The sequence below is a fragment of the Nerophis lumbriciformis genome, linkage group LG14 (genome assembly GCF_033978685.3).
Source record: "Nerophis lumbriciformis linkage group LG14, RoL_Nlum_v2.1, whole genome shotgun sequence".
Classification (NCBI taxonomy): domain Eukaryota; kingdom Metazoa; phylum Chordata; class Actinopteri; order Syngnathiformes; family Syngnathidae; genus Nerophis; species Nerophis lumbriciformis.
Window position 1 is genome coordinate 37,373,051 of NC_084561.2, and position 288,358 is coordinate 37,661,408.

General features: G+C 42.0%; 1 protein-coding gene across 3 annotated transcripts; it reads right to left on the bottom strand.

The window, feature by feature from the left end:
- Positions 1–15,843: 15,843 nt before the first annotated feature.
- LOC133616379 (BMP/retinoic acid-inducible neural-specific protein 3-like) lies at positions 15,844–240,136 on the bottom strand. Of its 3 annotated transcripts, none has more exons than XM_072914704.1 (9): positions 239,501–240,136; positions 161,943–162,298; positions 132,579–132,769; positions 112,068–112,258; positions 61,635–61,740; positions 52,352–52,588; positions 47,307–47,529; positions 33,043–33,385; positions 15,844–17,178 (listed from the first exon to the last, which is right to left on the bottom strand). In XM_072914704.1, the coding sequence occupies exons 2-9, from the start codon at positions 162,155–162,157 to the stop codon at positions 16,408–16,410; spliced, it is 2,277 nt and encodes a 758-aa protein (XP_072770805.1). In that variant the 5' UTR covers positions 162,158–162,298; positions 239,501–240,136; the 3' UTR covers positions 15,844–16,407. The 3 variants fall into 3 exon arrangements, with proteins under 3 accessions (XP_072770805.1, XP_072770807.1, XP_072770806.1); XM_072914706.1 differs by lacking the exon at positions 239,501–240,136 and adding an exon at positions 172,570–172,630; XM_072914705.1 differs by lacking the exon at positions 239,501–240,136 and adding an exon at positions 172,557–172,620.
- Positions 240,137–288,358: the final 48,222 nt, after the last annotated feature.

Here is a 288,358-nt window from a genome sequence, read left to right on the forward strand (position 1 = left end):
AGAATGATCTTATCAGACAGAAAATAAGCAAATATCACCCTTATTTGAGTTATTTAATCTTACTTAGATTTCAGTTTGGTGGTTGGGGGCGTGGTTAAGAGGAGAGGAGTATATTTACAGCTAGAATTCACCAAGTCAAGTATTTCATATATATATATATATATATATAAGAAATACTTGACTTTCAGTGAATTCTAGCTATGTATATATATATATATATATATATATATGTGTATATTTATTTTATATATATATATATATATATATATATAAATAACAGAAATACTTGAATTTCAGTGTTCATGTATTTACACATATACACACACATAACACTCATCTACTCATTGTTGAGTTAAGGGTGGAATTGTCCATCCTTGTTCTATTCTCTGTCACTATTTTTCTAACCATGCTGAACACCCTCTCTGATGATGCATTGCTGTGTGGCACGCACAAAAGTGATTTAATCAAATGCACTAGAGTCTGGAATCTTCCATCTCTCCCTAGCATGGCCCAAAACCGGTCAATCTTTGCTTCCTGAGGAAGATCTTCACTGCCAAGTACTTGGTAGTCCACTACTTCTTCCCGGAGGCTATCCAGGTCCAATCGCAGCTGCGGCTTGGAACTTACAAGCGTATTTCTTCATCTTACTCATCGTCGGCGTCGCCACGGTTGTATCTTCCTCATTCTTCTGCTTCGTCTCCTTGTTGTGTGCGCAGTTATGCACTGCACTCTCTAAAAGCCGTAGATGTTATTGTCACATATGCATGTACAGTAGATGGCAGTATTGTCCTGATTAAGAGTGTCACAACATTGCTATTTACGGCAGACAAACTGCTTTACGGTAGACGAAAACGTGACTGCTGTTGATGTGTGTTGTTGCCGCGCTGGGAGGACGTTAATGAAACTGCCCAACAATAAACCCACATAAGAAACCAAGAACTCGCCCTTGATCATTCTACAGTTATAACGTGATTGGGCAGGCACGCTGTTTATATTGTGGGAAAGCGGACGTGAAAACAGGGTGTCGACACGTCACTCAGGTTGCATGGCGCTGGAGCCTCCAGCTCCGCCTGAATTTCGGGAGAAAACTTGTCCCGGGAGGTTTTCGGGAGAGGCGCTGAATTTCGGGAGTCTCCCGGAAAATCCGGGAGGGTTGGCAAGTATGATTTTATCAAATACATTTCCCCAAAAGATACGACTTATACTCCAGTGCGACTTACATGTGTTTTTTTCCTCCTTTATTATGCATTTTCGGCCGGTGCTATTTATACTCCGGAGCGATTTATAATCCGAAAAATACGGTAGTTTTCTGTGGCTTTCTATGGCTCGTATGGCTCCGGGGCCACTTCCTGTTTTTCGCAACTTGCGATTGGATACTCACTTTGGACTCCCAAGTGAGTATCCAATCACAGTCTCGTCATACTTACCAACCTTGAGACCTCTGAATTCGGGAGATAGAGGGTTGGGGGGGGCGGTGTTTGGTGGTAGCGGGGGTGTATAGTGTAGTTAGTGCTGCAAGGGGTTCTGGGTATTTGTTCTGTTGTGTTTATGTTATGTTACGGTGCGGATGTTCTTCCGAAATGTGTTTGTCATTCTTGTTTGGTGTGGTTTCACAGTGTGGCGCATATTTGTAACTGTGTTAAAGTTGTTTATACGGCCACCCTCAGTGTGACCTGTATGGCTGTTGATCAAGTATGTCTTGCAGTCACTTACGTGTGTCTGTAGAAGCCGCATACAACATGTGACTAGGCTGGCACGACAAGTTGTAGAGGACGCTAAAGGCAGTGCCATCAGGGCACGCCCTCAATATTGTTGTCCGGGTGAAAATCGGGAGAAATGCGGGAGAATGGTTGCCCCGGGAGATTTTCGGGAGGGGAACTGAAATTTGGGAGTCTCCCGGAAAAATCGAGAGGGTTGGCAAGTATGAGTCTCGTTAACATCAGGCTACCTAGATAGCCTACTGTCAACGACTCGTGATCTGGTTGGCTATCGCAACTGTCTATCAACTGTATGTGTTCTCAAATTCATCCGCGAACGGTCCCGGGTGATCTGATCAAACCAGTGAGCATCCAATCACAGGACACGTAAATGTCACGTTCAACGTAAGGCCAGCTAGAAAGCCTTACTGACACCAACTTGTGATCTGATTGGCTATCACAATTGTCTATCAACTGTGTATGTCTGTTCACGCACGTCCGCATTGTTGATTCTGAAGGCCCCGGGCAGATTAGGTACAGCATGGCAACATAAACTAGCTGAATTCTGATTGGATACAAACTGTAACCTAAAAACAACAGCACTGAAAGGCGCATGCATAATATGACATGAAGAGAATATAAATACTTTTACAAACGTTTGTAGATATTTAGGGAAAGTAAATAAAAAAAAGACTTTTATCTTTAATTATGATCATGATTTCTGGTTAGCACTTCCAAGTCCGAGTCCATGGTTCTCGCCCAGAAAAGGGTGGAGTGCCATCTCCGGGTTGGGGAGGAGATCTTGTCTCAAGTGGAGGAGTTCAAGTACCTAGGAGTCTTGCTCACGTCTTGGCGTCTTCAGTAATGCGGACGCTGTATTGATCCGTTGTGGTGAAGAAGGAGCTGAGCCGGAAGGCAAAGCTCTCAATTTACTGGTCGATCTATGTTCCCATCCTCACCTATGGTCATGAGCTTTGGGTTATGACCGAAAGGACAAGATCACGGGTACAAGCGGCCGAAATGAGTTTACTCCGCCGGGTGGCGGGGCTCTCCCTTAGAGATAGGGTGAGAAGCTCTGTCATCCGGGGGGAGCTCAAAAGTAAAGCCGCTGCTCCTCCACATCGAGAGGAGCCAGATGAGGTCGTTCGGGCATCTGGTCAGGATGTCACCTGAACGCCTCCCTAGGGAGGTGTTTCGGGCACGTCCGACCGGTAGGAGGCCACGGGGAAGACCCAGGACACGTTGGGAAGACTATGTCTCCCGGCTGGCCTGGGAACGCCTCAGGATCCCCCGGGAAGAGCTGGACGAAGTGGCTGGGGGGAGGAAAGTGTGGGCTTCCCTGCTTAGGCTGCTGCTCCCGCGACCTGACCTCGGATAAGCGGAAGAAGATGGATGGATTTCTGGTTATGTTAGGCCAGCAGAGAAAGCCTTGCTGGCCCTGACGGCCCACCACTGCAAAAAAACACAATGTGGATACACATAGGTCTACAAATGCTGGTTACCAGTAGCAACCATGACTACGTTACTATAGCAACTTCAGAACATATCTGATCAATGTATTAATTTATATATGGGGGAACCTGTCTAAGTCAGTCCCACTTAAAGGGGAACTGCACTTTTTGGGGAATTTTGTTTAACGCTCACAATCATTATGTAGACCAGGGGTCGGCAACCCGCGGCTCTCGAGCCGCATGCGGCTCTTTAGCGCCGCCCTAGTGGCTCTCTGGAGCTTTTTCAAAAAATGCATGAAAAATGGAAAAATATATTTTTGTTTTAATATGGTTTCTGTAGGAGGACAAACATGACACAAACCTCCCTAATTGTTACAAAGCACACTGTTTATACTAAACATGCTTCACTGATTCGAGTATTTGGCGAGCGCCGTTTTGTCCTACTAATTTTGGCGGTCCTTGAACTCACCGTAGTTTGTTTACAAGTACAACTTTCTCCGACTTTCTAGGACGTGTTTTATGCCACTTCTTTTTCTGTCTCATTTTGTCCCCCAAACTTTTAAGCAGAGGTGGGTAGAGTAGCCAGAAATTGTACTCAAGTAAGAGTACTGTTACTTTAGAGATGTATTACTCAAGTAAAAGTAAGGAGTAGTCACCCAAATATTTACTTGAGTAAAAGTAAAAAGTATGTTGTGAAAAAACTACTCAAGTACTGAGTAACTGATGAGTAACATACACACTCATATCATGTATATATATATATATATATATATATATGTCTTAATAAGGTTATCCAAAAAATAGTGCTCGATACCGTAGTAGAGCGCAATATATGTATGTGTGGGAAAAAAATCACAAGACTATTTCATCTCTACAGGCCTGTTTCATGAGGGGGGGTACCCTCAATCATCAGGAGATTTTAATGGGAGCATTCGCATACCATGGTTTATATAGGGCACAGAGTGGGTGGGTACAGGCTGGCCTAGGGGCGTGGTGATTGGCTCATGTGTTACCTAGGAGGTGTTTCCGTCTATGGCGGCATGTTGTTACAATTTCGCTGCGCTTGTTGAGGGATGACAGGTCTGGACGGTAAATAATAAACAGTTTCTCTTTCAAGCATAGGTTGCATCTTTTATTACCACTATTGTAAGGTGTGCTGGATGCAAAAATTTTCCATGTTATTGAATATTCAACATTATTGTCTTTGAGGTCCCAAATGTGTTTGCTGAGTTCTGTGGTATTTCGCAGGTTTTTGTTCCTGAAAGAAGCCTTGTGATTGTTCCATCTGGTTTTGAATTCTCCCTCGGTTAATCCTACATATGTGTCGGATGTGTTAATGTCCTTGCGTATTACCTTAGATTGGTAGACAACTGATGTTTGTAAGCACCCCCCGTTGAGAGGGCAATCAGGTTTCTTTCGACAGTTACATCCTTTGTTGGTTTTGGAGTCGCTCTGTCTGGGGGTCGACGGCTCATTTGCAATTGTTTTGTTGTGGTTTGAGATGATTTGTCGTATATTGTTCATGCAGCTGTAGCTCAATTTAATGTTGTTCTTGTTGAATACTTTTCTTAGGGTGTTGTCTTTGGGAAAGTGTTTGTCAATCAGATTGAGGAATTTGTGTCCAATGTTCGTTGAGACGTTTTTGCTGTATGGGGGGTTGTACCAGATGATGTCGTTTCGTTTTCTGTTCTTTTTTGGCTGGTTTCCTGGCGTGGGTTCATAGGTGAGGGTGAAATTGTATCCGCTTTCATCAAGGGCTTTTTGGTACGGAGGGGTTGCTTGGTCAAATTCAGCTTTGCTAGATGACAGCATCGATAGCCTTTTATTGATTCCGGTAGGTATTCTTTTCGTGGTGGTGGGTGGGTGGTTGCTGTCATGGTGCACGTATTGGAGTGTTGTGTTGGGTTTCGTGAATGGTTGGTAGCTGTTATTTCTCAGGTTGAAAGTGACGTCAAGGAAGTTGACGGTTTGCTTGTTGGCTTCAATCGTGATCCGTAGGCCGTTCTCTTTGAAAATTTGGCATATGCGCTTCTTGGTATTCTCGCTGCTCCTTGGCGAGGCGCGACACACTGCCAGTCCGTCATCACGGTAAATACCAAGGTTCAGATTGAGGCTAGCGAGCTGGGAGAGGAGGAAACTCCCAACGAGTTCACACGTTTCTGCTCCGTCAAAACTTCCCATAGTGACGTCAAATGTTGCATTGTTCTTTTTTTGCCATGGTGTACTGTTGTGGATGAGAATGGAGTGTTTTGCGTGGATGATGATGTTTCTTTCGTTGCCTGTGATTGAGTCGTAGTCTGAGGCGAAGTCTAGTGCTTGAGTCAGTAGGTCTTGCGTGATGGAAGGGTAAAATTCCTCGATATCAAAGGAGATAAAGTTGTGCTGTTGTTTGTCTTGGATGTTGTTGAACCATTTGATTACTGCTGCTGTATTTCTCCATTGGTTGAGTGGTGTTTTGTCCTTGATTTTTGTGTTGACTCTGTCCAGGATTATTTTGCTGATTTTTCCTATTTCAGATTTAGTTGGGTTTATTAGTCGGCATGTTGGGTTATTTGCGAAGTTGGGTTTGTGGTCCTTCAATGTGATGAAGGCTTCCTTGTTGGCTGTGGCGTCCACCCTGTCCTCAATGTCCAGTTCAGCCGCGATCCTTTTATTTTCCAGGTGGATGTTCTGTAAGGTGTTGGGTTGCGCTTTTTTGTATGATTTGGTGATGCTTCTGTCCAGTAAGGTGTGGTGTTCTGGTATGTCCATTCTGTAGAAGTTTGTGGTTTTATCGGCAGCTATGATGAGGTTGTTTACTTTCTTGATGCGCTCCTTGTCATTTTTCAGCTTGGTGAGGAGTGGGTTGCGGATTGGCTTGAATTTGACTGATTGTATCATTTTGAGCATGTCGTTCTCAAAATCCTTTAGTTCCTCAACTGTGGGTGGGTTCTTGGTAGATTTGAATCCGTAAGTTTCCTTTTGCATTCCTTTTGTTTCAGGGTGGAGGAAAAAATGTGCTTTCCACCGCATCCTTCTTAGGAAGTGTTCCGTCTTTTCTATGAGCCTTAGCTTGTAGTCATTCTGCGCGGGTATGGGAATGTTCTTCGTGGAGTAGTCGATGTTGAATTTTTCCATTTCTGATCGTCGTACAGTGCTCAACAAATGTCAATTTGGAGCGGAGTATATGTCTTAATAAGGTTATCCAAAAAATAGTGCTCGATACCGTAGTAGAGCGCAATATATGTATGTGTGGGAAAAAAATCACAAGACTATTTCATCTCTACAGGCCTGTTTCATGAGGGGGGGTACCCTCAATCATCAGGAGATTTTAATGGGAGCATTCGCATACCATGGTTTATATAGGGCACAGAGTGGGTGGGTACAGGCTGGCCTAGGGGCGTGGTGATTGGCTCATGTGTTACCTAGGAGGTTTTTCCGTCCAATAATGTTGAATATTCAATAACATGGCAAATTTTTGCATCCAGCACACCTTACAATAGTGGTAATAAAAGATGCAACCTATGCTTGAAAGAGAAACTGTTTATTATTTACCGTCCAGACCTGTCATCCCTCAACAAGCGCAGCGAAATTGTAACAACATGCCGCCATAGACGGAAACACCTCCTAGGTAACACATGAGCCAATCACCACGCCCCTAGGCCAGCCTGTACCCACCCACTCTGTGCCCTATATAAACCATGGTATGCGAATGCTCCCATTAAAATCTCCTGATGATTGAGGGTACCCCCCCTCATGAAACAGGCCTGTAGAGATGAAATAGTCTTGTGATTTTTTTCCCACACATACATATATATATATGTATATATATATATATATATATTATATATATATATATATATATACATATATATATATACATATATATATATATATATACATACATACATACATATACATTGATATATACAGTATATAATTTATAAGTATTTATTTTGCTGTTTTTGTTTATATGTTAAAGGTGTTTTAATGAAGACTAGAATATAAGTTGGTGTATTACCTGATTCTGATGACTTGCATTGATTGTAATCAGACAGTAGTGATGACAACGTCCACATTTTCAAATGGAGGAGAAGAAAAGTTCCTCCTTTCTGTCTAATACCACATGAAAGTGGTGGGTTTTTGGCATCCTATTTGTCCAGCTTCCATATTCGTTTTTATACACTTTACAAGAAATATATTGGCGTCAAACTCCGTAGCTTGCTAGCTTCTTTACGCTGGCTTTCGGAGACTCTTGTTTTGAAAGCGCAGGCGCGATGGAGCAGCACTTTTATTGTGAAGACAGGAATGTCCTCATGTGCGGTCAGTCTTGAGGCTTTTGACGGTACGGTTGAAATAAAACAAGTATCTTTTTTCCTTCACACTTTTGATTGATTGATTGGAACTTTTATTAGTAGATTGCACAGTACAGTACATATTCCGTACAATTGACCACTAAATGGTAATACACCCCAATAAGTTTTTCAACTTGCCTAAGTCAGGTCATGTGACCACCTGGCTCTGTTTGATTGGTCCAACGTCACCAGTGACTGCATCTGATTGGTGGAACAAAGTGAAACGTCACCAGTAAGGCAGGCACTTTGAAAGTCTGTCTGACAGACCAAAACAAACAAAGCGTGCATTAACAGATCGATAAAAATTAGTAGCGAGTAGCGAGCTGAATGTAGATAAAAGTAGCGGAGTAAAAGTAGCGTTCCTTCTCTATAAATATACTTAAGGAAAAGTAAAAGTATGTTGCATTAAAACTACTCTTAGAAGTACAATTTATCCCAAAAGTTACTCAAGTAGATGTAACGGAGTAAATGTAGCGCGTTACTACCCACCTCTGCTTTTAAGGTTGTGCATGAAAGGTGAGTTTTGTTGATGTTATTGACTTGTGTGGAGTGCTAATCAGACATATTTGGTCAGTGCATGACTGCGAGCTAATCGATGCTAACATGCTATTTAGGCTAGCTATATGTACATATTGCATCATTATGCCTCATTTGTAGCTATATTTGAGGTCATCTCGTTTCCTTTAAGTCCTCTTAATTCCATGACACACTATCTGTACAGTATGTCTTTACATTTTTTGCGGCTCCAGACAGATTTGTTTTTGTATTTTTGGTCCAGTATGGCTCTTTCAACATTTTGGGTTGCCGACCCCTGATGTAGACGGATGCCTTTAAAAAAAATTAATGCATAGCGTAAAGATTTTATTGATACAATACCCTTATGGATATTCAATATTGATACCAGAATTTATTGGTTCTCTTAAGAGTACTATATGTAATTGTGAAAAAATTCATTTTTTTTATTACCGTTTTTAATTAGCACAAGAGGTTGTACGCCTCCCACAACATGATGTGACATCTCACAGCAGGGAAGCCTTTTATCAACACCTGATGATTAAGTCTTAAACAAGTCAACCATGTTTGCTAATGCGGTTATGTCATCATCTTGTAACGAGCACACACATCCATCACTGTTTCTATTCATTACAATTACACTCAGCTGGAGATATCACGTATACAGTCGTGGTCAAAAGTTGACATACACTTGTAAAGAACATACCATACCAGCTTTATTTATAAAGCCCTTTTAAAAACAACCAGAGTTGAAGAACAAAGGGCTGCTGTCTTAAGCTTCAAATAATTTCTACAACTCGTGATAGAGTGATTGGAGCACATACTTGTTGGCAGAGGTGGGTAGAGTAGCCAGAAATTGTACTCAAGTAAGAGTACTGTTACTTTAGAGATTTATTACACAAGTAAAAGTAAGGAGTAATCACCCAAATATTTACTTGAGTAAAAGTAAAAAGTATGTTGTGAAATAACTACTCAAGTACTGAGTAACTGATGAGTAACCTGTTCGTTTAATGATGACGGCAACATATAATGCACAAAAACATAAAAATAGCAATGATCAAATTCAGAGCCAGGAATATCTCTTAAGCAACTAAAACATCCATCTTCTTCCGCTTATCCGAGGTCGGGTCGCGGGGGCAGCAGCCTAAGCAGGGAAGCCCAGACTTCCCTCTCCGCAGCCACTTCGTCCAGCTCTTCTTGTGGGACCCCGAGGCGTTCCCAGGCCAGCCGGGAGACATAGTCTTCCCAACGTGTCCTGGGTCTTCCCCGCGGCCTCCTACCGGTCGGACGTGCCCTAAACACCTCCCTAGGGAGGCGTTCGGGTGGCATCCTGACCAGATGCCCGAACCACCTCATCTGGCTCCTCTCGATGTGGAGGAGCAGCGGCTTTACTTTGAGCTCCTCCCGGATGGCAGAGCTTCTCACCCTATCTCCAAGGGAGAGCCCCGCCACCCGGCGGAGGAAACTCATTTCGGCCGCTTGTACCCGTGATCTTGTCCTTTTGGTCATGACCCAAAGCTCATGACCATAGGTGAGGATGGGAACGTAGATCGACCGGTAAATCGAGAGCTTTGCCTTCCGGCTCAGCTCCTTCTTCACCACAACGGATCGATACAGCGTCCGCATTACTGAAGACGCCGCACCGATCCGCCTGTCGATCTCACGATCCACTCTTCCCTCACTCGTGAACAAGACTCCGAGGTACTTGAACTCCTCCACTTGGGGCAAGATCTCCTCCCCAACCCGGAGATGGCACTCCACCCTTTTCCGGGCGAGAACCATGGACTCGGACTTGGATGTGCTGATTCTCACCCCAGTTGCTTCACACTCAGCTGCGAACCGATCCAGTGAGAGCTGAAGATCCTGGCCAGATGAAGCCATCAGGACCACATCATCTGCAAAAAGCAGAGACCTAATCCTGCAGCCACCAAACCAGATCCCCTCAACGCCTTGACTGCGCCTAGAAATTCTGTCCATAAAAGTTATGAACAGAATCGGTGACATAGGGCAGCCTTGGCGGAGTCCAACCCTCACTGGAAACGTGTCCGACTTACTACCGGCAAAGCGGACCAAGCTCCCGGCACTGATCATACAGGGAGCGGACTGCCACAATCAGACAGTCCGATACCCCGTACTCTCTGAGCACTCCCCACAAGACACCAGTCGAATGCCTTCTCCAAGTCCACAAAACACATGTAGACTGGTTGGGCAAACTCCCATGCACCCTCAAGGACCCTGCTGAGAGTATAGAGCTGGTCCACAGTTCCACGACCAGGACGAAAACCACACTGTTCCTCCTGAATCCGAGGTTCGACTATCCGGCGTAGCCTCCTCTCCAGTACACCTGAATAGACCTTACCGGGAAGGCTGAGGAGTGTGATCCCACGATAGTTAGAACACACCCTCCGGTTCCCCTTCTTCAACTAAAACAATAATATATATTAAATAATAATACATTAACATAAAAAAAAATAAGGCAAATTGAGCCACAATAACTTAACAGCGCCATAGGCTCAGTAAGCAGAGATTACAAAGGAAAATAACAAGTTAGCCTTTACGCAAACCATAAACTGATAGGTGTGGGCTGCATCTGGGAACATACTGTGCACTTCTGATTGATGTTTCTATGCATTGTGTGTGTGTGTGTGTTTGTGTCTATGAGGCTGCAGTGCGTTAATAAATGTCCCCACACGATGTACATTTGACGGTGATTTATAGCAGGGAAGCTAACATCAGCCTACCGTGACAGCCAAAATATCTACTACAATACTTACCGCCATGTGCTTCCTCAAATTTGACGTGGAGTTCATGTAAGCTTAAAGGGGAACATTATCACCAGACCTATATAAGCGTCAATATATACCTTGATGATGCAGAAAAAAGACCATATATTTTTTTAACCGATTTCCGAACTCTAAATGGGTGAATTTTGGCGAATTAAACGCCTTTCTATTATTCGCTCTCGGAGCGATGACGTCAAATGTGACGTCACATCGGGAAGCAATCCGCCATTTTCTCAAACACGTTACAAACCCTGAATCAAATCAGCTCTGTTATTTTCCGTTTTTTCGACTGTTTTCCGTACCTTGGAGACATCATGCCTCGTCGGTGTGTTGTCGGAGGGTGTAACAACACGAACAGGGACGGATTCAAGTTGCACCAGTGGCCCAAAGATGCGAAAGTGGCAAGAAATTGGACAACATTTGTTCAAAATACGAGGGTGTGGGGAAAGCCGACGAAAATGGTCAGTGGTTTGTTCCGCACACTTTACCGACGAAAGCTATGCTACGACAGAGATGGCAAGAATGTGTGGATATCCTGCGACACTCAAAGCAGATGCATTTCCAACGATAAAGTCAAAGAAATCTGCCGCCAGACCCCCATTGAATCTGCCGGAGTGTGTGAGCTATTCAGGGACAAAGGACCTCGGTAGCACGGCAAGCAATGGCGGCAGTTTGTTCCTGCAGACGAGCGAGCTAAACCCCCTGGATGTCTTGGCTCACACTGCTTCTACCGTCCCTTATGCCACCGAAGATGATCAAGAGAAGAATATTGACCCTAGCTTCCCTGGCCTGCTGACATCAACTCCAAAACTGAACATATCAGCTTTCAGGAAAAGAGAGCGGATGAGGGTATGTCTACAGAATATATTAATTGATAAAAACTTTATTCATTACTCGCGGTTTTACGTAAATGATTATACATAAACTGTGTTTACCAATAATTTAGCTTAAAAACATTACAACACTTAAAAACAAACACATACCAATCGTTGGTTAAAAGGCGATCACCGAATTTGTCCTCGCTTTCTCCCGTGTTGCTGGCTGTCGTGTCGTTTTCGTCAGTTTCGCTTGCATACGGTTCAAACCGATATGGCTCAATAGCTTCAGTTTCTTCTTTAATTTCGCTTAAGCCGCTGAAATCCGAGTCTGAATCCGAGCTAATGTCGCTATACCTTGCTGTTCTTTCCGCCATGTTTGTTTGAGTTGGCATCACTATGTGAGGTCACAGGAAAATGGACGGGTGTATATAACGATGGTTAAAATCAGGCACTTTGAAGCTTTTTTTAGGGATATTGCATCATGGGTAAAATTTTGAAAAAAACTTCGAAAAATAAAATAAGCCACTGGGAACTGATTTTTAATGGTTTTAACCCTTCTGAAATTGTGATAATGTTCCCCTTTAAGCTTGTTGTTTGCCGCTGAAACTTTGTGTAGTTAATCATGTGACCGCCTGGCTCTGTTGGATCGGTGAAACGGAGTCAAACGTCACCAGTGACTGCATTTGATTGGTGAAATGCACGCATGCAATAGATCCTACTTTGAAGGTCTGTCTGACAAACCAAAACAAACAAAGCGTGCATTAACAGATCGATAAAAATCAGTAGCGAGTAGAATGTAGATAAATGGAGTGGAGTAAAAGTAGCGTTTCTTCTCTATAAATATACTCAAGTAAAAGCAAAAGTATGTTGCATTAAAACTACTCTCAGAAGTACAATTAATCCCAAAAGTTACTCAAGTAGAAGTAACGGAGTAAATGTAGCGCGTTACTACCCACCTCTGCTACGTTCATGAATGCTGAAGAAACAAGTCCATGTCAGAAAACCAACAAATTTAGCTAAACTGCACCAATTTTGTCAAGAGGAGTGGTCAAAAATTCAACCAGAAGCTTGCCAGAAGCTTGTGGATGGCTAAAATCCTAAAATCATCAGCCCGGAGGTTGGGTCTTGAGCGCAGTTGGGTGTTCCAACAGGACAATAACCCCAAACACACGTCAAAAGGGGTAAAGGAATGGCTAAATCAGGCTAGAATTAAGGTTTTAGAATGGCCTTCCTAAAGTCTTGACTTAAATGTGTGGACAATGCTGAAGAAACAAGTCCGTGTCAGAAAACCAACAAATTTAGCTGAACTGCACCAATTTTGTCAAGAGGAGTGGTCAAAAATTCAACCAGAAGCTTGTGGATGGCTACCAAAAGCGCCTTATCGCAGTGAAACTTGCCAAGGGACATGTAAGCAAATATTAACATTGCTGTATGTATTGTCGGAGGCAGATATTTACATATATCCGTATTTAAGTGTTACTTCTTTATTTTCATAATCATATTACAAAACAGCTAGTGTTCTTCTTCCAATTGTGGTCTTTTGGTTGTCTGCAAGTACTGTGTGCTAAACTTGACTTTGGAATGTAAGGACGACAGATACTCCTTTTCCTTATCTGTTCCTGTGCCCAGCTGAGGAGGACAATGGGCATGTGTTTGGGCTGGAAAGAGAGACAAGACAACGAGGGTGGGAGGGAGAGACACTTTATAGAAGAGAAGGTTTCCATATTTTAGATCAGACCATCTTAGCTGCGCGATTGAATGTTCTATGCTGGACTGGTCTCATTCTATTTCCAAAGCTTTGGAGATAAAATTACAAAATACCTATTCTGTCTCTGGTGGTTCTTCTACTCAGCTGTACGTGTCACAAAGAGCTTGGGAGCGGCCAGCAACTTGAATTCCCTGGAAGGAACAACTGGTCCAAACGCAACAGCATACTTCTAACCCAGCAGATTTGGTCACCCATAATACATTTATAAAAGAATCAAACTCCATGAATGTTTTTTGTGAGCAACAAGTATGTGCTCCAATCACTCTATCACAAAAACATAAAGAGTTGTAGAAATTATTGGAAACTCAAGACAGCCATGACATTATGTTCTTTACAAGTGCATGTAAACTTTTGACCACGACTGTACATTTGAGTCCTGCATTCATTCATTTTCCACGAAAATAGTTTTGTATATGTTTACACGTGACGTGTTATTGACAATATAGCTAAGCAGATTGTTACCTCTAGCAGCACTTGTATATAATCCAGTTAATTGTTCCATCCATCCATCTTCTTCCGCTTATCCGAGGTCGGGTCGCGGGGGCAGCAGCCTAAGCAGGGAAGCCCAGACTTTCCTCTCCCCAGACACTTCGTCCAGCTCTTCCTGTGGGACCCCGAGGCGTTCCCAGGCCAGCCGGGAGACATAGTCTTCCCAACGTGTCCTGGGTCTTCCCCGCGGCCTCCTACCGGTCGTACGTGCCCTACACACCTCCCTAGGGAGGCGTTCGGGTGGTATCCTGACCAGATGCCCGAACCACCTCATCTGGCTCCTCTCGATGTGGAGGAGCAGCGGCTTTACTTTGAGCTCCCCCCGGATGGCAGAGCTTCTCACCCTATCTCTAAGGGAGAGCCCCGCCACCCGGCGGAGGAAACTCATTTCGGCCGCTTGTACCCGTGATCTTGTCCTTTCGGTCATAACCCAAAGCTCATGACCATAGGTGAGGATGGGAACGTAAATCGACCGGTAAATTGAGAGCTTTGCCTTCCGGCTCAGCTCCTTCACCACAACGGATCTATACAGCGTCTGCATTACTGAAGACGCCGCAACGATCCACTCTTCCCTCACTCGCGAACAAGACTCCGAGGTACTTGAACTCCTCCACTTGGGGCAAGGTCTCCACCCTTTTCCGGGCGAGAACCATGGACTCGGACTTGGAGGTGCTGATTCTCATCCCAGTCGCTTCACACTCGGCTGCGAACCGATCCAGCGAGAGCTGAAGATCCTGGCCAGATGAAGTCATCAGGACCACATCATCTGCATAAAGCAGAGACCTAATCCTGCAGCCACCAAACCAGATCCCCTCAACGCCTTGACTGCGCCTAGAAATTCTGTCCATAAAAGTTATGAACTTGTTAATATTATCAAATTATTAGCATGGCAGTATTAACTTGGATTAAAAACTAATGCAAAGTATACCCTCTATTGTAAAAGGGTAAATAGAGTGCTTTTGATTAAAATATGTGACTTGTAAGTCAAGTCTTGTAGATTTAAACCATACTTGCCAACCCTCCCGGATTTTGCGGGAGACTCCCGAAATTCAGCGCCTCTCCCGAAAACCTCCCGGGACAGATTTTCTCCCGAAACTCTCCCGAAATTCAGACGGACTCAGGTCCATAATAACAAATATTTTATTTGAGTATTAACCCACAATTTAAACAGCATACCTGCCCAATCAGGTTATAACTGTAGAATGATATAGGGTGAGTTCTTGGTTTCTTATGTGGGTTTATTGTTAGGCAGTTTCATTAATGTCCTCCAAGCGCGGCAACAACACACAACAACAGCAGTCACGTTTTTCGTCTACCATAAAGCAGTTCGTCTGCCGTAAACAGCAATGTTGTGACACTCTTAAACAGGACAATACTGCCATCTAGTGCATTTGATGAAAGCACTTTTGTGCGTGCCACACATCAATGCATGATCAGAGAGGGTGTTCAGCATGGTTAGAAAAATAGTGACAGAGAATAGAACAAGGATGGACAATTCAACCCTTAACTCAACAATGAGTAGATGAGTGTTATGTGTGTGTATATGTGTAAATAAATGAACACTGAAATTCAAGTATTTCTTATATATATATATATATATATATATATATATATATATACATATATATATAAGAAATACTTGACGTTCAGTGAATTCTAGCTATATATATATATATATATATACATATTATCTATATATATATGAAATACTTGACTTGGTGAATTCTAGCTGTAAATATACTCCTCCCCTTTTAGCCACACCCCCAACCACGCCCTTCGTCCCACCCCGACCACACCCACCCCTCCCCCCTCCCCCCACCTCCCGAAATCGGAGGTCTCAAGGTTGGCAAGTATGCTTTAAACAATCTATCATGTCCCAATCAATATTCACATAATATAACGTATTACTCACCTGCAGCTTCTCCTTAGATGACACAGTGACATGAGGCTAAATGGTTGAAAAATAGTCCAACAGTTGGGATATGTTATTTTAATTTGCACATTTTAATATCAATTTATCTACAAAATGTTGACTTGACACCACTGTATTCTGGGCTTCATGGAAAGTGCACTGCTACCTAAAGCAAAGAGACATATAAAAAATATTACAAACAAAAGACTGCGACATTTTAGCAATAATCTGTCCACTGATGTCTTTACAGTAAAAACGAGCAGTCTTCCGATGGTTAGTCACAAGGTATCTTGAGTTTGTACTGCGGTTTACTTTATTTCTGAATATTTGTGCATTTTCTTTAACCACTCCCATCCTTTGACATACCACCGTACAGCAGGCGGTCTTCACAAAACCCCCCAAATCTGGAGTACATTCCTTAGCAGTCCTCAGCTTGTCAACTCAAAATCAGCCACGTCTTCACAAAACCCCGAAACTGGAGTACATTCCTTAGCAGTCCTCAGCTTGTCGACTCAAAATCAGCCCCGTTTGGTAACCTATTGACACTGTAAACAAATGCGCCACAAACGGTGCAGTTTACTTCCAAGTCCAATCAGTACTCTTGTGACCCGTTTAAAAGTCCGATTTCTCTCGCAGCAGCTGTTAACTGCAAAGCTTTGTGGTTTCATAATCTGTTGAACTAGGCAGGCGAGAGCTGAAGGCCTCCAAGGAGGCATGAATGCGAGCCACGTCGCTGGCAGTCAGTTTGAGTCGGTGTCGGAGAAGACAAGCAAACAGGTCCAATCTGGGTTGACCTTGAGGCGATATCCGGTTAACCTGGTCACGTATTTCCAAGAGCTGAAGCATAGCCGTGTCCTGGGAACCTTGCGTGTAAGGGTAGTCCAGTTGCAGAATCAAGTCACGGATAGCCTCCGGATCAAAGTGCATACTGTAGCCAAAGACCTGGATGCTGTTGATTTTCATGTAGCCAAGGTTACGACCAGGATCGGTCATATCTAACGGTTCATAATAAACACTGTCATTCGCTCCGTTCGGGGTCTTTATCCTACTCCGGAGGTATATGTGGATCGTTTCGAAGAATGTCTTCCACTTGTTTCCGAGTGTCAGCGTCCAGTTGTAACACTCGAAGGGTAAGTCCAGTTTGGTGGCATGCCAGTCGGGAAAGTTATTCTCGTTGACTGGAATGTACCAGCTTTCCGAATGGCTCCCTCCGAAGGGGTTGATGTAAAGTGTAAGGGCGGGCTCAAGTGTGCTGTTCTTTGTAAGGCAAATCTGAAGAGATATCCCCAGCAGCATGTGGACCATGTTGGACTTGTACTTGTTACTTTTCAGGGTCAGGAGCATCCTCTTCCTCCATGAGGGGTCAAACCAGCTGTTGAGGCGCATGTCGTTGCTGATGAAAATGGCATGGACCTGACAGGAGATTGGACAAACAACACAGACATCCATTCAGTAAGGACTGCGGTATTTACATAATCCGAATGAACCGATAGCTGAACATTTTTTGCTAAAAACAGAAAAAGTTGATGTTATGTGGGCACCATTAAAGGGACTGTTTGTAACCTCTACACAGCTGTCTACCGGGCGCTAACTTTCCAAAGTGTTGTAAGCATTATATCCCGCCCTCTTCCGGGATTGAACACGCATTGGCTTTGTGTGTTGTTAGCAGAGGTGGGTAGAGTAGCCAGAAATTGTACTCAAGTAAGAGTACTGTTACTTTAGAGATTTATTACTCAAGTAAAAGTAAGGAGTAGTCACCCAAATATGTACTTGAGTAAAAGTAAAAAGTATGTTGTGAAAAAACTACTCAAGTACTGAGTAACTGATGAGTAACATACACACACATATCATATATGTATATATAAATATATATACATACATACACACATATACATATATATATATATATATACACACACACATATATATATATATGTATATATATATATATATATATATATATATGTATATATATATATATATATACATATATATATGTATGTGTGGGGGAAAAAAAATCACAAGACTATTTCATCTCTACAGGCCTGTTTCATGAGGGGGGTACCCTCAATCGTCAGGAGATTTTAATGGGAGCATTCGCATACCATGGTTTATATAGGGCACAGAACTCAGCAAACACATTTGGGACCTCAAAGACAATAATGTTGAATATTCAATAACATGGCAAATTCTTGCATCCATCACACCTTACAATAGTGGTAATAAAAGATGCAACCTATGCTTGAAAGAGAAACTGTTTATTATCTACCGTCCAGACCTGTCATCCCTCAACAAGCGCAGCGAAATTGTAACAACATGCCGCCATAGACGGAAACACCTCCTAGGTAACACATGAACCAATCACCACGCCCCTAGGCCAGCCTGTACCCACCCACTCTGTGCCCTATATAAACCATGGTATGCGAATGCCCCCATTAAAATCTCCTGACGATTGAGGGTACCCCCCTCATGAAACAGGCCTGTAGAGATGAAATAGTCTTGTGATTTTTTTTCCCCACACATACATATATTGCGCTCTACTACGGTATCGAGCACTATTTTTTGGATAACCTTATTAAGACATATATACATATATATATATATACACACACACACATATATATATATATATACACATATATATATATATATATACATACATTGATATAATCAGTATATAATTTATATTTATTTATTTTGCCGTTTTTGTTTACATGTTAAATGTGCTTTAATGAATATACATGCATGTTTAACACATATAGATTATTTTCTTTCATGAAGACAAGAATATAAGTTGGTGTATTACCTGATTCTGAAAACTTGCATTAATTGTAATCAGACAGTCGTGCTGATAACGTCCACGTTTTCAAATGGAGGAGAAAAAAAGTTCCTCCTTTCTGTCTAATACCACATGAAAGTGGTTGGTTTTTGGCATCTTATTTGTCCAGCTTCCATATTCGTTTTTATACACTTTACAAGAAATACATTGGCGGCAAACTCCGTGGCTTGCTGGCTTTCGGAGACTCTTTTTTTGAAAGCGCAGGCGCGATGGAGCGGCACTTTTATTGTGAAGACAGGAACTGTGCAGTCAGTCTTTAGGCTTTTGACGGGATGTACGGTTGAAATAAAAAAGGGTCTTTTTTCCTTCACACTTTTGATTGATTGATTGGAACTTTTATTAGTAGATTGCACAGTACAGTACATATTCCGTACAATTGACCACTAAATGGTAACACCCCAATACGTTTTTCAACTTGTTTAAGTCAGGTCATGTGACCCCTGGCTCTGTTTGATTGGTCCAACGTCACCAGTGACTGCATCTGATTGGTGGAACGGAGTGAACGTCCCCAGTGACTGTATTTGTTGAAACGCAGGCACTATGAAGGTCTGTCTGACAGACCAAAACAAACAAAGCGTGCATTAACAGATCGATAAAAATTAGTAGCGAGCTGAATGTAGATAAAAGTAGCGGAGTAAAAGTTGCGTTTCTTCTCTATAAATATACTCAAGTAAAAGTAAAAGTATGTTGCATTAAAACTACTCTTAGAAGTACAATTTATCCCAAAAGTTACTCAAGTAGATGTAACGGAGTAAATGTAGCGCGTTACTACTCACCTCTGGTTGTTAGCTGCTGATAGTTTAGCTATGCACTAGAACATCATCAGCTTACAATCTTAAAAATAAATATCCTGCATAGGGTTGCAAAGGGGTGGAAAATTTCCGGAAACTTCCCGAAAATTTACCACGGGAAGTTATGCTCGGGAAGTTTGGAAATATTGACCATTTTTTGATTATTCAAAGTTGGACACATGAGATTTTTTGCGTGTTCTATGTAGCTTTCATAATGGAGACACTCATTGTTTTGAAACATGCAGCAGACATCCGTTTCACTTTTTATGGGCATTTTAGAAGCAGTTCTGCCGTGCATCTACAACGGAACCCACTTTTAAAGCGCGCTGAAATGAATTGGAAGACGCCGGCACTAACTTGAGCGTGCCTTGAAATGTTCAAGGCGCAAATATTTTTATTGCAATATTTTTTCGTCATATATACTGAGCAAAAAGATAAACACAACACTTTTGTTTTTGCTTCCATTTTTGATGAGTTGAACTCAACGATCTAAAACTTTTACTATATACACAAAAGACCTATTCCTCTCAAATATTGTTCAAATATTTGTCTAAATCTGTGTTAGTGAGTACTTTCTCTTTGCCAAGATAATCCATCCAAATGGTGTGACCACCATTTGCCTCACGCTGTGGCATAGAGTTGATCAGGTTGTTGATTGTGGCCTGTGGAATGTTGGTCTACTCCACTTCAATGACTGTGCAATGTTTCTGGATATCGGCAGGAACTGGAACACACTGTCGTATACGCCGATCCACAGCATCCCAAATGCTGGAGTCCGTTGAGTATGCTGGCCATGCAAGAACCGGGATGTTTCCAGCTTCCAGGAATTGTGTACAGATCCTTGCAACATGGGGCCATGCGTTGTCATGCTGCAACATGAAGCGATGTTCTCGGGTGAATGGCACAACAAAGGACCTCAGGGTCTAGTCACGGTATCTCTGTGCATTCAAAATGCCATCAATAAGATGCACTTGTGTTCGTTGTCCGTAACATACGCCTGCCCATACCATAACCCCGCCCCCACCAAGGGTCACTCGATTCACAACGGTGAAGAGGACGCCTCTCCAACATGCCAGACGCATTTGCCCACTCAAGTCGGTTACGACCGCAAACTGCAGTCAAGTCGAGACCCCGATGAGGACGACGAGCATGCAAATGAGCTTCCTTGAGACAGTTTCTCACAGTTTGTGCAGAAATTATTTTGGTTATGCAAACCAATTGTTGCAGCAGCTGTCTGGGTGGCTGGTATCAGACGATTTGTGTCCTGGGCATGACGTGCAGTGGAGGCTCCTCTATGGGGTCTTGGGGCACTAGGAGGTTAACCCCTTTACTACTGTTACCCCAGGTGGCCCTTGGCAAAGACCTAGTACCTGACTGCCCCCTAGCCAGGGGTACGGTGAAGACCTCAACGGCGGAGCAGGCGGAAGACGGTAGATTTAAGAACTACCACAACAGCTGCGATGGTGGATGAAGGCTGCAGCAGAAAAGGGTCTCCAGTCGTCTTGGACTCCATACCACTGGACCCTGTCAAGGATCGTGTGGTGACTGTCTGTGGACTAGTCTCCCCACGGTAAACAAAGTCACGCACAGGCATCCTCCATAAAGAGATACACCCCTACCAGGAGGATCGTCATACTCGTTCCAGTGTCAGAAAAATTGTATTTAAATTATCAAAAAACTTTCCGTTCTGAGTTCTCAATGAACAGACAAGAAGCGGTCTTTGTTGCACCAAGCCAAACGCTTGGAAGATTCCGCTGTGGACGATGGAATGAGACGGGAGGGGTCATCCATTGTCCTCGAAAACCTGCCCAAGCTGAATCCAGGACGAACCCAAGCCTGAGGGATCTTCTTCTTTTGTCTTCAATGTGACCGACAACAATGACTGTTTACATACTCCCCATTCCTGCTGAGACAGGTGTTGTTGCGTAAACATTGAAATCTCTAAATAAAAGAGGAGACGAAAACCTTCTTCGTCAGAGCGTGGTGCAGGACTGTGCAGAGAGTGCAGCGGCCATGTCTTTCCTCAATATTGAGTCCAAATTGAATTCTGTCTCTGTTTGATTCTTTGCCTTTTGTCTTGTTTAATAGATGTCCTGTGTTTGAACGTGACAATCAGACGATCATGTAGGTTCACCTGCTGGATGTGGAGGTCCTGGGCACATGGTTTGCGGTTGTGGGGCCGGTTGGATGTACTGCCAAATTCTCTGAACTGCCTTTGGAGACGGCTTGTGTTTTAGAATTGAGCATTACGAGCAACAGCTTTGGTGGACATACCAACTGCACGCTCCCTCAAAACTTGCGACATCTGCGGCATTGTGTTGTGTGATAAAACCGCACATTTCAGAGTGGCCTTTTATTGTGGGCAGCCTAAGGCACACCTGTGCAATAATCATGCTGTTTAATCAGCATCTTTGATATGCCACACCTGTGAGATTCAATGGATTTTCTTGGCAAAGAAGAAATGACTCACCAACACAGACTTAGACAGATTTGCGAACAATATTTGGGAGGACTAAGTCTTTTGTGCATATAATAATAGTTTTAGATCTTTGAGAAAAAACAAAAGTGCTTATGTTTTAGTAAAAAAAACAACAACACATTGTTAGAAAAACGCCAGCATTCATTTAATTTGTTTTACCCTGCCCCTTAACTCATACAGCCAGGGCCGGCCCGTGGCATAGGCCGTATAGGCAAATGCTAAGGGCGCCGTCCATCAGGGGGCGCCACGCCAGTGCCACAAATGTTGGAGAAAAAAAAAAAAAAAGTCGGTACTATTATTTCTAAATACAAAAAATAATCCCACGTTAATTAAAATGCAAAGTAAAGCCTATATAATAGAAATATTATTTGTTACAATATTACGCCCCCTCCGCACGGTGCGCCCTCTCCCTTCCCGTACCATGACTCTTTTTGGACGTCACCACATCAAAAAATCAACACAAGATGTCAAAACGGCCAAAACTGTCAGGTGCTCAGGGAAGAAAAAAGAGAAAAGAAGAGGAGGAGAAACGAGAAAAGACAAAGGTAGCAGGTAGGTAACGTTAGCCTACATGAAATTATTTGTCTGTTACAGAATGTGATAGTAACCTGGCTTTTTAGCATTAAGCTAATGTTACATGATTCGGCAATTGCTAATCAATAAGTAGCTAGTTCTGTTTTAACGTCGGGTTAATATTGTGGAGGGGGCTAAATTGTTATGGAAAATAATAATGTAACGTTAGGTAATTACAGTACTCCCACCTTACATTCCTCAGGGACATTTGTATTAGATCTTTTAAGCAGGTGTTATTGCCTTCTGGTTAGCTAATGTTTGCCCTGCAGGTAATAGTCACTTTTCCACCCCTTTATATATTAGGTATGGTTGTAAGCCTAGTTGTTAAAGTGCACATCATTAATGTTAATTAAGCAATATGTATGTAAAAAATATTGTATTTCATATATTCATTTTTTATTTTTTGCATTAATTTATTTATTCATATTTTTTTTATCTTGTTAACTATTCTGATTGTTAATTTGCTTTCTTTAAGTAAAAAAAAGGTCAAAGACAAAGCTATTCGGTTTCTTGTGAGTATATACACTTCACTGCCAATGTGGGGGGGCGCCACCTAAAATCTTGCCTAGGGCGCCAGATTGGTTAGGGCCGGGCCTGCATACAGCAGCTATAAAGTAATATTGCTGAATAGACTTTATGCCTAATATTTTTATTTGGACAGTCCATACAGCAAATGGTGACAAGCATACTTAGGATGGAACTGCAGCACAATATCCTTTTTCACAGCTCTTTCTACGTAACTGCCAGTTTACGCGTCCATCCAAGACGTACTAAATAAAGATGCAAAACAGCGGTCGCAGAACAGTCTTAGTCTTGATAAATCACACTGCTTGTGTTAAACAATTATATTTGCAATTTCTCCTTCTACAAACAAAGTATTGAGGGTGTTCTGATGCATATATTCTGTAAATTTCTCCTTATTTTGTTCATTTAAGAAATGCACAAGCTTAGTAGATCAGCTTTGCGTGTACTATCAGGTTTTGCACGTATTTTATTACACATTTATTGGTCAGGCCCAGTGTGTTTTACCTGCTGCCATTTTTACAAATGTTACCAATTTACACTTGTCTCTGCACAGTTTGGAAAATAACAACTTTCTTCTTGTCGGCTGTCTGCTCTGCCAAGTTAGACATTCTCCTTGTATGTTTTACGGTGCATGTCAATGGTAAACTTTTGTTTATGTTGTTTTTGTCAAAAAATACTATTTTTTTTAAAATCAGATTAATAACAAAGTTGCTGTGGATACATTTAGATTTTTTTTTTCATTCTTAATCTATATTAATTGTGTTTAATTTTGCATGAGCAAAGAGACGGAAGAAAGACGGGAATATATATGCACTCAATTAGAGATGTCCGATAATGGCTTTTTTGCCGATATTAGATATTCCGATATTGTCCAACTGTTAAATACCGATACCGATATATACAGTCGTGGAATTAACACATCATTATGCCTAGTTTTGTTGTGATGCCTCGCTGGATGCATGTAACAAGGTTTTTCAAAATAAATCAACTCAAGTTATGGAAAAAAATGCCATATTTATTATTGAAGTCACAAAGTGCATTATGTTTTTTAACATGCCTCAAAACAGCAGTTTGGAATTTAGGACATGCTCTCCCTGAGAGAGCATGAGGAAGTTGAGGTGGGCGGGGTTGAGGTTGGGGTAGGGGGTAGTGGGGGGTGTATATTGTAGCATCCCGGACGAGTTATTGCTGCAAGGGGTTCTGGGTATTTGTTCTGTTGTGTTTATGTTGTGTCACGGTGCGGATGTTCTCCCGAAATGTGTTTGTCATTCTTGTTTGGTGTGGGTTCACAGTGTGGCGCATATTTGTAACAGTGTTAAAGTTGTTTATACGGCCACCCTCAGTGTGACCTGTATGGCTGTTGACCAAGTAAGGTTTATTGGCGCTCTGTACTTCTCCCTACGTCCGTGCACACAGAGGCGTTTTAAAAAGTCATAAATGTTACCTTTTGAAACCGATACCGATAATTTTGATACCGATAATTTCGGTATTACATTTTAAAGCATTTATCGGACGATATTATCGGACATATCTACACTCAATTGGTTTTCAAAACACATTTAAAAACATACTTGCCAACCCTCCCGGATTTTCCGGGAGACTCCCGAAATTCAGCGCCACTCCCGAAAACCTCCCGGGACAAATTTTCTCCCGAAAATCTCCCGAAATTCAGGCGGACTCAGGTCCTCCACAATATAAAAAAGCGTACCTGCCCAATCACGTTATAACTATAGAATGATGGAGGGCGAGTTCTTGGTTTCTTATGTGGGTTTATTGTTAGGCAGTTTCATTAACGTCCTCCCAGCGCGGTAACAACACACAACAACAGCAGTCACTTTTTTGTATACCGTAAAGCAGTTCGTCTGCCGTAAACAGCAATGTTGTGACACTCTTAAACAGGACAATACTGCCATCTAGTGCATTTGATCAAAGCACTTTTGTGCGTGCCACACATCAATGCATCATCAGAGAGGGTGTTCAGCATGGTTAGAAAAATAGTGACAGAGAATAGAACAAGGATGGACAATTCAACCCTTAACTCAACAATGAGTAGATGAGTGTTATGTGTGTGTATATGTGTAAATAAATGAACACTGAAATTCAAGTATTTATTTTATATATATATATATAATAAAATATATACATACATATATAATAAAATAAATATATATATATATGTATGTATATACACATATATAATAAAATAAATATATATATATATATAGCTAGATATCACTGAACGTCAAGTATTATATATATATATATATATATATATATATATATATATATATATATATATATATATATATATATATATATATGAAATACTTGACTTGGTGAATTCTAGCTGTAAATATACTCCTCCCCTTTTAGCCACGCCCCCGTCCCACCCCGACCACGCCCACCCCACCCCCTCCTCCCGAAATTGGAGGTCTCAAGGTTGGCAAGTATGTTTAAAAATGTTGTCAACAAAAAATGTGAGTCTTTTTCTAAACAAACTGTATCCACCTTAATATGGACCTGTTACTCTTTTCGTTATTAAAGTGCTATTTTAAGATGGAAGTGCATCAGTGAAAATAACCCTCCCTGGAGAGTGTGCCTAATACTTTATGTCGGTTCAGTCATGTTCTTTTTTGTACTAAAAATTCCTGTGGAGAGAGCAGACATGTTTTAAAGCATTTTCCAAATTGACCTGTTTGGTTCTGTAGCCTGTCACTACCGGATCAACTCCCCATTTGCGCATGCGTAAAGATAACGCTACATCGACAATCTGCCCGAAATGCGCTGCCAGAGACGCTTTCAAGAAATTTGAGTCTTTTTGCACTGCAGACTGGTAACTGTGTGAACATTTTTAATCAGATTAATAATGATGACGGATTAATCCTACAAACCCCGTTTCCATATGAGTTGGGAAATTGTGTTAGATGTAAATATAAACGGAATACAATGATTTGCAAATCATTTTCAACCCATATTCAGTTGAATTTGCTACAAAGACAACATATTTGATGTTCAAACTGATTTTGCAAATAATCATTTACTTTAGAATTTGATGCCAGCAACACGTGACAAAGAAGCTGGGAAAGGTGGCAATAAATACTGATAAAGTTGAGGAATGCTCATCAAACACTTATTTGGAACATCCCACAGGTGAACAGGCAAATTGGGAAAAGGTGGGTGCCATGATTGGGTATAAAAGTAGATTCCATGAAATGCTCAGTCATTCACAAACAAGGATGGGGCGAGGGTCACCACTTTGTCAACAAATGCGTGAGCAAATTGTTGAACAGTTTAAGAAAAACCTTTCTCAGCCAGCTATTGCAAGGAATTTAGGGATTTCACCATCTACGGTCCGTAATATCATCAAAGGGTTCAGAGAATCTGGAGAAATCACTGCACGTAAGCAGCTAAGCCTGTGACCTCCGATCCCTCAGGCTGTACTGCATCAACAAGCGACATCAGTGTGTAAAGGATATCACCACATGGGCTCAGGAACACTTCAGAAACCCACTGTCAGTAACTACAGTTGGTCACTACATCTGTAAGTGCAAGTTAAAACTCTCCTATACAAGGCGGAAACCGTTTATCAACAACACCCAGAAACACCGTCGGCTTCGCTGGGCCTGAGCTCATCTAAGATGGACTGATACAAAGTGGAAAAGTGTTCTATGGTCTGACGAGTCCACATTTCAAATTGTTTTTGGGAAATGTGGACGTCGTGCCCTCCGGACCAAAGAGGAAAAGAACCATCCGGAATGTTATAGGCGCAAAGTTGAAAAGCCAGCATCTGTGATGGTATGGGGGTGTATTAGTGCCCAAGACATGGGTAACTTACAGGTTTTGGAGCAACATATGCTGCCATCCAAGCAACGTTACCATGGACGCCCCTGCTTATTTCAGCAAGACAATGCCAAGCCACGTGTTACATCAACGTGGCTTCATAGTAAAAGAGTGCGGGTACTAGACTGGCCTGCCTGTAGTCCAGACCTGTCTCCCATTGAAAATGTGTGGCGCATTATGAAGCCTAAAATACCACAACGGAGACCCCCGGACTGTTGAACAACTTAAGCTGTACATCAAGCAAGAATGGGAAAGAATTCCACCTGAGAAGCTTAAAAAATGTGTCTCCTCAGTTCCCAAACGTTTACTGAGTGTTGTTAAAAGGAAAGGCCATGTAACACAGTGGTGAACATGCCCTTTCCCAACTACTTTGGCACGTGTTGCAGCCATGAAATTCTAAGTTTATTATTATTTGCAAAAAAAAAAAAGTTTATGAGTTTGAACACCAAATATGTTGTCTTTGTAGTGCATTCAACTGAATATGGGTTGAAAAAGATTTGCAAATCATTGTATTCTGTTTATATTTACATCTAACACAATTTCCCAACTCATAGGGAAACGGGGTTTGTAGTTTCACCACATCTTTTTCTAAGAACGTTGAGAAACTAATGGGCACGATCCACAGTGGTTATTTTTGTTTGTCAATGAGATTGTGTCAACATCTGTCAATGTAAACAAGCAACTAAAGATGTGCTGCCGATGCATTTAACCCCTGCAGGTAGTAACTTGCGGGGGGATTTAACAAGGCCGCGCATCATTCAGGGGGACTCGTTAAATTTGCGCTAATTGGTGCAATGTTACTGTATGTCCGGAGGGTCTGGTATATATTCACCTGCAGTGGAGATATAAAAGTCAGTCTTTGGCCAACATCTTTTAATAGACCACTGGGATTTCCCTTGTCTCCTGATTAGTTTAGGTAAAGTACATGTACTTAGACTTTTGGTTTTGATACATGTTGGACTGTGTGACAAAATAAAAGGTCTTACTTTGTTTTCAGTGCCTGTTTTCTTCATAAATTTGGAAAATAGACTACCGTATTTTCCGGATTATACGGCGCGCTGGTCTATTTTTGATCTTTTTCATATATTAGGCGCATTGGATTATAGGGCGCATTAAAGGAGTGATATTATTATAATTTTTTTTCTAAATGTAAATCACTTCCTTGTGGTCTACATCAGTGTTTTTCAACCTTTTTGGAGCCAAGGCACATTTTTTGCGTTGAAAAAATGCAGAGGCACACCACCAGCAGACATCATTAAAAAACTCAACTCAGTTGACAGTAAAAAAGTCGTTCTCGCAATTGTTGGATATGACTTTAAACCATAACCAACCATGCATCAATATAGTTCTTGTCTCAAAGTAGGTGTACTGTCACCACCTGTCACATCACTCCCTGACTTATTTTGAGTTTTTGGCTGTTTTCCTGTGTGTAGTGTTTTAGTTCTTGTCTTGCGCTCCTATTTTGGTGGCTTTTTCTCTGTTTTTGGTATTTTCCTGTAGCAGTTTCATGTCATTCCTTTGAGCGATATTTCCCGCATCTACTTTGTTTTAGCAATCAAGAATATTTCAGTTGTTTTTATCCTTCTTTGTCATGTAATTGTCATCACATTGTGGACGCCGTCTTTGCTCCACAGTAAGTCTTTGCTGTCGTCCAGCATTCTGTTTTTGTTTACTTTGTAGCCAGTTCAGTTTTAGTTTTGTTAGTTTCCCTAAGCTTCAATGCCTTTTCTTAGGGGCACTCACCTTTTGTTTATTTTTGGTTTAAGCATTAGACACCTTTTTACCTGCACACTGCCTCCCGCTGTTTCCGACATCTACAGAGCAATTATTAATGTTTAAAAAATAAAAAATAAAAAAATATAACATTTTCTGGCCTCAAGGGTTGTTTTTTCTGTTACTTCATATGTTGTAGGGGCTACCTGTATGATAATTGTCGGCCAGGGACAATTAGCTTGTTTACTAAAGACGATTGTAATTTGTTTATTGCAACAAGTCGCGCTGAATAAAGTTCAAGTGATTGTCAGCAAGCTGTTCGGTTCTTGTGATCAAGAACTGTGACCTAAAAATATCTTTAATGATAAAAAAAAACCTTTTTACTTGAAACTAAAAGTGACATGTCTTAGGCTTTGTGTATTTACCTACATCTCTAATCAACTGTTACACACATTAGGCATAATCTACTAAAATCAAAATAACACATGCTAAACAGCATGTGCAAACTATAAAATTGTGTGTACTGTTAGTAGCGTTTTTTCATTGGGAAATCCCGAGGCCCACCACTGGCAGAAAACATAAAAAAATTAAACTCAGCAGCCGATATTGACAGTAAAAAGACGTTCTCGCAATTGTTGGATATGAATTCAAACCATAACTGACCATGCATCACTATAGCTCTTGTCTCAAAGTAGTACTGTCACGACCTGTCACACCTGTTTTTTGGTGTTTCGTGTGTGTAGTGTTTCCTATTTTGTTGTTGATTGTCATGTCATGTACGGATGTACTTTGTGGACGCCGTCTGCTGCTCCACACGCTGTAAGTCTTTGCTGTCGTCCAGCATTCTGTTTTTGTTTACTTTGCAGCCAGTTTAGTTTTAGTTTTGTTTTGCATAGCCATCCCTAAGCTTCAAAGCCTTTTCATAGGGGCACTCACCTTTTGTGTATCTTTGGTTTAAGCATTAGACACCTTTTTACCTGCACTCTGCCTCCCGCTGTCGTCTGCATATTGTGATCATGACAAACCATGTTCCCGACATCCACAAAGCAATTAGCTACTTGCTGCCACCTACTGATATGGAAGAGTATTACACGGTTACTCTGCCGAGCCCCCGACAGCACGGACACTCAACAACAACACATAATTTGCAGACTATAATTACTTGTTTGCAAAAAATATTTTTAACCCAAATAGGTGAAATTAGATAATCTCCCACGGCACACCAGACTTTATCTCACGGCACAGTGGTTGAAAAACACTGGTCTACATAACATGTAATGGTGGTTCTTTGGTCAAAATGTTGCATAGATGATGTTTTACAGATCATCAGGCCCCTTTCTGACAGTCGCTTCCGGATGCGCCGTTTTGTGGGCGGTCTTATTTACGTGGCTCACGTTCGGCAGCGTCTTCTTCCCGTCATCTTTGTTGTAGCGGTGTAGCATGCAAGGACGGGTGTGGAAGAAGTGCCGAAAGATGGAGCTAACTGTTTTAATGACATTCAGACTTTACTTCAATCAATAACGGAGCAGCATCTCCTCATCCGGAAACAACCACACCGGAAATGTGTCCCATGAAAAAACGTCTGACCGGAACTCTTTAATAAGTAAAGGTTCTTGGGTGAATAATGTAAACTCACTACACCGGTATGTTTTAGCGCTTTCATGGCGAGTTTACTGACAGATATAAGTAAGAACTTTACACTACTTTATATTAGAAATGGCAACAGCGGATTATAAGGCGCACTGTTGAGTTTTGAGAAAAAAATGAGGATATTAAGTGCACCTTATAGTCCGGAAAATACGGTATTTTGATTTGTTTGCTTGACTCAAACAGAACTTCAAGTGGCTTTTTGCAACCTTTATGTGAATGCTTAGATTATGCTTACTCGCCAGAGTGTTGTAAGGATTTTTGTACATACTCACTTAACTACATTTATACGTAAGACACTCGTACAAACATGAGCTGATGATGCCGATTCAGCAAAGGTTAGCTACGAATGTTCGCTCCCTTTGAATGTATATTGTATTGTAACAACATGACTGCTAATTGTTAGTTGCTTCTCTCGAAATGCTTTTGTGTGCGTGACAAGCCTGACCAACAGACAAATTGCTCTGACCGACGATTCATTTTTCCATCCATCCATGTTCTACAGCATGGGTGTCAAACTCTGGCCCGCGGGCCAAATTTGGCCCGCCGTGTAATTTCACTTGGCCCTTGAGGCGATATCAAATTAACACTAAAGCTGGCCCGCCGATCCTCCCGGGAGTCTTTCAAACGTCCGTCCGCCAGCCAGCCAGCCAGCCAGCCAGGTTACACTGAGGGTAGCCGGATAAAAAACTTTAGCCACACTGTGAAACCACACCAAACCAGAACCCTTTGCAGCACTAACTCTTCCGGGTCGCTAAAAGGTGTGTGTGTGTGTGTGGGGAGGGGAGGTTTGGTGGTAGCGGGGGTGTATTTTGTAGCGTCCCGGAAGAGTTAGTGCTGTAAAGGATTCTGGGTATTTGTTCTGTTGTGTTTATGTTGTGTTACGGTGCGGATGTTCTCCCGAAATGTGTTTGTCATTCTTGTTTGGTGTGGATTCACAGTGTGGCGTATATTTCTAACAGTGTTAAAGTTTTTTATACTGGCACCCTCAGTGTAACCTGTATTCGCTCGTGTGTGCGTACAGTAGCCGCAAATATCGTGTGACTGGGTCTGAACGATGTTAGAATGGATGAAAAGTGGACGTGACGATAGCTCGTAGAATACGTTAAAGGTTAATTTGTTCAACCTTGACCCGCGGCTTTGTTCAGTTTTTAATTTTGATCCACTCTGTATTTGAGTTTGACACCCCTGTTCTACAGAATGTCCCTCTCGGGGTCACGGGGGGGGGGGGGGGGGCTGGGGCCTACCTCAGCTGCACTCTGGCGGGAGGCACACTAAACAAGTCGCCACCTCATCGCATGGCCAACACCTATTTAACATTCACTTTTAATAAAATTAGTCATTTTGGAAAATAAATTCACTTGAAAACATTTCCATGTTCTGTTGAACCTGTGATGGTAACATAAGCTCGTGGGTGGTCTTCCTGTTATATTTTGTTATTTTCTGCAAGTCCTTTAACCTATAGTCTCTGCTTTCATCGGAGGAATTCCTATGGTTTTCCACAAATACTATGTAATCATATTTGTATAAATAATATTATAAATACTAATATACTATATAACAGTATTTGTCAAAGAGATTAGGCTTGAATTCAATTCAAAGTGCTTGATCCACACTAAAAGGATTGTATAAATATATATACAAAACCCAAAACCAGTGAAGTTGGCACATTCTGTAAATCGTAAATAAAAACAGAACACAATGATTTGCAAATCCTTTTCAACTTATTAACAATTGAATAGACTGCAAAGACAAGATATTTAAAGTTTGAACTGACAAACTTATTTTTGTTTTGCAAATAATCATTAACGTAGAATTTAATGGCAGAAACACATTGCAAAAAAGTTGGCACAGGGGCATTTTTACCATTGTGTTAAATGGCCTGTCCTTTTAACAACACTCAGTAAAGGTTTGGGAACTGAGGAGACCAATTTTTGAAGCTTTTCAGGTGGAATTCTTTCCCATTCTTGCTTGATGTACAGCTTAAGTTGTTCAACAGTCCCGGGGTTTCTCCGTTGTGGTATTTTAGGCTTCATATTGCACCACACATTTTCAATGGGAGACAGGGCTGGACTACAGTCTGGTACCCACACTCTTTTACTATGAAGCCACGCTGTTGTAACACGTGGCTTGGCATTGTCTTGCTGAAATAAGCAGGGGCGTCCATGATAACATTGCTCGGATGGCAACATATGTTGCTCCAAAACCTGTATGTACCTTTCAGCATTAATGGTGCCTTCACAGATGTGTAAGTTACCCATGTCTTGGGCACTAATACACCCCCATACCATCACAGATGCTGGCTTTTGAACGTTGCACCTATAACAATCCGACGTCCGGAGTTTCCAAAAACAATTTGGAATGTGGATTCGTCAGACCACAGAACACTTTTACACTTTGTATCAGTCCATCTTAGATGAGCTCGGGCCCATCCTTGTTTGTGAATGACCGAGCATTTCACGGAAACTGCTTTTATACCCAATCATGGCACCCACCTGTTCCCAATTAGCCTGTTCACCTGTGGGATGTTCCAAATAAGTGTTTGATGAGCATTCCTCGACTTTCTCAGTCTTTCTTTCCCCACTTGTGCCAGCTTTTTTGAAACATGTTGCAGGCATCAAATTCCAAATGAGCTAATATTTGGAAAAAATAACGTTTTGCAGTTCGAACGTTAAGTCTATTCAATTGAATATAGGTTGAAAAAGATTTGCAAATCATTGTATTCTGTTTTTAATTACGATTTACACAACATGCCAACTTCACTGGTTTTGGGGTTTGTACAACTACCAATAAATAGCTAATTTTATGTTGTTTTTATTCATCTTACTTACAATGAGTGAACATGAAATCAGACGTTTCACTTGAAATACCTCAAGCCTGCGATCGGCCCTTTGAAGAAGGTAGCCTAGTTCCAAATCTTGGAGGTCCGTTTCAAATCCTAAGTAGTTTTCCGTGGAGTCGGCCACCATTGGTTTGCAGGCTCCTTGTGTCAGAGCAAAGCCTTGGTTGCAGCTACCACATCGGGTGTGGTTGTCTGGCGCACACTCCGCACAGGCAGAGCCTTCGCCGACCGAGCAGGGTGGAGGGAGCTGACAGGGGATGTGTTCATATCGACAGCTGCAGCTGTGGAGTTCCTCAGAGAATGCACCAAGCTGATTGTTCTCTGAACAATACAAGAGAGACTGGAAATGACTCAGCCAGTAGGACTGAGACCTGCAAGAGGGAAAGAGACAAAGAACATGCGGAAGACAGAGGGAGAATGGTTACTTTATCTTTATGGTTTTTCCGAGCAGTCATGTGATGGAATCATTAACAAATTCACAAGCTTTGCATGCTCGGGATAAAATTCACTCAATTTTGAGCCTGATATTTTGAGTTAGCAAAGGCAAACTGACTACCATTAGATTTGTATGAAATATTCCTGCCCATTGTCACATTTAATCAGTTAAAACATGCTTTAATATGTTTTTTATCGTCAACCTTTATTATATACCACTTTAAAGGGGAACATTATCACCAGACCTATGTAAGCGTCAATATATACCTTGATGTTGCAGAAAAAAAGACCATATATATTTTTTAACCGATTTCCGAACTCTAAATGGGTGAATTTTGGCGAACTAAACGCCTTTCTATTATTCACGTGACGTCACATTGGGAAGCAATCCGCCATTTTCTCAAACACCGAGTCAAATCAGCTCTGTTATTTTCCGTTTTTTCGACTGTTTTCCGTACCCTGGAGACATCATGCCTCGTCGGTGTGTTGTCGGAGGGTGTAACAACACGAACAGGGACGGATTCAAGTTGCACCAGTGGCCCAAAGATGCGAAAGTGGCAAGAAATTGTACGTTTGGTCCGCACACTTTACCGCAGAAAGCTATGCTACGACAGAGATGGCAAGAATGTGTGGATATCCTGGGACACTCAAAGCAGATGCATTTCCAACGATAAAGTCAAAGAAATCTGCCGCCAGACCCCCATTGAATCTGCTGGAGTGTGTGAGCAATTCAGGGACAAAGGTCCTCGGTAGCACGGCAAGCAATGGCGGCAGTTTGTTCCCGCAGACGAGCGAGCTAAACCGCCTGGATGTCTTTGATCAAGAGAAGAATATCGACCCTAGCTTCCCTGCTGACATCAACTCCAAAACTGGACAGATCAGCTTTCAGGAAAAGAGCGCGGATGAGGGTATATCTACAGAATATATTAATTGATGAAAATTGGGCTGTCTGCACTCTCAAAGTGCATGTTGTTGCCAAATGTATTTCATATGCTGTAAACCTAGTTCATAGTTGTTAGTTTCCTTTAATGCCAAACAAACACATACCAATCGTTGGTTAGAAGGCGATCGCCGAATTCGTCCTCGCTTTCTGTCGTGTCGCTGGCTGTCGTGTCGTTTTCGTCGGTTTCGCTTGCATATGGTTCAAACCGATATGGCTAAACAGCTTCAGTTTCTTCTTCAATTTCGTTTTCGCTACCTGCCTCCACACTACAACCATCCGTTTCAATACATGCGTAATCTGTTGAATCGCTTAAGCCGCTGAAATCCGAGTCTGAATCCGAGCTAATGTCGCTATAGCTTGCTGTTCTATGCGCCATGTTTGTTTGTATTGGCATCACTATGTGACGTCACAGGAAAATGGACGGGTGGTTATAACGATGGTTAAAATCAGGCACTTTGAAGCTTTTTTTAGGGATATTGCGTGATGGGTAAAATTTAAAAAAAACTTCGAAAAATAAAATAAGCCACTGGGAACTGATTTTTAATGGTTTTAACCCTTCTGAAATTGTGATAATGTTCCCCTTAAAGTGCATTTCTAATATTTTGCCTGGATGAACATATTGAAAAAATAAAACTAATAATTAGAGATGTCCGATAAAATCGGACTGCCGATATTATCGGTCAATAAATGCTTTAAAATGTAATATCGGAAATTATCGGTATCGGTTTCAAAAAGTATAATGTATGACTTTTTAAAACACCGCTGTACGGAGCGGTACACGGACTTAGGGAGAAGTACAGAGCAGTTGCCCCTCCCCCACCCTATCTCCCACACACAACACAGGAGTTGACGACTGCAGCATGAGAGGTTTACTGGTGACGCTTGATGACCTCATCAAACCGCCGCAAGCGGAGCATAACAACAAGAGTGTGTTGTTGCCGGTGCTGTAGCCGTGGCTAACAAGCGAGCTCGCTCGGTGACTGACTAACGACACCATGTCTATGGTTTGGGATTATTTTAAAGGCCGACTGAAACCCACTACTACCGACCACGCAGTCTGATAGTTTATATATAAATGATGAAATCTTAACATTGCAACACATGCCAATACGGCCGGGTTAGCTAACTAAAGTGCAATGTTAAATTTTGCGCGAAATATCCTGCTGAAAACGTCTTGGTATGATGACGTCAGCGCGTGACGTCACGGATTGTAGCGGACATTTTTGGACAGCATGGTGGCCAGCTATTAAGTTGTCTCTTTTCATCGCAAAATTCCACAGTATTCTGGACATCTGTGTTGGTGAATCTTTTGCAATGTGTTCAATGAACAATGGAGACAGCAAAGAAGAAAGCTGTAGGTGGGAAGCGGTGTATTGCGGCAGGTGTTGTGCTGGATAACGCACCCCCGCCGTAGAATGCACCCCTTGACTGTTGTGCCGGATAACACAGCCGGTGTTTCATTGTTCACATTCCCGGAAGATGACAGTCAAGCTTTACCATTGGCCTGTGGAGAACTGGGACAACAGAGACTCTTACCAGGAGGATTTTGAGTTGGATGCGCAGACACTGTACCGTGAGTACGCATGCAGCTGCGGCTTCCAAACATTTGATCGCTTTCCCGTACGTGCGTGCCGCTATGTGCATGTCACGTACGTAACTTTGGGGACTTTGGGGAAATATATGTGCTGTATGAACTTTAGGGAGGTGAACGGTACTTTGGGCTGTGGGATTGAGTGTGTTGTGCAGGTGTTTGAGTTGTACTGGCGGGTTATATGGACGGGAGGGGGGAGGTGTTTGTTATGCGGGATTAATTTGTGGCATATTAAATATAAGCCTGGTTGTGTTGTGGCTAATAGAGTATATATATATATGTCTTGTGTTTATTTACTGTTTTAGTCATTCCCAGCTGAATATCAGGTCCCACCCGCCTCTCACAGCATCTTCCCTATCTGAATCGCTCCCACTGCCCTCTAGTGTTTCACTCTCACTTTCCTCATCCACAAATCTTTCATCCTCGCTCAAATTAATGGGGAAATCGTCGCTTTCTCGGTCCGAATCGCTCTCGCTGCTGGTGGCCATGATTGTAAACAATGTGCAGATGTGAGGAGCTCCACAACCTGTGACGTCACGCTACTCATCTGCAACTTCCGGTACAGGCAAGGATTTTTTATCAGCGACCAAAAGTTGCGAACTTTCTCGTCGATATTCTCTACTAAATCCTTTCAGCAAAAATATGGCAATATTGCGAAATGATCAAGTATGACACATAGAATGGACCTGCAATCCCTGTTTAAATAGGAAAATCGCATTTTAGTAGGCCTTTAAAGTGCCTCTAACGGATAAAAAACTGGCAATTTGCAATGACTGCAAAAAGTTGGTTATGCGAGGAGGAACCAAGACGTCTTCCTTTAATACGAGCAATTTGATCTCCCACCTCTTCAAGAATTATAAGGAGATACACGATGAATACAAGCGGAAGATGGATGAAAATCAAACAGCTTAAAGACTCCGCCGAGAAAAAACTAAAGAACAACAAAAAACACCCATGTCTCAACGCAGCATTTCAGAAGCTCTGGCTGACTGCTAGGCCACTTCAAGCACTCACCACTAGCTTGCAGCACATTTGTGTTACTCATACAAATACGTTAGAGCAGGGCAGATTGTTTATAATTTCCTGTTATACAGTATGCCAGGCAGTCTTGCACTAAAGGAGGACTATGTTATTGTTTACTTTATGACTCTATACTCTGGACTGAAGCAACAAAATTAGGCATAATAATGTGTTAATTCCACGACTGTATATATCGGTATCGGTTGATATCGGAATCGATAATTAAGAGTTGGACAATATCGGAATATCGAATATCGGCAAAAAAGCCATTATCGGACATCTCTACTAATAATACTAATTCTAAGGATGATCTTCATTAAATGTACTAATAAATGATACAATGATATTTTTTTGATTACTGTAATTTGTGACTGGAATATCGGCCGTTATTTTCAGACACAACATTCTGGTTGCCGTTTGAGTCCAGTTTGTAGCACCTTCTTGACTCTGATTTCTTTCTTATCCTCTTTGCTGACGACAGTAAAGAGAGGATGCTGAGCAACTCAATACAAGTTTTTCTTTCTTAAAGGATGAGGTTAAGAGTATTTAGAGTAGTTTATGCTAATCCGAAAATGGGAATCGGGGCATCATTTATTTAATGAGACAAGGGTTGAAAGTAGACTAAATACATTTGGGAAAACACTTTTTGATTTAAATTAGAGATGTTCGATAATGGCTTTTTTGCTGATATCCGATATTCCGATATTGTCCAACTCTTAATTTTCGATTCCGATATCAACCGATACCGATATATACAGTCGTGGAATTAACACATTATTATGCCTAAATTTGTTGTGATGCCCCGATGGATGCATTAAACAATGTAACAAGGTTTTCCTAAATAAATCAACTCAAGTTATGGAAAAAAAATGCCAACATGGCACTGCCATATTTATTATTGAAGTCACAAAGTGCATTATTTTTTTTAACATGCCTCAAAACAGCAGCTTGGAATTTGGGACATGCTCTCGCCGAGAGAGCATGAGGAGGTTGAGGTGGGCGGGGTTGGTGGGGGAGAGGTAGGAGGTAGCGGGTGTTGTATACAGTAGCATCCCGGAAGAGTTAGTGCTGCAAGGGTTTCTGGGTATTTGTTCTGTTGTGTTTATGTTGTGTTACGGTGCGGGTGTTCTCCATTCTTGTTTGGTTTGGGTTCACAGTGTGGCGCATATTTGTAACAGTGTTAAAGTTGTTGTTTAGACGGCCACCCTCAGTGTGACCTGTATGGCTGTTAAGGGTTAAAAGTAGACTAAATACATTTGGGAAAACAATTTTCGATTTAAATCATTTGTTTTTTGCCCTGAAAGCAAATCTACATTTTTGATATTACGGGAATTTTCAGGTTTTATATTATAGTTTACTTAGTTTTTTCAACAACGAAAAATTAATGATTTGGATATATAACCAATATAACCAGTATTACTGCGCCTATGTTTTTATGTACAACAATTTTCCACGTCAGTTGACAATAAAGATTTATTTTATTCTATTAGTCTCTTACATAGATTTGGAATAACATCTCCTTTTACATAGGCTGAGCTTATTTGTAATAATTATTCAAATGTCTGACTTAAAAAAAAACTTTTTCATTTAACTGCTCATTAGTGAGCTATAATAACAGCAAATCTGCTAATTTGCTTTTACGTGTTAAAAAGATGAACAAAGTAATTGCAAGAAAATGGTATTGTAATGTAAGAGACTGGATGCTTATAGCACTTACAATTATGGCTCAGTCATGTTATTGGGTATCTTCTACAAACAGGAAGTTGGTGGTTAAAGGGGAACTGCACCTTTTTTTTGTAATGTTGCTTATCATTCACAATCATTACGAGACAAGAAAACATAATTTCTCTTTTTTTTTTTAGAATTCTGTTTACAAAAAAATTCTTACAATATGTGGCCAATGGGAGTCACCATTGTAGCCTTCAAAGCCCTATAACAACTTCAAAAACCTCTAAAGCAATATAGTAAAATAAGTTCATAACAATATGTAATATGTACAATATTTAACGGAATTTATTTGCTCGGCACATGTATTTCAGAGCCCATAGCAACACACTTCCGACTTTCGTTAACAAACATTTGTTCCTACTTCCGCCAAAACCGTGTGTGTTTTTTAATTATTGCAGACTTTGGAATAGATGACAAAAATTGCTATTTTTTGGACAAATGAGGATTCGCCACCTTATCTTTTTGTATCTCAATGTACTAGGAATGAACTGCTGGTTCTAGAAACTTAAGTGAGCATGAAGAAAGGGTGAAACGTTACAAACCAAGCTATGCAGATAGAAATGGAGTGCTTACCCAAAATCAACTGGAAAAAAAAGTCCCTGGCCAAGTGAATCATTATAATTAGAGATGTCCGATAATATCGGACTGCCGATATTATCGGCCGATAAATGCTTTAAAATGTAATATCGGAAAGTATTGGTTTCAAAAAGTAAAATGTATGACTTTTTAAAATGCCGCTGTACGGAGTGGTACACGGACGTAGGGAGAAGTACAGAGCGCCAATAAACCTTAAAGGCACTCCCTTTGCGTGCCGGCCCAATCACATAATATCTACGGCTTTTCACACACACAAGTGAATGCAAGGCTTACTTGGTCAACAGCCATACAGGTCACACTTAGGGTGGCCGTATAAACAACTTTAACACTGTTACAAATATGCGTCACAATGTGAACCCACACCAAACACGAATGACAAACACATTTTGGGAGAACATAACACAACATTAACACAGCAGAACAAATACCCAGAACCCCTTGCAGCACTAACTCTTCCGGAACGTTACAATATACACCCCCGCTACCTCAACCCAGCCCCCCCCAACATACTTGCCAACTCTCCCGGATTTTCCGGGAGACTCCCGAAATTCAGCGCCTCTCCCGAAAACCTCCCGGGACAAATTTTCTCCCGAAAATCTCCCGAAATTCAGGCCGAGCTGGAGGCCACGCCCCCACCAGCTCCATGCGGACCTGAGTGACGTGTTGACAGCCTGTTCACACGTTCGCTTTCCCACAATTTAAACAGCTAATGATCGAGGGCGAGTTCTTGGTTTCTTATGTGGGTTTATTGTTAGGCAGTTTCATTAACGTCCTCCCAGCGCGGTAACAACACACAACAACAGCAGTCAAGTTTTCGTCTACCGTAAAGCAGTTCGTCTGCCGTAAACAGCAATGTTGTGACACTTTTAAACAGGACAATACTGCCATCTACTGTACATGCATATGTGACCCACCCATAATGTGTCACATTTTTGTGTTGATTTATTTATTTTATTTTGTGGTTTGAATTCGTTTTTGGAGCTGTCATTACACATTTATCAGTATTCACATTGGTCAGTAGGGGGCAGTAGGGCGTTTCTTCCCAATTGAATGCTATCACCTGCAGACCGGAAGTGTCAAGTCATTCTGATGAGCGCGACCAGTCTGTGAACAATTGAAACGTCCTGTGTGCTTTTTCCTCCTGTATAACAGGTTAGTTTTGGTGAATCAACTCACTGAATAATATCCATGTGATCTTTATAAGTTTAAGTACACATTCTGATGGTGGAGCCTAACTCTAAAGTGTTTGTGAGTTGTAGTTTGTATTTGTCAATGAATACAGTGCACAGCTGCAGTAATCAATACAAAAAGGCGACGTGAGTGCGCAATGTTTATATAGGAACTTCTGATCCTAATTCAGACTCCCAAATTAGAGCTCCCGTTTTTTCATTGATTTTATAATGTATATTTGTATAATGTGTGTGTTCTGAAATAGTCACAGAGAATAGAACAAGGATGGACAATTCAACCCTTAACTCAACAATGAGTAGATGAGTGTTGTGTGTGTAAATGTGTAAATAAATGAACACTGAAATTCAAGTATTTATTTTATTTATATATATATATATATATATATATATATATATATATATATATATATATATATATATATATATATATATATATATATATATATATGTGATAAAAAATATATATATAGCTAGAATTCACTGAAAGTCAAGTATTTCTTATACTGTATATATATCTTAACCACGCCCCCCGCCCCACCCCCGACCACGCCCCCCACCTCCCGAAATCGGAGGTCTCAAGGTTGGGAAGTATGCCCCCCAACCTCAACCTCCTCATGCTCTCTCAGGGAGAGCATGTCCCAAACTACAAGCTTCTGTTTTGAGGCATGTTAAAAAAAAAAAAATGCACTTTGTGACTTCAATAATAAATATAGCAGTGCCATGTTGGCATTTTTTTTTTCCATAACTTGAGTTGATTTATTTTGGAAAACCTTGTTACATTGTTTAATGCATCCAGCGGGGCATCACAACAAAATTAGGCATAATAATGTGTTAATTCCACGACTGTATATATCGGTATCGGTTGATGTCGGAATCGGTAATTACCGTATTTTTTGGAGTATAAGTCGCACCCGCCGAAAATGCATAATAAAGAAGAGAAAAAACATATATAAGTCGCATTGGAGTATAAGTCGCATTTTTGTGGGGGAAATTTGTTTGATAAAAGCCAACACCAAGAATAGACATTTGAAAGGCAATTTAAAATAATTAAAGAATAGTGAACAACAGGCTGAATAAGTGTACGTTATATGAGGCATAAATAACCAACTGAGAACGTGCCTGGTATGTTAACGTAACATATTATGGATGGAAAGAGTCATTCAAATAACTACAACATATAGAACATGCTATACGTTTACCAAACAATCTGTCACTCCTAATCGCTAAATCCCATGAAATCTTATACGTCTAGTCTCTTACGTGAATGAGATAAATAATATTATTTGATATTTTACGGTAATGTGTTAATAATTTCACACATAAGTCGCTCCTGAGTATAAGTCGCACCCCCTGGCCAAACTATGAAAAAAACTGCGACTTACACTCCGAAAAATACGGTAAGAGTTGGACAATATCGGAATATCGGCAAAAAAGCCATTATTGGACATCTCTAGTTTTTAGGATGCATTTTGTTTGGAGCCAGAATAGATTGCTCTCATTAACTGCATTGTTAGCCACCTCGAACAAGTCGATTATTACAAATTAGAATGCAAACCTCCCTGCCTCAAATCAATCAATGTTTACTTATATAGCCCTAAATCACGAGTGTCTCAAAGGGCTGCACAAGCCACAACGACATCCTCGGTTCAGATCCCACAAAAAAACATATGACTTTCTTGAATATTATAAGGACTGTGAATAATAGGCAACATTCCCCCCAAAAGTGCAGGTCCTCTTTAAAACCTCACTCCCTCTATCACTGATGTGGTGTCATTAGGCAAGACACTTCACCCACGTTGCCTCCGGTGCAAACCCACACTGAATACATATAAATGAATGTTTGGTGGTGGTGGTTGGAGAGGCCATCGGCGCAAATTGGCAGCCATGTTTCTGTCTACTCTACGGCACCTGTGACTGCAAATGTACAAAATGTGCAAAAGCTTACCGCCACCTGGTGTGAATGTGGAGTGAAAGAATGACGGGTTCTCAGTGTGAAGCAATTTGGGTCACTGGGAAACATCCATCCATCCCTTTTCTACCGGGGTGCTGAAACCTATCTCAGCTGCATTCGGACGGAAGGCGGGGTACACCCTGGACAAGTCGCCACCTCATCGCAGGGCCAACACAGATAGACAGACAACATTCACACACTAGGGCCAATTTAGTGTCGCCAATCAGCCTATCCCCAGGTGCATGTTTTTGGCGTTGGGAGGAAGCCGGAGTACCCGGAGGGAACCCACGCGGTCACGTGGAGAACATGCAAACTCCACACAGAAAAATCCCGAGTCCGGGATTGAACTCAGGACTACTACTCGTATTGTGAGGCACATGCACTAACCCCTGTTCCACCGTGCTGCATCTCACTAGAAAACAGCACTAAATAAATCAAATTCCTTATTATTATTGTGATTTATTTTGACATTTCTGTGCACCAAATGTCAGTGAAGGCACCGTAGGTGTGACTTGGTATTACGACGATATGGAAATGGTAAAAAACAACAACAAAAAAACAGGAACTGTAAGCTGTGTTTGGTGCACAAGTAAAATATGCTGCTTTGCGATGATGCTGTTGACCTTGTGTGTTAACGGTTAACACTAAGTGCGGACGGTTTCTCAATAAACCTAAAATATTTTTTTAAACTACAGTATGAACAAATAGCATACCCTCCACTTTTTTTCAGAATATGGTCACTACTGGCTAGTTCCTCTTGTTATAGTCTTATTTTACTGTTATATTTGTATTCTCATTGTTGCTTTTTATGTTTATTCTTATTGTAATATTTTTCAATTTGTTTCCATTTATACCCCCATTATTTACTTTTTAAATTCGATCTCAATTCTGTACACTGCTGCTGGAATTTAAATTTTCCTGAGGGAACTCTCCTGAAGGAATCAATAAAGTACTATCTATCTATCTATCTATCTATCTATTGTCGGAGGCAGATATTTACATATATCCGTATTTAAGTGTTACTTCTTTAATTTCATAATCATATTACAAAACGGGCTTCACGGTGGCAGAGGGGTTAGTGCATCTGCCTCACAATACGAAGGTCTTGAGTAGTCTTGGGTTCAATCCCGGGCTCGGGATCTTTCTGTGTGGAGTTTGCATGTTCTCCCCGTGACTGCGTGGGTTCCCTCCGGGTTCTCCGGCTTCCTCCCACCTCCAAAGACATGCACCTGGGGATAAGTTGATTGGCAACACTAAAATTGGCCTTAGTGTGTGGATGTGAGTGTGAATGTTGTCTGTCTATCTGTGTTGGCCCTGCGATGAGGTGGCGACTTGTCCAGGGTGTACCCCGCCTTCCGCCCGATTATAGCTGAGATAGGCTCCAGCGCCCCCCGCGACCCCAAAGGGAATAAGCGGTAGGAAATGGATGGATATTACAAAACAGCTAGTGTTTTTCTTCCAATTGTGGTCTTTTGGTTGTCTGCAAATACTGTGTGCTAACCTTGAGTGTGGAATGTAAGAAAGAGAGATACTCCTTCCTCTTATCTATTCTTGTGTCCAGGTGCGGAGGACAATGGGCATGTGTTTGGGCTGGAGGGACAAGACTGCGAGGGTGGGAGGGAGAGAGACTTGATAGAGGAGAGGGTTTTTCATGGGAGGGGGGCAGACCATCTTAGCTGTGTGATTGAATGTTCTATGCTGGACTGGTCTCATTTATATTTACAAAGCTTTGCAAATATATACAAAATACCTATTCTGTCTCTGGTGGTTCTTTTACTCATCTTTAAGTGTCGTAAAGAGCTTGGGAGCGACGACCAGAAACTTGAATTCCCTGGGAGGAACAACTGGTCCAAACGCAACACTATCTATCCATCTATCTATCTATCTATCTATCTATCTATCTATCTATCTATCTATCTATCTATCTATCTATCTATCTATCTATCTAAGGTTTAGACGTGGCGACTTTCTCTTTGCACTTTTGTATAGCTCAGATGTAGCGTTCTGACACAATACTGGAAGCTTCTTTTGACGGCTTACATCTTTATTCAGATTGGTAAATTGTATTATTTTAACCATATTTTTTTTAAATTACTTTTCTTAGTTTACTGTTTCACTTTGCTTTTGTCAAATCTATCTTTACTTTTTCTTCCGCTGTATCTCTTCCACTCAGTAATATATTGTTAGGTTCTTGTAGTAAATCAGACAGTGAGAATAGATAATTAAACTCACAAGATACTAGGGATGTATACCAAGTACTAGAGATGTCCGATGATATCGGATAAATGCTTTAAAATGTAATATCGGAAATTATCGGTATCGGTTTCAAAAAGTAACAGCATGAAAGGTTTACTGGCGACACTTGATGACCTCATCAAACCGCCGCGAGCACAGCATAACAACAAAAAGAGTGTGTTGTTGCCGGTGCTGTAGCCGTGGCTAACAAGCCAGCTCGCTCGGTGACTGACTAACGACACCATGTCTATGGTTTGGGATTATTTTAAAGTGTCTCTGACGGATAAAAAAACTGGCAATTTGCAATGACTGCTAAAAGTTGGTTATGCGAGGAGCAATCAAGACATCTTCCTTTAATACGAGCAATTTGATCTCCCAACTCTTCATGAATCATAAGGAGATACACGATGAATACAAGCGGAAGATGGATGAAAAGCACTTTTTTTCCATAACTTGAGTTGATTTATTTTGGAAAACCTTGTTACATTGTTTAATGCATCCAGCGGGGCATCACAACAGGCATAATAATGTGTTAATGCCACGACTGTATATATCGGTATCGGTTGATATGGGAATCGGTAATTAAGAGTTGGACAATATCGGATATCGGCAAAAAAGCCATTATCGGACATCTCTACCGAGTACCGTTATTTTTTTGTACAGGTTCCTAATTTGGTTGCTCCAGGAGGACCGTTATGATTCTGGACAAATGATAGGGCTATCGGTATTTTTTAATTGTAATTATGACACAATGAGGTGTCGCTGGTACGCATAAAAAGGGTAGGATCTGATAATCAGCTTGGAATGATTACAAATAAGGAAGCAATACCACACAAAAGTTGGTGACGCAATAATATTTCGTCCTCTAAAGTCACGCACGCTATAAAAAAATAGTTTGGAGTGAACACGTGTGGAGGGGGGCGTGGTCTACGGGCCTGCCGCGGAGCGGGGTGTGTAAGGACCACGAAGACAGCGGCAGGTGAGTAGATTGCCCAGCTGGGGTTTGTTATCTAATCACCTGTCGCCCTTATTAGCAGCAGCCGGGACGAGACACGCGGTTGGAGTGGGAGGAGAAAACACATGCCCGAGAGACTGAGAGAGGGATCAGACACGAGCAGACTGAAAAGTCACGAGAGCGAAGACTGCTGGAAAGCAGGATATCCTTGGGCGTGTGTGCTTCCAATAAAATACTTTGTTCAAACCTGACCACTGGGCTCCCAGAAGATCTGACGGCACCAGGAGAACCCATCATAGAGAGAAACGTTTACACCGCACTTTACTCTCAACTGCCGCCAAGGCACTACATCAACCATCCTAGCAATCCGGTAATCCACAGGCCAAGATTAATCCACTCAAAAAAGTGAAAACATGAACTAATGTAATAATATATCCATCCATCCATTTTCTACCGCTTATTCCCTTTGGGGTCGCTGGAGCCTATCTCAGCTACAATCGGGCGGAAGGCGGGGTACACCCTGGACAAGTCGCCACCTCATCGCAGGGCCAACATATATATTTTTTAAATTTATAAAACTTTAGAAAAGTTCCAAAACAGACAAACACTTTGTCATGTTCTAGTAATGACAATATTCCATTTATCAATAATATTCCTACTTTGCGGAAATGTGTTCATCACAGTGGTTTCAGCACTCAAAAACCTAAAAAATTTAATAAAAGGTTGTAAACACTTTTTTTATGCTTTAACTATGACAATATTCCATTTATTAGTAAGAGAGATGTCCGATAATGGCTTTTTTGCCGATATCCGATATTCCGATATTGTCCAACTCTTAATTACCGATTCCGATATCAACCGATATATACAGTCGTGGAATTAACGCATTATTATGTCTAATTTTATTGTGATGCCCCGCTGGATGCATTAAACAATGTAACAAGGTTTTCCAAAATAAATCAATTCAAGTTATGGAAAAAAAATGCCAACATGGCATTGCCATATTTTTATTATTGAAGTCACAAAGTGCATTATTTTTTTTTAACATGCCTCAAAACAGCAGCTTGGAATTTGGGACATGATCTCCCTGAGATAGCCTGAGGAAATTGAGGTGGGGGGAGTAGGGAGTAGCGGGGGGTGTATATTGTAGCGTCCCGGAAGAGTTAGTGCTGCAAGGGCTTCTGGGTATTTGTTCTGTTGTGTTTATGTTGTGTTACGGTGGGGATGTTCTCCCGAAATGTGTTTGTCATTCTTGTTTGGTGTGGGTTCACAGTGTGGCGCATATTTGTAACAGTGTTAAAGTTGTTTATACGGCCACCCTCAGTGTGACCTGTATGGCCGTTGACCAAGTATGCGATTGCATTCACTTGTGTGTGTGAAAAGCCGTAGATATTATGTGATTGGGCCGGCACGCAAAGGCAGTGCCTTTAAGGTTTATTGGCGCTCTGTACTTCTCCCTACGTCCGTGTACCACTTCTTACTTTTTGAAACTGATACCGATCATTTCCGATATCACATCGGACATTTCTAATTAGTAATAATCCTACTTCGCGAAAATGTGTTCATCACGGTCACGTCTGATACCAATTGACCGCGATAAACGAGGGACCACAGTACAACCAGGATGCGTTCGATGATTTTGCTCACTTCTGTCTTGGTTGGCGAACTTGTGGCTGTAGGTGACATCTTTTACTTAAACTGAAGAGCTTGAAGATGACTCTCTCAGCGTGCTTGGCCAGGACCCGCATACCGTTCTCCAGCTGTTCGTATCTCCCGTGGAACTGGTTATCAAGTGACCACAAGTGTTGGATGGTTGACATGTTCAGAAAATGGGTTTGAGGCAGCCGTCCGTAAAAGGCCTTGAATTCATCTGCAACAAGAAAACAGCTGAATGTTACTCTTGCAACGTTTACCAGTTGAATAAATCCACTATCAATGAGTTAAAATGTTAAGACTTTCATAACATAATACAGATTCCAACTCAATGGGAGTCTTTTGGTAAGGACCCTTCACTGTTCTCCTGATTAAGTGGTCTAGTGCAGTGGTCCCCAACCTTTTATTGCACCACGGACCGGTTTAATGTAGGCATTATTTTCAGGGACCGGCTTCCCACTTGTGAAAAATACAACTCACTATAACGCTGTATTAGTGGGAGCCCTGGGCTTGTTTCTTTGCAATGAAATGCAGATGGAAATCAGCCTTGGGCTACAATCTGTCACATTTATATTTTATATATTCATTAATGTGCATTGTATCTAGTGGCTAAGATTCGGCGTGCTCGGGTTCGATTCCCGGTCAGGGAACTACAAACCCCGTTTCCATATGAGTTGGGAAATTGTGTTAGATGTAAATATAAACGGAATACAATGATTTGCAGATCCTTTTCAACCCATATTCAATTGAATGCACTACAAAGACAAGATATTTGATGTTCAAACTCATAAACTTTATTTTTTTTGTTGCAAATAATAATTAACTTAGAATTTCATGGCTGCAACACGTGCCAAAGTAGTTGGGAAAGGGCATGTTCACCACTGTGTTACATGGCCTTTCCTTTTAACAACACTCAATAAATGTTTGGGAACTGAAGAGACACATTTTTTAAGCTTCTCAGGTGGAATTCTTTCCCATTCTTGCTTGATGTACAGCTTAAGTTGTTCAACAGTCCGGGGGTCTCCGTTGTGGTATTTTAGGCTTCATAATGCGCCACACATTTTCAATGGGAGACAGGTCTGGACTGTAGGCCGGCCAGTCTAGTACCCGCACTCTTTTACTATGAAGCTACGTTGATGTAACACGTGGCTTGGCATTGTCTTGCTGAAATAAGCAGGGGCGTCCATGGTAACGTGCTTGGATGGCAACATATGTTGCTCCAAAACCTGTATGTACCTTTCAGCATTAATGGCGCCTTCACAGATGTGTAAGTTACCCATGTCTTGGGCACTAATACACCCCCATACCATCACAGATGCTGGCTTTTCAACTTTGCGCCTATAACAATCCGGATGGTTCTTTACCTCTTTGGTCCGGAGGACACGACGTCCACATTTCCCAAAAACAATTTGAAATGTGGACTCGTCAGACCATAGAACACTTTTCCACTTTGTATCAGTCCATCTTAGATGAGCTCAGGCCCAGCGAAGCCAACGGCATTTCTGGGTGTTGTTGATAAACGGTTTTCGCCTTGCATAGGAGAGTTTTAACTTGCACTTACAGATGTAGCGACCAACTGTAGTTACTGACAGTGGGGTTCTGAAGTGTTCCTGAGCCTATGTGGTGATATCCTTTACACACTGATGTCGCTTGTTGATGCAGTACAGCCTGAGGGATCGAAGGTCACGGGCTTAGCTGCTTACGTGCAGTGATTTCTCCAGATTCTCTGAACCCTTTGATGATATTACGGACCGTAGATGGTGAAATCCCAAACTTCCCTGCAATAGCTGGTTGAGAAAGGTTTTTCTTAAACTGTTCAACAATTTGCTCACGCATTTGTTGACAAAGTGGTGACCCTCGCCCCATCCTTGTTTGTGAATGACTGAGCATTTCATGGAATCTACTTTTATACCCAATCATGGCACCCACCTGTTTTCAATTTGCCTGTTCACATGTGGGATGTTCCAAATAATTGTTTGATGAGCATTCCTCAACTTTATCAGTATTTATTGCCACCTTTCCCAAATTCTTTGTCACGTGTTGCTGGCATCAAATTCTAAAGTTAATGATTATTTGCAAAAAAAATAAAAAATGTTTATCAGTTTGAACATCAAATATGTTGTCTTTGTAGCATATTCAACTGAATATGGGTTGAAAATGATTTGCAAATCATTGTATTCCGTTTATATTTACATCTAACACAATTTCCCAACTCATATGGAAACGGGGTTTGTACGTTTGTGTCCTGGGCATGACATTAAAGTGCATCCGGCAGGTTAACCCCTTAACTACTGTTACCCCAGGTGGCCCTTGGCAAAGGCCTAGTACCTGACTGCCCCCTAGCTAGGGATACGGTGAAGACCTCAACGGCGGAGCAGGCGGAAGACGGTAGATTTAAGAACTACCACAATGGCTGCGATGGTGGAAGAAGGCTGCAGCAGAAAAGGGTCCCCAGTCGTCTTGGACTCCATGCCACTGGACCCTGACCCGGATCTGTCAAGGATCGTGTGGTGACTGTCTGTGCACCAGTCTCCCTACGTAAAACAAAGTCACGCACAGGCATCCTCCATAAAGGGATACACCCCTACCAGGAGGACCGTCATACTCGTTCAAGTGACCGCCGATGATGATGATTGTATCATGTCACAAAGTTAGAACAAATGGCAACTTCCTATGAGGAGTTTTATTAAAGTTAAAGTTAAAGTTAAAGTACCAATGATTGTCACACACACACTAGGTGTGGCGAAATTATTCTCTGCATTTGACCCATCACCCTTGATCACCCCCTGGGAGGTGAGGGGAGCAGTGGGCAGCAGCGGTGGCTGCGCCCGGGAATCATTTTTGGTGATTTAACCCCCAATTCCAACCCTTGATGCTGAGTGCCAAGCAAAAAGCAAATTGTACATCTATAAACAAGCTCAATGGTGTGTCTAGTGCACGGGAGTCAAACTCAAGGCCCGCGGGCCAGATTTGGCCTTCCACGTCATTTTATATTATTTTCTTACTAAAGGTATAGGTTTTTTTTCTAGTTTGACAGGGGAAAAAAATGATATCCAATATTGCAAGAAATATTATATTATCTAACTTTGTTGGTCAAAATCCAAATAAATACTTCAATATCTGCTTAACTTATGATTTTGAAGCAAGTTATCCATCAAATTATACACTATAAAAATGACCAATAGATTTTACTGTAAAAATTTTGTGAGTCTTTTACAGCATATTACTGTAAGTTGAAAAAACCTCCACCAATGTTTTTTTTTTTTTTTTTTACAGTAAAATTATGTCAACTGAGCTGTCAGTTTTACTGTAAAATCCCCGGTTGATGATTTTATGGTACAACATTTTATTATGGTAAAAAATACCTGCTTAACTCATGATTTTGAAGCAAGTTATCCATCAAATTGTACACTATAAAAATGACCAATTTTACTGTAAAATTCTGGGAGTATTTACAGCATATTACGTTGTAGTTGAACAAAAAGTAAGTTGAACAAAAACGACCAATGTTGGTTTTTTTACAGTACAATTTTGTTGACTGAGCTGTCAGTTGTTTTGTTTTTTTACTGTAAAATCCCCGGTTGATGATTTTATGGTACAACATTTTATTATGGTAAAAAACTGGCAGCTCAGTTGCCAAAATAACATTAAACAGCGGTACTTTATTTCCATTTACAATAATATGTTGTAAAAATAATAATAAATTAAAAAAACACCATATATTTTACAGTAAAAGTCCGGCAACACTTTTTCCTATAAAAAACAGTGGTAAAATCCGCAGATTTTTTTTTTACTCATTACGTACGAAATTAAAAAAAAAATAAAAAAAATTCATAGGCAAATTCAATAATTATTTACTGTTACAAGCGGCCCTCTAATGGCAGACATGACTGCGGTGTGGCCCTCAATGAAAACAAATTTGACACCCCTAATCTAGTGGGACAGGCCAAAGTTAAGTTGGAGAAAATGCAGTCCTTTATAAATAATTTAATGTTTCTCTCCGGCCTGGTAGCAAATGCTTCACGGACTGGTACTGGTCCCCGAACCGGTCCCCGAACCGGTGGTTTGGGGACCACTGGTCTAGTGTATAAAGCAATGTTCATTGAAGTTGAAGTTCATTCAAGTTGTGCATGAAAATGACACATTGGAAGCCATGGTCAAACAATTTGTATTTCTTTATCTGTTCAAAGAATGTGATGATCGTGAACAAAGCCAAAACCCAACCATAGTTTAGTGCGTAATCCTGACTTGTAATACATTTCATTGCCAGCCTTGCATCGAGTTTTGGTGTGAGGTAGCAGTCATTGCTTTTATTCTTCATCGTTGTCAACGGCCATAACTTATCAAGTGCTGATTATAAGGCACTACGGAAAACACTGATATCCTTTGCTGAAGGACATAATGACACCTTGGGTGTTTGCGTTCCCGAAATGCACCTGACCTCGCTTTACTCCCAATTATTAAAGCATAAACTTCGGAAGTAATTGCACTTTGCGATATTTCAGATAAGGGTGACGAAAATGTCATCCATTTGATTCTGTAAGAGTAATAATCACCAAGGTGGGATGACCGAGCACAGCAGTTATAGCCAAACATTATTCTAAGAGCCTCCATTCAAACATTTTTTTCCACAGAAAAAAGTAACATTCAGACAAGCAATAAATTGGTTTTATGGATGATTAATGTCCTTCTAACATACTGTAACTACTTCCGGTGAAGGTTGTGTATTTTGTTTGATCTTCTTTTTAAACTGTTTCTGTTGTGTTTTTAAACTTGCTTATGCAAACATTTCACCAGGACAAAGTATTCACAACCACTTCCTCCAGTTCACCTTTGGAGCAAAACAGGGACGGAACATAAAATGAAAAATATGACACTGGAGGTAAAACACTTACCGATTCACATTCCGTGCCTTTCACATGAATTATTTATATGGTGAAAGTTTGATTTCCCTGCAAGTGTTCATGGCAAGGCATGAATATGAAGGCTATATTGCACGAGGAGGCAAGAATTGATTATCCTCAAGAGGACATTCTCACCTGATTCCTCAAAATCTTTGTAAAGTTGCCCCCACGTCCCTGTGATCCTCTCCAGACTCTCTTCCATGGCTTGGATGTCCACGTAAGGACAGTTGCATTCTGGGAACTTGGCGTCGCAGCTGCACCAGCAGTCGTTATCCTTGCAGACAAATTCCCCTTCGCTATTACAAGCTATGTAGCTGAGAGCAGCTTGCACAAAACCTTCTCTCAAGTAGTCTGGGAGGATGACTTGCAAGCCTGTAAAAACCGACAATGGTTTAGTACAATGTTCAATGATGTTCAAGGTCACTCAATACTTCTGCGAGTTCTCTCCGGGTGCCCCAGCTTCCTTTCACAGTCCACAGTGTTATTGAAAGTGGATAGATGGAAATTGGAGTCCGAAGGCAGCGTTGTGTTGACTAGACATAGGAATCTTTAACACTGCAGTTCCCATATCATATGATTACATTGGTGCTGGTCTTAGAATTTAACCAATTAATTCTACCAACATTTCTACCAAAAAAAACCCCCAAAAACAACAGACCGCTTAAGTGACACTAAACATTAGGGTTCAAAACAAGAACTCATGAGCCCTCAAAAGAAAATTAGAAAACAACTACACATGAGCAGTCCCAGATGATCCAACTCCATCCATCCATCCATCTTCTTCCGCTTATCCGAGGTCGTGTCGCGGGGGCAGCAGCCTAAGCAGGGAAGCCCAGACTTCCCTCTCCCCAGCCACTTCGTCTAGCTCTTCCCGGAAGATCCTGAGGCATTCCCAGGCCAGCCGGGAGACATAGTCTTCCCAACGTGTCCTGGGTCTTCCCCGTGGCCTCCTACCGGTCGGACGTGCCCTAAACACCTCCCTAGGGAGGCGATCGGGTGGCATCCTGATCAGATACCCGAACCACCTCATCTGGCTCCTCTCGATGTGGAGGAGCAGCGGCTTTACTTTGAGCGCCTCCCGGATGACAGAGCTTCTCACCCTATCTCTAAGGGAGAGCTCTGCCACCCGGCGGAGGAAACTCATTTCAGCTGCTTGTACCCGTGATCTTGTCCTTTCGGTCATAACCCAAAGCTCATGACCATAGGTGAGGATGGGAACGTAGATCGACCGGTAAATTGAGAGCTTTGCCTTCCGGCTCAGCTCCTTCTTCACCACAACGGACCGATACAGCGTCCGCATTACTGAAGACCTCTCTGAGCTGCCACCTTACCGTGGTAGAGGAGTTTGCGTGTCCCAATGATCCTAGGAGCTATGTTGTCCGGGGGCTTTATGCCCCCTGGTAGGGTCTCCCAAGACAAACTGGTCCTAGGTGAGGGATCGGACAAAGAGCAGCTCGAAGACCTCCATGAAGAATAAAAATAAAGGACCCAGATTTCCCTCGCCCGGACGCGGGTCACCGGGGCCCCCCTCTGGAGCCAGGCCCGGAGGCGGGGCACGATGGCGAGCGCCTGTCCCCATGGGGCCCGGCCGGGCACAGCCCGAAGAGGCAACGTGGGTCCCCCTCCAATGGGCTCACCACCCATATCAGGGGCCATAGAAGTCGGGTGCAGTGTGAGCTGGGCGGTAGCCGAAGGCAGTGCACTTGGCGGTCCGATCCTCGGCTACATAAGCTAGCTCTTGGGACGTGGAACGTCACCTCGCTGGGGGGGAAGGAGCCTGAGCTAATGCGCGAGGTCGAGAAGTTCCGGCTAGATATAGTCGGACTCACTTCGACGCACAGCAAGGGCTCTGGAATCAGTTCTCTCGAGAGGGGCTGGACTCTCTTCCACACTGGCATTGCCGGCAATGAGAGGCGACGGGCTGGGGTGGCAATTCTTGTTGCCCTCCGGCTCAGAGCCTGCACGTTGGAGTTCAACCCGGTGGATGAGAGGGTAGCTTCCCTCCGCCTTCGGGTGGGGGGACGGGTCCAGACTGTGGTTTGCGCTTACGCGCCAAACGGCAGCTCAGAGTACCCACCCTTTTTGGATTCGCTCGAGGGAGTACTTGAGAGTGCTCCCCCAGGTGATTCCCTCGTTCTACTGGGGGACTTCAATGCTCATGTTGGCAGCGACAGTGAAACCTGGAGAGGCGTGATTGGGAAGAATGGCCGCCCGGATCTGAACCCGAGTGGTGTTTTGTTATTGGACTTTTGTACCCGTCACAGATTGTCCATAACGAACACCATGTTCAAACATAAGGGTGTCCATATGTGCACTTGGCACCAGGACACCCTAGGCCGCAGTTCCGATGATCCAACTATTGTTTTTAAATGGTGGGGTTTTATTGCCTTTTGACAAATTTTGTATGATCAGTGTCAGAGCTTGGTCCGCATTGCCGGCAGTAAGTCCAACACGTTTCCAGTGAGGGTTGGACTCCGCCAAGGCTGCCCTTTGTCACCGATTCTGTTCAAAACTTTTATGGACAGAATTTCTAGGTGCAGTCAAGGCGTTGAGGGGATCCGGTTTGGTGGCTGCAGGATTAGGTCTCTGCTTTTTGCAGATGATGTGGTCCTGATGGCTTCATCTGGCCAGGATATTCAGCTCTCACTGGATTGGTTCGCAGCCGAGTGTGAAGCGACTTTTTGTCAAGAGGAATGGTCAAAAGGTTGTGGGTGGCTACCAAAAGCGCCTTATTGCAGTGAAACTTGCCAAGGGACACGTAAGCAAATATTAACATTGCTGTATGTATACTTTTGACCCAGCAGATTTGCTCACATTTTCAGTAGACCCATAATAAATTCATACAAGAACCAAACTTCATGAATGTTTTTTGTGACCAACAAGTATGTGCTCCAATCACTCAATCACAAAAAAATAAGAGTTGTAGAAATGATTGGAAACTCAAGACAGCCATGACAAGTGTTTGTAAACTTTTGACCACGACTATAGTCAACTGCTTACAATTATGTGTAGGTCTATACCAGGGGTCGGCAACCCGCGGCTCTTTGATCACTCGGATGCGGCTCAGCTGCATACTTACCGACCCTCCCAATATTCTCGGGACATTTCCAAATTTCAGTGCCTCTCGCAGAAAACTCCCGGGATTAATATTCTACGATTTTCACCCTAACAATAATAACAAGGGCATACCATGATGGTACAGCATTCAGCGCCTTCTACAATCTGTACAAACAGCGTGCAAGCCCAGCCTTTTGTTGTATGCATCTTCTACTTGCACACGTAAGTGACAGCAACGCATACTTGGTCAACAACCACACAGGTTACACTGACGGTGGCCATACAAAACAACTTTAACACTCTTACTAATAATGCGCCACACTTTGAACCAAAACCAAACAAGAATGACAAACACATTTCAGGAGAACATCTGCACCTTAACAAAACATAAACACAACAGAACAAATACCCAGAATCCCATGCAGCCCTGACTCTTCCGGGCTACATTATACACCCCTGCTACCACGAAACCCCCCCCGTGCGTCGGTTGAGGTGGGCGGGGTTTGGTAGTAGGGGTGTATATTGTAGCCCGGAAGAGTCAGGGCTGCATGGGATTCTGGGTATTTGTTCTGTTGTGTTACGGTGCAGATGTTCTCCCGAAATGTGTTTGTCATTCTTGTTTGATGTGGGTTCACAGTGTGGCGCATATTAGTAAGAGTGTTAAAGTTGATACCGCCACCGTCATTGTAACCTGTGTGGTTGTTGACCAAGTATGCCTTGCTGTCATTTACGTGAGCAAGCAGAAGTCCCATACCACGTGTGGCTGGGCCGGCACGCTGGATGTAGAGGGCGCTAAATGCTGTACTATCACGGCACGTTCGAGAGAATAGTTGCCCTGAAATTCGTAGTATGCTGGAAAAATCGGGAGGGTTGACAAGTATGACACTGTCAAGCGCCATTCATACAAAACTCGAGACCCTTGGTTTTATACATAGCACAAAGCAAAAAAAAAAACTTTGTATGCAGTGTCATTTCATTTTAAATGTCAAAATATTTTTGTGGCTCCCATTGATTTCTTTGATTTGTGAAACTGGTCAAAATGGCTCTTTGACTGGTAAAGGTTGCCGACCCCTGGTCTATACACACAATTGTAAGAATTTGACAATGATCATTTTGAATAGTTGACAAGTTGGCATTAATTGTTACTATCCAGTTAATTAGAATTGGCTCGCAACACTGTGTCATCTTAAAATGTAATTTTATTTAATGTATATTTTTGTAGTGGTAGCAGCATCTGACAGTTGTGGTGGCGACGGGAGAATTGGCTTAAGAGTTTGGCACCTTTGACTGCCGCCTTGCCTTTAATAGCCGACTTGTGATGAGCTTATAGCATGTGTGGTTTCACTACATTGATTCCCGTTGAGCAGAGTTTTGAGGACTTTTTGCACATGCTACTGAACGCCTCTCTGATTTTACAATCCACGCGCTTTAACTTTTGCAGTTTTCCCATGTATTCATTTTCTCACTTTCATCACAGCTTGAGCACGTTCACAGGCTGCAGCGTTCTGACTTCGTGCACCGGCCGTAGAAAGGTTCTGTCACACTGCACCTTCATTCAAAATGATTAAAGGGGAACTGCACTTACGCCCTCTAAATAAACATCCGATTCTGAATGAGTTGCTCAATATACCTAGAAGTCATTTTTTTAATTCTATATTTTTTAAAAACATGCCGTAAAGATCCGTATCCTCTGAAATATGTCTTATAATAGCCACAAACTGGAGGATACATTTTTAATCAGGATACAATTATGAAATAAATAGTCATAAGTAGGGATGTCCGATAATATCAGTAAATGCGGTAAAATGTAATATCGGAAATTGTCGGTGTCAGTTTTTTTTATTATCGGTATCGTTTTTTTTATTTTTTATTTTTTTTATTAAATCAACATAAAAAATACACTTACAATTATTGCACCAACCCAAAAAACCTTCATCCCCCATTTACACTCATTCACACAAAAGGGTTGTTTCTTTCTGTTATTAATATTCTGGTTCCTACATTATATATCAATATATATCAATACATTCTGCAGGTATACAGTCCGTAAGCACACATGATTGTGCGTGCTGCTGGTCCACTAATAGTACTAACCTTTAACAGTTAATTTTACTCATTTTCATTAATTACTAGTTTCTATGTAACTGTTTTTATATTGTTTTACTTTCTTTTTTATTCAAGAAAATGTTTTTAATTTATTTATCTTATTTGATTAATTTAAAAAAAAAAAGTACCTTATCTTCACCATATCTGGTTGTCCAAATTAGGCATAATAATGTGTTAATTCCACAACTGCATATATCGGTTGATATCGGTATCGGTAATTAAAGAGTTGGACAATATCGGAATTATCGGATATCGGCAAAAAGCCATTATCGGACATCCCTAGTCATAAGGTTTATGGAATAATAAATGAACATCATACTAGGAATGCAAATGATGCATGTGTTTGGAAATGAATGCTTGATATAAACATTTTAGAAAAAGACATGTCATCGAATGATGTACGGAAAATTGCCAATAAGCACTTTAGATGCATTAGAAATAGGCTGAGTCAATTACACATCTTGAATATATTGTATTTTATTATTTAATTGTTTAATACACTGTTGCACTTTGAGGTTGTTTGCTCAATGGAAAGTGCTTTTTACAAATAAAATCTATTATTATTATTATTATAATCACTGAGCATCAGCAAGTATCTTCACATTGTAACGGCAGCATTTTTCAGTTCCATTTAATGCTTCTGGTTTGTTCATATTCTTTAAAACACAGGTCATCATCGTCCTTAAACTCAGCATCTGATGATACTAATATTCTAAATAAACTTCACAATGTGTAACACTCTGGAGGAAAGCTTAGGCTAAATAATTATTCATTTAAGGGGTTATGCGGCTTAATGTAGAGATAGCCTTAATGTGTACAAGTGTTGTATGCACAGGGGATAGTTTTTCTCTTTCTATATGTGGAAGACCCATATTCCCGACCTGGATATGCAAGTAAAAGAGGCCCTGCAACATTGAACACATTATTTCCCTCAAAAATAATGATTAGATATTCAGTCTGCATGTATTAATACTGATACTCGAAACCGATTTTCCCGATTGTTCGATAAGAAAAGAACCGAGTCCTCGGACTCGAATCCCTTTTTGAGAACCGGTACCCGTTATCGAGACCACTATAGTAGAGAAAAAGAGTTGGTTCTTTATTCGAATCCCTGGGAACGAATCCCGTCCCGACCAGAAATGCCCCGTGGGACATCACAAGAAATGACGTCACGTAGCTCAATCATTAGGCGCAGATAGCGAAAGCAGGAAAAACAATGGACCGGAAAAAGCGCCTCAAGGTGTAATAAAGTTCAAAACAAAAGGTATAATCCAATGAATAACTTTACGGAGAGATTTGAGCAGGGTACAAACACATGACGAACACTTTTACGACCAACCGGAAACATAGCAACCAGGCTAGCAACGCACCTCCTTTACGGCAGCTGTCGCAACGTTCTTAAAGCAACCGCAGCACATACATATATATATACAACATATATCTCCCTTTTTTAACTTTTGTTTTTCTTTCCTTGTATACAAAACAAAATTACACTGTATATGTGTTGATTGTCTAATTATAAATAATGCAGACGAGGCGTGTTGGCTGAGTTCTTGAAGTTTACTTTCACAGCGTGCTCATAACCTCATTCTTAGCTGCCGGGTGGCGACATGCAACGACACTTTTCGGGGCTACCGCGCATGCTCGTCACTCCCGTTGCATGCTGGGTAGTGTAGTTGATTTATTCCGTAGCTCATAACATCACATCTTTCCCCCTATAAAGAAATAATGTTAAATAGTGTATTTCTTTCTTTAGCTTTAACTTTTCATTTTTTAGAATTCTAACCACATTTGCAAACAACTTTTCTCTTCATAGAATTTTCTTTCAATAAAGAAATAAAGTGCAAAAATGTCAAAGCATCATAACAAACAGTTATGTTCCAATAGCAGTAGAAGTGCACTTTTTGGAGAGCTGCATTATTTTCAGTTTTGTGCCCAAGGGACTGATTTTATTTAACACTATATTATTATTTATACACGTATAGTGATCACAGAGACAGGTTGTTTTTGTGTTACTGTATATATTTGTTCTTCTGAAAAATCCCACTTAATATACTTTGGGTAACAACAGTCAATATTTATTTATTTTTTTTTTTTTTTTTAGGGGGGTAACAGTCAATATTTATTTATTTATTAGATTTTATTTTTTTCTTATATAATAAACGTGAGCTTTTGTTAAACCAAATATTGTGTGTTTTTTTTTCCATATACAACAACCTGTCTGGACTCGATAAGAGAATCAATAAGGAATCGGTTCGATAAGGGGATTCGATAATAGGCTTGAACTTGATAATTTCTTATCAAACATCATCCCTATCGGTATAAGTTTCAAAAAGTAAAATGTATTACTTTTTAAATCGCCGCTGTGTACACGGACGTAGGGAGAAGTACAGAGCGCCAATAAACCTTAAAGGCACTGCCTTTGCGTGCCGGCCCAATCACATTATATCTACGGCTTTTCACACACACAAGTGAATGCAAGGCATGCTCTGTCAACAGCCATACAGGTCACCCTGAGGGTGGCCGTATAAACAACTTTAACACTGTTACAAATATGCGCCACATTGTGAACCCACACCAAACAAGAATGACAAACACATTTGGGGAGAACATCCGCACCGTAACACAACATAAACACAACAGTACAAATACCCAGAACCCCTTGCAGCACTAACTCTTCCGGGACGCTGCAATATACATCCCCCCCACGTGTTAAAAAAAATAATGCACTTTGTGACTTCAATAATAAATATGGCAGTGCCATGTTGGCACTTTTTTCCGTAACTTGAGTTGATTTATTTTGGAAAACCTTGTTACATTGTTTAATGCATCCAGCGGGGCATCACAACAAAATTAGGCATAATAATGTGTTAATTTCACGACTGTATATAACGGCATCGGTTGATATCGGAATCGGTAATTAATTAGTTGGACAATATCGAAATGTCGGATATCGGCAAAAAAGCCATTATCAGACATCTCTACTAAATACGTGTACACTTTAGAATCCGATTAGTTGACTAATCGTTAAGATAGTCGGTGATTAGTTGACTAGTTGGAGCCCTACTACCTACCTAGTTGGAGAGCTGTATTATTTTCAGTTTTGTGCCCAAGGGACTGATTTTATTTAATACTATATTATTATTTATACACCTATAGTGATCACAGAGACAGGTTGTTTTTGTGTTACTGTATATATTTGTTTTTCTGAAAAATCAACAAATAAACAGTCAATATTTATTTTTTTTAATATTTTTTTTTTAGGGGGGTAACAATCAATATTTATTTATTTATTAGATTTTATTTTTTCTTATATAATAAAAGTGAGCTTTTGTTAAACCAAATATTGTGGGTTTTTTTTCCATATACAACAACCTGTCTGGACTCGATAAGAGAATCGATAAGGAATCGGTTCGATAAGAGGATTCGATAATAGGCTCGAACTTGATAATTTCTTACCAAACATCATCCCTACTTATCAGTTATAATTGATATTGATGGATTTTAGAGGGATTTGTGTTTGTTTTTTTGTCAAAAGGGTCAATCCAGACGCTTCACCACTGACAGTATTATCAGACTAGGATGAGGCACTCTGCTGATAAATAAATACACTATCCGCGAGAAGATGAAAGATACCTTCAATTATCGTCGTTTAATGATCAGAGATGACGAGAAAGCAGCAGATTTATTCTCAGTCTTCCTGCGGTTTCTTGACAAACCAGGACTGGTAAAACATCTCCATTAGTTGAATCATTGAAATATTACTCATAGTCTTACTCATCAGTCCTTTCTAGCTACTCTACTTTTGCATTGCAAAATGAACAAGATTTCAGACTCCTGTTTGGTGAGGTTACTGCCAACAAATTCTTGGAGAAGTTGCTCATTATCCTCAAAGAAAAAGTTGAGAAGGAAAGCCGATGACTGTTACCCACCACAGAGCTCTTGGAGATTATGTGCAATGCTAAGTCAACTGATAACATTGAGTATGGTATGACTGTGACTGTTTCATAACCAGCAATGGCGATTACATTATTTAAATGTATAGGTTAAATGTTAATGTTATGTTTGTTGATCTGTAGGCTGACGCAGTGACGTGCCCGAAATATTGAGTACATTTTACTCTAATTTTGAGTAGGACCAAATGTTATCTGAAACAGAGTTAATATAAACTCTTTAAGAGTTAATCCAACATACAGTTTTTTTTACTGTGTATATATATATATATCATATATAAATGTCATTAAAGATAACTGACCTTGCAGTTGGACCTTGTTTTCAGGGCTCTGAACCAGTACAGAGCTAACAGAATCGAGGTTGTCATAGTTACTGCATCCAAGGGGACCCGTGCGAGTTTCTGTCACCTGGGCAACAAAAAAGAAAAACATCAACACAAAGTTTACCCAGCTTTCTATTAAATTAACAGACAATTCTATTAAATTAACAAACAATTGAATGAATAAATATGTACATGTATGCTGGGTGTTAGAGATTGGAATCATCAGTGCACATAAACAAAATGCAAATAAACGGTAAACAGTGTAAATTTTGCAGTATTTATAGACCTAACGAAAGCATTTGACACAATTAATCATAATATCTGAATCAGAAAACTATATGAAATCAAAGGATTGGTATTGGACTGTCAACAGCATACTTGCCAACCTTGAGACCTCCGATTTCGGGAGGTGGGGGCTGGGGGCGTGGTCGGGGGCGTGGTTGGGGGCGGGGCTAAGAGGGGAGGAGTATATTTACAGCTAGAATTCACTAAGTCAAGTATTTCATATATATATATATATATATATATATATATATATATATAAGAAATACTTGACTTTCACTGAATTCTAGCTATATATATATTTATTTTATTATATATATGTGTATATATATATATATATAAAAGAAATACTTGAATTTCAGTGTTCATTTATTTACACGTATACACACACATAACACTCATCTACTCATTGTTGAGTTAAGGGTGGAATTGTCCATCCTTGTTCTATTCTCTGTCACTATTTTTCCAACCATGCTGAGCACCCTTTCGCAGGTACCCAGAAAGGTTTCGAGTACCACCAAAAAAACTGAATCTCTGAAGACAGTATACAAATCTGTGTTAAAGGTGTACAAATACTGTTTGTATAATAAGCATGTTATTTTTTTTACAAATGAGGGTTTAGAGTTCAGTACTAAAAAAAAAAGAAAATAATGTGGTTTAAGTACAGTTTTTTAATTGAGCTGCTGCATTTTTTGGTTGGGTTGTTTATTTATTTTGAGTAACTTCTACACATTTCTAAAAGGGGAGGAATGTAATAGTGATCTGTGTTTGTCTGTTGCCATCTCCTGGTGAATGTTGGCTATAGCGTACTGGGCTTACTTTTTGGTTGGCCAACGATTTACGTGGTGTTGCGCACCTGACGTCACTCAGGTCTGCATGGAGCTGCAGGGGGCGTGGCTTCCAGCTCCGCCTGAATTTCGGGAGATTTTCGGGAGAGAATTTGTCCCGGGAGGTTTTCGGGAGAGGCGCTGAATTTCGGGAGTCTCCCGGAAAATCCGGGAGGGTTGGCAAGTATGGTCAACAGCGTTAAACAAATATCTTGAGGTGTACCCCAGGGATCAATACTGGGACCAAATCTGTTCAATCTCTATACAAACGACATTTGTAAAGTTACAAAAGACGTGAAGTGAGAATTATTTGCAAATGACTCCAACTGTGTTTTGTTCAGGAGCAGGGGTGTCAAACTCAAATACAGAGTGGGACAAAATTTAAAACTGAACCAAGGTTGAACAAATTAAAACCCTTTAATAGGGACCCAAACAAGTTTTGCATTGAATATTGAACAAGCAAGGTTTATATAACTTTATAGTGACATGCAAAATCGAGTTTCAAATAATAATAATAATAATAAAAAATATTAATGGCATATCAAATACAATTTAAATAAAAATTGAATGCCTCTTTTCTATTTGCAGCCTTCTGAGGTAAATATCAACATTAACTTTTTTCCACAGGCTAATAAATTTGAAAATAAAATAACAATGAATAAACCAACCATTCAGGACTTTAAACTGCTCAGTTTGCAACACACTGATCTAATCTGATGTGCCCAAGCCAGATACCTGCCATATTTTCTTGGATGCTAGTTCATTAATGTCGGGGCTCAGGCCTTTAGCTGAGGCAACCTTCATTATTGAACGAAGGTGTTCATCAGTCATTATATCTCGTAGTCCACCCGGACCACAGTCTTGGGGGCGTGCCTTAAAGGCACTGCCTTTAACGTCCTCTACGAGCTGTCGTCACGTCCGCTTTTCATCCATTCTAACAACGTGCCGGCCCAGTCACAAGATATGTGCGGCTTCTGTACGCACACACACGTGAATGCAAACGCATACTTGATCAACAGCGAAACAGGTTACACTGAGGGTGGCCGTATAAACAACTTTAACACTGTTAGAAATATACGCCACACTGTGAATCCACACCAAACAAGAATGACAAACACATTTCGGGAGAACATCCGCACCGTAACACAACATAAACACAACAGAACAAATACCCAGAACCCTTTGCAGCACTAACTCTTCCGGGACGCTACAAAATACACCCCCCGCTAACACCAAACCCCCCCCCCACACACACACCTTGTAGCGTCCTGGAGGAGTTAGTGCTGCAATAACCTGCTACCCAAGAATGTACAACAATCAAAAGAGGATAGCTATAACCTTAGAGAAGAATCTAACTTAAAACGTGTGTATGCACGTACAGCACTTAAGACATTTAGCATACTTGCCAACCCTCCCGGATTATCCGGGAAACTCCCGAAATTCAGCGCCTCTCCCGAAAACCTCCCGGGACAAATTTTCTCCCGAAATTCAGGCGGAGCTGGAGGCCACGCCCCCTCCAGCTCCATGCGGACCTGAGTCCGCTTTCCCACAATATAAAGAACGTCTACAGTAAAGCAGTCCGTCTGCCGTAAACAGCAATGTTGTGACACTCTTAAACAGGACAATACTGCCATCTAGTGCATTTGATGAAAGCACTTTTGTGCGTGCCACACAGCAATGCATAATCAGAGAGGGTGTTCAGCATGGTTAGAAAGATAGTGACAGAGAATAGAACAAGGATGGACAATTCAACCCTTAACTCAACAATGAGTAGATGAGTGTTATGTGTGTATGTATGTGTAAATAAATGAACACAGAAATTCAAGTATTTATTTTATTTATATATATATATATATATATATATATATATATATATATATATATATATATATATATATATATATATACATCCATCCATCCATTCATCCATTTTCTATCGCTTATTCCCTTCGGGGTCGCAGGGATATATATATATATATATATATATATATATATATGAAATACTTGACTTGGTGAATTCTAGCTGTAAATATATTCCTCCCCTCTTAACCACGCCCCCAACCACGCCCCCGCCCCAACCACGCCCCCCGCACCCACCCCCCGAAATTGGAGGTCTCAAGGTTGGCAAGTATGCATTTAGTATAGCAGTATGTGGAGTTAAATTATGGAATGGATTAAGCAAAGATGTCGAACAATGTAATAATATGATCCAGTTTAAGAGGCTGTTTAAACTACAAGTGTTTACAAAGTACACGGAAGAATGATTATGACAGAACTTGAACATATTAAACTTATTAAAAACTTGTTAAAAAAAGATATTCCTCTGATTAGGTTAATAATAATAAACTAAACTATTGACGAAAATAATTGTTGTACTTAGAATTCATTGATGTAAACTGTGTACACATCTAGAACAGGATGTGAACATAAGTGTAATATCTATGAAGTGGAAACGGGGTATGATTAAATAGGCTTTGCTTCTTCCTACTCCTTTTTGGACATGTAAAGAAAAATGAAAAATGTAACATATTTAATGTATCTTGTTGTAACTGTATACATGTTTAACATAAACTTCAACCAACCAATTTAGATCATTACAATGGTTCCTTGAGAGTGTAAAGCAAGTGTGAACGAGCTGATTTGCTCTGCATTTTTTTTAAAAAGGCAATTCATATAATATCCCTTTTTTTTCTTAATTTCTGATTAAGAACGTTTCAGTTGACCTTTGGCAAAAACCAGCTTCAGCAGAGTATCTTCTTATAGTTCCTTTGCGAGAGGAGAGCTCTGCCTTTTTGTCTCGCATGGGACATGGTGGAGAGCACCTAACTGATCCTCATTTTTCTTTCTTTGTGGTTGCCAGACAGCGTACTTTGTTCAGCCACTTGTCCTGATCACGCTTGTCGGGGGCCCAGTTGGTGTAAAATGACAGATGTATGAAGTAAAACAATGAGGGTCAGTCGATCTGTAACAATCATAAATGAGTCCCAGAGAAGAAAAACCCAGGGCATTGCTTCTTAATCATCAAAGCATGGTTCAAATTTGTAAATAAGAAAGCATAAAAATAATCAGGGGCAGGGCGTGTCTGTAATTCTTCTCCAATAATATTTATATCGCATCATAAATCCCCTGCGTCTATCTTGATAAGTTTTAATGCTGACATAAATGTGCGGAAATGAGAGAAAGACTGGCATTCACACCATGTAAATATTGAAAAGATGTATGGTATTATTTGATAAGCCATACGATATCGCGTATCATTCCGGCAAATCCTGCGACGCTACTGGTGCCAAGCTGTATTAGTGCTTGTTGTTTCCTTGGTTCTGCCAGCTGTCTGGTCAAACAGCTCATACTTTATATCTACCTGCCCAGGCTATGTAGCTGATACTCTAGAGAGGATACTCTAGCGTCACTGAAAGGTGCCGGCAAAACTTGGAAAGTGAGTTACCGGTTATAAGCTCATCCGACTGGCAAAGGAAACGAGGGGCCATTTCTGTTAGTGGGAGGGACTACGTAGTCCCACTGAACAACTACCGCCCGCCTAAGCCATATGGTTGTTGTTCCGCCATGGCTTACCAGCTGAATTGGGTGCATGGAGAGTAAAAACCATCTTGAAGAATGAGCCCAAAAAACCCCTTCCAGGCAAAACCAACACAAGAAAACAAAAGAAGATTCCACCTCTTCGATTAGCAAGCTAGAACGTTAGGACTATGTGTCCTGGACTTTCTGCTGACCTGCGGAAGATGGACGACACAAGTAAGACTGCAATCATTGACAGGAGACTCTCCTGGTTAAACGTCAACATAGCCTACTTCAAGGAGAACCGACTGGCTGACAGCGGCACCATCGGGGAAGCAAGCTACTGGTCATTCTGGCAAAGCAAGCCTTCAGAGGAACCCTGGCAGCAAGGTAGTGGCTTCACAGTGAGAAACACACCTGTTGCCTCCATTGAGCCCTCTTTGGCAGGCACTGAGAGGATCCTCTCCTTTCGGCTGTCCATGTCTACTAGAACGGTCACAATCCTCAGCGTGCGCGCCCCCGACGCTCTGCTCAGTGCCGGAAGAAGACTAGTTTCATGAAGCCCTGGATGAAGCGATATCCAGGATCAGAAAGCACCTCCTCTGCAACTTTAAAGCAAGAGTGGGAGACAACTGCGAGGCCTGGCCAACCTGCTTTGGTGCCTACGGACAGGGAAAATTTACAGCCAAAGTTTGGTAGAGCTCTGCTTCTTCCATGGGTAGTCTGCCACCAACACCTATATTCCATGCAAGAAGACCCAAAAGGTGTCCTGGAGACAAATGCGCTTGTGCCACTGGTACCGGCTTGACCTGGTCATCACCAGATGAAGGGACCTTGCTAGTGTCCTCATCACCCGCACCTACTAAAGTGCTGATTACGACACAGATCTTGTCCTCGTCGCCAGCTATGTGCACGTCACTCCACAGAAGATGCACCACTCGAAGAAGAACAGCAGTACCAGTGACCACGCAAAGACCCAGCAGTTTCTAAGTCACCTCAATGAAACCCCAGCTGAGAGGATGCCAGCTGATGACACCGCTGACTATAAGTGAGCCTGCCTATGTAACACAGTATACGATGCAGCCATCTCTGCCTATGGAAAAAGGAGCGTAAGAATGCTAACTGGTTTGAGGCCCACTGGGAGGAGATGGCACCTGTAACTGGGGCAAAGAGGCACGCACTAATTGCTTACAAGGCTGCATCCATCCCCCATACTCTTGCTGCACTGAAGGCTGCCAGGAAAGCATCCCAGCAAACTGCCCGCCATTGTGCCAACATCTGCAGCAGCCTCCAGACTGCAGCAGACTAGGGCATCAAGAGAGCAACAGGCCCAGCCCCCACAAAGTCTACTTCCCTCAAGTAGGACCAGGGAATCAGCTCCAGCCCTTGGTAGAGTACTACTTTTAGTTCTACTCCACACAGAAAGTATCCACTGACTATGGCTTTGCTGCCATCCCAGACCTGCCAGTGAGGAAGGAGATTAACTCACCACCCACAGAGGAGGAGCTCAGCAAAGCCATCGACTATCTTGCCAGTGGAAAGGTCCCGGGGTGTGACAGCAAACGGGCAGTAGTTCTGAAGATAGGAAAGCCCGCACTGCTCAAGCCCCTGCACAAACTCCTCTACTGATGCTGGGGGGAAAGACACATCCCTCAGGACATGCGAGATGCCAAACACAAATCCCCCAAGTCCTGCAACAAGCTGGGATAAGCAGCATCTTTACCATCTTCATTGAGAGGCGCCTACACTGGCTATGTCAGAAGGATGGAACCCGGCGCAAATCCCAAAGGACCTCCGGTATGGTGAAGCGGTGGAAAGCAAACGACGACTGAGTGACCATGCTTCCATTTCAAAGATACTTGCAAAGACATGAAGCAGTGCAGCTTTGACGTCCCTTCATGGTAGTGCCTTGCTGCTGACCTAAATTCTGGGCTTCAATGTTGAGGAGCGGTGTCTAGACAAAGGAGCACCAGCCACAACAACCAACATCCTACATCTGCACCAAGTGCACCAAAGACTGCCACTCACCAGTTGGGCTCTTCAGCCACTCTTACAGGTGCCGATGAGACCCGACACGGAGCACCTCCATCGTCTCATGTCGACAGACAGATGCCGACGATAGCGTATTGCAAAACATTAATGAGCAAAGCATTCAATTTCTGGTTTTCATTTCAGCTTCTATTATAGTATAGATATATTATTACTAATACATGCTCTAACATCATTGGCCTAATGTTGCGTAGCACAAACTAAATTAAATCATCCAAATGTTTAGGCTTAAAGGGGAACATTATCACAATTTCAGAAGGGTTAAAACCATTAAAAATCAGTTCCCAGTGGCTTATTTTATTTTTCAAAGTTTTTTTCAAAATTTTACCCATCATGCAATATCCCTAAAAAAAGCTTCAAAGTGCCTGATTTTAACCATCGTTATATACACCCGTCCATTTTCCTGTGACGTCACACAGTGATGCCAACACAAACAAACATGGCGCATAGAACAGCAAGCTATAGCGACATTAGCTCGGATTCAGACTCGGATTTCAGCGGCTTAAGCGATTCAACAGATTACGCATGTATTGAAACGGATGGTTGTAGTGTGGAGGCAGGTAGCGAAAATGAATTTGAAGAAGAAACTGAAGCTATTGAGCCATATCGATTTGAACCGTATGCAAGCGAAACCGACGAAAACGACACGACAGCCAGCGACACGGGAGAAAGCAAGGACGAATTCAGCGATTGCCTTCTAACCAACGATTGGTATGTGTTTGTTTGGCATCAAAGGAAACTAACAACTATGAACTAGGTTTACAGCATATGAAATACATTTGGCAACAACATGCACTTTGAGAGTGCAGACAGCCTAATTTTCATCAATTAATATATTCTGTAGACATACCCTCATCCGCTCTCTTTTCCTGAAAGCTGATCTGTCCAGTTTTGGAGTTGATGTCAGCAGGCCAGGGAAGCTAGGGTCGATATTCTTCTCTTGATCATCTTCGGTGGCATAAGGGACGGTGTGAGGCAAGACATCCAAGGGGTTTAGCTCGCTCGTCTGCGGGAACAAACTGCCGCCATTGCTTGCCGTGCTACCGAGGCCCTTTGTCCCTGAATTGCTAACACACTCCGGCAGATTCAATGGGGGTCTGGCGGCAGATTTCTTTGACTTTATCGTTGGAAATGCATCTGCTTTGAGTGTCGCAGGATATCCACACATTTTTGCCATCTCTGTCGTAGCATAGCTTTCGTCGGTAAAGTGTGCGGAACAAACGTCCAATTTCTTGCCACTTTTGCATCTTTGGGCCACTGGTGCAACTTGAATCCGTCCCTGTTCGTGTTGTTACACCCTCCGACAACACACCGACGAGGCATGATGTCTCCAAGGTACGGAAAACAGTTGAAAAAACGGAAAATAACAGAGCTGATTTGACTCGGTGTTTGAGAAAATGGCGGATTGCTTCCCGATGTGACGTCACGTTGTGACGTCATCGCTCAGAGAGCGAATAATAGAAAGGCGTTTAATTCGCCAAAATTTACCCATTTAGAGTTCGGAAATCGGTTAAAAAAATATATGGTCTTTTTTCTGCAACATCAAGGTATATATTGACGCTTACATAGGTCTGGTGATAATGTTCACCTTTAAAGTGGTTTGAACATCAGTTCCTTCTGGATTTTCTATGTGAGTGTTGCAGCCTAAAATGCCTGATTTTGCAGCAGCTTACGTCTGCTAAAGTTACGGCCAAGGTTGCAATGTTCTCAAGCACTTTTTTTTCTAATAACTTTGTATCAGCTTGTGATTTAACACATTTGTTATCAATGTTTCGAGTGTTTTATTTAACTTCAACCCCAAACAGCAGAGGATTTCAGCAAAATCTAACAAAACCTACTCAGTGGCCTAGTGGTTAGAGTGTTCAAACCCCCGAGTCATACCAAAGACTATAAAAATGGGACCCATTACCTCCCTGCTTGGCACTCAGCATCAAGGGTTGGAATTGGGGGTTAAATCACCAAAAATATTTCCTGGGTGCGGCACCGCTGTTGCTCACTGCTCCCCTCACCTCCCTTGGGGTGAACAAGGGGATGGGTCAAATGCAGAGGACAAATTTCACCAAACCAAGTTTGTGTGTGACAATCATTGGTACTTTAACTTTAACTTTTGAAACATGCTCAGATTAAATTGAAATGCAGATCACATTTTTGAACATTGACAGCAATTTACCAGTACCCTAAAGATTGTGTGGGCCTTTCATGTGATGTGGAAGTTTCTCCCAAAAAATGTCCTCTGTGTAATTATGATAGGGAAATTTCTTTCAAAATAAGTAATTAATGAAGGATATTATGGTATGATTTGGTCCATAATATTTTTTCTTAATATTACATTTTTTACATTCGATCGGAGCTATTTTGGGATTGTTTGACTCGAATTTGCTTCTAAACACATCGAGTGTGTTATAGAGGTATGAATCTAGCTCAACAACTCAGGTATGAATACTGGAGAAAAGGTCAGTACCACAGACTTGGACTGCTTCCCCAATCCATAAGACCTTTGTGTAGTTTTTGCGGTAGACTTCTCGTGGGAAACTGAAAAATCCAATGGATTATAGCATCCAATCGTGCAGCCAGAGTCTGACCCGGAGTGAGATGAAGGTGAAAAATAACAGAGGCTTGAAATAAACACATCTCAAAAGTTTGTTTGTGAACTTTGTCTTTCAGTGCCATACGTATTAAGATTAAGTGTTATTATAATGTCCGTCTCCCTAGTTGAATTGACTATGTACAAACCCTGTTTCCATATGAGTTGGGAAATTGTGTTAGATGTAAATATAAACGGTATACAATGATTTGCAAATCCTTTTCAACCCATATTTAATTGAATGCACTACAAAGACAAGATATTTGATGTTCAAACTCATCAACTTTATTTTTTTTTTTGCAAATAATAATTAACTTAGAATTTTCATGGCTGCAACACGTGCCAAAGTAGTTGGGAAAGGGCATGTTCACCACTGTGTTACATCACCTTTTCTTTTAACAACACTCAATAAACGATTGGGAACTGAGGAAACTAATTGTTGAAGCTTTGAAAGTGGAATTCTTTCCCATTCTTGTTTTATGTAGAGCTTCAGTCGTTCAACAGTCCGGGGTCTCCGCTGTCATATTTTACGCTTCATAATGGGCCACACATTTTCGATGGTAGACAGGTCTGGACTGCAGGCGGGTCAGGAAAGTACCCGCACTCTTTTTTTACGAAGCCACGCTGTTGTAACACATGCTGAATGTGGCTTGGCATTGTCTTGCTGAAATAAGCAGGGGCGTCCATGAAAAAGACGGCGCTTAGATGGCAGCATATGTTGTTCCAAAACTTGTATGTACCTTTCAGCATTAATGGTGCCTTCACAGATGTGTAAGTTACGCATGTCTTGGGCACTAATGCACCCCCATACCATCACACATGCTGGCCTTTGAACTTTGCGTCGATAACAGTCTGGATGGTTCGCTTCCCCTTTGGTCCGGATGACACGATGTCGAATATTTCCAAAATCAATTTGAAATGTGGACTCGTCAGACCACAGAACACTTTTCCACTCTGCATGAGTCCATCTTAGATGATCTCGGGCCCAGAGAAGCCGGCGGCGTTTCTGGATGTTGTTAAATGGCTTTCGCTTTGCATAGTAGAGCTTTAACTTGCACTTACAGATGTAGAGACAAACTGTAGTTACTGACAGTGGTTTTCTGAAGTGTTCCTGAGCCCATGTGGTGATATCCTTTAGAGATTGATGGTGGTTTTTGATACAGTGCCGTCTGAGGGATCGAAGGTCACGGTCATTCAATGTTGGTTTCCGGCCATGCCGCTTACGTGGAGTGATTTCTCCAGATTCCCTGAACCTTTTGATGATATTATGGACCGTAGATGTTAAAATCCCTAAATGTCTTGCAATTCCACTTTGAGAAACGTTGTTCTTGAACTGTTTGACTATTTGCTCACGCAGTTGTGGACAAAGGGGTGTACCTCGCCCCATCCTTTCTTGTGAAAGACTGAGCATTTTTTGGGAAGCTGTTTTTATACCCAATCATGGCACCCACCTGTTCCCAATTAGCCTGTTCACCTGTGGGATGTTCCAAATAAGTGTTTGATGAGCATTCCTCAACTTTATCAGTATTTATTGCCACCTTTCCCAACTTCTTTGTCACGTGTTGCTGGCATCAAATTCTAAAGTTAATGATTATTTGCCAAAAAAAATAAATGTTTATCTGTTTGAACATCAAATATGTTGTCTTTGTAGCATATTCAACTGAATATGGGTTGAAAATGATTTGCAAATCATTGTATTCTGTTTATATTTACATCTAACACAATTTCCCAACTCATATGGAAACGGGGTTTGTACAACTAAGTTGCCAATTTATCTCCTGGTAAATTACCCGGTAGTCTGGTTAGCAACAGAGCTATATACCAAAGTATTATTACAAATTGTCAATCTATTGCTATTTCTTCTTAAGCCAATAGGCCCTTTTCCACCAAAAGTTCAGTAATTTTGGGTTCCTCGAACCTCTGGTTCCTGGGTGTATAGGTTCCCGTAGAAGTGTGTGGTTTGTGTTTCCACTGCATTTCACAGTTCAGGGTAGTTTATACAAATCAGGCTGATGACGTATGGAGGAGTGGTTTACTAAATTTCTGTACTGACACCATGTAAAGAAACACAATATTAGCTCACAGTTCTTTGACTAAAAAGTAAGTAATTGAAATGCAAAGCAATCATATACAAAACGATATAATTTTAAAAATAAAGTGAACTGAATTGTTTATCAAGTTAGGCTTTCGACCGCAATGTCCAACAGTCAGAAAGTCGTCTGATGAATTAATGACGGTCAGGGGATTCCTTTTGGTCTATTTCAGCTGTAAATAACAATATATAAATAATAAATGTCAGTGTTTATCTCATGCTGACAACACAAACTTTAGTGATAGATTGTTAGCATTAGCATTCTGTTCACTCTGGTTAAGGCTAATAACCATACTTGCCAACCTTGACACCTCCAATTTCGGGGGGTGGGTGCGGGGGGCGTGGTTGGGGCTGGGGCGTGGTTAGGGGCGTGGTTAAGAGGGGAGGAGTATATTTACAGCTAGAATTCACCAAGTCAAGTATTTCATATATATATATATATATATATATATATATATATATATATATATATATATATATATATATATATATCCCCGCGACCCCGAAGGGAGTAAGCGGTAGAAAATGGATGGATGGATGGATATATATATATATATATATATCTTAATAAGGTTATCCAAAAAATAATGCTCGATACCGTAGTAGAGCGCAATATATGTATGTGTGGGAAAAAAAATCACAAGACTATTTCATCTCTACAGGCCTGTTTCATGAGGGGGGGTACCCTCAATCATCAGGAGATTTTAATGGGAGCATTCGCATACCATGGTTTATATAGGGCACAGAGTGGGTGGGTACAGGCTGGCCTAGGGGCGTGGTGATTGGCTCATGTGTTACCTAGGAGGGGTTTCCGTCTATGGCGGCATGTTGTTACAATTTCGCTGCGCTTGTTGAGGGATGACAGGTCTGGACGGTAAATAATAAACAGTTTCTCTTTCAAGCATAGGTTGCATCTTTTATTACCACTATTGTAAGGTGTGCTGGATGCAAGAATTTGCCATGTTATTGAATATTCAACATTATTGTCTTTGAGGTCCCAAATGTGTTTGCTGAGTTCTGTGGTATTTCGCAGGTTTTTGTTCCTGAAAGAAGCCTTGTGATTGTTCCATCTGGTTTTGAATTCTCCCTCGGTTAATCCTACATATGTGTCGGATGTGTTAATGTCCTTGCGTATTACCTTAGATTGGTAGACAACTGATGTTTGTAAGCACCCCCCGTTGAGAGGGCAATCAGGTTTCTTTCGACAGTTACATCCTTTGTTGGTTTTGGAGTCGCTCTGTCTGGGGGCCGACGGCTCATTTGCAATTGTTTTGTTGTGGTTTGAGATGATTTGTCGTATATTGTTCATGCAGCTGTAGCTCAATTTAATGTTGTTCTTGTTGAATACTTTTCTTAGGGTGTTGTCTTTGGGAAAGTGTTTGTCAATCAGATTGAGGAATTTGTGTCCAATGTTCGTTGAGACGTTTTTGCTGTATGGGGGGTTGTACCAGATGATGTCGTTTCGTTTTCTGTTCTTTTTTGGCTGGTTTCCTGGCGTGGGTTCATAGGTGAGGGTGAAATTGTATCCGCTTTCATCAAGGGCTTTTTGGTACGGGGGGGTTGCTTGGTCAAATTCAGCTTTGCTAGATGACAGCATCGATAGCCTTTTATTGATTCCGGTAGGTATTCTTTTCGTGGTGGTGGGTGGGTGGTTGCTGTCATGGTGCACGTATTGGAGTGTTGTGTTGGGTTTCGTGAATGGTTGGTAGCTGTTATTTCTCAGGTTGAAAGTGACGTCAAGGAAGTTGACGGTTTGTTTGTTGGCTTCAATCGTGATCCGTAGGCCGTTCTCTTTGAAAATATGGCATTTGCGCTTCTTGGTATTCTCGCTGCTCCTTGGCGAGGCGCGACACACTGCCAGTCCGTCATCACGGTAAATACCAAGGTTCAGATTGAGGCTAGCGAGCTGGGAGAGGAGGAAACTCCCAACGAGTTCACACGTTTCTGCGTATATATTGGAAAAATTCAACATCGACTACTCCACGAAGAACATTCCCATACCCGCGCAGAATGACTACAAGCTAAGGCTCATAGAAAAGACGGAACACTTCCTAAGAAGGATGCGGTGGAAAGCACATTTTTTCCTCCACCCTGAAACAAAAGGAATGCAAAAGGAAACTTACGGATTCAAATCTACCAAGAACCCACCCACAGTTGAGGAACTAAAGGATTTTGAGAACGACATGCTCAAAATGATTCAATCAGTCAAATTCAAGCCAATCCGCAACCCACTCCTCACCAAGCTGAAAAATGACAAGGAGCGCATCAAGAAAGTAAACAACCTCATCATAGCTGCCGATAAAACCACAAACTTCTACAGAATGGACATACAAGAACACCACACCTTACTGGACAGAAGCATCACCAAATCATACAAAAAAGCGCAACCCAACACCTTACAGAACATCCACCTGGAAAATAAAAGGATCGCGGCTGAACTGGACATTGAGGACAGGGTGGACGCCACAGCCAACAAGGAAGCCTTCATCACATTGAAGGACCACAAACCCAACTTCGCAAATAACCCAACATGCCGACTAATAAACCCAACTAAATCTGAAATAGGAAAAATCAGCAAAATAATCCTGGACAGAGTCAACACAAAAATCAAGGACAAAACACCACTCAACCAATGGAGAAATACAGCAGCAGTAATCAAATGGTTCAACAACATCCAAGACAAACAACAGCACAACTTTATCTCCTTTGATATCGAGGAATTTTACCCTTCCATCACGCAAGACCTACTGACTCAAGCACTAGACTTCGCCTCAGACTACGACTCAATCACAGGCAACGAAATAAACATCATCATCCACGCAAAAAACTCCATTCTCATTCACAACAGTACACCATGGCAAAAAAAGAACAATGCAACATTTGACGTCACTATGGGAAGTTTTGACGGAGCAGAAACGTGTGAACTCGTTGGGAGTTTCCTCCTCTCCCAGCTCGCTAGCCTCAATCTGAACCTTGGTATTTACCGTGATGACGGACTGGCAGTGTGTCGCGCCTCGCCAAGGAGCAGCGAGAATACCAAGAAGCGCATATGCCAAATTTTCAAAGAGAACGGCCTACGGATCACGATTGAAGCCAACAAACAAACCGTCAACTTCCTTGACGTCACTTTCAACCTGAGAAATAACAGCTACCAACCATTCACGAAACCCAACACAACACTCCAATACGTGCACCATGACAGCAACCACCCACCCACCACCACGAAAAGAATACCTACCGGAATCAATAAAAGGCTATCGATGCTGTCATCTAGCAAAGCTGAATTTGACCAAGCAACCCCCCCGTACCAAAAAGCCCTTGATGAAAGCGGATACAATTTCACCCTCACCTATGAACCCACGCCAGGAAACCAGCCAAAAAAGAACAGCAAAAACGTCTCAACGAACATTGGACACAAATTCCTCAATCTGATTGACAAACACTTTCCCAAAGACAACACCCTAAGAAAAGTATTCAACAAGAACAACATTAAATTGAGCTACAGCTGCATGAACAATATACGACAAATCATCTCAAACCACAACAAAACAATTGCAAATGAGCCGTCGGCCCCCAGACAGAGTGACTCCAAAACCAACAAAGGATGTAACTGTCGAAAGAAACCTGATTGCCCTCTCAACGGGGGGTGCTTACAAACATCAGTTGTCTACCAATCTAAGGTAATACGCAAGGACATTAACACATCCGACACATATGTAGGATTAACCGAGGGAGAATTCAAAACCAGATGGAACAATCACAAGGCTTCTTTCAGGAACAAAAACCTGCGAAATACCACAGAACTCAGCAAACACATTTGGGACCTCAAAGACAATAATGTTGAATATTCAATAACATGGCAAATTCTTGCATCCAGCACACCTTACAATAGTGGTAATAAAAGATGCAACCTATGCTTGAAAGAGAAACTGTTTATTATTTACCGTCCAGACCTGTCATCCCTCAACAAGCGCAGCGAAATTGTAACAACATGCCGCCATAGACGGAAACACCTCCTAGGTAACACATGAGCCAATCACCACGCCCCTAGGCCAGCCTGTACCCACCCACTCTGTGCCCTATATAAAGCATGGTATGCGAATGCTCCCATTAAAATCTCCTGATGATTGAGGGTACCCCCCCTCATGAAACAGGCCTGTAGAGATGAAATAGTCTTGTGATTTTTTTCCCACACATACATACATATATATATATATATATATATATATATATATATATATATATATATATATATATATATATATAAATTGTTCATTTATTTACACATATACACCCACATAACACTCATCTACTCATTGTTGAGTTAAGGGTTGAATTGTCCATCCTTGTTCTATTCTCTGTCACTATCTTTCTAACCATGCTGAACACCCTCTCTGATGATGCATTGATGTGTGGCACGCACAAAAGTGCTTTCATCAAATGCACTAGATGGCAGTATTGTCCTGTTTAAGAGTGTCACAACATTGCTGTTTACGGCAGACGGACTGCTTTACTGTAGACGTTCTTTATATTGTGGGAAAGCGTGAATTTTGGGAGATTTTCGGGAGAAAATTTGTCCCGGGAGGTTTTCGGGAGAGGCGCTGAATTTCGGGAGTCTCCCGGAAAATCCGGGAGGGTTGGCAAGTATGCTAATAACTACACAAATGGAGTGTCACGGACTACTTTTACCGCATGTAACAAAGTAAATGGTTAATATTTGATCTTATTTACCTTCGTTCCACTCGTGTGCTGCCTCCGTTCTTTCCACATTTATCCAACACAGTCAAGAGTCGTAAGCAGCTGAGGTCTCTGCTTTGAGTCCGGCTTCATACTCCTCCGTAAATACGTTTAAAAGAGTCCGTCCACTTCTCGTAGCTTCGCGTAATGAAATAAAGTTTGTAAACAATAATAAACAACAATAAACGGCATATAGTTAAAAGATTATGGCTCAGTAAAAACACTCCTAAACAGGTTCCACCCAGTAGCGTTCTTCAGATGCCCCAAAGAAGTTCATGCATTTCGAAAGCTTCTTTCGTTCTTCTTTCTCTCCGTTGTCATGTTTATTGTAATATAAATACACAACTAATAAGAAATACACAACTCACCGCGTATATTCCAATGACGTTCGTGTGTTTGAAAAATACGTTTTAAGAACGCCTCCGCTGTGTTCAATCAATCAGCTTTCGAAAAGGTTCCTGGTCACTTGGAAAAGTCCCGAGCTCGGAGGAACTCCGAAAGGTTCCTGAAAAACTAAATCTACCCGGGTAGTTTTTGGTGGAAACGCAGGGGGAACTTTATTTACTAAGTCATAAGTTGGAAAGTTTCTGGAAAAGTTTCTGCGGTGGAAAAGGGCCTAATGCATACTTGCCAACCTTGAGACCTCCGATTTCGGGAGGTGGGGGGTGGGGGGGCGTGGTCGGGGTGGGGCGTGGTTGGGGGCGGGGCTAAGAGGGGAGGAGTATATTTACAGCTACACCAAGTCAAGTATTTAATATATATATATATATATATATATATATATATATATATATATATATATATATATATATATATATATATATATAAGAAATACTTGACTTTCAATGAATTCTAGCTATATATATATATATATTTTATTATATATATATATATATATATATATATATATATATACACATATATATATAAATAAAAGAAATACTTGAATTTCTGTGTTCATTTATTTACACATACACACACACATAACACTCATCTACTCATTGTTGAGTTAAGGGTTGAATTGTCCATCCTTGTTCTATTCTCTGTCACTATTTTTCTAACCATGCTGAACACCCTTTCGCAGGTACCCAGAAAGGTTTCGAGTACCACCAAAAAAACTGAATCTCTGAAGACAGTATAAAAATCTGTGTTAAAGGTGTACAAATACTGTTTGTATAATAAGCATGTTATTTTTTTACAAATGAGGGTTAAGAGTTCAGTACTAAAAAGAAAAGAAAAGAATGTGGCTTAAGTACAGTTTTTTAATCGAGCTGCTGCAATTTTTGGTTGGGTTGTTTATTTATTTTGAGTAACTTCTATACATTTATAAAAGGGGAGGAATGTAATAGTGATCTATGTTTGTCTGTTGCCATCTCCTGGTGAATGTTGGCTATAGCGTACTGGGGTTACTTTTTGGTTGGCCAACGATTGACGTGGTTTTGCGCACACGACGTCACTCAGGTCCGCATGGAGCTGGAGGGGGCGTGGCTTCCAGCTCCTCCTGAATTTCGGGAGAAAATTTGTCCCGGGAGGTTTTCGGGAGAGGCGCTGAATTTCGGGAGTCTCCCGGAAAATCCGGGAGAGTTGGCAAGTATGCTAATGAGCCCTGCCACACGGCAAATAGTTCAAACGAGGCTACTCCATCGTCTCATGTAGACGGGAAGATGTTGACGATAGCATAATGTAAAACGTTAATGAGCAGAGTTTCATTGCACCAAATTAGTCTGATTTCCCAAATAATTTGATTAAATTCACACCTACGTGTGAAGTCCCAGTTTTTGGGCTTTACTGACCTATAATGATTGTTGGCTGTACTTAGTATGGCTCTCTGCGGTCATTTCAGCTTGTTTAGCTATGTGGGAAAGTAAACAGAAGAAGACAATGCTACTGAGCTAGCGCTAGTAGCTTTCAAGCTATGGTCCTAAACGATAATAACAACTTTCGACTGCTATTTGGTGTCGTTGGTAATGTTCAATGAATGAATTCGATGCTGTCTTAAAGTCATGTGATCTACCGCTATTAATTATTGCTGTCTATTGACGAAACATACACTTATTGTTTGTACTTATTATTCCTAAAAAGTATTATCGTCAAAATATGGTCGCGTAGAAGCTTCTCTCCACCAGGGGTGTGACGTTCATATGTTGTCAATATTTAGTGTTTTATCGTTCATAGTTAATATTGTAAATCCCACATTCTTTATTTTCATGTGCATTCTGGGTGTCTCATTCAGTAAAAAAAAAAAAAAATCCATTCCAATTTTTAAGGCGGTCTGTCCTAACGTTCTTAGCATTCAATCAGACATTATTGTGAGGTTTTGTATTAGTGTTCCTAAAAATAGGACCCAAGCACTCATACTGTACAGCAGATTTTCACAGCTTATATATAAATATATATATATATATATATATATATATACATATTGCTTTCCTACTGAAATGCCGTATACAAGTAATAATTCAAATGTGTAAAAGCGTTTGCACGCATAAATCCAAGCACATTTCTTTGTTGCATGCAATCTACATGGAATCCGCCGCAGATGTGTGGATGGCCGGGCGCCCACACCACAACCCCTTATACATATGCAAATCATATTCCAAAATAGCCATGTGCTTGAGCTTGGCCTGGTCTGACCAATCACCAGGAACACTTCAGAAAACCACTGTCAGTAACTACGGTTCGTCTCTACATCTGTAAGTGCGAGTTAAAACTCTACTATGCAAAGCGAAAGCCATTTATCAACAACACCCAGAAACGCCCCCGGCTTCACTTGGCCCGAGATCATCTAAGATGGACTGATGCAAAGTGGAAAAGTGTTCTGTGGTCTGACGAGTCCACATTTCAAATTGTTTTTGGAAACTGTGGACGTCGTGTCCTCCAGACCAAAGAGGAAAAGAACCATCCGGATTGTTATAGGCGCAAAGTTCAAAAGCCAGCATCTGTGATGGTATGAGGGTGTATTAGTGCCCAAGGCATGGGTAACTTACACATCTGTGAAGGCACCATTAATTCTGAAAAGTACATGCAGGTTTTGGAGAAACATATGTTGCCATCCAAGCCACGTTATCATGGACGCCCCTGCTTATTTCAGCAAGACAATGCCAAGCCACGTGTTACAACAGCGTGGCTTCATAGTAAAAGAGTGCAGGTACAAGACTGGCCTGCCTGTAGTCCAGACCTGTCCCCCATTGAAAATGTGTGGTGCAATATGAAGCCTAAAATACCACAACAGAGACCCCCGGACTGTTGAACAACTTAACCTGTACATCAAGCAAGAATGGGAAAGAATTCCACCTGAAAAGCTTCAAAAATGTGTCTCCTCAGTTCCCAAACGTTTACTGAGTGTTGTTAAAAGGAAATGCCAAGTAATACAGTGGTAAAAATGCAACTTTTTTGCAAAATAGTGTTGTCCCGGTACCAAAATTATTTTGATACTTTGATAATTTTCTAAATATAGGGGACCACAAAAAATTGCATTATTGGCTTTATTTTACCAAAAAATCTAATGGTACATTAAACATATGTTTCTTATTGTAAGTTAGTCCTTAATTAAAATAGTGAACATACTAGACAACTTGTCTTTTATTAGTAAGTAAACAAACAAAGACTCCTGAATTTAGTCTGCTGACATATGCAGTAACTTATTGTGTCATTTTCCTTTCTATTATTTTGTCAAAATTATTAAGGACAAGTGGTAGAAAATTAATTATTAATCTACTTGTTCATTTACTGTTAATATCTGCTTATTTTTTCTTTGAACATGTTCTATCTACACTTCTGTTAAAACGTAATAATCACTTATTCTTCTGTTGTTTGATACTTTTCATTAGTTTTGGGTGATTAAGTTAAGTTACAGTACCAATGATCGTAGGTGTGGCGAAATACCACACATTTAGGTATCGATCCGATACCAAGTAGTTACAGGATCATACATTGGTCATATTCAAAGTCCTCATGAGTCCAGGGACATATTTTGTGAGTTTGTAAACATAATATAAACTTTAAAAAACCGAAAGAAGATGTTGTGATGCCAAAAAATATCGATGTAATCATAGTAGTATCAACTAGAAACGTTCCTGTACTTGGTATCATTACAGTGGATGTCAGATGTAGATCCACCAATGGCATTTGTTTACATTTTGACACCGGTGAGCTACGGTGTGTAGTGAAGCATGTTTAGCTATTCCTCGTCCTGCAGGGACGATACTTGTAAGACACTTATTTTGTCACCATGGAGGCGAGGATTAGTGATTTAGAAGTAGCTAATGGACGTTCACCGCTAGCTCGCTAGCTAGCCATGTCTTAAAGCACCTCTTCCGGTGGTCGTTCTATGTTATAACTTCACCTTTACCTTTAGTTTTTAAGCCAAAATGCCTCCGTTCTCCCTTTTCTGTCTACACATTGAGTCTGTTTGTCAGTATTCCGTGACTGTGCGCTGCCAAACATGCTCCTCTGCTCGTAAACCAGCAATGTCATGACGTGACGACGACGGGGGCGCGGTGGACCTGAACTTTTCAGAGGCGGTATAGTGCCGAATATGATTCATTAATATCGCGGTACTATATTAATACCGATATACCGTACAACCCTAGTGCAAAATCAGCTAAATACTGCAATGTAAGTGAGAGAAATAGTATTAGTTAGTCTAAAAATGCGGCAATAGTCAACACAACACAAGTGCACATAAGGCAAGGCGAGTTATTTCGTGTAGCGTACCCTGCCGCTTTGACAGCGTCATGATCCGTGGCCCTGATCATGTTTTTGTTATGTTCTGTTAGTTTTGGACTCCCTAAGTTCCTGTTTATGCACCTTTGGGTTTGTTTCCATGAGGATTAATTGGGTTCACCTGCCTCTGGTTAGTGGTTGGCACCCTCAGCTGCTGTTTGATCTAATTAAACAACATTGACTAATCAGAGAGCTATTTATTCACCTTGCTCGCCACGCTCAGGCTGGCTTCATTCTGTCACGACGGGGGGGGGGTCGCATTACTGCGGGTTTCGTTCCCCCGGGATGCTGACGGAACACTCCGGACAAGGCGTGCAGGTAGGAACATACTTGCCAAACTTGAGACCTTCAAATTCGGGAGATTGCGGCGGGGCGGGGTTGAGGTGGGCGGGGTTGGGGAGGGCGGGGTTTGGTGGTAGCGAGGGTGTATATTGTAGCCCGGAAAAGTTAGGGATGCAAGCGGTTCTGGGTATTTCTTCTGTTGTGTTTAGGTTGTGTTACGGTGCGGATGTTCTCCCGAAATGTGTTTGTCATTCTTGTTTGGTGTGGGTTCACAGTGTGGCGCATATTTGTAACAGTGTTAAAGTTGTTTATACGGCCACCCTCAGTGTATGGCTGTTGATCAAGTATGTCTTGCAGTCACTTTCGTGTGTATGCAGAAGCCGCATACAACATGTGACTGGGCCAGCATGCTGTTTGTATGGTGAAAAAGCGGACGCGTCGACAGGTTGTAGAGGACGCTAAACCCCCCTCCTCCCTCCGTGCGAGGGAGGCAAGTTGGGTGCCCGAAACCCCCCGCTGGGAAGCGGATGCCGGTTTACGGTTCCGAAAGGCGAGCGGCCCGCTGGGACGCGCCCGCCGGCCGAAGGGCTGCAGCCCGGCCGTCGGTCGCGGAGCCCGCCGTGCCACGCGCGCCAAGCGGGGTAGTGGGGCAGGGGGAGAGAATGGGCCGAGACCCGCCACCCACCCCCCCCTCTCCGCAAGGCCCTGAGACTTCTGTGTCGACCCCGATGCGCGGCCCAAAGACCCGCCATCGGCCACGGAGCCCGCCGTGCCGCGCGCGCCAAGGGGCGGGTTTCGGCCCGCCCCGAAGCCCTGAGACTTCCATCTTTCCTTCCCGGAAATGTTCCTTCCGCAGGTTCACCTACGGAAACCTTGTTACGACTTTTACTTCCTCTAGATAGTCAAGTTTGACCGTCTTCTCGGCCTCCGCCAGAGCCTGAGTAGACCCCCCGCGGGGCCGATCCAAGGACCTCACTAAACCATCCAATCGGTAGTAGCGACGGGCGGTGTGTACAAAGGGCAGGGACTTAATCAGTGCGGGCTGATGACTCGCACTTACTGGGAATTCCTCGTTGATGGGAAACAATTGCAATCCCCAATCCCAATCACGAGTGGAGTTCATCGGATTACCCACGCCTGTCGGCGCAGGGTAGACACACGTTGGGCTACTCAGTGTGGCGCGCGTGCAGCCTTGGACATCTAAGGGCATCACCTGTTATTGCTCAATCTCGCGTGGCTGAACGCCACTTGTCCCTCTCAGAAGTTCGAACCCCGACCGCACCGGGCCGCGTAACTAGTTATCATGCCATAGTCTCGTTCGTTATCGCCCTTAATATTGTTGTTCGGGTAAAAATCGGGAGAAATTCGGGAGAATGGTTGCCCCGGGAGATGTTCGGGAGGGGCACTGAAATTCGGGAGTCTCCCGGAAAAAGCGGGAGGGTTGGCAAGTATGGGTAGGAACCATACCTGCACCAAGTACCAAAAACAGAGGAAAAATGTGCCGATCGCACTCGAAGCTAAGGCTAACACTTAGCATAGGCAAGAAGACAAGGAATACTCACGTAACTGTAGCAAAAGCAAACAATGAAGCCAGCCTGAGCGTGGCTACCAAGGTGAACAAATGGGGCGGTATAGCTCGGTTGGTAGAGTGGCCGTGCCAGCAACTTGAGGGTTCCAGGTTCGATCCCTGCTTCCGCCATCCTAGTCACTGCTGTTGTGTCCTTGGACAAGACACTTTACCCACCTGCTCCTAGTGCCACCTACACTGGTTTAAATGTAACTTAGATATTGGGTTTCACTATGTAAAAGCGCTTTGAGTCACTAGAGAAAAGCCCTATATAAATATAATTCACTTCACTTCACTAAATAGCTCTCTGTTTAGTGGTTGACAGCAGCTGAGCGTGCCGACCACTAACCAGAGGCAGGTGAACCCAATTAATCCTCATGGAAACTGAAAGAAACCCAGATGTTGTCAAGACTTGGACTTTGGCGTGGTTTGTGTCACGTGGGGTGCGCATGGTGATGCGGGGGTTTGTTCTCCCAAGATGCAAGGGACGAATCCGGACAGGACTTGCAGGTAATAACTTGATTTAATAATAAAATAACACAAAACTGGTACAAAACAGAAAAACAAACCGACAGGAAGAGGTCCCGAACGCACTGGAAGCTAAGGCTAACACTTAGCACAGACTATGGAATTTAGCTGAGTCTAGGAAACAAGAACGAACTTACGTGGCAGTCGCGTGATGCAAAAACAAAGAAAGCAGAACGAGTGATGAACAAAGGTGGGCTTAAATAGCGTCTGTGATTACAACAGGTGCGCGTCAGAAACACAAGCGGCAGGTGGAATTAATATGTAACTATGGTAACCAACTCAAAGGTGCACAGACAGGAACAAAATGAGTCCAAGACTAACAGAAAACACACGTGACCCAAAAAACCCAAACAGAAATATGATCCGGGCAGCAGATCATAACAGTTTGTTTTCCCATGGTGCAAAGGATTTGGACCAGACATGGCGTAAAGTTAAATACATGATTTAATAATAGATTCTAAAAAGTATAAACAAAAGGCGGGGAACAAACTTGGCTAATAAAACAAAACTCGCACAAAGGCAGAACTATGGAAAAAAGGAACAAACAAAAGGCGCTCACAGCAGAGGTACAAAACAGTGGCTTGAATAAACAAAAAACTTAAGTGGCAAGAAAAGAGCAGCCTGAACTATGACCTGGACAGAGTAAGCAGCGTGTCAAGAGGGCGGAGCATGAATGTGATGTCGCCAGGCCGACCAACAGAAAATGGCAGGCTTAAATAGTCATGTGGTGATTGAAAACAGGTGCGTGAGTCGCGAGGACAGGTGAACTGATTGGTAGTCATGGAAACAAAAGAGGGAGTGAAAAAACAGAGACTTGACAGAGTGCAAAAACCAAACAGAACAAAACATGATCACCAAGTCATGACAGAGGTGCACAAACAGGAACTAAGGGAGTCCAAAACTAACAGAACATAACAAAAACATGACAGACAGTGGACCAATCTCCGCGTTTTACAGACTAATCTTGAAACCGAATGCGCATCTTGATAGCAGCATAGCTTACAAGCCTTTTCAAAGGTCAAAATGTGTGGATCTAACGGTCGATCATGATCGACGTGTTGGCGACCTCAATAGGTACGCCCGTGTCAGGTGGGCGGCATCTCAGTCCGTTGTAGCAAATGAAATTGTCAATTCATACCCGATGATGTATACTAGCTGCTGTTATTTCTCTTCTGACAAAAAAAAAATGATCCGACAGGCTCTCGGTTCTCTTCGCCCACACTGTATTAGCGATGGCTATTTGCTGCAAAATGAGCTTCAATTCCACCTTTGCCAGCTGCCACGGTGGAGCTTTTCGCCTCATTTTTTTTCTCCCCTTCATCTTATTCGATTTCAAATGTATGCAGAGAACGCTTAGAGGGATCTGTTCTGCCACTGTGCGGGTCACTGCCCCGTGGAAATGACACACAAGAGTGGGAGAATTATTCTCCTTTCACTCGTTTCTGAAAATGATGGGGGTGAATCGCTCTCTTGTATGCTCTTTGCTCCCCGCGCCCGTCTGCTACGCCAAATGACTGCTTTCAGAGCATGAAGACAGACTCGTTCTCCATTTCGCCAGCTACTCCGGTTTGTACACTGCAAAAACTGATATCCAAGTAAGATGAAATATCTCAAATAAGGGTGATATTTGCTTATTTTCTGTCTGATAAGATAATTCTTCTCACTAAGCAGATTTTATGTTAGAGTCTTTTACTTGTTTTAAAGGGGAACATTATCACAATTTCAGAAGGGTTAAAACCATTAAAAATCAGTTCCCAGTGGCTTATTTTATTTTTCGAAGTTTTTTTCAAAATTTTACCCATCACTATCGCAATATCCTTAAAAAAAGCTTCAAAGTGCCTGATTTTAACCATCGTTATATACACCCGTCCATTTTCCTGTGACGTCACATAGTGATGCCAACACAAATAACATGGCGGATAGAACAGCAAGGTATAGCGACATTAGCTCGGATTCAGACTCGGATTTCAGCGGCTTAAGCGAAATTGAAGAAGAAATTGAAGCTATTGAGCCATATCGGTTTGAACCGTATGCAGGCGAAATCGACGAAAACGACACGACAGCCAGCGACACGGGAGAAAGCGAAGACGAATTCGGCGATCGCCTTCTAACCAATGATTGGTATGTGTTTGTTTTTAAGTGTTGTATTGTTTTTAAGCTAAATTATTGGTAAACACAGTTTATGTATAATAATTTACGTAAAACCGCGAGTAATGAATAAAGTTTTCATCAATTAATATATTCTGTAGACATACCCTCATCCGCTCTCTTTTCCTGAAAGCTGATCTGTCCAGTTTTGGAGTTGATGTCAGCAGGCCAGGGAAGCTAGGGTCAATATTCTTCTCTTGATCATCTTCGGGACGGTGTGAGCCAAGACATCCAGGGGGTTTAGCTCGCTCGTTTGCAGGAACAAACTGCCCCCATTGCTTGCCGTGCTACCGAGGTCCTTTGTCCCTGAATGGCTCACACACTCCGGCAGATTCAATGGGGGTCTGGCGGCAGATTTCTTTGACTTTATCGTTGGAAATGCATCTGCTTTGAGTGTCGCAGGATATCCACACATTCTTGCCGTCTCTGTCGTAGCATAGCTTTCGTCGGTAAAGTGTGCGGAACAAACGACTGACCATTTTCGTCGGCTTTCCCCACAGTCTCGTATTTTGAACAAATTTCGTCCAATTTCTTGCCACTTTCGCATCTTTGGGCCACTGGTGCAACTTGAATCCGTCCCTGTCCGTGTTGTTACACCCTCCGACAACACACCGACGAGGCATGATGTCTCCAAGGTACGGAAAACAGTCGAAAAAATGGAAAATAACAGAGCTGATTTGATTCAGGGTTTGTAATGTGTTTGAGAAAATGGCGGATTGCTTCCCGATGTGACGTCACGTTGTCCGAGAGCGAATAATAGAAAGGCGTTTAATTCGCCAAAATTCACCCATTTAGAGTTCGGAAATCGGTTAAAAAAATATATGGTCTTTTTTCTGCAACATCAAGGTATATATTGACGCTTACATCGGTCTGGTGATAATGTTCCCCTTTAAGGGTTCTGGTCCTAAATGAACTCATTAAGATATTACAGCTTGTTGCTGAGATTTTATGACCTATATTGAGTAAAACATGCTTGAAACTAGGATATCAACTGTTGCAAAGCTGTGTCATCAACACTCACAAGCAGGGATGTCCGATAATGGCTTTTTTTATTCCGATATTGTCCGACTCTTTAATTACCGATATCAACCAATACCGATATATACAGTCGTGGAATTAACACATTATTATGCCTAATTTGGACAACCAGGTATGGTGAAGATAAGGTCCTTTTTTTTTTAAAATAATAAAATAAAATAAGATAAATAAATAAAAAACATTTTCTTGAATAAAAAACAAAGTAAAAAAAATATAGAAACAGTTACATAGAAACTCGTAATTAATGAAAATTACTAAAATTAACTGTTAAAGGTTAGTACTATTAGTGGACCAGCAGCACGCACAATCATGTGTGCTTACGGACTGTATCCCTTGCAGACTGTATTGATATATATTGATATATAATGTAAGAACCAGAATATTAATAACAGAAATAAACAACCCTTTTGTGTGAATGAGTGTAAATGGGGGAGGGATGTTTTTTGGGTTGGTGCACTAATTGTAAGTGTATCTTGTGTTTTTTATGTTGATTTAATAAAAAAAAAAAAAAAAAAAAAAAAAAAAAAAAAAAAACGATACTGATAATAAAAAAAACGATACCAATAATTTCCGATATTACATATATGTATATGTAGGTTGCTTCTTTTTCCTCCCCCTCCATTTTTCTGCATTCTTTCATATCTCAAGTTATCATTACGTATGTCAAGACGAGGACTATGGCGTGTTTGTTTTCCCGAGATGCAAGTAAAGCTGGACTGGTCATGGCGTGAAGGTGAATACATATTTATTTATAACACTCAAAGGAACAAAAAGCGCGCTCAAGGCGGATGTACAAACTTGACTAACGAAACAAAAACACTTGCACGTGGGCAAAAAACTGTGAATAATTAAACAAAAAACACTAACTGTGGCATTAATAGAAAATAACTTACTTGGACATGGCATGAAGTGCGCAGAGGTAAAAGTGTGACAGGAGTATGAATCCGGGATGTCACCAGAACGACAAACTGAAAACAATGAACTTAAATACTATAGACATGATTAACGAAAACAGGTGCGTGACTCAAACGCGAAACAGGTGCGTGACGTGACAGGTGAAAACTAATGGGTTGCTATGGTGACAAACAGGAGTGCACAATGAGTCCAAACGTGGAACAGGTGAAACTAATGGGTAATCATGGAAACAAGACAAGGGATTGAAAAGCCAGAAACTAAAGAGTCCAATAACTAAACAAAACAATACATGACTAAAACAATACATGATTACACAGACATGACAACGTATATGTATTGTTGCATTTGAACAACTGTACTGTTGATAATAAAGGTAAAGTATTGGTATTGTTCATTATCAATAGCACTATTTCTATTGGTATTTGAATTGCTCCATTTGTAGTGTAATAATGCTCATTGTCATTTCTGTATTATTTTTAATTTTCGCTAACTGCTTATTTGCTATCACTTTTACCATCATATTTGTACATGTCGTATTTGCTGATGTTGCTCTATTGTTGTTGTTGTTGTTGTGTTTGCTGTTGTTGTTTTTGTCTCTCTGTCTAATCCCCCTCTTGTCCCCACAATTTCCCCCTCTGTCTTCTTTGTTTTCTCTTTCTATCCCCTCCTGCTCCGGCCCGGCTGCACTAAATGATAATATAAATCCATTTAATAAAGTCAAATACAAATAAGGCAACAAGAGAAGTATCCTACACTTCTCTTTTGTTAAGTAAATCTGAACAGCCGATATGGTCATCTACATCAACTATATGATTTGCCTGAGAAGCTGGACAGGACAAAAAAATAAATTAATTAAAAAAATTCCGATATTACATTTTAAAGCATTTATCGGCCGATAATATCGGCATGACATAATCATATGGTCTAAAAATGCATTTTTCCATCGACACCATGACATCATCACGCCAAGTGCGTGCGCTTTCAGTCAATTAGTGCGCATATATACAGCCCGGCCCCCGACCAAAATTGTTATAATTGTAATTTTGAAGAATTTATCTGATTTATCTAATATCGGACATCTCTACTCACAAGTATAAAACTACTTTTTTAAAGAAATAATTTCTTATTTCAAACATGAAAAAAAGAAAATCATGACTTTGACACAATTGTGTCTCATAATTAAAACAGATGACAGCCAAATGGACTTTGCTGTTTTGTTTCCAATAAAACAATAGAAAATACGTACTCATATAGTAGTACAGTTGGCACAGTACAGTAAAATGACAGTTAATATTTAAAAATGTGACATTTCTAACAATTTTGAACAGAAATAGTTCATGCACATTCAGATAAATTCTTCAAAATTACAATTAAAACAATTTTGGTCGGGGGCCAGGCTGTATATATGCGCATTAATTGACTGAAAGAGCACGCACTTGGCGCGATGATGCCATGTTGTCGATGGAAAAATGCATTTTTAGACCATATCATTATGTCAAGATAATGGAACTAGCATTTACTTAAAGGCCTACTGAAACCCACTACTACCGACCACGCAGTCTGATAGTTTATATATCAATGATGAAATCTTAACATTGCAACACATGCCGATACGGCCGGGTTAGCTTACTAAAGTGCAATTTTAAATTTTGCGCGAAATATCGTGCTGAAAACGTCTCGGTATGATGACGCCTGCGCGTGACGTCACAGATTGTGGAGGACATTTTGGGACAGCATGGTGGCCAGCTATTAAGTCGTCTGTTTTCATCGCAAAATTCCACAGTATTCTGGACATCTGTGTTGGTGAATCTTTTGCAATTTGTTCAATGAACAATGGAGACAGCAAAGAAGAAAGCTGTAGGTGGGAAGCGGTGTATTGCGGCCGACTGCAGCAACACAAACACGGCCGGTGTTTCATTGTTTACATTCTCGGAAGATGACAGTCAAGCTTTACCATTGGCCTGTGGAGAACTGGGACAACAGAGACTCTTACCAGGAGGACTTTGAGTTGGATACGCAGACGCGGTACCGTGAGTACCAATGCAGCTGCAGCTTCCAAACATTTCATCGCTTGTTCGTACGTGCGTGCCGCTATGTGCATGTCACGTATGTAACTTTGGGGACTTTGGGGAAATATATGTGCTGTATGAACTTTGGGGAGGTGAACGGTACTTTGGGCTGTGGGATTGAGTGTGTTGTGCAGGTGTTTAAGTTGTATTGGCGGGAGGGGGGAGGTGTTTGTTATGCGGGATTCATTTGTGGCATATTAAATATAAGCCTGGTTGTGTTGTGGCTAATAGAGTATATACATGTCTTGTGTTTATTTACTGTTTTAGTCATTCCCAGCTGAATATCAGGTCCCACCCGCCTCTCACAGCATCTTCCCTATCTGAATCGCTCCCACTGCCCTCTAGTCCTTCACTCTCACTTTCCTCATCCACAAATCTTTCATCCTCACTCAAATTAATGGGGAAATCGTCGCTTTCTCGGTCCGAATCGCTCTCGCTGCTGGTGGCCATGATTGTAAACAATGTGCAGATGTGAGGAGCTCCACAACCTGTGACGTCACGCGCATATCGTCTGCTACTTCCGGTACAGGCAAGGCTTTTTTTATCAGCAACCAAAAGTTGCGAACTTTATCGTCGATGTTCTCTACTAAATCTTTTCAGTAAAAATATGGCAATATCGCGAAATGATCAAGTATGACACATAGAATGGACCTGCTATCCCCGTTTAAATAAGAAAATCGCATTTCAGTAGGCCTTTAAGAATATTATAGGTCTCTTTTTTTTTCTACCCAGAAAAGTGCACTTGTTATTAGTGAGAATATACTTATTTCAAGGTATTTTTGGGTTCATTGAAGTTAGCTATTTTTACTTGTTTTGGAAAGTCTTGACAAGCCAAATTTTCTTGTCCTGTTGGCAGATAATTTTGCTTAATTCAAATAAAATACCCCTCATTTTTGTATTTTTTTTTCTTGTTTTTGAACACTGACTTTTTGCAGGGAATGAACGCATTATTTTACAATGTATCAGCTTTTGGTCACCAGATGTGCCCACCGAGCAAAGAAAAGGAGAGAATTTATCGTAACAAAGTACCGACACAGCACTGATATACTGTACATTCTACAGTAAATCTAATTCCACCGCAGCAGCCAATGTGTTCTGAGGAATGAAAAAGGCAAGAAATGAGGGTCACCCTCCCTTCCGTCACTCTAATTGCTCCGTGCTACCTGAAGGTGACAACCGGTGGCAGCAACCTGTCACTGGCACTGTTTCACAAGATTCATTTATCTTCCCTTCACCATATGTGCTCATCAGCGCTACCTGCTGACTCAGTGTGCGGCCGGAGATTAAATCTTATCATGAGCACGCCGATAAAAAGCGCCGACTCCATCCTGTCGTTCTTAAAATTGCCAATAAAGTAATTGTTCAGAAGAAACCTCATTCTAAAAGCCAGCGTGCTTTTCGGCACTGCTCATTTCCCAGAGAACATCATGGCAAGCATTACCTTGTTAACATGTGTTGACAACATCTGTTGCATTAGTATAGGATACAGAAAGAGTCTGCTTCTGCTTTAGTATGCATATGTGTACGTGCTATCATAATGTCATCAAGCGAGCATCGTTAACATTAGAAATGTCGTCCGTGTTAGTTTTATTAACTTACAATGTAAGGGTGTAACGGTACACAAAAATGTCGGTTCGGTACGTGCCTTCGGTTCATTTTCGGTACAGTAAGAAAACACCAAATATAATTGTTTTGGTTATTTCTTTACCAAGTTTGTAAACAATGGCTTTAGCCTTTTAACACTATAATAATTCTGCCCAAAAATAGACATAGCTCTGTGTGTGATGGATGCGAGCCACCACTAAGCTGATCAGTGCAACAGCATATACATATACAAACCCCGTTTCCATATGAGTTGGGAAATTGTGTTAGATGTAAATATAAACGGAATACGATGACTTGCAAATCATTTTCAACCCATATTCAGTTGAATATGCTACAAAGACAACATATTTGATTTTCAAACTGATACATTTTTTTTTTTGCAAATAATCATTAACTTTAGAATTGGTTGCCAGCAACACGTGACAAAGAAGTTGGGAAAGGTGGCAATAAATACTGATAAAGTTGAGGAATGCTCATCAAACACTTATTTGGAACATACCACAGGTGAACAGGCAAATTGGGAACAGGTGGGTGCCATGATTGGGTATAAAAGTAGATTCCATGAAATGCTCAGTCATTCACAAACAAGGATGGGGCGAGGGTCACCACGTTGTCAACAAATGCGTGAGCAAATTGTTGAACAGTTTAAGAAAAACCTTTCTCAACCAGCTATTGCAAGGAATTTAGGGATTTCACCATCTACGGCCCGTGATATCATCAAAGGGTTCAGAGAATCTGGAGAAATCACTGCACGTAAGCAGCTAAGCCCGTGACCTTCGATCCCTGAGGCTGTACTGCAGCAACAAGCGACATCCGTGTGTAAAGGATATCACCACATGGGCTCAGGAACACTTCAGAAACCCACTGTCAGTAACTACAGTTGGTCGCTAGATCTGTAAGTGCAAGTTAAAACTCTCCTATGCAAGGCGGAAACCGTTTATCAACAACACCCAGAAACGCCGTCGGCTTCGCTGGGTCTGAGCTCATCTCAGATGGACTGATACAAAGTGGAAAAGTGTTCTGTGGTCTGACGAGTCCACATTTCAAATTGTTTTTGGAAACTGTGGACGTCGTGTTCTCCGGACCACAGAGGAAAATAACTATCCAGATTGTTATAGGCGCAAAGTTGAAAAGCCAGCAGCTGTGATGGTATGGGGGTGTATTAGTGCCCAAGACATGGGTAACTTACACATCTGTGAAGGCGCCATTCATGCTGAAAGGTACATACAGGTTTTGGAGCAACATATGTTGCCATCCAAGCAACGTTACCATGGACGCCCCTGCTTATTTCAGCAAGACAATGCCAAGCCACGTGTTAAATCAACGTGGCTTCATAGTAAAAGAGTGCGGGTACTAGACTGGCCTGCCTGTAGTCCAGACCTGTCTCCCATTGAAAATGTGTGGCGCATTATGAAGCCTAAAATACCACAACGGAGACCCCCGGACTGTTGAACAACTTAAGCTGTACAGCAAGCAAGAATGAGAAAGAATTCCACCTGAGAAGCTTAAAAAATGTGTCTCCTCAGTTCCCAAACGTTTACTGAGTGTTGTTAAAAGGAAAGGCCATGTAACACAGTGGTGAACATGCCCTTTCCCAACTACTTTGGCACGTGTTGCAGCCATGAAATTCTAAGTTAATTATTATTTGCAAAAAAAAAAAAAAAATATGAGTTTGAACATCAAATATCTTGTCTTTGTAGTGCATTCAATTGAATATGGGTTGAAAAGGATTTGCAAATCATTGTATTCCGTTTATATTTACATCTAACACAATTTCCCAACTCATATGGAAACAGGGTTTGTACACACAGGGTCCATTGCCAGGGTTAATGCAGTCAACATATATAAAATAAAAACTAAATAAGATAAGGCTCAGAATGGTTTCCTAACAAAACCTTTCTACGTATAAAGTGCTTTTTTTGATTGATTGATTGAGACTTTTATTAGTAGATTGCACAGTACAGTACATATTCCGTACAATTGACCACTAAATGGTAACACCCGAATAAGTTTTTCAACTTGTTTAAATTGGGGTCCACGTTAATCAACATTAAACTGCCTCAAGTTATTGCTCAGATTAAATAAAATGACACAACTTTTCTTCTACATATAAAAAGTGCAACATTAAACAGTTTCAAGTCAACTCAGCCTCAGATTAACTTTTCTTCCCCCCCCCCCAGCCTTTAACCCTGGTGACTTTCACTTAATCTTCAAGTTTTTTGCCAGAAAAATCAGTTTATCCACAATGGTCTGCAGAAAGAAGAAGTGGGTCAAAATCTAGTTTTTAATGCAATATGGTCTTAAATCTGCTGCTATAAAAACATTTGTTATTGCTTTAGCCCTGCCTGACTCGCCGAGGAGAGGCTGCTTGAATGCCGTGTTTGCACGACGCTCGTCTTTTTCTTCGTTGAAGCGATGTTCACTTGGGGGTGGTGACGCTTCAAATGGGTTAGCATGTTTGACGTGTTGCCAGAAGCATACCCTACCGCTGCTGAACAATGTCGGCAAACCGCTTTCTCTTTGTTGTCGTAACCCGGCTAGCATGCCGTGTGTTTCGCTTCGGTGTGCATTGTTTACACAACGTGCGTTACGCTACTTAATATGTCCGTGTGGAAACTCGTTCAGTACACCTCCGAACCGAACCGAAACCCCCGTACCAAAACGGTTCAATACAAATACACGTACCGTTATACCCTTATTTCAATGGCATTCCTTTGGCATAGTTTCAGTTTTATAAATTTATCAAAACGTCAACGTGGAGTTTTTGAGTCTGTTTAGCTGATTGGAGCGCGAGCTTCCGCAGTCATTGGGTCCATGACGATGACTTCTGTTTTGTTTGATCACCCGTTTTACTGCCGTGTGACAGGCACCATGTGGAAATCATTAAGGTATGTAAATAAACAATTTACAAATTCTTTGGTAGCGGTATATATCTGCGGTAGTGTACCAATATTTTGGTACCGGTACCGAAATATGTCGGTACTTTTCTAAATAAAAAGGACCACAGAAAATGTCATTATTGGCTTTATTTAAAAAAAAAAAAAATTTTAGGGTACATTAAACATGTTTCTTATTGCAAGTTTGTGTCATGTCTGTTGATCATGTTTTTGTTTGGCCATGTGCTGTTTGTTTTTTGGATTCTTTTTAGTTCCTGGTTGTGCACTCTTGCTTGTTTTGTTTCCATGACTACTCATTAGTTTCACCTGTCTCACGTTTTGCACTCGCGCACCTGTCACTAATCATGTCGGTATTATTTGTATTTATTTATTATTATCTATTATTATTATTATTAATTATTATTATTTATTATTATTATTATTATTTATTATTATTATTATTAATTAATGTATTTATTTATTATTTTTGTATTATTTATTATTAATTTATTATATGTATTTATTTGTATGTATTTATTATTTATTTATTGCTGCTCGTTTCTTGCCAGGTGAGTTTTGTGTATTCTTGTCACAGTAAGTGTTTATTTGTTTCATGTTCATAGTTTTTTGCCCAAGTTCTAGTTTTTGTTTCATTAGTCAAGTTTGTTCTCCGCCTTTGTGCGCGCCTTTAGTTTTGTACCTTTTGTTAGTGTTAAAATAAAATCGTGTATTTACCTCCAACTTTACTTGCTTCTCGGGAAAACAAACACCCTATAGTCCACGTTATGTCAGAATGGAAACAAAACAAGCAAGAGTGCACAACCAGGAACTAAAAAGAGTCCAAAAAACAAACAGCACATGGCCAAACAAAAACATGATCAACAGACATGACAGAGCCCCTCCCTTAAGGACAGATACTATATGCCCAAAAACAAACAAAACAAGCAAGAATGCACAACCAGGAACTAAAAAGAGTCCAAAAAACAAACAGCACATGGCCAAAAAAAACCATGATCAACAGACATGACCGTTTGTCCTTAGATAAAAAAGTGAACATACTATACAACTTGTCTTTTAGTAGTAAGTAAACAAACAAAGGCCCGCAATTAGTCTGCTGACGTATGCAGTAACATATTGTGTCATTTATCATTCTATTATATCGTCAAAATTATTAAGGACAAGTGGTAGAAAAATAATTATTAATCTACTTGTTCATTTACTGTTAATATCTGCTTATATTCTGTTTCAACATGTTCTATCTACACTTCTGTTAAAATGTAATAATCACACTTTCATGTTCATAGTTTTTTGCCCAAGTGCTAATTTTTGTTTCATTAGTCAAGTTTGTTCTCCGCCTTTGTGCGCGCCTTTAGTTTTGTACCTTTTGTTAGTGTTAAAATAAAATCATGTATTTACCTCCAAGCCATGTCCGATCCAACTTTACTTGCATCTCGGGAAAACAAACACCCCATAGTCCACGTTATGACAGAATGGACACAAAACAAGCAAGAGTGCACAACCAGGAACTAAAAATAGTCCAAAAAACAAACAGCACATGGCCAAACAAAAACATGATCAACAGACATGACAGAGCCCCTCCCTTAAGGACAGATACTTGATGCCCAAAAACAAACAAAACAAGCAAGAGTTCACAACCAGGAACTAAAAAGCATGTTAGCATCGATTAGCTTGCAGACATGCACCGACCAAATATGCCTGATTAGCACTCCGCACAAGTCAATAACATCAACAAAGCTCACCTTTGTGCATTCACGCACAGCATAAAACGTTTGGTGGACAAAATGAGACAAAGAAGGAGTGGCGTAAAATACGTTTTTCCGTGGCAGCGTCGGAGAAAGTTGTACATGTTGACAAACTGCTGAGTCACAGTCCACACGACGGTGAGTTCAAGGGCCGCTGAAATTAGTAGGACAAAACGGCGCTCGCCATATCCTCTCATCAGTGAAGCATACACATATCAAACAGTGGGCTTTCTAACAATTAGGAAGGTTTGTGTCACGTTTGTCCTCCTACAGAAACCATATTACAACAAAAATATATATTTTTCACCCCATTTGTTTTCCATTTTCGATACATTTCCGAAAAAGCTCCACAGAGCTAATGTTGGTCAAATCTATCCAAACAAAACATTGACATCTTAGCTTTGTGTTTTTTATTGTCAAGATCCCTTTTCCACACTTGTCTGTCTCACATTCCCTAATTGCAGCACACAAAGGATTCTATCTGATGTGGAATTCCTTTGATGACAGCTCCTTTAAAAAGCCCCCTGGGAGGTTTTTTTTAATTTTTTTTTTTTTTTTACAAAATTCAAGTAAGACTGTGCTGTGTTTTTTTGTCACTCTTTCTGACTCGCTGCTTTTTCCACATTTTTTTTTTTTTTTTTGCGGTGTTATTCACTCGTGTCCTTGCTTGAGCCCCGCATCGATCGTGGTCCAACCCTCCTGCAAGGTCCATTGAGGATTCCCTCAGAACTCTTGAGCCGAAATAAATTATCGCCTTTTGTCGATACCAAAGTGTCTGGGTTTTTAAAGGGAGTTCAGTCATTGATTCCCCGGAATTGGTTACAGCAAATTAGTGTATACCGTATTTTGCGCACTATAAGGCCCACCGGATTATAAGGCGCACCTTCAATGAATGGCCTATTTTAAAACGTTGTTCATATATAAGGCGCACCACAGTATAAGGCGCACCCATACTTGCCAACCTTGAGACCTCCGATTTCGGGAGGTTTGGGGTGGGGGGCGTGGTTGGGGCGGGGCTAAGAGGGGAGGAGTATATTTACAGCTAGAATTCACCAAGTCAAGTATTTCATATATATATATATGAAATATATAATACTTGACTTTCAGTGAATTCTAGCTATATATATATTTTTTTTTAATTATATATATATATATATATATATATATATATATATATATATATATATATATATATATAAATAAAAGAAATAGTTGAATTTCAGTGTTCATTTATTTACACATATACACACACTCATCTACTCATTGTTGAGTTAAGGGTTGAATTGTCCATCCTTGTTCTATTCTCTGTCACTATTTTTCTAACCATGCTGAACACCCTTTCGCAGGTACCCAGAAGGGTTTCGAGTACCACCAAAAAAACTGAATCTCTGAAGACAGTATAAAAATCTGTGTTAAAGGTGTACAAATACTGTTTGTATAATAAGCATGTTATTTTTTTACAAATGAGGGTTAAGAGATCAGTACTAAAAAAAAAAAGAAAAAAATGTGGCTTAAGTACAGTTTTTTAATCGAGCTGCTGCATTTTTTGGTTGGGTTGTTTATTTATTTTGAGTAACTTCCATACATTTCTAAAAGGGGAGGAATGTAATAGTGATCTATGTTTGTCTGTTGCCATCTCCTGGTGAATGTTGGCTATAGCGTACTGGGGTTACTTTTTGGTTGGCCAACGATTTACGTGGTGTTGCGCACCTGACGTCACTCAGGTCCGCATGGAGCTGGAGGGGGCGTGGCTTCCAGCTCCGCCTGAAGTTCGGGATATTTTCGGGAGAAAATTTGTCCCGGGAGGTTTTCGGGAGAGGCGCTGAATTTCGGGAGTCTCCCGGAAAATCCGGGAGGGTTGGCAAGTATGGGCGCACCACATTATAAGGCGCACAGAATATACACTACAATAGAGGCTGGGGTTACGTTATGCATCCCGTAGTTGCGAGATCTTTTGTGGCTCAATATTGGTCCATATATAAGGCGCACCGGATTATAAGGCGCACCGTCAGCGTTTGAGAAAATTGGGGGTTTTTAGGTGCGCCTTATAGTACGGAAAATACGGTAACTGAAAATATAAAATATATTTTATATTTATATAATAACATTTTTTACAGTATGCAGAGGGACAAAAAAAGAGCTGTGGGAAGAAAAATGGCCACTGGGCCGTGATTTTACACCCCTAGATTACAGATTACAGTGTCTCTTTTTAGGAAAGTGCAATCTCTCTGTACACACAAAAAAAAATGCTGGGTTATTTTGCTAACCCAATTTATGAGTTGCGAGTGTTGGGTTAAATTTTGGGGTTATTTTTATGAAGAGCAACCTATATGGGTATTATTTTAACCAAATTTCTGGGTTTTCAAAACTACGAACCAGCGTGTCCGCCCTGAGATCGGTAGGTCGTGAGTTCAAACCAAACTATAAAAACGAGACCCATTACCTCCCTGCTTGGCACTCAGCATCAAGGATTGGAATTGGGGGTTGAATCACCAAAAATGATTCCCGGGCGTGGCCACCGCTGCTGCTCACTGCTCCCCTCACCTCCCAGGGGGTGATCAAGGGAATGGGTCAAATGCAGAGGACACATTTCACCAGATCCCACATCATCATCATATGATTTGCATAGTCTGCTATGATGCATATATTTTCTTAGTAACTTGAGGGTTCCAGGTTCGATTGCTAGTCACAGCTGTTGTCTAGGGCATGACACTTCACCCACCTTTCTCCCAGTGGCACCTACCTCTAGTGCAGGGGTCGGCAACCCGTGGCTCTGATGGGGCTCAGCTCCTTACTTGCCGACCCCCCTGTTTTCCCGGGAGACTTCCGGACTTCAGTGCCTCTCGCAGAAAACTCCCGGGATTAATATTCTCCGATTTTCACCCTTACAATAATAATAAGGGAGTACCATGATGGTACTGCATTTAGCACCCTCTACAATCTGTATTAACGGCGTGCCAGCCCAGCCTTTTGTTTTATGCATCTTCTGCTTGCACACGTAAGTGACAGCAAGGCATACTTGGCACCTACATCTGCGGTCCTCTCCAAGGTTTCTCATAGTCATTCACATCGACGTCCCACTGGGTTGGGAGTTTTTCCTTGCCCTTATGTGGGCTCTGAAACAAGGATGTTGTTGTGGCTTGTGCAGCCCTTTGAGACACTTGTGATTTATCCATTGTCTACCGCTTGTCCCTTTTGGGGTCGCTGGAGCCTATCTCAGCTACAATCGGGCGGAAGGCGGGGTACGTCCTGGACAAGTCGCCACCTCAACACTTGTGATTTAGGGCTATATAAATAAACATTGATTGATTGATTGATTGCAGATGATGTGGTCCTGATGGCTTCCTCCGGCCAAGATCTTCAGCTCTCACTGGATCGGTTCGCAGCCGAGTGTGAAGCGACTGGGATGGGAATCAGCACCTCCAAGTCCGAGTCCATGGTTCTCTCCCGGAAAAGGGTGGAGTGCCATCTCCGGGTTGGGGAGGAGATCTTGCCCCAAGTGGAGGAGTTCAAGTACCTCGGAGTCTTGTTCACAAGTGGGGGAAGAGTGGATCGTTAGATCGACAGGCGGATCAGTGCGGCGTCTTCAGTAATGTATCCATCCGTTGTGGTGAAGAAGGAGCTGAGCCGGAAGGCAAAGCTCTCGATTTACCGGTCGATCTACGTTCCCATCCTCACCTATGGTCATGAGCTTTGGGTCATGACCGAAAGGACAAGATCACGGGTACAAGCGGCCGAAATGAGTTTCCTCCGCCGGGTGGCGGGGCTCTCCCTTAGAGATAGGGTGAGAAGCTCTGTCATTCGGGGGGAGCTCAAAGTAAAGCCGCTGCTCCTCCACATCGAGAGGAGCCAGATGAGGTGGTTCGGGCATCTGGTCAGGATGCCACCCGAACGCCTCCCTAGGAAGGTGTTTCGGGCACGTCCGACCGGTAGGAGGCCACGGGGAAGACCCAGGACACGCTGGGAAGACTATCTCTCCCGGCTGGCCTGGGAACGCCTCGGGATCCCCCGGGAGGAGCTGGACGAAGTGGCTGGGGAGAGGGAAGTCTGGGCTTCCCTGCTTAAGCTGCTGCCCCCGCGACCCGACCTCGGATAAGCGGAAGAAGATGGATGGATGGATGATTGATTGATTCTCAGCCTTAAAGCGAATTAAAGAAACACAACTGGACAGACGAGACTTTCAGCATTGGCCTCCATGTCAATAGAAAATGATTTAGTGTTGGAACTGGAACACACGGACAAACTGTACAACCAAGTCATTGAGGTCTTTTTGAGGAAAGAAAGGAGAATGCATTTGAGAATGCATTGAAGTAAGTATTGTGGGGGACACAGCCGTTTTGGTGAGTGCAAACATTTTATAACATTTTTTTTCACGTTTAATGTGTTTTTTTCACATGCAATATGTTCATGATTTATTTCGTTCATATCAAATCCATAATGACAAATATACTAAAAATGGAAGAAACAATTAGAGATGGCCGATAAATGCTTTAAAATGTAATATCGGAAAGTGTCGGTATCGGTTTCAACCTCCCGATTTTCCCGGGAGACTCCCGAATTTCAGTGCCCCTCCCGAAAATCACCCGTGGCAACCATTCTCACGAATTTCTCCCGATTTCTACCCGGACAACAATATTGGAGGCGTGCCTTAAAGGCACTGCATTTAGCGTCCTCTACAACCTGCCGTCACGTCCGCGTTTCCTCCATACAAACAGCGTGCCGGCCCAGGCACATAATATTTACGGCTTTTACACACACACAAGTAAATGCAAATCATACTTGGTCAACAGCCATACAGGCCACACTGAGGGTGGCCGTATAAACAACTTTAACACCGAAGACCGTGCTTTCTGCTCCGCCGCTCCCAGTCTGTGGAACGCTCTCCCTGACCACCTGAGGGCATCACAGTGTCATGTCTGTGTTGATCATGTTTTTGTTTGGCCATGTGCTGTTTGTTTTTTGGACACTTTCTTAGTTCCTGGTTGTTCACTCCTTTGTTTTGTTCCCATAGCATAAGCTATCCAGATTTCATGCCCCGCCCCCCAAGACTCAAGCCCCGCCCCCGTCACAATTTTTTTCTTTTTGTCCGCCCACACAACCCCAGGTGGGGGATAAAGAAAAATATTTTGGACAATTTAATGGGGAGGATTCTGCCCCCCTCCTTACCTCCCTCCACCCAGAACGCAGGGAGCGCGTCCGGTATCTGCTCCTTGAGGGGGGGGGTCTAGGGCTGGGAACTTTTCAGGTGGGGTGGCTCAGCATCACCATGCCAAGCCACAGCCGCCAGCCCGGCCGCTGCCACCGGTCTTTCGGCCTGCTAAGCCGCAACCTCTGGTTCGGCCACCACCACCGGTCTTTCAGCCTGCCAAGCCGCAAACCCCCAGTTAGGCCACCTCCACCTGCTCCAAAGCAAGCAACAGTATCAGCACCACGGCTAGCACCACGGCTAGCTGCTCCAAGGCTAGCACCTGTCGCTGCTCCACGGCTAGCACCTGTCGCCGCTCCACGGCTAGCACCTGTCGCCGATTCACGGCTAGCACCTGTCGCCGCACCACGGCTAGCACCTGTCGTCGCTCCACGGCTAACACCTGTCGCCGCTCCACGGCTAGCACCTGTCGCCGCTCCACGGCTAGCACCTGTCGCCGCACCACAGCTAGCACCTGTCGCCGCTCCACGGCTAGCACCTGTCGCCGCACCACAGCTAGCACCTGTCACCGCACCACAGCTAGCACCTGTCGCCGCACCAAGGCTAGCACCTGTCGCCGCACCAAGGCTAGCACCAGCTCCACCACGCCAAGCTCTAGTATCTGCACCACGACGCCAAGTGCCGCCAGTCGCAGCTCCACAAGACCAAGACCCAAGTCAAGACCAAGACCAAGACCCAAGTCAAGACCAAGACCAAGACCCAAGTCAAGACCAAGCACCGCCCTGCCAAGACCAAGCACCGCCATGCCAAGACCAAGCACCGTCAAGCCAAGACCAAGCACCGCCAAGCCAGGACCCGCCATGCCAGGACGTGCCACGCCAAGTTTCGCCACTCGACACGCCACGCCAAGCTTCGCCGCTCGACGCGCCACGCCAAGCTTCGCCGCCTGCTTCGTCTGCTGCACCCGCACCTGCGTCATCTGCTGCTTCCACGCCTGCCACGACGAGGACGCGCCTGCCTTCTCGTTGGCCACGGATATGGCCGCTACCTGGTCGTCCGCCACGCCAAGTGCGCCCACCTCCTCGTCGGCCACTGATGTGGCCCTTCCCGGGTTGCCCACCTCGCCTTCTGCAGCGGCATTCCACTCGCCGCCGCCACATGACTATGCCTCGGTGGATTCGGGGCCACTTGGTCTGGCGACCCACCGCCATGTTCCCCTCCCGCCCTCCCATGAGTCTTGTTAATTTTTTTGTTTTTGGACATCTGGGATCTGTCCGTAAGGGGGAATTTCTGTCATGTCTGTGTTGATCATGTTTTTGTTTGGCCATGTGCTGTTTGTTTTTTGGACACTTTCTTAGTTCCTGGTTGTTCACTCCCTTGTTTTGTTTCCATAGCAACCCATTAGTTTTCACCTGTCATGTCACGCACCTGTTTCACGTTTTGAGTCACGCACCTGTTGTTAATCATGTCTGTGTTATTTAAGCTTTTCATTTTCTGTTGGTCAGTCTGGCAACATCACTCTTTATCGTCACTCTGCATAATGCCATGTTCACAGTCCCATGCCAAGTAAGTTTTTGTTTCATTGTTCACAGTTTCTGCCTTTGTGCAAGTTTTGTTTTCATTAGCCAAGTTTTTTTTACCTCCGCCATTGTGCGCGCCTTTTGTTTGTTCTTTTTTGATAATATTAAATAAAATTATGTACTCACATTCCCGTCTCGCCCGAGCCAACTTTCCGTTGCCTTCCGGAAAAACCAACCCCAAGGACCAAGTCTTGACACACAGACTGTGGATGCTTTTAAAAAAGGCTTAAAAACCCTTCTTTAAAAAAAAAATCCTTTTTTTTTTAGATGTATGCATACTAGTTTTAGCTATTTGGCTGTTCTAGTTTTATTTATTTTTTTATTATCTTTTTATTTTTATTTATTTATTTATTTATTTGTTAATACACTGTAGCACTTTGAGGTTGTTTACTCAATGTAAAGTGCTTTTTACAAATAAAATCTGTTATTATTATTATTATCACTGTTACAAATATGCGCCACACTGTGAACCCACACCAAACAAGAATGACAAACACATTTCGGGAGAACATCCGCACAGTAACACAACATAAACACAACAGAACAAATACCCAGAACCCCTTGCAGCACTAACTCTTCCGGGACACTACAACATACACCCCCCCTGCCACCAAACCACCCCCCTCACCACCTCAACCCCGCCCCCCCATCTCCCGAATTCAGAGGTCCCAAGGTTGGCAAGTATGCTCTAGTATACTCTGGACTGAAGCTGTGTGCCTTCATTGTTTTAGTAGCTGTTGTTTTGAGGCATATTTAAAAAAAATAAAAAAATAATACACTTTGTGAAAGTCAAAGTATAGTATTTCCCATAGTTGTAGTGGGTATTTGGATTATCTCAGGCAGAGCATGTCCCAAATTCCAAGCTGCTGTTTTGAGGCATGTTAAAAAAAATAATGCACTTTGTGACTTCAATACTAAATATAACTGGAGTTGAAGTTGTTCTCTTATTTTGATTGATTAAAACTTGTATTAGTAGATTGCACAGTACAGTACATATTCCGTACAATTGACCACTAAATGGTAACACCCGAATAAGTTTTTCAACTTGTTTAAGTCAGGGGTCCACATTAATCAATTCATGGTAAAGTTACATTGTTTAATGCATCCAGCGGGGCATCACAACAAAATTAGGCATAATAATGTGTTAATTCCACGACTGTATATATCGGTATCGGTTGATATCGGAATCGGTAATTAAGAGTTGGCCATTATCGGACATCTACAGAAAAAATTATTGCTCTTCTGCAATGTATGTAAATACTGTGACGTTTTTGTCATGAAGAAGTGGCTTGAGACGTGTTTATTGTGTCGTTGTCGCCAAAGTGTGGCCGTCTTAGTAGCCCGCCAGATATCTTTTCATTGCTGATGCAGGTTTATCGATTTTCAAATGCGACGCAGAATTGCCCTTTTTGTACAAACCCCGTTTCCATATGAGTTGGGAAATTGTGCTAGATGTAAATATAAACGGAATACAATGATTTGCAAATCATTTTCAACCCATATTCAGTTGAATATGCTACAAAGACAACATATTTGATGTTCAAACTGATAAACATTTTTTTTTGTTGCAAATAATCATTAACTTTAGAATTTGATGCCAGCAACACGTGACAAATAAGTTGGGAAAGGTGGCAATAAATACTGATAAAGTTGAGGAATGCTCATCAAACACTTATTTGGAACATCTCACAGGTGAACAGGCAAATTGGGAACAGGTGGGTGCCATGATTGGGTATACAAGTAGATTCCATTCACAAACAAGGATGGGGCGAGGGTCACCACTTTGTCAACAAATGCGCGAGCAAATTGTTGAACAGTTTAAGAAAAACCTTTCTCAACCAGCTATTGCAAGGAATTTAGGGATTTCACCATCTACGGTCCGTAATATCATCAAAGGGTTCAGATAATCTGGAGAAATCACTGCACGTAAGCAGTTAAGCCCGTGACCTTCGATCCCTCAGGCTGTACTGCATCAACAAGTGACATCAGTGTGTAAAGGATATCACCACATGGGCTCAGGAACACTTCATAAAGCCACTGTCAGTAACTACAGTTGGTCGCTACATCTGTAAGTGCAAGTTAAAACTCTCCTATGCAAGGCGAAAACCGTTTATCAACAACACCCAGAAACGCCGTCGGCTTCGCTGGGCCTGAGCTCATCTAAGATGGACTGATACAAAGTGGAAAAGTGTTCTGTGGTCTGACGAGTCCACATTTCAAATTGTTTTTGGAAACTGTGGACGTCGTGTCCTCCGGACCAAAGAGGAAAAGAACCATCCGGGTTGTTATAGGCGCAAAGTTGAAAAGCCAGCATCTGTGATGGTATGGGGGTGTATTAGTGCCCAAGACATGGGTAAATTCTGTGAAGGCGCCATTAATGCTGAAAGGTACATACAGGTTTTAGAGCAACATATGTTGCCATCCAAGCAACGTTACCATGGACGCCCCTCCTTATTTCAGCAAGACAATGCCAAGCCACGTGTTACATCAACGTGGCTTCATAGTAAAATAGTGCAGGTACTAGACTGGCCTGCCTGTAGTCCAGACCTGTCTCCCATTGAAAATGTGTGGTGCATTATGAAGCCTAAAATACCACAACGGAGACCCCCGAACTGTTGAACAACTTAAGCTGTACATCAAGCAAGAATGGGAAAGAATTCCACCGGAGAAGCTTAAAAAATGTGTCTTCTCAGTTCCCAAACGTTTACGGAGTGTTGTTTAAAGGAAAGGCCATGTAACACAGTGGTGAACATGCCCTTTCCCAACTACTTTGGCACGCGTTGCAGCCATGAAATTCTAAGTTAATTATTATTTGCAAAAAAAAGCAAAGTTTATGAGTTTGAACATCAAATATCTTGTCTTTGTAGTGCATTCAATTGAATATGGGTTGAAAAGGATTTGCAAATCATTGTATTCCGTTTATATTTACATCTAACACACTTTCCCAACTCATATGGAAACGGGGTTTGTACACTGTTGAGGTGGTTCAATGTAATGTGTTTCTGTATAGTATAATGATGGTATTTTGAGAGGTAATCATTGAAGTCGGACATCACTGAAGGCCTAGGTGGGAAACGCATCTCCATGAAGAGATCGGTGTTTATGGATGATATCATTATAATCTCCAAGACGCCTGAAGAACCCGAGGTCCACCTAATAAAAGTTCTTAATCGCCTAAAGGACTACGGGCTCAAACTCTCCCCCGAGAATTGTACGTCGTTCCCAACGTCTGTCCGATATCTAGGTCATGTCGTGTCCAGACAGGGAGTTGAGACTGACCCTGAAAAACTGAAAGCCCTAAGTCCATGGCCTGTGCCCCGCAATCTCTAGCAGCTCAGCTCAGTCTTAGTCTTGTCAGGATAGTACGGATAGTTTATTAGGAACTACTCGAGCATTGTTAAGCCCCTCACTGACTTAACCTCAGGCTACTACCCGCCTTCGCGCAAAAGCACAAAGCCCAAACTAAAGCCTGTCCATTTTTACGACCAGAAAATACCTTTTCTCATTCTCCGCTAATCCCCTTCCATACACCTATACACATGTATATGGGTTTTATTGAAGGGCACAGTTCACATTTGAAAAAAAAATGCAATTAAATGCAAATAATTGTTAAAATCCTGTGTACGCAAATCATCTTCCTTCCAAAACATTGCAGTTGAAGGCAACTATACTTTCGTCACCTCCAATTCAAATAGGTACACAATTAGGGATATCGGACTGCCGATATTATCGGCTGATAAATGCTTTAAATTTTAATATCGGAAATTATCGGTATCGGTTTCAAAATTATCGGTATCGGTTTCAAAAAGTAAAATGTATTACTTTTTAAAACACCGCTGTGTACACGGACGTAGGGAGAAGTGCAGAGCGCCAATAAACCTTAAAGGCACTGCCCAGTCACATAATATCTACGGCTTTTCACACACACACAAGTGAATGTAAGCATACTTGGTCAACAGCCATACCGGTTACACTGAGGGTGGCCGTATAAACAACTTTAACACTGTTACAAATATGCGCCACACTGTGAACCCACACCAAACAAGACATGACAAACACATTTCGGGAGACAGAACAAATACCCAGAAACCCTTTCAGCACTAACTCTTCGGGGACACTACAATATACACCCCCCGCTACTTCCTTACCCCGTCCAGCGGGGCATCACAACAAAATTAGGCACAATAATGTGTTAATTCCACGACTGTATATATCGGTATCGGTTGATATCGGAATCAGTAATTAAGAGTTGGACAATATCGGAATATCAGCAAAAAAGCCATTATCGGACATCTCTAATAATAATCAAAAACCTTGTTCTTTTTGCAGGAATCTATCTGATTGTGATCCAAATACACGGTATATTATACAGACCAGATAGTATCGGACAGATGGGTTAACCCTAACCCCAACCCTAAACCTAACCCCAACCCTAACCCTATGGGTTAACCCTAACCCTAACCCCTAACCCCTATCCCCTAACCCTAAATTGATGTTTGGGTCACAAGGGAGGAGATGGGCCATTGTGGCAAAGAAGTTCACAGCAAATGATAAAGTCTCTTTGAAGACTCAAATGGCTAAAACTACCGATGTCCGATAGTATCGGACTGCCGATATTATCGGCCGATAAATGATTTAAAGAGCAGTTGCGTCTCCCAGTCATACTTGCCAACCCTCCCCGAATGTCAGTGCACCTCCCGAAAATCTCCCGTGGCAACCATTCTCCCGAATTTCTCCCGATTTCCACCCAGACAACAATATTGACGGCTTGCCTTAAAGGCACTGCCTTTGAGTGCCGTCCCAATCACATAATATCTACGGCTTTTCACACACACACACACAAGTGAATGCAAAGCACAATTTATTCAATAGCCATACAGGTCACACTGAGGGTGGCCGTATAAACAACTTTAACACTGTTACAAATATGCGCCACACTGTGGACCCACACCAAACAAGAATGACAAACCCATTTCGGGAGAACATCCGCACCGTAACTCATCATAAACACAACAGAACAAATACCCAGAAACCCTTGCAGCACTAACTCTTCGGGGACACTACAATATACACCCCCCGCTACTTCCTTACCCCGTCCAGCGGGGAATCACAACAAAATTAGGCACAATAATGTGTTAATTCCATGACTGTATATATTGGTATGGGTTGATATCGGAATCGGTAATTAAGAATTGGACAATATCGGATATCGGCAAAAAAGCCATTATCGGACATCTCTAATAATAATCAAAAACCTTGTTCTTTTTGCAGGAATCTATCAAATACACTGTATATTATCCATACCAGATAGTATTGGACGGATGAAGTTATGCTAAACTGATGTTTGGGTCACAAGGGAGGAGATGGGCCATTGTGGCAAAGAAGTTCACAGTAAATGATAAAGTCTCTTTGAAGACTCAAATGGCTAAAAATAGAGATGTCCGATAGTATCGGACTGCCGATATTATCGGCCGATAAATGCTTTAAAATGTAATATCGGAAATTATCGGTATCGGTTTCAAAAAGTAAAATGTATGACTTTTTAAAACGCCGCTGTACGGAGTGGTACACGGACGTAGGGAGAAGTACAGAGCAGTTGCGTGTCTCAGTCATACTTGCCAACCCTCCCGATTTTCCCGGGAAACTCCCGAATGTCAGTGCACCTCCCGAAAATCTCCCGGGGCAACCATTCTCCCGATTTCCACCCAGACAGCAATATTGAGGGCGTGGCTTAAAGGCACTGCCTTTGAGTGCCGGCCCAATCAAATAATATCTACGGCTTTTCACACACACACACAAGTGAATGCAAGGCATACTTGGTCAACAGCCATACAGGTCACACCGAGGGTGGCCGTATAAACAACTTTAACACTGTTACAAATATGCGCCACACTGTGAACCCACACCAAACAAGACATGACAAACACATTTTGGGAGATATCCGCACCGTAACACAACATAAACACAACAGAACAAATACCCAGAAACCCTTGCAGCACTAACTCTTCGGGGACGCTACAATATACACTCCCCAGCTACACCCTCCCCCCCATACTTCAACCCCGCCCACCTCAACCTCCTCATGCTCTCTCAAGGAGAGCATAACCCAAATTCCAAGCTGCTGTTTTGAGGCATGTTAAAAAAAATAATACACTTTGTGACTTCAATAATAAATATGGCAGTGCCATGTTGGCATTTTTTTCCCATAACTTGAGTTGATTTATTTTGGAAAACCTTGTTACATTGTTTAATGCATCCAGCGGGGCATCACAACAAAATTAGGCATAATAATGTGTTAATTCCACGACTGTATACATCGGTATCGGTTGATATCGGAATCGGTAATTAAGAGTTGGACAATATCGGATGTCGGCAAAAAAGCCATTATCGGACATCTCTATACACAATAGCACTATAAGTGTTACAGGTTATGTCATTACGTGCTGAAAGCCTTAAGAAAGCAGGATTTAATGCCTGGAAAGTTAGCGCCCTCTCGGCATTTGCCTAAAGGATGCTAACAGCCCCTTTGCCCCTCAGAGCTTTGAGGGCAAAAAACAAATACTTTAAATGGGAGTCAATAGTTTAGTTTAGTTCTTTGACTTCATTTGCGCAAACATTACAACTCATTTAAAAGGGAACTGCAATTCTTTGGGAAGATTATCTATCAGTCCCACTCCTTATGTGAAACAGGCACGCATTTGTTTTTTTTTAATGCATGTTAACTTGTAAATAAACACTAGTCGTCACGTCGTGTCACCCAAACCCCCCACCTGCAAGACCGAACCCACTCAAAAAAGTCACCCAACAAGAAGCCAAAAAGTGCAAAAACAACAATGCTCGCGTTGGAGGAGCCGCGAACGACCGCAGGGCCACAACATTAGGTACACCTGCAGACTGCAGCACGGATTTCATATTTCATTCATTCACAACTCCTCCAACACGAACATTATTGTTTTTGCACTTTTTGGCTTCTTATTAAATAACTTTTTAAAAAGATTCAATCTTGCACGTGGAAAGTTTAAGTGTGGGCTTTAGTTGATATAACACTCCCGTCAAGGGGTGCATTAATCCAGCACAACCATAATAACGTTTTTTCTTTTTTGTGTGCTACAGTTTGTATGTGTAAAGTTAAAGTTAAGTTAAAGTACCAATGATTGTCACACACACACTAGGTGTGGTGAAATTTGTCCTCTGCATTTGACCCATCCCTTGATCACCCCCTGGGGGTGAGGTGAGGGGAGCAGTGGGCAGCAGCGGCGCCGCGCCCGGGAATCATTTTTGGTGATTTAACCCCCAATTCCAACCCTTGATGCTGAGTGCCAAGCAGGGAAGAATGCTTGATTGAGCTTTTAAACATAACCCGTTAACTGCTGCCAATCAAATAGTAAATAAGATACTCTTTAGGGTTCATATGTTTGTAAATCTGACTGTGATGAAGTCAGTGCCGGATTTTGGATGCTGGGCCGTAGTTTGGGGACCCCTGCTCAAGCGGCTAAAACATAATCCAAATCTCAATAACAATGGTGGGTTTGTCAAGCGTGACTTCCCCTAAAATGTAAATTTCTAAAAGAAAGATGTCGGCATGTCAAGCATGAGCACACATACAAAAAAAGTCCCAAGAACCAGAAAGTCTTTTTAGTTTGACGAAGTCATTTTAGGGATTTCCAAGACTCGTCGCTGAACAATCTCTTCCTCTGGATCACACCCTTTTTCTATTAATATTATTTCTGTTACACTGGACAAAGGGACCTTTTTTTCCTCCACCTGTGGAGGCGTGGCATTGTGTCCGAGATCGATAACTCGCCATAATACACTAAATGACAGCGACACTAGATCCCGCCTTGAATACCGTATTTTTCGGAGTATAAGTCGCACCGGAGTATAAGTCGCACCTGCCGAAAATGCATAATAAAGAAGGAAAAAAACATGTATAAATCGCACTGGAGCCCGGCCAAACTATGAAAAAAACTGCGACTTATAGTCCGAAAAATACGGTATATTGATATGGTGAATTGTACATTAGTCACAGTGCTGTCATGTGTGGTACGACAAGGACAAGACACTATAACTCAAATAGCTGTACCTTGATGGCAGTTGAAGCGATCTGGATATGATGCAGTTTGCGGAGGGTGCTCTCCCTGTCGATGAAGTAGGATGCGGCCAGCTGGTGCAGAGCTTCCAGAGTGACAGCGGATGAATTACTCGAGTAATCGCTCACCTCTCCTTTTTTGCTGAGTTTTCTCTTGTCGACAAATATTGTTAAGGCTTCCTCTCCTGCACAAAAAGAAAAAAATAAATACATGGGGAACAGTATATGTTGACACTGAACACTACAAAACCAAAAAACCAATGACGTCGGCACGTAAATCGCAAATAAAAACAGAATACAATGATTTGCAAATCCTTTTCAACCTATATTTGTCATGTCTGTGTTGATCATGTTTTTGTTTGGCCATGTGCTGTTTGTTTTTTGGACGCTTTTTAGTTCCTGGTTTCACTCTCTTGTTTTGTCACCATAGCAACAATTAGTTTTCACCTGTCACGTCACGCACCTGTTTCACGTTTTGAGTCACGCACCTGTTTTCACTAATCATGTCACTATTATTTAAGCTTCGAGTTGCCAGGCTGTCTTTCTGGCAACATCCACACTTTATGATCACTCTGCTTCATGCCTTGTTCACAGTCCCATGCCAAGTAAGTTTTTGTTTCATGTTTATAGCTTTTTGCCTTTGTGCAAATCTTTTGTTTTCATTAGCCAAGTCTTGTACCTCCGCCCTTGTGCGCGCCTTTTGTTTGATTCCTTTTTTGAACGTCCATCCATCCGCTTATCCGAGGTCGGGTCGCGGGGGCAGCAGCCTAAGCAGGGAAGCCCAGACTTCCCTCTCCCCAGCCACTTCGTCCAGCTCTTCCCGGGGGATCCCGAGGCGTTCCCAGGCCAGCCGGGAGACATAGTCTTCTCAACGTGTCCTGGGTCTTCCCCGTGGCCTCCTACCTGTCGGACGTGCCCTAAACACCTCCCGAGGGAGGCGATCGGGTGGCATCCTGACCAGATGCCCGAACCACCTCATCTGGCTCCTCTCGATGTGGAGGAGCAGTGGCTTTACTTTGAGCTCCTCCCGGATGACAGAGCTTCTCACCCTATCTCTAAGGGAGAGCCCCGCCACCCGGCGGAGGAAACTGATTTTGGCCGCTTGTACCCGTGATCTTGTCCTTTCGGTCATAATCCAAAGCTCATGACCATAGGTGAGGATGGGAACGTAGATAAAACGTAGCCACTTCATCCAGCTCTTGCCGGGGAATCCCGAGGCGTTCCCAGGCCAGCCGGGAGACAAAGTCTTCCCAACGTGTCCTGGGTCTTCCCCGTGGCCTCCTACCGGTCGGACGTGCCCGAATAACCTCCCGAGGGAGGCGTTCGGGTGGCATCCTGACCAGATGCCCGAACCACCTCATCTGGCTCCTCTCCATGTGGAGGAGCAGCGGCTTTACTTTGCGCTCCTCCCGGATGGCAGAGCTTCTCACCCTATCTCTAAGGGAGAGCCCTGCCACCCAGCGGAGGAAACTCATTTCGGCCGCTTGTACCCGTGATCTTGTCCTTTCGGTCATAACCCAAAGCTCATGACCATAGGTGAGGATGGGAACGTAGATCGACCGGTAAATTGAGAGCTTTGCCTTCCGGCTCAGCTCCTTCTTCACCACAACGGATCAATACAGCGTCTGCATTACTGAAGATGCCGCAGCGAACCGCCTGTCGATCTCACGATCCACTCTTCCCTCACTCGTGAACAAGACTCCGAGGTACTTGAACTTCTCCACTTGGGGCAGGGTCTCCTCCCCAACCCGGAGATGGCACTCCACCCTTTTCCGGGCGAGAACCATGGACTCGGACTTGGAGGTGCTGATTCTCATCCCAGTCGCTTCACATTCGGCTGCTTTTTTGAACGTTAACAATAAGTATGTACTCACATTCCCGTCTCGCCTGAGCCAACTTTCCGTTGCCTTCCGGAAAAACAAAACCCAAGGACCAAGTCCTGACAATATTCAATTGAATAGACTGATACTTATCGTTCGAACTGGAAAACTTTGTTATTTTTTGCAAATATTATCACATTTGGAATTTAATGCCTGCAACATGTTTTGAAAAACTGGCAAAAAATACTGATAAAGTTGAGGAATGCTCATCAAACACTTATTTGGAACATCCCACAGGTGAACAGGCTATTTGGGAACAGGTGGGTGCCATGATTGGGCATAAAAGCAGCTTCCATGAAATGCTCAGTCATTCACAAACAAGGATGGGGCGAGGGTCACCACTTTGTCAACAAATGCGTGAGCATTGATTGATTGATTGAGACTTTTATTAGTAGATTGCACAGTACAGTACATATTCCTTTTTTAAGCACCCGTACGAACCCTGTGTCTATCTGTGTTGGCCCTGCGATGAGGCGGCGACTTGTCCAGTGTGTACCCCGCCTACCGCCGGAGTGCAACTGGGATAGGGTCCAGCACCCCCGCGACCCCGAGAGGGACAAGCGGTAGAAAATGGATGGATGGATGGCATAACTTAAAAACCCACCTTCTGCTCTATTCAAGAGAGAATACATGCAGTACATATTGTGTAAATGCACACAAGGAGCCCTTAAAGGGGAACATTATCACAATTTCAGAAGGGTTAAAACCATTAAAAATCAGTTCCCAGTGGCTTATTTTATTTTTCAAAGTTTTTTTCAAAATTTTACCCATCACGCAATATCCCTAAAAAAAGCTTCAAAGTGCCTGATTTTAACCATCGTTATAAACACCCGTCCATTTTCCTGTGACGTCACATAGTGATGCCAACACAAACAAACATGGCGCATAGAACAGCAAGCTATAGCGACATTAGCTCGGATTCAGACTCGTATTTCAGCGGCTTAAGCGATTCAACAGATTACGCATGTATTGAAACGGATGGTTGTAGTGTGGAGGCAGGTAGCGAAAACGAAATTGAAGAAGAAACTGAAGCTATTGAGCCATATCGGTTTGAACCGTATGCAAGCGAAACCGACGGAAACGACACGACAGCCAGCGACACGGGAGAAAGCGAGGACGAATTCGGCGATTGCCTTCTAACCAACGATTGGTATGTGTTTGTTTGGCATTAAAGAAAACTAACAACGATGAACTAGGTTTACAGCATATGAAATACATTTGCCAACAACATGCACTTTGAGAGTGCAGACAGCCCAATTTTCATCAATTAATATATTCTGTAGACATACCCTCATCCGCGCTCTTTTCCTGAAAGCTGATCCGTCCAGTTTTGGAGTTGATGTCAGCAGGCCAGGGAAGCTAGGGTCGATATTTTTCTCTTGATCATCTTCAGTGGCATAAGGGACGGTGTGAGCCAAGGCATCCAGGGGGTTTAGCTCGCTCGTCTGCGGGAACAAACTGCCGCCATTGCTTGCCGTGCTACCGAGGTCCTTTGTCCCTGAATTGCTCACACACTCCGGCAGATTCAATGGGGGTCTGGCGTCAGATTTCTTTGACTTTATCGTTGGAAATGCATCTGCTTTGAGTGTCACATAATATCCACACATTCTTGCCATCTCTGTCGTAGCATAGCTTCCGTCGGTAAAGTGTGCGGAACAAACGTCCAATTTCTTGCCACTTTCGCATCTTTGGGCCACTGGTGTAACTTGAATCCGTCCCTGTTCGTGTTGTTACACCCTCCGACAACACACCGACGAGGCATGATGTCTCCAAGATATGGAAAACAGTCGAAAACACGGAAAATAACAGAGCTGATTTGACTCGGTGTTTGAGAAAATGGCGGATTGCTTCCCATTCGCTCCGAGAGCGAATAATAGAAAGGCGTTTAATTTGCCAAAATTCACCCATTTAGAGTTCGGAAATCGGTTAAAAAAATATATGGTCTTTTTTCTGCAACATCAAGGTATATAATGACGCTTACATAGGTCTGGTGATAATGTTCCCCTTTAATGACAAAAATGTAAAAAAAACCTGGATGAGTACAGCATATTTCTCCCTGCGTCATACACATGAGTAGCTATTGATCACAGAATGCAGCACCTTCAGTATTCTCTTTACTTTAAAGGGGCCTTCAAGCCCCTGCACATCGTAATTCACATCATAATGCAGTGCTAATGCATCTGGCCAGTTTGTCTTCGCTCCCCCAACCCCTCCCCGTTTTACCTCTGCTGTTGAAGGGCGCCTACTTAATACCGCAATTTATTTATTAATTTAATGCGTCCATCTGTTTTTGGTATGCAGGGACTATCCATCGAGAACCACACAGACATATATCTGGCAGTAAGCCAATGCAAACTCCTCACTCTCCTCATTTTATACCACTAAGTATTGGCCGGGAGCCAGAGAGCCCGGGCGGTTAGTAGAGCTGCATTGTGTGTGCAGCCACTAACAATGGTAACCATGTTCAAGCCAAGAGTCAGGGCTAAAGTAATTGACAAGTGTTTCTACTTTGCAAAATTTGCCCGAGCCTCTGTAGCGTCTTAAATGTTCAACTGCAAGTACAGGAATTATACCTTTAGGCCAGTGGTTCTTAACCTTGTTAGCGGTACCGAACCCCCTACCAGTTTCATATGCGCATTCACCGAACCCTTCTTTGGTGAAAAATAAAATGTTTTTTTTTTTTCAAATTCAAGACAAAGTTATATGTTTTTTTTTTACTGGTGCACAAAATGAACCGTGCGTGAACATCACCTTGTTCAAAGAACAAAACCAACACAGTGCATGAACTCACAACAAATTACACACTTGCAAATCAGATGGAAAATTAGAGGGAACATTGTTTGGGGGTATCCATAATACTTAGACTTAGACTTCCTTTTTATTGTCATTCAAATGTTAACTTTAAGATAGGGAGAAGATTTTACAGACCCTGTTTCCATATGAGTTGGGAAATTGTGTTAGATGTAAATATAAACGGAATACAATGATTTGCAAATCCTTTTCAACCCATATTCAGTTGAATGCACTACAAGGACAAGATATTTGATGGTCAAACTCATAAACTTTATTTTTTTTTTGCAAGTAATAATTAATTTAGAATTTCATGGCTGCAACACGTGCCGAAGTAGTTGGGAAAGGGCATGTTCACCACTGTGTTACATGGCCTTTCCTTTTAACAACACTCAGTAAACGTTTGGGAACTGAGGAGACACATTTTTTAAGCTTCTCAGGTGGAATTCTTTCCCATTCTTGCTTGATGTACAGCTTAAGTTGTTCAACAGTCCGGGGGTCTCCGTTGTGGTATTTTAGGCTTCATAATGCGCCACACATTTTCAATGGGAGACAGGTCTGGACTACAGGCAGGCCAGTCTAGTACCCGCACACTTTTACTATGAAGCCACGTTGATGTAACCCGTGGCTTGGCATTGTCTTGCTGAAATAAGCAGGGGCGTCCATGGTAATGTTGCTTGGATGGCAACATATGTTGTTCCAAAACCTGTATGTACCTTTCAGCATTAATGGCGCATTCACAGATGTGTAAGTTACCCATGTCTTGGGCACTAATACACCCCCATACCATCACAGATGCCGGCTTTTCAACTTTGTGTCTATAACAACCCGGATGGTTCTTTTCCTCTTTGGTTCGGAGGACACGACGTCCACAGTTTCCAAAAACAATTTGAAATGTGGACTCGTCAGACCACAGAACACTTTTCCACTTTGTATCAGTCCGGCCCAACGAAGCCGACGGCGTTTCTGGGTGTTGTTGATAAACGGTTTTCGGCTTGCATAGGAGAGTTTTAACTTGCACTTACAGATGTAGCGACCAACTGTAGTTACTGACAGTGGGTTTCTGAAGTGTTCCTGAGCCCATGTGGTGATATCCTTTACACACTGATGTCGCTTGTTGATGCAGTACAGCCTGAGGGATCGAAGGTCACAGGCTTAGCTGCTTACGTGCAGTGATTTCTCCAGATTCTCTGAACCCTTTGATGATATTACGGACCATAGATGGTGAAATCCCTACATTCCTTGCAATAGCTGGTTGAGAAAGGTTTTTCTTAAACTGTTCAACAATGTGCTCACGCATTTGTTGACGAAGTGGTGACCCTCGCCCCATCCTTGTTTGTGAATGACTGAGCATTTCATGGAATCTACTTTTATACCCAATCATGGCACCCACCTGTTCCCAATCTGCCTGTTCACCTGTGGGATGTTCCAAATAAGTGTTTGATGAGCATTCCTCAACGTTATCAGTATTTATTGCCACCTTTCTTAACTTCTTTGTCACGTGTTGCTGGCATCAAATTCTAAAGTTAATGGTTATTTGCAAAAAAAAAAAATGTTTATCAGTTTGAACATCAAATATGTTGTCTTTGTAGCATATTCAACTGAATATGGGTTGAAAATGATTTGCAAATCATTGTATTCCGTTTATATTTACATCTAACATAATTTCCCAACTCATATGGAAACGGGGTTTGTAGAAGAAGATTTATTATGAAGCTGGCTGTGGCGCGTTCTTTCTGACGTCACTTCCTGTGTGACCTTAAATGCTGGTTTAGTGTGGCTGAAACGGGGCTTAGGTTAAATAATTATCCGTTTAAGGGGTTGAACGACTTAGTGTAGACATGGTCTAAGTCCTTGTCAGGTCAACACAGCAGGAAACAAAAAAGTGAGTGAGTGAATTTACAGCATTCAATCCTCATACAGATTGGAAGATGGATTTATGAGCACCAGTGGAACATTATTCTTCTGAGATGTTTCATTTGCCAGTTCATGTGCTATGCCTGTATCATATGCAATGTCTCCGAAATCTCCCGTCATTACTCAACATACATTAAACGATCAAGCAAATGTGGCGGGTTACAATGTTTCAGTGTCAGTTTATTTTGAACATGCATACGATACAATTACAATGTAAGGCGTCACATTTGTCCAGTTGTTTCGTTCCAGCACGTCCGAAAAGGAGTAGGAAGAAGTAGAGCTTATTTAATCCTACCCCTTTACATATCAAAGCAGTTTTATCCCATTTCTTTGTTTCAGTGAATAAATCATTAATAAATAAAGTAAGTAAACCAATATTAGATACATAATTACTGAAGAAGTGCAAGATGTTTATTATGTTCTTTGTGAACACTTGTAGTTTGAACAGTCTCTTAAACTGAATAATTTTAGTGATTTGTTTGATTTCTTTGCTTAATACATTCCATGATTTAAGTCCACATACTGATATGCTGAAGGTATTAAGTGTTGTATGTGCATACAAATGTTTTAAATTAAATTTCCCTCTAAGTTAAAGTTAAATAGTCACACACACACTAGGTGTGGTGAAATCATCCTCTGCATTTGATCCATCCCCATGTTCACCCCCCTGGGAGGTGAGAGGAGCAGTGAGCAGCAACGGTGGCCGCGCTCAGGAATCATTTTGGTGATTTAACCCCCAATTCCAAACATTGATGCTGAGTGCCAAGCAGGGAGGTAACGGGTCCCATTTTTTATAGTCTTTGGTATGACTCGGCCGGGGTTTGAACTCACGACCTTCCAGTCTCAGGGCGGACACTCTAACCACAAAGCCACTGAGCAAGGTTATATTTATCCTCTTTTGTTGTACATTCTTGAGTAGCAGGTTATCATTTTAGCTGTTTGCAAATGCACCAAGTCGTTGAATTTCAAATAAAGGGTTTGTATGTTCTTTATATCCAACATTATGAATTATTCTAACTGATCTTTTTTGTAACAGTTAGTGAATGAAGCACACTTTTGTAGTTATTTCCCCATATTTCTGCACAATAACTCAGATATGGTAACACTAGTGACCAGTAAAGAATATAGTGTTTTTTGGTCCAGAACATATTTTGCTTTGTTCATTATTGACATGTTACCTGCTACTTTATGTTGTATATTTTTTACATGAGGTTTCCAGTTCATTTCATCATCTATTATTACACCCAAAAATGTGTTTTCTTTTACCCTTTCAATGTCTGCTCCGTCTATTTGTACAAACCCCGTTTCCATATGAGTTGGGAAATTGTGTTAGATGTAAATATAAACGGAATACAATGATTTGCAAATCATTTTCAACCCATATTCAGTAGAATATGCTACAAAGACAACATATTTGATGTTCAAACTGATAAACATTTTTTTTTGTGCAAATAATCATTAACTTTAGAATTTGATGCCAGCAACACATGACACAGAAGTTGGGAAATGTGGCAATAAATACTGATAGAGTTGAGGAATGCTCATCAAACACTTATTTGGAACATCCCACAGGTGTGCAGGCTAATTGGGAACAGGTGGGTGCCATGATTGGGTATAAAAGTAGATTCCATGAAATGCTCAGTCATTCACAAACAAGGATGGGGCGAGGGTCACCACTTTGTCAACAAATGCGTGAGCAAATTGTTGAACAGTTTAAGAAAAACCTTTCTCAACCAGCTATTGCAAGGAATTTAGGGATTTCACCATCTACGGTCTGTAATATCATCAAAGGGTTCAGAGAATCTGGAGAAATCACTGCACGTAAGCAGCTAAGCCCGTGACCTTCGATCCCTCAGGCTGCACTGCATCAACAAGCGACATCAGTGTGTAAAGGATATCACCACATGGGCTCAGGAACACTTCAGAAACCCACTGTCAGTAACTACAGTTGGTCGCTACATCTGTAAGTGCAAGTTAAAACTCTCCTATGCAAGGCGAAAACCGTTTATCAACAACACCCAGAAACGCCGTCGGCTTCGCTGGGCCTGAGCTCATCAAAGATGGACTGATGCAAAGTGGAAAAGTGTTCTGTGGTCTGACGAGTCCACATTTCAAATTGTTTTTTGGAAATTGTGGACGTTGTGTCCTCCGGACCAAAGAGGAAAAGAACCATCCGGATTGTTATAGGCGCAAAGTTGAAAAGCCAGCATCTGTGATGGTATGGGGGTGTGTTAGTGCCCAAGACATGGGTAACTTACACATCTGTGAAGGCGCCATTAATGCTGAAAGGTACATACAGGTTTTGGAGCAACATATGTTGCCATCCAAGCAACGTTACCATGGACGCCCCTGCTTATTTCAGCAAGACAATGCCAAGCTAAGTGTTACATCAACGTGGCTTCATAGTAAAAGAGTGCGGGTACTAGACTGGCCTGCCTGTATTCCAGACCTGTCTCCCATTGAAAATGTGTGGCGCATTATGTAGCCTAAAATACCACAACGGAGACCCCCGGACTGTTGAACAACTTAAGCTGTACATCAAGCAAGAATGGGAAATAATTCCACCTGAGAAGCTTCAAAAATGTGTCTTCTCAGTTCCCAATCGTTAACTGAGTGTTGTTAAAAGGAAAGGCCATGTAACACAGTGGTGAACATGCCCTTTCCCAACTACTTTGGCACGTGTTGCAGCCATGAAATTCTAAGTTAATTATTATTTGCAAAAAAAAATAAAGTTTATGAGTTTGAACATCAAATATGTTGTCTTTGTAGTGCATTCAACTGAATATGGGTTGAAAATGATTTGCAAATCATTGTATTCCGTTTATATTTACATCTAACACAATTTCCCAACTCATATGGAAACGGGGTTTGTATTTGTGTTTGACTTTCCCTTCTACTGTTACCGAAAAGGATTATTTTAGTTTTGCTGAAATTCAAAGATAGTCTGTTTTTGTCAAACCATCGTTTTAATTTGTTAATTTCTTCTGTTATTATTTGTATTATCTGTGTTCTCTCTTGAACAAAACACAGTCGTGTCATCTGCAAATAATACTAACTTTAAGTCCTTTGTAACTTTACAAATGTCGTTTGTATAAAGATTGAACAATTTTGGTCCGAGTATTGACATTTTCAGCTCTGTAGACGTTTGTTCTCCTATCTTCGCGTATTGCTTCTTAAGTAGCTTCTTACTCAATTCAAAACCAACCCTCTGATGCCATACCGTTCTAATTTGTTTATTAAGATATTATAATTGATTTTGTCTAAAGCTTTTGTTAAAGGGGAACATTATCACCAGACCTATGTAAGCGTCAATATATACCTTGATGTTGCAGAAAAAAGACCATATATCTTTTTAACCGATTTCCGAACTCTAAAGGGGCGAATTAAACGCCTTCCTATTATTCGCTCAACGGGACGTCACATCGGGAAGCAATCCGCCATTTTCTCAAACACCGAGTCAAATCAGCTCTGTTATTTTCCGTTTTTTCGACTGTTTTCCGTACCTTGGAGACATCATGCCTCGTCGGTGTGTTGTCGGAGGGTGTAACAACACGAACAGGGACGGATTCAAGTTGCACCAGTGGCCCAAAGATGCGAAAGTGGCAAGAAATTGGACGTTTGTTCCGCACACTTTACCGACGAAAGCTATGCTACGACAGAGATGGCAAGAATGTGTGGATATCCTGCGACACTCAAAGCAGATGCATTTCCAACGATAAAGTCAAATAAATCTGCCGCCAGACCCCCATTGAATCTGCCGGAGTGTGTGAGCAATTCAGGGACAAAGGTCCTTAGTAGCACGGCAAGCAATGGCGGCAGTTTGTTCCCGCAGACGAGCGAGCTAAACCCCCTGGATGTCTTGGCTCACACCGTCCCTTATGCCACCGAAGATGATCAAGAGAAGAATATCGACCCTAGCTTCCCTGGCCTGCTGACATGAGGGTATGTCTACAGAATATATTAATTGATGAAAATTGGGCTGTCTGCACTCTCAAAGTGCATGTTGTTGCCAAATGTATTTCATATGCTGTAAACCTAGTTCATAGTTGTTAGTTTCCTTTAATGCCAAACAAACACATACCAATCGTTGGTTAGAAGGCGATTGCCGAATTCGTCCTCGCTTTCTCCCGTGTCGCTGGCTGTCGTGTCGTTTTCGTCGGTTTCGCTTTTATACGGTTCAAACCGATATGGCTCAATAGCTTCAGTTTCTTCTTCAATTTCGTTTTCGCTACCTGCCTCCACACTACAACCATCCGTTTCAATAAATTCGTAATCTGTTGAATCGCTTAAGCCGCTGAAATCCGAGTCTGAATCCGAGCTAATGTCGCTATAGCTTGCTGTTCTATGCGCCATGTTTGTTTGAGTTGGCTTCACAATGTGACGTCACAGGAAAATGGACGGGTGTATATAACCATGGTTAAAATCAGGCACTTTGAAGCTTTTTTTTAGGGATTTTGCAGGATGGGTACAATTTTGAAAAAAACTTCGAAAAATAAAATAAGCCACTGGGAACTGATTTTTAATGGTTTTAAACCCTTCTGAAATTGTGATAATGTTCCCCTTTAAATTCATAAACACTGCAGCAGCACATTTTTTGCTTTATATTGCATTGGTGATCTGTTCCGTTATTACAATTAATGCCATTAATGTTGAAATTTTGGCTCTGTATCCGTATTGTTTGTCTGTGAGTGTTTCATTTTTATTTATGAATTGGTCTAATTTGTTGTTAAACCGTTTTTCAATTATTTTAGAAAACTGTTGAAATAGAGAAACAGGTCTGGAAAATGCAAACTGGTGTTCGTCTCCAGTCTTATAAATTGGTACGACGTTGCTATTTTCATTTTTTTCTGGGAATTTGCCTGTTTGAAATAATAGGTTGCTGATATATGTTGAAGGTTCTGAAATCTCTTCAATAACCCTTTCTATCGTGTCCATATCAATTCTGTTATAGTCAGTTGAGGTCTTGGATTTACATTTTTTCACAATATTGATTAATTCCTCTTTTGTTACACCTCGAGGAACATCGAGTTCTATCCATAGTGTCATTCAAGTCCTCAACTAACTCGGCATCTCAAATCTTTTTTCTCAGATTTAGTCCATTGTTCACGAAGTACTTATTGAAGCTTTCAACTACTTCGTTCATATTGTCAATTTTTACATTTACGTCTCCGTTCCGTTTAATCCTTCTTAGCACCATTTGTAATAATGCTAATTAGGATGCCCCATGTTTCTCTCATATTGTTTTTGTTCTGGTCTAATAATTGATATTCTGATATTCTTTCCTACATGTTCGTAGTAGTATGCCCGTTAGATTGTTCTTAAAGGGGAACATTATCACCAGACCTATGTAAGCGTCAATATATACCTTGATGTTGCAGAAAAAAGACCATAACATTTTTTAACCGATTTCCGAACTCTAAATGGGTGAATTTTGGCGAATTAAACGCCTTTCTTATATTCGCTCTCGGAGCGATGACGTTGTCGGAGGGTGTAACAACACGAACAGGGACGGATTCAAGTCTCACCAGTGGCCCAAAGATGCGAAAGTGGCAAGAAATTGGACGTTTGTTTCGCACACTTTACCGACGAAATCTATGCTACGACAGAGATGGCATAAATGTGTGGATATCCTGCGACACTCAAAGCAGATGCATTTCCAACGATAAAGTCAAAGAAATCTGCCGCCAGACCCCCATTGAATCTGCCGGAGTGTGTGAGCAATTCAGGGACAAAGAACCTCGGTAGCACGTCAAGCAATGGCGGCAGTTTGTTCCCACAGACGAGCGAGCTAAACCCCCTGGATGTCTTGGCTCAAACCGTCCCAAGATGATCAAGAGAAGAATATCGACCTTAGCTTCCCTGGCCTGCTGACATCAACTCCAAAACTGGACAGATCAGCTTTCAGGAAAAGAGCGCGGATGAGGGTATGTCTACAGAATATATTAATTGATGAAAATTGGGCTGTCTGCACTCTCAAAGTGCATGTTGTTGCCAAATGTGTTTCATATGCTGTAAACCTAGTTCATAGTTGTTAGTTTCCTTTAATGCCAAACAAACACATACCAATCGTTGGTTAGAAAGCGATCACCGAATTCGTCCTCGCTTTCTCCCGTGTCGCTGGCTGTCGTGTCGTTTTTGTCGGTTTCGCTTGCATACGGTTCAAACCGATATGGCTCAATAGCTTCAGTTTCTTCTTCAATTTCGTTTTCGCTACCTGCCTCCACACTACAACCATCTGTTTCAATACATGTGTAATCTGTTGAATCGCTTAGGCCGCTGAAATCCGAGTCTGAATCCGAGCTAATGTCGCTATAGCTTGCTGTTCTTTCCGCCATGTTTGTTTGTGTTGGCTTCACTATGTGACGTCACAGGAAAATGGACGGGTGTTTATAACGATGGTTAAAATCAGGCACTTTGAAGCTTTTTTTAGGGATATTGCGTGATGGGTAAAATTTTGAAAAAAACTTCGAAAAATATAATAAGCCACTGGGAACTGTTTTTTTAATGGTATTAACCATTCTGAAATTGTGATAATGTTCCCCTTTAAGACCTACAAAGCAGGTGTTGATAAAATACTTCCCTGCTGTAAGATGATAAGTCATGGTGTTGTTGGTGCACAACCTCTTGTGCTCATTAAAATACTAATACAAATGTATTGTTTTTACATCTTTATTTGCACAGAACCGATAAGAGTACCCGATGAATACCGGTATCGATAAAGAATATCGATAATAGTACTGGTATTAATAAAATCCTAACAAAATACATCCCTATCAAGGATAAACACATAGTAGTTTCAAATTGATTTAGTTTAATAAATACAGTTTATAGATAAGATAAACAATAACTCAAGAGAATAGTTAAAAGCAATATAACACACACTATTTTTAGGTTATCATGTCATGAGGAAAAATGTTTAAAGAGATTTTGTAAATGTGATAAGGTGATGGACGTTGGTAAAAATATACACATAATTCCTCTTTTGTTACAACTCGAGGAACATCAAGTTCTATCCATAGTGTCATTCAAGTCCTCAACTGACTTGGCATCTCAAATCTTTTTTCTCAGATTTAGTCCATTATTCACAAAGTACTTATTGAAGCTATCAACTACTTTGTTCATATTGTCAATTTTTACATTTCCGTCTCCGTTCCGTTTAATCCTTCTTAGCACCATTTGTAATAATGCTAATTAGGATGCCCCATGTTTCTCTCATATTGTTTTTGTTCTGGTCTAATAATTGATATTCTGATATTCTTTCCTACATGATCATAGTAATATGCTAGTTAGCTTGTTCTTAAACGTTTTGAAATGTATTTCTGCCTTTGTAGATCTTTGTGTTATAAATGTTCTATATAATGTCTCGTTCCAAGCATTTTTCAGTTATTTTGTCATCCATGGGTGATTGTTTTACTTTTGCTTCTTACTAAGTTGTTTCAGTGGACAATGTTTGTCATAAAGCATTGTGAAAGTCTTTGAAAAATTACCATTTGCATCATCTACATCACTGTATACATTGTCTCAACGTTGATCTCTCAGATCATTCTTGACAGCTGTCATACTTTGTTCTGTGCATGTTCTTCTAATTGTCTTTTTTCATCCAATTTCCTCTTCTTGTAGTTTCCGTCATAGATTATGAAAACTGGGAGATGATGACTGATGTCAGGTATTAGCAGACCACTTGTGGTATTATTATCAAAATCATTATTAAAGATATTATCAGTAAGTGTGGCGCCGTGTCCTGAGATTCTGCTTGGCCTTGGGATTTTAGGATATAAACGTAGGATATACATTGCGTCCATGAAGTCATATATGGACTTTTGTTTATTAGGGTTCAAGAGATCAATGTTGAAGTCTCCGTATAAGAAGTTATTTTTTTACTGATTTCAGTAAAAATTGCCTTACACCAGTTCTCAAACATATACATGTTTGACTTATGTGATCTATATAAGCAGCTGATTAAAATGTTGTTTTCATGATATATTTCAATGGTTAGACATACTAAGATATTAACAATAGCTAATGACATGTTTTTTACCGATTTGTTGTTTGAGTTTTTCATCTCGTACACAGGTACTCCAAATCTGTTCCTGTTGATTCTGTTGATATAATTTAGTTCATATACTTCCAGGTCAAAATCCGGGTCTTTTTTTAGCATGTATCCGTGTTTCTGAGATAGCAATAACTTTAAAGCATTCATTGAATTGTTCCAAAAAATGCTTCACGTTGTTGTAGTTTGCATACAAACTTCTGCTGGTTAACTGAATAATTGACAGTTTGTTGTCTGTTACAAACCCCGTTTCCATATGAGTTGGGGAATTGTGTTACTTTTCAACCCATATTCAATTGAATGCACTACAAAGACAAGATATTTGATGTTCAAACTCATAAACTTTATTTTTATTTTTTTTGCAAATAATAATTAACTTAGAATTTCATGGCTGCAACACATGCCAAAGTAGTTGGGAAAGGGCATGTTCACCACTGTGTTACATCACCTTTTATTTTAACAACACTCAATAAACGATTGGGATCTGAGGAAACTAATTGTTGAAGCTTTGAAAGTGGAATTCTTTACCATTCTTGTTTTATGTAGAGCTTCAGTCGTTCAACAGTCCGGGGTCTCCGCTGTCGTATTTTACGCTTCATAATGCGCCACACATTTTCGATGGGAGACAGGTCTGGACTGCAGGAGGACCAGGAAAGTACCCGCACTCTTTTTTTACGAAGCCACGCTGTTGTAACACGTGCTGAATGTGGCTTGGCATTGTCTTGCTGAAATAAGCAGGGGCGTCCATGAAAAAGACGGCGCTTAGATGGCAGCATATGTTGTTCCAAAACCTGTATGTACCTTTCAGCATTAATGGTGCCTTCACAGATGTGTAAGTTACCCATGCCTTGGGCACTAATGCACCCCCATACCATCACAGATGCTGGCTTTTGAACTTTGCGTCGATAACAGTCTGGATGGTTCGCTTCCCCTTTGGTCCGGATGACACGATGTCAAATATTTTCAAAAACAATTTGAAATGTGGACTCGTCAGACCACAGAACACTTTTCCACTTTGCATGAGTCCATCTTAGATGATCTCGGGCCCAGAGAAGCCGGCGGCGTTTCTGGATGTTGTTGATAAATGGCTTTCGCTTTGCATAGTAGAGCTTTAACTTGCACTTACAGATGTAGCGTCAAACTGTATTTAGTGACAGTGGTTTTCTGAAATGTTCCTGAGCCCATGTGGTGATATCCTTTAGAGATTGATGTCGGTTTTTGATACAGTGCCGTCTGAGGGATCGAATGTCACGGTCATTCAATGTTGGTTTCCGGCCATGCCGCTTACGTGGAGTGATTTCTCCAGATTCTCTGAACCTTTCGATGATATTATGGACCGTAGATGTTGAAATCCCTAAATTTCTTGCAATTGCACTTTGAGAAACTTTGTTCTTAAACTGTTTGACTATTTGCTCACGCAGTTGTGGACAAAGGGGTGTACCTCGCCCCATCCTTTCTTGTGAAAGACTGAACATTTTTAGGGAAGCTGTTTTTATACCCAATCATGGCACCCACCTGTTCCCAATTAGCCTGCACACCTGTGGGATGTTCCAAATAAGTGTTTGATGAGCATTCCTCAACTTTATCAGTATTTATTGCCACCTTTCCCAACTTTTTTGTCACAAGTTGCTGGCATCGAATTCTAAAGTTAATGATTATTTGCAAAACAAAAAAAAGTTTATCAGTTTGAACATCAAATATGTTGTCTTTGTAGCATATTCAACTGAATATGGGTTGAAAATTATTTGCAAATCATTGTATTCTGTTTATATTTACACAATTTCCCAACTCATATGGAAACGGGGTTTGTATATTGTTTATCTGTATAATAAAAACAATCCTTCCTGGTATGAAAGAAAACAATTGTATCTGGATCTATATCCTTATCTAATTACGGACTATAGTGATCTATGCTGCTGAAGGTTATCAGTTCCGTACATTTCAGTTTACCAATTGTGTTGCCCTATGAATAAGTGCAGATGAATGTGCACCCGAGTACAGATATTTTTGTTCGGTAATCCCTTGGAGCATTGTGATTTTGTAGTTAATTGTCGATGTTTGTTTTCCGTCAGACTCCATTATTGTTGTTGTTGCTTTGGGAGTTTCAATATTTGTCCAGATCCTTAATGTCTTTGACAACTAGTACTCTTGCTTCTGGACCCCCATTCAGTTTGATGTAGATTTTACAGTTGGTGCTCCAAGGTCCTTGAATCTACCCCTGTTTCCTTGTTTCCTTTCCTGCTTTCTTGGCGATTTCAGCATCGCGTTTAGTGAGGTGCTCGTTCATGTACACATTTGTACTCTTCAGATTTTTTTCCTTGTTTCAGCAATGCCATTTTGGATTTGCTGTTGGCAAGCTTCACGATGATGACTGACGTGGTGTTGTTGCCTCTTCTATTCAGTGAAATGTACACATCGATGGTCCATCCATCCATCCATCCATCTTCTTCCGCTTATCCGAGGTCGGGTCGCGGGGGCAGCAGCCTAAGCAGGGAAGCCCAGACTTCCCTCTCCCCAGCCACTTCGTCCAGCTCTTCCTGTGGGACCCCGAGGCGTTCCCAGGCCAGCCGGGAGACAAAGTCTTCCCAACGTGTCCTGTGTCTTCCCCGCGGCCTCCTACCGGTCGGACGTGCCCTAAACACCTCCCTAGGGAGGCGTTCGGGTGGCATCCTGACCAGATGCCCGAACCACCTCATCTGGCTCCTCTCGATGTGGAGGAGCAGCGGCTTTACTTTGAGCTCCTCCCGGATGGCAGAGCTTCTCACCCTATCTCTAAGGGAGAGCCCCGCCACCCGGCGGAGGAAACTCATTTCGGCCGCTTGTACCCGTGATCTTGTCCTTTCGGTCATAACCCAAAGCTCATGACCATAGGTGAGGATGGGAACGTAGATCGACCGGTAAATTGAGAGCTTTGCCTTCCGGCTCAACTCCTTCTTCACCACAACGGATCGATACAGCGTCCGCATTACTGAAGACGCCGCACCGATCCCCCTGTCGATCTCACGATCCACTCTTCCCTCACTCGTGAACAAGACTCCGAGGTACTTGAACTCCTCCACTTGGGGCAAGATCTCCTCCCCAACCCAGAGATGGCACTCCACCCTTTTCCGGGCGAGAACCATGGACTCGGACTTGGAGGTGGTGATTCTCATCCCAGTCGCTTCACACTCAGCTGTGAACCGATCCAGTGAGAGCTGAAGATCCTGGCCAGATGAAGCCATCAGGACCACATCATCTGCAAAAAGCAGAGACCTAATCCTGCAGCCACCAAACCAGATCCCCTCAACGCCTTGACTGCGCCTAGAAATTCTGTCCATAAAAGTTATGAACAGAATCGGTGACAAAGGGCAGCCTTGGCGGAGTCCAACCCTCACTGGAAACGTGTCAGACTTACTACCGGCAATGCGGACCAAGCTCTGGCACTGATCATATAGGGAGCAGACTGCCACAATCAGACAGTCCGATACCCCAAACTCTCTGAGCACTCCCCACAGGACTTCCCGAGGGACACGGTCGAATGCCTTCTCCAAGTCCACAAAACACATGTAGACTGGTTGGGCAAACTCCCATGCACCCTCCAGGACCTTGCCGAGAGTATAGAGCTGGTCCACAGTTCCACGACCAGGACGAAAACCACATAGATGGTGTTAATATAAACATTAATTATCTTTCTTTGCAGAAAGTTGACCGCTTGTTGCTCTGTTGAAGCAGCGTCCATGTCGTCTGGTTCTTCTCTATTGTCAAATGCTCTTGTCAACGATTGATGTGCAGTCCTGCAATGATGATGTCATTCTGTCGACTGAGCTGATCCATTTCTTCTTTGATGTTTTCCAAAACACTGATATTCCCCAGATTGTCGATATCTTCTTGTATGGCTGTTGTCTCAATGCAGCCATCTCCTCCCTGGAGTTCTTCAAATCAGTGTTATCTAGTTGCAACCGGTGACACATTGCTGCTATCTCCATTTTAATGTTCTCCACAACACTGCTATTATCCCAGTGGGTGTTGTCTTGCTGCTTGGCATATGACTGTTGGCGCAATGTTGCATTCTCCTCCTTCAGCTTCTCCGCCTCCCGTTTTAATGCTGTGTTGTCGTCACTGAGAGTCTTTATTTCTTCTCGGAACGTTCTAAATTCCATCATATCATCACAAGATTGTTTTCTCTCTGATAATCTGTTCTGGGAGATCTGCGACATCCCTTTGTACACCGTTGATCGTCTGTTCATGGGGATTGTTGACATCGCCTCAAACCTCATTTGCATTGTTCTGTAGAATTCCTAATAACTTATAACCTAATAAATTCCACTTCTGATAACTCTGTATTGCTTTGTATTTGCTCGGCGGTAAAGTGAAGCCGTTGGTGTCGTTAGCTCCCGCTGCAAGCGGTGGCTCTATAGTGTTTTTTTTCACGTACATTGCACCAGCCAGAGCTGTATCAGCCTTTCTTGTAGGTCACTTGTGTGGTTAGGTTATGATTTATTGCTTGATTTAAGTTTGTATGGATTTCTAATACAAAGTTCATGATAGACCTGTCCCAATAAATACATAAATAAATCAAATGCACGCACTACTACACAATATGCAAAAATTATGCGACAATACAGGTGGTCCGTTTCAATATTTCATGGGTACAAATGCATATTTTTGGAATGTGGGAAGAAGGTTAATTGAAGACTCTAAATTTTTAATGGGTATGAATTTGAGTGTGAGTGGTTGTTTGTCTATATGTGCTCTGCAATTGGCTGGTGACCAGTCTAGGGTCTACGGTCATGATCCGTGGCCCGGATCATGTTTTGTATTTTCTGTTAGTTTTAGACTCCTTGGGTTCCTGTTTATGCACCTCTGAGTTGTTACCATGGCTACGTATTTTCACCTGCCTCTTGTGTTCAGGACGCTCACCTGTTGCTAATCAAGAGACATTATTTAAGCCTGCCTTTGCCAGTCAGTCGAGCTGGCTTCTTTAAGAATATTTGGACTTTGTCCTCCCAAAAAGCTCGTTTCACCCTCCTTTCCAGTGTGATGGTTCTCTTTTTTTTTACTGTTTGATTTAGTTATCATATCTATTCATTATAAAATGGTATATTTGCTTCATGTGTTCATTACTGGTGTTAATTTAGGTAAAACATCGGTATAAGTTTGACATACTGTACACTAAAACGAGACCAACATCACACTCTTAGAGCAGAACTCGTTTTGTAACCCACCTTAAGACCTCCGAATTTGGGAGATTGGGGCGGGGTTGAGGTGGGCGGGGTTTGGTGGCAGCGGAGGTGTCTATTGTAGCGTCCCGGAAGAGTTAGTGCTGCAAGGGATTCTGGGTATTTGTTCTGTTGTGTTTATGTTGTGTTACGGTGCGGATGTTCCCCCGAAATGTGTTTGTCATTCTTGTTTGGTGTGGGTTCACAGTGTGGCGCATATTTGTAACAGTTTTAAAGTTTTTCATACGGCCACCCTCAGTGTGACCTGTATGGCTGTTGACCAAGTATGCTTGCATTCACATGTGCGTTTGTAAAAGCCGCATATATTATGTGACTGGGCCGGCATGCTGTTTGTATGGAGGAAAAGCGGACGTGACGACAGGTTCTAAAGGACGCTAAAGGCAGTGCCGTTAAGGCACGCCCCCAATATTGTTGCCCGGGTGGAAATAGGGAGAAATTCAGGAGAATGGTTGCCCCGGGAGATTTTCGGGAGGAGCACTGAAATTCGGTAGTCTCCCGGGAAAATTGGGAGGGTTGACAAGTATGGACCACCTGTACACCCATATTGAACTCATTCCAACGCAACCACCAAAATGCATACCACAAAATAAATGTAAGTACGGTCAAGACGAACATTCTTAAACAAAAATAATTCAACATCTTTGTTTACCTCCAAGTGTAGCTGACAACAAGAAGTGAGTACCATACTTCCTGATCAGGTTATCAGTGATCATCTGGGTGGTGGGCCTGCGGCCGAGGAGTCGAATATTCCTGATGAACTCAGACGTTAAAGGTAACGGAGACTCTGAGAAATCTCTTCTTTCTGCAGCCAAATTGTTTACTTTCCATCTTCCAAACTCCCTGGATATAAAAACAAATCAAGATAAAATGTCATGGTACTGTACATATTGAGCAGATTTGTTACAAGCACTAGAACAGAATATTCGGTTGATATAACACTTAACTGAAGAACGAGCCAAGGTTTGATACTGAATTAAGTGTGTCTTAAAATGTAAGAGTTGTTGCACTGATCATTCAACAAGTGTAAAGCAGTATAGAATAAAAATACAAATTTATGTTCATGGTCCCCCCTTTGACAACAGTATTTTATGTGTGACAAAAACAGCATAATCTATTATGACACTGTTTTTTACTGCAAAAATATTCACAAAGTAAGAAATCCCTTACAAATATTTCAGTTGTGTCTGAAATAAAGGGAAGGTAAATCATTAGGGGGTACGATGCCCATAGCATGAACAAAATACAAAAACACTGAATTATGAGAGATGCTGTATTCCCCGAGGTAGAGGCGTGTTCTCCCAATACAACACTGACAGATGCTTTCCCTAATAGGCCCATAATTATGAACCAACTGTATGCAAAAACAAGACATTACACACTGGTTATATCGAGAGTGTTTTCTGTGGATCGAGGAAAGACAGTGATTCTTGCCTTGGACAAACTAATATCTGATCTGTCTGTCAATACGAGGACTTTGGCGTGGATTGTTTTCCCATGGTGCAAAGGATTTGGACCGGACACGGCGTGAAGGTGAATACATATTTAATTTTAACACTCAAAAAAGGAATAAACAAAAGGCGTGCACAAGGGCGGAAGTACAAAACTTAGCTATAAAAACAAAAACTCGCACAAAGGCAGAACTATGGACAAAAAAAACAAAATATACTAACTGTGGCATTAATCAACAAAACTTACTTGCGATGACGTGAACAGGGCAGCATGGACTAGGAGTGTCAGGAGTGTGTCAAGAGTGCAGAGCATTAATGTGATGTCGCCAGGCCGACCAACAGAAAATGAAAAGCTTAAATAACACAGACATGATTAACAACAGGTGTGTGAGTGCAAATTAATCAGGTGCGTGACATGACAGGTGACAACTAATGGGTTGTCATGGAAACAAAATGGGGAGTGAAAAAACAGGAACTGACAAAATCCAAAAAAAGCACATGGCCAAACAAAACATGATCACACAGACATGACAGAATCCTCTCCTCAAAGACAGATCCCAGATGCCCAAGAAACCAAAAAAAAAATAATGATCAAGAGTCATGGGAGGGCGGGAGGGGGACTTGGCGGTGGGTCGCCAGACCGCGTGTCCCCGAATCCACCGGGGCAGAATCAGGTGGCGGCGACGCGTAGACCGCCGCTGTACCTGACGAGGTGGGCGACCCGGGAATGGCCACATCCATGGCCGACGAGGAGGTTGGCGTACCTGGCGTGGCGGACGCCCATGGAATGGCCACATCCTTGGCCGACAAGGAGGTGGGAGCGTTGTCGTCGTGGCAGGCGGCGAAGCTAGGTGTGGCGCATTAGGCGGCGGTTCTTGGCATGGCGGGTCTTGGTCTTGGCATGGCAGGTCTTGGTTTTGGCGTGGCGGGTCTTGGTCTTGGCATGGCGGGTCTTGGTCTTGGCATGGCGGGCGGGTCTTGGTCTTGGCATGGTGGGTCTTGGTCTTGGCATGGAGGGTCTTGGTCTTGGCATGGATCTTGGTCTTGGCATGGATCTTGGTCTTGGCTTGGGTCTTGGCGTCGTGGAGCTGCGACTGGCGGCACTTGGCGTTGTGGAGCTGCGACTGGCGGCCCTTGGCGTCGTGGAGCTGCAACTGGCGGCACTTGGCGTTGTGGAGCTGCGACTGGCGGCACTTGGCGTCGTGGAGCTGCGACTGGCGGCACTTGGTGTCGTGGAGCTGCGACTGGCGGCACTTGGCGTCGTGGAGCTGCGACTGGCGGCACTTGGCGTCGTGGAGCTGCGACTGGCGGCACTTGGCGTCGTGGAGCTGCGACTGGCGGCACTTGGCGTCGTGGAGCTGGCGGCACTTGGCGTCGTGAAGCTGCGACTGGTGGCACTAATCAACAAAACTTACTCGCGACGACGTGAACAGGGCAGCATGGACTAGGAACATGAAACAGAGTGCCAGGAGTGTGTCAAGAGTGCAGAGCATGAATGTGATGTCGCCAGGCCGACCAACAGAAAATTAAAAGCTTAAATAACACAGACATGATTAATAACAGGTGCGTGAGTGCAAATGAATCAGGTGTGTGACATGAGGACAGGTGAAAACTAATGGGTTGTCATGGAAACAAAACGGGGAATGTAAAAACAGGAAGTGACAAAATCCAAAAAAGCACATGGCCAAACAAAACATGATCACACAGACATGACACTGTCCAGGAGAGATGACTGTGAAAAAATATTTTTTTCTGTGGTGCAACATCTGGCCGGCATATTCGTGATGAACAAACCACACCTGAATTTATTTGTTGGTTGGGTTCTTTTGTAATTTTATTCACTCATGTGAGATTATCTTAAATGCATTCCGCAGTAAATGATGGATACACAAAATTATCAATTGATATGACACTGAAACTGTAAAATGTGGTGTTCTTATGCAGGATCCTAGAATACAACAGTTTTGTACAGCATTCTATAATTGTGAATAATATGGATTCATTGAACTTGTGCCATCAGTAGCTGCAGTAGTTCATTAACAATCATACGTTAATGAAATAAACTCTTTGGAAGGACATTATTAGATGTATTACTGCAAACTGTTTCCATTTAAGTACAAACCCTGTTTCCATATGAGTTGGGAAATTGTGTTAGATGCAAATATAAACAGAATACAATGATTTGCAAATCATTTTCAACCCATATTCAATTGAATGCACTCCAAAGAAAAGATATTTGATGTTCAAACTCATAAACTTTCTTTTTTTTTGCAAATAATAATTAACTTAGAATTTCATGGCTGCAACACGTGCCAAAGTAGTTGGGAAAGGGCATGTTCACCACTGTGTTACATGGCCTTTCCTTTTAACAACACTCTGTAAACGTTTGAGAACTGAGGAGACACATTTCTTAAGCTTCTCAGGTGGAATTCTTTCCCATTCTTGCTTGATGTACAGCTTAAGTTGCTCAACAGTCCGGGGGTCTCCGTTGTGGTATTTTAGGCTTCATAATGCGCCACACATTTTTAATGGGAGACAGGTCTGGACTACGGGCAGGCCTGTCTAGTACCCGCACTCTTTTACTATGAAGCCACGTTGATGTAGCACGTGGCTTGGCATTGTCTTGCTGAAATAAGCAGGGGCGTCCATGGTAACGTTGCTTGGATGGCAACATGTGTTTCTCTAAAACCTGTATGTACCTTTCAGCATTAATGGCGCCTTCACAGATGTGCAAGTTACCCATGTCTTGGGCACTAATACACCCCCATACCATCACAGATGCTGGCTTTTCAACTTTGCGCCTATAACAATCCGGATGGTTCTTTTCCTCTTTGGTCTGAAGGACACGACATCCACAGTTTCCAAAAACAATTTGAAATTTGGACTCGTCAGACCACAGAACACTTTTCCACTTTGTATCAGTCCATCTTAGATGAGCTCAGGCGTTTCTGGGTGTTGTTGATAAACGGTTTTCGCCTTGCATAGGAGAGTTTTAACTTGCACTTACAGATGTAGCGACCAACTGTGGTTACTGACAGTGGCTTTCTGAAGTGTTCCTGAGCCCATGTGGTGATATCCTTTACACACTGATGTCGCTTTTTGATGCAGTACAGCCTGAGGGATTGAAGGTCACGGGCTTAGCTGCTTACGTGCAGTGATTTCTCCAGATTCTCTGAACCCATTGATGATATTACGGACCGTAGATGGTGGAATCCCTAAATTCCTTGCAATAGCTGGTTGAGAAAGGTTTTTCTTAAACTGTTCAACAATTTGCTCACACATTTGTTGACAAAGTGGTGACTCTCGCCCCATCCTTGTTTGTGAATCACTGAGCATTTCATAGAATCTACTTTTATACCCAATCATGGCACTCACCTGTTCCCAATTTGCCTGTTCACCTGTGGGATGTTCCAAATAAGTGTTTGATGAGCATTCCTCAACTTTTTCAGTATTTATTGCCACCTTTCCCAACTTCTTTGTCACGTGTTGCTGGCATCACATTCTAAAGTTAATGATTATTTGAAAAAAAAAAAAAAAATGTTTATCAGTTTGAACATCAAATATGTTGTCTTTGTAGCATATTCAACTGAATATGGGTTGAAAATGATTTGCAAATCATTGTATTCCGTTTATATTTACATCTAACACAATTTCCCAACTCATATAGAAACGGGGTTTGTAGAATGTCACATATAGGGGTGTAACGGTTGATTGATTGAGACTTTTATTAGTAGATTGCACAGTACAGTACATATTCCGTACAACTGACCACTAAATGGTAACACCCCAATAAGTTTTTCAACTTGTTTAAGTCGGGGTCCACGTTAATCAACATTAAACTGCCTCAAGTTGTTGCTCAGATTAAATAAAATTACAAAACTTTTCTTCTACATATAAAAAGTGCAACATTAAACAGTTTCAAGTCAACTCAGCCTCAGATTAACCCCCCCCCCCCCCCAGCATGGCTAACTTGGCAGTAAGAGGATATATGGGCTCATAGTTCTTCCACCATAGACGTGGGTCAAAATGTAGTTTTTAATGCAATATGGACTCATATCTGCTGCTATAAAAACATTTGTTATTGCTTTAGCCCTGCCTGACTCGCCGAGGAGAGGCTGCTTGAATGCGGTGGTGACGCTTCAAATGGGTTAACATGTGTTATGAGAGTATCGTATGTGTTGTGTGTGGCCCTTTAATATGTGACAGCATGTGAGGTGAGTGTGTGGGCGAGCGAGGTGAGTGCGAGGAGTGGCTAGTGTTTTGTTGGATTGGCTGTGTGCAAGACCTCAATAAAGCCACGATTTGCAACTAATCGCCGGACTAGTCATTTCCCCTGGAGTCCGGAGCTGTGGAGACCCGCTGCCGGGTAGAGTGAAGGGTGTTGCCCCCGAGAATACATCGGCCCTGGAGGAGTGTCTCCCCCGCACTCCTCGACTACGGTCTGGGAGCCGGAAGCAGGAAAGGTGCAACACATTTTTGACGTGTTCTCAGAAGCAGCTGCTGAACAATGTCGGCAAACCTCCGTCCCCCATTGTTGTATCGTGCAGCCAAAGTGTTCCCAAACGGGGGATCTTAACGAGGCAGGAGGGTCTTCCAGCTCTGGCTTTTACATGTTGTCCTAGCCCGGTCGCTGCTAGCATGTGTACTCGTTCGGTACACCTCCGAGCCGAACCGAAACCCCCGTACCGAAACGGTTCAATACAAATACACATACCGTTACATCCCTAGTCACATACATATAGTGTTGTCTTGATACCAACATTTTGGTACCGGTATCGGTACCAAAAATATTTCGATACTTTTATAAATAAAAAGCACCACAAAAAATTGCCTGATTGGCTATATTTTAACAAAAAATCTTACGGTACATTAAACATATGTTTCTTGTTGCAAGTTTTTCCTTAAAAAAAATAGTGAACGTACAAGACAACTTGTCTTTTAGTAGTAAGTAAAGAAACAAAGACTCCTCATTCGTCTGCTGACATATGCAGTAACATACTGTGTAATTTAGCAGTCTATTATTTTGTCAAAATTATTAAGGACAAGTGGTAGGAAATGAATTATTCATCTACTTGTTCATTTACTGTTAATATCTGCTTACTTTTTCTTTCAACATGTTCTGTCTACACTTCTGTTAAAATTTAATAATCACTTATTCTTCTGGTGACGATATGTCCCGGCAAGAAATCTGCGTTCAAAGAACTACGGATTATTAGTGATTCCCAGAGCCCAAAAAAAGTCTGCGGGCTATAGAGCGTTTTCTATTCGGGCTCCAGTACTCTGGAATGCCCTCCCGGTAACAATTAGAGATGCTACCTCAGTAGAAGCATTTAAGTCCCATCTTAATACTCATTTGTATACTCTAGCCTTTAAATAGACCCCCCTTTTAGACCAGTTGATCTGCCGTTTCTTTTCTTTTCTCCTCTGCTCCCCTCTTCCTTGTGGGGGGGGGGGGGGGGGGCACAGGTCCGGTGGCCATGGATGAAGTGCTGGCTGTCCAGAGTCGGGACCCGGGGTGGACCGCTCGCCTGTGCATCGGCTGGGGACATCTCTGCGCTGCTGACCCGTCTCCGCTCGGGATGGTGTCCTGCTGGCCCACTATGGACTGGACTCTCACTATTATGTTGGATCCACTATGGACTGGACTCTCACTATTATGTTGGATCCACTATGGACTGGACTCTCACAATATTATGTCAGACCCACTCGACATCCATTGCATTTGGTCTCCCCTAGAGGGGGGATTACCCACATATGAGGTCCTCTCCAAGGTTTCTCATAGTCATTCACATCGACGTCCTACTGGGGTGAGTTTTTCCTTGCCCTTATGTGGGCTTTGTACCGAGGATGTCGTTGTGGCTTGTGCAGCCCTTTGAGACACTTGTGATTTAGGGCTATATAAATAAACATTGATTGATTGATTGATTGACTTGTCCAGGGTGTACCCCGCCTTCCGCCCGATTGTAGCTGAGATAGACTCCAGCGCCCCCGCGACCCCAAAGGGAATAAGCGGTAGAAAATGGATGGATGGACTTATTCTTCTGTTGTTTGGATGCTTTACATTAGTTTTGGATGATACCACAAATTTGGGTATCAAGCCGATACCAAGTCGTTACAGGATCACGGGCGTAGTGGGTAGAACAGCCGTGCCAGAAACCTGAGGGATGCAGGTTCGCTCCCCGCCTCTTACCATCCAAATCGCTGCAGTTGTGTCCTTCACCCTTGCCCCGAGTTCACTCACACTGGTGAATTAATGATGAATGACAGGTGGTGGTTAGAGGGGCCGTAGGCGCAAACTGGCAGCCACGCTTCCATCAGTCTACCCCAGAGCAACTGTGGCTATGAAAGTAGCTTACCACCACCAGGTGATGGGTTCTCACTTCTCTGTGAGCGCTTTGAGTGTCTAGAAAAACGCTATATAAATCTAATCCATTATTATTATTGTTATACATTGGTCATATTCAAAGTCCTCATGTGTCCAGGGTCGTATTTCGTAAGATTATAAACATAATACAAATAAAAAATAAACAAAATACGATGTTTTTGATGCCTAAAAATATCGACGTAATCATAGATTAGATACGCTCCTGTACTTGGTATCATTACAGTGGATGTCAGGTGTAGATCCACCAATGGTTTTTTGTTTACATTGTGACGCCGGTGAGCTACGGTGTGTAGTGAAGCATGTTTAGCTATTCCTCATCCTGCAGGGATGATACTTGTAAGAAACTTACTTTATTTGTCGCCATGGAGACGAGGATTAGTGATTTAGAAGTAGCTAAAACAATGCAGACTGCGGAGGGACTTTAGCCGCTGGCTAGCTAGCCATGTCTTAAAGCACCTCTTCCTGAGGGTGTTTCAGTGTTATAACTTCACCTTCATCTTTAGTTTTTAAGCCAAAATGTGTTTGTTCTCCCTTTTCTGTCTACACACTGTGTCTGCTTGTAAGTACTTTGTGTGTGTGTGGGCTACCGAACATGCTCGTCTGCTCGTAAAACCAACAATGACACAATGTTACGACAGCGGGGGGGGGTTGGGGATCGATACTTTTTAGAGGCGGTATAGTACCGAATATGATTCATTATTATCGCGGTACTATACTATACACCGGTAAACCTTACAACCCTACATACGTAATCCACTTTTTAGTCACTCAATTCCAAATACTCTATAAAGAGTGTATATTAGAAGTCTACACATCCATGGTAAAATGCCAAAATGTATTTTGTCGTTTGTTGGCTTTATTGGATCAATTCGCAGGGGTGAGAATCAGCACCTCCAAGTCCGAGTCCATGGTTTTCACCAGGAAAAGGGTGGAGTGCCATCTCCGGGTTGGGGAGGAGACACTGCCCCAAGTGGAGGAGTTCAAGTACCTCGGAGTCTTGTTCACGGGTGAGGGAAGAGTGGATCGTGAGATCGTCAGGCGGATCGGTGCGGCGTCTTCAGTAATGCGGACGCTGTATCGATCCGTTGTGGTGAAAAAGGAGCTGAGCCGGAAGGCAAAGCTCTCAATTTACCGGTGGATCTACGTTCCCATCCTCACCTATGGTCATGAGCTTTGGGTTATGACCGAAAGGACAAGATCACGGCCGAAATGAGGTTTCTCCGCCGGGTGGCGATAGGGTGTAGAGATAGGGTGAGAAGCTCTGCCATCCGGAGGAGCTCAAAAGTAAAGCCGCTGCTTTTCCACATGGAGAGGAGCCAGATGAGGTGGTTCGGGCATCTAGTCAGGATGCCACCCGAACGCCTCCCTAGGGAGGTGTTTAGGGCACGTCCGACCGGTAGGAGGCCACGGGGAAGACCCAGGACACGTTGGTAAGACTATGTCTCCCGGCTGGCCTGGGAACACCTCGGGATCCCCCGGGAAGAGCTGGACGAAGTGGCTGGGGAGAGGAAAGTCTGGGCTTCCCTGCTTAGGCTAATGCCCCCACGACCCGACCTCGGATAAACGGAAGAAGATGGATGGGCTTAATTTCGGCACCACTAAATAAAACAACCAAAGGTATTTATTAACCAACACTGTAGAGTCAAATGTAGTTCAATAAACTGATATTCTGTCTCTCCTCCAAAATTCTAATCAGGAACAGGGCACTCTAGCATGGCTAGTGATGATCAATGGTACAAGTGTGGCCTTTTGAAAGGGTGTAGATCACAGTAAACCAGGAGTGATGAGGAAAACTCAACCACCCATTGGTTACAATAAAACAAATTGTAAATACAATAGGGCAGGGGGTGTCAAACCCAAATACAGAGTGAGCCAAAATTTAAAACTGAACAAAGCCGCGGGCCAAGGTTGAACAAATTAACCTTTTAATAGGGACCCAAACAAGTTTTGCATTGAATATTGAACAAGCAAGGCTTATATAACTTTATAGTGACATGCAGGATCGAGTTTCAAATAATAATAATAATTAAAAAATATCAATGGCATATGAAATACAATTTAAATAAAAATGTAATGTCTCTTTTCTATTTGCAGCCTTCTGAGTTAAATATTAACTTTTTCCACAGGCTAATAAATTTGAAAATAAAATAACAATGAATAAACCAACCATTCAGGACTTGAAACTGCTCAGTTTGCAACACACTGATCTAATCTGATGTGCCCAAGCCAGATACCTGCCATCTTTTCTTGGATGCAAGTTCATTAATGTCGGGGCTCAGGCTTTGAGCTGAGGCAACCTTCATTAATGAACGAAGGTGTTCATCAGTCATTATATCTCGACGTATATCTGCAGCCCTAACTCTTCCGGGCTGCAATGTACACCCCCGCTACCACCAAACCCCTCCCGCCCTCCCTTCATGCGTCGGTTGAGGTGGGCGGGGTTTGGTGGTAGCCGGGGTGTATATTGCAGCCCGGAAGAGTTAGGGCTGCAAGGTGTTCTGGGTATTTGTTCTGTTGTGTTTATGTTGTGTTACGGTGCGGATGTTCTCCCGAAATGTGTTTGTCATTCTTGTTTGGTGTGGGTTCACAGTGTGGCATATATTTGTAATAGTGTTAAAGTTGTTAATACGACCACCCTCGGTGTAACCTGTATGGCTGTTGATCAAGGATGCTTTGCATTCACTTGTGTGTGCGTGCAGAAGCTGCACATATGTGACTTGGCCAGCACTCGGAAAGCGTACGTGACGATTTTCGGGAGGGGCACTGAAATTTGATAGTCTCTCGAGAGGGTTGGCAAGTATGAGAATTAGCCAGCTCTAGTGTTAATTTGATATCGCCTCAAGGGCCAAGTGAAATTACACGGCGGGCCAAATTTAGCCCGCGGGCCAGAGTTTGACACCCATGCAATAGGGTATGAAATACGACACAGAAATGAAAGCGGAAGGTCAGAGAAAATCTACAAATCTGTCGGTTGATTTTTCACTAATCTAATGTTGTATAAGTATCATATTTAGTCATTCTAAAGAAATATTAGTAGCAGAACGTATGGCCATAGAGTAGTAAATTGAAGTGATATTATTCATCTTCCCGAGGTTTGATGCCATAACACATAGAATGACCTCTTCAAAAGGGACACGGTGTCTCTCGAGTTACACACTGCAGCGTGAAAGCACTATTTAAAGCCACCGCACGTCCTGGGCGACAGGACGAGTATGCCGAGAGGGCGTGAACGGGAGAGAGTGAGGGGGCAGAGAACAGGTACAGAAAGAGAATTCACAAATCCCCAAATCCTTGCTGCGGTCCGTTTTCTTCGGTTATCATTGACTGCGATAAGCTCGCACCGTCTTATCTCGTAGCACCGACAGGCCAAATGGTTTGTCCTGGAAGTAGGAAGGGAAATGAAATGGGTTCACCGGCTGATTTACAAACTGCCAAGTCATTATTACTCGATATTTCATTGCACCGACATCGCTTAGATCTACATTTGGTGTCATTGCCAACGTTTAGTACGAATAGTTAAAGTTAAAGTTAAAGTACCAATGATTGTACTGGTGAAATGTATCCTCTGCATTTGACCCATCCCCTTGTCCACCCCCTGGGAGGTGAGGGGAGCAGTGGGCAGCAGCGGTGACCGCGCCCGGGAATCATTTTTGGTGATTTAACCCCCAATTCCAACCCTTGATGCTGAGTGCCAAGCAGGGAGGTAATGGGTCCCATTTTTATAGTCTTTGGTATGACTCGGCCGGGGTTTGAACTCACGACCTACCGATCTCAGGGCGGACACTCTAACCACTAGGCCACTGAGTAGGTTAGTTAGTACATTTAATCCAAGCTCAAAAGTTCCTTTTTGTACTTTCTGATTATGTGATAAGAAATCAAACCACTGCAAGCACTGTAGTAAAATTACTAACAGTAGGGCTCCAACTAGTCAACTAATCATCGACTATCTTAACGATTAGTCAACTAATCGGATTCTAAAGCGTACACGTATTTAGTAGAGATGTCCGATAATGTCTTTTTTGCCGATATCCGACATTCCGATATTGTCCAACTCTTAATTACCGATTCCGATATCAACCGATACCGATATATACAGTCGTGGAATTAACACATTATTATGCCTAATTTTGTTGTGATGCCCCGCTGGATGCATTAAACAATGCAACAAGGTTTTCCAAAATAAATCAACTCAAGTTACGGAAAAAAGTGCCAACATGGCACTGCCAGATTTTTATTATTGAAGTCACAAAGTGCATTCTTTTTTTTAACACGCCTCAAAACAGCAGCCTGGAATTTTGGACATGCTCTCCCTGAGAGAGCATGAGGAGGTTGAAGTGGGCGGGGTGGTGTTGAGGTGGAGGGGGGGGGGTGTGTATATTGCAGCGTCCCGGAAGAGTTAGTGCTGCAAGGGGTTCTTGGTATTTGTTCTGTTGTGTTTATGTTGTGTTACTGTGCGGATGTTCTCCCGTTTGTCATTCTTGTTTGGTGTGGGTTCACAGTGTGGCGCATATTTGAAACAGTGTTAAAGTTGTTTATACGGCCACCCTCAGTGTGACCTGTATGGCTGTTGACCAAGTAGGCTTTGCATTCACTTGTGTGTGTGAAAAGCCGTAGATATTATGTGATTGGGCCGGCACGCAAAGGCAGTGCCTTTAAGGTTTATTGGCGCTCTGTACTTCTCCCTACGTCCGTGTACACAGCGGCGTTTTAAAAAGTAATACATTTTACTTTTTGAAACCGATACCGATAGGGATTATGTTTGGTAAGAAATTATCGAGTTCGAGCCTATTATCGAATCCTCTTATCGAACCGATTCCTTATCGGTTCTCTTATCGAGTCCAGACAGGTTGTTGTATATGGAAAAAAACACACAATATTTGGTTGAACAAAAGCTCACTTTTATTGTATAAGAAGTAAATAAAATCTAATAAGTAAATAAATATTGATTGTTACCCACCTAAAAAAATTAAATAAAATAAATACATATTGACTGTTGTTACCCAAAGTATATTAAGTGGGATTTTTCAGAAAAAACAAATATATACAGTAACACAAAAACAACCTGTCTCCGTGATCACTATAGGTGTATAAATAATAATATAGTGTTAAATAAAACCAGTCCCTTGGGCACAAAACAGAAAATAATACAGCTCTCCAAAAAGTGCACTTCTGCTGCTATTGGAACATAACTGTTTGTTATGATGCTTTGACATTTTTGCACTTTATTTCTTTATTGAAAGACAATTCTATGAAAAGAAAAGTTGTTTGCAAATGTGGTTACAATGCTAAAAAATGAAAAGTTAAAGCTAAAAAAAGAAATACACTTTATTGAGTTAACATTATTTCTTTATAGGGGGAAAGATGTGATGTTATGAGCTAGGGGATATAACAACTACACTACCCAGCATGCAACGGGAGTGACGAGCTTGCGCGGTAGCCCCGAAAAGTGTTGTTGCATGTCGCCACGCCGGCAGCTAAGAATGAGGTTATGAGCACGCTGTGAAAGTAAACGTCAAGAACTCAGCCAACACGCCTCGTCTGCATTATTTACAATTAGACAGACAACACATATACAGTGTGATTTTGTTTTGTTTACAAGGAAAGGAAAACAACAGTTAAAAAAAGGGAGATATATGTTGTATATATATGTATGTGCTGCGGTTGCTTTAAGAACGTTGCGACAGCTGCCGTAAAGTAGGTGCGTTGCTAGCCTGGTTGCTATGTTTCCGGTTGGTCGTAAAAGTGTCTGTCATGTGTTTGTACCCTGCTCAAATCTCTCAGTAAAGTTATTCATTGGATTATACATTTTTGTTTTGAACTTTATTATACCTTGGAACGCTTTTTCCGGTCCATTATTTTTCCTGCTTTCCCTATCTGCGCCTAATGACTGAGCTACGTGACGTCATTTCTTGTGATGTCCCTGGTCGGGACAGGATTCGTTCCCAGGGATTCGAATAAAGAACCAACTCTTTTTCTTTACTATAGTGGTCTCCATAACGGGTACCGGTTCTCAAAAAGGGATTTGAGTCCGAGGACTCAGTTCTTTTCTTATCGAACAACCGGGAAAACCGGTTTCGAGTATCATCCCTAGATACCGATAATTTCCGATATTACATTTTAAAGCATTTATCGGCCGATGATATCGGCTGTCCGATATCATCAGACATCTCTAGGCACAATACATGATATCCATTAGCTTCATTTTTATCTACCTCTTATTTGCCATATATTACAAATTAGAATGCATAAAAAAAGAGAAACACATATGTGAATAATAGGCAACATTCCAAAACAGGTGCAGTCTCCCTTTAATAGTTACCTCAAATGGGTTGAATTGGCTGAAACCTCTGAGGAAAATCTCATAGTACAAACAACAGAGAACATCAACAAAAAATATTCACAGACTTGAGAGGAAGCGCCGGAGGGCTGGGCTGTAAAAACACTCACCTAACCTCTTTTCAGAGCACCTGCACACTCCCCTGTGGTTTGACTAATGTGCTGATGCTCATTGTACTTGAAGAGCTATTATATCTACCAGTGAGCTGCTATTTTGATAGAGTAACAACTTAATTAGCGGGAAAGTCTCATGGGCTATGGTTTGAGAAATAAACTACCGGTAATACTGCCATTCAGCCAAACAGTCTGACACGTTTATTCTGTCTAACATCCAGTTATTTGTTCTCTGCAACCTTTATTTGTTCTGCTCTAGTTGTTGACTACCCTTCATATGAAGGACAGGAAAAAATGCAATCTGTATTGTGTACCTTATTTCGCATGAATATTTTTATTTAGGTATTTTAATGGTTAAGGGACAGTTGTCGAACCTCGGATTCAGGAGGAACAGTGTGGTTTTCGTCCTGGTCGTGTAACTGTGGACCAGCTCTATACTCTCGGCAGGGTCCTTGAGGGTGCATGGGAGTTTGCCCAACCAGTCTACATGTGCTTTGTGGACTTGGAGAAGGCATTCAATCGTGTACCCTGGGAAGTCCTGTGGGGAGTGCTCAGAGAGTATGGGGTATCGGACTGTCTGATTGTGGCGGTCCGCTCCCTGTACGATCAGTGTCAGAGCTTGGTCCACATCGCCAGCAGTAAGTCGGACACGTTTCCAGTGAGGGTTGGACTCCGCCAAGGCTGCCCTTTGTCACCGATTCTGTTCATAACTTTTATGGACAGAATTTCTAGGCGCAGTCAGGGCGTTAAGGGTATCTGGTTTGGTGGCTGCAGGATTAGGTCTTGCTTTTTGCAGATGATGTGGTCCTGATGACTTCATCTGACCAGGATCTTCAGCTCTCGCTGGATCGGTTCGCAGCCGAGTGTGAAGCGACTGGGATGAGAATCAGCACCTCCAAGTCCGAGTCCATGGTTCTCGCACGGAAAAGGGTAGAGTGCCATCTCCCGGGTTGGGGAGGAGATCTTGCCCCAAGTGGAGGAGTTCAAGTACCTCAGAGTCTTGTGCACGAGTGAGGGAAGAGTGGATCGTGAGATCTGTGCGGCGTCTTCAGTAATGCGGACGCTGTATCGATCCGTTGTGGTGAAGAAGGAGATGAGCCGGAAGACAAAGCTCTCAATTTACCGGTCGATCTATGTTCCCATCCTCACCTATGGTCATGAGCTTTGGATTATGACCGAAAGGACAAGATCACGGGTACAAGCGGCCGAAATGAGTTTCCTCCGCCGGGTGGTGGGGCTCTCCCTTAGAGATAGGGTGAGAAGTTCTGTCATCCGGGAGGAGCTCAAAGTAAAGCCGCTGCTCCTCCACATCGAGAGGAGCCAGATGAGGTGGTTCGGGCATCTGGTCAGGATGCCACCCGAACGCGTCCTTAGGGAGGTTTTTCGGGCACGTCCGACCGGTAGGAGGCCAGGGGGAAGACCCAGGACACGTTGGGAAGACTATGTCTCCCGGCTGGCCTGGGAACGCCTCGGGATCCCCCGGGAAGAGCTGGACGAAGTGGCCACGTTCAACCTACGTTCATATCCTCACCTATGGTCATGAGCTTTGAATTATGACCAAAAATAAAAGATCACGGGTACAAGCGGCCAAAATTAGTTTCCTCCGCCGGGTGGCGGGGCTCTCCCTTAGAGATAGGGTGAGAAGCTCTGTCATCCGGGAGGAGCTCAAAGTAAAGCCGCTGCTCCTCCACATGGAGAGGAGCCAGATGAGGTGGTTCGGGCATCTGGTCAGGATGCCACCCGAACGCTTCCCTCGGGAGGTTTTTCGGGCACGTCAGACCGATAGGAGGCCACGGGGAAGACCCAGGACACGTTGGGAAGACTATGTCTCCCGGCTGGCCTGGGAACGCCTCGGGATCCCCCGGGAAGAGCTGGACAAAGTGGCTACGTTTGATCTACGTTCCCATCCTCACCTATGGTCATGAGCTTTGGATTATGACCGAAAGGACAAGATCACGGGTACAAGCGGCCGAAATGAGTTTCCTCCGCCAGGTGGCGGGGCTCTCCCTTAGCGATAGGGTGAGAAGCTCTGTCATCAGGGAGGAGCTCAAAGTAAAGCCTCTGCTCCTCCACATGGAGAGGAGGCAGATGAGGTGGTTCGGGCATCTGGTCAGGATGCCACCCGAACGCCTCCCTCGGGAGTTTTTTTGGGCACGTCCGACCGGTAGGAGGCCACGGGGAAGACCCAGGACACGTTGGGAAGACTATGTCTCCCGGCTGGCCTGGGAACGCCTTGGGATCCCCCGGGAGGAGCTGGATGAAGTGGCTGGGGAGAGGGAAGTCTGGGATTCCCTGCTTAGGCTGCTGCCCCCGCGACCCGACCTCGGATAAGCGGAAGAAGATGGATGGATGGATGGCACAGTTAACTAAAATAAATAGTTTAACATCAAATACTGCCCATTTGCAGATGTACGTCGCAGTGTCGTACACTTAAATAATAGACCTGGGTGATATGGCCGACATTTGGCTGACCATATTCTGAAATCCCAAAAAGAGGACACATATATGCGTGCCAAGGCCGGGACTAGGTGAAAATTTGCCAATGATACTTGAACTTGCTTTATAAATAATATATTTATTTAAATAAAGCATTTTTTCTCCTCTGTTGACAGCAGTGTTGGCGCTAGGAATTTTCAAAATGTCATGAAAATGGGGTCCCACAGTAAATTTTTGGGGTCCCACTTTTTTGTAAGCGTTTTGAAAACAAATGATAAACGTATGCATTATCCTGGAAAAAGGTTGTCATAAACGTTATTTAATTCATTAAAAAAAATAATACAAAAGAAAACAAATTTGTATGCATATGTAAATGTATTCAGTTATAAACATTAATTCACTTTCTTCTTTCCTTCATGGATCTAAACTTTACCGCTGCTGGTAGTTTTTATCTATATTTTTTATTTAATACGTTGTAGGTGTATTTATTTCAGTATAAAAGTGTAGAAAGTGTTTCGCTTGGGTCATGAAATTATGATAATGGTGTGCCAGGGTATACATACATTTTATATTTAACGCTTAAATCTCTGGAGTCTACATCAACTTCACATCTATTCCTCATTTCAAAATGTTTTAGTTTTTTTTATGTTTTTGTTTTTGTTTGTTTGTTTGCCGCCCTTTTTTGTCAAACAAAACTATGTTTTTAATGGCAAACACACAAAATATGCAAAATCAAATTTCAAAATGTTCAGCCTGTTCAGGAATTGTGTGCTCTACTTCAACAATTCTATAAAAAAAATTCCCGGATTTCCCATAATTCCTTTTTTTTTTTTTTTTGCATTTTCCCCATTCAAAATGAATTGGCCATTTTTCAAACTTCCACAATTCCTACATTCTTAAACCTATTCAAACCATAACACATTCAAATCATCCTGGACATTCAAACTACCAGTTTTCCACATTCAACACATTTCCAGGAATTCCCGTGTTTTTGGTAACCTATTTCCACCCTTAAGTTCGACTACTCCTTTCACATTTTTCAACCCATTTCAACCGTTCCACCATCAAAACACTCCTCATATTCAGGACAAAACCCAAAGTTGGTTAAAGAACTAGGAAAATTCCCGGTTTTCCAGAAATTTCAGGAATTTCTCAATCAAAAACTGTTACTAATTCAACATTTCTTGACCGATTTAAACAATTCCAACACCAACCAATTCAGCTCATTCAGGACATTCATGCTCCTAATAATTTTAAAAAAAATCTCGCTTTTCCCAAAATTCCCAGTAAGTTCCCATTGAAATGAATGGGACCGTTTTCCAAGTTGCACTCATCAATGTCATGACTTGGTCCTGGGGTTTAGTTTTTCTAGAAGGCAACGGAAAGTTGGCTCGGGCGAGACGGGAATGCAAGTACATGATTTATTTAATATATCAAAGAAAAGTACAAACAAAAAGCGCGCACAATGGCGGAGAACAAACTATGAAACCAAAAGACTATAGCAAAAAAAGTACAAACGAAAAGCGCGCACAGTGGCGGAGAACAAACTATGAAACCAAAAGACTATAGCATTAATAAACAAAAACTTACTTGGCTTGGACAAAAATAGCAGCATGAAGGATGGACATGAAAACAAATGTCAGGAATGTACAGAGCATAAATGTGAGATGTCGCCAGAACGACAAACTGAAAACAATGAACTTAAATACTATAGACATGATTAGTGAAAGCAGGTGCGTGACTCAAAACATGAAACAGGTGCGTGACGTGACAGGTGAAAACTAATGGTTGCTATGGTGACAAAACAAAACAAAAGTGCGCAAAAAGTCCAAAAACAAAATCGAAGATGACTAAAACAAAACATGATCACACAGACATGACAATCCTGGACATTCAAATGAACACTTTCCCAAGTTCCAAACCAAATTCTGGTTTCCCTGGAAATTCAAACTCTTCAACATTCAAACCATTCCAACGTTCAAACCATTCCAACGTTCAAACCATTCCAATGTTCAAACCATTCCAACGTTCAAACCATTCCAACATTCAAACCATTTCAGCTATAAACAATTTCTACATTCATCCTACGCTCCATTAGCATTTCAGTTCAGCGTCAGCTCTTCAACATTCAAACTATTCTTACATTCATACTACATTCTGTCAGCATTTCAGTTCAACTTCAGCATTGGAGCATTCACACGCAATTCCTTCAGGAATTGCCTCTTCTATTTTGTATAATGCTGTTCTTTTAAAACTGAATATAATTGTAATTTTAAACTGAATACTTTCCAAAGAACTAAAGTAAGACCTTCCTCTGGTAAGCAATATATATGCCTTAAATAAAATACTTCTGTCAACAAAAATGTAGCATTGGACATTGCATGCAAATAAATAATAACCTCCAAAAACTGACATAGATAATTAAAAAAACATTTTTTTTTTTTTAGTTCTTTTGATCAAAAATTAAATGACACTACATACTCTACACTGCAGCTTATTCTTAGCAAAATTCTAATTTGTATAATGTTGGTCTTTTAAGACCGAATACAATTGTATTTTTAAACGGAATCCTTTTCAAATAACGAAAGTAAGACCTTCCTCTGGGAAGCAATGCATGTCTTGAATAAAATACTTCTGTAAATGAAAATGTAACATTGCACATTACATGCAAATAAATAACAACCTCCAAAACATTTGGATTAATAAGGTGCAAATTTAAAACTTCTGTCTTGAATAAAATACTTCAGTAAACAAGAATTTAGACATATAGATTTTATGCAAATGAATAATTGAGTAAGACATTAAGAAGACAATAGTTTCAGTAAGTGGAAAAACACAGGCTTTTTTTTAATCTTAATTATTTTAAAATCTTGATTTCCTATCAGGGATTAATAAAGTATTTCTGATTGTGATTCTGATTCACACATCTCAGTGTTTCTTTCTCACCATCCATGGTATCTTGTGCAAATGATTTTACCACAGTAAGCTGTATTTTAGCTGGAGTTAGTTGCGGTTATGTCCGCCTCATAAAGAGTTGCATTTCCTGCACTCGGTTCGAGGCTTTGGTTTCAGATCCTGGAATAAGTTTGTTGTGCTGCTGCCTTTGTTAAGCAAACTTCGCAGCGTGCCCCAAAACCAAACTACTGACAACACTTTTCATTTCATTGGAAAAAAAACAGCTTGCTCTCGTTTGCGTTAGCATCAGCTATGTTTTGCTCGAGGTGTGTGAATCTCTGCTAAGAAAATAAGGTGAAGGGTGGAAACTACGAAAAATATAGATTTTTTTTATTCTTTAAATCCTCTAAAAATACTTGAATGTATTGATAAAATCGATATATTGCCCAGACCTATTAAATAATAAATAATGTTTTCCAATTGCTTGTACAAACCCCAAAACCAGTGAAGTTGGCACGTTGTGTAAATTGTAAATAAAAACAGAATACAATGATTTGCAAATCCTTTTCAACTTATATTCAATTGAATAGACTGCAAAGACAAGATACTTAACGTTCTAAATGGCAAACTTTGTTATTTTTTGCAAATATTAGCTCATTTGGAATTTGATGCCTGCAACATGATTCAAAAAAGCTGGCACAAGTGGCAAAAAATTTGAGGAATGCTCATCAAACACTTAGGTATTGGGTATAAACGCAGCTTCTGTGAAATGCTCAGTCATTCACAAACAAGGACGGGGCGAGGGTCACCACTTTGTCAACAAATGCGTGAGCAAATTGTCCAACAGTTTGAGAACAACATTTCTCAACGAGCTATTGCAAGGAATTTAGGGATTTCACCATCTATGGTTCGTAATATCATCAAAAGGTTCAGAGAATTTGGAGAAATCACTCCACGTAAGCGATGATATTATGGACCTTCGATCCCTCAGGCGGTACTGCATCAAAAAGCGACATCAGTGTGTAAAGGATATCACTACATGGGCTCAGGAACACTTCAGAAACCCACTGTCAGTAACTGAAGTTTGTCACTACGTCTGTAAGTGCAAGTTAAAATTCTACTATGCAAACCGAAAGCCATTTATCAACAACACCCAGAAACGCCGCTGGCTTCGCTGGGCCCGAGCTCATCTAAGATGGACTGATACAAAGTTTAAAGTGTTCTGTGGTCTGACGAGTCCACATTTCAAATTGTTTTTTAAAACTGTGGACGTCATGTCCTCCGGACTAAAGAGGAAAAGAACCATCCGGACTGTTACAGGCACAAAGTTCAAAATCCAGCATCTGTGATGGTATGGGGGTGTATTAGTGCCCAATGCAAGGGTAACTTACACATCTGTGAAGGCGCCATTAATTAACCTCTTAAGGCCCAAGCTGTTTGTTTACATGCTTTTTTTATTTCTCTTTGGTATTTGGGCTTATTGGACCCTAATTAGAATAAAAACTAAGCATCATCTTATGATATGATGTACTTAGTCCATAAGTACACAAATGTGTACTTCATGTTTAGTGACATGCTAATTCTTATTTTTACACTTTTTTTTTTCCAAATTCCATTGTATGTTATACTCTTCTGAAGCCACCTGATTGCAGTATAAGTGTCCACATAAGTGGCCATAAGACCCCAATTCAGTAGTGTACACAATTTTGAAAATAAGAGCTAAAAGGTGCTGTCCACACATATGGCCACTAAGCCTTTAGAAGTTGCTGAAAGGTACATACAAGTTTTGGAGAAACATATGTTCCCTCTAATTTTTCATGTGTGTGAGCAAACGCACAAACTCCCTGAGCATTCAGTGGAGCCCATGTGAGCAACATCAGACGTGCACACTGTGGCTACACCAGCAGCACACCTGTCCCAAACCTGACTAAATTACAAGTTCAATCTCCATCCATCCATCCATTTTCTGGATTTTTTTATTAGTATTTATTTAATATACTAACAGCATTTCATGATTAATATTTATAAATTAAGATTCCTAATAAATGACACTAGAAAAAGCACACATTTGATTGGTAAATCATAGCGTAACGACCTGGAATGACACTTTATGTGTGGTGTTGGAGTTGTCCGACTTTTTGTGTGGCTGTAAACGCATCACTGGCTAAGTGCCATATGTGCATGTGTTGGCGCAGGTGAGAAAGAGCGAGCGGCTGCTGTTGATATAACAAAGTTGCTTTTGGTGGACAACATGAGACAGAAAAAGAAGTGGCATAAAACACGTCGTAGAAAGTCGCAGAAAGATATACATGTAAACAAACTAAGGTGAGTTCAAGGACTGCCAAAATTAGTAGGACAAAACAGCGCTCGCCAAATACTCGAATCAGTGAAGCATGTTTAATACAAACAATGTGCTTTATAACAATTACGGAGGTTTGTGTCATGTTTGTCCTCCTACAGAAACCATATTAAAACAAAAAATATATTTTTTTCCCCTCAACTTTTTCCCTTTTTCATACATTTTTGAAAAAGCTCCAGAGAGCTTTGTGAATCCACAAAGGTGAGTTTTGTTGATGTTATCAACTTGTGTGGAGTGCTAATCAGACATATTTGGTCACTGCATGACTGCGAGCTAATCGATGCTAACATGCTATTTAGGCTAGCTTTATGTACATATTGCATAATTATGCCTCATTTGTAGCTATATTTGAGCTCATTTAGTTTCCTTTAAGTCATATTAATTCAATTTATATCTCATGACACACTATCTGTATGTAATATGGCTTTTAATTTTTTGCGGCTCCAGACAGATTTGTTTTTGTATTTTTGGTCCAATAAGGCTCTTTCAACATTTGGGGTTGCCGACCCCTGGCCAATTGCTTATACACATAAGTTGGATAACTATCTATGTTGGAGAAGGTTTGGTTAAATCAGGACATTACCCAACAGGACAAACGGACCCTGTGTGTGAACGTGTGAGCGTAGTTCCATCAATATGTTTTTTTAAAGTTGTCTGCGATGTGCTGACTTGACCCGACCTTCCCCAGGTGTCTTGGAAGACATAATTTACAGTAAAATCCTTCCCCGTACAAAGACATAACTCCCAGAGCTTTGGAGAAGTCAGTTAAATTTGATGAGGAAAGGGTGAAAGTGCTTTCCACTGACGACCGTCGTCATTAAAACCAAAAACCTATAAATACAAACCGCGTTTGAGGACGTGTTTTTCCAATCGCGGGTTACGACGACTTCGCTTTATTTCACTTTGTGAAGTTTTTAAACTTCCCTTTTTTTTTTTTCAAAATGCTCAATTTAGCAGCATTACACAAAATGAACATTGTTTGAATACTGAGGGCAAGGATATTACACTACAGTGGGTCCCACTCTCTTTTGCAAAAATAACCTGATGAATATTTAATGAAACCTCTCTGGGTGAATGCTTTTAAAATTTCCTCTCACCACTTTTTACACTTTCACACACATCAGGTATGATTTGCCCGAACGGTATAACACAACAATTTCCGCAGCCTTACCCTCCTGTTTTTTTTTGTCAGAACGGTCTCTGAAATTGAGCGAGACAGAATGCTAGTGAATTTAATTAAGAAAGATTCACAGGCTATTTTTCCTTGTAATATCATCACTATTAATCAATGCCACCTTGTGGTAATCTGGAGGGCCTCAAACAGAACCCTGCAGCTGACAGAATCCTCTCAGGGGATTCTGTGATAATGTGGAGTAATAAGTACTAAGAGCTCTCTAATCACATGCCCACATGATAAGACTATTAATCTTGCCGCCCATGCTGCTCAGCTCCAGTGGACAACTACCTTTTTGCCAGGGAGGGAAATATTAAACACTCCTAATGTGGCACTACATCAATAAGGCCATAAAGCATAGGTCAGCTCAAGCATACTGTAGTTACAGGTGGAGTTATTCAGGATTCCCATTCCATTCTCAAATTCTGCTTCACGGTTCTGTTCACTATCGATTCTCATCTGGATGAAAGGATAACGCACGATGTTGATTAGCATCAACTTTGTTTAGTTTGAAAAAAAACATGAGTATACAAACACGACAGTGAGGTCTTAAAAGGTCCCGCAGCCTCAATGTGGTGCCAGAAAAACAATTTTTTTTAAGTAACAATAATATGGTAAATATTCTACAAAATACAACATGAACTATTCTGAGACAAATGATAATTTCACAAAATTGTTCAGGAACATGTTTAACATTTTCAAATATAAAAAGTATTATTTAAAAAAAATGTTTTATAGTATATATATATATATATATATATATATATATATATATATATATATATATATATATATATATATATATATATATATATATATATATATATATATATATATATATATATATATATATATATATATATATATATACAAACCCCGTTTCCATATGAGTTGGGAAATTGTGTTAGATGTAAATATAAACGGAATGCAATGATTTGCAAATCATTTTCAACCCATATTCAGTTGAATATGCTACAAAGACAACATATTTGATGTTCAAACTGATAAACATTTTTTTTTTTTTGCAAATAATCTGTGACGACCGGGGCGCATGGTGATGCGGGGTTTCGTTCTCCCAGGATGCAACGGACTTCGGACACAGCGTGAAGGTAAAATAAATGATTTATTTACCGGACTAAATTATACTGGAACAAAGAACAAGGATGCTCATAGCACATAAGGCAAAAACTAAAAGAGCTAGTATGGGAGCTAGAAGGTAAAAACAAAGGAATTTAGCATGGAAGCTAACAGGTACAGAGCAGGAACAAAAGTCGTCAACTGTTGCACGAAAACAAACTACGAAGCCAGAACGAATGACAGGGAGGACAGGCTTAAATAATAATGTCAGTGATGACAAACAGGTGCGTGTCGGGAACAAACGCGGCAAGTGAAAATAATAAGCAGCCATGGCAACAAACTCAGGTGTACAAAACAGGTACTCAAGGAGTCCAAAACTAACCAAAAACACAAGTATCTTGAAAACGTAAACAAAATATATGATCCGGGCAGCGGATCATAACATAATCATTAACTTTAGAATTTGATGCCAGCAACACGTGACAAATAAGTTGGGAAAGGTGGCAATGAATACTGATAAAGTTGAGGAATGCTCATCAAACACTTATTTGGAACATCCCACAGGTGTGCAGGCTAATTGGGAACAGGTGGGTGCCATGATTGGGTATAAAAGTAGATCCCGTGAAATGCTCAGTCATTCACAAACAAGGATGGGGCGAGGGTCACCACTTTGTCAACAAATGCAGGAACAAATTGTTGAACAGTTTAAGAAAAAACGTTCTCAACCAGCTATTGCAAGGAATTTAGGGATTTCACCATCTACGGTCCGTAATATCATCAAAGGGTTCAGAGAATCTGGAGAAATCACTGCACGTAAGAAGCTAAGCCCGTGACCTTTGATCCCTCAGGCTGTACTGCATCAACAAGCGACATCAGTGTGTAAAGGATATCACCACATGGGCTCAGGAACACTTCAAAAACCCACTGTCAGTAACTACAGTTGGTCGCTACATCTTTAAGTGCAAGTTAAAACTCTCCTATGCAAGGCGAAAACCGTTTATCAACAACACCCAGAAACGCCGTCGGCTTCGCTGGGCCTGAGCTCATCTAAGATGGACTGATACAAAGTGGAAAAGTGTTCTGTGGTCTGACGAGTCCACATTTCAAATTGTTTTTTGGAAACTGTGGACGTCGTGTTCTCAGGACCAAAGAGGAAAATAACCATCCGGATTGTTATAGGCGCAAAGTTGAAAATCCAGCATCTGTGATGGTATGGGGGTGTATTAGTGCCCAAGACATGGGTAACTTACACATCTGTGAAAGCGCCATTAATGCTGAAAGGTACATACAGGTTTTGGAGCAACATATGTTGCCATCCAAGCAACGTTACCTTGGACGCCCCTGCTTATTTCAACAAGACAATGCCAAGCCACGGGTTACAACAACGTGGCTTCATAGTAAAAGAGTGCGGGTACTAGACTGGCCTGCCTGTAGTCCTGACCTGTCTCCCATTGAAAATGTGTGGCGCATTATGAAGCCTAAAATACCACAACGGAGACCCGCGGACTGTTGAACAACTTAAGCTGTACATCAAGCAAGAATGGGAAAGAATTCCACCTGAGAAGCTTAAAAAATGTGTCTCCTCAGTTCCCAAACGTTTACTGAGTGTTGTTAAAAGGAAAGGCCATGTAACACAGTGGTGAACATGCCCTTTCCCAACTACTTTGGCACGTGTTGCAGCCATGCAATTCTAAGTTAATTATTATTTGCAAAAAAAAAATAAAGTTTATGAGTTTGAACATCAAATATCTTGTCTTTGTAGTGCATTCAATTGAATATGGGTTGAAAAGGATTTGCAAGTCATTGTATTCCGTTTATATTTACATCTAACACAATTTCCCAACTCATATGGAAACGGGGTTTGTACATACATTTTACATTCTAAAGTCAACATTTAAAGTAGCCATATGTAATAATTTGGCCAGAAATGATACTGCAATTATGGTCAAAATTCTGTAGTCCCCTCCCCCTCTCCCTGACTGAGGTTGCCAGATATGCCGCCGAATCCAGCTCAATCGACTGGGCTATTCCAAGGAACTTCAAACTTCCACTACGAGACACTACCTATTACTTGGGGTTTAGGTGTAACCATAATAGCTGAATAGACAAGCGTTTTGTCAATAACAAACCTCTAACTAACACATTTTACACCTAGATTAGGCTATTTTTGTCACGGCCCGGGCGCATTCCAATGCCCATTCCTCAAGGAGCCCCGCGGAGCGCACCTCGGGAAACGCCCACGGCCGCTCCTCTCCTGCACGCGTCACGCAGCCGGCAGCTGCATTCAATATGCAATCAGCGCACCTGTCGGTGATGATCTGGCTGGGCTTCTTAAGCCAATGCAGACCTGCGTTCCCGTACGGTAAGCCTGATACCTGCTTGATGCAATCCTGCTCTCTCTCTGTTTTCCCCTCCGTGTGTCATTGTCGTGTCGTGTCGTTCCTGCAGCAGATCCCCGGTACTGTTTTCGTGCTGTGCGTCTCAAGACGTCTCACCCCGCGTTTCCTTTGCTTCCCGGACTGCCTGTTGGATCTCGACCACCCGCTTGGACACGGACCTTGCCCCCGATTTCCTGCTCGCTTCACGGACCTCCGAGCTCTCTTGTCCTCCTGATCTTCTGCCTCTCACTCATTACTTCTGGTAAACACTCAGCAATTAATTCCTACACATAGTCTTACACCATACACACTCTTGAATTTAGTCACACTCCATTTCCTTAGTTTAAGTATAATTGGTTGTTATTATGTATATATATATATATATATATATATATAATAAATCATAGTGCAACTACGCCTTCTTGTGGAACTGTGCCGTCACTACTCCTCCTGCATACATAATAATTTTCAAGAAGAAGTACGTCATGCCTGCATACAATATCACAACAAATGGCAATCATATCGTTATTGTCAGTACTATCAGAAAACAAAGACTAAAACCAACTACAACCAACACTAGCAATGGTTATACTGGGGAAAATATGTAGAGCAGCATGCTTAGCAGCCAAATGTACTCCCAAAACTAGAGGAGACATTTTACCAAGGCAAGCCTAAAGCAGGGGTCGGCAACCCGCGGCTCCGGAGCCGCATGCGGCTCTTTGATCACTCTGATGCGGCTCAGCTGCATACTTGCCGACCCTCCCAATTTTCCCGGGAGATTTCCGGATTTTGGTGCCTCTCGCAGAAAACTCCCGGGATTAATATTCTCCGATTTTCACCCTAACAATAATAATAAGGCCGTGCCATGATAGTACAGCATTCAGCGCCGTCTACAATCTATACAAACAGCGTGCAATCCCAGCCTTTTGTTGTATGCATCTTCTACTTGCACACGCAAGTGACAGCAAGGCATACTTGGTCAACAGCCACACAGGTTACACTGACGGTGGCCATATAAAACAACTTTAAGACTCTTACTAATAATGCGCCACACTTTGAACCAAAACCAAACAAGAATGACAAACACATTTTGGGAGAACATCTGCACCTTAACGCAACATAAACACAACAGAACAAATACCCAGAATCCCATGCAGCCCTGACTCTTCCGGGCTACATTTTACACCCCTGCTACCACCAAACCCCGCCCCCACCCCAACCCTGCTCCATATAACTTGGTGGATGTAGTCCACAATATGCAAATATGAATGAGGAATTATTTGATCATGTGATTTGGCTGTCTCCATACGTTTCACATTGCCATGATGACAGCCGTGCTAATGTTGGAACCCATTTCCTCAGCGTATCAGCATTTTGAGAAGGAAATAGGCACTGACACTACCTATATCCACATAGGTTTTATTTGTTGAAAATATATCTTGCCCTGTTCGAAATACAGACTAACGGGCATATACTGTATTTCCCCCGTAAGCCTATATGTCGATGTGTCATTGACCGGGCTAGCATGTAAAGCATTACACTAGGAGCGAAGCACGATCACACTAAGCATTCGTTGCACAAACATACTAGCTTTGTTAGACAAGATCATACACTGGATTGGACAATATAGTTAGTTTACTTACGAAATGTCCATTTCCATTTATTACACGTAATAAGAAAACTTAAATGCCTTACTTACCTGTCAAGGAGGAAATTAGTAAGTTTGGCTCCATCTTTCAAAGGCATCCCCTATACCAGGGGTGCTCACACTTTTTCTGCAGGCGAGCTACTTTTCAATTGATCAAGTCGTGGGGATCTACCTCATTCATATATATAATTTATATTTACTTATTTATGAAATATATGTTTTTGTTAACAAGTTAAAGGTGTTTAATGATAATGCAAGCATGTTTAACACATATAGTTAATATTGTTAATACATTAAAGGTGTTTAATGATAATACAAGTATGTTTAATACATATAGTTAATATTGTTAACATGTTAAAGGTGTTTAAAGATATTACAAGCATGTTTAACACATATTTAATATTGTTAACAAGTTAAAGGTGGTTAAAAATAATACAAGCATGTTTAACACAAATAGTTAATATTGTTAACAAGTTAAAGGTGGTTAAAGATAAAACAAGCATGTTTAACACATATAGATTCCTTTCTTTCATGAAGACAAGAATATAAGTTGGTGTATTACCCGATTCTGATGACTTGCATTGATTGGAATCAGACAGTAGTGATGATAACGTCCGCATTTTCGAATGGAGGAGAAAAAAAGTCCTCCTTTCTGTCCAATACCACATGAAAGTGGTTGGTTTTTGGCATCTTATTTGTCCAGCTTCCGTACTCCTTTGTATACACTTTACAAGGAATGCATTGTCGGCAAACTCCGTAGCTTGCTAGCTTGTGCACGCCAGCTTTCTGAGACTCTTATTTTGGTAGCGCAGGCAGGATGAAGCAGAGCTTTTATTGTGCAACTGTGCAGTCGGTCTTTGGAGTTTTGACGACAGGTACGGCGCCAGAGTCTGTTGAAATAAAGTGTTTCTCGCCTTCCTGTCGGTAATTTTAATGAGCTGGCAGCAGCCAGCGTCATCTCAGAAGACCCTCGGGTGCCGTGAATGTCAATCAAGTGACGAAAGTGACGTCATAGTGAAGATTTATGATCGCTCATTTTTAGGACTATTTTTTTAATGCCTGGCTGGTGATCGACTGACACACCCTCCGAGATCGACCGGTAGATCGCGATCGACGTAATGAGCACCCCTGCCATATACAAATCCTCGTTTTGTTCCTGGCTTTGTCATGAATAAGTTGAGAATCGCAATGACACCTTTTAGATTTACTAAGGTCTGACATGTTTAGTAACTTTACCAGTGGCGGTAGCTGGACGAAGATGGCGGTGCCTAACTGGCAACCTAGATGTGACACACTCACAGGCTTTCTAATTGGTCAAACGGTAGAGGGCTGGACACCGAAATGTAAACAATAACAAGATTTCGGGGCTGTAAATCTAATTTTGAAATGAGCATATCCCGGCTGACCTACTGTTATCAGTTATAGAGGTATTCGAAAATAACATGATTTGTTAATGCCTTTTGACATATAAGGGCCATTTAATGATGGCTTGACATGAACTTATTACATATACCTCCTTTAAGAGCTACAAAGATGTAGCTTTCTAATTCAGCATAACTATTTCCTGTTTCCAGTCTCTATGCTAATCCAAGCTAATTGACTGCTGGCAGTGCCTTCGATGTTGAAGATATGAAAGGAGTATTGATCATTTCCTCTCGCTTGTTGAGAAAGCCAGCTAATGTATTTCCGAAATGACAGTCTTTGCCTTTTGATCTGAGGAAACGTGATTTGACTGCAGTTACAAATTAAGAGTGACGACTTGCCTGTATATCTTGTATCTGGTAGAGAAGCCTTGTCTGTTTTTCTCTGCAAAGTCGATGTACTCCGGCGAGTGGTGGAACGGCCCTTTGTCAGACAAGAGCCAGTCCAAGGGGCCCCTGGGTTTGTCATTTGGCAGAGTGGCCGCCGCCCCTGCCTCCACAGGTCTAGAACACTCCCAGCATAGAAGGCTGAGGGTGAAGATGGGCCATAGAGCCATCAGAAATTAAAAGGAGCAAGTATGGGATGAGGGTGCTGCTGGCAGTGGGGGGCTATTCAACGACCAAAGCCACTTGTTTGAAGATGGCTCTTCCACTCAGATAGCAGAAAGACCTGCATCACTTTAAAGCCCCCCAAGCACCTGAAAGAAAGAAACATACAGATAAAGATAAGTTCAAAGCATTCAGATGAATCATAGAAAAATATATTTTATTTATATCCAACTTTCATAACCTCAAGTCAACAAGATTTATATATTTTATAGAATTATCTCGGGCTGCAAGATTAATCGATATCGAATCAACATTGAGGTTTAAATTAGTGCAGTGTCCTAATCGCAAGAGGCGGAAGTTTTTTTTCTTCCTTTTGAGTGACAGACTTGTTCGCCAATCGCCAATTGTTGAGCCTCGCGTCCTTTTCTTCCTGGCCTATCAAAAGTGTTTCTCTCTTTTAACAGGGTGAAAACGTCCCGCTCTGTGCATTGCTCTCAGCACCTGAACGCGTTTATATAACAGAAAGAAGTGAGCCCCTTTTAAGACCCCGTTTACACTAAAGGGCCGGGCTGTGGCATCACAGACTGGGGCGGCTTCTGAACTGAATCGCAAGATGGATCACATCATGGAAAAGTTGGTAAGGGACAAATTGGATATGAGGGCCAGCATGGACGAATAGAACAGACAAGCCATTATAATGTCTGCTCGCGGAAAAACAAAAATCCTAATCTACAATTTGACTCCCTCGAATGGACAAATTGGATATGAAAGCCAGCATGGACGAATAGAACAGACAAGCCATTGTAATGTCTGCTCGCGGAAAAACAAAAATCCTAATCTACGATTTGACTCTCTCGAATGGCTTTGACGCTCCAACAACAGGAGCGGGCTGTTCTGAAAACATCCCCGAGGACACCTCATTGATGGACGCTTTTGATCTCCCTCCCTCCTCAACGACACCTGAAGTCGAACTTTTGCTTGCATGCAGAACGGCCCCAGGCCTATGAACATGAACACTACATCAACACACCCAAGACAATGGGCATATACACACACACACCCCACCCCACGCCTTCACCACCGCTTGATTCCCCTTCGGGGTGATGGATGGCTGGCAGCGCTTCATAGCAGCAGTCGACCTCCAGGGACCCAACTCCCCCACCCTCTGTTGCGAGTTGTCGTGATTAAATGTAGCATGTTTATGTATGCATGGCATGGAGGTTGTTTTCCCACTCCAGACTTGGCCCCCTTAGGAGCCCAGTCTAGATTGTATTTTTTTTACTCATCTTCTTCCCTAGCGTTTGACCATTTTCCCACCTTTTACGGGGCACCTCGTGGCGACCCATCAGCGTTTCTGTTCTGTAACCCTGTACACTGTTTGTTTGTCTAATCTTACCGGGTTTGTGCTGAAAACAAAGTTTTGTTGTACTGTTGCAATGACAATAAAGACCTACCTAGCTACCTAAGGGTAAGGTTATCCAGGGTAAAGCCCATCTAACCTTATCTGTGTCCACACACAACAATGCCACCGTTTAAGACCCCTGCCCCCCGCCGGCGCAACGGCAGGCTCGCAGACCACGCCCCCTCCACAGGGTTATCTTACACACACAGGAAAATAGCATAGACAGAGAGCCCCGCTACTTGCTAATCAGAAATACAGCAAAATCAGAAATATTAGGGGGAAAAGAATATGATGACAAAGCCCAATGTCCTTTTGTGGGAATATTTCAGCTTTAAATCGAATGCGCAAAGTGAGCCCGTTAACACGGATAAACGCGTGAGAATGTCGTGATGGCAAAACAAATAAAAAAAGACAACCCTACTTGTTTTTTTTCAACAGAAAAAAACACTCACTTTAAAATGTTTAATATTTATTTAATTAAAATCTTTACTTACAGAAAAGAGTGTATATTTAATTGTTTCCATATGTTTATTTATCAGAATCAACATCAGAATCATCTTTATTGGCCATGCATGTGACACACAAGGCATTAGACTTGGTAGTGTGCTCTTTTTGTTATTTAGGATAGCGAAAAATATACTTTCAGATTACAGTACCATGGTAAATAATTCTATAAATAATAAATCAAAACATTGGGGAAAAAAAAAAAATCGCAATTAGGTTTTTTGTCATAAATCATCCAGCTCTGGAATATTCTAAAAAATTATTTAGAGCATGGGATATTTATTTTCAAGTCACACATACTATTTAAAGGAGAAAAATATATAATCGAAAAAAGTTAAAGTTCAGTTTGTGCATCGTTTAACATTGCCTGCTGGTCAGACTTGAGTCTCGCATTAGTTCCCTCCACAAGCTACTCCAACGTTTTACTAATGTTTCCTTCCTCGACGCATCGCACCGCAAAAGAGTCTCAATGTATCGTGGGATTCAGATGCAAATCTGTCATGTTAACCCAAGCATACCATTTTTAGAATAATAATGTGTAATTTATCACACAACTCTTATGCTTAAAGGCCGTTGTTATAGTTATTATCAATTGTGCTGAAGTTGTACTTTTCTATCTGTGCAAAGGGACATCGTCTCGTATCAGTGTTTGTGTCCAGAACATCGAGTGCCGTGACGCAGACAAAGCAGAGACAGGGTGATATCACGAGTGTCAGCACATTTGCATTTCATGAATAATCATATATAGTGTCTAACTGGGGTTGCTGAAATTACCCCACCTCCTTCAGCAGCAGCTTCAGTGACGTAACCAGGGACCTCCCAAATAAATACTGGAACACGTGGGTTGGACTTTAGAGCATAGTTTGGATCTGTAACGAGAGTACAGCCCAAAACGTCTCTTCTCATTGAGCCAAATTGAACTCTGTCTCTGCATGATTCCTTGCTTCTTGTCTGTTTAATAGATGTCATCAGTGTTTGAACCTGACAACCTTGCACATGTACTCGAAAAATCATTACCCTTAAGAACAGCTGGGATGGACAGACAAGACACAACTAAATTAATGTTGCTGATGTGTCGTCCCTGTGAAGTAACCATCAATTAGTTGTGAGGGAAAACGTTTAAAGGTTTGACCTTTGAATGGCCCGGTTACTCTAGTCAAGAGATGTTGTACTTAAAGACAAAACAAACATTAAAGGCCTACTGAAACCCACTACTACCGACCACGCAGTCTGATAGTTTATATATCAATGATGAAATCTTAACATTGCAACACATGCCAATACGGCCGGGTTAGCTTTCTAAAGTGCAATTTTAAATTTCCTGCTGAAAACGTCTCGGTATGATGACGCCTGCACGTGACGTCATGGATTGTAGAGGACATTTTGGGACAGCATGGTGGCCAGCTATTAAGTCGTCTGTTTTCATCGCAAAATTCCACAGTATTCTGGACATCTGTGTTGGTGAATCTTTTGCAATTTGTTCAATGAACAATGGAGACAGCAAAGAACAAAGCTGTAGGTGGGAAGCGGTGTATTACGGCTGGTGTTGTAGCGGATAACGCACCCCCGCTGTAGAATGCACCCCCTGGCTGTTGTGCTGGATAACACAGCTGGTGTTTCATTGTTTACATTCCCGGAAGATGACAGTCAAGCTTTACCATTGGCCTGTGGAGAACTGGGACAACAGAGACTCTTACCAGGAGGACTGTGAGTTGGATGCGCAGACGCGGTACCGTGAGTACGCATGCAGCTGCGGCTTCCAAACATTTGATCCCTTGCCCATACGTGCGTGCCGCTATGTGCATGTCACGTACGTAACTTTGGGGACTTTGGGGAAATATATGTGCTGTATGAACTTTGGGGAGGTGAACGGTACTTTGGGCTGTGGGATTGAGTGTGTTGTGCAGGTGTTTGAGTTGTATTGGCGGGTTATATGGACGGGAGGGGGGAGGTGTTTGTTATGCGGGATTAATTTGTGGCATATTAAATATAAGCCTGGTTGTGTTGTGGCTAATAGAGTATATATATGTCTTGTGTTTATTTACTGTTTTAGTCATTCCCAGCTGAATATCAGGTCCCACCCGCCTCTCACAGCATCTTCCCTATCTGAATCGCTCCCACTACCCTCTAGTCCTTCACTCTCACTTTCCTCATCCACAAATCTTTCATCCTCGCTCAAATTAATGGGGAAATCGTCGCTTTCTCGGTCCGAATCGCTCTCGCTGCTGGTGGCCATGATTGTAAACAATGTGCGGATGTGAGGAGCTCCACAACCTGTGACGTCACGCGCATATCGTCTGCTACTTCCGGTACAGGCAAGGCTTTTTTTATCAGCGACCAAAAGTTGCGAACTTTATCGTCAATGTTCTCTACTAAATCCTTTCAGCAAAAATATGGCAATATCGCGAAATGATCAAGTATGACACATAGAATGGACCTGCTATCCCCGTTTAAATAAGAACATCGCATTTCAGTAGGCCTTTGACCATGGGTACACAATTAATTTATTCTGATCATAATTCGGATTAGAATGTTCCTGTGTACATGGACCCTGAAAAACATGATCTGAGTATTGCATTTTCATGTATCACACCTGAAATCGGAATACTTTACTTTGACATATGAAGCACCGTACCATAAACGGAATGATGGGTTATTGTTTGTGCTATGGCACCATCTTCTGGACGAGTTTTCTCACTGCAGGTGCTGAAAAGCAGTGACTTCCGCTGTAAATAAACATAGCGTTGTCCGAGGTTGCCACAGTAATTTTTTCCTTCTGTTCACTACTTTTGTTTTTGCTTGTCTCGTTCTTAGAGCAACACACCCAACAGTATATGAAGCTACTTATGTACATGTTGAATGTGGGGAAACAGCAGCAAGACAATCGCTTCATTCCGAGACTAATACATTTAGTCCCCCTCCAACACAGAAGTATAGCGCATTGATGTTAATTTCAACCCGAATTTCGGAACATATGTTTTCATGCGCTCCAATCCGAATGACAAACAGCATAAACCACCCACCTCGATCGGAATGAAAGTTTGATCCGAACACGTGTGATCGGGTCAAAATATTCCGAATGGCGTGTTTCCATGAAGCATTTTTAGTTAGTTAGTTCAGGGGTCGGCAACCAAAAACGTCGAAAGAGCCGTATTCGACCAAAAATACAAAAAAACTAATCTGTCTGGAGCCGAAAAAAATTAAAATCCGTATATATGTCTTATAATGAAGGCAACACATGATATAAGTGTCTATATTAGCTATAATAGCCTACTATCAAAATGACTATTTGTCGGAGGCTGAAGCAAATCTTCGTTGACAGAAATGTTGAAATTGTATATTTGTTCTACACATTTTTACAACATTAGAAACCATTAGTAAATCAGAGTTTACTCAAAAGGTGAGATAACTCCTGGAAATTACTGGCTTTTAATGACCAAAAGTATAGATGTGTGTGTCCAAGTTAAAGAAAACAGCAGGCTGTCTTCTTTTAATAGATGTATTACAATCTTTGGCAAGCTAGGTAATGTTTGCTGTGGTCTGGAACAACACGGCACACAAACAACTATCAAAAATGCAGCCAATATTACATACAGATAATGTGTCATGAGACATGCAAATATAAATTAGATACACAGAGGATAAAAGTAAATGATATTAAATGAGTTCAAATATATAAACGCATACTTGATCAACAGCGATACAGGTTACACTGAGGGTGGCCATATAAACAACTTTAACACTGTTGCAAATATGCGCCACACTGTGAATCCACACCAAACAAGAATGACAAACACATTTCGGGAGAACATCCGCACCGTAACACAACATAAACACAACAGAACAAATACCCAGAATCCCATGCAGCCCTAACTTTTCCGGGCTGCAATATACACCCTCCGCTACCACCAACACCCCCCCCCCCCCCCCCCCCCCCCTCCATGCGTCAGTTGAGGTGGGCAGGGCTGGGGGTTGGGGTTTGGTAGTAGCGGGGGGGGGTGTATAGCAGCCCGGAAGAGTTAGGGCTGCAAGGTGTTCTGGGTATTTGTTCTGTTGTGTTTATATTGTGTTACGGTGCGGATGTAACACAGACGAGGCATAATGATGCAATATGTACATACAGCTAGCCTAAATAGCATGTTAGCATTGATTAGCTTGCAGTCATGCAATAACCAAATATGCCTGATTAGCACTCCAACAAGTCAATAACATCAACAAAGCGCACCTTTGTGCATTCACGCACAGCATTAAACGTTTGGTGGACAAACTGAGACAAAGGAGGAGTGGAAGATTTTACGTGTAAACAAACTGTTGCGTCACAGTCCACACTATGGTGGGTTCAAGAACCACCGAAATTAGTAGGACAAAACGATGTTCACCAAATAGTCTCATCAGTGAAGCATACACAAACGTATTGAACAGTGGGCTTTCTAACAAGTGGGAAGGTTTTTGTCATGTTTGTCCTCAAACAAAAACATACAAAAACAAAAAAAAACATTTTTCTCCCATCTTTTTCCATTTTCAATCCTTTTTCCGGGTTAGGTTTTTAATCCGATTAAATGTGTCCAAGTGTACATAGCTATTGTATTTGTTCAACATCTTACTTGACCGTCTTGTGTACACATTTTTTAAATCGATTACTACACTGCAAAAAGTCAGTGTTCAAAAACAAGAAAAAAAAAATACAAAAATTAGGGGTATTTTATTTGAACTAAGCAAAATTATCTGCCAATAGAACAAGAAAATTCGGCTTGTCAAGACGTTCCAAAACAAGTAAAATTAAAGCTGCAAGCAGCGATGGACGGGACCGACTTTGACGGCACATAAAATCCATACCGGAGCAGTAATTGAAACTCTTTGGTCAACTTTTAATCACAAGGGTTCAAACTCTCTCCTGTGCTAGTTTGAAGCCGACACGACAAACGCGCTCAGGAGATAATGTTTGAAAAAAGGTGACCGGCTTTTACAAAACTTTTGTTTTGAAGGGGGAATTGCAAACTTCCTGTTGATTTTTGCTGGAGGTTGTCAATATATGAAATGTAGGTCTAAGTGAGACCTACATAGATGTTTTTGTTTCATGTATCTATTCCTACTAGAAGTTACAGGCAGTTTTGTCTGAGTTTTCTTCTTCGGAGCAGTTGTGTCTGTGTTTTCTTCCTAGGGGGCGCTCGAGCTCAGTTTTGAGTTTTGGGGTTGGGCTTTTTTTATTAGATGGCAATTTTATCCAGTCCTGATGTGTGTGTCCAGTTTTGTGAGTTTTGAAGCATGTTAAGAGGGTCAAATTACAGCTCAAAGAGGCAAACATGACTGTTTTTACTAAAATGTTGTTTTGAAGGGGGAATTGCCAACTTCCTGTTGTTTTTTGCTGAAGGATGTCAATGTATGACATCTACGTCTAAGTCAGACCTACATAGACGTTTTTGTTTCATGTCTCTACGACATTCCTACCGGAAGTTACAAGCAGTTTTGTCTGTGTTTTTATCTAGGGGGTGGGGTGGGTTGGGGTTGTAGCGCAATTTTGAGTTTTTTTTTTATTTATTTTTTTTATTAGATGTCAATTTTCGCCAATCCTGATGTGTGTGTCAAATATGGTGAGTTTTGAAGCATGTTAAGAAGGTCAAATTACAGCTCAAAGAGGCGGCGGAATAATAATAATAATAAAACGCACAAAATACAATAGGGTCCTCTGTCCCAAAGGGACATTGCGGTCCCTAATTAGCTAACCTCAATGAACCCAAAAATACCTTAGAAATAAGTATGTTCTCACTAATAACAAGTGCACTTTTCTTGGTAGAAAAAAAAGAGACCTTTTTGCTCAATATGTTGAAAAATATTCTTAAATGAAGTAAATGCTAGTGCCATTATCTTGACATAATGATATGCGCTCAGCATCATGATTTTTTTTTTTCATGCTTGAAGTAAGAAATTATTACTTTAAAAAAGTAGTTTTATACTTTTGAGTGTTGATGACACAGCTTTGCAACACTAAATATTCTACTTTCAAGCATGTTTTACTCAATATAGGTCATCAAATCTCAGCAACAAGCTGTAATATCTTACTGAGATCATTTAGGACCAAAACACTTAAAACAAGTAAAACACTCTTAACATAAAATCTGCTTAGCGAGAAGAATTATCTTATCAGACAGAAAATAAGCAAATATCACCCTTATTTGAGATATTTCATCTTATTTAGATTTGAGTTTTTGCAGTGTATGGGTTGCTTGCTTTGATATTATAACTTTAACCTAAGCAATTCAACATTTTCTTTAAAATTACAGTAGCCGTTTGAAGTGAAACAAGTGGAGCTGGTGTTTTTATTTCAGATGTTTGTATGTTTGGCCAACTGACAATACTCGTATTCTACACAATGGGAACAAAATGTAAATAAATACAACATAATTGTTGTATTTGTGTCACTATGGGCAGCACGGCGCCAGAGGGGTTAGTGCATCTGCCTCACAATACGAAGGTCCTGAGTAGTCCTGAGTTCAATCCCGGGCTCGGGATCTTTCTATGTGGAGTTTGCATGTTCTCCCCGTGACTGCGTGGGTTCCCTCGGGGTACTCCGGCTTTCTCCCACCTCCAAAAACACGCACCTGGGGATAGGTTGATTTGCAACACTAAAATTTCCTAGTGTGTGAATGTGAGTGTCTGTCTATCTGTGTTGGCCCTGCGATGTGGTGGCGACTTGTCCAGGGTGTACCCCGCCTTCCACCGGATTGTAGCTAAGATAGGCTCCAGCGACCCCCCGCGACCCCAAATGGGACAAGCGGTAAAAAATGGATGGATGGATGGATGATTAACGTGGACCCCGACTTAAACAAGTTGAAAAACTTATACGGGTGTTACTGTCAGGTTGTGTAGGTGACGAACCCCAAGATGCAGAGATGATGGCAGGCATTGAGCGAGAAAACATGATTTAATGTCCATCAAATAAAGCATGGGTGTCAAACTCTGGCCCGCGGGCCAAATTTGGCCCGCCGTGTAATTTCACTTGGCCCTTGATATCAAATAAACACTAAAGCTGGCCCGCCGATTATAAACAGCGGCGGTGCCGCGGTAACACAGCATTCACCGCTAATTCTCATACTTGCCAACCCTCCCGGGAGACTCCCAAATTTCAGTGCCCCTCCCGAAAATCGTCACGTCCGCTTTTCATCCAGTCCAACGAGTGCTGGCCTAGTCACATAATTTGTGCGGCTTCTGTGGCTTATATAACAAGTGAATGCAACCCATACTAGATCAACAGCGATACAGGTTACACTGAGGGTGGCCGTATTAACAACTTTAACATCCGCACCGTAACACAATACAAACACAACAGAACAAATACCCAGAACACCTTGCAGCCCTAACTCTTCCGGGCTGCAATATACACCCCAGCTACCACCAAACCCCACCCCCCTACCCCGCCCACCTCAACTGACGCACGGGGGGTTGGTGGTAGCGGGGGTGTATATTGCAGCCCGGAAAAGTTAGGGCTGCATGGGATTCTGGGTATTTGTTCTGTTGTGTTTATGTTGTGTTACGGTGCGGATGTTCTCCCGAAATGTGTTTGTCATTCTTGTTTGGTGTGGATTCACAGTGTGGAGCATATTTGTAACAGTGTTAAAGTTGTTTATACGGCCACCCTCAGTGCAACCGGTATCGCTGTAGATCAAGTATGCGTTTGCATTCACGTGTGTGTTCATACAGAAGCCGCGCATATCTTGTAACTGGGCCGGCACGTTGTTAGAATGGATGAAAAGCGGACGTGACGACAGCTCGTAGAGGACGTTAAAGGCAGTGCATTTAAGGCACGCCCCCAAGACTGTGGTCCGGGTGGACTACGAGATATAATGACTGATGAACTCCTTCGTTCGATAATGAAGGTTGCCTCAGCTCAAAGCCTGAGCCCCGACATTAATGAACTAGCATCCAAGAAAAGATGGCAGGTATCTGGCTTAGGCACATCAGATTAGATCAGTGTGTTGCAAACTGAGCAGTTTTAAGTCCTGAATGGTTGGTTTATTCATTGTTATTTTATTTTCAAATTTATTAGCCTGTGGAAAACGTTAATGTTGATATTTACCCCAGAAGGCTGCAAATAGAAAAGAGGCATTCAATTTTTATTTAAATTGTATTTGATATGCCATTTATATTTTTTTATTATTATTATTATTTGAAACTCGATTTTGCATGTCACTATAAAGTTATATAAGCCTTGCTTGTTCAATGTTCAATGCAAAACTTGTTTGGGTCCCTATCAAAGGGTTAATATGTTCAACATTGGCCCGCGGTTTTGTTCAGTTTTAAATTTTGGCCCACTCTGTATTTGAGTTTGACACCCCTGAAATAAAGGAAAAAACACAAACCAGAAACTAGGAATAGCCAAAACTGAAAACAGGAACCAGCAAACAGAAAACAGCTAATGGCTAACAAGAAAACATGAAACAAAAGAGCTAGGAGACAGCAAACTGTAATTGGCTATAAGGAACTATCAAACAGGACCAGCTTACCACAAACAACGACAAGTAGTAGACACGGCAGGTAGTAGCTCTAACGACAGGTAGTGATGACATCGACAATGACAATAATCCAGCAGTGACTGGAGGGCAGGGCAGGTATAAATAGCAGCTGGCTGATTGACACCAAGTGTGGCCAGGTGCCAAACAGCCACAGCTGAGAGGGACAGCACTCAGAGAGACAAACAGGAAACTGAACCAAAATAAGAGTGCTGACAGGAAATAAAACAAACAGAGGAAAAACTAAAACTTAAAGGGGAACATTATCACAATTTCAGAAGGGTTAAAACCATTAAAAATCAGTTCCCAGTGGCTTATTTTATTTTTCGAAGTTTTTTTCCAAATTTTACATATCACGCAATATCCCTAAAAAAAGCTTCAAAGTGCCTGATTTTAACCATCGTTATATACACCCGTCCATTTTCCTGTGACGTCACATAGTGATGCCAACACAAACAAACATGGCGGATAGAACAGCAAAATTTAGCGACATTAGCTCGGATTCAGACTCGGATTTCAGCGGCTTAAGCGATTCAACAGATTACGCATGTATTGAAACGGATGGTTGTAGTGTGGAGGCAGGTAGCGGAAACGAAATTGAAGAAGAAACTGAAGCTATTGAGCCATATCGGTTTGAACCGTATGCAAGCGAAACCGACGAAAACGACACGACAGCCAGCGACACGGGAGAAAGCGAGGACGAATTCGGCGATCGCCTTCTAACCAACGATTGGTATGTGTTTGTTTGGCATTAAAGGAAACTAACAACTATGAACTAGGTTTACAGCATATGAAATACATTTGGCAACAACATGCACTTTGAGAGTGCAGACAGCCCATTTCAGGCGCGCTAAGAACATATATTTTTCCACGATTTCAGCACTCAGGTTAACCATACCTAAATAGACACAAAATACTGCATTACACAAGACTACCCGAATGTACTCGAATGATTGAAAAAAAAAAAAAGTTTTTAAGCTAAATTATTGGTAAACACAGTTTATGTATAATAATTTACGTAAAACCGCGAGTAATGAATACAGTTTTCATCAATTAATATATTCTGTAGACATACCCTCATCCGCTCTCTTTTCCTGAAAGCTGATCTGTCCAGTTTTGGAGTTGATGTCAACAGGCCAGGGAAGCTAGGGTCGATACTCTTCTCTTGATCATCTTTGGTGGCATAAGGGACGGTGTGAGCCAAGACATCCAGGGGGTTTAGCTCGCTCGTCTGTGGGAACAAACTGCCGCCATTGCTTGCCGTGCTACCGAGGTTCCTTTGTCCCTGAATAGCTCACACACTCCGGCAGATTCAATGGGGGTCTGGCGGCAGATTTCTTTGACTTTATCGTTGGAAATGCATCTGCTTTGAGTGTCGCAGGATATCCACACATTCTTGCCATCTCTGTCGTAGCATAGCTTTCGTCGGTAAAGTGTGCGGAACAAACGACTGAACATTTCGTCGGCTTTCCCCACACCCTCGTATTTTGAACAAATTTCGTCCAATTTCTTGCCACTTTGGCATCTTCGGGCCACTGGTGCAACTTGAATCCGTCCTTGTTCGTGTTGTTACACCCTCCGACAACACACCGACGAAAGTGAGAAAATGGCGGATTGCTTTCCGCTCCGAAAGCCCATCCATCCATCCATCTTTTTCCGCTTATCCGAGGTCGGGTCGCGGGGGCAGCAGCCTAAGCAGGGAAGCCCAGACTTCCCTCTTCCCAGCCACTTCGTCCAGCTCCTCCCGGGGGATCCTGAGGCGTTCCCAGGCCAGCCGGGAGACATAGTCTTCCCAACGTGTCCTGGGTCTTCCCCGTGGCCTCCTACCGGTCGGACGTGCCCTAAACACCTCCCTAGGGAGGCGCTCGGGTGGCATCCTGACCAGATGCCCGAACCACCTCATCTGGCTCCTCTCGATGTGGAGGAGCAGCGGCTTTACTTTGAGCTCCCCCCGGATGACAGAGCTTCTCACCCTATCTCTAAGGGAGAGCCCCGCCACCCGGCGGAGGAAACTCATTTCGGCCGCTTGTACCCGTGATCTTGTCCTTTCGGTCATAACCCAAAGCTCATGACCATAGGTGAGGATGGGAATGTAGATCAAACGGGAAATTGAGAGCTTTGCCTTCCGGCTCAGCTCCTTCTTCACCACAACGGATCGATACATCGTCCGCATTACTGAAGACGCCGCACCGATCCGCCTGTCGATCTCACGATCCACTCTTCCCTCACTCGTGAACAAGACTCCGAGGTACTTGAACTCCTCCACTTGGGGCAAGATCTCCTCCCCAACCCGGAGATGGCACTCCACCCTTTTCCGGGCGAGAACTATGGACTCGGACTTGGAGGTGCTGATTCTCATCCCAGTCGCTTCACACTCAGCTGCGAACCGATCCAGTGAGAGCTGAAGATCCTGGCCAGCTCCGAGAGCGAATAATAGAAAGCTGTTTAATTCGCCAAAATTCACCCATTTAGAGTTCGGAAATCGGTTCAAAAAATATATGGTCTTTTTTCTGCAACATCAAGGTATATATTGACGCTTACATAGGTCTGGTGATAATGTTCCCCTTTAACCAAACTGTCAGGGACAAGCCTGACAGTTACCATTTAGTGGTCAATTGTACGGAATATGTACTGTACTGTGCAATCTACTAATAAAAGTTTCAATCAATCAATCAATCAATCAAAGCTACGAACGCTGCCATTGTACTCAAGAAGTAGCATGATAGTCGACACTTTCTCCCCATTCTCCCTGTCCCCCAAGCCAGCCTGGTCGTGTTGGCTCTGCAACCTGGATTCTACCCGCTGACGCCGAGGCTTGCATCAGGAGCATAGCAATAATTAAATGACTATTCTTTTTACTTGTCTTTATCACGCGCATGAATGATGAGCCATGTTTTACCTCGGTGGAATATGTTCCGTATTTCAGTGGAGTGCACATGGGTGCGTCAGCAAATTTCTTCCAAAGACTTGTGATCTCAATTCAAGGAAAACAACAATTGTGCAGCCCGACCGTACATTTTCTTTCCCCAGATTCATTTGTCTTTAAGTTGTCTTTGTCTTTTCAAAAATGACTCAGTATATGCATGAGGAGACATAATGAACTTGTCTGTTTTTTTTTAAGTCTATACTATAGAGCGTTTTCTATCCGGGCTCCAGTACTCTGTAATGCCCTCCCGGTAACAGTTAGAGATGCTACCTCAGTAGAAGAATTTAAGTCCCATCTTAAAACTCATTTGTATACTCTAGCCTTTAAATAGACCCCCTTTTTAGACCAGTTGATCTGCCGTTTCTTTTCTTTTCCGCTCAGCCCCCCTCTCCCTTGTGGAAGGGGGGGGGCACAGGTCCGGTGGCCATGGATGAAGCACTGGCTGTCCAGAGTTGGGACCCGGGGTGGACCGCTCGCCTGTGCATCGGTTGGGAACATCTCTGCGCTGCTGACCCGTCTCCGCTCGGGATGGTCTCCTGCTGGCCCCACTATGGACTGGACTCTCACTATTATGTTAGATCCACTATGGACTGGACTCTCACTATTATGCTAGATCCACTATGGACTGGACTCTCACGATATTATGTTAGATCCACTATGGACTGGACTCTCACTATTATGTTAGATCCACTTTGGACTGGACTCTCACTATTATGTTAGATCCACTATGGACTGGACTCTCACTATTATGTTAGATCCACTATGGACTGGACTCTCACGCTATTATGTTAGATCCACTATGGACTGGACTCTCACGCTATTATGTTAGATCCACTATGGACTGGACTCTCACTATTATGTTAGATCTACTATGGACTGGACTCTCACTATTATGTTAGATCCACTATGGACTGGACTCTCACGCTATTATGGTAGATCCACTATGGACTGGACTCTCACTATTATGTTAGATCCACTATGGACTGGACTGGACTCTCACGCTATTAAGTTAGATCCACTATGGACTGGACTCTCACTATTATGTTAGATCCACTATGGACTGGACTCTCAATATTATGTTAGATCCACTATGGACTGGACTCTCAATATTATGTTAGATCCACTATGGACTGGACTCTCACGCTATTATGTTAGATCCACTATGGACTGGACTCTCACGCTATTATGTTAGATCCACTATGGACTGGACTCTCCCGCTATTATGTTAGATCCACTATGGACTGGACTCTCACTATTATGTTAGATCCACTATGGCCTGGACTCTCACTATTATGTTAGATCCACTATGGACTGGACTCTCACTATTATGTTAGATCCACTATGGACTGGAATCTCACTATTATGTTAGATCCACTATGGACTGGACTTTCACGCTATTATGTTAGATCCACTATGGACTGGACTCTCACACTACTATGTTAGATCCACTATGGACTGGACTCTCACGCTATTATGTTAGATCCACTATGGACTGGACTCTCACTATTATGTTAGATCCACTATGGACTGGACTCTCACGCTATTATGGTAGATCCACTATGGACTGGACTCTCACTATTATGTTAGATCCACTATGGACTGGACTGGACTCTCACGCTATTATGTTAGATCCACTATGGACTGGACTCTCACTATTATGTTAGATCCACTATGGACTGGACTCTCACTATTATGTTAGATCCACTATGGACTGGACTCTCACTATTATGTTAGATCCACTATGGACTGGGCTCTCACACTATTATGTTAGATCCACTATGGACTGGACTCTCACTATTATGTTAGATCCACTATGGACTGGACTCTCACGCTATTATGGTAGATCCACTATGGACTGGACTCTCACTATTATGTTAGATCCACTATGGACTGGACTGGACTCTCACGCTATTATGTTAGATCCACTATGGACTGGACTCTCACTATTATGTTAGATCCACTATGGACTGGACTCTCACTATTATGTTAGATCCACTATGGACTGGACTCTCACTATTATGTTAGATCCACTATGGACCGGACTCTCACGCTATTATGTTAGATCCACTATGGACTGGACTCTCACTAGTATGTTAGATCCACTATGGACTGGACTCTCACGCTATTATGTTAGATCCACTATGGACTGGACTCTCACTATTATGTTAGATCCACTATGGACTGGACTCTCACGCTATTATGTTAGATCCACTATGGACTGGACTCTCACTATTATGCTGGATCCACTATAGACTGGACTCTCACTATTATGTTAGATCCACTATGGACTGGACTCTCAATATTATGTTAGATCCACTATGGACTGGACTCTCAATATTATGCTAGATCCACTATGGACTGGACTCTCACGCTATTATGTTAGATCCACTATGGACTGGACTCTCACGCTATTATGTTAGATCCACTATGGACTGGACTCTCCCGCTATTATGTTAGATCCACTATGGACTGGACTCTCACTATTATGTTAGACCCACTATGGACTGGACTCTCACTATTATGTTAGATCCACTATGGACTGGACTCTCACTATTATGTTAGATCCACTATGGACTGGACTCTCACGCTATTATGTTAGATCCACTATGGACTGGACTCTCACTATTATGTTAGATCCACTATGGACTGGACTCTCACACTATTATGGTAGATCCACTATGGACTGGACTCTCACTATTATGTTAGATCCACTATGGACTGGACTGGACTCTCACGCTATTATGTTAGATCCACTATGGACTGGACTCTCACTATTATGTTAGATCCACTATGGACTGGACTCTCACTATTATGTTAGATCCACTATGGACTGGACTCTCACTATTATGTTAGATCCACTATGGACTGGACTCTCACTATTATGTTAGATCCACTATGGACTGGACTCTCACGCTATTATGTTAGATCCACTATGGACTGGACTCTCACTATTATGTTAGATCCACTATGGACTGGACTCTCACGCTATTATGTTAGATCCACTATGGACTGGACTCTCACTATTATGTTAGATCCACTATGGACTGGACTCTCACGCTATTATGTTAGATCCACTATGGACTGGACTCTCACTATTATGCTAGATCCACTATGGACTGGACTCTCACTATTATGTTAGATCCACTATGGACTGGACTCTCACTATTATGTTAGATCCACTATGGACTGGACTCTCACGCTATTATGTTAGATCCACTATGGACTGGACTCTCACTATTATGTTAGATCCACTATGGACTGGACTCTCACTATTATGTTAGATCCACTATGGACTGGACTCTCACGCTATTATGTTAGATCCACTATGGACTGGACTCTCACGCTATTATGTTAGATCCACTATGGACTGGACTCTTATTATGTTAGATCCACTATGGACTGGACTCTCACTATTATGTTAGATCCACTATGGACTGGACTCTCACTATTATGCTAGATTCACTATGGACTGGACTTTCACTATTATGTTAGATCCATTATGGACTGGACTCTCACTATTATGTTAGATCCACTATGGACTGGATTCTCACTATTATGTTAGATCCACTATGGACTGGACTCTCACGCTATTATGTTAGATCCACTATGGACTGGACTCTCACGCTATTATGTTAGATCCACTATGGACTGGACTCTCACTATTATGTTAGATCCACTATGGACTTGACTCTCACTATTATGTTAGATCCACTATGGACTGGACTCTCACTATTATGTTAGATCCACTATGGACTGGACTCTCACTATTATGTTAGATCCACTATGGACTGGACTCTCACTATTATGTTAGATCCACTATGGACTGGACTCTCACGCTATTATGTTAGATCCACTATGGACTGGACTCTCACTATTATGTTAGATCCACTATGGACTGGACTCTCATTATGTTAGATCCACTATGGACTGGACTCTCACTATTATGTTAGATCCACTATGGACTGGACTCTCACTATTATGTTAGATCCACTATGGACTGGACTCTCACGCTATTATGTTAGATCCACTATGGACTGGACTCTCACTATTATGTTAGATCCACTATGGACTGGACTCTCACTATTATGTTAGATCCACTATGGACTGGACTCTCACTATTATGTTAGATCCACTATGGACTGGACTCTCAATATTATGTTAGATCCACTATGGACTGGACTCTCACGCTATTATGTTAGATCCACTATGGACTGGACTCTCACTATTATGTTAGATCCACTATGGACTGGACTCTCACGCTATTATGTTAGATCCACTATGGACTGGACTCTCACGCTATTATGTTAGATCCACTACTGACTGGACTCTCACTATTATGTTAGATCCACTATGGACTGGACTCTCACTATTATGTTAGATCCACTATGGACTGGACTCTCACTATTATGTTAGATCCACTATGGACTGGACTCTCACTATTATGTTAGATCCACTATGGACTGGACTCTCACGCTATTATGTTAGATCTACTATGGACTGGACTTTCACTATTATGTTAGATCCACTATGGACTGGACTCTCACTATTATGTTAGATCCACTATGGACTGGACTCTCACACTATTATGTTAGATCCACTATGGACTGGACTCTCACTATTATGTTAGATCCACTATGGACTGGACTCTCACTATTATGTTAGGTCCACTATGGACTGGACTCTCACTATTATGTTAGATCCACTATGGACTGGACTCTCACTATTATGTTAGATCCACTATGGACTGGACTCTCACGCTATTATGTTAGATCCACTACGGACTGGACTTTCACAATATTATGCAAGACCCGCTCGACGTCCATTGCATCCGGTCTCCCCTAGAGGGGGGTGGTCACAAACATCTGCGGTCCTCTCCAAGGCTTCTCATAGTCATTCACATTGACATCCCACTGGGTTGTGAGTTTTTCCTTGCCCTTAAGTGGGATCTGAACCGAGGATGTCGTTGTGGACTGTGCAGCCCTTTGAGACACTTGTGATTTAGGGCTATATAAATAAACATTGATTGATTGATTGATTGATTGATTGATTGATTGATTGAAGTCTTATCACTTCCAAGCTATGTTACAGATTCCCTATGAGAAAATTATGAATTGAAGAAAACCTAAATAAATAAACGTACCAGGATATTATATATAGACTTTTCTGTCAGTGAAACCTTTGGAGCAGCTACCGGTACTGTATTTTCCCAAGTCAGTTCTGGAGTCGTAATTTATGTAAATTAAATCTTTAATTTTGTTCTTGCAGAAGTAGGGAGCAAACAACGGAGAATGATAGCTTTTTGATGAGCTTATCAATGCAGATACATGCTTCAAGTAAGAACTAAATTAATTTTTGCTGTGTAAAATGTGATAGACTCTCTCTTACACACTGCTTTAGCCTCAAGCTTCCACTACTGTTTACACTTTCACTGTACTAACCAACATGATTACATTCTTTCCGCTAATACAATCCGTCACAGCAACACTAGTATCACTGAAATGTGAACATAAAAGAAAGTTAACCAGTGACGTGCGGTCACTAGAGGCAGGTGAGGCAAGGCCTCACCTGCCATCATGGAAAGAAAGAAAATGTAAAAAGAAAAAAAATATATTAAATTGTTATATGTATTCAGTGATTATACTATAAAGTTATTTTCCATTTAACTTCACCAGTTTTAGATTATTTTTATTCAAAATCGCTGAATTTTCACATTTGCCGTTCAAATACTGAGAAGAGACGGTGCGGTGATCAGCAGCCAGTTGAGGCACGTCATTCAGTGCCTCAACATGGATTGCGGACTCGGCTAACTCCTTGCCTGCTGTGCAGTGAGACCGTATTGCTATATGAATTATATTATACATTTCCATAGTTTAGTTAGCTGAGGTATATAATGTACAGTGTATTTTGTCAACAACTGTATGTGTGTGACGTATTTCATGTGCTGAGCGATCATAAAACTGCTGCGATGACGCACTGTGTGAGGCACGCGTAATCCCGCCTCCTGGTGCCGGTTAATGCACCCCCCGACAGGAGCGCCACACCAACCAAAGCCCACACCCAAACCCTCCACGTGCAAGACCGAATCCACCCAAAAAAGTCACTTAACAAGAAGCCAAAAAGTGCAAAAACAATATTGCTCGCGCCGGAGGAGCCGTGAACGACTGCAGGGACACAACATTAGGTACACCTGCAGACTGCAGCACGGATTTCATATTTCATTCATTCACAACTCCTCCAACACGGACACCACTGTTCCCGCTCTTATAAGTAAAGGTAAGACCATAATAACGTTTTTTTTAATTAAATGTGATTTTTTGTGTGCTACAGTTTGTATGTGTAAAGTTAAAGTTAAGTTAAAGTACCAATGATTGTCACACACACACACTAGGTGTGGTAAAATTTGTCCTCTGCATTTGACCCATCCTCTTGCTCACCCCCTGGGATGTGAGGGGAGCAGTGGGCAGCAGCGGCGCCGCGCCCGGGAATAATTGTTGGTGATTTAACCCCCGATTCCAAGTCTTGATGCTGAGTGCCAAGCAGGGAAGAATGCTGGTATGAGCTTTTAAACATAACCCGTTAACTGCTGCCAATCAAATGGTGAATAAGATACTCTTTAGGGTTCATATGTTTGTAAATCTGACTGTGATGAAGTCAGTGCCTCACCAGTCATGAACCTCACCGCACGTCACTGAAGTTAACTACTTTTCTTATGACTCCCTTTGTTGAAAAGGTAAACTGTGGCAACAGCCTTTCAAAATTCCTGTTTTCATCGTTCATTAGTGAATTCTCATTCAGTGAATAGAAAAGCTGCAACGATATTGTTGCGGTATTACGGTAGGTCCACGGTAAAAAAATAATAATAAAAGAAGACTTGGTAAAAGTGCCACAGTGTGCACAATGAAGTGGCATAAATGTTAAGGATAAATACTGTAATTGAACATACAGTATAATACTCATATGTGGTAATCGTATTTATTATTGCAAACACATATTTTTAGGTGTAAAGAATGGTGCGGAAACAACCAGTGTTTCATGTAACACGCAATTACCGTATTTTTTGGACTATAAGTCGCAGTTTTTTTCATAGTTTGGCCGGGGGGTGCGACTTATACTCAGGAGCGACTTCTGTGTGAAATTATTAACACATTACCGTAAAATATCCATCCATCCATCCATTTTCTACCGCTTATTCCCTTCGGGGTCGCAGGAGCCTATCTCAGCTACAATCGGGCGGAAGGCGGGGTACACCCTGGACAAGTCGCTACCTCATCGCAGGGCCAACACAGATAGACAGACAACATTCACACTCACATTCACACACTATTATTATTTAGCTCATTCACGTAAGAGACTAGAAGTATAAGATTTCATGGGATTTAGCGATTAGGAGTGACAGATTGTTTGGTAAACGTATAGCATGTTCTATATGTTATAGTTATTTGAATGACTCTTACCATAATGTGTTACGTTAACATACCAGGAACGTTCTCAGTTATTATGCCTCATATAACGTACACTTATTCATTCTGTTGTTCACTATTCTTTATTTATTTTAAATTGCCTTTCAAATGTCTATTCTTGGTGTTGGGTTTCATCAAATAAATTTCCCCAAAAAATGCGACTTATACTCCAGTGCGACTTATATATGTTTTTTTCCTTCTTTATTATGCATTTTCGGCCGGTGCGACTTATACTCCGGTGCGATTTATACTCCGAAAAATACGGTAATAATAATGTAAAAAATTTAGTTAAACGTCTTTAAATTGACATTGTAAATATCCAGTGCAACAACTGGAAAACCACATTGCTCAGTTAACTGTTCTTTAATGTTTTATTTCCTGAGAAGCAGTGTCCTCTGCAGTGGACATGTTTGTATTAGTTTGGAGAATGTTGATTCTGAGAAGGTGTAATAATGTAATTATTACAGATGTCCGATAATGGCTTTTTTGCCGATATCCGATATTGTCCAACTCTTAATTACCGATTCTGATATCAACCGATACCGATATATACATCTGTGTACCAAAAAGTCATCAATTTTACTTTTGGGGCGGTATAGCTCGGTTGGTAAAGCGGCCGTGCCAGCAACTTGAGGGTTGCAGGTTCGATCCCCGCTTCCGCCATCCTAGTCACTGCTGTTGTGTCCTTGGGCAAGACACTTTACCCACCTGCTCCCAGTGCCACCCACACTGGTTTAAATGTAACTTAGATATTGGGTTTCACTATGTAAAGCGCTTTGAGTCACTAGAGAAAAGTGCTATATAAATATAATTCACTTCACTACTTTTTGAAATCGATACCGATAATTTCCGATATTACATTTTAAAGCATTTATCGGACTCCCGATATTATCGAACATCTCTGGTATTTATCTCACAAATTGATAATTGGCCTTACTGGCATTTTGGTTTCACGTCATGGATATTTTCTCGGTGACGGTTCATCAAGCAACGTCTCATATCACCGTATTTTTCGTATTCTGCGGCGCATTTAAAATCCTTTCATTTTCATAAAACTCCACAGTGCGCCTTACAACCCGGTGCGCCTAATGTAAGGAATAATTTCGGTTGTGCTTACCGACCTCGAAGCTATTTTATTTGGTACACGGTAAAATGATAGGTGTGACCAGTAGATGGCAGTCACACATTAGAGATACGTGTAGACTGCAATATGTCTCAAGTCAACAACACCAAAATGTTATATGTTCCATTGAAAATATAGAACATTACACACGGCGCTCAAAAATCTATCAAAATGTTTTAGTACGAGTTTGGTAAGCTATGAAGCCGCATCGCTTGATGGATTGTACTGTGCTTCAACATACGAGTATTATTATGGTGTGTGTATAATGTAAGACATATTATCTGGCGTTTTGTTTCGCAATATTATGCAAAAGCAACTTTTCTTACCTTCTGGTACGTGTCGACCTGTATTTGAGATCTGCATAAGTCCTGAAAATGTGTAGTCTGTGCCGTACTGGTAAATGTCGGTCCTGCTAGACACCGGCATTTATTTAATAATACCACCTTAACATTTGACAACCAAACAATTACGCAAGGCGACTCGGTAAAGAATCTGGGTATAATCTTCGACCCAACTCTCTCGTTTGAGTCACACATTAAGAGTGTTACTAAAACGGCCTTCTTTCATCTCCGTAATATCGCTAAAATTATTTCTATTTTATCCACTAGCGACGCTGAGATCATTATTCATGCGTTCGTTACGTCTCGTCTCGATTACTGTAGCGTATTATTTTCAGGTCTCCCTATGTCTAGCATTAAAAGATTACAGTTGGTACAAAATGCGGCTGCTAGACTTTTGACGAGAACAAGAAAGTTTGATCATATTACGCCTATACTGGCTCACCTGCACTGGCTTCCTGTGCACTTAAGATGTGACTTTAAGGTTTTACCACTTACGTATAAAATACTACACGGTCTAGCTGCGTCCTATCTTGTCGATTGTATTGTACCATATGTCCCGGCAAGAAATCTGCGTTCAAAGAACTCCGGCTTATTAGTGATTCCCAGAGCCCAAAAAAAGTCTGCGGGCTATAGAGCGTTTTCTATTTGGGCTCCAGTACTATGGAATGCCCTCCCGGTAACAGTTAGAGATGCTATCTCAGTAGAAGCATTTAAGTCCCATCTTAAAACTCATTTGTATACTCTAGCCTTTAAATAGACCCCCTTTTTAGACCAGTTGATTTGCCGTTTCTTTTCTTTTCTTTTCCGCTCTGCCCCCCTCCCCCTTGTGGAATGGGGGGCACAGGTCCGGTGGCCATGGATGAAGGGCTGGCTGTCCAGAGTTGGGACCCGGGGTGGACCGCTTGCCTGTGTATCAGTTGGGAACATCTCTGCGCTGCTGACCTGTCTCCGCTCGGGATAGTTTCCTGCTGGCCCCACTATGGACTGGACTCTTACTATTTTGTTGGATCCACTATGGACTGGACTCTCACAATATTATGTCAGACCCACCTGACATCCATTGCATTCAGTCTCCCGTAGAGGGGGGGGGGTTACCCACATATGCGGTCCTCTCCAAGGTTTCTCATAGTCATTCACATCGACGTCCCACTGGGGTGAGTTTTTCCTTGCTGTCGTTGTGACTTGTGCAGCCCTTTGAGACACTTGTGATTTAGGGCTATATAAATAAACATTGATTGATTGATTGATACTGTACCGTAGTCGATAATCTTCTTCTATTTCTCTATTTTCTTGTTGTGTGACATTCATCCTCAGCTGTTGCCATTTCTAATATAAAGTAGTGTAAAGTTCTTGCTTAAATCCGTCAGTAAACTTGCCATGAAAGCGTTAAAACATACCGGTGTAGTGAGTTTACATTATTCACCCAAGGAACTTTAATTATTAGAGAGTTTCACGGAACACATTTCCTGTGTTGTTATTTCCGGATGAGGAGATGCTGCTCTGTTATTGGTTTAAGTAAAGTCTGAATGTCATTAAAACAGTTAGCTCCATCTTTTGACACTTCCTCCACTCCTGTTCTTGCACGCTACACCGCTAGAACAAAGATGACCGAGAAAAGACGCTGCCGAAGGTGAGCCACGTAAATAAGACCGCCCACAAAACGGCGCATCCTGTAGCGACTGTCAGAAAGCGGCTTGAAGATGATCTGTAAAACATCATCTATGCAACATTTTGACCAAAGAACCACCATTACATGTTATGTAGACCACAAGGGAGTGTTTTACATTTAGAAAAAATAATAATAATATGACTCCTTTAATGCGCCTTATAATCCGTGCGTCTTTTGTATGAAAATAGACCTGATTAGACCCTCTCATCGGCAGTGCGCCCAAAAAATATTGTACTTGTTTTCTCCGACTGGCACATGTGTAGTGTCGGCAAACCTTTTTGTGTATGCCCGCGCTCCTGCATGAGGGGTTACGTCGCTGTCCATACTTCTAATTTAAGTTTGGCAGGAGGTTCTGCTCTGCTTGCCTGCACTGCACAAGGGCTCATGGGATATGTAGTTTACTTCTCACCCCAGCTCAAAGACAAAACAAACACACTGCAGGAGTACTCCGAGTTCTCTATTGATATCGTCACATGCCACGGCAATATTGTGAGCATTTTTAAAAACACAAATGACGCGATATTTACAATATGGTTACATCCCTAAATTCAATAGAACAGAACAAAACATTTGTCTTTATGTTATGATTCTTATCAATTTCTCTGGTTGAGCTCAAGCTCGGGGTAGGCGATATGGCTTTTTATTAATACCCCGATATTTTTAGGCCATGTCACGATACACGATATATATCTCGATAGTATGCCTTAGCCTTGAATGTACACTTGATGCATATAATCACAGCAGTATGATGATTCTATGTGTCTACATTAAAACATTATTCTTCATACTGCATTAATATATGCTCATTTTAAACTTTCACGCAGAGAGGGAAATCACAACTAAATCCATCCATCCATCCATCCATCCATCTTCTTCCGCTTATCCGAGGTCGGGTCGCGGGGGCAGCAGCCTAAGCAGGGAAGCCCAGACTTCCCTCTCCCCAGCCACTTCGTCCAGCTCCTCCCGGGGGATCCCGAGGCGTTCCCAGGCCAGCCGGGAGACATAGTCTTCCCAATGTGTCCTGGGTCTTCCCTGTGGCCTCCTACCGGTCTGACGTGCCCTAAACACCTCCCGAGGGAGGCGATCGGGTGGCATCCTGACCAGATGCCCGAACCACCTCATCTGGCTCCTCTCCATGTGCAGGAGCAGCGGCTTTACTTTGAGCTCCCCCCGGATGACAGAGCTTCTCACCCTATCTCTAAGGGAGAGCCCCGCCACCCGGCGGAGGAAACTCATTTCGGCCGCTTGTACCCGTGATCTTGTCCTTTCGGTCATAACCCAAAGCTCATGACCATAGGTGAGGATGGGAACGTAGATCAACCGGTAAATTGAGAGCTTTGCCTTCCGGCTCAGCTCCTTCTTCACCACAACGGATCGATACAGTGTCCGCATTACTTAAGATGCCGCACCGATCCGCTTGTCGATCTCACGACAACTAAGTCAATTTACCAAAACTGTATTTACTAGGGGTGTAACGGTACACAACAATTTCGGTTAGGTACATACCTCAGTTTTGAGGTCACGGTTCGGTTCATTTTCGGTACAGTAAGAAAACAACAAAATATACATTTTTTGGTTATTCATTTACCAAATTTGTAAACAATGGTTTTACCCGTTTAACATTGGGAACACTATAATAATTCTGCCCACATTAATCAACATTAAACAGCCTCAAGTTGTTGCTCAGATTAAATCAAATGACAAAACTTTTCTTCTACATATAAAAAGTGCAACATTAAAGGGGAACATTATCACAATTTCAGATATGTTAAAACCATTAAAAATCAGTTCCCAGTGGCTTATTATAGTTTTTCAAAATTTTACCCAGCACGCAATATCCCTAAAAAAAGCTTCAAAGTGCCTGATTTTAACCGCCCGTCCATTTTCCTGTGACGTCACATAGTGAAGCCAACACAAACAAACATGGCGGAAAGAACAGCAAGCTATAACGACATTAGCTCGGATTCAGACTCGGATTTCAGCGGCTTAAGCGATTCAACAGATTACGAATGTATTGAAACGGATGGTTGTAGTGTGGAAGCAGGTAGTCTCTAAGGGAGAGCCCCGCCACCCGGCGGAGGAAACTCTTGTACCCGTGATCTTGTCCTTTCGGTCATAACCCAAAGCTCATGACCATAGGTGAGGATGGGAACGTAGATCGGCCGGTAAATTGAGAGCTTTGCCTTCCGGCTCAGCTCTTTCTTCACCACAACGGATCAATACAGTGTTCGCATTACTGAAGACACAGCACCGATCCACCTGTCGATTTCACGATCCACTCTTCCCTCACTCGTGAACAAGACTCCGAGGTACTTGAACTCTTCCACTTGGGGCAGGGTCTCCTCCGCAACCCAGAGATGGCACTCCACCCTTTTCCGGGCGAGAACCATGAACTCGGACTTGGAGGTGCTGATTCTCATCCCAGTCGCTTCACACTCAGCTGCGAACCGATCCAGTGAGAGCTGAAGATCCTGGCCAGATGAAGCCATCAGCACCACATCATCTGCAAAAAGCAGAGACCTAATCCTGCAGCCACCAAACCGGATCCCCTCAACGCCTTGACTGCGCCTAGATATTCTGTCCATAAAAGTTATGAACAGAATCGATGACAAAGGGCAGCCTTGGCGGAGTCCAACCCTCACTGGAAACGTGTCCGACTTACTGCCGGCAATGCGGACCAAGCTCTGACACTGATCGTACAGGGAGCGGACCGCCACAATCAGACAGTCCGATACCCCATACTCTCTGAGCACTCATCAATTCATGGTATAAATATATACTATCAGCATAATACAGTCATCACACAAGTTAATCATCAGAGTATATACATTTAATTATTTACATTATTTACAATCCGGTGGGTGGGATGTGGAGGGGGTTAGGTTTGGTTGATATCAGCACTTCAGTCATCAACAATTATATCATCTGAGAAATGGACATTGAAACAGTGTAGGTCTGACTTCGTAGGATATGTACAGCGAGCAGTGAACATAGCGAGCTCAGAAGGCATATACTCGAATACTCACGAAATAGTCATTTTCTACATGGCACAGAGACAAACCCACGATATATCGAGTATAGTCGATATATCGCCTAGCTCAAGCACAAGCCTTGTCTATCTGTTCAGTAGCACTTTGTCAAAACATGACACCTTGTGCAATTTAATTACCTCTAATGCGCGAAGATGTACGATCACTATCATACGAATGTCATTATAGTGACACAACATTGCAACAATAGATAAAGGCATCGGCATGCAACCTGACTAACACCTTTATGTTACGGGTGAAACGTACATGCTGTGGCATGTTAATTTCAGAGCAGAACACAGCAGCACATAAAAGGGCCTCTATAATCCTATAACCTAGCAGGCAACTGTCCAAATAACTGATTTAGGAGATTGTGGATGGTGAACAGGAGATTTGCTCTGTATTGTTCACTTGCCCTTTTTCTTCCCTGCAAACACCTTTGACTTTGTTTCTTTGGTGTATCCCCTCGTCAAACCACCCACTTGCTTCCTCCTCTGCATTCTGGAATATCTCTAAATCCCCTTTTTTGACTCGCATCCTGCATGTTTTTGCACACTTGCTATGGCAGTCCTGTCTGCAAACATTCATCAATCCCAGACAGGTCCATGCCAGCTTCATAATCACATTATCGTCCAACAAAGCCATCCGCTGAGCCTTTGTTGTCAGATGCCTGAATGATACCAGATACACAACATTCCCAGTTTACAGGCACACAATGTGTCATAATTTAGATTACATGCAGCATGCTTTTCATCAAATGATATTTGAAATGTTCCCGCTTGAGAAATGCTCACATAGTCCAACAACAACAGATCTAAAAAAAAAATGGTGCTACAATAGGAAGATGTTTTTTTAAGCAAGCACCAAGCTCCGAAGGATTGACTCAAATATAATTTTTCGCAACGTGGGAAAGAAACAACCCAGGGCTGTTTGGAACGTCTTCAGAAAATGAACTCTTTTTGTTTCTGTGAGGCCATCTAAATAGAATTGCGTGGAGAGTGCAAATGAGGAGGGAAGTGGATTTTTCAAGCTTACATAAGAATGTAATCAGCGCATGCATAAAGACACAAAAAGCCAATATTGGCGGAGGCAAAGTATGGCATTGTGTCGTCTACAGATCTTCACCAATTACTGATGGATGTTCATTTGTATCATTCTCTTGATGAATACATTTCAGTTGGAATACAATTATTTCTCTGTAAATATAAACACACACATTTGCACAGAAAACTAATGTGTCAGCAAATACAAACTATCATTTTTTTAAATACCATACCATACCATACCTACTTTATTTATAAAGCCTTTTAAAGGGGAACATTATCACAATTTCAGAATGGTTAAAACCATTAAAAATCAGTTCCCAGTGGCTTATTATATTTTTCGAAGATTTTTTCAAAATTTTACCCATCACGCAATATCCCTAAAAAAAGCTTCGTTATAAACACCCGTCCATTTTCCTGTGACGTCACATAGTGAAGCCAACACAAACAAACATGGCGGAAAGAACAGCAAGCTATAGCGACATTAGCTCGGATTCAGACTCGGATTTCAGCGGCTTAAGTGATTCAACAGATTACGAATGTATTGAAACGGATGGTTGTAGTGTGGAGGCAGGTAGCGAAAACGAAATTGAAGAAGAAACTGAAGCTATTGAGCCATATCGGTTTGAACCGTATGCAAGCGAAACCGACGAAAACAACACAACAGCCAGCGACACGGGAGAAAGCGAGGACGAATTCGGCGATCGCCTTCTAACCAACGATTGGTATGTGTTTGTTTGGCATTAAAGGAAACTAACAACTATGAACTAGGTTTACAGCATATGAAATACATTTGGCAACAACATGCACTTTGAGAGTGCAGACAGCCCAATTTTCATCAATTAATATATTCTGTAGACATACCCTCATCCGCGCTCTTTTCCTGAAAGCTGATCCCGGTGAGTCGGGCTCAGGGGTTCGGCAGAGGTCAAGACACACCCGACTCATCGTGTAAATAAAAACTTCTCCCTATCGGCGTATTACGGATACGGCAACAGCAGAAGTCAGACTGATATGCAGGTGTGTAATTTGTTGTCAGTTTATGCACTGTGTTGGTTTTGTTCTTTGAACAAGGTGATGTTCATGCACGGTTCATTTTGTGCACCAGTAATAAAACATGGTAACTCTTTAGTATGGGGAACATATTCACCATTAATTAGTTGCTTATTAACATGCAAATTAGTAACATATTGGCTCTTAACTAGTCATTATTAAGTACTTATTAATGCCTTATTCGGCATGGCCTTATTATAACCCTAACCCTCTAACCCTGGCCCTAACCCTCTAACCCAGTGGTTCTTAACCTTGTTTGAGGTACCGAACCCCACCAGTTTCATATGTGCATTCACCGAACCCTTCTTTAGTGAAAAATTCAAAGTTTTTTTAAAAATTATTATTCAAGACAAAGTTATATGTTTTTTTACTGGTGCACAAAATGAACCGTTAAATGATAAATGGGTTATACTTGTATAGCGCTTTTCTACCTTCAAGGTACTCAAAGCGCTTTGACAGTATTACCACATTCACCCATTCACACACACATTCACACACTGATGGCGGGAGCTGCCATGCAAGGCGCTAACCAGCAGCCATCAGGAGCAAGGGGTGAAGTGTCTTGCCCAAGGACACAACGGACATGACTAGGATGGTAGAAGGTGGGGATTGAACCCCAGTAACCAGCAACACTCCGATTGCTGGCACGGCCACTCTACCAACTTCGCCACGCCGTCCTCGTTCAAAGAACAAAACCAACACAGTGCATAAACTCACAACAAATTACACACCTGCAAATCAGACGGAAAATTAGAGGGAACATTGTTTGGGGTTATCCATAGTACGCCGATAGGGAGTAGTTTTTATTTACAAGATGAGTCGGGTGTGTCTCGACCTACGCGGCGGAGGCTCCACCGAACCCCTGAGGCCGACTCACCGAACTCCTAGGGTTCGATCAAACCCAGGTTAAGAACCACTGCTCTAACCCTAACCAAATAACTCTAAATTAAGTCTTTGTTACTTAGAATATGTTCCCCTAGTGTCCAAATAACTCTAAATTAAGTCTTTGTTACTTAGACTATGTTCCCCATACTAAAGTGTTACCAAAAACATACAACTTTGTCTTGAATTTGAAAAAAAAACTATTGTTTTTTCACTAAAGAAGGGTTCGGTGAATGCGTATATGAAACTGGTGGGGTTCGGTACCTCCAACAAGGTTAAGAACCACTGCTCTAATTGTATAAATAACACATACCAATCGACCTATCAGTAGTCCAAAATGTCTAAATATGTTGGGTCTTGAATGCGACACTTCTTGAATTGCTCCCAAAGTTTCCACCAGGGATCTTGGTTGCTCACTGCACTGTTGGAGCTTGAAGCTCACCTTTTTAAAGGACACAGTACACTTGATGAGATTTTGGAGATCCCAGGCGCAATCTTTGAGAGTTGCAGCAGCCGTTCTCATTGGAGACTAAGAGAAATCAAAACATTCGGCTTCTAAACAGCTGTTGCACTTACTGGAGGATGCCAAGCTGGAGCTGTGAGCTGTGACCTTAATGGTGTGTCTGTGGTGTGTATTTGTGTGTTCCTCCAGTGGCTGCAACACACATCAAAAGGTGAGGCGCTCTAAGAAATCTAAATATATTTTATGGCAAAATTTCAGCACAAAGTCTTGTTTTAAAGGGGTCCTATTATGCCCAACCCAACTTTTACTACCTGTTCGTATCTATTTTTGTGTATCCGGGATGCCTATAAGGTTTCCAAAAATTGAAATCAAACCATGGAGGCATGGTGAATATATTTATAAAACAATCTTGCCTCCTTCAAAACTTGCTCCGAACGAGCCGTTTGGAATTTGAGACTTAAAGGACAAAGTTTGCCTTATTTACGTATATGGTAGAGGTTTACCTAAATAACTTTGTCTGATTCTGCTATTTGTATCAAGTTGTAGTCCAAAGTGGTAGTCAATAAGTTCCATCTTTTTCTCTATCCTCTTGTTGTGGGGCAGACTGGTTCGTACATGCACATGCCTGCTAAAATCTTCCACTGTTGCCATTTCTAATAAAAAGTAGTGCATACATCGTTTCCCCTAGATTTCCAAGATACATACTTGCCAACCCTCCCGAATTTTCCGGGAGACTCCAGAAATTCAGCGCCTCTCCCGAAAACCTCCCGGGACAAATATTCTCCCGAAAATTTTCAGCCCCCTCCAGCTCCATGCGGACCCGAGTGAGGACAGCCTTTTTTTACGATGGGAGGACAACAGGGTGACAAGAACTAAATCATCCAGACTAGAGATACATTGTATTATTATGTTTATCTTACCTACAAATAAATATATTTATTAATTTAAAAAAAATAAAAAATACATGTTTACTATATTTTGCTAAAAACATCAAAATTAATTGTATTTTTATTTTTTCTGACTCCTTATTACATTCAGCCATAGAATTATACATTTCAAATAAACATATTTGAAATAATTAATTTTAAATTATCATAATAATTCATTTAAAATGACCATATTTAATTATTTAAAAAATTGCTTGTTTATCAACAACTTTAGCATTTTATTCATTACATTTTGAAGCTCTCAGAAGCCAAGTTATGTTATATTCCTTAATATTTATTTATGCAAGTTTGAAGTATCAATTATCCAAACACAGTTTTGTTTGCTTATTTACAGGATGTATATATATATATATATATATATATATATATATATATATATATATACATATATATATATGTATATGTATGAAATACTTGACTTGGTGAATTCTAGCTGTAAATATACTCCTCCCCTCTTAACCACGCCCCGCGCCACCCCAGACCACGCCCCCCAACCCCACCTCCCGAAATCGGAGGTCTCAAGGTTGGCAAGTATGCCAAGATACCTGTGGGGGCTCAAAAAACGTATACAGTACATACATTTAAAACAAATATGTGTTATTAATTATTATTAACATATGTTTTTGGATTATATTGTTTTGTTTTATTTTCAATTGTTGCTGCTTATTGTACAATATTTTTTGCTGAGGATTGTTTTAGTGTCTAGAGACTTTTAGTGATTTTTCTCTATTAAAAACAACGGGATCTAGTATCTTTTTCTGATGTTATTATAGATTGTACTCCTATTTAGAGGCTCTACTTCTGTCCCTCTATGTCCCTGACCAAAAGCGAGCTGCAGAGAGCATGACGTCACTTTGCTTGGCGCTGCTGCTCCAGTTGGACTTTCTCTTCTTAAAAGCCGCCACTGCCCTCTTAATATTTGCACATTTTGTAGATGGCTGTCCGTGGGTATATCTGTGATATATTAAAGTATGTTCACATCGCTGTCACGGGGGGGGGGGGGGGGTGGCAGCTTCGGGGTTCGTTCCCCCGGGATGCAGACGGACAACTCTGGACAAGGCGTGCAGGTAAGAACATGATTTAATCTTCAAAATTCAACACGTACCAAAAATAAAAAACAAGCAGAAGGAAAAGGGTGCCGATCGCACGGGAAGCTAAGGCTACCAGTTAGCACAGGAAGCATAGACTGGGAGACAAGAAATACTAACGTAACAGGTTGCGTGTAGCAAGCAATGAAGCCAGACTGAGCGTGGGGAGCAAGGTGAATAAATAGCTCTCTGATTAGTGGTTGACAGCAAATGAGCGTGCCGACCACTAACCAGAGGCAGGTGAACCCAGTTAATCCCCATGGAAACTAAAACAAACCCAGAGGTGCACAAACAAGAACTCAGGGAGTCCAAAACTAACAGAACATAACAAAACGGGATCCGGGCCACGGATCATGACAATCGCAGACATTCTGACTACACTCCAGACAATTGCGTGCGTCTTGTTTTACATTACAAAGTCTATTTTCAGTGGTGCACCAAAAATAATATATATATATATATATGATTTATGGTCATGTGGGTTTGATCCCAAACACATCGTTTATGCCTGAAAGGGATTGAAAATGTTTGCACGGGAAGCAAAACCTGTTGCAATTGGGACAGCTGTTATCATAAGATTCTCAATAAAAGTTAAAAATAGCGAGTGTCGGACGTTTTACTTATTCTGGAGACTACAATGCACTATATTAATGTAATTTAATCAAGGTGTAGCAAAAATATGGCAATATCGCGAAATGATCAAGTATTACACATAGAATAGAACCTGCTATCCACGTTTAAATAAGAAAATCGCATTTCAGTAGGCCTTTAAATGTTTACACCAAGAAGCCCCACCCTATTTTATTGAGATGCTGGAGCCTTAGTGTCCCAGCAGGACCCTGAGGTCTTCAGACCATGCTCCTCCTGGCTGTCCTAAACACTAGGCTAAAAACCAAAGGAGATAGATCCTTTTGAGTGGCATGGCCCAGACTGTGGAACAACCTTCCATTATCTATTAGGTCCTCCCAGTCTCTGAGCCAATTTAAATATAGGCTGAAAACAAATTTAACTACCGGGCATTCAAATCCAGTTAGACAGGATATCTTGGTCGTTTTTATCCTTTTTTATTTATTTACTACATTTTAGTATTTCAGGTGATATCACTTGTTCACGAGTAAGGGAAGAGTGGATCGTGAGATCGACAGGCGGATCGATGCGGCGTCTTCAGTAATGCGGACGCTGTATCGATCCGTTGTGGTGAAGAAGGAGCTGAGCCGGTCGATCTACGTTCCCATTCTCACCTATGGTCATGAACTTTGGGTTATGACCGAAAAGAAAAGATCACGGGTACAAGCGGCCAAAATGAGTTTCCTCTGCCAGGTGGCGGGGCTCTCCCTTAGAGATAGGGTGAGAAGCTCTGCCATTAGGGGGGGAGCTCAAAGTAAAGCCGCTGCTCCTCCACATCGAGAGGAGCCAGATGAGGTGGTTCGGGCATCTGGTCAGGATGCCACCCGATCGCCTCCCTCGGGAGGTGTTTAGGGCACGTCCGACCGGTAGGAGGCCACAGGGAAGACCCAGGACACGTTGGGAAGACTATGTCTCCCGGCTGGCCTGGGAACGCCTCGGGATCCCCTGGGAGGAGCTGGACGAAGTGGCTGGGGAGAGGAAAGTCTGGGCTTCCCTGCTAAACCTGCTGCCCCCGCGACCCGAACTCGGATAAGCGGAAGAAGATGGATGGATGGATGGATGGAGGTGATATCACCAAATCACCAAAAATGATTCCCGGGCGCAGCCACCGCTGCTCCCCTCACTTCCCAGGGGTTGAGGGTGATGGGTCAAATGCAGAGGATAATCTCACCACACCTCGTGTGGGTGTAACAATCATTGGTACTTTAACTTTAATATATTCTGCACGTGATGGCAACAATGTATTTGTTCACTATGTATTTAAGTAACATTTTTGCTTACAGAAATGACAGTCCATTTGCCCTAAATGTCAAGCGTCATTAGCGCATTTCCCAGTTTCAAATCTTCAGCCCTTTGGACTTAGTGGAACTGGGAGTTTGTCTGTGTAAAACAGTGCACACAATGTTCATTGTTGAAAATCAATGGTCTGTACTCTTAGTACTGTAGGAGTCCATTTCTGTCATTATCATGTAGTGTGACATTTACAATAAATCTGGCTAAGCAAAGGTGTGTGTGCGTGTGTGTGAGGAAGGCATGGGGGGGAAGTTAATGTGTGCCCATGTGTATAATGTGGCTCTTGGCGGTAACACGGTAAACGATGTGGCTCTTGGTCGGTGACTGGTTGGCCACACCTGCTTTAATGTAATGGATTGTGGCACAGCGCCTTAAAAAATAGGGTTTTTATGTGAAAACAAATCAAAGTAATATAATGGATTGTAGCCTCCAGAAGAAGTAACACAAAGTCTGACGCTACTTTCAACTTTTATTGCCAATCTTATGCTAACACCCGGCCCAATTCAAACAGGTATTCCCTCCGTGCACACGAGTCCATCTCCGTGCTTCACTCCTTAGACCATGAGTGGCAAACTCTGGCCCGTGGGCCAAATTTGGCCCGATGTGTAATTTCACTTGGCCCGTGAGGCGATATCAAATTAACACTAGAGCTGGCCCGCCGATCATATACAGCGGCGGTGCCGTGATACACCGCTAATTCTCATACTTGCCAACCCTCCCGGGAGACTCCCAAATTTCAGTGCCCCTCCCGAGAATTGTAACATCCCCTTTTCGTCCAGTCCAACAAGTGCTGGCTCAGTTACATAATATGTGCGGCTTTAGCACGCGCACAGAAGTGAATGCAACGCATACTTGATCTTCAGCCATACAGGTTACACTGAGGGTGCCAGTATAAACTGTGAACCCACACCAAACAAGAATGACAAACATATTTTGGGAGAACATCCGCACAGTAACACAACAAAAACACAACAGAACAAATACCCAGAACCCTTTGCTGCACTAACTCTTCCGGGACGCTACAAAGTGTGTGTGTGTGTGTGTGTGTGTGTGTGCGTGTGTGTGTATGGGGGGCGGGCGGCAGGGTTTGGAGGTAGCGGGGGTGTATATTGTAGCGTCCAGGTGTTGTGCCGGATAATGCACCCCCGGCGTAGAATGCACCCCCTGACGGGAGTGTTATATCAACTAAAGCCCACACTTAAAGTTTCCACGTGCAAGATTGAATCTAACTAAAAAAGTTATTTAATAAGAAGCAAAAAGTGCAAAAACAATAATGTTCGTGTTGGAGGAGTTGTGAATGAATGAAATATGAAATCCGTGCTGCAGTCTGCAAGTGTACCTAATGTTGTGGCCCAGCAGCGACCCCGCCCACCTCAACCAACGCACGGAGGGTTGGATGTGTGTGGGGGGCGGGGTTTGGGGTAGCGGGGGTGTATAATGTAGCCCGGAAGAGTTAGGGATGCATGGGATTCTGGGTATTTGTTCTGTTGTGTTTATGTTGTGTTACGGTGCGGATGTTCTCCCGAAATGTGTTTGTCATTCTTGTTTGGTGTGGGTTCACATTGTGGCGCATATTAGTAAGTGTTAAAGTTGTCTCTATCGCAACTCTCACTGTAACCTGTATGACTATTGAACAAGTATGCCTTGCAGTCACATGTGTGCGTCCACAGAAACCTCACACAACACGTGACTGGGCTGTCACGCTATTGTTTGGGTGAAAATCAGCAGACATTCGAGAGAATTGTTGCCTTAAAATGCGGGAATCTTCCGGAAAAATTGGGAAAGTAGTCAAGTATGACGCTGTCAAGCGCCATTCATATAAAACTCGCGGGACGCACTAACATTAGATTTTCATATTAAGGTGCGGGCCGCGTGTCTGAGACCCCTGGTTTATACATAGCACAAAGCAAAAAAAAAAACTTTGTATGCAGTGTTATTTCATTTTAAATTTCAAAAGAGTTTTGTGGCTCCCATTGTTTTCTTTAATTTGTGAAACGGGACAAAATGGCTCTTTGAGTGGTAAAGGTTGCCGACCCCTGGCCTAGCCCCTTTGGATTTGTCCGCTTCCTCACTCATCACTCTGGTAACACTCAGCAATTAATATATAATATTAGTCTTACACCATACACACTCTTGGGTTTTTGGTCACAATTCATTCTCTAGTTGATTTTGTATATTATTGTTTGATTATTATATATATAGTATTTATATATATATATATATAATATATACATAAAGTTTTACTGCCTCTTTGTGTCTGTGCCGTCAACTCCCTCCTGCAGACATAACAGAAACCCTGACACCACCTGTCTTAAAAAAGATTAGCCAGTGTTTCCCGTATACAGTGGTACCTCAATTTATGGGTAATTTGAGATATGAACCGTCTCTCTGCTTTTTGTTATACTTTAAGTTGTGAGCATTATTTGAATAATGAGCCATTGGTTGAAGTACTATTTGTCACAGGGTTGTGTCGTTTAAGCAATAAAGAGGTAATGCATTGCTCTTTTTGCTTTGTTTAGACCAGGGGTCGGCAACCCGCGGCTCTGGAGCCGCATGCGGCTCTTTGATCACTCTGATGCGGCTCAGCAGCTTACTTGCTGAACCCCCCAATTTGCCCATGAGACTTCCGGATTTCAGTGCCTCTCGCAGAAAACTCCCGGGATTAATATTCATCGATTTTCACCCTTACAGCTATAACAAAGGCGTGCCATGATGGTACAACATTTGGAGCCCTCTACAATCTGTATTAACAACGTGCCAGCCCAACACTTGTTATACAATATACATCTTCTGCTTGCACACGTACGTGACAGCAATGCATACTTGGTCAACAGCCACACAGGTTACACTGACGGTGACCATATAAAACAACTTTAACACTCTTACTAATAATGCGCCACACTTTGAACCAAAACCAAACAAGAATGACAAACACATTGCGGGAGAACATCTGCACCTTAACACAACATAAACACAACAGAACAAACACCCAGAATCCCATGCAGCACTGACTCTTCCGGGCTACATTATACACCCCTGCTACCACCAAACCCCCCCCCCCCCCGCTGACAACCGTTGTTCAGTTAAAACCCGCGTGCCGCACCAGTTCAAAAATTTCAGAAGAAGGTGTGGGCATCGTGTCTGAGACCCCTGGTTTATACATAGCACAAGGCAAAAAAAAGAACTTTGTATGCTGTGTTATTTCATTTAAAATTTCAAAAATTTTTGCGGCTCCCATTGTTTTCTAGAATTTGTGAAACTGGTCAAAATGGCTCTTTGACTGGTAAAGGTTGCCGACCCCTGGTTTAGACAATAAACAATCATAAGTTTTAATTAGACAGTTGATGCGTGATTTTGAGCGCTGCTCAGAGATCGACACAATGCTGCCTTCCAATCACAGAAACTGAGAAAGTTAGTGCAAAGAAGAAGCCGCAGCTTCAGTCCACATCACATCGAAGCAGGAGCCATCCTCCACGCCATCCAGCCAAAGACACAAAACGTCCAAATGATAAAACATTTATCCACCAAAATATGGAGAAGCTACAGACGTTGTGTTTGATGAGTTTCAGTTTGTTTTGTCTCAACCAATGGAGTCAGAAATGGATGCTACCGAATTATCTTTTATACACAGACATACGTATCGCATATAACTTCTCCGGTTCGTCACTCAAATATCCATGTGCAACATAAACAACGATTTCATCGTTCATTTTGTTAGAAGCTGCCTCGTAAGAGACATCTACAAAAATCTGTTCCCCAAGATAATTAGTAAATACAGAACAATATTATTACATTATTTGATAAAACTACTGTAGTTGTTCGTAGTAAATGCTATAGTAATGTTTTCAAACAGTATTTCCGATCTAAAATGTTGTTTTTCATTTTAAAGGCATGCGACATGATAAAGAATGAATCAAACTGATTTCAATTCATTTGTTGATTTGAGTTACAAGCAAGGCCGTGGAACGCAATGCTGCTCAAAGGTTGAGGTACCACAGTATTTACTTTTTCGTGGAAGCCTGTCACGAAAGTGGATTTGGCGCCTCAGCTGTTTATCTACCACTACCTTTTATATACGGTCTAAATGCATTTGGTCCTCACACAATTTCGGCAACTCTGTTCACACCTGACCAAACAAACTGTTCCAAGGGAGAAAACCAATCAAACGAAAAACTGATTAGAATGGACCAAAGGCTGCTAGTGTTATTATGTCTCCATGACATAAACTAAAATGTGTACGTTTACCTGCAGAACCATATTAGATTAGATCAACTCCGTAAATCTATGTGTGGGGAATAAAGGAATACCATCCACCTATACCTCTTTGGGGGATTGAAAACATGATTAAAACATTTCTTTGAATTATTTCAGCAGGATCCACTTTGTAAGTTGACTGCGAGCAAACCCCAAAACCATTGTCAAAGGAGGAAAACAGGAACAGACAAACTTTACATATTCCCCTCTGTGCTGACTAATGAGTTTCTTGGCCCTAATTAACCCAGTTATACTTCCGCCTACAACTGTTGACAATACCACTCATACCAGTGCCGAGGGTAAAACACAGCCTTTGTGAAGTTGTAATATGGCTGCCATCCGGCTGTCTCACAAACAAAAAAGAGCTCCCGTATTGTCCTGGGAGAAAGCTATCAAAGATAAAACTGTCACTGGGAAGGAGCATGAACGTTCATGAATAAACATGGAAAGATCTGAAAGAAATCTATCTATGAGAGGAGGGAAATAGCAATTTGTTTATGGAATGGTTTTCCAAGGTCAATAGTTGTGTTGTCCTGTGGACTACTGTCGGGTAATAGAATTATTCGTAAAAGTGGGGAAAAACCTCTTCTACTAGATTAAACAAATACAGGGTGATTCAAAAAGAATATGACAAAAATATCACTCTATTTCAAAAATTTAAAACAATAGAAAACGGAGCTTGAACACATGTGTTGTACATCAATTTGGCCACGGACAACATCAAGTCGATATGAGAATTCCTAAAATATGGCTTATTTTATCTCTGTGGAAAATATTTGAATGGGAACGTAGATCGACCGGTAAATCGAGAGCTTTGCCTTCCGGCTCAGCTCCTTTTTCACCACAACGGATCGATACAGTGTCCGCATTACTGAAGACGCCGCACCGATCCGCCTGTCGATCTCACGATCCACTCTTCCCTCACTCGTGAACAAGACTCTGATGTACTTGAACTCCTCCACTTGGGGCAAGATCTCCTCCCCAACCCGGAGATGGCACTCCACCCTTTTACAGGCGAGAACCATGGACTCGGACTTGGAGGTGCTGGTTCTCATCCCAGTCGCTTCACACTCGGCTGCGAACCGATCCAGTGAGAGCTGAAGATCCTGGCCAGATGAAGCCATCAGGACCACATCATCTGCAAAAAGCAGAGACCTAATCCTGCAGCCACCAAACCGGATCCCCTCAACGCCTTGACTGCGCCTAGAAATTCTGTCCATAAAAGTTATGAACAGAATCGGTGACAAAGGGCAGCCTTGGCGGAGTCCAACCCTCACTGGAAACGTGTCTGACTTACTGCCGGCAATGCGGACCAAGCACTCTCAACACTGGTTATCTAACCAAAAAACAGGCACTAAGCACTAAGCACTTTGCACCTTTTTTTAAGATACCGGTATATACCATTTATTGCCATTTGAACTAAAAATATCAGTTTTGGTCCATATCGCCCAGCTTGAGCGGAGATATTTATAAAACAATAATACGTTCATATCTTCCTTCTCCAAACGGTCCGTTTGGAATGTCCCCAATTGGTGACATCACTGTGGGGGCCAGCGCGCCTGCAGGAGCAAAGGTCACCGCCTCTGTCTATGGTGCTGAGGACGAGCACCATCAGATGGGGGCGTGACATGTGCTGACGGCGAGACACAGCTGATAAGCGATTAGAGGTGGTACGTGTTAATCTAATCATCTGTTGTCTTTAACAGTAAGCGGCCGAGAGCAGGGGAGGAAAGAGGATACGGACGTGACTGAAAAGTCACGTTCTACTGGAGAAAGACTTGGACAAACAATCTATGTACAATAAAACTTTGTTAAAACTGCACGCTTGGCTCCCGTGCCGTGTCTACAGTGGAACTGCTAGGAAGCAACTTCTACAATCACCAATTCGGAACATTGTCAGCGGATTACCAATATATGGTATAAACATAAGTCATTTGAATCCAACAACGCCGCCTCTCAAAACTAGCTGTTTTGGAAGAGAGAAAAAAGTGGCTAGAAAATAGGTATGTCACACAAAATCAATGCACATTTTTCACCAAAGAACCACCATTACATGTTTTGTAGACTACAAGGAAATGTTTTAAATATAGAAAAAAAATCTTGATATGACCCCTTTAACCAATATTGAAGAGTTTTTGAGTCGGTAGTAGTAGTAGTAGGTAGTTAGGCTGAGTCCGCTGTCAGTGCTGCTGGAGTGATTGCCAAGTGCCGAAGTGCAAAAAGTGGCCCCTGAGTTGGCAAACGGGTGTGACGTCATGCGCAACCCATGTACCCAAAAAATGGCATTGCTGGTTTTAACGTGAAACGGCTCCTCGAGAGGAGCCAGATGAGGTGGTTCGGGCATCTGGTCAGGATGCCACCCGAACGCCTCCCTAGGGAGGTGTTTAGGGCACGTCCAACCGGTAGGAGGCCACGGGGAAGACCCAGGACACGTTGGGAAGACTATGTCTCCCGGCTGGCCTGGGAACCCCTCGGGATCCCGCGGGAAGAGGTGGACGAAGTGGCTGGGGAGAGGAGAGTCTGGGCTTCCCTGCTTAGGCTGCTGCCCCCGCGACCCGACCTCGGATAAGCGGAAGAAGATGGATGGATGGATGGATGGATGGATGGATGGACGGCTCCTGGGAGGACTGGCGGATTTTTGGTCGGTGCCAAAAAAGTACCGGATTCGGTACCCATCCCTAGTCACAACGTAGCCAAACTAAAAAAAAACATGAACAGAGGCATCCAAAATTGCGTGCAAGCTCATGCCAAAATAAATTAACTAGGGATGTCCCATAATGGCTTTTTGCCGATATCCGATATTCCGATATTGTCCAACTCTTTAATTACCGATACCGATATCAACCGATACCGATATCAACCGACATATGCAGTCGTGGAATTAACACATTATTATGCCTAATTTGGACAACCAGGTATGGTGAAGATAAGGTACTTTTTAAAAAAATTTATAAAAAAAGATAAATAAATAAATAAAAATTATTGAATAAAAAGGAAAGTTACCGTATTTTTTGGACTATAAGTCGCAGTTTTTTTCATAGTTTGGCCGGGCTCCAGTGCGACTTATATATGTTTTTTTCCTTTTTTATTATGCATTTTCGGCAGGTGCGACTTATACTCCGGTGCGACTTATACTCCGAAGAATACGGTACATAGAAACTAGTAATGAATGAAAATTTGTAAAATTAACTGTTAAAGGTTAGTACTATTAATGGACCAGCAGCACGCACAATCATGTGTGCTTGCGTACTGTATCCCTTGCAGACTGTATTGATATATATTGATATATAATGTAGGAACCAGAATATTAATAACAGAAAGAAACAACCCTTTTGTGAGTGTGAATGAGTGAATGAGTGTGAATGAGGGGAAGGAAGGTTTTTTGGGTTGGTGCACTAATTGTAAGTGTATCTTGTGTTTTTTATGTTGATTTAATATAAAAAAAATAAAATAAAAAAAACGATACCGATAATAAAACAACCGATACCGATAATTTCCGATATTACATTTTAACGCATTTATCGGCATCTCTAAAATTAACCTTATAATTTGACGCATTGTCATTGTTTAACACAAGTGTTTAACATTGTTACAACATTTATAAGTCAGAAAACCTAAAATTTGTTTTAGGTCTCCTTTAAAACATGACTGTTTTGGTACCTATCCCCTACTAGCAATACTGAAAAGCAGATATCAGTGCAATTGTTGTGTGTCGGTATGGACTGTCGAAATATCGATATTACAAAAAACTGCATTTTAACTCAAACAGGCTGTTCATCAGCAAATCAAAAGTTTATTACAATAGCCTTAAAACGTCAAAATCTGTTGGCTAAAACGTGTTGGAGAAAAAGCTTCAGCACCCAAGACCAACATTAATCTGAGTGTCGTTAATAAACAGCAAGTTTTTATGTGTATATATTTCAAAGTAGTTTGGTTCTGTCTCCAAAATGTTTCATAATCTTCAAAAGGATTGCAGGAAATGCAAATTGGTGCTGCCCGTGAAAAATGGATCTGACCCACATGTCTAAGAGTGAGTGAGAAGAAAGTGTGATGCATCGTTCATCAAAGTAAAAATCTCTTGCGCAGGGGTCTTGAATAAGCACGGACAAATGTTGCTCTGAAATTGATAGAATGACTCCCTTTCCTTCTGTGGACTGACCTTTTTTCCATTATATGTGATAAATTGTTGTCTTGATATGATATGTTGTTTTGAATTAAGGCACATGTGCACTTTTCGCATATCAAAATGGTCACCATATCTTGTGTTTTTACGTGACTACAGTGGTGACATCTGGTAGATGCCTGAGAAATGAATATTAAATAAGTTATGAGATAAGAGATTAATGGGTTGACTTCTTTAGCGTCTAGCCATGTATACAGATGGTTACCAAATGCATAATTACAACAATTGGTTTGTATTTCGCACAATGCTTAGTACATACTTGCCAACCCTCCCGGATTTTCCGGGAGACTCCCGAAATTCAGCGCCTCTCCCGAAAACCTACCGGGACAAATTTTCTCCCGAAAATCTCCCGAAATTCGAGCTGGAGGCCACGCCCCCTCCAGCTCCATGCGGACCTGAGTGACGTGTCGACAGCGGCCAGCCTGTTCTCACCTCCGCTTTCCCACAATATAAACAGTGTGCCTGCCCAATCACGTTATAACTGTAGAATGATCAAGGGCGAGTTCTTGGTTTCTTATGTGGGTTTATTGTTCGGCAGTTTCATTAACGTCCTCCCAGCGCGGTAACAACACACAACAACAGCAGTCACGTTTTCGTCTACCGTAAAGCAGTATGTCTGCCGTAAACAGCAATTTTGTGACACTCTTAAACAGGACAATACTGCCATCTACTGTACATGCATATGTGACAATAACATCTAGGGCTTTTAGAGAGTGCAGTGCACAACTGCTATACTATATATATATATATATATATATATATATACACAATAAAAAAAAAAATATATATATATATATATATATATATATATATATATATGTATATATATAGAGCTAGAATTCACTGAAAGTCAAGTATTTCATATATATATATATATATATATATATATATATATATATATATATATATATATATATATATATATATATATATACCGTATTTTCCGCACTATAAGGCGCACCTAAAAACCACAAATTTTCTCAAAAGCTGACAGTGCGCCTTATAACCCGGTGCGCTTTATATATGGATAAATATTAAGATTCATTTTCATAAAGTTTAGGTCTCGCAACTACGGTAAACAGCCGCCATCTTTTTTCCCCATAGAAGAAGCGCGCGGTGCATGCTGGGATATGTGACGTTTCATTTCCATTTGTGTGTTTATGTAAAGACCCCAAAATGGCTCCTATTAAGTGTGTTGTCTGTCTAATTATAAATAATGCAGACGAGGCGTGTTAACTGAGTTCTCAACGTTTACTCACAGCGTGCTCATAACCACATTCTAACTCCCAGCATACAACAACGCTTCTCAGGGCTACCGCCCATGCTCGTCACTATCGTTGCATGCTGGGTAGTGTAGTTGTTATATTTGCTAGCTCATAACAGCACATTGAGAGACACGCTTACGCGCTTAATTCAATACTCGCCGTCATTCCGGGTGGATTGACAAAAGACCTCCAGCCGCTAGATATTGGTGTCAACAGGGCATTCGAAGCTAGACTGCTAACTGCGTGGGAACAGTGGATGACGAAGAAGCGCGCGGTGCATGCTGGGATATGTGACGTTTCATTTCCATTTGTGTGTTTATGTAAAGACCCCAAAATGGCTCCTATTAAGTGTGTTGTCTGTCTAATTATAAATAATGCAGACGAGGCGTGTTAACTGAGTTCTCAACGTTTACTCACAGCGTGCTCATAACCACATTTAACTGCCAGCATACAACGCTTCTCAGGGCTACCGCGCATGCTCGTAACTATCGTTGCATGCTGGGTAGTGTAGTTGTTATATTTGCTAGCTCATAACATCACATTGAGAGACACGCTTACGCGCTTAATTCAATACTCGCCGTCATTCCGGGTGGATTGACAAAAGACCTCCAGCCGCTAGATATTGGTGTCAACAGGGCATTCGAAGCTAGACTGCTAACTGCGTGGGAACAATGGATGACAGAAGGCGAACACACCTTCACTAAGACGAGGAGGCAGCGCCAGACGACGCCAACATCTGCCAGTGGATCGTAAATTTGCCCAACTTTTCACTTCGGACACCGAAGACGAAGGATTTACGAATGAAGAATAACTTCAGAAAGTGAGCGCTATGTTTATTTTGTGTGTTGTGACATTAACGTTCGAGCAACATTATGTTGCTATTGCTCTGCACTATTTTGAATTTTACTATGTTTGTGATTGCACATTTGCGTACATTTTGGGAGTGAACAGAGTTGTTAGAACGCTGGTTTTTAATATATTATTAAAGTTTGACTGACCTATCTGACTGTTTTTTTGACATTCCCTTTAGCGCAGCGTAGGCGCGGCTTATAGTCCGGGGCGGCTTATTGGTGGACAAAGTTATGAAATATGCCATTCATTGAAGGTGCGGCTAATAATCCGGTGCGCCTTATAGTGCGGAAAATACGGTATATATATATATATATATATGAAATACTTGAGTATTTCTTATATATATATATATATATATATATATACAATAAATAAATAAAAAATATATATATAGCTAGAATTCACTGAAAGTCAAGTATTTCACACATATATATATATATATATATATATATATATATATATATATATATATATATATGAAATACTTGACTTGGTGAATTCTAGCTGTAAATATACTCCTCCCCTCTTAACCACGCCCCCGCCCCAACCACGCCCCCACCCCTTCGCCCCCCGACCACGCCCTCCCCACCCCCCACCTCCTGAAATCGGAGGTCTCAAGGTTGGCAAGTATGGCTTAGTAACCTGACAAATGCAGTCATCATGAACTAAAAGTACATTTTAAAGACCGATTGGCAAATATAAGTAACCTTTGTTGGGTGAGATGGTTAATCATTTGTTAAGTTTTGCTTAATGTCTGACACATGTCCCTTAATACAAGTACAAATGTGATAATGAAAACAGTTTTGTAAGAGTTGGTAAATCACTTCTGAATTTGGGTCTTTTATAGAATATGTTCAGTTCAGTTCATTCAATTTCCTAAGAGATAATATATTTCAGTCTAATTCTTCAGTCCATCTTCATCTAAGAGACACTATTTTATTGCAAAAGTCAATCCTAAATCCCTCAGTGACTAGTTTTCTTTCATCATTTGTTCTTTATTCTTAACCACTTATCTCCTTATTTCCATTGCCCTCACAAAGCCTGCTTCCCAACATTTTATAGATTAGATCATTTTTTCCCCCCAGTTTTTTCATGATCATAATATAATAGGACGTGAATAATGAGAAGATATGTGAAATGGCTGCATTCCTGCTGGGTTTTGTTTTATCTTTCCATCCCTATTCTCAAGTTATGTTTCCTGTTCTTTATCTTCTTACGTCAGGGCTATTATGACTCCCACGTCCCAGTAAATGACATTACGGTACTCTGCAATGGTGTCTCACACAGCATGGGCTCAAGTTTACACATCAAAGTTTGTTTACAGATCTTGGGGGGGTAACGCTGCATATCTGGAAATAGGCTTTCAGCCTTTGGCGATACTGTACCAAAGGGATCTGAAATGTGTGTGACGTCAATTGTCATATTTTTGTGACCTTAAGCCATAAACATATAGCTGCCAGTCGATTGTCAGTCAGTCAACTTGCAATGATCATTGGTTTACTGTATTTGATTAGCAGGAGAACAGCGGTTATGTTTAACAAAAATGGCGATACTGTACCAAAGGGATCTGAAATGTGTGTGACGTCAATTGTCATAATTTTGTGACCTTAAGCTAGGGCTGGGCGATATGGCCTTTTTTTAATATCGCGATATTTTGAAGCCATATCGCGATACACGATATATATCTCGATATTTTGCCTTAGCCTTGAATGAACACTTGATGGATATAATCACAGCAGTATGATGATTAAAACATTCTTCTTCATACTGCATTAATATATGCTACTTTTAAACTTTCATGCAGAGAAGGAAATCACAACTAAAAAAATCACTATTTTTTTCATACAGTGTTGATCTGGAAATGTTTGCCTCGGCATTTTGATGGTGTGGACGTGTGGCACCAATGTTGACGTGCGGAGTAAGCACTCTTCATTGTCTAGCAGGTGACTTTTCAAATGATGCTATTGATTGATTGATTGATTGAAACTTGTATTAGTAGATTGCACAGTGAAGTACATATTCCGTACAATTGACCACTAAATGGTAACACCCGAATAAGTTTTTCAACTTGTTTAAGTCGGGGTCCACTTAAATTGATTCAATACATATTAGCAGTGTAGCCGACTGTCCTGGGTTCGCCTATACAGTGTACTTATCTAATAAAATAATAAACGGAAGACATTACAGCAGGTTCGGTAGCCACCGCTTATTTAATGTCAACATCACACACCTCCTTCCACAACCACACACACCCTACAAAACTCTTCCTCCTTACCTAACACACTCCGGTAACTTGGGACACCCTGAACTGTTTGTTACAGCAGTAATGCTACTTTTTATAACAACGCTGTTGCCCCACACTTGACAAATTACGGTTGTCTATTCGACATATTCCCACTTGAAGCCAAACCACCGCCAGACGATGGACCCCCTGCTGTTTTTCTTGGGAATTAATTATTCCTCCATTTGTTACCAGATTTGCACCTTCTTTCTCTTGTATTACCGCTCGCACCACTCCGCTAGCATCACAGCTAATGTTAGCCATGCTGCTACCTCTCTGCTCGGGGAGGGCGTGTACGTATGTGACGTATGACGTGACAATATGTGACGTGTGTAAGAAGGTGTGCTTGCTGTCTGTGAGAAGGAGAGACAGGAACGAGCGAGGATAGCCTGTAGTGTAATGCCCGCAGCTAAAAGCAACTGCGTGAGAACGTATACTCGATATCACGATATAGTCATTTTCTATATTGCACACAGACAAACCCGCGATATATCGCGTATATCGATATATCGCCCAGCCCTACCTTTAGCCATAAACGTATAGCTGCCAGTCGATTGTCAGTCAGTCGACTTGCAACGATCATTGGTTTACTGTATTTGATTAGCAGGAGAACAGTATGGGGTATCGGACTGTCTGATTGTGGTTGTCCGCTCCCTGTACGATCAGTGTCAGAGCTTGGTCCGCATTGCCGGCAGTAAGTCAGACACGTTTCCAGTGAGGGTTGGACTCCGCCAAGGCTGCCCTTTGTCACCGATTCTGTTCATAACTTTTATGGACAGTTTTTCTAGGTGCAGTCAAGGCGTTGAGGGGATCCGGTTTGGTGGATGCCAGATTAGGTCTCTGCTTTTTGCAGATGATGTGGTCCTGATGGCTTCATCTGGCCAGGATCTTCAGCTCTCACTGGATCGGTTCACAGCCGAGTGTGAAGCGACTGGGATGAGAATCAGCCCTTCCAAGTCCGAGTCCATGGTTCTCGCCCGGAAAAGGGTGGAGTGCCATCTCCGGGTTGGGGAGGAGACCCTGCCCCAAGTAGAGGAGTTCAAGTACCTAGGAGTCTTGTTCACGAGTGAGGGAAAAGTGGATCGTGAGATCGACAGGCGGATCGGTGCGGCGTCTTCAGTAATGCGGACGTTGTATCGATCCGTTGTGGTGAAGAAGGAGCTGAGCCGGAAGGCAAAGCTCTCAATTTACCGTTCCCATCCTCACCTATGGTCATGAGCTTTGGGTTATGTCCGAAAGGACAAGATCACGGGGACAGGCAGCCGAAATGAGTTTCCTCCACCTAGTGGCGGGGCTCTCCCTTAGAGATAGGGTGAGAAGCTCTGCCATCCGGGGGGAGCTCAAAGTAAAGCCACTGCTCCTCCACATCGAGAGGAGCCAGATGAGGTGGTTCGGGCATCTGGTCAGGATGCCACCCGAACGCCTCCCTAGGGAGGTGTTTAGGGCACGTCCGACCGGTAGGAGGCCACAGGGAAGACCCAGGACACGTTGGGAAGACTATGTCTCCCGGCTGGCCTGGGAACGCCTCGGGATCCCCCGGGAAGATCTGGACGAAGTGGCTGGGGAGAGGAAAGTCTGGGCTTCCCTGCTTAGGCTGCTGCCCCCGCGACCCGACCTCGGATAAGCAGTAGAAGATGGATGAATGGATGGATGGAGAACAGTGGTTATGTTCAACAAAAAGGAAGAATGCGTCATGTCCAGCTGTACCGCAACATTAAATATTTACCTCTCTTCATTTTCTCTGTGCTGTGTGTTTAATAAAGTTGTGGGAGGGATGTGACAGTGATTTGTTTGTTCCCTCACCCTGACTTAGTCTATTGCAGCCAGACACACAGCATTAAACTATAAGAACAAGACGCCCTCTCAGGCATGTCATTTCTCCTAGTGGCACTGTAAACAAGTAAATGGCTCTTAGCTCAGTCACAGCTATATACCAGTGTTGAAGCTGAGTTTGGTCGCCCAGCGACATCATTTCCATGATGAAAGCACAAGAACGCCTTCTTCTTTTTTCAAACGCTGCGACAAGAGGACATTTTCCGCAAGGGTCAGCATTTTTAGCGTAAGGGGTCATTGTAGCCTTGCAAAATACAGTCGTAGCTAGAGACGTCTGATAATATCGGACTGCCAATATTATCGGCTGATAAATGCCTTAAAATGAATTATCGGAAATGATCGGTATCGGTTTCATAAAGTAAAATGTATGACTTTTTAAAACGCCGCTGTACGGAGTGGTACACGGACGTAGGGAGAAGTACAGAGGGCCAATAAACCTTAAAGGCACTGCCTTTACGGCTTTTCACACTCACAAGTGAATGCAAATCATACTTGGTCAACAGCCATACAGGTCTCACTGAGGGTGGCCGTATAAACAACTTTAACACTGTTACAAATATGCGCCACACTGTGAACCCACACCAAACAAGAATGACAAACACATTCCGGGAGAACATCTGCACCGTAACACAACATAAACAAACAACAGAACAAATACCCAGAATCCCTTGCAGCACTAACTCTTTCGGGACGCTACAATATACACCCCCCCCCCCCCCCCCCCCCGCTAGCCCCTACCCCCCGAAACCCCGCCCACCTCAACCTCCTCATGCTCTCTCAGGGAGAGCATGTCCCAAATTCCAAGCTGCTGTTTTGAGGCATGTTAAAAAAAATAATGCACTTTGTGACTTCAATAATAAATATGGCAGTGCCATGTTGGCATTTTTTTCCATAACTTGAGTTGATTTATTTTTGGAAAACCTTGTTACATTGTTTAATGCATCCAGCGGGGCATCACAACAAAATTAAGCATAATAATGTGTTAATTCCACGACCGTATATATCGGTATCGGTTGATATCGGAATCGGTAATTAAGAGTTGGACAATATCGGATATCGGCAAAAAAGCCATTATCGGACATCTCTAGTTGTAGCCAATGCTGGCGTTTCAGGTGGCTGATAAGGTTTGATGTGTTGAATCCAGTGTTTAAATTTTTTAAAGTAATCAATTATAGTTACCAAAAAAGTAATTTCATCACTAACGTAATTACTCTTGAATACATGTAATTATTTACTAGGGATAGTAATTTACACATTACTTTAAAACAAAAAACTTTAAATATCTGGCATATGCATTTAAGAGACGTTTGGCTTCCTCCCACCTCCAAAAACATGCACCTGGGGATAGGTTGATTGGCAACACTAAATTGACCCTAGTGTGTGAATGTGAGTGTGAATGTTGTCTGTCTATCTGTGTTGGCCGTGCGATGAGGTGGCGACTTGTCCAGGGTGTACACCGCCTTCCGTCCGATTGTAGCTGTGATAGGCTCCAGCGCCCCCCGCGACCCCAAAGGGAATAAGCGGTAGTAAATGGATGGATGGGATAATATGAGCACAGTGTGCAGAGTGTGTGCTTTTAAAAGGCGGAGCCTGTTGCTTAGTGACGTGTAAAGTCATCGAGGCTTTCAACGAAGCTGTGTTTTTTAGCTTTAGCAGTGAGCAGCGCACTTTGTCGGCTTTGACGCCAGCTCTTTTAAATCTTTTCACCGGATTGTGTCACTTCTGCTTAATTGGTAAATGGGTTATACAAACCCCGTTTCCATATGAGTTGGGAAATTGTGTTATGTGTGGGATGTTCCAAATAAGTGTTTGATGAGCATTCCTCAACTTTATCAGTATTTATTGCCATCTTTCCCAACTTATTTGTCACGTGTTGCTGGCATCAAATTCTAAAGTTAATGATTATTTGCAAAAAAAAAAAAGTGTATCAGTTTGAAGATCAAATATGTTGTCTTTGTAGCAACCCCACCCACCTCAACCTCCTCATTTTCTCTCAGGGAGAGCATGTCCCAAATTCCAAGCTGCTGTTTTGAGGCATGTAAAAAAAAATAATGCACTTTGTGACTTCAATAATAAATATGGCAGTGCCATGTTAGCATTTTTTTCCATAACTTGAGTTGATTTATTTTGTTACTTTGTATCCAGCGGGGGGCATCACAACAAAATTAGGCATAATGATGTGTTAATTCCACGACTGTATATATCGTTATCGGTTGATATCGGAATCGGTAATTAAGAGTTGGACAATATCGGAATATCGGATTTCGGCAAAAAAGCCATTATCGGACATCTCCAGTTGTGACGGATGTTAACAGAGGTCACAATACCGCAATCATGTTACTTGGGGGGCGTGGCTATAGGATAGAGTTGCCAAATGACAAATGTTTTCTGACCTCTTTTCATGCATGTTAACTAATTTGACATATTTTCAATGATATTAGTCTTAGTAAATTATCTACTTAAAAAACAAAAAAATCCAGTGCAAATTGCATGGGACATGTAAGAGTCAAAAAGACAGCCAAAATAAATTGGTAGATGAGAATTAATCTTAAGATAAAATATATTGTAAAAATGCAGCCAATTGCAGGACATTTAGTCTTGATTCAAAAAAAAATATTTCGGGGCTTGCGTGGCAGCACTTCGTGCCGATGGAAATGTTATTCTTTTTTTTTTTTCTCAAAGGGACATGCCTGCATTACAGGTGCGGGACCTTGTAACGGGAAGTGGAGCGAGAAAAGGTCAACTCTGATTGGCTGTTGTCACGGTCATTTCAGTCATGTTTGACCAAGTTAATATATGATGGCAACTTGAACGACCTGAAATTCATCACGATCGTATAATCACCCAGCTGTTGTGTTATATTTGCAGCAGATATTTTGCAAACATTTCGCAAGGAGGGAAAAAAAAGAGATTAACCAGTGTTCATAATAACAGCGTTATATAATGAGTAATCTAATTAATTATTTTTAGGTCTCTTACAATAGCTTGATGCAATGCGGCACGCTACATTTGATGTGGTTTTTATGTCGACAGCAAAACAGTTTCATAAGTGCAGAAAGTTCAATGCAGGAACTATATTTTTACTAGTCGAAGCAGCACTGCACTAAAATGAACTTGATATCAAATAGGAAGAGGCAACATCACAGACAACAACATAGGCACATGAACACAATGGGAATACGGAACAACGAATCAATGATTGAAGTGACAAACTTGCCATCCAAACAATACACCGTTTGTTGACAAAAAGATATGACCGCCATCGAAGCACATTAAGTTGGGAGAGTGGCCGTGCCAGCAACCTGAGGGTTCCTGGTTCAATCCGTTGTGTCGTTAAGCAAGACACTTCACCCTTGCTCCTGATGGGTCGTGGTTAGGGACTTGCATGGCAGCTCCCGCCATCAGTGTGTGAATGTGTGTGTGAATGGGTGAATGTGGAAATAGTGTCAAAGCACTTTGAGTACCTTGGAGGTAGAAAAGCGCCATACAAGTACAAACCCCGTTTCCATATGAGTTGGGAAATTGTGTTAGAAGTAAATATAAACGGAATACAATGATTTGCAAAATATATTTCAACCCATATTCAGTTGATTATGCTACAAAGACAAAATATTTGTTGTCCAAACTGATAAACTTTTTTTTTTTTTTTCAAATAATCATTAACTTTAGAATTTGATGCCAGCAACACGTGACAAAGAAGTTGGGAAAGGTGGCAATAAATACTGATAAAGTTGAGGAATGCTCATCAAACACTTATTTGGAACATCCCACAGGTGAACAGGCAAATTGGGAACATGATTGGGTATAAAAGTAGATTCCATGAAATGCTCAGTCATTCACAAACAAGGATGGGGCGAGGGTCACCACTTTGTCAACAAATGCGTGAGCAAATTGTTGAACAGTTTAAGAAAACCTTTCTCAACCAGCTATTGCAAGGAATTTAGGGGTTTCACCATCTACGGTCCGTAATATCATCAAAGGGTTCAGAGAATCTGGAGAAATCACTGCACGTAAGCAGCTAAGCCCGTGACCTTCGATCCCTCAGGCTGTACTGCATCAACAAGCAACATCAGTGTGTAAAGGATATCACCACATGGGCTCAGGAACACTTCAGAAACCCACTGTCAGTAACTACAGTTGGTCGCTACATCTGTAAGTGCAAGTTAAAACTTTCCTATGCAAGGAAAAAAACGTTTATCAACAACACCCAGAAACGCCGTCGGCTTCGCTGGGCCTGAGCTCATCTAAGATGGACTGATACAAAGTGGAAAAGTGTTCTGTGGTCTGACGAGTCCACATTTCAAATTGTTTTTTGGAAACTGTGGACGTCGTGTTCTTCGGACCAAAGAGGAAAAGAACCATCCGGATTGTTATAGGCGCAAAGTTGAAAAGCCAGCATCTGTGATGGTATGGGGGTGTATTAGTGCCCAAGACTTGGGTAACTTACACATCTGTGAAGGCACCATTAATGCTGAAAGGTACATACAGGTTTTGGAGCAACATATGTTGCCATCCAAGCAACGTTACCATGGACGCCCCTGCTTATTTCAGCAAGACAATGCCAAGCCACGTGTTACATCAACGTGACTTCATAGTAAAAGAGTGCGGGTACTAGACTAGCCTGCCTGTAGTCCAGACCTGTCTCCCATTGAAAATGTGTGGCGCATTATGAAGCCTAAAATACCACAACGGAGACCCCCGGACTGTTGAACAACTTAAGCTGTACATCAAGCAAGAATGGGAAAGAATTCCACCTGAGAAGCTTAAAAAATGTGTCTCCTCAGTTCCCAAACGTTTACTGAGTGTTGTTAAAAGGAAAGGCCATGTAACACAGTGGTGAACATGCCCTTTCCCAACTACTTTGGCACGTGTTGCAGTCATGAAATTCTAAGTTAATTATTATTTGCAAAAAAAAAAAAAGTTTATGAGTTTGAACATCAAATATCTTGTCTTTGTAGTGCATTCAATTGAATATGGGTTGAAAAGGATTCGCAAATCATTGTATTCCGTTTATATTTACATCTAACACAATTTCCCAACTCATATGGAAACGGGGTTAGTACATTGGTGCCCTCCCCTCCCGCACAGTTACCTATAGGGTACCAACAGGCACGCAATTCTCGCCGTTCTCTAGACACTTCCACTCGTTTCCCGAAATCCGGAAATGCTCCAGCCTGGATGAACCACCAACAAACACCACAACTAGTTACACAGCAAAGCTGAGTTGGTGTGCACATCCAAACAAATGTTCGAGTTGCGGAGACATGTAAAGCATTAACAACACTCCCATTCTTTTCTCAACCGCCATCGTTTGCCCGCGCTGTAAAGCTGGTTGCTAACACAGCGAGCCACCTGCCACTGGCGCAAGGCCCCTACAAACAGCTACAAAAGCGGGCGTGCCCAAAATACAGATGACAGTAACATTAACCGTGCACCAATGGGCCCCGAATGCATCCACCTCTCAAAGACACGCCAAACTGAATTGTAATAATGTTTAATTTGGCAAAAGACAGACACTATATTGCCAAAAGTATTTGGCCACCGGTCCAAATGATCAGAATCAGGTGTCCTAATCACTTGGCCTGGCAACAGGTGTATAAAATCAAGCACTTAGGCATGGAGACTGTTTCTACAAACATTTGTGAAAGAATGGGCCGCTTTCAGAACTGTCATAGGATGCCACCTGTGCAACAAATCCAGTCGTGAAATTTCCTCAATCCTAAATAATCCAAAGTTTACTGTGGACTTAATTATAAGAAAATGGAAGAGTTTGGGAACAACAGCAACTTTCCATGGCCGAGCAGCTGCATCTAAGCCATACATTACCAAGTCCAATGCAAAGCGTCTGATGCAGTGGTGTGAAGCACGTCACCACTGGACTCTAGAGCAGTTCTCTGGAGTAATGAATCGCGCTTTTCCATCTGGCAATCTGATGGACGAGTCTGGGTTTGGAGGTTGCCAGGAGAACGGTACATTTCGGACTGCATTGTGCCGAGTGTGAAATTTGGTGGAGGAGGAATAACGGTGTGGGGTTGTTTTTCAGGAGTTGGCCTTGGCCCTTTAGTTCCAGTGAAAGGAACTTTGAATGCGCCAGGATACCAAAACATTTTAGACAACTCCATGCCGCCAAACTTGTGGGAACAGTTTGGAGCGGGCCCCTTCCTCTTCCAACATGACTGTGTACCAGTGCACAAAGCAAGGTCCATAAAGACATGGATGACAGAGTCTGGTGTGGATGAACTTGACTGGCCTGCACAGAGTCCTGACCTGAACCCAATAGAACACTTTTGGGACAAATAAGAAAGGAGACTGAGAGCCAGGCCTTCTCAACCAACATCAGTGTGTGACCTCACCAATGCGCGTTTGGAAGAATGGTGATAAATTCCTATAAACACACTCCGCAACCTTGTGGACAGCCTTCCCAGAAGAGTTGAAGCTGTAATAGCTGCAAAAGGTGGACCCACATCATATTGAACCCTATGGGTCGTGGGGCGGTATAGCTCGGTTGGTAGAGCGGCCGTGCCAGCAACTTGAGGGTCGCAGGTTCGATCCCCGCTTCCGCCATCCTAGTCACTGCTGTTGTGTCATTGGGCAAGACACTTTACCCACCTGCTCCCAGTGCCACCCACACTGGTTTAAATGTAACTTAGATATTGGGTTTCACTATGTAAAGCGCTTTGAGTCACTAGAGAAAAGTGCTATATAAATATAATTCACTTCACTTATGGGTTAGGAATGGGATGGCACTTCCAAATTCATATGTGAGTCAAGGCAGGTGGCCAAATACTTTTGGCAATATAGTGTATGTCCTACAGCAGTGGTTCTCAAATGGGGGTACGCGTACCCCTGGGGGTACTTAAAGGTATGCCAAGGGGTACGTGAGATTTTTTTTAAATGTCTGTCAAAAAGAAGTGTGAAAAGAAATGCAACAATGCAATATTCAGTGTTGACAGCTAGATTTTTTTGTGGACATGTTCCATGAATATTGATGTTAAAGATTTATTTTTTTTGTGAAGAAATGTTTAGAATGAAGTTGATGAATCCAGATGGAACTCTATTACAATCCCCAAAGAGGGCACTTTAAGTTGATGATTACTTCTAGGTGTAGAAATCTTTATTTATAATTGAATCGCTTTTGTTACGATCCGCTGCCCGGATCATAGTTTGTTTATGTTTGTGTCACGTGTTTTCAGCACCTTGAGTTTAGTTTGTTTCTGTTGCCATGACGGCAGATTGTACGCACCTGCCTCTGGTTAGTGTTCGGGACGCGCACCTGTTGCCCGGGCACTAATCAGAGGGCTATTTAGTCTTTGCCCTGGCCTCACTCGGGCTGGCTTCCTAGTTTGTTCCCATACAACTAATAACGACTACTTAGATTTCATGCTATGCTATTTTTTCCTGCTAGCTCCCACGCTAGTCCTTTTGTTTTGCCTTTTGTGCTACGTGCATGTCTTTTTGTTATTCACCATATGATTTATATTTAAAATAAATCATTTTCCTACCTGCAAGCTGTGTCCGAAGCCGTCTGCATCCTTGGGAGAACCACATCCGCATCACTATGCGACCCAGTCGTTTCAGCTTTAAATTTTTCAACAAGTTTTTAGTTATTTTTATATATATTTTTTCCAAATAGTTCAAGAAAGACCACAACAAATGAGCAATATTTTGCACTGTTATACAATTTAATAAATCAGAAACTGATGACATAGTGCTGTATTTGACTTCTTTATCTATTTTTTTTCAACCAAAAATGCTTTGCTCTGATTAGGGGGTACTTGAATTGAAAAAATGTTCACAGGGGGTACATCACTGACAAAAGGTTGAGAACCACTGTCCTACAGTATATATACTGTGAGCAGTACAATGAATGTGTTTCTTTTAGGGCTGCAACAACTAATCGATTAAATCGATTATAAAAATAGTTGGCGATTAATTTAGTCATCGATTCGTTGGATCTATGCTATGCGCATGCGCAGAGGCTCCTTATTTTTTTTTAATAAACCTCTATTTATAAACTGCAACATTTACAAACAGCTGAGAAACAATAATCAAAATAATTATGGTACCAGTATGCCATACTTGCCAACCTTGAGACCTCCAATTTCGGGAGGTGGGGGGGTGGAGGGTGGGTGCGGGGGGCGTGGTTGGGGGCGTGGTTAAGAGGGGAGGAGTATATTTACAGCTAGAATTCACCAAGTCAAGTATTTCATTTATATATATATATATATATATACATATATATATATATATATATATATATATATATATATATATATATATATATATATATATATATATATATATATATATATATATCACCGCGACCCCGAAGGGAATAAGCGGTAGAAAATGGATGGATGGATGGATGGATGGATGGATATATATATATATATATATATAAGAAATAATTGACTTTCAGTGAATTCTAGCTATATATATATATATATATATATATATATATATATATATATATATATATATATATATATATATACATATATATATATATATATATATATATACATATATATATATATATATATATATATATATATATATATATATATATAAATAAAAGAAATACTTGGATTTCAGTGTTCATTTATTTACACATATACACACACATAACACTCATCTACTCATTGTTGAGTTAAGGGTTGAATTGTCCATCCTTGTTCTATTCTGTCACTATCTTTCTAACCATGCTGAACACCCTCTCTGTTTATGCATTGCTGTGTGGCACGCACAAAAGTGTTTTCATCAAATGCACTAGATGGCAGTATTGTCCTGTTTAAGAGTGTCACTACATTGCTGTTTACGGCAGACGGACTGCTTTACTGTAGACGTTCTTTATATTGTGGGAAAGCGGACTCAGTTCCGCATGGAGCTGGAGGGGGCGTGGCCTCCAGCTCCGCCTGAATTTCGGGAGATTTTCGGGAGAAAATTTGTCCCGGGAGGTTTTCGGGAGAGACGCTGAATTTCGGGAGTCTCCCGGAAAATCCGGGAGGATTGGCAAGTATGCAGTATGCTGTTTGTTTTCAATAAAATACTGTAAAGGACAGAAATGTAGTTTGTCTCTTTTATCCGATTATTAATCGATTAATCGAAGTAATAATCGACAGATTAATCGATTATCAAATTAGTTGTTAGTTCCTTTGTATGTGCCTTCCATGCATACTCTTCTTTTTTCACTTGTTTGCACTTTATGATCGCACCCAGCAATAGCATACTTATTTTACTTAGACCTTTAATATATAAATGAAAGCCATGTTCACATACTCTGTTTAAAATAGAAAGTGCAATAAAATATGTTTTAATTAACATTAGATAATCGTGATTAATAACTGTGATATTGATGAAAAGTATTGTGATTATTTTTGGCCATAATTGTGCAGCCCTATACGAATGTATAGATATTGCTCGATTGCTTATAAGAAAACAAAGTCTGAATGTAATTAACACAATTAGCTCCATCTTTTGACACTCCTTCTTCGACTCCCATCCTTGCACGCTACAATATTTCATTGAAAAAACGCAGAAGTGATACTTTGACGCGGAAATTAATGTTTAAAAAACACATAATTCCGCGTTTTCACATGACTAAGTAACCAGAAGCTAACCTGACTCTCGCCAGACCCTTGTAGTTTGCTGAGCTCCACACAAGGATCTGGGAGTTCTCAATAGGAGATGTATTACAGAAGGCGGGGCCTTGTAAAAAAAATAATTGTATGTGATTGGATAAACCACTTGTCTGTTATCTTAAATGGCGTGCTACTTCAACCACTCACATTGAAATCAACCCGTGACGCTAGGGGTGTAACGGTACGTGTATTTGTATTGAACCGTTTCGGTACGGGGATTCCGATTCGGTTCGGAGGTGTACCGAACGAGTTTCCACACAGACATATTAAGTAGCGTAACGCACATTGTGTAAACAATGCACACCGAGGTACAACACACGGCATGCTAGCAGCTAACGGGCTACGATAGACTGACCATATGTCCTTTTTTCACCGGACATGTCCTCTTTTGCGGGGCTGTCCGGGCGAAGTTTTTTAAATGCCTCAAATGTCCGGCATTTTGAGTTAGGGTTGGGTGTATTTTCAATGTACGTTCAGGGTTAAAGGGGAACATTATCACCAGACTTATGTAAGCGTCAATATATACCTTGATGTTGCAGAAAAAAGACCATATATTTTTTTAGCCGATTTCCGAACTCTAAATGGGTGAATTTTGGCGAATTAAACGTCTTTCTATTATGCGCTCTCGGAGCGATATCGTCACAACGTGATGTCACATCGGGAAGCAATCCGCCATTTTCTCAAACACATTACAAACACCGAGTCAAATCAGCTCTGTTATTTTCCGTTTTTTCGACTGTTTTCCGTACCTTGGAGACATCATGCTTCGTCGGTGTGTTGTCAGAGGGTGTAACAACACGAACAGGGACGGATTCAAGTTGCACCAGTGGCCCAAAGATGCGAAAGTGGCAAGAAATTGGACGTTTGTTCCGCACACTTTACCGACGAAAGCTATGCTACGACAGAGATGGCAAGAATGTGTGGATATCCTGCGACACTCAAAGCAGATGCATTTCCAACTGGACTGGACAGATCAGCTTTCAGGAAAAGAGAGCGGATGAGGGTATGTCTACAGAATATATTAATTGATGAAAACTGGGCTTTCTGCACTCTCAAAGTGCATGTTGTTGCCAAATGTATTTCATATGCTGTAAACCTAGTTCATAGTTGTTAGTTTCCTTTAATGCCAAACAAACACATACCAATCGTTGGTTAGAAGGCGATCGCCGAATTCGTCCTCGCTTTCTCCCGTGTCGCTGGCTGTCGTGTCGTTTTCGGCGGTTTGGCTTGCATACGGTTCAAACCGATATGGCTCAATAGCTTCAGTTTCTTCTTCAATTTCGTTTCCGCTACCTGCCTCCACACTACAACCATCCGTTTCAATACATGCGTAATCTGTTGAATCGCTTAAGCCGCTGAAATCCGAGTCTCCTTACCCAGAACAAAAACAATTCCATCCACTGATGTTTTAAAAACTCGACACTAGGAGTCTATTTTACGTTTCCCCAACGATTTCGGCATTTTTTCCCTCGTGCACTAATTGACTGAAAGAGCGCGAGCGTGATGACGTCACGTTATCGATGGAAAAATGCATTTTTAGACAATATGTATTGATGGATGGGATAGAAAGGACAGATAAAATTGGATAGAAAGGAGGGATAAAAAAAAAAATAATTGAAAAAATAAAAAACATTTTTTTACTCAGGACTACCCGCGGTCCGGATTTTGGACGCTGGCGGGCCGTATCTGACCTGCGGACCGTAGTTTGGGGATCTATGCATTAGAACCATATGCTACTTTTTATTACAAATGGCAACAGCTGAGGCGTTTAGCATGCATGTGCATGTACGAGCCAGTCTGCCCAAAAACGAGAGAATAGAGATTATTAAGATTATTGACTGCAATTTTGGACAACTGAAAAAAATTACGGACTCGCGAAAGCTTTTCGAGTAAATTTTTACCAGGTATGGCGATGTCCGCTAACGTAACTAAGGCAAAATACTTAAAAATTGTCTCAAAATCCAAACAACTCGTTTGAAAAGAGGCAAACATGTTATATTATTATCTCCGCCACACCTCCATTGTTTATATAACATTTTTCATGAGTTATGAACATCCAAAATAGACAAAAACAGGAGCAAACGGGTAAGAAAAGGTTTTGCATAGGGATGTCCGATAATGGCTTTTTGCCGATATTCGATATTCCGATATTGTCCAACAATTTAATTACCGATACTGATATCAACCGATACTGATATATACAGTCGTGGAATTAACACATTGTTATACCTAATTTGGACAACCAGGTATGGTGAAGATAAGGTCATTTTTTTAAATATTAATAAAATAAAATAAGATAAATAAATTAAAAACATTTTCTTGAATAAAAAAGAAAGTAAAACAATATAAAAACAGTTACATAGAAACTAGTAATTAATGAAAATGAGTAACATTAACTGTTAAAGGTTAGTACTATTAATGGACCAGCAGCACGCACAATCATGTGTGCTTACGGACTGTATCCCTTGCAGACTGTATTGATATATATTCATATATAATGTAGGAACCAGAATATTAATAACAGAAAGAAACAACCCTTTTGTGTGAATGAGTGTATCTTGTGTTTTTTATGTTGATTTAATAAATTTAAAAAAAACAAAACGATACCGATAATAAAAAAAATGATACCGATAATTTCTGATATTACATTTTAAAGCATTTATCGGCCGATAATATCGGACATCTCTAGTTTTGCATAATATGACCACTATGGGGGGAGGTGTGGCCAGCGTGCCTGCAGGAGCAAAGGTCACCGCCTCTGTCTATGGTGCTCAGGACGAGCATCATCGGATGGGGAGCGGGGCATGTGCTGACGGCGAGACACAGCTGACAGGTGATTACATTCCACAGGTGGTACGTGTTAATCTAATCATCTGTTGTCTTTAACAGTAAGCGGCCGAGAGCGGGGGAGGAGAGAGGATACGGACGTGACTTTTCAGTCACGTTCTACTGGAGAAAGACTTTGACAAACAATCTATGCACAATAAAACTTTGTTAAAACTGCACGCTTGGCTCCACTTTAAATACAGATGCTTTACAACTACTAGTTTGAAATCAATATAACAAAAAAATGAATCGACGCCATGTTTGTTTACAGTATGAGTTTATAATAGGCCTTTTACGGCACGTAGGCAAAAATAAGTGCCTGATTTGCTCACAGCACATTACTGGTAATTTGATTTAATATCTATTGTCGCTTGATTTGTTTTTTTATGTTATTGGAATTATCGGAATTATGTCGTAATTCCTCTGGCCCGATAATAATGGTGCACCCTTAGTGGATATCATACAGAAATAGATACATGAATATCTGTATATGAATTCAGGGGCTGATAGAAGGTGAGCTATATCTCTTTTCATATGAGGAGACGGCGTGCCTCGCAGGCTTGGACACGGTCAGGTTCACCATGTCTCCCAGGATAGATGAGGACACAGCTGAACAGTGGCACTGCCGTGGCCCAATAAACAGTCTGATGCTTTGGCACTTCAGACCAACACTGACAAGTGGCAGTGAAAATTACAGCTGTGATTGAGTGTTTTTTTACTAGAAAACACTGCTCCAAAACCATCCTACTTTTATCGTCGCCTGGAGTGGATGCTTTTGTGCAAAAAGTTTTGCTTTGAATTCCGATTTTGCACATTATATAGGCACTCTAGACCGGGGGTCGGCAACCCGCGGCTCTCGAGCCGCATGCAGTTCTTTAGTGCAGCCCTAGTGGCTCCCTGGAACATTTTTAAATGGAAAAAGATGGGGGGAAAATATTGTTTTTGTTTTAGTATGCTTTTTGTTTGAAGACATCCATCCATCCATCCATTTACTACCGCTTATTCCCTTTGGGGTCGCGGGGGGCGCTGGAGCCTATCTCAGCTACAATCGGGCGGAAGGCGGCGTACACTCTGGACAAGTCGCCACCTCATCACAGGGCCTGTTTGAAGACAAACATTCCCAATTGTTAGAAAGCTCACTGTTTAATATGTTTGTGTGTATGCTTCACTGATGAGAGTATTTGGTGAACAGCGTTTCGTCCCACTAATTTCGGCGGTTCTTGAACTCACCATAGTGTGGACTGTGACGCATGTAAAATCTCCCACTCCTTCTTTGTCTCATTTTGTCCACCAAACATTTTATGCTGTGCGTGAATACACAAAGGTGAGCTTTGTTGATGTTATTGACTTGTGTGGAGTGCTAATCAGGCATATTCGGTCAGTGCATGACTGCAAGCTAATCAATGCTAACATGCTGTTTAGGCTAGCTGTATGTACAAACCCTGTTTCGAAATGAGTTCGGAAATTGTGTTAGATGTAAATATAAACAGAATCCAATGATTTGCAAATCATTTTCAACTCATATTCAGCTAAATATGCTACAAAGACAACATATTTGATGTTCAAACTGATAAACTTTATTTATTTTTATTTATATCTGGGCCTGAGCCCATCTAAGATGGACTGATACAAAGTGGAAAAGTGTGGTCTGACGAGTCCACATTTCAAATTGTTATTGGAAACTGTGGACGTCGTGTCATCCGGACCAAAGAGGAAAAGAACCATCCGGATTGTTATAGGCGCAAAGTTGAAAAGCCAGCATCTGTGATGGTATGGGGGTGTATTAGTGCCCAAGACATGGGTAACTTACACATCTGTGAAGGCGCCATTAATGCTGAAAGGTACATACAGGTTTTGGAGCAACATATGTTGCCATCCAAGCAACGTTACCATGGTCGCCCCTGCTTATTTCAGCAAGACAATGCCAAGCCACGTGTTAAATCAACGTGGCTTCATAGTAAAAGAGTGCGGGTACTAGACTGGCCTGCCTGTAGTCCAGACCTGTCTCCCATTGAACATGTGTGGTGCATTATGAAGCCTAAAATACCACAACGGAGACCCCCGGACTGTTGAACAACTTAAGCTGTACATCAAGCAAGAATGGGAAATAATTCCACCTGAGAAGCTTAAAAAATGTGTCTCCTCAGTTCCCAAACGTTTACTGAGTGTTGTTAAAAGGAAAGGCCATGTAACACAGTGGTGAACATGCCCTTTCCCAACTACTTTGGCACGTGTTGCAGCCATGAATTTCTAAGTTAATTATTATTTGCAAAAAAAAAATAAAGTTCATGAGTTTGAACATCAAATATGTTGTCTTTGTAGCATATTCAACTGAATATGGGTTGAAAAGGATTTGCAAATCATTGTATTCTGTTTATATTTACATCTAACACAATTTCCCAACTCGTATGGAAATGGGGTTTGTACTTATTGCATTATTATGCCTCATTTGTAGGTATAATTGAGCTCATTTAATATCCTTTACTTATGTCCTCCGTGTATTTAATTTATATTTGCATGTCTCATGACACTTTATCTGTATTTCAGATAGTTGTTTGTGTGCCATGTTGTTCCAGACCACAGCAAACATTGTAATAAATCTATTAGAAGAAGACAGCCTGCCGTTTCCTTTAACTTTGGCCATTAAAAGCCAGTAAATTCCAGGAGTTATTTCACCCTCTGAGTAGCCTCTGATTTACTAATGTTGTAAAAATGTGTAGAATAAATATTACATTTCAACATTTCTGTCAACAAAGATTTGCTTCAGCCTGCGACACAGTCATTTTGATAGTAGGCTAATACAGACACATCATGTGTTGCCTTCATTATAATATTTCTATACGGCTTTTCATTTTTGCGGCTCCAGACGGATTTAATTTTTTGGTCTTTCAATGTTTTGGGTTTCCGACCCCTGCTCTAGCCTGTCCAAGAGGATAGTATTTGGAACAATATTGCCTAATTTGAGAAGCTTGGGCTCATTAGCACAGTCACGCTTCACTGATGATGACTCATGTGTGTTCTTTTCAGGTAATGCCTGAGGGAGACGTGCATAATTATAACTTGAGTGGGACTTAAAAAAACATATATTTAAAAAAGCTGTAAATGGCAGATTAAGTGAAAATACACTCTAACTGTAATGACAAGGCTGAGAAGCTATAAGGAACACAACTAGCACATACTGTGTTGTGTGTTGTATGCTTATTGTCAGACATTGTGTGTGTGGATAGATGCTAATATAATGCCATTATTTAGGATTTCAAATTATGGTTACATATCCACTAGTTAGGGGTCGGCAACCCGCGGCTCCGGAGCCGCATGCGGCTCTTTGATCACTCTGATGCGGCTCAGCAGCTTACTTGCTGAACCCCCCAATTTTCCCGTGAGACTTCCGGATTTCAGTGTCTCTCGCAGAAAACTCCCGGGATTAATATTCACCGATTTTCACCCTTACGGATATAATAAGGGCGTGCCATGATGATACAACATTTGGCGCCCTCTACAATCTGTATTAACAAAGCGCCAGTCCAACACTTGTTAAACAATACACATCTTTTGCTTGCACACGTACGTGACAGCAAGGCATACTTGGTCAACAGCCACACAGGTTACACTGTGCGTCGGTTGATGTGGGCGGGGTTTGGTAGCGGGGGGGGAGGGGGGGTCTATAGTGTATCCTGGAAGAGTTAGGGCTGCATGGGATTCTGGGTATTTGTCCTGTTGTGTTTATGTTGTGTTACGGTGCAGATGTTCTCCCGAAATGTGTTTGTCATTCTTGTTTGGTGTGGGTTCACAATGTGGTGCATTATTAGTAAGAGTGTTAAAGTTTTTTATTTTTTTAATACCGCCACCGTCAGTGTGAGCTGTGTGATTGTTGACCAAGTATGCCATGGGTAACAACCTAGTGAGCAAAGCGGAAGCCCCATACAACGTGTGGCTGATCAGGCACGTTGACTGTAGTGGGTGCTGTATGCTGTACCATCACGGCACGCATGACGTTGACAAGCGCCATTAAATAAAAACCCGCGTGTCGCGCCAGCTTTCAAATTCCACATAAAGGTGTGGGCAGCGTGTCTGAGACCCCTGGTTATACATAGCTCAAAGCAACAAAAAAAAAAATTCGTATGCAGTGTTATTTCATTTAAAATTTAAAAAAAATTTTGCGGCTCCCATTGTTTTCTATAATTTGTGAAACTGGTCAAAATGGCTCTTTGACTGGTAAAGGTTGCCGACCCCTGCACTAGTGTTACCATATCTGAGTTATTGTGCAGAAATATAGGGAAACAACTACAAATGTGCGCTTCATTCACTAAATGTGTTACAAAAAAGATCAATTAGAATAATACATAATAATGTTGGATATAGAGAACATACAAACCCTTTATTTATTAAATCACAATTATTGAAATGCAACGATTTGGGGCATTTGCAAACAGCTAAAATGATGTACAAAGCAAACGATAACCTGCTACCTAAGAATGTACAACAATTATTCTCAACGAAAGAGGAGAAATATAACCTTAGATGAAAATCTCATTTAAAACATTTGTATGCTCGTACAACACGTAAAACCTTTTGTATATCAGTATGTGGAATTAAATTATGGAATGGATTAACCAAAGAAATCAAACAAAGCACCAGTATGATTCAGTTTAGGAGACGGTTCAAACTACAAGTGTTCACAAAGTAGACGGAACAAGAATTATGATGAACATCTTGAACCAAAAACATGCACCTGGGGATAGGTTGATTGGCAACACTAAATTGGCCCTAGTTTGTGAATGTGAGTGTGAATGTTGTCTATCTGTGTTGGCCCTGTGATGAGGTGGCGACTTGTCCAGGATGTACCCCGCCTTCCACCCAAATGCAGCTAAGATAGACCTCGAAAGGGACAAGCGGTAGAAAATGGATGGATCTTGAACCCTTTTATTTAATTGAGACAAATATTATTTATGTATTTAATATTTGTATGCTTACTATGGTATAATATTTATTTGTTCACTGTTCTGTTACAGAGAACAAGTACATTGGATAACATTGCTATGGTATGAAAAGGGGTTGGATTAAATAAGCTCTGCTTCTTCCTACTCCTCTCCGGACATGCTGTAAGGAAACAACCGTAAATATGTGATGCATGCAGTGTTTCCCACAGGGCAGGCATCTATTTGTGGTGGTGTGGTCGGGGGGCGGGGGGGGGCGGCGGCAGCGGCGATGACCAAGAGGAACGCGGAGTTGGAATATAATTACAACACTTTATGTACATATTTATATACAGATTTGAACAATTAGTTATTCACTGAAATATATTTATTCATTGTGGTTCTTACAAAAAATATATCTTATAAAATATAAAAGCTAAAATGTCTCTTAAAGCTCTGCCCCTTTAATTAGTGAATACTAAATAATTTAACTTTAGCCTACTACTACAACCATATTATTTACCAGCAACATAAAGTGAAACAGAGGCAGAGGTGTCCTGCCACAGTCAGTCAACCTCCTCCTCCTCGTCCTGCTGCTGCTGAACAGGTCGCACTGGAGCTAGTCGCTCTATGTTTTGTCGTGGTCCTCTCTATAAGGCACATAAGAATATAAATTAGGACCCTTTTCATGAGAAAAGTGCATTTCTGATCTGACCCTGCTTTATTTTTCAGTGTTTGCTGAGTCTCACCTGTTCCCTCCGCCCTAATTTTTCTACTTACCCGACTTCTCAAATCTACGTGCCCCAATATTTTTACTTGTCCTGCCTAGGTTTTTTTCTGGCTGTGTAGTGCTCATGGCTTATATCTTACTAAAATCCTTCCCGTTGACTATTTACAACACTACACAGTATTTATTATTATTATTATCTATAATTACATTTAAATGGCATTGCATACATGTCAAATTAAATGCTATTTCACATTTTTTGACCAGTAGCAGTTACACCCATCTGAGCAGGTCAGCCACATATTTAAAGCCCGATCACAGTTGAAATCTTGAAATGAAGGGCTTTTAATAGCCAAAACATTAACCTGGACAACATTTTAACAACTGGTTGGCTCAGATTTTATTCTTTTCATTCCATTCACATGCTGCAGTGGACAGTGGACATTTTAGCTTGAGTATTAATGTAGTATCTGAAGCACCGTCTCCACGTGTGTTTATTGACAACAGGGTTATAACCTGGACACGTTAGCTCGTCGGTATGAAAACAGGTGATTGTTATTACGTGCGTCTGCCCCGGACCCCGAGTCAAACAGCGGCGGTGTTAATGAAGCAGCGTCAGGCTGCTCACCGTCAGTGAAACGCTCTGTGAAATCACGGATTAACGTTAAATATATGACGAGCCGCGAGTGATACAGCTGTAACCTATCTACCTATAACCTATATTACCCTCGTATTTTGATCCCGTCCGTCCGTCCGTCCGTCTTCGTCTTCTTCTTCTGGCCCACCAGGTGAATTAAGTGCTATTGGCGGAGTTACAATGCATAGTAGGCTACCGCCACCTACTGCACCGGAGTTGTAACTACAAGGTACATTCACAGACAGAGTCCCATTGCTTTTATGAGCGGTCGAGCGAGTCAAAAGACGAAAAATCCATTTGTGGCGGACGTAATTCTTTCGTGGTGGGCCGCCACAAATAAATGAATGTGTGGGAAACACTGGCATGACATAGTATCGTATGCATGTTCGAAATCAACTGAAAACTGAACTGAACTGAACTATATAGACCAGAGATCCCCAACCATAGGTCAGGGGATCGGCACCAGTCCATGACACGTTTGCTACCAGGCCGCACAGAGACATTAAATAATTAAATAATTAAATAATTTCCTCATACTTAACTTACGCCAGTCCCACCAAACACACCACTAAGCTTGATCATAGATGTATTAAACAAATCCTGATACAAAGTCGCCATTTGCTATATTTGTTACATCTTTGTTACATGGGACAACGCTCATTAATAAACATATAACATCTAAAGGTGCCAAATTGTAGCCAAAAGCTAGGTTCCGTCTGCAGTCCGCAGCAGGTTGATGACCTAAGATCAGGGCAGATCAGGAACAAAGTGACCGTAGTAGTTAAAGTTCATAAGGCAGATGGAGAAGTGCTAAATTGTTGCATATAATAATTGTGCTGAAGGTAGAAAATACACATCTTCTTTGGCCGAGTAAGTTAAAGTGCTCGTTTTATTGCACATAGTCCTATTATACAAGTAATTGGCAATACTATATGTATTTACGCATGGAAAATTGGACCCAAAAAAGTAGAGATGCCGATAATATCATTCGATAAATGCTTTAAAATGTAATATCGGAAATTATCGGTATCGGTTTCAAAATTATCGGTATCGGTTTCAAAAAGTAAAATTAATGACTTTTTCAAACGCCGCTGTACAGAGTGGTACACGGACGTAGGGAGAAGTACAGAGCGCCAATAAACCTTAAAGGCACTGCCTTTGCGTGCCGGCTCAGTCACATAATATCTACTGCTTTTCACACACACAAGTGAATGCAAACGCATACTTGGTCAATAGCCGTACAGGTCACACTGAGGGTGGCCGTATAAACAACTTTAACACTGTTCCAAATATGCGCCACACTGTGAACCCACACAAAACAAGAATGACAAACACATTTCGGGAGAACAGCCGCACCGTAACACAACATAAACACAACAGAACAAATACCCAGAACCCCTTGCAGCACTAACTCTTCCGAGACGCTACAATATACCCCCCCGCTACCCCCTACCCCCCCCCCACCTCAACCTCCTCATGCTCTCTCAGGGAGAGCATGTCCCAAATTCCAAGCTGCTGTTTTGAGGCATGTTATAAAAAAATAATACACTTTGTGACTTCAATAATAAATATGGCAGTGCCATGTTGGCATTTTTTTTTTCCATAACTTGAGTTGATTTATTTTGGAAAACCTTGTTCCATTGTTTAATGCATCACAACAAAATTAGGCATAATAATGTGTTAATTCCACAACTGTACATATCGGTATCGGTTGATATCGGGAATCGGTAATTAAGAGTTGGACAATATCGGAAGCCATTATCAGACATCTCTACAAAAAAGCTAACATTAGTGTATCTACGTATGAAATATTGCAAATAAAAATGGAAATAAAAATCCACAGAAATATATTGGAACTAATAGCAAGTATTTCTAGCTTGATTATATATCCATGCGTTTGTCCTTGAATGTGATGTAACACCTATAACCCATCAGATACTAAAGCCAAAAAAAAGAGCCTACTACGAGCAGAAAGGAGTAAAAAAACAAAAGTCTATGGTAGGGGTCGGGAACCTTTTTGGCTGAGAGAGCCATGAAAGCCGAATATTTTAAAATGTATTTCCGTGAGAGCCATATAATATTTTTTAACACTGAATACAACTAGATGTGTGCATTTTTACTTCTTCTTTTTAATAACATTGTTATTCTGAAGCTAACCAATAATAAATAAAATACTTCTTACTAAGGCTGGGCGATATATCGATATACGCGATATATCGCGGGGTTGTCTCTGTGCGATATAGAAAATTACTATATCGTGATATCGAGTATACGTTCTTTTAACTGCGGGCATTACACTACATGCTCCCCTCGCTCTTTCCTGTCTCTGCTTCTCACAGACAGACAAGTGAGATATAATAATTAATTCCCAAGAAAAACAGCAGGGGGTCCATCGTCTGGCGGTGGTTTGGCTTCAAGTGGGAATATGTGGAACAAACAACCGTAATTTGTCAAGTGTGGGGCAAAAGTGTTGCTATAAAAAGTAGCATTAATGCTGTAACAAACAGTTCAGGGTGTCCCAAGTTACCAGAGTGTGTTAGGTAAGGAGGAGTTTTGTCCCTCCAGAGTTGCCGTAGGACTGTGACGTAGGGTGTGTGTGGTTGTGGAAGGAGGTGTGTGATGTTGACATTAAAGAAGCGGTGGCTACCGAACCTGCTCTAATGTCTCCCGTTTATTATTTCATTAGATAAGTACACTGTATAGGCGAACCCAGGACACTAGGCTACACTGCTAATATGTAGCATCAATTGAAAAGTCACCTGTTAGACAATGAAGAGGGCTTACTCCGCACGTCAACATCATTCGGTGCCACACGCCCACACCATCAAAATGCCGAGGCAAACATTTCCAGATCAACACCGTATGAAAAACATAGTGATTTTTTTAGTTGTGATTTCCTTCTCTGCATGAAAGTTTAAAAGTAGCATATATTAATGCAGTATGAAGAAGAATGTTTTAATGTAGACACAGAGAATCATCATACTGCTGTGATTATATGAATCAAGTGTTCAACAAAGGCTAAGGCAAAATATCGAGTGTATCGCGATATGGCCTTAAAATATTGCGATATTAAAAAAAGGCAATATCGCCCAGCCCTACTTCTTACCATTAATGCGACTTCTTGAACAGGTGCGGTAGATGGATGGATTAAAATGCATGAGAATGTTTTATATTTTGAACGTTATTTTTAAAGGGGAACATTATCACCAGACCTATGTAAGCGTCAATATATACCTTGATGTTGCAGAAAAAAGACCATATATTTTTTTTAACCGATTTCCGAACTCTAAATGGGTGAATTTTGGCGAATTAAACGCCTTTCTATTATTCGCTCTCGGAGCGATGACGTCAAAACGTGACGTCACATCGGGAAGCAATCCGCCATTTTCTCACTTTCGTCGGTGTGTTGTCGGAGGGTGTAACAACACGAACAGGGACGGATTCAAGTTGCACCAGTGGCCCAAAGATGTGAAAGTGGCAAGAAATTGGACGAAATTTGTTCAAAATACGAGGGTGTGGGGAAAGCCGACGAAATGGTCAGTCGTTTGTTCCGCACACTTTACCGACGATAGCTATGCTACGACAGAGATGGCAAGAATGTGTGGATATCCTGCGACACTCAAAGCAGATGCATTTCCAACGATAAAGTCAAAGAAATCTGCCGCCAGACCCCCATTGAATCTGCCGGAGTGTGTGAGCTATTCAGGAACAAAGGACCTCGGTAGCACGGCAAGCAATGGCGGCAGTTTGTTCCCGCAGACGAGCGAGCTAAACCCCCTGGATGTCTTGGCTCGCACCGTCCCTTATGCCACCGAAGATGATCAAGAGAAGAATATCGACCCTAGCTTCCCTGGCCTGCTGACATCAACTCCAAAACTGGACAGATCAGCTTTCAGGAAAAGAGAGCGGATGAGGGTATGTCTACAGAATATATTGATTGATGAAAACTTTATTCATTACTCGCGGTTTTACGTAAATTATTATACATAAACTGTGTTTGCCAATAATTTAGCTTAAAAACATGTATTTTTTTCAATCATTCGAGTACATTCGGGTAGTCTTGTGTAATGCAGTATTTTGTGTCTATTTAGGTATGGTTAACCTGAGTGCTGAAATCGTGGAAAAATATATGTTCTTAGCGTGCCTGAAATGGGCTGTCTGCACTCTCAAAGTGCATGTTGTTGCCAAATGTATTTCATATGCTGTAAACCTAGTTCATAGTTGTTAGTAATTATCTTATCAGACAGTGTTAAGCCGCTGAAATCCGAGTCTGAATCCGAGCTAATGTTGCTATACCTTGCTGTTTGTTTGTATTGGCATCACTGTATGACGTCACAGGAAAATGGACGGGTGTATATAACGATGGTTAAAATCAGGCACTTTGAGGCTTTTTTTAGGGATATTGCATGATGGGTAAAATTTTTTTTAAAACTTTGCAAAATAAAATAAGCCACTGGGAACTGATTTTTAATGGTTTTAACCCTTCTGAAATTGTGATAATGTTCCCCTTTAATATTGAATAAAGTACTCAGTTGGCATCAGTATCGTTTAAAGGGTAATGGTATTGGTACTGGTATCGAAAATTTTTAAACGATACCCAGCCCTAATTGCCGTACTTTTTCTTATTTACATACATTGCTTTATTTATTCAGTATGTTGATAAAATGTTGACATAATAATCTCTAGTTTCTGTAGTTTTATGGTGATCATATTATGATTTTTTTCCTTCTTTGTGGTCTACATAACATGCGTCTCCACCCCGTCAGCCATATGCTGTAAACTTAGTTCATAATTGTTAGTAATTATCTTATCAGACAGTGTTAAGCCGCTGAAATCCGAATCTGAATCCGAGCTAATGTCGCTATACCTTGCTGTTTGTTTGTATTGGCATCACTGTGTGACGTCACAGGAAAATGGACGGGTGTATATAACGATGGTTAAAATCAGGCACTTTGAAGCTTTTTTTAGGGATATTGCGTGATGGGTAAAATTTTGAAAAAAACTTCGAAAAATAAAATAAGCCACTGGGAACTGATTTTTACTGGTTTTAACCCTTCTGAAATTGTGATAATGTTCCCCTTTAACACTGTGATTACCAGCTGAATTATTCATTACTTATCATGTTAAGCAATGTCAGCTAAGATTTATCTGAGAGCCAGATGCAGTCATCAAAAGAGCCACATCTGGCTCTAGAGCCATAGGTTCCCTACCCCTGGTCTATGGCGAGCTTTTTTTGCAAAGGGAAAAGGCCAGGCCAGGGGTCGGCAACCCAAAATGTTGAAAGAGCCATATTGGACCAAAAATACAAAAACAAATCTGTCTGGAGCCGCAAAAAATGTAAAGACATACTACATACAGATAGTGTGTCATAGAATTAAGAGGACTTAAAGGAAACGAGATGACCTCAAATATAGCTACAAATGAGGCATAATGATGCAATATGTACATATAGTTAGCCTAAATAGCCTGTTAGCATCGATTAGCTTGCAGTCATGCAGTGACCAAATATGTCTGATTAGCACTCCACACAAGTCAATAACATCAACAAAACTCACCTTTCATGCACAACCTTAAAAGTTTGGTGGACAAAATGAGACAGAAAAAGAAGTGGCATAAAACACGTCCTAGAAAGTCGGAGAAAGTTATACGTGTAAACAAACTACGGTGAGTTCAAGGACCGCCAAAATTAGTAGGACAAAACGGCGCTCGCCAAATACTCGAATCAGTGAAGCATGTTTAATATAAACAGTTGTCATGTCTGTGTGATCATGTTTTTGTTTTGGTCATGTTCGTTTTGGGTTTTGGACTTTTTGTGCACTTTTGTTTTGTCACCATAGCAACCATTAGTTTTCACCCGTCACGTCACGCACCTGTTTCACGTTTTGAGTCACGCACCTGCTTTCACTAATCATGTCCATAGTATTTAAGTTCATTCTTTTCAGTTTGTCGTTCTGACGACCACACCACATTTATGCTCTGTCCATGCCTGTTACTTCTTTCCATGTCAATTCCTCAAGCAACTATTTCTGTCGAAGCCAAAGTAAGTTTTTGTTCCATGTTTAGTCTTTTTGGTTTCATAGTTTGTTCTCCGCCATTGTGCGTGTTTTTTGTTTGTACTTTTTTGCTATAGTCTTTTGGTTTTATAGTTTATTCTCCGCCACTGTGCGCGCTTTCATTTATTCCTTTTTTTGATAATAATAAATCATGTACCTTCATTCCCGTCTCGCACGAGCCAACTTTCCGTTGCATCCTGGAAAAGCACACACCCAGGACCAGAGGTGGGTAGTAACGCGCTACATTTACTCCGTTACATCTACTTGAGTAACTTTTGGGATAAATTGTACTTCTAAGAGTAGTTTTAATGCAACATACTTTTACTTTTACTTGAGTATATTTATACAGGTAAAAGCCAGTAAATTAGAATATTTTGAAAAACTTGATTTATTTCAGTAATTGCATTCAAAAGGTGTAACTTGTACATTATATTTATTCATTGCACACAGACTGATGCATTCAAATGTTTATTTCATTTAATTTTGATGATTTGAAGTGGCAACAAATGAAAATCCAAAATTCCGTGTGTCACAAAATTAGAATATTACTTAAGGCTAATACAAAAAAGGGATTTTTAGAAATGTTGGCCAACTGAAAAGTATGAAAATGAAAAATATGAGCATGTACAATACTCAATACTTGGTTGGAGCTCCTTTTGCCTCAATTACTGCGTTAATGCGGCGTGGCATGGAGTCGATGAGTTTCTGGCACTGCTCAGGTGTTATGAGAGCCCAGGTTGCTCTGATAGTGGCCTTCAACTCTTCTGCGTTTTTGGGTCTGGCATTCTGCATCTTCCTTTTCACAATACCCCACAGATTTTCTATGGGGCTAAGGTCAGGGGAGTTGGCGGGCCAATTTAGAACAGAAATACCATGGTCCGTAAACCAGGCACGGGTAGATTTTGCGCTGTGTGCAGGCGCCAAGTCCTGTTGGAACTTGAAATCTCCATCTCCATAGAGCAGGTCAGCAGCAGGAAGCATGAAGTGCTCTAAAACTTGCTGGTAGACGGCTGCGTTGACCCTGGATCTCAGGAAACAGAGTGGACCGACACCAGCAGATGACATGGCACCCCAAACCATCACCCAACCATGCAAATTTTGCATTTCCTTTGGAAATCGAGGTCCCAGAGTCTGGAGGAAGACAGGAGAGGCACAGGATCCACGTTGCCTGAAGTCTAGTGTAAAGTTTCCACCATCAGTGATGGTTTGGGGTGCCATGTCATCTGCTGGTGTCGGTCCACTCTGTTTCCTGAGATCCAGGGTCAACGCAGCCGTCTACCAGCAAGTTTTAGAGCACTTCATGCTTCCTGCTGCTGACCTGCTCTATGGAGATGGAGATTTCAAGTTCCAACAGGACTTGGCGCCTGCACACAGCGCAAAATCTACCCGTGCCTGGTTTACGGACCATGGTATTTCTGTTCTAAATTGGCCCGCCAACTCCCCTGACCTTAGCCCCATAGAAAATCTGTGGGGTATTGTGAAAAGGAAGATGCAGAATGCCAGACCCAAAAACGCAGAAGAGTTGAAGGCCACTATCAGAGCAACCTGGGCTCTCATAACACCTGAGCAGTGCCAGAAACTCATCGACTCCATGCCACGCCGCATTAACGCAGTAATTGAGGCAAAAGGAGCTCCAACCAAGTATTGAGTATTGTACATGCTCATATTTTTCATTTTCATACTTTTCAGTTGGCCAACATTTCTAAAAATCCCTTTTTTGTATTAGCCTTAAGTAATATTCTAATTTTGTGACACACGGAATTTTGGATTTTCATTTGTTGCCACTTCAAATCATCAAAATTAAATGAAATAAACATTTGAATGCATCAGTCTGTGTGCAATGAATAAATATAATGTACAAGTTACACCTTTTGAATGCAATTACTGAAATAAATCAAGTTTTTCTAAATATTCTAATTTACTGGCTTTTACCTGTAGAGAAGAAACGCTACTTTTACTCCGCTACTTTTATCTACATTCAGCTCGCTACTCGCTACTAATTTTTATCGATCTGTTAATGCACGCTTTGTTTGTTTTGGTACCTCAATAGTGCCTGCGTTTCAACAAATACAGTCACTGGTGACGTTCACTACGTTCCACCAATCAGATGCAGTCACTGGTGACGTTGGACCAATCAAACAGAGCCAGGGGTCACATGACCGGACTTAAACAAGTTGAAAAACGTATTCGGGTGTTACCATTTAGTGGTCAATTGTACGGAATATGTACTGTACTGTGCAATCTACTAATAAAAGTTTCAATCAATCAATCAATCAATCAAAAGCGTGAAGGATTTTTTCAACCGTACATCCCGTCAAAAGCCTAAAGACTGACTGCACAGTTCCTGTCTTCACAATAAAAGTGCCGCTCCATCGCGCCTGCGCTTTCAAAATAAGAGTCTCCGAAAGCCAGCGCAAACAAGCTAGCAAGCTACGGAATTTGCCGCCAATGTATTTCTTGTAAAGTGTCTTAAAACGAATATGGAAGCTGGACAAATAAGATGCCAAAAACCAACCACTTTCATGTGGTATTAGACAGAAAGGAGGAACTTTTTTTCTCCTCCATTTGAAAACATGGACGTTATCATCACTACTGTCTGATTACAATCAATGCAAGTCATCAGAATCAGGTAATACACCAACTTATATTCTTGTCTTCATGAAAGAAAGGAATCTATATGTGTTAAACATGCATGTATATTCATTAAAACACCTTTAACATGTAAACAAAAACGGCAAAATAAATAAATACAAATTATATACTGTATATATCAATGTATGTATATATATATGTGTGTATATATTTATATATATGTGTGTATATATATATATATATATATATATATATATATATATATATATATATATATACACACATATATATATATATATATATATATATATATACACACATATATATAAATATATACACACATATATATATATATATATATATATATATGTATATATGTATATATGTGTGTGTGTATATGTTACTCATCAGTTACTCAGTACTTGAGTAGTTTTTTCACAACATACTTTTTACTTTTACTCAAGTAAATATTTGGGTGACTACTCCTTACTTTTACTTGAGTAATAAATCTTTAAAGTAACAGTACTCTACCCACCTCTGCCCAGGACCAAGTCATGACAACAGTGTGCTTTGTAACAATTGGGGAGATTTGTGTCATGTTTGTCCTCCTACAGAAACTATATTAAAACAAAAATAGATTTTTTTCCCCCTCATCTTTTTCCATTTTTCATACATTTTTTGAAAAAGCTCCAGAGAGCCACTAGGGCGGCGCTAAAGAGCCGCATGCGGCTCTAGAGCCGCGGGTTGCCGACCCCTGGGCCAGGGGCTCCCACTAATTCCACTAATGAGTTTTTTCATGCATTAATTTTTCGTGCACTTATTTGCTATATTTATCTGCCACACATGGAAGGCCGGTCCGTGAAAATAATGCCCACAATAAACCGGTCCCTGGTGCAAAAAAAAAAGGTTATTGTATAATAGAAAGTATACTCACCACAGTTGTGAATAGCAGGTAAGTTTACATTTCCCGCTATGTTGCCAGGTGTTTGTTTTTTCAACCGTTCAAACTCATTTCACTTTGGCCAGGGCTCAGTTTTAATAAAAAATAAAAAAAATAAAAAATAAACGGTACACACTCCGGTATCCGCTGGGAAAGACGAGTCTCGGTGTCGGTTCCGTCGCGCTTTTCTACACCGGTGAGAAACTTTAAAAAAGGAATTCGATGGAGGACAAAGTCGCAGTTCCTAGAAGCACACCTTTCTATAATGACTTGGCACAACGATATCATCCAAGAAGGCAGACGTCGTCGCGAAATGAAAGAAAAGGTTAGTACGGCGTCGAAAAAGATGTTAATATTCGACAACGCTCCCTTTTAAAAAAAAAACAAAACGAAATGTATATCTCCGATATAAATTCCAACACGACGTCGTTTTTTTTTCCTCCCGGCTCGGTCCGCCTACTCGTGGCGGAGTGCGTGGAAGGAAGGAAGCAGACAGATGCTGAGGAAGGAGCGTGGACATCACAGCCTCCCCCCCCGTCCTCTTGTCCCCCTCTCTCACTTTTGAGTCACATGTTCCACACACAAGTAGCCTTCTGTACGACCTGCCAGGGCCGGGGTTCGAGCACGGAGACGTGGCGGGAATGATAGCAAGCGTTCGGTCAACTACGCTCCTTCCTTGTCGATGAGACGCACTGGCGCGCCAAAAAAAAAAAAAAAAAGTCAAGTGACACTGTTGTCATGTAATGTCGCATTTATGCACAATTGAACATTTCCTTCTTCTTTATTTTAAACACAGCATTAAAAAGACGCGAACATGTCCTAATAAGGTGACGAAACCAAGATCTAAGGGCTACCAGTTTGATACACAGTTAAAGGCCTACTGAAACCCAGTACTACCGACCACGCAGTCTGACATACTTGCCAAACCATCCCGAATTTTCCGGGATAAACCCGAAATTCGAGCGCCTCTCCCGAAAACCTCCCGGGACAAATATTCTCCCGAAAATCTCCCGATTTTCAGCCGGATTTCCATGCGGACCTGAGCAGAGGTGGGTAGTAACGCGCTACATTTACTCCGTTACATCTACTTGAGTAACTTTTGGGATAAATTGTACTTCTAAGAGTAGTTTTAATGCAACATACTTTTACTTTTACTTAAGTATATTTATAGAGAAGGAACGCTACTTTTACTCCGTTACTTTTATCTACATTCAGCTCGCTACTCGCTACTAATTTTTATCGATCTGTTGATGCACGCTTTGTTTCTTTTGGTCTGTCAGACAGACCTTCAAAGTGCCTGCCTTACTGGTGACGTTTCACTTCGTTCCACCAATCAGATGCAGTCACTGGTGACGTTGGACCAATCAAACAGAGCCAGGCGGTCACATGACCCGACTTAAACAAGTGTAAAAACTTATTTGGGTGTTACCATTTAGTGGTCAATTGTACGGAATATATACTGTACTGTGCAATCTAATAATACAATTTTCAATCAATCAATCAAAAGTGTGAAGGAAAAAAGACCCTTTTATTTCAACCGTACATCCCGTCAAAAGCCTAAAGACTGACTGCACAGTTCCTGCCGCTCCATCGCACTTGCGCTTTCAAAATAAGAGTCTCCGAAAGCCTGCGCAAACAAGCTAGCAAGCTACGGAGTTTGCCGCCAATGTATTTCTTGTAAAGTGTATAAAAACGAATATAGAAGCTGGACAAATAGGATGCCAAAAACCCACCACTTTCATGTGGTATTAGACAGAAAGGAGGAACTTTTCTTCTCCTCCATTTGAAAACGTGGACATTATCATCACTACTGTCTGATTACAATCAATGCAAGTCATCAGAATCAGGTAATACACCAACTTATATTCTTGTCTTCATGAAAGAAAGGAATCTATATGTGTTAAACATGCATGTATATTCATTAAAACACCTTTAACATGTAAACAAAAACAGCAAAATAAATACATATAAATGATATACTGTATATATCAATGTATATATATATATATATATATATATATATATATATATATATATATATATATATATATATATATATATATATATATATATATATATGAGTGTGTATGTTACTCATCAGTTACTCAGTACTTGAGTAGTTTTTTCACAACATACTTTTTACTTTTACTCAAGTAAATATTTGGGTGACTACTCCTTACTTTTACTTGAGTAATAAATCTCTAAAGTAACAGTACTCTTACTTGAGTACAATTTCTGGCTACTCTACCCACCTCTGCATACTTGCCAACCCTCCCGAATTTTCCGGGATACTCCCGAAATTCGAGCGCCTCTCCCGAAAACCTCCCGGGACAAATATTATCCCGAAAATCTCCCGATTTTCAGCCGGAGCTGGAGGCCACGCCCCCTCCAGCTCCATGCGGACCTGAGTGAGGACAGCCTTTTTTCACAACGGGAGGACAACAGGGTGACAAGAACTAAATCATCCAGACTCAAGATAAATTCCATCCATCCATCCATCTTCTTCCGCTTATCCGAGGTCGGGTCGCGGGGGCAGCAGCCTAAGCAGGGAAGCCCAGACTTCCCTCTCCCCAGCCACTTCGTCCAGCTCTTCCTGTGGGACCCCGAGGCGTTCCCAGGCCAGCCGGGAGACATAGTCTTCCCAACGTGTCCTGGGTCTTCCCCGCGGCCTCCAACCGGTCGGACGTGCCCGAAACACCTTCCTAGGGAGGCGTTCGGGTGGCATCCTGACCAGATGCCCGAACCACCTCATCTGGCTCCTCTCGATGTGGAGGAGCAGTGGCTTTACTTTGAGCTCCCCCCGGATGGCAGAGCTTCTCACCCTATCTCTAAGGGAGAGCCCCGCCACTCGGCGGAGGAAACTCATTTCGGCCGCTTGTACCCGTGATCTTGTCCTTTCGGTCATGACCCAAAGCTCATGACCATAGGTGAGGATGGGAACGTAGATCGCCCGGTAAATCGAGAGCTTTGCCTTCCGGCTCAGCTCCTTCTTCACCACAACGGATCGATACAGCGTCCGCATTACTGAAGACGCCGCACCGATCCGCCTGTCGATCTCACGATCCACTCTTCCCCCACTCGTGAACAAGACTCCGAGGTACTTGAACTCCTCCACTTGGGGCAAGATCTCCTCCCCAACCCGGAGATGGCACTCCACCCTTTTCCGGGAGAGAACCATGGACTCGGACTTGGAGGTGCTGATTCCCATCCCAGTCGCTTCACACTCGGCTGCGAACCGATCCAGTGAGAGCTGAAGATCTTGGCCGGAGGAAGCCATCAGGACCACATCATCTGCAAAAAGCAGTGACCTAATCCTGCAGCCACCAAACCAGATCCCCTCAACGCCCTGACTGCGCCTAGAAATTCTGTCCATAAAGGTTATGAACAGAATCAGTGACAAAGGGCAGCCTTGGCGGAGTCCAACCCTCACTGGAAACGTGTCCGACTTACTGCCGGCAATGCGGACCAAGCTCTGACACTGATTATACAGGGAGCGGACTGCCACAATAAGACACTCTACTGTCGAGGCGGCCGATTGGAGCAACATTTCCTTTTTTTTTTTTTTAAACACAGCATTAAAAAGACTTGAACATGTCCTAATAAGGTGACGAAACCAAGATCTACTTCTTGGGTACTGATTAATGCGAAGGGCTACCAGTTTGATACACACTTAAAGGCCTACTGAAACCCACTACTACCGACCACGCAGTCTGACATACTTGCCAACCCTCCCGAATTTTCCGGGATACTCCCGAAATTCAGCGCCTCTCCCGAAAACCTCCCGGGACAAATATTCTCCCAAAATCTCCCGATTTTCAGCCGGAGCTGGAGGCCACGCCCCCTCCAGCTCCATGCGGACCTGAGTGAGGACAGCCTTTTTTCACAACGGGAGGACAACAGGGTGACAAGAACTAAATCATCCAGACTCAAGATAAATTCCATCCATCCATCCATCTTCTTCCGCTTATCCGAGGTCGGGTCGCGGGGGCAGCAGCCTAAGCAGGGAAGCCCAGACTTCCCTCTCCCCAGCCACTTCGTCCAGCTCTTCCTGTGGGACCCCGAGGCGTTCCCAGGCCAGCCGGGAGACATAGTCTTCCCAACGTGTCCTGGGTCTTCCCCGCGGCCTCCAACCGGTCGGACGTGCCCGAAACACCTTCCTAGGGAGGCGTTCGGGTGGCATCCTGACCAGATGCCCGAACCACCTCATCTGGCTCCTCTCGATGTGGAGGAGCAGTGGCTTTACTTTGAGCTCCCCCCGGATGGCAGAGCTTCTCACCCTATCTCTAAGGGAGAGCCCCGCCACTCGGCGGAGGAAACTCATTTCGGCCGCTTGTACCCGTGATCTTGTCCTTTCGGTCATGACTCAAAGCTCATGACCATAGGTGAGGATGGGAACGTAGATCGACCGGTAAATCGAGAGCTTTGCCTTCCGGCTCAGCTCCTTCTTCACCACAACGGATCGATACAGCGTCCGCATTACTGAAGACGCCGCACCGATCCGCCTGTCGATCTCACGATCCACTCTTCCCCCACTCGTGAACAAGACTCCGAGGTACTTGAACTCCTCCACTTGGGGCAAGATCTCCTCCCCAACCCGGAGATGGCACTCCACCCTTTTCCGGGAGAGAACCATGGACTCGGACTTGGAGGTGCTGATTCCCATCCCAGTCGCTTCACACTCGGCTGCGAACCGATCCAGTGAGAGCTGAAGATCTTGGCCGGAGGAAGCCATCAGGACCACATCATCTGCAAAAAGCAGTGACCTAATCCTGCAGCCACCAAACCAGATCCCCTCAACGCCCTGACTGCGCCTAGAAATTCTGTCCATAAAGGTTATGAACAGAATCAGTGACAAAGGGCAGCCTTGGCGGAGTCCAACCCTCACTGGAAACGTGTCCGACTTACTGCCGGCAATGCGGACCAAGCTCTGACACTGATTATACAGGGAGCGGACTGCCACAATAAGACACTCTACTGTCGAGGCGGCCGATTGGAGCAACATTTCCTTTTTTTTTTTTTTAAACACAGCATTAAAAAGACTTGAACATGTCCTAATAAGGTGACGAAACCAAGATCTACTTCTTGGGTACTGATTAATGCGAAGGGCTACCAGTTTGATACACACTTAAAGGCCTACTGAAACCCACTACTACCGACCACGCAGTCTGACATACTTGCCAACCCTCCCGAATTTTCCGGGATACTCCCGAAATTCAGCGCCTCTCCCGAAAACCTCCCGGGACAAATATTCTCCCGAAAATCTCCCGATTTTCAGCCGGAGCTGGAGCCCACGCCCAGCGTTGGTCGGGCCCGCGTATTTGGCAGGTGCTAGTCCTAAGTGTCCCAATACTTTTGTTCAGTTTTCGTCATAAGTGTCCCAATACTTTTGTCTAGTGTACCTACCTTGTCTGCATTGTGTGGGCACGTTGGTGCTTCCGGCTTTTAAGCAGCCATCTTACAAAAAGAGCAGCGCAGCAGCATCAGCGCAGCGGTTCTTTGAAGGCTCATAAAATCAAAACCGGAGCAGTTATTAAAAAAAAGCGCTTCTGTTGTTGTAATCACAAGGGTTCAATCTCTCTCCTGTGTTAGTTTGAAGGCGAAACGACAAACGCGCTCAGAGGAGTTCGTTTTTGAAGGAAGGTGACCGTTTTTTACAAAAAAATTGTTTTGAAGGGGGAATAGCAAACTTCCTGTTGATTTTTGCTGGGGATTGTCAATTTATGAAATGTAGGTCTAAGTGAGACCTACGGAAAGGTTTTTGTTTCATGTCTCTCCGACCTTCCCAGTGGGAGTTACGGGCAGTTTTGTCATTTTTGTCTTCCGAGGAGCAGTTTTTTCTCCGTTTTATTCAAAAATTGCTCCAGAGCGCAATTTTTGAATTTGGGGTTAGGTTTTTTTAATAGATCACAGTTTTTGCCAGTCCTGATTTGTGCGTTCAGTTTGGTGAGTTTTGAAGCATGTTAAAGGGGTCAAATTGCAGCTCAAAGAGGCAAAAGTGACTGTTTTTAGTACTTTTTTGTCTTGAAGGGGGAATTGATAACTTCCTGTTGATTTTAGCCCAAGGATGTACAATTATGAGAACTAGGTCTAAGTCAGACCTACATAGAGGATTTTGTTTCATGTTTTTCCGACCTTCCTAGTGGGAGTTACAGGCAGTCTAGTTTTTTTTTTCCTAGGGGGCGCTAGAGCGCAATTTTGAGTTTTTTGGTTTGGTTTTTTTATTAAAAGACAATTTTCGCAGGTCCTGATGGGTGGGTCAAATATGGTGAGTTTTGAAGCATGTTAAGTGGGTCAAATTAGTGCTCAAAGAGGCGGCGGAAGAATAAAGAAAAAAGAATAATAAAACCTTAGAAATTCATGCTGACCTGAGTGAGGACAGCCTTTTTTCACAACGGGGAGGACAACAGGGTGACAAGAACTAAATCATCCAGACTCGAGATTAATTGTATTATTATATTTATCTTACCTAAAAATAAATATATTTATTAATTTAAAAAAAAAAAAACTAAATACATTTTTACTATATTTTGCTAAAAACATCCAAATTAATTGTATTTTTATTTTTTATTTTTTCTGACTCCTTATTACATCCAGCCATATAATTATACATTAAAATAAACATATTTGAAATAATTAATTTGAAATTATCATAATAATTCATTTAAAATGACCATATTTAATTATTAAAATAATTGCTTGTTTATCAACAACTTTAGCATTTTATTCATTACATTTTGAAGCTCTCATGAAGCCAAGTTATGTTATATTCCTTAAGATTTATTTATGCAAGTTTGAAGTATCAGTTATCCAAACACTGTTTTGTTTGCATATTTTCAGGATGTATATATATACATATATATATATATATATATATACATACATATATGAAATACTTGACTTGGTGAATTCTAGCTGTCAATATACTCCTCCCCTCTTAACCACGTCCCCAACCACGCCCCGCCCCCATCCCCTCACCTCCCGAAATCGGAGGTCTCAAGGTTGGCAAGTATGTATATCAATGATGAAATATTAACATTGCAACACATGCCAACACGGCCGGTTGGCATGTGTTGCAATTAAAAAGTGCAATTTTAAATTTTACGCGAAATATCCTGCTGAAAACGTCTCGATATGATGACGCCTGCGCGTGACGTCACGGATTGTAGAGGACATTTTGGGACAGCATGGTGGCCAGCTATTAAGTCGTCTTGTTTTCATCGCAAAATTCCACAGTATTCTGGACATCTGTGTTGGTGAATCTTTTGCAATTTGTTCAATGAACAATGGAGACAGCAAAGAAGAAAGCTGTAGGTGGGAAGCGGTGTATTGCGGCCGACTGCAGCAACACAAACGCAGCCGGTGTTTCATTGTTTACATTCCCGAAAGATGACAGTCAAGCTTTACCATTGGCCTGTGGAGAACTGGGACAACAGAGACTCTTACCAGGAGGACTTTGAGTTGGATACGCAGACGCGGTACCGTGAGTAGGCATGCAGCTGCGGCTTCCAAACATTTGATCGCTTGCCCGTGCGTGTGTGCCGCTATGTGCATGTCACGTACGTAACTTTGGGGACTTTGGGGAAATATATGTGCTGTATGAACTTTGGGGAGGTGAACGGTACTTTGGGCTGTGGGATTGAGTGTGTTGTGCAGGTGTTTGAGTTGTATTGGCGGGTTGTATGGACGGGAGGGGGGAGGTGTTTGTTATGCGGGATTAATTTGTGGCATATTAAATATAAGCCTGGTTGTGTTGTGGCTAATAGAGTATATATATGTCTTGTGTTTATTTACTGTTTTAGTCATTCCCAGCTGAATATCAGGTCCCACCCGCCTCTCACAGCATCTTCCCTATCTGAATCGCTCCCACTGCCCTCTAGTCCTTCACTCTCACTTTCCTCATCCACAAATCTTTCCTCCTCGCTCAAATTAATGGGGAAATCGTCGCTTTCTCGGTCCAAATCGCTCTCACTGCTGGTGGCCATGATTGTAAACAATGTGCAGATGTGAGGAGCTCCACAACCTGTGACGTCACGCGCATATCGTCTGCTACTTCCGGTACAGGCAAGGCTTTTTTATCAGCAACCAAAAGTTGCGAACTTTATCGTCGATGTTCTCTACTAAATCCTTTCAGCAAAAATATGGCAATATCGCGAAATGATCAAGTATGACACATAGAATGGACCTGCTATCCCCGTTTAAATAAGAAAATCGCATTTCAGTAGGCCTTAAAATAAATTGCCAGAAATAGCCAATTTGCTCAATTTACCTTTAACTCTATGTTATTATTAATAATTAATGATATTTATCTTTGTGGAAACACTGATCATCTTAATGATTTCTCACATATATATAGAAACAGATAAATATCAACATGCAACACTTTATTTCTATATTTTCTCTAAGTGCACATTTTTCAAATTGAACATTTTCAAATGATCACTTCTAAGACAGTCTTGTGAAATCACAATATCCCATTTTAACTAGCTAGCCACTAAAAAATGTTAACAAATCATGAATTACTTTGCACCATATTTGTACAAATAATAACTCATGTAAAATACAAAAGTCAACTCTCAAATTTTTAAATAAATCATGTCACACTTTGAACTGGACACTAAATCTGTTATCTGTTTCTTTGTCAGTTAGTGAAGACCAAGTCTTTAAAATATTTTCTTGGATTTTCAAATTCTATTTCAGTTTTGTCTCTCTTACAATTAAAAATGTCGAGCAAAGCGAGACCAGCTTACTAGTAAATAAAAAAAATAAAAAAAAATAGAGGCAGCTCACTGGTAAGTTCTGCTATTGGAGCTATTTTTAGAACAGGCCAGCGGGCTACTCATCTGGGCCTTACGGGCTACCTGGTGCCCGTGGACAACGCGAGCACCAGGTGTCCGCGGGCACCAGGTACCAGGTACTTTTGTCAACATACACTATATTGACAAAAGTATTTAGCCACTTGCCTTGACTCAATCTTGATAATAATATTTTAATATTTTATCTGAGTCTTTAAATTAGTTTGCTTGTTGATGATTTTTTTTTATTGTGTAGTTATATTTATATGATAATTAATATTCCGAGACTGTAAATTGTTTGCTTGTTGATGATTTTTATTTGTTTCTGTATTGTGTAGTTATAGTTAGGGATGTCCGATAATATCGGACTGCCGATATTATCAGCCGATAAATGCTTCAAAATGTAATATCGGAAATAAGCGGTTTGAAAATTATCGGTATCGGTTTCAAAAAGTAAAATGTATGACTTTTTAAAATGCCGCTGTGTACACGGACGGAGGGAGAAGTACAGAGCACCAATAAACCTTAAAGGCACTGCCTTTGCATGCCGAACCAATCACATAATATCTACGGCTTTTCACACACACAAGTGAATGCATGTCATACTTGGTCAACAGCCATACAGGTCACACTGAGGTTGGCTGTATAAACAACTTTAACACTGTTACAAATATGCGCCACACTGTGAACCCACACCAAATAAGAATGACAAACACTTTTCGGGAGAAGATCTGCACCGTAACACAACATAAACACAACAGAACAAATACCCAGAGAACCCCTTGCAGCACTAACTCTTTTGGGACGCTACAAAATACACCCCCGCTACCCCCTACCCCCCACCTCAAACCTGCAACGCCCACCTCAACCTCCTCATGCTCTCTCAGGGAGAGCATGTCCCAAATTCCAAGCTGCTGTTTTGAGGCATGTTAAAAAAAAGTAATGCACTTTGTGACTTCAATAATAAATATGGCAGTGCCATGTTGGCATTTTTTTCCATAACTTGAGTTGATTTATTTTGGAAAACCTTGTTACATTGTTTAATGCATCCAGCGGGGCATCACAACAAAATTAGGCATAATAATGTGTTGATTCCACAATTGTATATATCGATATCGGTTGATATCGGAATTGGTAATTAAGAGTTGGACAATTTTGGAATATCGGATATCGGCAAAAAATACATTATCGGACATCTCTAGTTATAGTTATATGCTTTTATTTGTAATTGTATTGAGTTTGTGGACCCCAGGAAGACTAGTGGGTTGTTGTGACAACCAGCTAATGGGGATCCTTAATACAAATCAAATCAATCAATCAATGTTTATTTATATAGCCCTTAATCAAGGGTGTCTCAAAGGGCTGCACAAGCCAAAACAACATCCTCTGCTCAGATCCCACATCAGGGCAAGAAAAAACTCAACCCAATGGGATGACAATGAGAAACCTTGGAGGGGACCGCAGATGTGGGAACCCCCGGCGACCGGTGCAATGGACGTCGAGTTGGATCTAGCATAATATCGTGAGAGTCCCGTCCATAGTGGATCTAGCATAATATCGTGAGAGTCCAGTCCGTAGTGGGGCCAGCAAGAGATCATCTTGAGTGGAGACAGGTCAGCAGCGCAGAGACGTCATCAACTGATGCACAGATGAGTGGTCCACCCTGGGTCCCGACTTTGGACAGCTAGCGCGTCATCTGTAGTCACCGAATCTGAAAAGAAACAGCAGATCAACTGGTCTAAAAGAGGGTCTATTTAAAGGCTAGAGTATACAAATGAGTTTTAAGATGGGACTTAAATGCTTCTACTGAGGTAGCATCTCTAACTGTTACCGGGAGGGCATTCCAGAGTACTGGAGCCCAAATAGAAAATGCTCTATAGGCCGCAGACATATGAACTTGAAGTGGCATCCCATTCCTAACCCATAGGGTTCAATATGATGTCGGTCCACCTTTTGCAGCTATTACAGCTTCAACTCTTCTGGGAAGGCTGTCCACAAGGTTGTGGAGTGCGTTTATAGGAATTTTCGACCAATTTTCCAAAAGCGCATTGGTGAGGTCACACACTGATGTTGGTCGAGAAGGCCTGGCTCTCAGTCTCCGTTCTAAGTCATCACATAAGTGTTCTATCGGGTTCAGGTCAGGACTCTGTGCAGGCCAGTCAAGTTCATCCACACCAGAGTCTGCCATCCATGTATTTATGGACCTTGCTTTGTGCACTGGTGCACAGTCATGTTGGAAGAGGAAGGGGCCCGCTCCAAACTGTTCCCACAAGGTTGGGAGCATGGAATTGTCCGAAATGTTTTGGTATCCTGGAGCATTCAAGGTTTCTTTCACTGGAACTAAGGGGCCAAGCCCAACTCCTGAAAAACAACCCCACACCATAATTCCTCCTCCACCAAATTTCATACTCGGCCTAATGCAGTCCGAAATTTGCCGTTCTCCTGGCAACCTCCAAACCCAGACTCGTCTATCAGATTGCCAGATGGAAAAGCGTGATTCATCACTCCAGAGAACACGTCTCCACTGTTCTAGAGTCCAGTGGCGACGTGCTTTACACCACTGCATCCCACGCTTTGCATTGGACTTGGTGATGTATGGCTTAGATAAGGGGTGTCAAACACAAATACAGAGTGGGCCAACATTTAAAACTGAACAAAGCCGCGGGCCAAGGTTGAACAAATTAACCTTTTAATAGGGACCCAAACAAGTTTTGCATTAAATATTGAACAAGCAAGGCTTATATAACTTTATAGTGACATGCAAAATCGAGTTTCAAATAATTATAATAATAATTAAAAAATATCAATGGCATATCAAATACAATTCAAAAAAAGTAAAATAATGCCTCTTTTCTATTTGCAGCCTTCTGAGTTAAATATTAACTTTTTCCACAGGCTAATATATTTGAAAATAAAATAATGAATAAACCAACCATTCAGGACTTTAAACTGCTCATTTTGCAACACACTGATCTAATCTGATGTGCCCAAGCCAGATACCTGGCATCTTTTCTTGGATGCTAGTTTATTAATGTTGGGGCTCAAGCTTTGAGTTGAGGCAACCTTCATTATCAAACAAAGGTGTTCATCAGTCGTTATATCTCATAGTCCACTTGGACCACAGTCTTGGGGGCGTGCCTTAACGGCATTGCTTTTAACGTCCGCTTTTCATCCATTCTAACAACTTGCCGGCCCAGACACAAGATATGTGCGGCTTCTGTACGCCCGCACACGTGAATGCAAACGCATACTTGATCAACAGCGATACAGGTTACACTGAGGGTGGCCGTATAAGCAACTTTAACACTGTTAGAAATATAAGCCACACTGTGAATCCACACCAAACAAGAATGACAAACACATTTTGGGAGAACATCCGCACCGTAACACAACATAAACACAACAGAACAAATACCCAGAAACCTTTGCAGCACTAACTCTTCCGGGACGCTACAATATACAACTCCCTCTCCCCCCCACACCACCTTGTAGCGTCCCGGAAGAGTTTGTGCTGCAAAGGGTTCTGGGTATTTGTTCTGTTGTGTTATGGTGCGGATGTTCTCTTGAAATGTGTTTGTCATTCTTGTTTGGTGTGGGTTCACAGTGTGGCGTATATTTCTAACAAAACTTAAAGTTGTTTTTTACAGCCACCCACAGTGTAACCTGTATCGCTGTTGATCAAGTATGCGTTGCATTCACTTGAGTGTGCGTGCAGAAGCTGCACATATTATGTGACTGGGCCAGCACACGTTGGACTGGATGAAAAGCGGATGTGACGATTTTGGGAGGGGCACTGAAATCTGGGACTCTCCCGGGATGGGTTGGGAAGTATGAGAATTTGCGGTGAATGCGGTGTTCCCGCGGCACCGCCGCTGAATATAATCGGCGGGCCAGCTCTAGTGTTAATTTGATATCGCCTCAAGGGCCAAGTGAAATTACACGGCGGGCCAAATTTGGCCCGCGGGCCAGAGTTTGACACCCGTGGCTTAGATGGAGCTGCTCGGCCATGGAAACCCATTCCATGAAGCTCTCTGCGTACTGCTAGTGATGGGTCCGGCAACACCGATGCATCGGCGCATGCGTCGAGCTCATAGAGCAAACCCTGTGTCGGTGCGCGTACCGCTTTTAGAAAGTCACGTGACCGATCATGAGCTGTTTTGGTCACGTGACCGATACGCGAACTGTGTCGCCTCCTCTGTGCCCTGTGAGCGTGTCTTTTCTACAGCCGGAGAAATAATAACTAAGAAGAGAAATCGTCTAAAATGTAATACGTCGGAAAAACTTTTTTTTTTTTTTTATAAAATTGTGTAAAAAAATAAAATTAAAAAAATTCCCAGACCACAATCATCCACAACACGTTCTCTTAGATGTCCATGTTATGATACATGTTCACATTATTTATTGACTGTATCTAAAAAAGATAAAAATATATTTTTATTTAAATGAAGATATGAAATAATCCTAAATGAAATACAATGACTTGGTTTATATTATTGTATATACTAGGTCAGGGGTCACCAACGCGGTGCCCGCGGTCACCAGGTAGCCCGTAAGGACCAGATCAGTCGCCCGCTGGCCTGTTCTAAAAATAGCTCAAAGAGCAGCACTAACCAGTGAGCTGCCTCTATTTTTTAAATGTCATTTATTTACTAGCAAGCTGGTCTCGCTTTGCTCGACATTTTTAATTCTAGAAGAGACAAAACTCAAATAGAATTTGAAAATCCAAGAAAATACTTATTCCAAGTCTTCACTTGGAATAAGTGGTAGAAAATGGATGGATGGATGGGTCTTCACTTGTTTAAATAAATTCATTTATTTTGTACTTTGCTTCTTATTACTTTTAGAAATACAATTTTAGAGAAAAAATACAACCTTAAAAATGATTTTAGGATTTTTAAACAAATATACCTTTTTACCTTTTAAATTTCTTCCTCTTCTTTCCTGACAATTTAAATCAATGTTCAAGTAATTTTTTTATTTTTTATTGTAAAGAATAATAAATATTTTAGCTTCTGGTTTTTCGACGAAGAATATTTGTGAAATATTTCTTCAAACTTACTATGATTAAAATTCAAAAAAATTATTCTGGCAAATCTAGAAAATCTGTAGAATCAAATTTAAATCTTATTTCAAAGTATTTTGAATTTCTTTTAAAATTTTTGTTCTGGAAAATCTAGAAGAAATACTGATTTGTTTTTGTTAGAAATATAGCTTGGTCCAATTTGTTAAATATTCTAACAAAGTGCAGATTGGATTTTAACCAATTTAAAACATGTCATCAAAATTCTAAAATGTATCTTAATCAGGAAAAATTACTAATGATGTTCCATAAATTATTTTTTAAATTTTTTCAAAAAGATTCAAATTAGCTAGTTTTTCCTCTTCTTTTTGTCGGTTGAATTTTGAAATTTAAAGAGTCGAAATTGAAGATACACTGTTTCAAAATTTTATTTAAATTTTTTTCGTGTTTTCCCCTCTTTTAAACCGTTCAATTAAGTGTTTTTTTTTCATCATTTATTCTCTACAAAAAACCTTCCGTAAAAGGAAAAAAAAATGTACGACGGAATGACAGACAGAAATACCCATTTTTTTATATATATAAATGTATTTATTTAGCTATTCTTGTTTAAATCACACTTACATGTAACTTACAAATGACAATATATTTATTTATTTAAGTGTGTATCAAACTGGTAGCCCTTCGCATTAATCAGTACCCAAGAAGTAGTTTTTGGTTTCAAAAAGGTTGGTGACCCCTGTACTAGGGCATAAAATCAGTGTCAGTTGAGTCGGTCCATAGGTTGCCTGTAGGGATTTTTAATGTCCAGCAGATGTCAGTATTTAGTGACACAGTATCAATACAGTTTTGCAATGTGTCGAAACGCTTCATGACGCCTCATCAACCCATCACTACGTACTGCACGTGAGCTATATGGAAGGTCACATGAAGTTTGGAGCTCTGTAGCACTATGCGCTTCAGCGTCCGCTGACCCCTCTCTGTCAGTTTACGTGGCCTACCATTTTGTGGCTTAGTTGCTTTTGTTCCCAAACGCTTCCATTTTCTTACAATAAAGCCAAGAGATTACTTTGGAATATTTAGGAGCGAGGACATTTCACGACTGGATTTGTTGCACAGGTGGCATCCTATGACAGTTCCACGCTGGAAATCACTGAGCTCCTGAGTGCGGCCCATTCTTTCACAAATGTTTGTAGAATCAGTCTCCATGCCTAAGTGCTTGATGTTATACACCTGTGGCCAGGCCAAATGATTAGGACACCTGATTCTCATCATTTCAATGGGTGGCCAAATACTTTTGGCAATATAGTGTTTATGTATATTAGAAGGTCGTCGGTTTGCCACTGCACTAGGGTGGGGACAGTGCCCGCATGTCCATGAACCAGGAAGAAAATGAATGTAGGCATTTTTATAATGACTACAGCAGCACACATTACAGCAACAGGGATCAAGCCTGCAAATATGTGCACCAAATCTGATTTTGTTTCAGAATGCATCGATCAAAATGTGCTGCTGCATGAGCTGTGTTTGAATTTGTCAGGAAGAGGGATGCGTTTTTACATTGCATATTAATTACACTTTCACCACGGTATCTTAAAAAAAAAGAAGGCCTTTGCAGCCTGAGTTACAGTACATCTACACCAGGGGTGTCAAACACATTTTAGATCGGGGACCACAAGGAGAAAAATCTACTCCCAAGTGGGCCGGACAGGTAAAATCACAGAACGATAATTTCCTTTTCAATATGTTGCTAATAAATACACTCCTTTATGTACCGTAGACGTTTCGTATGCTGTGCGGTGCTGTGGGTGCCTGTGGTTTCAAAGTGGCTGTTTTTTGATTGATTGATTGATTGATTGAAGCTTTTATAAGTATATAGCACAGTACAGCAGTGTTTTTCAACCACTGTGCCGCGGCACACTAGTGTGCCGTGAGATACAGTCTGGTGTGCCGTGGGAGATGATCTAATTTCACCTATTTGAGTTAAAAATATTTTTTTGCAAACCAGTAATTATAGTCTGCAAATGATGTGTTGTTGTTGAGTGTCGGTGCTGTCCAGAGCTCGGCAGAGTAACCGTGTAATACTCTTCCATATCAGTAGGTGGCAGCTGGTAGCTAATTGCTTTGTAGATGTCGGAAACAGCGGGAGGCAGCGTGCAGGTAAAAAGGTGTCTAATGCTTAAACCAAAAATAAACAAAAGGTGAGTGCCCCTAAGAAAAGGCATTGAAGGTTAGGGAAGGCTATGCAGAACGAAACTAAAACTGAACTGGCTACAAAGTAAACAACGACAGAATGCTGGAGGACAGCAAAGACTTACTGTGGAGCAAAGACGGCGTCCACAATGTACATCCGAACATGACATTACAATCAACAATGTCCCCACAAAGAAGGATAAAAACAAGTGAAATATTCTTGATTACTAAAACAAAGTAGATGCGGGAAATATCGCTCAAAGGAAGACATGAAACTGCTACAGAAAAATACCAAAAAAAGAGGAAAAGCCACCAAAATAGGAGCGCAAGACAGGAACTAAAACACGACACACAGGAAAACAGCGAAAAACTCAAAATAAGTCAGGGAGTGATGTGACAGGTGGTGACAGTACACCTACTTTGAGACAAGAGCTATATTGATGCATGCTTGGTTATGGTTTAAAGTCATATCCAACAATTGCGACAACGACTTTTTACTGTCAACTGAGTTTCGTTTTTTAATTATTTCTGCTGGTGGTGTGCCTCCGCATTTTTTCAACGCAAACAATGTGCCTTGGCTCAAAAAAGGTTGAAAAACACTGCAGTACAGTACATATTCCGTACAATTGACCCCTAAATGGTAACACCTGAATACATTTTTCAACTTGTTTAAGTCGGGGTCCACGTAAATCAATTTATGGTAACAAGGACAAGTTAGCATACTGCTAAGATGGCCCCAAGTATTAAAATGCACTATTTTAATACACGTATGACAAAAAGCCTCGTAAAAATCCCTGGTATTCAGTGAGGTAAGATTTATTAAATGCGCTGACAGTTCATTGCTCCTGCCAAATGAATTGCACTGAGTGGAGCGGATCACCACTCCAAGATGGCTGCCCCGCGTCTCGTCAGCGCCAGTAGGCAGTAGCATTGGATTGATTGATTGATTGAAACTTGTAGTAGTAGATTGCACAGTACAGTATATATTCCGTATAATTGACCACTAAATGGTAACACCCCAATACGTTTTTCAACTTGTTTAAGTCGGGGTCCACTTAAAAGGGGAACATTATCGCCAGACCTATGTAAGCGTCAATATATACCTTGACGTTGCAGAAAAAAGACCATATATTTTTTTAACCGATTTCCGAACTCTAAATGGGTGAATTCTGGCGAATTAAACGCCTTTCTAATATTCGCTCTCGGAACGATGACGTCACATCGGGAAGCAATCCGCCATTTTCTCAAACACCGAGTCAAATCAGCTCTGTTATTTTCCGTTTTTTCGACTGTTTTCCCTACCTTGGAGACATCATGCCTCGTCGGTGTGTTGTCGGAGGGTGTAACAACACGAACAGGGACGGATTCAAGTTGCACCAGTGGCCCAAAGATGCGAAAGTGGCAAGAAGGAAACTAACAACTATGAACTAACAACTAACTAACAACTATGAACTAGGTTTACAGCATATGCAATACAATTGGCAACAACATGCACTTTGAGAGTGCAGACAGCCCAATTTTCATCAATTAATATATTCTGTAGACATACCCTCATCCGCGCTGTTTTCCTGAAAGCTGATCTGTCCAGTTTTGGAGTTGATGTCAGCAGACCAGGGAAGCTAGGGTCGATAGGGGGTTTAGCTCGCTCGTCTGCGGGAACAAACTGCCGCCATTGCTTGCCGTGCTACCGAGGCCCTTTGTCCCTGAATTGCTCACACACTCCGGCAGATTCAATGGGGGTCTGGCGGCAGATTTCTTTGACTTTATCGTTGGAAATGCATCTGCTTTGAGTGTCGCAGGATATCCACACATTCTTGCCATCTCTGTCGTAGCATAGCTTTCGTCGGTAAAGTGTGCGGAACAAACGTCCAATTTCTTGCCACTTTCGCATCTTTGGGCCACTGGTGCAACTTGAATCCGTCCCTGTTCGTGTTGTTACACCCTCCGACAACACACCGACGAGGCATGACGTCTCCAAGGTAGGGAAAACAGTCGAAAAAACGGAAAATAACAGAGCTGATTTGACTCGGTGTTTGAGAAAATGGCGGATTGCTTCCCGATGTGACGCCACGTTGTGACGTCATCGCTCCGAGAGCGAATATTAGAAAGGCGTTTAATTCGCCAAAATTCACCCATTTAGAGTTCGGAAATCGGTTAAAAAAATATATGGTCTTTTTTCTGCAACATCAAGGTATATATTGACGCTTACATAGGTCTGGTGATAATGTTCCCCTTTAAGTCGGGGTCCACTTAAATTGATTCATGATACAGATATATACTATCATCATAATACAGTCATCACACAAGATAATCACCAGAGTATATACATTTAATTATTTACATTATTTACAATCTGGGGTGTGGGATGTGGAGGAGGGTTGAGGGGGGTTAGGTTTGGTTGATATCAACACTTCAATCATCAACAATTGCATCATCAGAGAAATGGACATTGAAACAGTGTAGGACTGACTTGGTAGGATATGTACAGCAAGTAGTGGACATAGAGAGAGAGATCAGAAAGCATAAGAATAATTATCTACGTTTGATTACTTACATTTGATTATTTACAATCCGGGGAGGTGGGATGTGGAAGGTGGAGGGTGTTAGTTTAGGGTTGAAAATGCCTGGAGGTGTTCTTTAAGTGCGGTTTTGAAGGAGGATAGAGATGCCCTTTCTTTTACACCTGTTGGGAGTGCATCCCATATTGATGTGGCATGGAAGGAGACCTAATCAATTTGTCGACATTATCGACAAATGTCGACAATAAAATTTGTCGCGGACAAATGCGTTTGTCGACAGAGTCACAATGTCATCATTCGCCAGTCCATCAACATCAGGGGTATTTTACTAAGCATATCTTGTTTTTATGACAGTATGTCTGTGTTATGGGAGCATTTAAAGCGGAGGAATGTCGGACATCTTGAGGATGTGGTCTCAACTCCGTAAGATTGTTAGTTTGTACCTTGCCAGCTAGCTAACAAATGTGAGACAAAGTTGTGTGAAAAATAGATGTAACTATCATTTTAACCAAAGTCTGCCAGCGAAGCCTTGTCAAGATCAGTTCAAGAACTTTTAAAATCAGCGTCAAATTGTAATGCAATGAAAAAAGCGCAATAACAAATGCAATCGCACACGCGCATGCGCATATACCGTATTTTTCGGACTATAAGTCGCATTTTTTTTCATAGTTTAGTGCGACTTATATGTTTTTTTCTTTTTTTATTATGCATTTTCGGCAGGTGCGACTTATACTCCGGTGCGACATATACTCCGAAAAATACAGTACGCTCAATATTAGGCACCAATGGGCCGATATCATAAGATTAAACATACAAACTATTAGATGGCTACAATGTTGATAATTAGGATAGGATAGGCTTGTATTTATCCCACAATGGGGAATTGACATTGTTGCAGTGCAGGTTTTTACATAAAGTAACAGAAGGGAAGTGTAATGAAAAACAAAAAAATAGTATTAAATACTACATATAGCTCACTAATATGTAGAAGATAAAATACAACTAAATAACACTAACATCGATATTGCGCACCACAAAAAAAAAACACATTATTCACATAAGTGCGTTTTAAAGTCTTACGGCTATGGGTAGAAAGGACCTGCGATAGCGCTCTTTCTTGCACTGTGGATGTAACAGTCTAATACTGAAGGAGCTGCTCAGGGCCTCCACAGTGTCGTGCATGGGGTGAGATGGATTGGACTAGAGATGTCCGATTATAGCTTTTTTGCCGATATCCGATATTGTCCAACTCTTAATTACTGATTCCGATATCAACCGATACCGATATATACAGTCGTGGAATTAACACATTTTTATGCCTAATTTTGTTGTGATGCTGGATGCATTAAACAATGTAACAAGGTTTTCCAAAATAAATCAACTCAAGTTATGGAAAAAAATGCCAACATGGCACTGCCATATTTATTATTGAAGTCACAAAGTGCATCATTTTTTTTTAACATGCCTCAAAACAGCAGCTTGGAAATTGGGACATGAGAGCAAGAGGAGGTTGAGGTGGGCGTGGTTGGGGGGTTTGGGTTTGTAGCGGGGGGTGTATATTGTAGCGTCCAGGAAGAGTTAGTGCTGCAAGGGGTTCTGCTGGGTATTTGTTCTGTTGTGTTTATGTTGTGTTACGGTGCGGATATTCTTCCGAAATGTGTTTGTCATTCTTGTTTGGTGTGGGTTCACAGTGTGGCGCATATTTGTAACATTGTTAAAGTTGTTTATACGCCCACCCTCAGTGTGACCTGTATGGCTGTTGACCAAGTATGCATTGCATTAACTTGTGTGTGTGTGTGAAAAGCCGTAGATATTATGTGATTGGGCCGGCACGCAAAGGCAGTGCCTTTAAAGGGGAACATTATCACAATTTCAGAAGGGTTAAAACCATTAAAAATCAGTTCCCAGTGGCTTATTTTATTTTTCGAAGTTTTTCTCAAAATTTTACCCATCACGCAATACCCCTAAAAAAAAGCTTCAAAGTGCCTGATTTTAACCATCGTTATAAACACCCGTCCATTTTCCTGTGACGTCACATAGTGATGCCAACACAAACAAACATGGCGGAAAGAACAGCAAGCTATAGCGACATTAGCTCGGATTCAGACTCGGATTTCAGCGGCTTAAGCGATTCAACAGATTACGCATGTATTGAAACGGATGGTAAGTTGATTGGCAACACTAAATTGGCCCTAGTGTGTGGATGTGAGTGTGAATGTTGTCTGTCTATCTGTGTTGGCCCTGCGATGAGGTGGCGACTTGTCCAGGGTGTACCCCGCCTTCCGCCCGATTGTAGCTGAGATAGGCTCCAGCGCCCCCCGCGACCCCAAAGGGAATAAGCGGTAGAAAATGGATGGATGGATGGATGAAACGGATGGTTGTAGTGCGGAGGCAGGTAGCGAAAACGAAATTGAAGAAGAAACTGAAGCTATTGAGCCATATCGGTTTGAACCGTATGCAAGCGAAACCGACGAAAACGACACGACAGCCAGCGACACGGGAGAAAGCGAGGACGAATTCGGCGATCGCCTTCTAACCAACGATTGGTATGTGTTTGTTTGGCATTAAAGGAAACTAACAACTATGAACTAGGTTTACAGCATATGAAATACATTTGGCAACAACATGCACTTTGAGAGTGCTGACAGCCCAATTGTCATCAATTAATATATTCTGTAGACATACCCTCATCCGCTCTCTTTTCCTGAAAGCTGATCTGTCCAGTTTTGGAGTTGATGTCAGCAGGCCAGGGAAGCTAGGGTCGATAGGGGGTTTAGCTCGCTCGTCTGCGGGAACAAACTGCCGCCATTGTTTGTCGTGCTACCGAGGTCCTTTGTCCCTGAATTGCTCACACACTCCGGCAGATTCAATGGGGGTCTGGCGGCAGATTTCTTTGACTTTATCGTTGGAAATGCATCTGCTTTGAGTGTCGCAGGATATCCACACATTCTTGCCATCTCTGTCGTAGCATAGCTTTCGTCGGTAAAGTGTGCGGAACAAACGTCCAATTTCTTGCCACTTTCGCATCTTTGGGCCACTGGTGCAACTTGAATCCGTCCCTGTTCGTGTTGTTACACCCTCCGACAACACACCGACGAGGCATGATGTCTCCAAGGTACGGAAAACAGTCGAAAAAACGGAAAATAACCAAGCTGATTTGACTCGGTGTTTGTTATGTGTTTGAGAAAATGGCGGATTGCTTCCCGATGTGACGTCACGTTGTGACGTCATCGCTCCGAGAGCGAATAATAGAAAGGCGTTTAATTCGCCAAAATTCACCCATTTAGAGTTCGGAAATCGGTTAAAAAAATATATGGTCTTTTTTCTGCAACATCAAGGTTTATATTGACGCTTACATAGGTTTGGTTATAATGTTCCCCTTTAAGGTTTATTGGCGATCTGTACTTCTCCCTACGTCTGTGTACCACTCCGTACAGCGGCGTTTTAAAAAGTCATACATTTTACTTTTTGAAACCGATGCCGATGATTTCCGGTATTACATTTTAAAGCATTTAATGATTAGTAAATGCTTTAAAATCTCTAGATTGGACATTACGATTGTCGACTTGGTCAGCATTCTTCTCTCAGCCACGTCTTCGATGCTGTCTAGTGGGCAGCCTAGGACGGAGTCAGCTCTCTTAATCAGTTTATTAAGTCTGTTCTTGTCTCTGACCGTGCTGCCCCTATACCCCAGCAAACGACGGCGTAGAACTGTAAAACTGACCCGCACACCCTGAAGGACCTCGGCCTCCTCAAAAGGTGTAGGAGACTTTGACCCTTCTTGTTCACAGCGTTTAAATTTTGAGTCCAGTGCAGTTTATTGTTGAGGTAAACACCCAGGTATTTAAATGAGTCGGATATTTCCATATCTGATCCCTGGATGTTCACCGGTGTGGGTGGTGGAGCTGGCCGCCGAAAGTCAATCAATCAATTAATGGTACAATTAAATGCATTTAATCTATTGAGGGTGCTAAAAATGCCAGGAGTTAATCAATAATAAATCAGTGTGCAGCTGTGCAGCACCAGCTCTTCCTCTTGCAAGGCTGCCTCTTCCTGCAGGGGCGCCGCCAGCTCCACTTTCTGCGACCAAGGACCCTCCAGAGAAGTACAGTGCGGCATGGATTGACAAGTGGTACTGGAAGGTGTTGATTGAGCTGGAAATAGAGGATCAGCTCCTCGCCTCGAAGCCTGCCCAAGCCAAGCGTGCTCCAGCTTCAAAGCCTGCCCAAGCCAAGCTCGTAACAGAAAAAATATACTAATTTTATTTTACTTTTCCTGTCCTTACATTTAAATGGACAATAATAGCTAATAGTTATTAAAACATTTGTAACAGCCTGATGAGCAGCATAGTTACAGTATGAATACATATTTATGAGCAAATTGGTCATCTTTGTTGTTAGTAAGCACATGCCTAAAAATATCTCAAGCTGAATTTAAAAGTTGATGGTTAAATTAGAGAAACTGAATATGTGTACGTTTACTAGTCCGACAAGTCGACGAATCGTTAAAGGGGAACATTATCACAATTTCAGAATTGTTAAAACCATTAAAAATCAGTTCCCAGTGGCTTATTATATTTTTCGAAGTTTTTTTCTAAATTTTACCCATCACGCAATATCCCTAAAAAAAGCTTCAAAGTGCCTGATTTTAACCATCGTTATAAACACCCATCCATTTTCCTGTGACGTCACATAGTGAAGCCAACACAAACAAACATGGCGGAAAGAACAGCAAGCTATAGCGACATTAGCTCGGATTCAGACTCGGATTTCAGCGGCTTAAGCGATTCAACAGATTACGCATGTATTGAAACGGATGGTTGTAGTGTGGAGGCAGGTAGCGAAAACGAAATTGAAGAAGAAACTGAAGCTATTGAGCCATATCGGTTTGAACCGTATGCAAGCGAAACCGACGAAAACGACACGACAGCCAGCGACACGGGAGAAAGCGAGGACGAATTCGGCGATCGCCTTCTAACCAACGATTGGTATGTGTTTGTTTGGCATTAAAGGAAACTAACAACTATGAACTAGGTTTACAGCATATGAAATACATTTGGCAACAACATGCACTTTGAGAGTGCAGACAGCCCAATTTTCATCAATTAATATATTCTGTAGACCAGGGGTGCTCACACTTTTTCTGCAGGCGAGCTACTTTTCAATTGATCAAGTCGCGGGGATCTACCTCATTCATATATATCATTTATATTTACTTATTTATGAAATATATGTTTTTGTTAACAAGTTAAAGGTGTTTAATGATAATGCAAGCATGTTTAACACATATAGTTAATATTGTTTAAAAAATTAAAGGTGTTTAATGATAATACAAGTATGTTTAATACATATAGTTAATATTGTTAACAAGTTAAATGTGTTTAATGATAATACAAGCATGTTTAGCACATAGGTAATATTGTTAATAAATTAAAGGTGTTTTTAATGATAATACAAGAATGTTTAATACATATAGTTAATATTGTTAACAAGTTAAAGGTGTTTAAATATAATACAAGCATGTTTAACACATATAGTTAATATTGTTAACAAGTTAAAGGTGTTTAAAGATAATACAAACATGTTTAACACATATAGTTAATATTGGTAATAAGTTAAAGGTGTTTAAAGATAATACAAGCATGTTTAACACATATAGTTAATATTGTTAACAACTTAAAGGTGTTTAAAGATAATACAAGCATGTTTAACACTTATAGTTAATATTGGTAATACGTTAAAGGTGTTTAAAGATAATACAAGCATGTTTAACACATATAGTTAATATTGTTAACAACTTAAAGGTGTTTAAAGATAATACAAGCATGTTTAACACATATAGTTAATATTGTTAACAAGTTAAAGGTGTTTAAAGATAATACAAACATGTTTAACACATATAGTTAATATTGGTAATAAGTTAAAGGTGTTTAAAGATAATACAAGCATGTTTAACACATATAGTTAATATTGTTAACAACTTAAAGGTGTTTGAAGATAATACAAGCATGTTTAACACTTATAGTTAATATTGGTAATACGTTAAAGGTGTTTAAAGATAATACAAGCATGTTTAACACATATAGAGTCCTTTCTTTCATGAAGACAAGAATATAAGTTGGTGCATTACCTGATTCTGATGACTTGCATTGATTGGAATCAGACAGTAGTGTTGATAACGTCCGCATTTTCGAATGGAGGAGAAAAAAAGTCCTCCTTTCTGTCCAATACCACATGAAAATGGTTGATTTTTGGCATCTTATTTGTCCAGCTTCCGTACTCCTTTGTATACACTTTACAAGAAATACATTGTCGGCAAACTCCGTAGCTTGCTAGCTTGTGCACGCCAGCTTTCTGAGACTCTTATTTTGGTAGTGCAACTGTGCAGTCGGTCTGTTGAAATAAAGTGTTTCTCGCCTTCCAGTCGGTAATTTTAATGAGCTGGCAGCGGCCAACGTCATCTCAGAAGACCCTCGGGTGCCGTGAATGTCAATCAAGTGACGAAAGTGACGTCATAGTGAAGATTTATGATCGCTCATTTTTAGGACTATTTTTTTAATGCCTGGCTGGTGATCGACTGACACACCCTCCGAGATCGACCGGTAGCTCGCGATCGACGTAATGAGCACCCCTGCTGTAGACATACCTTCATGTCAGCAGGCCAGGGAAGCTAGGGTCGATATTCTTCTCTTGATCATCTTCGGGACGGTGTGAGCCAAGACATCCAGGGGGTTTAGCTCGCTCGTCTGCGGGAACAAACTGCCGCCATTGCTTGCCGTGCTACCGAGGTCCTTTGTCCCTGAATTGATCACACACTCCGGCAAATTCAATGGGGGTCTGGCGGCAGATTTCTTTGACTTTATTGTTGGAAATGCATCTGCTTTGAGTGTCGCAGGATATCCACACATTCTTGCCATCTCTGTCGTAGCATAGCTTTCGTCGGTAAAGTGTGCGGAACAAACGTCCAAATTCTTGCCACTTTCGCATCTTCGGGCCACTGGTGCAACTTGAATCCATCCCTGTTCGTGTTGTTACACCCTCCGACAACACACCGACGAGGCATGATGTTTCCAAGGTACGGAAAACAGTCGAAAAAACGGAAAATAACAGAGCTGATTTGACTCGGTGTTTGAGAAAATGGCGGATTGCTTCCCGATGTGACGCCACGTTGTGATGTCATCGCTCCGAGAGCGAATATTAGAATGGCGTTTAATTCGCCAAAATTCTCCCATTTAGAGTTCGGAAATCGGTTAAAAAAAATATGTGGTCTTTTTTCTGCAACATCAAGGTATATATTGACGCTTACATAGGTCTGGTGATAATGTTCCCCTTTAAGATAGTCGATGACTAGTCGACTATCAAAATAGTCTTTGTTTGCAGCCCTACTTGAGAGTTCTATCCAATACTGTGCGATACAGGCTCTGTTTTATATTTCTGTTAGGGCGTATTGGGATAGTGCTGCAAAATTTGACATTTTAAAATCTAATTTGTTTAATTTTAGGTGACGCAAAAGAGGATTGAAAGACCAATTGCTCATTTACAGTTTGAACAATTTTATATGTTATGCTTGTGGCACAATTAAAGTCATTACTTTACCATTAAGCTGCGTTTATGGTTTGATTGATGCAATTTGTAGCTGTCTGGGGTTATTATTGGAACCATAAAATACGCCATTGTGTTGTTATAATGCTAACTTGTTTTTTTTGTTGTTTTTTTGTACCATTCATCCATCCTAAGCAGGGAAGCCCAGACTTCCCTCTCCCCAGCTACTTCGTCCAGCTCTTCCCTGGAGATCCCAAGGTGTGTTCTGGGTCTTCCCTGTGGTCTCCTACTGGTCGGACGCAGACCTTGGTGTTCAGCGGGAGACAGAAAGCAGAGGTGAGGTCAGATATGCTAGATTCATCTGATATTTTCTCTTCTAGAAATAAAGTAAGAGATATTTAGTGAACTCACAATGGAAGAAAAATAACGTGGAAACTGCAAATCCGGGTTCACTCCAAATACGCTCTAAGGAAAGAGAAAGAGAGGCCAGGTGGGTCAAAAGAACAGTAAGAATGAGACTGTTTCAACAAATTTACATTGACATTATTGGTGTCTTTAAAATAATGCTATAATACAGGGTGTCCATGACATCTGGGTACATGGTTAAAAACACATGATTTTTAAAAGAAAACCATTTTATTCAATTCGAATGTTGATAAATAATATTTTCAACATGATTTCTGTGATTTTCCAATGCATAATTTGATGCGCTTTGCCACATTAGGTCCTAGCACATAAGCTTTCCACAAACCACACCACACCATCACCTTTTGGCTGCCTTGCTGTTTGGATGGATCCACCCAATGCGGATTGCCTTGAGACCAGTATCGAAGATTCTGTCTGTTGACTTCACAATTTACACAAAACATATCTTCCTCACTGAACAATACAAAGTCTTTAGTAATATTGATATTTTCATCCAATTTATTTGAAAACCATTCGCACATCTGTACCCAGACTTTATGGACACCCTGTATATGGTTGCGTTCATAATAGTCACTCTGTACTTAGTACTGTAGGCTTAATGACCATCCAGGTGGATATCAGCAAGAACACACATAGTATAGTAAACTTGCAAATGTGAAGAATGTCTGTGAAGTCCATATCCCTGGAACATAGCTAGGGGACAGGGCAGCCTTAAAGAGAAGATGTCATGTCTGTGTAATCATGTTTTGTCTTAGTCATGTTTTGTTTAGTTATTGGACTCTTTAGTTTCTGGCTTTTCACTCCCTTGTCTTGTTTCCATGATTACCCATTAGTTTCACCTGTTCCACGTTTGGACTCATTGTGCACTCTTTTTTATCACCATAGCAACCCATTAGTTTTCACCTGTCACGTCACGCACCTGTTTCACGTTTTGAGTCACGCACCTGTTTTCGTTAATCATGTCTGTAGTATTTAAGTTCAGTGTTTTCAGTTTGTCTTTCTGGTGACATCTCCACATTTATGCTTCTGCACATTTCTGACTCTTTTTTCATGCCCATCGTTCACGCTGCTCCTTTTTGTCCATGCCAAGTAAGTTTTGTTTATTATTGCCACAGTTAGTGTTTTTTGTTGTTCATAGTTTTTGCCTTTGTGCAAGTGTTTGGTTTCATAGTGTGTTCGCCGCCATTGTGCGCGCCTTTTGTTTACTTCCTTGTTTTGTATTTATAGTGTTTAAATAAAAATGTACCTGCATTCACGTCTCGCCCGAGCCAACTTTCCGTTGCATCCCGGAAAAGCTAACACCCAAGACCAAGTCATGACAGAAGAGTTAGACCACGGGTCAGCAACCCAAAATTTTGAAAGAGCCATATTGAACCAAAAAAAAAAAAACCATCTGTCTGGAGCTGTCACGCCAAATGTCTTCCCCCTACAAAAACCTCCTCCCCCCATTTACTTCCGGGGTCATTTCCTCTTACGTCATTTCCTCTTACTTACGTAATTTCCTCTTACGTCATTGACAGCGATCGATGACACTTCGGCTTTTGCTGCCCGTCGCTGGAAGGATACTTGTTTTTTTTATTGTTTTTTTTATTTTTTATAATATAGCGTTAACAAAACGTCTGTATTAGAGATGCGTGGTTTGCGGACACAACCGCGGAGTCCGCGGATTATCCGCGGGTCGGGCGGTTGAAATAAAAAAAAATTAGATTTTATCCGCGGGTCGGGTCGGGCAGTTGAAATAAAAAAAAATTAAATTTTAAATAGATTCAGTTAAACCAATTCGGAAATATATATACATAGTTAAATGTTGTTACCCACATACGAAAAACGAGCAGGCAGAAGAAGAAAAAAAAAAGAGATGGCAACGCCGGCAGCAAACGTGGTACGCGACAAACTAAAAAAGGGAATACTAAAGACCAGGGGGAAAAAAGGCCAGAAAAGTTCAGCGTGGACTCGTTTTTATGAGGTTGTAAATCAGGATGATAGTAATGCTGGCTACGTGATTTGCAAGAGCTGCGACGCTGTTTATGTCTACGACAGTCACAAAATTGGGACATCTAACATGGTGCATCACATTTGTGCAAAACCCTGAACCTCCACAAACACCCTGAGCATGAGCAGTTTCGTCCGCCGTGATCCCAGAAGAGTGCCACAGGATGTTAAAACAAGGCTTACAGATGCATGTGTGAATGCAGCTGCCTGCAGCAGTTTGAGTGGCGCGAGCACGCTTGGAGGTGCGCTCCGCGCGGCTCCCAGATGATTGCGCACTGGTGTGCGTCTGGGCCGTGACAGCGTGGCACGCATTGAATGTCTCTGCTGCATTGGATCAGTCTCCTTTCTTTAACAGGCAAAAGCTTTATAACCTCACTAATGCCTTGCATCGTCTATATTAGATATATAACAACGGGCGGGTGCGGGCGGGTGCGGTTTTGATTATATGTTAGTTCGGGTGGATGCGGATGGTTGACGACTTTTGTGATGCGGTTGCGGATGAAATAATTGCCTATCCGCGCATCTCTAGTCTGTATTAATCGGACAAATTAACTTGAGGATATTCCTGACTGCACATTTGACGGAGAATTAAACGATTTTTGATTCGTTTTCCACGGGTCAACACTACTTCAGGGTTAATTTTTCTTTCAGACGGATGGGTTTTAGGTTGATATTGTTGGCAAACACGATTTACTGAGATTCACTCTAACTTCGAGTAAGAACATACCTTTACTGTATGCGGCTGGTCCGTGGTAGCCCAATATTGAGACGTGAGTAGGAGCAGTTTTTAGCAAATAATAAAAATAATTGCCAACAACCCCGATAATAACCCTGACATGACTTTGAATTCTCTACAATTATAAACTTTGCCCTCCGTGTCAAGTCACTTTCCGTAACGAGCCAATTATCAGTTGAGGTATAATTGAAGCTGCCTAGTAATAAGTATATGCCCAATTGTTTGTCCATAATGTAAATAGCACTGCATATATGTACCTCAGTGAAGTCAGATGACCCGTGGTCAGACAAACGACAATATTTAGAATAAGAACATAAAAATAAAGAAAAACCTTGGGTATTTCTTCAAGACTTTAAAATGAGGCAAACAACTGCAATGTAAAATGATTTTTTATTGTTTACAAATGTTTTGTTCCAAACATTGTTAAAGTACAGACATTTAACAGTATTATATATTAATTAATATTTTTTGCACGTTACCACGAAGACAGAAGTTCCCAGCAGCGGCCCTAACACTCCGCCTGGAATTTTCCCTAACACTCCGCCTGGAATTTTTCGAAGCCTGCTGGTGTTTGACATAAGTCCCCTGGGAAAGATAAAGACAAATGTCATTCAGTGACACCACCATTTTCAGGAGATTTGGATTCTATCGATCGCTGTCAATGACGTAAGAGGAAATGACGTAAGTAAGAGGAAATGACAGAGGTGGGACCAAGTCATTGTTTTGCAAGTCACAAGTAAGTCTCAAGTCTTTGCCCTCAAGTCCGAGTCAAGTCCCGAGTCAAGACAGGCAAGCCCCGAGTCAAGTCCAAAGTCAAGACTGGAAAGTCTCAAGTCAAGTCCTAAGTCCTGCATTTTGAGTTTCGAGTCCTTTCAAGTCCTTTTAACCACAGACTAATATATTAACACAGATTGTTTATGCTTTTCAAACGCTGTATTTATTTATTAAAACAAGTGCATTTTAAATTGCAGGAAAGAAAATTGTGCTGACATTGCACTTTATTATAGCACTATTAACCAGTCATTTTAAACATTAACTCATTCCTTTACAGAACAAACACATTGAAAAATAAAGTGCAAATGTACTTATTTGTACAAAAGTGTTAACATTGAAAAAACATGGCATATACGTACGTGAACATAACAAAAAAGTTGTACTTTTTATATGTCAGGGCCCTATGCTGCATTGCATTTGCAAAAGACCAAATTAGCCAACAGTCTGTCAGTCATTTGTGCACGATGGGGGCGTAGTATGATGCCACCATGGCTGAAAACTCGCTCCACTGGAGCACTGGAGGCAGGCACTGCCAAGACTCTCATGGCCACTCGGAACAGTGAAGGAAGAGTCTTCATGTTCAATGCCCAGAACAAAAGGGGGGAGAGAGTTGTTTTGGGTTGGTGCACTACTTGTAAGTGTATCTTGTGTTTTTTATGTTGATTTAATTAAAAAAAGAAAAAAAAAAAAATTTCTTGTGCGGCCCGATACCAATCGATCCACGGACCAGTACCGGGCCGCGGCCCGGTGGTTGGGGACCACTGAGGTAAACAACCAACAGTATGTCAGAAAGCTAGCTAAAACGGTACACATATTCATAATATAGTATACATTTTAACTGACCTTTATTTTACTATTTTTGTCTTTTTTTAGGTGGCTAAAATACGCGGTGCTGCTGACCGCCGTCTAACGTTACGTGTGATATATTGACTAACGTAACCCTGCTTAAAAAAAATCACTGAACAAAAAGTATGAATAAGGTAGTGAACTGCAACAGATTCCCGTGTTTGCAATGACGTTATAACGTTAGCAGTGAGTTTACAGCCTCACTGATTTAACTACACAGCAAATAAAAGTCACGTTACTTAGCCAATAAACGTTATCTTTCATTCAAAACTTACCGTTCTTTGTGCAACTTCAAATGCCGGACGAAGTTGGAAGTTGTTTCCTCTCCATCAGTAATTTTCGAACCGCATGTGTTGCATACTGCAAACCGTTTTGTGTTGACCACCTCGTAATTTTTATACCCAAACAAAATTATTTTAGGTATAATTTTTTGTTCACTGGCGTGTGGTTTGGACATGTCTTCTTCCTTGGTTGTCCTGCAATTTGATTGGATGAATGCTGTGTGATGAAAACAAAGTAGATCTAATTTGATTGGCTGTTGTACTGAGACCACACCAGCTGACACACGCAACGCTGATAGACAAGTACACAATGAAAAATACGGGGCGCTCCCGAATAACTTTTTCATCTTTGGGTTTTGGGGAAAGTAGCAAGTCATGTCAAGTCATGTCAATTCAAAAGGCTCAAGTCCAAGTGAAGTCACAAGTCTTTGATGTTAAAGTCTAAGTCGAGTTGCAAGTCTTTTTACATTTTGTCAAGTCGAGTCTAAAGTCATCAAATTCATGACTCGAGTCTGACTCGAGTCCAAGTCATGTGACTCGAGTCCACACCTCTGGGAAATGACGTAAGAGGAAATGACCTCGAAGGTAAATGGTGGGGGGGGGGGGGTTTTGTAGGCGGAAGCAATTTGGCATGACAGAGCCGCAAAAAAAATGAAAAGCCTTATATAAGTGTTACAATTGTTTTTTTTATTTAGCCATTATTTAACCAGGTAAACAATCCCATTGAGATCAAAGATCTCTTTTCCAAGGGAGACCTGGCCAAGAGGGCAGCAGCAAGGTTACATTAAAAACAGTAAACAACACATAAAACATCAAATGTACAACATTAAAACTTGCTCACATGACACATGTGCATACAGACAAGGTAGACTGCAGTCCTTTCACAGAAGCATTAAACTCATTCAATGTAACAAGGGTTTGAAGTTGAATATTCGATTGTAGGTTATTCCAAGCCTTCGGTGCTGAAAACCTAAATGCTTACTTGCCCAGTTCAGTTCTTACTTTGGGGACGACAAATTGCAGAACATTCATTGAACGAAGATTGTGACTTCCTTGTTTCTTTGTTAGACAAGATAGATAAAATGGAGTGATACCCAGAATCATACTTGCCAACCTTGAGACCTCCGATTTCGGGAGGTGGGGGGTGGGGGGTGGCGGGGGGCGTGGTTAAGAGGGGAGGAGTATATTTACAGCTAGAATTCACCAAGTCAAGTATTTCATATATATATATATATATATATATTTATTGTATTATATATATATATAAATAAAAGAAATACTTGAATTTCAGTGTTCATTTATTTACACATATACACACACATAAGACTCATCTACTCATTGTTGAGTTAAGGGTTGAATTGTCCATTCTTGTTCTATTCTCTGTCACTATTTTTCTAACCATGCTGAACACCCTCTCTGATGATGCATTCTGCTTCGTCTCCTGGTTGTGTGCGCAGTTGTGCACTGCACTCTCTAAAAGCCCTAGATGTTATTGTCACATATGTATGTACAGTAGATGGCAGTATTGTCCTGTTTAAGAGTGTCACAACATTGCTGTTTACGGCAGACGAACTGCTTTACGGTAGACGAAAACGTGACTGCTGTTGTTGTGTGTTGTTGCCGCGCTGGGAGGACGTTAATGAAACTGCCTGACAATAAACCTGGAGGGGGCGTGACCTCCAGCTCCGCCTGAATTTCGGGAGATTTTCGGGAGAAAATTTGTCCCGGGAGGTTTTCGGGAGAGGCGCCGAATTTCGGGAGTCTCCCGGAAAATCTGGGAGGGTTGGCAAGTATGCCCAGAATGGTTTTGTATATGAAAACATACCAATGATTGAGGCGTAATGAAGGCAACACATGATGTAAGCGTCTATATTAGTAATATTAGCCTACTATCAAAGGCTGACGCTAATCTTCATTGACAGAAATGTTGTATTTTAATACCTACCAGGATGAAATAACTTCTGGGAATTACTGTCTTAGAATGGCCAAAGGTATAGATGTGTGTGTCCAAGTTTAAGGGTACGGCAGGCTGTCTTCTTCTTATGGATTTATTACAATCTTTGCAAGCTGGGTAACGTTTGCTGTGGTCTGGAACAACATTGCACACAAATGCAGCCAATATTACCTACAGATAATGTGTCATGAGACATGCAAATATAAATTAAACACACTGAGGACATAAGTAAAGGAAATTAAATGAGCTCAAATATACCTACAAACGAGGCATAATCATGTACATACAGCTAGCCTAAATAGCATGTTAGCATCGATTAGCTTGCAGTCATGGATTGACTAAATATGCCTGATAAGCACTCCAACAAGTCAATAAAATCAACAAAGCTCACCTTTGTGCATTCACGCACAGCATAAAACATTTGGTGGACAAAATGAGACAAAGAAGGAGTGGCATAAAACACGTCTTTCTGTGGCAGCGTCGGAGAAAGTTGTACATGTAAACAAACTACGATGAGTTTAAGGATCGCTGAAATTAGTAGGACAAAACGGTGCATTCCAAATACTCTCATCAGTGGAGCATATATAACATAAACAGTGGGATTTCTAACAATTAGGAAGGTTTGTGTCATGTTTGTTCTCCTACTGAAAATATATTAAAATGAAAAATATATTTTTTTCTTCATCTTTTTCCATTTTTCCCACATCTCTCAAAAAGGTCCAGGGAGCCACTAGGGCGGCGCTAAAGATGCGGCTCTAGAGCTGCAGGTTTCTGACCCCCGAGTTAGACAGACAAAAAAGTGAGTGATACACATCAATTGCATTTTAACAGGACTAAGGACTAAAATAGAGGAACAGAGGTAGACAACATTAAATACTGTACATACTGGTTGAAAATGTTGAATGGCCCTCCGACAATCCTCAAGAACGAATATGTAGCAAGGCAATGAAACTGAATGATTGCCAACTTGAACAACTAAAAGCAGCAAGGGCACCCTGACAGGAGAAAGCAGAGAACAAATAAATAATCACATTACTTTCTGTAAAAAAAAATGTAATTAAATCCACTAATTTAACGGATTTCTATTTATTTATCATAAATCTCACCTTACAAAAGTTTCTTCAAAAATGCATTCCTCTCTGCAACTCTGTCAATCACTGTGTCAGTATTGAGGGACACAAGGACATCCTTTTCAGTGGCCATCAACATAAAGGCTTCCAGTTTGCTGGCAGACAGGCAACTCCTCAGTCTGTTTTTTGAGGGTTGAAAATGACTGCTCACAGGCTACCTGAGCTATTGAAAGGGTCAGCAAAAACTTGTATGCCAACCCGAGCAAACCAAATGTTCGATAAACAAGTTTTTGTGCAAAATAACACAATCAACCAAAAAAATTATGTTTTTCTTAACCTAAAATATTTCCTGTCTTGTCTGTGTTGATCATGTTTTTGTTTGGCCATGTGCTGTTTGTTTTTTGGACACTTTCTTAGTTCCTGGTTGTTCACTCCCTTGTTTTGTTTCCATAGCAACCCATTAGTTTTCACCTGTCATGTCACGCACCTGTTTCACGTTTTGAGTCACGCACCTGTTGTTAATCATGTCTGTGTTATTTAAGCTTTTCATTTTCTGTTGGTCAGTCTGGCAACATCACTCTTTATCGTCACTCTGCATAATGCCATGTTCACAGTCCCATGCCAAGTAAGTTTTTGTTTCATTGTTCACAGTTTCTGCCTTTGTGCAAGTTTTGTTTTCATTAGCCAAGTTTTTTACCTCCGCCATTGTGCGCGCCTTTCGTTTGTTCTTTTTTGATAATATTAAATAAAATCATGTACTCACATTCCCGTCTCGCCCGAGCCAACTTTCCGTTGCCTTCCGGAAAAACCAACCCCAAGGACCAAGTCTTGACATTTCCTGTTTAACTTGCCATAGTAAAAACACCTTTCTTTATAGACATCTGTAGTGCTTAACTTAAAAAAGTATACATTCAGTGTACAGTTTTATGATAGAGTTGGTCTCCAACTTTCATCAGTATGAAAACTACTTTGACAAAAAAGGAGAGCTGATATATTTTTATTTTATTCATATGACTAAACACACGTTCATTTCAGCACTGATTTCATTGTTTTTATGCTATTAAATATTAATTAATATTAAGTGGAGACATCATGTCTGATTTGAACACTTACAAAAAATACTAAGAGTTGAAGCAAATATTATATGACCCTTTGAGTTGCTGTATCACCTGTTGCATAGGCGCCAATCTACATTTCTACCAGTGGGTGTGTCATGATCCGTGGCCCGGATCATGTTTTGTTATTTTTCTGTTAGTTTTGGACTCCCTTAGTTCCTGTTTGTGCACCTCTGGGTTTGTTTTAGTTTCCATGGAGATTAATTGGGTTCACCTGCCTCTGGTTAGTGGTCGGCACGCTCACCTGTTGTCGACCACTAATCAGAGAGCTGTTTATTCACCCTTCTCGCCACGCTCAGTCTGGCTTCATTGTTTGCTGAACGCAACAAGTTACGTTAGTATTTCTTGACTCCTAGTTTATGCTTCCTGTGCTAAGTGGTAGCCTTAGCTTCCCGTACGATCGGCACGTTGTTCCTTCTGCTTTTTTTCTGTTTTTGGTACGTGTTTGATTTTGAAGATTAAATCATGTTCCTACCTGCATGCCTTGTCCGGAGTGGTCCGTCTGCATCCCGGGAGAACGAACCCCGCAGTACGCTGCGACCCCCTTCCCCCGTCGTGACAGGGTGCTCGGACAGGCGGTATATCTAACGCTACTTTTCTATGTCTACACTGAGCCAGATAACCCCTTAAACGAATAATTATTTAGCCTAAGCCCCGTTTCAGCCGCACTAAACTATCGTTTAAGGTCCCCCTCCTCGGACAATTTTTTACACGGGTAAAAGCGCCGTGTATTTCTTGAATCTCCGGCTCTTAGTGTTGTATGGACTCATTGATCGTTTACAAACTGAGTTCGGAGAGGAAGTGAAGTCAGAAAGACCGCGCCCTAGATAGGAAGTGACATCAGAAAGAATGCGCCTGTCAGGGTTGTCCCTGACAGTTTGGTCAAGTTTTAGTTTTTCCTCTGTCATTTTCTGATTGTCTCCCTGAGTGCTGCTTCCCCTCAGCTGTGGCTGATTGGCACCTGGTGTCAATCAGCCAGCTGCTATTTAAACCTGCCTTCCCCTCCAGTCAGTGCTGGATTATTGTCATTGTCGATGTCACAACTACCTGTCATAATACTTGTCGTTGTAGCTCTGTCTACTTTTGTTCACTCTGCTCATGTCATAGTTCCTTCGTGTCACAGTAAGTGTTTTTGTTTCTTGTCCACAGTTAGCTTTTGTGCTACTTTAGTTCATAGCCAAGTTTGTTCTCCGCCTTGTGCGCGCCTTTTGTTTGTACCCTTTTGTTTGTTTTTTTGCCATAGTGTTTAATTAAATCATGTTTTCCCGCACAATGTCTTCCGCCTTCTCTGCATCTTGGGGTTCGTCACCAACAAACTCTGACACAATAATCCAGCCAAATTCGAACCTCGCAGAGATGTCCATGGCGGAGAGGCTTAACAAGGTTTTGGAATTAATGGCTAAATTAAAGAAAAGTTCGGCCTCATTCCAAGCCCTCTCCCACCCACCCCTGTCGTCTGTGAGCCTATCTGGTGACGTCTGGGATCCGTCCCCTGAGGGGGGGGCTATGAGTAGCTGTGCAGCTGGGGAGGCACAGCTACTTCCCACCCCAGTGGGTCTGCAACAGATGCCACCATGCACTCAGGTGGGCCAGCAGACGCCGCCACCATGCACTCCAGTGGGCCAGCAGACGCCGCCACCATGCACTCCGGTGGGCCAGCAGACGCCGCCACCATGCAGTCCGGTGGGCCAGAAACAGACGGCGCCACCATCTCCGGTGGGTCTGAAACAGACGGCGCCATCATCTCCGGTGGGTCTGAAACAGACGGCGCCATCATCTCCGGTGGGTCTGAAACAGACGGCGCCATCATCTCCGGTGGGTCTGAAACAGACGGCGCCATCATCTCCGGTGGGTCTGAAACAGACGGCGCCATCATCTCCGGTGGGTCTGAAACAGACGGCGCCATGCACTCCGGTGGGTCTGAAACAGAGGGCGCCGCCATCGACTACGGTGGGCCAGCAGAGGGCACCACCACCATGCACTCCGGTGGGCCGGCAGACGCCACCATGCACTCCGGTGGGCCGGCAGACGCCACCATCCTCCTCTCCGGTGGGCCAGCAGACGCCACCATCCTCCTCTCCGGTGGGCCGGCAGACGCCACCATCCTCCTCTCCGGTGGGCCAGCAGCGGACGGCGCCACCATTCTCCTCTCCGGTGGGCCAGCAGCGGACGGCGCCACCATTCTCCTCTCCGGTGGGCCAGCAGCGGACGGCGCCACCACCCTCGTCTCCGGTGGGTCAGCAGCGTACGGCGCCACCACCCTCGTCTCCGGTGGGCCAGCAGTGGACGGCGCCACCACCATCCTCTCCGGTGGGCCAGCAGAGGGCGCCACCACCATCCTCTCCAGTGGGTCTGCAACAGACGGCGCCATCATCGTCTCCGAGCCGCCTCGCCAATTGCGGCGGCGTTCAACTCGCCGTCGCCACCTAACTCTTCCCCGCTGGTTGCGGGGCCACTTGGCCTGGTGGCCCCCGTCCTTGTCCTCCCTCCACCCTCCCGTGACTTTGGACTTTTTTTTTGGGGGGGGGGGTCTAAAACGTCTGGTATCCGTTATGGGAAGGGGGGCTACTGTCAGGCTTGTCCCTGACAGTTTGGTCAAGTTTTAGTTTTTCCTCTGTCATTTTCTGATTGTCTCCCTGAGCTTCCCCTCGGCTGTGGCTGATTGGCACCTGGTGTCAATCAGCCAGCTGCTATTTAAACCTGCCTTCCCCTCCAGTCAGTGCTGGATTATTGTCATTGTCGATGTCACAACTACCTGTCATTATACTTGTCGTTGTAGCTCTGTCTACTTTTGTTCACTCTGCTCATGTCATAGTTCCTTCGTGTCACAGTAAGTGTTTTTGTTTCTTGTCCACAGTTAGCTTTTGTGCTACTTTAGTTCATAGCCAAGTTTGTTCTCCGCCTTGTGCGCGCCTTTTGTTTGTACCCTTTTGTTTGTTTTTTTGCCATAGTGTTTAATTAAATCATGTTTTCCCGCACAATGCCCTCCGCCTTCTCTGCATCTTCTCTGACAGCGCCACAGCCATCTTCATAATAAAGCGATTTTGTAACTCGGAGGTGACCACTTGAAATATGGAGTCGAGTCATCCAGACATGCCCGTGTTTCTCCTTCCGTCTGTACAGACACTTGTAGAAATCACACATGAATACCTTAAGAGAAAGCGATTGCAGCTATTTCGGATACAACACTTCTCAAACGGCAAGAGAACTTTCGAATGTCCAGTTCAGCTGTGAATCTACTTACCGAAAAGCTTCGTCCATTTGTCGAAAGAGAGTCAACGAAAATGTGGGCTCCCGTGGATGTGATAATAAAGGTAGCGTGTGCTTTGTATTTCCTGGCCGTCGAGGGAAGACTACGGAAAACCGCGAATGCTTTTGGACTGGCAAAGCAGACTGTATCAGTTATTGTTCGCCATGTATGTCGCGGACTCAACGTCTCGGTCCAGAATATATAAAGACACCAAAAACGAAGTTGAAGGCAAAGGAGTGAGGAGTCTCCTGACCAGATATCTAGGTCCCGAGATTGATTGTTGTAAAATGTTCTTTGTCACATTGTGTACTTTCACGTGTCCGATAAAGATTTTATTAATTTATGATGGGTCAGGTGTGATTCACTACAATAGGGCCCCACAGCACACTGGATTCCAGTTAATTGAAATATCACAACACTGGATATTGTTCAGATAAGTTAAATTTAAGAACTTGCACACAAAGCAACACTGGAGGTGACTATGACGTGCGCTGCTGACGGAGACGGAGGGAGTCTTAAAAGACCATTGTGTGTGGTTAGGTGGGATTTACCCTGGATAACCTGAGTGTAGAAGGGGCTTGAGCATGCACGGTTTTTGCTTGGTGGTGAGAAAGAATTTACCATCAATCCCACGTGGGTGCTCGGCATTGTCCGTGGGTGCTCAGGCCCTGAAGCACCCACGGGATCGGCGCCTATGACCTGTTGGAAAGCCTTTTAGTGTCACTATCACAAAACTGGTTACACTATGTTCAGTTTAACAACTTCGACAAACAATGAGGACAAAAGAGAGCAGCGTTGCTGAGTTGTAGAGTAGCTAAGCTCGCACTTACTTTTCAGTCGGACAAAAACGATCACCAAACTTTCCCAATTTCTCGCATTTGGAAAGTCACATTTTGAGTACCGGTTCCCAGAAACTCGGCAGTTAACTCTAGCGAGCTAGCTGCCGCTAAGCTGCGGCAGAGTGACTGACAGTCAATGCAAAGCTAATTCCCAGATGGCAGAAATGTTGATCTAAAATGAGCTTGACAGGTGAGCGACCAGGCACTCTGGCATCGACTAGCTTAATCTGTGAAAGACTTGTGAAGCTGTTGTGATTCGGTGGAATCTTTTGATATTTCAAGGACATTCTTTGATTCTCATGGTAATAAGAATACAGGACAATGTGTGTCCCTTGACAGCTCAAAACGGAACGAATACTTTTGTCACTAAATTCGGGAAAATTCAGTTTTTCAAAGGACGGTTGGCAACCCTTTTCTGCTAACATCTTACCCGGCTGACAGTTGTTATTCTGACATCCTCAATCTGTCCCGTCACGTGTTTTGGCAAAATTAACTAAGACCAGTTAGACCAGCTCTATCATAAAGCTGTACACTGTTTTGGTTATGTTTTGGCAATGGCAAACATACCTGTTAAATTGGCACATTTTGCTGTGTCCTTGTGTAAACTTTTCAGCCTTTTTTCTCTTAGCTTATCTGCGCCTCCCTTGCCCTTTTGTGGTTTATCCATTTTGCACTAACTTCTCTCAAACTCTTGTCAGCTCAAATGGCAACCTTTGATAACCTCGGTCAAAGGGTGGGGGAGCGGCGGGTCGAAGACCCTTTTTTACCTTCTTTGACAGGTCGGCCAGGCCCCAGCATGATTCCATGCACATACAGTAATGGTCAAAAGTATACATACACTTGTGAAGGACATATTGTCATGGCTGTCTTGAGTTTCCAATACTTTGTCAACTGTTATTTTTTTGTGATAGAGTGATTGGAGCACATACTTGTTGGTCACAAAAAACATTCATGAAGTTTGATTCTTTTATGAATTCATAATGGGTGTACTGAAAATGTGAGCAAATGTGCTGAGTCAAAAGTATACATACAGCAATGTTAATATTTGGTTACATGTCCCTTGGCAAGTTTCACTGCAATGAGGCGCTTTTTGTAGCCATCCACAAGCTTCTGGTTAAGTTTTTGACCACTCCTTTTGACAAAATTGCTGCATTTCAGCTAAATTTGTTGGTTTTCTGACATGGACTTGTTTCTTCAGCATCATCTACACGTCAGAACTTTGGGAAGGCCATTGTAAAACCTTAATTCTAGCCTGATTTAGCCATTCCTTTACCACCTTTGACGTGTGTTTGGGGTCATTGTCCTGTTAGAACACTCAACTGCGCCCAAAACCCAACCTCCGGGCTGATGATTTTAGGTTGTCCTGACAAATTTGGACGTAATCGTCCTTTTTAATTGTCCCATTTACTCTCTGTAAAGCACCAGTTCCATTGGCAGCAAAACAGGCCCAGAGCATAATACTACCACCATGCTTATGGTGTACCTAATGAAATAGTCATGAGTGCAATTTAGTGCTTTCAATACAACTTCAAAGATGCGTTGTCCGCTATACTATATATTTTAGTCGACAAACTTTACTGGAATTTTAGACGATGAAAAGGTTGAGGAATTTCGTAGATTAAAACTGGACTAAAACTAAATGCATTTTGATTAGAGATGTCCGATAATGGCTTTTTTGCCGATATTCCGATATTGTCCAACTCTTAATTACCGATTCCAATATCAACCGATACTGGAATTAACACATTATTATTCCTCATTTTGTTGTGATGCCCCACTGGATGCATTAAACAATGTAACAAGGTTTTCCAAAATAAGAGAACAACTTCAACTCCATCCATCCATCCATCCATCTTCTTCCGCTTATCCGAGGTCGGGTCGCGGGGGCAGCAGTCTAAGCAGGGAAGCCCAGACTTCCCTCTCCCCAGCCACTTCGTCCAGCTCTTCCTGTAGGACCCCGAGGCATTCCCAGGCCAGCCGGGAGACATAGTCTTCCCAACGTGTCCTGGGTCTTCCCCGCGGCCTCCTACCGGTCGGACGTGCCCTAAACACCTCCCTAGGGAGGCGCTCGGGTGGCATCCTGACCAGATGCCCGAACCACCTCATCTGGCTCCTCTCGATGTGGAGGAGCAGCGGCTTTACTTTGAGCTCCCCCCGGATGGCAGAGCTTCTCACCCTATCTCTGAGGGAGAGCCCCGCCACCCGGCGGAGGAAACTAATTTCGGCCGCTTGTACCCGTGATCTTGTCCTTTCGGTCATAACCCAAAGCTCATGACCATAGGTGAGGACGGGAACGTAGATCGACCGATAAATTGAGAGCTTTGCCTTCCGGCTCAGCTCCTTCTTCACCACAACGGATCGATACAGCGTCCGTATTACTGAAGACGCCGCACCGATCCGCCTGTCGATCTCACGATCCACTCTTCCCTCACTCGTGAACAAGACTCCGAGGTACTTGAACTCCTCCACTTGAGGCAAGATCTCCTCCCCAACCCGGAGATGGCACTCCACCCTTTTCCGGGCGAGAACCATGGACTCGGACTTGGAGGTGCTGATTCTCATCCCAGTCGCTTCATACTCGGCTGCGAACCGATCCAGCGAGAGCTGAAGATCCTGGCCAGATGAAGCCATCAGGACCACATCATCTGCAAAAAGCAGAGACCTAATCCTGCAGCCACCAAACCAGATCCCCTCAACGCCTTGACTGCGCCTAGATATTCTGTCCATAAAAGTTATGAACAGAATCGCTGACAGAGGGCAGCCTTGGCGGAGTCCAACCCTCACTGGAAACGTGTTTGACTTACTGCCGGCAATGCGGACCAAGCTCTGGCACTGAGCATACAGGGAGCGGACTGCCACAATCAGACAGTCCGATACCCCATACTCTCTGAGCACTCCCCACAGGACTTCCCGAGGGACACGGTCGAATCCCTTCTCCAAGTCCACAAAACACATGTAGACTGGTTGGGCAAACTCCCATGCACCCTCAAGGACCCTGCCGAGAGTATAGAGCTGGTCCACAGTTCCACGACCAGTAGGAAAACCACACTGTTCCTCCTGAATCCGAGGTTCGACTATCCGGCGTAGCCTCCTCTCCAGTACACCCGAATAGACCTTACCGGGAAGGCTGAGGAGTGTGATCCCACGATAGTTAGAACACACCCTCCGCTTCCCCTTCTTAAAGAGAGGAACCACCACCCCGGTCTACCAATCCAGAGGTACCGCCCCCGATGTCCACGCGATGCTGCAGAGTGTTGTCAACCAAGACAGCCCCACAGCATCCAGAGCCTTAAGGAACTACGGGCGGATCTCATCCACCCCCGGGGCCTTGCCACCGAGGAGCTTTTTAACTACCTCAGCAACCTCAGCCCCAGAAATAGGAGAGCCCACCACAGACTCCCCAGGCACTGCTTCCTCATAGGAAGACGTGTTGGTGGGATTGAGGAGGTCTTCGAAGTATTCCCTCCACCGATCCACAACATCCGCAGTCGAGGTCAGCAGAACACCTCCTTTAGTGCAAGACTGCCTGGCATACTGTATAACAGAAAATTTAAACTGGGCTCACATCCATCTTCCGCTTGTATTCATCGTGTATCTCCTTATGATTCTTGAAGAGGTGGGAGATCTAATTGCTCGTATTAAAGGAAGACGTCTTGGTTCCTCCTCGATCAACCAACTTTTTGCAGTCATTGCAAATTGCCAGTTTTTTATCCGTCAGAGACACTTTAAAATAATCCCAAACCATAGACATGGTGTCGTTAGTCAGTCACCGAGCGAGCTCGCTTGTTAGCCACGGCTACAGCACCGGCAACAACACACTCTTGTTGTTGTTATGCTCCGCTCGCGGCGGTTTGATGAGGTCATCAAGCGTCGCCAGTAAACCTCTCATGCTGTAGTCGTCAACTCCTGTGTTGTGTGTGGGAGAGGGGAGAGGGTAGAGGGGAGGGGCTACTGACTAGAAGACGCAACTGCTCTGTACTTCTCCCTACGTCCCTGTTATGTACCGCTCCGTACAGCGGCATTTTAAAAAGTCATTAATTTTCCTTTTTGAAACCGATACCGATAATTTCCGATATTACATTTTAAGCATTTATCGGCCGATATTATCGGACATCTCTAATTTAGATGACTAAAATTTGGTTAAAACTAAAATACATTTTAGTCAAAAGTCACTAAAACTCAATTAAAAACAGCTGTCCAAATTAACACTGAAATAGAGGACCTCCCATTGGCTCCGCTCTAAGCTAACTTTTATTCACATCGATTCAATATTTACAAAAGCATTAAAAAAAAAATCCATCCATTGTCATGTCTTTCATAATGATTGTAAACGATAAGCAAAATTCCCCAAAAAGTGCAGTTCCCCTTTAAGTTTATAGTCAGCATTGTCAGTCCGCATCAAACAGCTTCCGCGCTATGCAGCCATAAACGTCCAAACAACAAAACAAAATATTGAGAAGCTGCAGATGCTGTGTTTGATGTGTTTCAATTTGTTCTGTTTAGTCCTGACTTAACAAACTGGACGATCGAGCATTACCCTTTGGTACACAGATATCCATATTGCTTTTTTGTCAACGCTGAACTCTCCAGTCTGCCACTTAAATATGTCCGTGTAGAACCTCCATCCATCCATCCATCTTCTTATCCGAGGTCGGGTCGCGGGGGCAGCAGCCTAAGCAGGGAAGCCCAGACTGCCCTCTCCCCAGCCACTTCGTCCAGCTCTTCCCGGGGGATCCCGAGGCGTTCCCAGGCCAGCCGGGAGACATAGTCTTCCCAACGTGTCCTGGGTCTTCCCCGTGGCCTCCTACCGGTCGGACGTGCCCCAAACACCTCCCGAGGGAGGCGATCGGGTGGCATCCTGACCAGATGCCCGAACCACCTCATCTGGCTCCTCTCGATGTGGAGGAGCAGCGGCTTTACTTTGAGCTTCTCACCCTATCTCTAAGGGGGAGCCCTGCCACCCGGCGGAGGAAACTCATTTCGGCCACTTGTACCCGTGATCTTGTCCTTTCGGTCATAACCCAAAGCTCATGACCATAGGTGAGGATGGGAACGTAGATCGACCGGTAAATTGAGAGCTTTGCCTTCCGGCTCAGCTCTTTCTTCACCACAACGGATCGATACAGCGTCCGCATTACTGAAGATGCCGCACCGATCCGCCTGTCGATCTCACGATCCACTCTTCCCTCACTCGTGAACTCCGAGGTACTTGAACTCCTCCACTTGGGGTAAGAGCTCCTCCCCAACCCGGAGATGGCACTCCACCCTTTTCCGGGCGAGAACCATGGACTCGGACTTGGAGGTGCTGATTCCCATCACGGCTCCTCTCTGAGCTGCCACCTTACCGTGGTAGAGGAGTTTGCGTGTCCCAATGATCCTAGGAGCTATGTTGTCCGGGGGCTTTATGCCCCCTGGTAGGGTCTCCCAAGACAAACTGGTCCTAGGTGAGGGATCAGACAAAGAGCAGCTCGAAGACCTCCATGAAGAATAAAAATAAAGGACCCAGATTTCTCTCGCCCGGACGCGGGTCACCGGGGCCCCCCTCCGGAGCCAGGCCCGGAGGCGGGGCACGATGGCGAGCGCCTGGTGGCCGGGCCTGTCCCCATGGGGCCCGGCCGGGCACAGCCCGAAGAGGCAACGTGGGTCCCCCCTCCAATGGGCTCACCACCCATAGCAGGGGCCATAGAGGTCGGGTGCAGTGTGAGCTGGGCGGCAGCCGAAGGCAGGGCACTTGGCGGTCCGATCCTCGGCTACAGAAGCTAGCTCTTGGGAGGTGGAACGTCACCTCGCTGGGGGGGAAGGAGCCTGAGCTAGTGCGCGAGGTCGAGAAGTTCCGGCTAGATATAGTCGGACTCACTTCGAAGCACAGCAAGGGCTCTGGAACCAGTTCTCTCGAGAGGGGCTGGACTCTCTTCCACTCTGGCGTTGCCGGCAATGAGAGGCGACGGGCTGGGGTGGCAATTCTTGTTGCCCCCCAGCTCAGAGCCTCCACGTTGGAGTTCAACCCGGTGGACGAGAGGGTAGCTTCCCTCCGCCTTCGGGTGGGGGGACGGGTCCTGACTGTGGTTTGCGCTTACGCGCCAAACGGCAGCTCAGATTACCCACCCTTTTTGGATTCGCTCGAGGGAGTACTTGAGAATGCTCCCCCGGGTGATTCCCTCGTTCTACTGGGGGACTTCAATGCTCATGTTGGCAGCGACAGTGAAACCTGGAGAGGCGTGATTGGGAAGAATGGCCGCCCGGATCTGAACCCGAGTAGAACCTAAAAACAGCAACTTCCTAGTTCCTATTTGTGGAGGTTGCCCTCCAGTGGGTTCCTCAGACCACCAAACACTGCCACGAGAGCCCGGATCAGGGTTACAACACTGTTTTATTTGCACAAAATAAGTGCAGGGGTTTTGCTTTCCAGCAATCCGTCTCTTCGTGTCCGCGTCTCTCTCGCTCTCACGCCAGCTCCAACAGTGTGTCTCAATCCGGCTGCTGCTAATAAAGGCGACAGGTGATTAGATAACAAGGCCGGTCCTGGCACACCCGCGGCCCACAGGCCACGCCCCCCTCCACACTATTGTTACCTAAAAGAGAAGCAGCCTGTAGGAGACACCAACAAAAGTCTGCTCCCCAAAGAATTGTCACACTGTTTCATAGAACTACTGTAGTTGTTTGTAGTACATGCTATTGTAATGTTTTTTTTAACAGTATTTATTTTCTAAAATTTATTTTTTTCTTCTTTAAAATGCATGTTACATGTTGAAAATGTGCTGTTTTTGAGGGCCATGCACAGATTCAATAACCCCAAAATGGATTAATGGGGCTGATTAGATTGATTAGAGATACGAGTGTTTTGAGGTACGAGCTCACACAATGTGCTCGTAAGTTGAGGTTGAGGTTGAGGCTTTTTTTGCCGATATTCCGATATTGTCCAACTCTTAATTACCGATTCCGATATCAACCGATACAGATATATACAGTCATGGAATTAACACATTATTATGCCTAATTTTGTTGTGATGTAACAAGGTTTTCCAAAATAAATCAACTCAAGTTATGGAAAAAAGTGCCAACATGGCACTGCCATATGTATTATTGAAGTCACGAAGTGCATTATTTTTTTTTAACATGCCTCAAAACAGCAGCTTGGAATTTGGGACATGCTCTCCCTGAGAGAGCATGAGGAGGTTGGGGGGTCGGGGTTGAGGTGGGGGGGTGTATCTTCGCGTCCCGGAAGAGTTAGTGCTGCAAGGGTTTCTGGGTATTTGTTCTGTTGTGTTTATACTGTGTTACGGTGCGGATGTTCTCCCGAAATGTGTTTGTCATTCTTGTTTGGTGTGGGTTCACAGTGTGGCGCAAATTTGTAACAGTGTTAAAGTTGTTTATACGGCCACCCTCAGTGTGACCTGTATGGCTGTTGACCAAGTATTGTTTGCATTCACTTGTGTGTGTGAAAAGCCGTAGATATTATGTGATTGGGCCGGCACGCAAAGGCAGTGCCTTTAAGGCACGCCCTCAATATTGTTGTCTGGGTGGAAATAGGGAGAAATTCGGGAGAATGGTTGCCCCGGGAGATTTTCGGGAAGGGCACTGAAATTCGGGAGTCTCCCAGGAAAATCGGGAGGGTTGGCAAGTATGACTGGAAGACACAACTGCTCTGTACTTATCCCTACGTCCGTGTACCACTCCGTACAGCGGCGTTTTAAAAAGTCATACATTTTACTTTTTGAAACCGATACCGATAATTTCCGATATTACATTTTAAAGCATTTATCGGCCGATTATATCAGCAGTGCGATATTATCGGACATCTCCAGTTACAATAATTAAACTTTTTTAATAAACATTGTTTTATCTGTTGTGGCCGCTTGTCACCTGTCACTCGCAGTTGCATTGAAAAATCATACAGAACTAAATGAGGCAATTCCTGAAGGAATTGCTTGTGAATGCTCTAATGCTGAAGTTGAACTGAAATCCTGGAAATTTTTTTTAGAATTGTTGAATTAGAGCACACAATTCCCAAACAGGCTGAATATTTTGAAGTTGGAACAGTTTGAATCAGATGAAAAATGTGGGGATTGTGGAACTTTGAAGAATGTCCCATTGATTTAAATGGGAATTTCCCAAATAATTGGGAATTTCGGGAAAAGCGGGATTTTTTTTTTTGAAAATGGTAGATCTGTTGTGTAGGACTAGATTTTACAATCCCCTAATGCATACTTGAGACACCTATGCGACTTTGTGGGATGGTCAAGTGAGTGAAGGCATCCTCTGGGTTATCAAGTGGGCGTAAAAAAAACTTGAATGGTCTGAATGAGTAAAAAGGGTTGGTGTTGATTTTTTTTCAAATCGGGCGTAAAATGTTGAAACATGTTGAATTGAGAAATGGTATTAAGGAATTCCTGGAATTTCGAGAAAACCGGGAATTTTTGTAGTTCCGAGCCAAGAGGAATGTTTTGACGGTGGAACAGTTAAAGTGGGTTGAAAAATGTGGAAGGAATAGTCGCGAGAAAAAAAGGGTGGAAATAGGGCTTTGGAAAACCAGGAATTCTGGAAAATCCTGGAATTTTTTTGAACTTGGAAAAATAATAATTAAAATTTTAAGAATGATGGAATGTGTTGAAGGTGGAATGGTTGGAATCGGTTGAAAAATGTGGACATGGTGGAAGTTTGAAAAATGGCCAATTCATTTTGAATGGGAAAAATGTCCCGGAAAACCTGAAGTTCTTGGAAATCTGGGAATTTTTGGAATTTGTCAAGAGAAAGCTCGCGATTCCCGAATAGACTGAACAGTTTGAAGTTGGAACGGTTTCAATCGAGAGAAAAATGTGGAGAAGAAGAACAAGTTGTTGAATAATAATAATAAATAGATGAATTTTGGCCCTGTGATAAGGTGGCGACTTGTCCAGGGTGTACCCCGCCTTCCGCCCGAATGCAGGTGAGATAGGCTCCAGCACCTCCTGCGACCCCGAAAAGGACACGCGGTATAAAATGGATGGATGGAATAAATTAATTTTGGTGCAGAAAACCATATGTGTGACTGCTTTGGAGCATTCACACAATAAATTGTTTTGTGTTTATTTTGTTTAGAGTTCAGATGGGATTTGATTTTGTGTGCGTCATAGATTTGCTGTGTGCAGAAGACGCAAGAGCAGTGCGCAATTGCACAGGCGTGCCCCTGAGAGGGAACGTTGGCTGGGGTGTAAGGATTTTGACACCGGTTCAACCCCAAATATATATTGCCATTCCTAACACATTCAACCCACCTAAGGAGAAGACATATGAGGCAATCTGACCTATGATGAACCCTCCCACACACACATTAATTACAATAGATAATACAAACCCCGTTTCCATATGAGTTGGGAAATTGTGTTAGATGTAAATATAAACGGAATACAATGATTTGCAAATCCTTTTCAACCCATATTCAATTGAATGCACTACAAAGACAAGATATTTGATGTTCAAACTCATACATTTTTTTTTTTTTTTTTGCAAATAATAATTAATTTAGAA

Excerpts from the sequence above, each read along its gene's own strand:
- LOC133616379 (XM_072914704.1), bottom strand. The coding sequence starts at position 162,157 with ATGGCTCTATGGCCCATCTTCACCCTCAGCCTTCTATGCTGGGAGTGT. Across the intron at positions 112,259-132,578 it reads GTTGTCAGCTACACTTGGAG|GAGAGGAAGCCTTAACAATA; the intron begins GTAAACAAAGAT and ends CTTTTTGTGCAG. Across the intron at positions 52,589-61,634 it reads AAACAAGGTCCAACTGCAAG|GCTTGCAAGTCATCCTCCCA; the intron begins GTCAGTTATCTT and ends CGGTTTTTACAG.